Source organism: Musa acuminata, chromosome BXJ3-10, assembly GCF_036884655.1.
Source record: "Musa acuminata AAA Group cultivar baxijiao chromosome BXJ3-10, Cavendish_Baxijiao_AAA, whole genome shotgun sequence".
In the NCBI taxonomy this organism is placed as follows: domain Eukaryota; kingdom Viridiplantae; phylum Streptophyta; class Magnoliopsida; order Zingiberales; family Musaceae; genus Musa; species Musa acuminata.
The window spans coordinates 23,689,804-23,970,176 of NC_088358.1; the positions used below are offsets into that span (position 1 = coordinate 23,689,804).

The 280,373-nt window shown below is 39.7% G+C and overlaps 31 protein-coding genes and 1 long non-coding RNA gene across 60 annotated transcripts; 15 read left to right on the forward strand and 17 right to left on the reverse strand.

Moving 5' to 3' along the window:
* Positions 1–1,532: 1,532 nt before the first annotated feature.
* Positions 1,533–2,752, forward strand: LOC135650875 (NAC domain-containing protein 104-like). The gene is made up of 3 exons (XM_065170526.1): positions 1,533–1,889; positions 1,992–2,305; positions 2,402–2,752. The coding sequence occupies exons 1-3, from the start codon at positions 1,730–1,732 to the stop codon at positions 2,546–2,548; spliced, it is 621 nt and encodes a 206-aa protein (XP_065026598.1). The 5' UTR covers positions 1,533–1,729; the 3' UTR covers positions 2,549–2,752.
* A 2,214-nt stretch (positions 2,753–4,966) lies between these two features.
* LOC104000764 (transcription factor CSA) lies at positions 4,967–6,356 on the reverse strand. Its single transcript, XM_009422896.3, has 2 exons — positions 5,842–6,356; positions 4,967–5,710 (listed from the first exon to the last, which is right to left on the reverse strand). The coding sequence occupies exons 1-2, from the start codon at positions 5,999–6,001 to the stop codon at positions 5,088–5,090; spliced, it is 783 nt and encodes a 260-aa protein (XP_009421171.2). The 5' UTR covers positions 6,002–6,356; the 3' UTR covers positions 4,967–5,087.
* Positions 6,357–10,573: 4,217 nt separating this feature from the next.
* Positions 10,574–28,238, forward strand: LOC104000763 (phosphatidylserine decarboxylase proenzyme 2). Of its 2 annotated transcripts, XM_009422895.2 has the most exons (21): positions 10,578–10,846; positions 10,936–11,015; positions 13,039–13,063; positions 14,234–14,293; positions 14,701–14,769; positions 16,174–16,266; positions 16,376–16,426; positions 17,528–17,611; positions 17,710–17,801; positions 17,950–18,105; positions 18,236–18,320; positions 19,474–19,585; positions 21,300–21,400; positions 23,460–23,507; positions 25,001–25,147; positions 25,853–25,948; positions 26,039–26,113; positions 26,321–26,413; positions 27,109–27,195; positions 27,294–27,344; positions 27,917–28,238. In XM_009422895.2, exons 1-21 carry the CDS (start codon positions 10,649–10,651, stop codon positions 28,064–28,066), a joined length of 1,953 nt encoding a protein of 650 aa, XP_009421170.2. In that variant the 5' UTR covers positions 10,578–10,648; the 3' UTR covers positions 28,067–28,238. The 2 variants fall into 2 exon arrangements, with proteins under 2 accessions (XP_009421169.2, XP_009421170.2); XM_009422894.3 differs by having other exon boundaries at positions 10,574–10,846; positions 26,039–26,413.
* A 593-nt stretch (positions 28,239–28,831) lies between these two features.
* On the forward strand, positions 28,832–29,579 carry LOC104000793 (uncharacterized). Its single transcript, XM_009422922.3, has 3 exons — positions 28,832–28,997; positions 29,101–29,163; positions 29,262–29,579. Exons 1-3 carry the CDS (start codon positions 28,929–28,931, stop codon positions 29,397–29,399), a joined length of 270 nt encoding a protein of 89 aa, XP_009421197.2. The 5' UTR covers positions 28,832–28,928; the 3' UTR covers positions 29,400–29,579.
* A 930-nt stretch (positions 29,580–30,509) lies between these two features.
* On the reverse strand, positions 30,510–33,598 carry LOC135651551 (GDP-L-galactose phosphorylase 1-like). Its single transcript, XM_065171698.1, has 6 exons — positions 33,118–33,598; positions 32,908–33,020; positions 32,524–32,826; positions 32,228–32,413; positions 31,846–32,106; positions 30,510–31,082 (listed from the first exon to the last, which is right to left on the reverse strand). Exons 1-6 carry the CDS (start codon positions 33,221–33,223, stop codon positions 30,747–30,749), a joined length of 1,305 nt encoding a protein of 434 aa, XP_065027770.1. The 5' UTR covers positions 33,224–33,598; the 3' UTR covers positions 30,510–30,746.
* Positions 33,599–41,266: 7,668 nt separating this feature from the next.
* LOC135651407 (uncharacterized) lies at positions 41,267–41,953 on the forward strand. Its single transcript, XM_065171472.1, has 2 exons — positions 41,267–41,557; positions 41,807–41,953. The coding sequence occupies exons 1-2, from the start codon at positions 41,267–41,269 to the stop codon at positions 41,951–41,953; spliced, it is 438 nt and encodes a 145-aa protein (XP_065027544.1).
* Positions 41,954–42,610: 657 nt separating this feature from the next.
* Positions 42,611–46,886, reverse strand: LOC135585671 (phosphoribosylamine--glycine ligase-like). The gene is made up of 5 exons (XM_065170212.1): positions 46,661–46,886; positions 46,303–46,577; positions 44,528–44,901; positions 43,565–44,095; positions 42,611–43,193 (listed from the first exon to the last, which is right to left on the reverse strand). The coding sequence occupies exons 2-5, from the start codon at positions 46,568–46,570 to the stop codon at positions 42,777–42,779; spliced, it is 1,590 nt and encodes a 529-aa protein (XP_065026284.1). The 5' UTR covers positions 46,571–46,577; positions 46,661–46,886; the 3' UTR covers positions 42,611–42,776.
* A 635-nt stretch (positions 46,887–47,521) lies between these two features.
* LOC104000759 (regulator of nonsense transcripts UPF3) lies at positions 47,522–66,793 on the reverse strand. Of its 4 annotated transcripts, none has more exons than XM_018819697.2 (12): positions 66,379–66,791; positions 65,149–65,255; positions 62,886–62,981; positions 62,678–62,776; positions 62,468–62,547; positions 55,249–55,341; positions 52,076–52,226; positions 50,382–50,452; positions 49,595–50,291; positions 49,385–49,506; positions 49,251–49,305; positions 47,522–48,278 (listed from the first exon to the last, which is right to left on the reverse strand). In XM_018819697.2, the coding sequence occupies exons 1-11, from the start codon at positions 66,516–66,518 to the stop codon at positions 49,267–49,269; spliced, it is 1,695 nt and encodes a 564-aa protein (XP_018675242.2). In that variant the 5' UTR covers positions 66,519–66,791; the 3' UTR covers positions 47,522–48,278; positions 49,251–49,266. The 4 variants fall into 4 exon arrangements, 3 of the variants coding, with proteins under 3 accessions (XP_018675242.2, XP_009421163.2, XP_009421164.2); XM_009422888.3 differs by having other exon boundaries at positions 47,522–48,259; positions 66,379–66,790; XM_009422889.3 differs by lacking the exon at positions 62,678–62,776 and having other exon boundaries at positions 47,522–48,259; positions 66,379–66,790.
* A 7,550-nt stretch (positions 66,794–74,343) lies between these two features.
* LOC104000758 (cullin-associated NEDD8-dissociated protein 1) lies at positions 74,344–94,164 on the forward strand. Its single transcript, XM_009422887.3, has 29 exons — positions 74,344–74,708; positions 76,661–76,745; positions 76,839–77,008; positions 78,566–78,776; positions 79,935–80,103; positions 80,408–80,537; positions 82,563–82,677; positions 82,793–82,950; positions 83,037–83,160; positions 83,448–83,498; positions 83,587–83,669; positions 84,873–84,957; positions 85,035–85,136; positions 85,222–85,320; positions 86,196–86,306; positions 86,383–86,466; positions 86,543–86,683; positions 87,985–88,077; positions 88,163–88,284; positions 88,370–88,532; positions 88,620–88,859; positions 89,642–89,890; positions 89,980–90,165; positions 90,244–90,390; positions 90,484–90,600; positions 91,407–91,575; positions 91,991–92,068; positions 92,168–92,306; positions 93,518–94,164. Exons 2-29 carry the CDS (start codon positions 76,710–76,712, stop codon positions 93,612–93,614), a joined length of 3,669 nt encoding a protein of 1,222 aa, XP_009421162.2. The 5' UTR covers positions 74,344–74,708; positions 76,661–76,709; the 3' UTR covers positions 93,615–94,164.
* A 3,209-nt stretch (positions 94,165–97,373) lies between these two features.
* LOC135651669 (PHD finger protein At1g33420-like) lies at positions 97,374–101,875 on the reverse strand. 2 transcript variants are annotated; one of them, XM_065171963.1, is made up of 5 exons: positions 101,338–101,875; positions 100,916–101,045; positions 100,436–100,651; positions 98,390–98,995; positions 97,374–98,312 (listed from the first exon to the last, which is right to left on the reverse strand). In XM_065171963.1, exons 1-5 carry the CDS (start codon positions 101,645–101,647, stop codon positions 97,499–97,501), a joined length of 2,076 nt encoding a protein of 691 aa, XP_065028035.1. In that variant the 5' UTR covers positions 101,648–101,875; the 3' UTR covers positions 97,374–97,498. The 2 variants fall into 2 exon arrangements, with proteins under 2 accessions (XP_065028035.1, XP_065028034.1); XM_065171962.1 differs by having other exon boundaries at positions 100,436–100,663.
* LOC135651670 (uncharacterized) lies at positions 98,399–99,177 on the forward strand. Its single transcript, XR_010501898.1, has 2 exons — positions 98,399–98,539; positions 98,635–99,177. It is a non-coding gene; the product is annotated as an uncharacterized LOC135651670 (long non-coding RNA).
* Positions 101,876–102,528: 653 nt separating the features above from the next.
* On the reverse strand, positions 102,529–105,752 carry LOC104000756 (protein NRT1/ PTR FAMILY 4.3). The gene is made up of 5 exons (XM_009422883.3): positions 105,515–105,752; positions 105,220–105,437; positions 104,421–104,858; positions 103,631–103,773; positions 102,529–103,550 (listed from the first exon to the last, which is right to left on the reverse strand). The coding sequence occupies exons 1-5, from the start codon at positions 105,639–105,641 to the stop codon at positions 102,695–102,697; spliced, it is 1,782 nt and encodes a 593-aa protein (XP_009421158.2). The 5' UTR covers positions 105,642–105,752; the 3' UTR covers positions 102,529–102,694.
* A 4,919-nt stretch (positions 105,753–110,671) lies between these two features.
* Positions 110,672–114,927, reverse strand: LOC135651716 (uncharacterized). Of its 3 annotated transcripts, none has more exons than XM_065172084.1 (6): positions 114,486–114,927; positions 114,169–114,301; positions 113,407–113,545; positions 112,996–113,032; positions 112,326–112,611; positions 110,672–111,953 (listed from the first exon to the last, which is right to left on the reverse strand). In XM_065172084.1, the coding sequence occupies exons 1-6, from the start codon at positions 114,666–114,668 to the stop codon at positions 111,841–111,843; spliced, it is 891 nt and encodes a 296-aa protein (XP_065028156.1). In that variant the 5' UTR covers positions 114,669–114,927; the 3' UTR covers positions 110,672–111,840. The 3 variants fall into 3 exon arrangements, with proteins under 3 accessions (XP_065028156.1, XP_065028157.1, XP_065028155.1); XM_065172085.1 differs by having other exon boundaries at positions 110,672–111,973; positions 112,326–112,623; XM_065172083.1 differs by having other exon boundaries at positions 112,326–112,623; positions 114,486–114,926.
* A 3,236-nt stretch (positions 114,928–118,163) lies between these two features.
* LOC135650691 (protein BYPASS1-LIKE-like) lies at positions 118,164–121,305 on the forward strand. Of its 2 annotated transcripts, none has more exons than XM_065170224.1 (2): positions 118,164–119,248; positions 119,358–121,305. In XM_065170224.1, the coding sequence occupies exon 2, from the start codon at positions 120,215–120,217 to the stop codon at positions 121,214–121,216; it is 1,002 nt and encodes a 333-aa protein (XP_065026296.1). In that variant the 5' UTR covers positions 118,164–119,248; positions 119,358–120,214; the 3' UTR covers positions 121,217–121,305. The 2 variants fall into 2 exon arrangements, with proteins under 2 accessions (XP_065026296.1, XP_065026297.1); XM_065170225.1 differs by having other exon boundaries at positions 118,164–119,209.
* Positions 121,306–121,812: 507 nt separating this feature from the next.
* Positions 121,813–124,015, reverse strand: LOC135650972 (probable protein phosphatase 2C 74). The gene is made up of 5 exons (XM_065170715.1): positions 123,284–124,015; positions 122,897–123,070; positions 122,481–122,651; positions 122,206–122,385; positions 121,813–122,113 (listed from the first exon to the last, which is right to left on the reverse strand). Exons 1-5 carry the CDS (start codon positions 123,905–123,907, stop codon positions 121,958–121,960), a joined length of 1,305 nt encoding a protein of 434 aa, XP_065026787.1. The 5' UTR covers positions 123,908–124,015; the 3' UTR covers positions 121,813–121,957.
* Positions 124,016–125,150: 1,135 nt separating this feature from the next.
* Positions 125,151–128,051, forward strand: LOC104000754 (uncharacterized). 3 transcript variants are annotated; one of them, XR_672871.3, is made up of 6 exons: positions 125,151–125,572; positions 126,458–126,572; positions 126,654–126,735; positions 127,282–127,333; positions 127,510–127,639; positions 127,820–128,051. XR_672871.3 is itself a non-coding variant. In XM_009422878.3 (5 exons), the coding sequence occupies exons 1-5, from the start codon at positions 125,213–125,215 to the stop codon at positions 127,880–127,882; spliced, it is 672 nt and encodes a 223-aa protein (XP_009421153.2). In that variant the 5' UTR covers positions 125,152–125,212; the 3' UTR covers positions 127,883–128,051. The 3 variants fall into 3 exon arrangements, 1 of the variants encoding a protein (XP_009421153.2); XR_010501667.1 differs by lacking the exon at positions 127,510–127,639 and having other exon boundaries at positions 126,654–126,826; XM_009422878.3 differs by lacking the exon at positions 127,510–127,639 and having other exon boundaries at positions 125,152–125,572.
* A 2,446-nt stretch (positions 128,052–130,497) lies between these two features.
* On the forward strand, positions 130,498–138,154 carry LOC135650719 (GTP-binding protein YPTM1-like). Of its 5 annotated transcripts, none has more exons than XM_065170270.1 (7): positions 130,515–130,714; positions 130,829–130,901; positions 131,052–131,099; positions 136,314–136,385; positions 136,886–137,041; positions 137,464–137,567; positions 137,873–138,154. In XM_065170270.1, the coding sequence occupies exons 1-7, from the start codon at positions 130,701–130,703 to the stop codon at positions 137,967–137,969; spliced, it is 564 nt and encodes a 187-aa protein (XP_065026342.1). In that variant the 5' UTR covers positions 130,515–130,700; the 3' UTR covers positions 137,970–138,154. The 5 variants fall into 5 exon arrangements, with proteins under 5 accessions (XP_065026344.1, XP_065026342.1, XP_065026343.1 ...); XM_065170271.1 differs by having other exon boundaries at positions 130,521–130,714; positions 137,876–138,154; XM_065170272.1 differs by lacking the exon at positions 131,052–131,099 and having other exon boundaries at positions 130,498–130,714.
* Positions 138,155–138,235: 81 nt separating this feature from the next.
* Positions 138,236–139,831, reverse strand: LOC135650718 (ras-related protein RABA2a-like). The gene is made up of 2 exons (XM_065170269.1): positions 139,615–139,831; positions 138,236–138,916 (listed from the first exon to the last, which is right to left on the reverse strand). Exons 1-2 carry the CDS (start codon positions 139,777–139,779, stop codon positions 138,428–138,430), a joined length of 654 nt encoding a protein of 217 aa, XP_065026341.1. The 5' UTR covers positions 139,780–139,831; the 3' UTR covers positions 138,236–138,427.
* A 5,865-nt stretch (positions 139,832–145,696) lies between these two features.
* Positions 145,697–153,796, forward strand: MADS7 (agamous-like MADS-box protein AGL11). 3 transcript variants are annotated; one of them, XM_018818907.2, is made up of 8 exons: positions 145,697–145,884; positions 146,723–146,936; positions 151,396–151,492; positions 152,164–152,228; positions 152,358–152,457; positions 152,681–152,722; positions 152,824–152,865; positions 153,436–153,796. In XM_018818907.2, exons 2-8 carry the CDS (start codon positions 146,755–146,757, stop codon positions 153,625–153,627), a joined length of 720 nt encoding a protein of 239 aa, XP_018674452.2. In that variant the 5' UTR covers positions 145,697–145,884; positions 146,723–146,754; the 3' UTR covers positions 153,628–153,796. The 3 variants fall into 3 exon arrangements, with proteins under 3 accessions (XP_018674452.2, XP_065027304.1, XP_009421148.2); XM_065171232.1 differs by lacking the exon at positions 145,697–145,884 and having other exon boundaries at positions 145,912–146,936; XM_009422873.3 differs by lacking the exon at positions 145,697–145,884 and having other exon boundaries at positions 145,918–146,936; positions 151,411–151,492.
* A 696-nt stretch (positions 153,797–154,492) lies between these two features.
* LOC135650404 (uncharacterized) lies at positions 154,493–168,624 on the forward strand. Of its 3 annotated transcripts, none has more exons than XM_065169699.1 (18): positions 154,493–154,843; positions 154,968–155,070; positions 155,435–155,545; positions 157,605–157,786; positions 158,534–158,729; positions 159,713–159,967; positions 160,318–160,464; positions 161,484–161,562; positions 163,473–163,586; positions 163,669–163,838; positions 164,738–164,856; positions 165,825–165,945; positions 166,086–166,157; positions 166,607–166,733; positions 166,953–167,067; positions 167,141–167,331; positions 167,404–167,516; positions 167,989–168,624. In XM_065169699.1, the coding sequence occupies exons 1-18, from the start codon at positions 154,506–154,508 to the stop codon at positions 168,253–168,255; spliced, it is 2,820 nt and encodes a 939-aa protein (XP_065025771.1). In that variant the 5' UTR covers positions 154,493–154,505; the 3' UTR covers positions 168,256–168,624. The 3 variants fall into 3 exon arrangements, 2 of the variants coding, with proteins under 2 accessions (XP_065025771.1, XP_065025772.1); XM_065169700.1 differs by having other exon boundaries at positions 155,438–155,545; XR_010501520.1 differs by lacking the exon at positions 167,989–168,624 and having other exon boundaries at positions 167,146–167,331.
* A 12,656-nt stretch (positions 168,625–181,280) lies between these two features.
* Positions 181,281–192,654, reverse strand: LOC135651202 (CLP protease regulatory subunit CLPX1, mitochondrial-like). 3 transcript variants are annotated; one of them, XM_065171098.1, is made up of 14 exons: positions 191,730–192,654; positions 189,951–190,012; positions 189,693–189,790; positions 189,460–189,543; positions 189,238–189,284; positions 186,088–186,162; positions 185,928–186,005; positions 183,798–183,854; positions 182,771–182,841; positions 182,585–182,684; positions 182,309–182,476; positions 182,117–182,239; positions 181,708–181,988; positions 181,281–181,575 (listed from the first exon to the last, which is right to left on the reverse strand). In XM_065171098.1, exons 1-13 carry the CDS (start codon positions 192,537–192,539, stop codon positions 181,755–181,757), a joined length of 2,007 nt encoding a protein of 668 aa, XP_065027170.1. In that variant the 5' UTR covers positions 192,540–192,654; the 3' UTR covers positions 181,281–181,575; positions 181,708–181,754. The 3 variants fall into 3 exon arrangements, 2 of the variants coding, with proteins under 2 accessions (XP_065027170.1, XP_065027169.1); XM_065171097.1 differs by lacking the exon at positions 181,281–181,575 and having other exon boundaries at positions 181,658–181,988; positions 191,730–192,653; XR_010501804.1 differs by lacking the exon at positions 181,281–181,575 and having other exon boundaries at positions 181,849–181,988; positions 182,117–182,220.
* A 1,676-nt stretch (positions 192,655–194,330) lies between these two features.
* Positions 194,331–196,976, reverse strand: LOC135651203 (zinc-finger homeodomain protein 4-like). Of its 2 annotated transcripts, none has more exons than XM_065171100.1 (2): positions 195,736–196,976; positions 194,331–195,588 (listed from the first exon to the last, which is right to left on the reverse strand). In XM_065171100.1, exons 1-2 carry the CDS (start codon positions 195,938–195,940, stop codon positions 194,678–194,680), a joined length of 1,116 nt encoding a protein of 371 aa, XP_065027172.1. In that variant the 5' UTR covers positions 195,941–196,976; the 3' UTR covers positions 194,331–194,677. The 2 variants fall into 2 exon arrangements, with proteins under 2 accessions (XP_065027172.1, XP_065027173.1); XM_065171101.1 differs by having other exon boundaries at positions 196,312–196,948.
* A 4,960-nt stretch (positions 196,977–201,936) lies between these two features.
* LOC135650926 (22.0 kDa class IV heat shock protein-like) lies at positions 201,937–202,833 on the reverse strand. Its single transcript, XM_065170621.1, has 2 exons — positions 202,490–202,833; positions 201,937–202,397 (listed from the first exon to the last, which is right to left on the reverse strand). The coding sequence occupies exons 1-2, from the start codon at positions 202,740–202,742 to the stop codon at positions 202,075–202,077; spliced, it is 576 nt and encodes a 191-aa protein (XP_065026693.1). The 5' UTR covers positions 202,743–202,833; the 3' UTR covers positions 201,937–202,074.
* A 697-nt stretch (positions 202,834–203,530) lies between these two features.
* On the reverse strand, positions 203,531–206,534 carry LOC135582871 (uncharacterized). 4 transcript variants are annotated; one of them, XM_018818985.2, is made up of 4 exons: positions 206,421–206,489; positions 205,796–205,847; positions 205,091–205,669; positions 203,531–203,877 (listed from the first exon to the last, which is right to left on the reverse strand). In XM_018818985.2, exons 3-4 carry the CDS (start codon positions 205,626–205,628, stop codon positions 203,699–203,701), a joined length of 717 nt encoding a protein of 238 aa, XP_018674530.2. In that variant the 5' UTR covers positions 205,629–205,669; positions 205,796–205,847; positions 206,421–206,489; the 3' UTR covers positions 203,531–203,698. The 4 variants fall into 4 exon arrangements, with proteins under 4 accessions (XP_018674530.2, XP_009421140.2, XP_065026720.1 ...); XM_009422865.3 differs by lacking the exon at positions 205,796–205,847 and having other exon boundaries at positions 206,421–206,534; XM_065170648.1 differs by lacking the exon at positions 205,796–205,847 and having other exon boundaries at positions 206,350–206,504.
* Positions 206,535–212,120: 5,586 nt separating this feature from the next.
* On the forward strand, positions 212,121–221,341 carry LOC135650916 (CAAX prenyl protease 2-like). 5 transcript variants are annotated; one of them, XR_010501655.1, is made up of 9 exons: positions 212,121–212,504; positions 212,570–212,632; positions 212,698–212,898; positions 214,633–214,744; positions 215,291–215,362; positions 215,499–215,561; positions 216,023–216,103; positions 218,089–220,385; positions 220,505–221,335. XR_010501655.1 is itself a non-coding variant. In XM_065170602.1 (8 exons), exons 1-8 carry the CDS (start codon positions 212,211–212,213, stop codon positions 218,220–218,222), a joined length of 960 nt encoding a protein of 319 aa, XP_065026674.1. In that variant the 5' UTR covers positions 212,121–212,210; the 3' UTR covers positions 218,223–221,340. The 5 variants fall into 5 exon arrangements, 4 of the variants coding, with proteins under 4 accessions (XP_065026674.1, XP_065026673.1, XP_065026677.1 ...); XM_065170602.1 differs by having other exon boundaries at positions 218,149–221,340; XM_065170601.1 differs by having other exon boundaries at positions 218,089–221,336.
* Positions 221,342–224,702: 3,361 nt separating this feature from the next.
* On the reverse strand, positions 224,703–225,980 carry LOC135651900 (zinc finger A20 and AN1 domain-containing stress-associated protein 5-like). Its single transcript, XM_065172518.1, has 2 exons — positions 225,762–225,980; positions 224,703–225,483 (listed from the first exon to the last, which is right to left on the reverse strand). The coding sequence occupies exon 2, from the start codon at positions 225,434–225,436 to the stop codon at positions 224,942–224,944; it is 495 nt and encodes a 164-aa protein (XP_065028590.1). The 5' UTR covers positions 225,437–225,483; positions 225,762–225,980; the 3' UTR covers positions 224,703–224,941.
* A 9,410-nt stretch (positions 225,981–235,390) lies between these two features.
* LOC135651096 (cytochrome P450 94C1-like) lies at positions 235,391–237,086 on the forward strand. The gene has a single exon (XM_065170890.1). It carries the CDS (start codon positions 235,439–235,441, stop codon positions 236,915–236,917), a length of 1,479 nt encoding a protein of 492 aa, XP_065026962.1. The 5' UTR covers positions 235,391–235,438; the 3' UTR covers positions 236,918–237,086.
* A 4,545-nt stretch (positions 237,087–241,631) lies between these two features.
* LOC108951447 (copper transport protein ATX1-like) lies at positions 241,632–244,116 on the forward strand. The gene is made up of 3 exons (XM_065170468.1): positions 241,632–241,795; positions 243,399–243,474; positions 243,822–244,116. The coding sequence occupies exons 1-3, from the start codon at positions 241,787–241,789 to the stop codon at positions 243,971–243,973; spliced, it is 237 nt and encodes a 78-aa protein (XP_065026540.1). The 5' UTR covers positions 241,632–241,786; the 3' UTR covers positions 243,974–244,116.
* Positions 244,117–244,715: 599 nt separating this feature from the next.
* LOC104000738 (large ribosomal subunit protein P2A) lies at positions 244,716–247,496 on the forward strand. The gene is made up of 4 exons (XM_009422855.3): positions 244,716–244,832; positions 245,988–246,076; positions 246,477–246,709; positions 247,363–247,496. Exons 2-4 carry the CDS (start codon positions 245,989–245,991, stop codon positions 247,387–247,389), a joined length of 348 nt encoding a protein of 115 aa, XP_009421130.2. The 5' UTR covers positions 244,716–244,832; position 245,988; the 3' UTR covers positions 247,390–247,496.
* Positions 247,497–249,191: 1,695 nt separating this feature from the next.
* Positions 249,192–252,089, reverse strand: LOC135650771 (serine/threonine-protein kinase D6PKL2-like). Its single transcript, XM_065170347.1, has 2 exons — positions 251,480–252,089; positions 249,192–250,439 (listed from the first exon to the last, which is right to left on the reverse strand). The coding sequence occupies exons 1-2, from the start codon at positions 252,031–252,033 to the stop codon at positions 249,626–249,628; spliced, it is 1,368 nt and encodes a 455-aa protein (XP_065026419.1). The 5' UTR covers positions 252,034–252,089; the 3' UTR covers positions 249,192–249,625.
* Positions 252,090–260,486: 8,397 nt separating this feature from the next.
* LOC104000788 (uncharacterized) lies at positions 260,487–262,064 on the reverse strand. The gene has a single exon (XM_009422918.2). It carries the CDS (start codon positions 261,881–261,883, stop codon positions 260,858–260,860), a length of 1,026 nt encoding a protein of 341 aa, XP_009421193.2. The 5' UTR covers positions 261,884–262,064; the 3' UTR covers positions 260,487–260,857.
* Positions 262,065–273,166: 11,102 nt separating this feature from the next.
* Positions 273,167–274,934, reverse strand: LOC104000787 (arogenate dehydratase/prephenate dehydratase 6, chloroplastic-like). Its single transcript, XM_065171231.1, has one exon. It carries the CDS (start codon positions 274,810–274,812, stop codon positions 273,526–273,528), a length of 1,287 nt encoding a protein of 428 aa, XP_065027303.1. The 5' UTR covers positions 274,813–274,934; the 3' UTR covers positions 273,167–273,525.
* Between the last annotated feature and the right edge of the window lie 5,439 nt (positions 274,935–280,373).

A 280,373-nucleotide genomic window follows, 5' to 3' on the forward strand; every position in this document is an offset into this window, starting at 1 on the left:
GTAAATGAAGAAGCAGTAATGTTCTTTGTTTGTGCCTCGAATGATAAGGATGTGGAATACAGCTACTACCCGAGTGGAAGGCACACTTTCCTTCGATAACCATATGGTGAATTGGAGCTGCTGCAATCACAAGGAGCTCAACTAAGGTTCAGTTCCAGGAGTGCAGCCTGTGCCGAAGCCACCACCATCTGATCCTACTGGGAATGGCAGCTCCACCCAGTGCTTGACCGAACAAGGTGAAGGTACCCAGAAAAGCCTGAACGCAGAAAGTGGAACATCTCACAAACATGGATATTGCAAGCGGTGGCAGCTCCTCCCTCTTCTTCTCTCTGAGAACCCACAATGAAGCTAGCACACTAGGCCAAGACTCGGTGCCACCATTCCCACCACAGGTGCTCTGCGTGCAGGCGAGGTTGCATCACGTCTGCGTCACCGGAGAAAGGAGAGCTCTTATGTCTGGCTTGCCATCCACTAAAAGAGGTGGTGCTTTTTCCTCTCCATGAGGGCTTCGTTCCTTCTTGTCTAGTTTTAATGAAGCAGTATATCTCCCGGTGAAACCAGCAGCACGGGCGGTGGAGCACCGAGCTGCATCCTTCGGCAATCATTGCTGGGTTTAAGAGGCGAGGCACAAAGCAAGCGGGAGCGGGAGCCCGCAGCCATAGACGGGGGCACATAGTTTCTCTATAGGTGCATATTTTATCCATGGCTTCTTCTTCAAGTGATGTTCTCGTACTTTGCCACCATGTCATGGAGTTGGAGGCTATCATTCTGGTTACAGTGAAGAAGAGAAGTGCCGTGGTGGAGAGGGGTGACGTACAGAATTGGGTGGCATGACATGGGGCATATGTTCTCTCTTTAAGGACAAGTTGGCCAAAACTCACCATTAAGGTATCAGAAAATGTGTTAGGAACACGGTGGATGCATGTAACCCAAACCACAAAAGATTCCAGCACACATCCTTTTCCCAGGTGAGCTCATGTATGAAAGGAGCATACCAAGCTGGATTTCATTAATCTCAAGGAAGTGGAAGGTCTAGACAGACACTTATCAGAAGGTTCTTCGGAAAGGCCTCGGTGCATCCAGCAGTCATCTTCATTATAACCACATGGTCTGTGTCGAAGCACACACAAAAGACTGATGCTACGATGATCTCACTGTTAACACTACGAAACTTGGAAAGCGGCAAGTGGCATGATGGGGAGATGGATGGATCAGAAGGCCACCTTGAGGAGATGAATGGATCAGCAAGTTGGACACTGTCCTTTTCGTATTGCCTTCTACTCTCCGGTACGAATGTGACCGTCCCAACCATTGCCACTTCTCTGTACTGAGCCGTCCAAAGAACATGAGGAAAAAGAGATCCTTCAAAATAGGTTAAGAGAGCATTAGATTAGCCTTGTTTTGCTGTTTGTTTATATGAAACGACTTTACTGCAACCATTCATTGGATTTCTCGATTAAGCTTTGGCCTATACCCTTCCGTTCATAGGACAAGTCGTCTCGACAAGATGTTGCTATCACTCATCTCTGTGTCGTTGATAGAACACTGTATTGCTGTAGCTTTATAGTGACATAAAATCTATGTATAATAATAACTCTAATATTCCCATGTTGCTGCACTTCCGCACTGCGCTCGTGCCCTTCTTGACTTGCCTGCGTCACGGGCTATAAATGTGGACCTTTTACTGCTTATCTCCATTCTCTCTCTGGTGCTGTTGTCCTGCGAAAGCATGGGAGAAGGGAGCAACCTACCACCTGGTTTCCAGTTCTTCCCCTCCGACGAGGAGCTGGTCGTCCATTTCCTCCGTCCCAAGGCCGCGCACCTTCCTTGCTATCCCGACATCATCCCCACGATCGATCTCCACCACTGCGACCCGTGGGACCTCGATGGTCAGCAAACTCCCCTGCAAGTCTAGTAGTTTTCTTGTTGCTGCATGCAGTTAATATAAGACGCATCTCTCGCTCTTTCTCTCTTGTGGACTGTGCGTGAAGGTAAAGCTCTTCAAGGAGGAAACCGCCATTGGTACTTCTTCACCCGCAGAAGCCAGAACAGGGCAACAGCTAACGGATACTGGCATGCTGTCAGCACCGACGAGACCGTGACTAGCAATCACACGCCTGTTGGTATAAAGAAGACTCTCAGGTACTATCTTGGCGAAGCTCCTGAGGGCATCAAGACCAATTGGTTGATGCACGAGTACCATCTACCCGACGCTGGTCTTGGTAGTAGCAGCAGCAGCAATGGTGGCAGCACCAGCAGCAGCAACAGTAGCAGAAGGAAGAGAGCAGGTCAACCGACAAGAACAGTAAGTGCATGTTTCAGCTCAACCAACACAAGAAAACTCTCTAATCCCTTCGCTGAGCCCCACTGATTCCGATCCGGTGACACGATCACCACGCAGGAATCGAACAAATGGGTCGTTTGCCGAGTTCATGAGTCGGCCGGGGGTTCGCAGTCGAGCTTCCACGACGACGGGTCAGAGCTTTCCTGCCTGGATGAGGTGTTCTTGTCCTTGGATGATCTTGATGACATAAGCTTGCCAAACTGAGGCCTCATCTGCAGGTCCAGTCGAAGAGTAATTCTCTAACAGTGTAATTAAGATCCCTCGGTGCTCGTCTCATGTTCATCCTCAATAAGTAAACTAGGCTAAGTCAAGCGAGCTGTATGCTGTCCTTATTGCAATATACTTAGGTCCAAGTAGACTTTTGGTACATATATATATATATATATATATATATATATAGTGGCTGTGGAGCAGCCATGCATATTGATTTCTTTTTGCCCTGTGATGTCCTTTTTCTGTGTATTTAATGATCATAGTGGCTTTGTTCTGCCACAAAGCAAAGTACTTTTGCTTCTTTTTGCCATAAGAAGATGGGTGGAGCGTGGGGAAGAACACTTAACAGCAAAGAGAATCAATAATAAAATATATGCTTACAATAATAAATATAAAATTTACATGATTCAATATTCTTAAATTATTCACTATATGATAATAATAATAATAATAATAAATATCTCTCTTTCTTTAAATTAAACAAAGTCTAAGTTGACAACAACAAATGCGATTAAGTTGATGATAACAACAAAACGAGCAAATCAATTTGATCGGTTCCATGTCGAATTCCCTCTCTCCTTTAGCCCGATGTCACCACCCAACCCTAGCATAAGGTCACCTCAGCTATAGGTTGCCGAAAGCACCGAGCAGAGCTTCCATGAGCTCGAACCTCTCGAAAATGGGTGCTCGGACCCACCGAGCTCTTACAAGCCGGATGTCTTCATCGATGGGAGGGATATCGATGCAATCCTAACACCAACTTACGTGCCATCCAATAACTGCTGGCAAAGCGTATGCAATTCTTGGTGAAGTCTTATAATCCATCTGAATGATGGAGATGTGCGCCAAACCCCTCAGAGGTGGAGTTCCATCCACAACACCTCACATCATTCCCATGCACTGCCCATGCCATCTTTGCTTAATGATCCTGTGACAATTGAGCTCTACTCATCCCCACTTCACCAAACATTTGTTCTTATTTCATAGATAGCTCCTCCTCAACTTCCCTTCCAAACCCATCGAGTGGTGCTCCTTGATGCATGAGCTTACTCGAAAATACCCAAGCATGTGCTGTGTGGCGTGTTACGCAAAACCATGCACTTTTGCTCTCTTGTCGACGACGATCATGAGAGCCATTGGTTGACGATGAAGGAAGTGGGGCTTTATTTGGGTTGCATTGGAAATGCATCATCATCTACCTTTTCAGCTTGGCTAATGATGGTTATGATGTGGATTAAGTGAGGCATAAGAGTGATAATTAGCGGGCCATGCTCTTCCTTGGAGAGAATCTTATGGCCATGCTCATCATTAGATCGAATGTGCACATAAAAGAAGACAAGGGTTGGGAAGTTGACTCAACATTTGGATTTCGACCTAACTTACCCATAAAGTTGGAAACAATCCTTTTTTCCTTTGGTAATCCATTGTCGTAGAAAATAAGACTCGCATTTTCCTATTGTGGTTGTAGATTTTGTCCTACTTAAATGGGTTAAGGTAAACCTAACTCTAATATCCATTTTTTATAATCTATATTCATTTTGAAATATAATTAATAGTGATTTAAATAGATCATATATTTAAAAAAAAATCCAATGATTAATCGAAAGGTTTTGCATTAAATGTGGATATCTACTACTCAAAATCCTCTTTTTTTTATGGTGAGATTAATCTAAACTACTTAACTCAGCATGTGGCTCGCATGAAGAGATGCATGTTAGCTAATAAATCTCATCTATTTATCATCATCCAAGTAATTAAATGATACGTATGCCTCCCTCATCATCGGACTCCGTACGCTGAGTTCACTTGTAGCACGAATCACAGGGTGATGGGCGTTGTTTGATGCGGCTCCTGTGTCTGGGCCGAGCGATGCTTCACGCAAGAACTCGAGCCACCGAGACTCGCTTGTGGGGCCCTTTGACGCCCTTTGATCGTTAACCACTAGGAGGTGGTCTTCTCGACATCCGTCGCTCGTCCTTTCACACATCGATCCCCGTCTACTTCGATGACCAGCATCGAGGGGACGCTTTGGTATTTTCACGTCCCTAATAAGAGATTATTTGATCGATCGATCGATTATTGGTGTAGTCCATAGGCTTACGAGAAATTATCCGCTTTGAACAATTGACGTACCGATCCTCATCTATTTTGACGATCAACATCTCGAAAACTTTAGTATTTTCACTTCGGTAGAGGCATTTGTGAAAAATTATTAAAGTCGATTTAACCCTATTATTAATGTCTCATTATGCTCTCTCAAATTAAATCTGATAAGGGATTATTTGATCGATCGACCGCTTTAGGCTATGGATGTAACATGTGAACTAAAAAAAAAACCCTTTCAGGGTAAGAAAGACCAAACCATTTGGATGATCTCAAATTGCAAGCATTATAAATCGTCAGATATTAGCATTATGCACATGGAATAAAGATTTCTTGGAAATGTTGTGTGTTGTTTCTCCTAAAACTCAAAAGATGTCATTACAGCAAGCATTCGCCACAAACTTTCAAGAACAAAAGGTTCTTGGATTCAAGAAGTCATCCCAACGCCCAGAAAGTCTATGAAGGGAACGTTCTTGTTTCTATCAGTCTGCTCATTCATGGCTCTATGATCGATGGACATGTCAGAATCGTCCCCATGTCCGACCATTTCGCATGCGTTTACTGCATGACTTGCACAGCAATCACTCTCGGAGGAGCATTTACCGGAATCCAGAGGAGCTGCCTTCGTGTACTTGGCATCCTCCTCGCATGCCACGAGACTCCAGCGAGGTAGATGACGATAACGGCGAGGTGGCTGGTCATGGAGCTGTGAACTCCTCCTATAAACACTAGAACTACGTTTAGGATTAGGGTATGTTTGCGGCAACAAATGGATGCTTGAAAGCTCGACGTCGGATAGGATTTGGAACCGTTGCAGGGGTCTCTTCCTCACGAGCTTTGATCTTTCTCTGTGACGGCGAGCCACGATGACATGCCAATGGTTCTTCACCGCGTTGTCTGTCCTCCCGGGAAAGAGCCGTGCGATCAACGCCCACTGGTTTCCATGAACTTGTTGAGCCGCAACCAGCCTCTCTTCCTCTTGTTCTGTGAATGGCCTTTTGTTGATCCTCGGGTCAAGCTGGTTAAACCACCTCAATCTGCAGCTCTTACCTGCAGAAGATGAAAGCAACAGCATCCATTTCTTAGGAAGCAAGACAGGAGGAACAGACAAAGCATACATAGAGTGATCATTCGGTATGAACAGCAGTGCATCATGGAGACAGAATCACCGGAAACTGCACCTGATCTCCCCTTCAGCTTCTCAGCAATCGAGTTCCAGTTGCGAGGTCCAAACTCTTCCACGAGCTGCCGCAGCTTCTCGTCTTCACCAGGCCTCCAGTGCCCACGCCGGCACGCCTTTGTGCCACCGGATCCTGCTGACGCCGAAGATGTCGATTCCATAACTCCTATCCACACAAAAGTCCGACGAAGACAGGCGCTGGGAGATGAGAACAGGGAATGTAAAAGGGAGGAAGAGAGGATAAGCGAGTTGAGTTGGCTTAGGGTTCGGATGCCGAGTCCTTTTTGTTAGCTGCGCACGACAAGGAGAGGTAGTATTATATCACTGCAGCCATCACCCTTACAGTTGCGTGTTCATCACTTTCTTCCTCTAAACTTGCATCAAACCTATCATACACATCCTTTTCTGTAACTTCCTCGACAATACTCTTTCCCGCATCACGATTCATAGAACTTTACATGCTAAAGCACAATAATGAAATGATATCTCTTGTTGTTTGGTAGGAATAGGTGCCACCATATGGTAATAATCAAGTCCAAGCAACGACAAGATCGGATAGTAGACAATAATTTAAATGACTAGTTCGTTGGCAGATAATAATAGTCTCAAAGATGGCAAGCGGTCTCTTCATCAACTCACCAAGAACCCTAATCTGCTTCCGCCACGCACGCCAAAGCAGTCTTTCTCCGGAGGTCAAAAAAGCTTCATGATCTCACTTGGCAGAAACTAAGCCGATGTCGTTCCTCTCAGCATCAGTCAAATAGCAAACAGAATCCATCAAGTAATTCCAACTCCGACGTATCAATCGCGATTACTTGAAGCATGATAAGTAGCAACCGGGAAAAAATCAACCCTAAAAGTTAGCACAAGCCCAGAAAATTCATACCAGGTGGGAATTTATGATGGAATCTGACTGAAACAAACACGCATGCGCTTAGAAAAGTCTCAAAAAGGAACAGTTAGATTCTTCATGAAACTTTGTCGAGGAGTTCATTCCTGCCTTCTCGAAAGGACACTAGAAAATGATGCACGTGGCAAAAGTACGAGAAGCATATCGCAGATTCAACGTTATCCGTGGTCGACGAGATTAAAGTTAGGTTTGCATGGTCAACATGGCAACGCCATGGCCATACGTTTCTGGTGCTTCAATTCAATTTGCCAAAGTGGTTTAGTCCACGTCAATCATTTAAGCTCAGCATGCATTGTTTGACCAGCCACGCAATCCCTCGTTTAATCCATCAGGGTTTAAGTTCTTCTATGACAGCCATGACATAACGAAAGTTATCAAGGAGGTGCTTAGTCAAAGTAGATATATCCACCGATCATCACGTAGGAAGCGACGTGAGAAAAGCTAATATCGTCGGCAACAACAAGTCGCTTCCACATTGATGGCAACGACAAGGATTACTCAAATAAGATTGTGGTACCTAATCCCACTCATAGATGTTGTGATGCACCCATACCAAGAAAGAGTCTTCAACCTCGTTGACTGAGTATATCCCAAGCTTTTACTTGAGATCAACAATCTAAACATGCAGATTATATAAACCTGCTCTAAGAATCATCATTATCAAAGTCACAATCACACAAAAAGGGAAGAGTTATTAGAGTATAACAGATTCATGCTTCAGAAGAGTGCCTACACCTGTTTCATCCTGCATTTGGACATCTTTGTTGCATCTTTCCTTTCACCACATCAAAATGCATTACTTTACCCTCTCTCATTGAGTCATCAAGTAATAAAGTTTGAGAGTAGCTTTCGCTAAGCAGACGTGCAAGCTTGTGGTTCACTCCAACTTGAAGTTTAACATCTGGTGCAAAGGATGCAACTTCTTATCTGCTTTAAGCTCCATTATCTCAAGAGGGATGAACATAAGAAGAAATATTGTGTTGGGAGAGCCAATCAACATGAATCCAAGTTAAGGTATCAAGTGCATGAACAGATGCAGAGAATGGGTCCTTTAAGTGCCAACCTTTTTTTGTGCTCTGGCTATCATTTGTATTCTCTGAAATTGTTCCTCTCATTCAAAAAGTGTTTTTCACATTGATTGATCTTCCAATAAATGCTATCTGATGTGATCTAACTTTCTAGGGCCTATAGATAGTGGTTCCTTGCTCTGCTTTTCATCTTCATATCTGCTGCCACAAATATTAATACAAACATCATGATAGCGTTGGTCGAAAAATTGCATTTCCACGTCGTTTTGTGATCACAAGAAAAATAAGAGTTTAGGTCTACTCATGCAAAGGACATCATGCCAAACAAATACACTGGTGTTTCAAGTTCGACTCTGGTACTGATGAAGAAATGAAGAGCAATTGTAGGAATGACAATGAGATTTACTACTCTTGTGCTCTAGCTGATATATGTATACCTCTGACAAAGATTATATGCAGTGAGATCATTTCTTGCCTATGTTGCAGAACACGATCGATTGAAGTGCTTGAAAGTTCTTTGAGGGTCGACTCTGCTTTTGATTTGAGTCGTATATATATATATATATATATATATATATATATATGCTTGTTGTTGTGATGATAATGCAAGAAACAATGGCCATCTATGTCAGATATCAAATCATGTCATCCTTTCTCAGCAGTCAAAGAAGCACACCAGCTGCCCACGGCTTGATGAGCCTAACAGCCGACTGTAAATGATGGGACACATATTTAGCTTTTTGACCTCTTGAAGGAAAATACAAATGCTTCGAAAGCCTGATCTCTCGATCGAGATTTTTATCGATCATAGAAACCTTATATTACTGTGATAAAATGAACTGAATAAAAAATTAAATTAGTAATATAGATAAATCGTTATATATTGTAAATAAAAATCGATTAAGACTTTTTTTATGAGTGAAAGATGTTAACAAATAAATCTAAAATATTTGATTTCATAATCATTTTGATACCAACCATGAGTATAAAAATTATAATATAATAATTTATTATTTAAAAATATTAATATTAAATTTTAAAATCAAATAATTATTAATCTAAATTTATGATGCTTATCTTTTAATGCTGCTCGAAAAATATTTATCTGATCCGTAAACACATTGTTATTGGATCTGAAATATGTAGTGACACCGATATACAAGGATAATTAGACTTATCTTTTTTTTCTTCATATTTTCGATAGATTCAGGGACAAATGAAAGATGAAAGAAGATATGTAATGTCTCATTAGTTGGTTTACGAAACTAAGAAGATATGAGAGAAGATTTATAATCTCTTAATAATATCATGTATCCATATATTTGCATACCCACGTATCTCTGTATCCATTTATTCACTATTAGTTTCTAGAAGATCCTGTCAAGCAGGAGTCTGTCTTATCAATGTGATTTTCTAAGAAATTATATCAATAAATATTTTTTTATCGATCGATAACCGTAATTAGAATCTCCAGTAAAATTAAGAGTAACGAAACAACGTTATCATTCATTCACCGGATAGCATGTGTTTGCATTTACAGAGCTGCAGTCCAAACGACTCAACTTATTAGACTGTAACATTGTAGATTGATTTACTATCAGTAACCTAACAAAAGTATTTTACATAAATGATTCATCAAGTTAATGGATCAATGATCTAAGACTTGGGCTTGGTTATTCTGGGCTTAACTTGTTGGACAAAACAAGCATATTGCTATCGACTCGGGCTTCGGGCCGAAGCATAAACCAAGCTATCTATGTTACACGCACCATAAATGGAATTAATTTTAGTTCATGTTTGACTTTGACCACTCTTCGATCATCGTGTCATAGTCAACTTTTAGGAAGTGGGAGATAAAGTAAAAGGACCACTAAACGTGTGAGGAAACAGGTCACGACTTTAAGCAGATACCTGCAAACATGAGCCTTTCTGCACTTTAGCGTGACATGGATATGTTGTCTTACGAAAGTGGCACAACTTTTCTTTCATTCCCATCTCTAGTTGGGTTCTGCAAAAGCATGAGCACTTGGCATTTGTGTGAGGTACAGTTAGCCAAAAATTAGCTCTGATGGAAATCCAAGAAAGTTGAAATGGCTTTTTTAGTGCTTTGGTTCATAAAGTAAGCAATGGTTACATATGGCAGATAACTTTGTGGGTTGGGGCCCATCTAATCATGACGGCGGCTTAGTGCGCGTATTCCAATCAGATCACGCCATCCACATGCTATCGTTCCGCGTATTCCAATTACCCGACTTGATGATCCCGCGTTACGTTGCACAATTGTTGGAACAGGGGCCCAGCTCATTGGTCCTGGGACCCACCACAGTGAGAATGTGGGTCGACGATGAACCCCGCTGCATGTACCCCGCAAATTGCTGTGGGGCCCACCATGGTTAGGAGATGGGTCCGCCGTGGACCTGGACGCATATACCCTCCTCGATTCGATTGACCGGTGGTCGCGATGAGTTCAATAGCATTGGGGCCCGCTACGGTGGGAAGATGGGTCAGGTACGACCAGTGGTCACGATGAGCTCAATCGCGGGCCCCAGAACTCGGGGACCGTGGGATAACGCGACATGGGATCAGAAGTTTCTTCGGAAGGGAGAACTCGGAGACGCAATGCACGTACCGAGAACCCGACGATCCATTGATCGTTCCCCACGTCGGCCGCCTCTTTGACAGTCTCTATCCCTGTGGCTCGCGTAGCGGACGAACCCGTTGAGGGTGGCGCTATTGTTATTATCAACCAACAACAGGACTCTTTAACGAAGTCCTCCCACCCTTTCGAAGTCAAAATCTATTATTTGCAGCGCTCTTCCATCGCACCTGCTCCGCTCACTTGCCCGCCCGTTGATCGCCCGATCGCCAAAATGGGTCACGGAAGCTCGCGAGCCGACGCGTCCGACGACTCCTCCGGCGATGGCCACGCTCGCCACCATCACTCCCGCTTCTCCCGGTTCCGGCGGCGCTTCCGGACCAACCGACACGACCACGGCTCCGACCCCCCGCTCGTCAAGAACCTCGCCGCCGACGATTTCGCAGGGATCGCCCGCATCGAGATCATCAGCGTAAGCTAATCCTAGCCGTTTCCTTTGTGTGGTGATTGGGTTTGTTTCCAGGGACGACGATGATGCTAGTGGGCCCGTCGACTCCGCAGGCGGAGATGCAGTTCAAGGATCGGTGGTTCGCCTGCTTGTCGTTGGGAGAGCGTACGTACCGCACGGAGACCTCAGATCAGTTGAGTTTGATTATTAATTCGCTTTTCCTTCTTTGTATAGCAGATGTTCTTGATTTCCTGAATCAATTGGGTTTCAGAATTTACAAGTTTGCATTTGCATGCTTGATTATGTGCTGATCTTTGCAATCCAAAGTGTTATAGATTTCAAGTTCTTCATAGGTTAGATTGGAAACTAAACAGGGTTGTTTGTCTAATCGTGGCAAGTTTCTTACACACAGTATAAACGGTGGTTTTAACGGATCTGTGCCATTTTAAGTATCACAAATTTCATGTTCTTCATGTATTAGATTCAGCTTTAAACCGCGTTGTTTAGTGCCAAGTGTTTTGCAGAGAGCCTTAGATGATGGGTATCAGCTGATCTTTGCCATTTAAGTATCGTGGTTTCCATGTTCTTTATAGGTTAGTTTCATAATTAAACTGGGTTGTCTATGCCAAGATGTGCCAAGTTTCTAACTATAAGACTGAGAGATTGGCCAAAACTGGATCGGCCGTGTTTGATATCGACACGGATCATATCAGAATCTGATGAGACTGTGAACTATAGGCATAAACCTTGTGCATTAGGCCACTCTTCTTCTAAACTCAATTAATGCAAGAGCAAATATTCGATGACTTACCTCATTAATGATTTAGTTTTTGGAATCAATTAATATTTTAGTTTACCTACACTAATTAATAATAATAAAACTTTGGTAATATACCAAAGCTTAATACTTAATGCTTTCCCTAACTAATATTCTCAATTCACTTTTTATTATTCACAAATATGCTCACGATGAACAGTTGTCTGGTTTCCAACTTCATAAATAGAAACAAAACCAATTAGGTGAGAAAAAAAGACCTAAAAAGAAATGAGACAAATGAATCATTTAGGTTTGGTTTTTGTGGTTCATTTACACATTCTTACTGGTTTTAAGGCTAAATATGCTTTATAGGTTAGGATGCTGGGTAGCTAGGAAACAACATATAAAAATATTTAGTGTTAATACAATGATAATGTTAAGATGGATGTCGGGTTGTAACATAAAAGCTAGAACAAAGAAAAGAAAAAGGGATATTTCCAGTTTAAATTAATATGATGGAAAGTTGTTGATGGTCCTTTGGTCTTATGAACAAAAGAACTACTAGTGCATTTGTAAGGTGATTTTAGTTACTTTCGACTAATGGTGAAAGGTAGGAAGATAATAAGAAAAAAATAATGAAAACATTTGATGGACTTTGAGCTATTTACTATCTTTGCCCTTAAATGGAGGTCAATGGCAGGAGAAGATCCATTTAGCTTATGACAGGTAAGTGGGAATATTTGCTGCTAGTTATTTTTGCACAAATTTTTTATCTTCTTAGATTCATTGGTAATTAGCAAAACATAAAAATTTTCCAAGTTCTGTCTTGTAGGTCACAGAAGTTGACTCTTTCTTACCTTGGTTCCTAGAGGATCAAGACTAGGACAGTAGCCAGCCAATTGGATAATTGTCTAAACTTTGGCACATTATCTTGTTGATTTGAAGTGTGACCCTTAGATATTCATCTTTACGATAGAATGCTTAAACAATGACCATGATGACCTCATCATAATTCTCAATCTTTCTTCTTTGCATTCTGTAAAAGGATGAAATAACCTAATTCCACATCATTATTGCTTACAGTTTAAAAGAACTCAAATGATGGCAATGCCATTATTGACATAGCCAACAGTGATCATCTAAAAGAGATGCACTACTCTTTAGAGTCAAACTAGAGCCTATGCCCCATCCTTCTCATGAGTTGTGTATGTCCAGTATACATTAGTGTATTACACGATAATAACTCTGTAATTAGTGTCACTAGCTTTTCTGCTATTGGATTTCTCTTCTTTTCATGAGAGAGTCTGAATTTACCTCAACTGCATTCTTCTTCCATTTTCAGATTCTGTTTGTCTCTATTAAATGATTTTACCTTGCCCGTGTTATTGTATCTCTTAGAATCTTTCTATGGAAGTACTTATAATGGTTTCTTTTTCCGGCCGCATGCACAATGCTGCAGCACTGAGAAGCCCATCTGGAGATCAGTGAGTATTTGGCTCTCATCACCATTCCTACTGGGACTGTTCTTATGTATAACATAGTTTACGTTAGTAATACATCCATGTAATATGCAGAATTCCATTTTTCATCTTTGTTACTTTTATGGCTATGACTTGGATATGCTGTCTTTTGCAGTACTCTTTGAATAAATGACCACAATAAACCTTCTGATATGAACAAAAATTTTTGAATCCCGACACTGGGAATTCACTTATGATCATTTTCATCCACACCCCATAATACATGATCATGTTCCTTATTTGAATAACAATTTATTTTCATGCAAAAGTCTTGTGGCTTTGTCTAGAGCATAATAGGGCCTTTAGCAACTAGCAAGTGTTGCCAACTAGTCCTGAGATATCACATTTTTACCAATTGATTGTAGATGCATCATTCCTTTTAGTTGTCAATACTGTTAATTTTAAGATTTTAGACTAGAATGGATACATAACATAATTAACATTATGATACTAAGTTACTAACTCAAGTGTCATTACTTTTTGATTGTTATTATCAGTACTCACCTTAAACCAAGAGCACTATGAGGATGTTAATGTTTTTCTTGACATTCTCTGTCTCTGCAGCACTGCTGTCTGATAATCTTTAACCAAGCAGTAAGAAAATCTGTTCATTCTAATACCACCACATCTCGTTCATTTGCCTGTGTCCAGTTCCAGTGAACATATAAAAAGCTATAAATTGAATCTTATGAGATGAGGTCCCTGCCTTTTGTGCCCTTTGATCTACTTGTACCTGTTTCATACATTATCTAGCACCATACATTCTAATCCTACTTCTTGTTTGGTAATAGTTTATCCCTTAACAGATGAGGGAACAGTAAACCACTTTCAGAAACTTGGAACATACGATCTTTCTGTTTGGATCTTTGGATGATTTATTCGTCAACTCAGAGCCAAGGCAAATCATATTTGAATTTTGGCATTATAATAGACAATGATTTATTACTAGAATAGAGTTTGCATGTTTTTAATATAACAACATGTCATGATCAAGAAACTTCTCTTATTCCTATCATCTGAGAAAGTAATTTATTCCTTCTCCTCATTCTTTTTTTTTTTTAATGAAAGTGTAGGTCATGGAATAAACCAGTATTTGAATGTAATTCAGTCTCTTCTGTTCTTACTTCTTTGTAGGAAAAGAAACTTGTGTTGGAAAAAGATGGACCGACTATTGCTCGTATATCAGTAATTGAGGTATGTTGTTATATGGACTGTTAACAAAATTGCTTTTACATTTCTTCTCATTACTTGAGATCAGTTGGTTCAATGTTCTAAGAAGCATGATTACATTTTCTAACTAATCACTTTTTCACCTATGTTCAATTTTATCAAATAAGAGATTTTGAGCCTTGAGATCTTTGAACTTTTCAGTAGTCAGCTATACTGCTATCACCTTTAATCTTTCTGCATTTGAGCTCTTTACACCTTGCCCTCTGTGTTATGTTTGGTTATAGTATATGTCTTCATCACATGGTAATTTTGATGGGTTGAGTTTCTTTATCATTCATTTCTTATCTTTCCAAATACCTGATTTGGTTTCAATTGAATAGCTTATCTTACAATTACAGTAAGGCACTTATTGCATAATTACCCTTATGCAGACAAATAGGTTATCCAAGAATAATCTCGTTGGATACTGTGAAATCAATCTCTTGGAAGTGCTAAGTCAAGTAAGATTACTTTATCTTCTGTTTCTGCACTATTTAATGCTTCCCAACATATAGTACTTCTCTTTATGAAAGCTCTCCTACCTGTAGATCATTCTGGATCCTGTGGAAAGAGCAGTGTATTACTAATTCATATTATCTTATGAACTACTAATATGAAAACAAACAAGTTTATTACATATGTTGAGCTTACGTCTTCAGTTGTATGTACCTTGTAATCATATTCTGATCAAATGGCACTGAGACACCACTCCCACAGAGATTTTCCAACTCCTTTTATTTTGAACTTTGTCAATGTTATTATAGCCCCTAATTCTCTTGTCTGCTCTTACATACAAAGCGGATCAAACTTGTACACTTCAGTAGGATCTAAGTTTCAATAACACTAGAGCTGCTGGCTGGTCACTAGAATGGTGAATTGTATTCCACGCCTGCTGGAAGAAAAAGGCAAACCCGATTGTCTACCTGCCACTTCATGTCTGGTCAGATTTTTCCTTCTCTGATGAAAGCAAGTGGTGGTATGGTGTTGCAAACTCGTGAATGGGGGTTGAGAGGTCTGCTGTGTGGCTTCAAGACCAAAGAATCAAGGCATTTCAAAATTTTTTGGACCAAATCGATCCAGTCTGTTCCAAAATGGCCTGATTTAGCCCAATTATATGGTCTTGTTTACCTTGGGTCTCAGGAGTGGGCAGCTCAACTACACGGCTAAATGAAATGGCAGCGGAAAACTTGTTTTAATATGTTGTAAATTTCTTCAACAATATGTGCTTGGTAAGTGTATGCCATAAGTCTGTGCTATGGTGCAGAAGTTTGCAGGTCAGTTGGATCGGCTGTATTCCATCATTGGAAATAGGTCAGGATCATTAGAACTTGTTGAAAGTCTCCGTAATCAACCTAACCAGCAGTATCTAGCAATATTGCAAGGATCAGCTGAAGGACAAGTCTGTCCTGTCTCGTCAATTTCCAGCAAATCATGATGGTACTTCAGGCAAAAAAAGGATTTGGCCAAGTGAGCATCACTTGTCATTTTTGGTTATTCGAGAGCACACAAAAAGGGGGAGCCACAAAAGTTTGTAATCTCCTATGCATAAACCTTATAGCTCAATACTGAGAGTGAACCAATTGGTCTTTACTGGTCTGACCAAGGATTTATACCAAACCATATAGCTCAATACTGGTTCATACAAGTCAATGTACATTTAGTATTATTTTTCATTTATATCATATGGTATGGATCGATATATCGGTACTATACTATAGCAGTCTGACAAGATGTCAAAATTTTATTTTATACCATAATTCAGCTTCCAGAATCCGTACAACTAATTGGAGTTTAGTTTTTCCCTAATAGTCTCATTTACTATGTGATCTCATCATTTTACATAAGAGTCTCACTGATTCTTGCAGGAATCAGAGAACAACATTGAAGAACTTAGCCTCTTAGACCCATCTTCATCAAGTACAACAGTGGGTAGTATATCTATTTTGTGTTATGTTGAGGTATATACACAACTTATCATGTCTTTTCCTTCTCCTTTGTTTGGAACAAATAAAATGCTCATAGTTTAGCTTGAATTATCTAAAAGTAATATTTCTGGCTTTATGGCAGGATCCAATTGAAACAGAAAAATTCTTCGCACGTCGTATCTTATCTGTTGTGGTATGTCTTTCATCTTTCCATGTTTTAGGATATCTCTTCTTTTGCTTTGGTGGTTGTAAGAACAAACTATAACATAATATCCATATTTTGTATCATTCACTACATTCTGAATACCAATTTTCTGAATTAGGACACTGTCCTCTGATAGGTGGACCTTTTATACAACCATTAAGGTGGTTAATCATATAAGTTCTTGTCATCAACTTGGATTTATATCACATATGGTCTTTCAGTTGTGATGCTCACTTAGACATACACAAATGTCTCCCATTTAGCATTATTTTGTTCATTATTCCACATATTTCAAATTTCAAAAATAGCTTCTCTACCTTCACTCTAATATGCGAGTTAGATAGTGCCTGTAGAACTTACTAATGCCTTGCGGCTTCTTACATTCATAATATTATAGTTGTGATGTTCCAAATACTTGTAGCCTAGTTCCAACCAAACATCATCACTTTTAACATGGTACCTCGATAATTTTCAAATGGTTTGACTGCACTGGGAAAATTATCTAGAAAATGACTAGAATGCCTTTAAATATCCACTCACATTTCAATATATATGCATGTGTGTGTGTGTGTGTGTGTGTGTGTTACACTGAACATACATCCATAATAATTTGCATTAATGAAAAGAGGAAACTTGGCTGTTGATCAATGCATGATATTAGATCTGAGAGTGGGTGCTCGGTGTTTGCTATGTGTATGCAAATATGATTGTGTTTCTCAGTATCTATATTGTAACATAAACTTGAAGGAAATTGGCTAACTTGATCTGGTGCCATATGCACATAGTGCCGAGCTTCTATTTTTAAGGAGCTGAAAGTCCATTTATTGCTCGTTTAGTTGGTGTAAACAGATCTCCACAATTCAAGTGTTCCTAAAGGTTGTGCATGAGTAACTGCACAATTGTTTTCCAACTTAAGACACTACAGAGATTTCAGACAAACTATAAAAGAATTATTTAAAAATGGTATCTTTTGGCTCTACTAAGTTCTAGTTCTACTTCAATGATCTCGATTTGGATAAATTCACATCTTCTCTTTTTAATTTTTTTTTTAAATTTCAAATGACTGGAATTCTTGAAATTTGATATCAGGATTTGAACGGAGATGGCAAACTATCATATTCTGAATTTGCCGAATTGATCAATGCATTTGGCAATCAAGTGGCTGCTATCAAGGTCAAAACAATTTACAGTTTCTTTGTGTTCGGTTCTTGCTTGTCTCTTTGTTTACTTCTAAATAATTGGTACATGAAGAACATTTGTTTGCAAAACAGACGGAAGATCTTTTCAAGCAAGCAGACAAGAATGGTGATGGTGTAGTTGACTTGGATGAGTTAGCAACACTGATAGCTGTTCAACAAGAAAAGTATTAACCCTTTGTTGCTCTATATGCCATCTATTTTTAGCCATTGGTGGTTTCAAATTCAATTGTCAAAATTGCCAAAGTATGAATAAGTAGTACTATTTTTTTCTTGGTTTCAACATGACTTGACACTCTTTGTGTAGTACTGCAGTGAACCACTGATCAATAACTGCCCTGTATGTGGTGAGAGTCTTGGAAAGCTTGACAAGTTGAATGATATGATCCATATGACATTATGCTTTGATGAGGGAACTGGAAATCAGGTTATGACTGGTGGATTTCTAACAGATAAGGAAGCATCTTATGGGTGAGCTTGCTTATTTTTTCTAAAATAATAATTCATCCAAATGCAGTTCTTCCAAGTTCCATCCAACTAGAATGAAATATTTGAACTCTCTAATTGTGTAATTGAGATGATCTACCTCTTTATATTTCAGGTGGATATTCAAACTTAGTGAGTGGGCCCATGTTTCATCATATGACATTGGTCTGCGTTCTGGATCCAGTGCCTCACATATTTTGGTACAATTTGTTTTGTTTCTACACGCATCAGACTAAGTACAACAATCAACTTAGTAAAAAGATACTAAGATCTAAGGCTTATTATCTTCTTTATGACATCATTTGACAAGCTCCAGTGGTGGAATATCCTACAAGCTATGATAGTTTTGACTTTGAGATCGGTTTAGTGTTCCTTTGTGCCAATATATCATATATCAATATTCAACTGACATGGCCATCCACTACCGACTTCATTTTACTCTATACGGAGATGGTTCATCATTCTAACTTGTTAAAATCATAGTCAGCAACAATGAGGTTCTGTTACATCTGTGATCTTCAGTATTTAATATAAATTGGAATATGTTGTGAATTCATTTCCACGGTATTAAATTTTCTGCAGTCAAATGATAAGATATTCATCAGTAGTATATCACTTCATAATTCTTATTCGAGTCTAGCTGGATGCCTTTTGTTTGCTAAAAAGCTGCAGTTCTACCAGAAATTTCTTATTTCTTGGCTTGGTATAAGGAATGTCCAAAACATTTCTCCAATGTTCTTTTATCATCTCTAACATCGGTAACCCAAATCCAATTGACATAATAACCATATTCTGAACTCAAGAAAAAATGGGTATGACATAAATGCATGGAATAATTAGAAGAAACATTTGGGTAATAGAGGGATCTTAGACATGCATTAAATTTTTATTCCTGGTTTTCTTTATGATATGTGTCAACACTTTGTTGTGTTCCCCTTGTAACCAATTGTGTTTCTTTTTTGCAATTTATAAACTCTGTTTGACTCTGTCAAAAGGAAAAATGAAAAAAAGAAAATGATCATACTTATATGACATTGGTTTTTCTTTGCTCTTCAAGATATACCCCTACTCAAGTGATATGGTTATTATTTTCTATAATCAGTGAATTGTTTTTCAGTTATCTATAAAGTTTATCTTGTTGATTTTGTGAATCATTGGTGTTTAAATCTCATTATGTTCGTATTACCAAATACCAATTACTAGTTTTTCCCTCGGCTAAGTGGTTCTTGATTCTCAAGAACTGTGTTTCTATGATACTTGGAAAAAAAAAAGAAATGCATTCTATTTGCAGCACCTTTCTAGCATAATTGTAGTGAATAATAGGAAAATATCTAACATATAACTGGATGCTAGGTTGTTGATCGAAGAACAAAGGGATTGGTTGAAGAAATAATAGATGGAAAGATAGTTCTGTCCATGAGAGCAATATATCAATCAAAAGTAGGCTTGACACTTATAAATACAGGTATTCCGATCCAACACCATATGGAATTTTGGATCTCCATGTGCAAAATTTCCAGTTATTCTAGCATTCCACAGTGTTAGAGAATATGAAACCATTATTACCTTGTGAAGTCAAGGGCTTTTTATAATTGATATTATTATCCTGACTTTGCATCTTATAGGGTTATTATGACATTCCAGCATTCCATTTTGTCTTCGTTGACATACACTTTTGTTTTCATTACAATATCTGAATGCATGAATTCTGAGTTAAGTTTTTCATCATACAGAAAGCTAACAATTTGCATTTTGTGCAAGAACAGAGTACGTGCTTGAACTTCTTGTATGGTTGACTGTAATCTTTGTACTAAATTTTGCGAAAAAAGCCCACATTGTAACAAAGGCTTAAAAATAAGTTTTTGCTACCTAGCTCGACATTAGCTTAACTTCCACCGGCCCTGTTTTGACATGTGCTTGTATGATAAATGCATATCAACAAGAAATCATGATCCACATGTTATTACCAAGAAATCTCATGTTTCAGATTTAAACTCATCATCCAGTTTATACATCATTAAAAGTTCAACAATACAGCAACACAGTCATTATACAAAGTCATTTACTGAGCAAGGGTGAGTTATGAGTATGAATCTTGCATCAAGCTTTACAAGATCTGGATGGATTTTGTATAACTGGGATCTGACTGAATAGATTGGAGAACTCAAATGACATAGAATGATCAGGCCTTTTGAGATGGCCATACACCAATTAGGATCAGTTGCTGATTAGTTGAGATTAACTGATTCAGTTAAAAACTAGACAAAAATGACCAGGGTTTTTGGAATTAATGTGATGGGTAGATGGCAGGCATTTTGGGTTCAGCTAGAATTCAACTTGGATCAACATGTGATGTCGATTGATAATAAAATATAATCTACATTGATGCTCTGGTATCTTTTGTGTCCTAGTAGTAGTCTAAATTAAGAATGGAATTCCACATGAAGTTCCAGCACGTGATGATCAAAAGTTTAAAGTGTAAGAATCTGTAAGTAATCGATGCAACTAAAACAATGTAATAATCTAAGGTACATTAATGAAACATTCATAATGTTTAAGAAACTCTTCCAGTATGTTATGTCATTTTAACCAATAAATTTTAAGGTTTTTTTGCTCACATAGTGCAATAATATATGTAGTTAAATGATTAAATCCAAGGGTGGCAAAAGTACATAAGGCTCCTACCAGTGCATGGTCTAGGAAGGATCCATGTACATGACCTTATCATCACAAGAGTCAAGGTTGTCTTAGTGACTTAAATCCTTGCCACATATGTTGCAAAAAGTGTCTTCATGGTTTCTCTAGGTCAAGCATTAGTTAGTCAATCATAAATTTATTTTTTGTTCCAAGTTAATCAATCATAATTGATATATGTCAATAAACCTCATCAAATTCTGAAGGACAATAAGAATGAGTTGCAAATGAATTGATTGTATCAAGTCATATTCATGCTTTTCGTTGTGGGCTTTGTGCTTTCAAGTTTCAACAAACTTATTGTGACATTTTTCCTTTATTTCTTTTTCATAAGAAGAATTGATGTGCCTTTGAAGCTATTTTTTCCTTGGTGAACTTTTCTGTTGCTATATACCTCTGTCACGTACTCACATGTGATGTTTTCTATAGTAGTTCTGCATACTTTTGCTTACAAAATTTCTATTCAATATTTTCCTTATGTATAGGAGTTAAGGACCTCTTACAAAACATCTCAGAGAAGCAGGGGAAGCGGATGAATTCACATGAATCTGCCAAAGACATACCAAAGTTCATTGAATTCTTTAAAGTAAGGACCCTTTGTTTTTATTCTTTAGTTAGAATTCTAGTATTATACTCAATCACAAAATTAGGTGTAAATGAAGAAAAGAAAGCATGTGCACCTATATACACCATGCATACTAAGGGCTTAAATTTTGAAAATACTTGTGACTGTAATAATAATTAGTAACCTGCCATTTTGATGATTACAAATTTCCTTCAGATCTTTAATGAATTACTTCCAATTTCTCCATCTACTAGGAACCACATTATCTCCATGCTGAAGGTGTAGACCAAGAAAAATCACTCAAAGCTAATAAGCTTCTAGTAAGGAAATATACAAAGTACAAACAACCATTTCCTATGAATAAAGAGGCTTTTTGCCTCGTAGATATGTAGAATGAAGCCGAAGGATCCATGAATTTAATGTTTATTAAGGAATGCCTACAAGATGTTTGTCATCTTCTCTTGTTAGGGTTCAAATGACCTGATATAGGAGTCAAATTATAGATCATGATATTGTGACATTAGCCATGCTATAAAAAGAATATTATTTTTTACTGGTTAAAGGAATAATAGAATTGCTTCATTGTTATAGGTTACTGCTCATATACTTTTGGGGCATATACTTCATTGTTTTACTATTCATATTGTTATCGGAAATGCTCACTATGGTTAAGTATGATTTTGAATATATACTTTTGGAAAGTTAATAGGAATGAATCATCTATTTCTAAACATTGTTTATTTAAGGAAGATTTTTTTATAGCCTTTGGAACATGGAATGTTGTGTTTGATAATACCGCGTGCGTTAAAAATTTAAATCTTTTTAAATCCATACTTCCTAAAATAAGACTCTAGAGACATGTGATTTTCAAATGCAGATGTTCTTACTATGACTTGATATCAAGTTTTTGTTTTTCAGGTGCATACTCTGTTTAATAGGTGTATGAAAAAATGATTTCAGAAAAAAAAACCATGTATCAGGCGGTACGCCTTGAACTCGATAGTTGTTGAGCTCCTCTCACTTTTCTTCTTTTTCTTCTCTTGAGGTTTTGGAATTAATTAAAATGGGCTCATAACTATTCTGATGCTTATGATGAATGCCTCAGAGACATACACATATTATTTTGCTTTTCCTCCTTTACATCCTTCTCTTCACTTTCCCTTCCTATGGTGGCCATCCAGACAGATGTGGCCTCCTAATTGTTTTCTTTCTGAGTTAGTGAATTGGTTGGAATTGGCTGAAATGTGCCTACTTTGGGGTAGTACAATCAATTAAAACTGATCATGGCTAATTTCTGCTGGCTGAGAAATCAACTAAAATTGTGTCAGCCTTGGCCTACATCAATGAAAATGATATGATAATATATCAGAATCAGCTAATACTTCAAACTTGGATAACATAATATGTGTGTTCTAGGTGGATATTTAGTAAACCTAAAAGAATATAGTCTTGGCCAGATAATTGTGATTTGCAGAGCAGGAATCATTGTATTCTGCAAAATATGAAGATTCTGTGCTAAATGGATAACATAACAGAGCAAATAATCGAACATTAGTTGACTGTAGTAGAGCCAACAAGAATGTGCAGGGTTGCTATCTGTTCTTAGTGGTCTATCATCCGTTACTTTGTCAAAATTTCAGAATTCGTCAGGAAGGCAGTTTATTTTTATCTAAATTTAATACACAATTAGTAGGGGGCTCTTCTTACACTGTTTTCTTTCTAATTTGCTACCATTTCACATTATTATATGAAGGTAATTATAGTTTTATATGAACTTTTTATAGTTTGCTTTATGTACTGTTATTTGTCTAAGTTATTTGACTAAGATCCAGAGATGGTATTGTTACTCTAATTCCAGTTTTCTTAGTGTTGTGAAACTGAAGATGACGTCCAACAACAAGAATAAACAAAATTATCAAACACTGGGCTCTTTAGTTGGCATTCGGCAAGCCTGACATTTGCACTATGCCAATTCCTCTTTAAATTTTAGTTTTATTTATTCTGTATATACATCATGGTATTCTTGTTACAATTTTTGTTTAAGCCATTATTTTTTCAACGTCCAATTATGCTGGTGCAGGGTCAACTTAAAATGGATGAGGCCAAGTATCCAATTGAATATTTCAAGGTATTTTCCCAAATTTAGTTATCATCAACAATTTTCATGTTTTGCATCATATTTATTATGTCTTCTTTATAGTTTGCTAGGGTTTCAACTGAAAGAGAGTAGGAGGTAATATGAGTGTCTCGCGGCATGAATACTTGGTGAATGGTAAACTAAAGGCAGTACGACTCAAGTGATGTGATGGAAACAGTAGCTCGATCATAATGCTAGTTGAGGATTCAAATCTTGGTTTGGTACTGGTTTAGGTAACCGATTGAACTGATATAGTATTGGTATACCAGCTCATACCACCCAATATCAATAGATAATTCAATAGCAACCCGTAGCAACCTATGGGGTCCAGAACCCAGTCGTTCCTTGGACCATTAATGCAATGGGTAGTACTGATCCTCCCAGTATTTGATTCCTTGCTCCTTGTTATTGAAACCTTGCATGAAGCTTTTGTTTTTCTGATTTTCCCTCTTTACATTTCAACTTGTGACAGCTTTTGAAGAAGTTCCTTTATGCACACCGTTGGCAGCTTTAACCTTACGAAGGAATCTAAATTGCTTTAATTGTACTGCAATTGCCACCTGCAAAATGCACATTTGATGTACTCAAAATTCTTTATTAGTTGATTTGATCTTCTTTTGTTAACTCATGTTCTGTACTCAAGGAATAACTTGAACTAGTGTAAATGAAATATCTGATTTAATACATTATGATGTCATCACTCGTAATAAGACAAGCAGAATAAGTGAATGTTTGCAGTCTGTGTATCCAACACCTCCAAATAATAGTTTTCTAAATCTCAAACTGGCATTTGCCAACATTTTACTAGATCCTTATTGACAATCAGAGCTCTAAGACAATTCTTGTGAATTCCATATCATTTTTTAGTTGCCTTAGCAAAAAGCATGTGAACAAGGCAAAATAGAGTGGTGGAAGAATGTTACAAACGATATCTACAAATGTTGTTTGCTGGCTAATTGAGAGATAACTGTGAATTACGTCCTGTAAACATTGGAAAGACAAAAAAGAAAAGAAATTTTGTAGACCAGATTTTGGGGCTTGAACAAATGGTTGCTTCCATATATAAACATCGATGTTTTTCAAGTCAACCTTGATGTACTCTATCTCTAACTTGATTTGACCAATACTTTATAATCAGTAAAATAGGGCAGATATATCAATTGGAATCTATCACTGACAAATTACTTTCTCAAATTATATCTCTTATATGGTTTCAGTCATAAGAAAGGTTGTTTGAAATTGATGGAAGAGGCAGAAGATGTAAAAGCTTCTGTTGTGTAATGCTAAATTTTGGATAAAGTAGGATATGATGTTGCTTTTTTTATATCTTTGGTGGATTCAAAACACTTGTTGCTCAGTAATTTTACATAAACTGTATCAAAGAGGATATATATCCTGTAATCATCTTATTCTTAAGAGATATATTGCCCTCCTAATTTTAAATATATCTACTGCAGTCCTAATTTTAAATATATCTACTGCAGACCTTTAACGAGTTCTTTATACGAGAGTTGAAGCCTGGTGCAAGACCAATCGCTTACCCTGAACGTGATGACATTGCTATCTGTGCAGCTGATTGCCGCCTGATGGCTTTTAATTCTGCTAATGAGAGTTTAAGGTTTTGGATTAAGGTGAAATTTATTCTTCCAGGTGTTTTTTTCATATTATAATATAATTATATTTTTTTGACAATTTAATGAAAAACATTGTGGAACATTTATCATAAAGCTGTTGTCATTTGATATCTTATCAAAATCATTACATGATAGATTCATCTTTCTTTCTTGATGATCTTTAGTAACTTACTTTCACCATTTTCTAATATGCCATTTTGATATGACAAAATTTGTTTCAAGAAGATAGAAACTGGGAAAGAAAAGCATTTCTTTCTAACTATTCTATTCTTCCTGATTCAAGAAGAGTTCTCAACTTTGGCTTTTCTCCTAGGATTATCAAAAAATAAACAAAAGCTCTTAAACAGGTGGACAAGTAGTACTTTAGCTCCATATGCATTGTAACCTGAAATAAGGTGATCATTTGCTAAACTCCAATATCCATATTATCCAAAACGATATAGGTGATCTATGTCAGTGAAACTTAATGTATTGCCATCCATTATTTACAGTCATGTTTATGCAATATATTGTACAATTCACTTAGTGTGGCTCCTTATTTTACTGTTGGAACTTGGAAGTTGGAACTTCTTTTGAGTACAGAAATCAAGTAAAGAAATTGCATGTGTATTGAGGACATAGAAACAAAGATTTAGGTACTGGCAAGTGTTAATAACTTGAGAAAGTAATGGCCACCTAACATATATTTATTTAAGCTTGCAGGGCCGAAAGTTCTCTATTCAAGGCCTTCTAGGGAAGGATACATGCTCTAGTGCCTTTGTTGATGGATCTTTAGTGATTTTTCGACTGGCTCCACAGGTGTAGCTCTCACCATAACTGCTTGTAAAATGATTTTTGAATTTGTTATTATATGTTAAATGTTACCATTTAGTCATTTCGTGGTTGCAGGATTACCATCGTTTCCATGTTCCTGTCTCTGGTACAATTGAAAGTTTTGTTGATATTCCAGGATATTTATATACAGTATGTACATATGTTCATTTCTCAAGTCAAAATAACTTCCTCTTCTATTTTAGCTTTATCTCTTTTAAGGTTAGGCTTTTAATAAACAGTATATACATGTTTTCTTTTATCCTGTCAAAATATCTTCCTCTAATTTCTTTAGCTTTTGTCTCTTTTAACCTTATCATTAAGAACTGTTTGATCCTAATTTGTGATTTTCTGATGAAGGTGAACCCAATTGCTGTAAACAGTAAGTACTGTAATGTTTTCACCGAGAACAAACGAGTTGTATCTATCATCTCAACCTCAGAATTTGGGAAGGTTTGTACTTTCTATAATATAATGAACTTAAATCTTTCTATGTTAAGGGTTATCCATGTTCTGAAGTATTTTGCCTATATTTTCTTCTGAACAATGTGAATTAGCTCATAGTTCATACTTCATAGTATATCTTCAAGATGTCTATTGGTTTATAAGAGGCTGTTTTAGTCTGAATTTATTCTTGAAATCCCATGCATTACAATAAAGCAGACACTTTGATCATTCTTCTATGACAATGGACAAGTTATGACTATTTACCTGTATTGCCAGTTGTTTTTTTGTTCTATTATTGATATATCCAGTTTTTTCATTATTGTATGAGCAATGCTATACGTTTCCATGAATATAATTATTTCTGTATATATTTAGTCCAACCAATAGATATAAATACTTCCCCAGAAAACTAAAAGGAATTTCCTTCATAAGAAACTTCTGTTATTCGAGGAATTTCACTTTCCTATTTTGGAACAAATACAATCTCTTGAACTGTTGACTTTGTTGGAGTTAGAATTTTCCAGCAGTCATTATTTTCCTTTCAATTATCCTACAGCGCATCTGTCTAAATCTACTACCAAGTGGATATTTCTAGTTGAATAGAGCTGCAAATAACTAGGGCATTTGGGCTCTTCTGTAGAATAATTTTTTCGATATAATAAGCATACTAGCATTCCTATTTTCTTCACATTTATTTACAGGTGGCATTTGTTGCAATTGGAGCTACAATGGTAGGAAGCATTACCTTTACAAAGAATGAGGGTGACTATGTCCATAAAGGAGATGAGGTTCTTTCTTTTTATTTTGATTTATTACTTTGCTCTACCCTACGTGGAAAAAAGATATTCTATGCTCTAAACATAATATTTTTTTACTTATTTCTCAGTTTGGGTATTTTTCATTTGGTGGAAGCACTGTGATATGTGTCTTCGAAAAGGTTTGTCTTCTGATTCATGCCTCAGAAATCATCTTATTTCCTCCATTATTATACAAAATAACCTTTCTGCTGGAAATTATAGAACTCTTTTCATACCAATAGTAAGCTATGTTTCTATAGACTTTTGTGGTTTTTTAAGATAATTCATATAACAAGAAGTCAGAAGATCCTATGTACGTACGGTCGAATTCATGGATATTTTGTTTGTCATTAAGCTCTGTGGAGGCCAATATCACTATTCAAACTAAGATCCATTGCAACGTTTTTGTGTCTTGGTCTGAGACCGATACCAACCCCTGGTCTAGACTGGTATGGGTTCTCCATGTACGAGTGCACACACACTACCTCATCATGCCGGGAGAGAAAATGGGAGGAGGGGAGCAGAATAAAACAGATAAAGTATACACTTGCTGCACTGAACGCTTCTAGTTTGATTTCATTGCATTTCTCATTAGTTGTACGCATCTGATGGTAAAACACTTTCTTATTAGTGGTCATCAATTTTCTTAAATCAATAGCTCTCCTGATTCGTCGTTATCCATTATCATCCATCTATTGTTTGATTTCTGCAGGACGCCATTCAGATAGACGAGGACCTTCTTTCAAACAGTGAAAGATCACTCGAGACTCTAGTTTCTGTAGGTATGAGATTAGGCATCTCCAAAAGGTCCGGAAGAACAGATGAACCGCCAAATATGGAAACATGCAAGTTAGAAGCATGAAGGTGCGTACGCTGCGGAAGACTACAATGTTGTGTTTGACATCGCTTCTCTTTAACATAAGTGATTTTTAAAACAAGTGTATGAAAATAATTACATGTTTGTTAATATGTTTGGTTGCATAAAGCTGCATTAACTTCAAAAATATTGATTCTAAAAGTAATCTTTTCACGAATATCGATGGTAATACGATGGTATGTAATTTCGAATGGTACCGTTTGGTACGGATGGTAGGTATCGATCCGACGATATATCGATACGTGGATCGCTCGTTATCGGACGGATCGTGTTACAGTACTATAGTATTATATTATAGTAGTATTATAATACTACAGTAAGAAGAAATCAATCGGTATGTTCTGATGTATCGTTCGATACGTTGGTATCGTACCGTATCGAACCAACCTCGAGACATCGATACGGTACACCAACTAATTGTGTTGTAAGATCATGGTCCCGGTGATGGTGTGATACATAGTGCTGGTGCTAGGAAGCGCCCAACGGTGGCAATAGCAGGTGCGACGATGGTGACGATAGCGGTGATGAATGATATGATTGTGATGATATTAATGGTGATCTTATGATAGTTAAAAGTAATAAGGGTAACTGATAAATTCATTAATGGAGGAACTGTATGCAATTTTTCTGACAACGACATGGCGGCCGCCACAACCCGCTGCATGGTCGAAACGTGTCGACCACCGCCACCAGCGTGTCCACCTCTCGCCACGTGTGGCATTGGCCGCCCTCTCATGCAGCGTGGCCGCGTGTCCCGTGTTGCCGCCCTACTCTTCCTGTTGGAGTACACGGCTGTTCCCTTACGCCTATCGTGTTACACCCACCCAACCCAAGGAGGCAGAGTGAGATGGAGAGGACATCTTCCATCGAGTTAGAGCCTCGAACTCTCACGTACGCTGAGCTCCAGAATGCGAGGGTAACTTGCTCTTCTTTCTTCTTCAGAAGAGATCTGCGTGGTACATGTGATCCACTCGTGGGTTGCTGATGCATTTTTCTTCCATCGTTTCTTGATGTTTCAGGAGGCAGCAATGTTGATACTGAGCAGCAAGTCCTTAGAAGAAGCCATTAAGATCTTCACAGAGGTAAGAAGACCCGAAGTTTTGAGATCATCATGCTATAAGGGTCCAGTAGTTCAGGGTTCAGTTGTTAATTGGTGATTTGTTGACTGTTCTCTCAACAGGGTGTAAAACCAGTGCCGTGCATAAAAGACAAAACTTACATCAATCGCGTAGATAACGATGACGAGGAGGAAGAAGAGGACGACGACGAGATGATGGATTACCTTGGAATGGAGCAAACGTATCGGCCATCGTTTTAGCTGTTCGTCGCTTCTTTGTTGCCCGTATTGACGGCATGAGTTGCTAAAAGATTTTTGAGAGGAAGAGGGGGAAATGTTTGTGAGGGAGATCGAAGGACGTGATCCGAGTACTTGTCAGTTCGCTTGTACAGAAAAGATACAACTTATACAGCATATTTGATGTGCCATCGGCATTTGTTATATCGTGTGTAGGTTCTCTATATCCTCTATAACCTACGAAAGTTCCGACAAGGGGACAGATGTGTTCCGATGAAGTGGGCAAAGGATAACCTGTGAAGGCTATGACGAGGGGGCAGAGGTGTTGTGATGAAGTGACATGAATTGTGACGTCGAGAAGAGGGACGGAGGGAGAAAGGAGTGTGTGATAGAAAGAAAAAAAGAGAAAGATAGTGATGAATTATCTTCGTTGTTCATTATTCGTCGTTAGAGAAATCATTTTTTCTTGATAGAGTATGATGGAGAAATCATTTTTTCTTGGAGTGTGATGAAGGATTAACAAAGATGAAGTCAAACAATCGATATTGAGAGCCTACAATTAGGGATTAAGTATGCACGGGCTACGGGGAGGATTTATTATTGTAGTTTTATCTTATGTAATTTGAATTGATAATTTAATATATTTAATGTTTGAGCTAAACATTTTAATTCGTGTACGAGTACGGGTATGAGATGAGAAGTATTCTATTCGTCCTCATCTCGTATTTATATAGATAATATAAAGTATCTCTTGGATATATATATATATATATATATATATATATATATATATATATATATATATATATATATATATATATATATATATCCAAGCATGATCCAAGAATTCCTTCATCACCGGTACACGTAAGAAAAGGGGAGGGAATGGACAACCTTTGAAGTATCAATCAAGACTTCCAAATAAGCTCTCTGCTATCATCAGCCATTTTCCCTTCTTTCTTCGCATTACTAATCATTATTCCTCAATTCCATCAATCTGTGTGTTTCCTTGCTGAGATCCATCAGGCAGTATAGTAATATGATGATCGAAATGCACAGGCAAGCTACAAAGTCAAACAGCAAGAGAAACAGGGACAGAATCAATGTGCCATGGCTCTCCACACAAACAGAATCTGAAGTGAACAATGAGAATCTTCGACTATTAATAGGTCCAAATCCATACAATGAAATCTACAATCTGATTAATCCAAAAAGCAGTATATTTAAGCAAACTATAATGAAGGATAAACAAAAAAGGAGGAAATAGTTGAGACAGTGCTGATGTGAAAATAGAACATCTGCTCTTTATTCCCCTCAAACAACTAGGCATCAGCAAATAGCAGCAGTAGGCAATACAGGTGACCGTCTTTCTCACTGAAGGATCAGGCAACCTTCTGGGAAGTGATTGGCAGCGACCGCTGTAGTGGAGGACTGGTGTGGTGTTCCTTTATTCTCTTCAGGCTCAATCTTTTCCTCCTCAGACTCCAGACCAGTGGCCTCAAAGATGTAAGCTTTCACTTCTTCAAACCTAGCCTCAGAAAGGGAGACCTCAGCCAATAGCCTCCAAGCATATTCCTCTGATGCCTCTTCATAATCCTTCTTCCGCTTCAGCACCATGTGCCCACTAATCTCCCACACAGCAGGATTCACTTGAGTATCTAAGATCTCCTGGCTCACTTCACCCAGAGCCTGTTTCTCAGCATAGCACTGCAAAGTTTGGAAAGACAGAGAACTGATTAGCAAGGTTCTTTGTTATTATAAAGTAGATACTTGTTTAATGTTAGAGTGCTTATAAACTTCTTCAACTGAGAAAGGGCAGTAAAAGAAGAGTGCTGCTAGAAAAGTGCAAGCTCAATTGGGGAACTCCTATGTCAGTGTGAGTAGTAGTATCTAGTTCCTTGAAGCATCCATCTATTGATTAATTGTGAATTTGTTGATTGACAAAGGATTCTATCTCTCATGCTTTGCCACAGCAAATTCAACAACTTCTCTATTAATTGAGAGTCTCCAGAGGCATGAAGGCATTACACAATGTAATGAGAATCATGTTATAGAATAGTAACATGCCAATGAATTGTAGAAGTGAATAGAGGCAGTTAATCAAGTGAATCGTAAGTACTAATCACCCTCCGACACTGAGAAGTGAAATATAATGACTGAAATAGCGTAAATCTCCTAAAAGTTAAGCATCCAAAGCAAACAATTTTTATATACCACCCATATGGCACTATATTTAGATAAATTGATTTGAAAAAATCTCTACAGAAGCCTTGTATCTAATTTGTGCTGCTTCCTCACCCTGTCTGTCACATGATTTACCTGGATCAAACCTACTTCATAAATGAAAAGCATTTCTCTTGTTTGTTTGCCTAGGAAAAAACAAGAGAAGAATCCACAAAACTACCTACAAGATAAATCAACACTAGGATAAACAGAGGTGGGTAGGAATGACAACGGTAATTTAATTTACCTGGGGGAAGAGAAAAATCCTCCGGCCCGAGTCAGAGATAAGAACATTAAATGGGATATTGTTCTCTTGAAGACAGATGCAGGAGTTGGCAACAACATCAGATAAGTCTTTCAAAGTGTTTCCTCCTTCGTAAACAAGGCCCCTCACAGGATAATTGAGCAACTTTGAAACCTTAACGTTGCTCTGGTACAGACCTTTAACAACTGGAATCCTTTCTGTAGGAGCTTTCTCCACTGGGAAGGGCATGGTTAAGAAATAAGCCTGTCATGACAAGCAAAGCTTTTCGTCAATCTCTTCATTGAGGTGTCATTGTCTTGTGTCAATCTAAGAGTAGTTATAAGTGGAGAATAATTAGCAAGACTGAGCAAGGCTGGAGATTTACCTGGAAGTGAAGGTGATTAATGGTGGCAAAGGCACCCAAGCTATTGTACCCGAGCCTGAAGTACGGGCTTCCTGCTTCCGCAGCCATATGAAGGGCGAGCAGGAAACTATCAGGGTCAATTCTCTGGGGTAAGCAGTCTAGCACACGAGGAATCAGCAGAACATGACCATACTCGATGGGGCTCACCTGCAGAAGCAGCAAGTTCAGCAATATATTGCACGAAGAGAAAGGAAAGATGAAAGAGAAATAGCTACAACGAAGACCACATAACAAAAGCAGTATGGAATATCTCTCACGTTGATTGCAACAACACTGGGGGTGTTGGCTTCACCAACAGCAGCACTCTCTAAGAATCGAGCGTTGTCACCTTCCCCGGCCTCGAAGCGGAACAGGACCTCCTCCTGGCCGACCTTGGTGAAGTTGAACTTGGCAGGATCAAAGGGCTGGAGGACGCGATCAACACGGAACTCAGTGGGCCTCTTCTTGAGGTGGCGGCCCTCGTTCAGCTGCGCGACGAAGCCATACTCGCCAGGAATCACCTTGGTCTCACATGCTGTCACGTCGTACCGGAACAGTCCACGGCTCATCCGATCCTCCCACTGCAATATTGCCAAAACTTAATCAAGGAAAGGCACTAAAAGCAAAAAAGATCAAAACTTGATTGAGAAAAAGAGTAATACCCCTCCCAGCAGAAGGCTGTTGAGGAAAAAATCGGATGGTGGTTCATCCACCCCAGAGGAAGAAATTTCCGGTCTTGCATCGCTCTTGAAGGCATAAAGCGGAAGATTTGATACTGCAAATATAGATAGAAAATTCAATAGAATCAGATGGGGGAAAAGGCAAATCTTGAAGCAAAAAAGAACCAATCAAGACGGGATTTTGTGAGTTACCAGGCAAACAGCATTTGCCGAGGCAATTCCGGCCGCAGCCACGGGACTCGCCGGAATCCTCCTGGTAGTTGGAAAGCACGGTGGGAACCCTCTTGATGGTCAGCATCTTTCTGTCGTCGTACGTGAAAAAGGGGAAAGCAGGGAAAGGGGTTGGGGAGGCTAAACTAATCTAAGAGAGGAGAGACGACAGAGGAACGGCCGCCTCCGGCTAAGAAAAGAAGGTCAGAGGGGCTTCCGCCGGCGCTTGGGAGGGCACCGCGACCACCGTGGGGCGCGGGACTACGCGCCTTGTCCAAGACGAGGCCGGGGCGGCCCTTGAGGTTCTCCACTTGCGCGGGGTCGAGGAGGCGGTGGGTTCCCCACCGGCCGGCTCCAACGCTACACGCCGTGATTGCCCAACTCTCGCACGTCTTCTTCTTCTTCTCTTCCTCGCTGCCTCTCCCTCGATCGCTCTTGCGGCGCTTCCGGGGTTGGAATCGGCTCTGCCGCTCGCCCATCGGGGCGCTCTCTATTTATCGACAGGAAGGTGGGAAAGACTTGTGGTCCGTAAAGTAACCCGCGGTTGGAGCGGGAAACGCTATCCCCCCGTAGTGGGAAACGTCTCCTCTTGCATCCATCCTCATAATTTATTTTTATTTATTTTAATTATTGTTTGTATTATTATGACAACTATGCTGACGAACATCAATGGACCTAAATTCCAATTCGATCCAATATGAATGCTCGAATTATATCCGATTCGAATCATTAATGAATCAAATCTGAGGATACGCCACTGGATTTATAGCTCCCCAAATCTTGACCACTATCATTATTGTTATCATCATCATTATTAATAGTATTATTAATTTTTTATATATTTTAGTGGGTTTATAATTCAAGAGGTTAATTAACAACAATATATATATATATATATATATATATATATATATATATATATATATATATATGAGATTAGAACAGACTATAAGTCACATTTCTCAATCTAACAAAACCCAATAAGAATCTAATAGATACTTGCAAGAGATCTCCATATACCAAAGAATATAGTACATGAGAAAAGAGAATTTTTGTTGCCTGCAAAACATGTGGATTAAGCAAATAAATTTCAGAAGATCTCAAGCATGAACAGAAAAGCTCGGCAAACACCATATCGAATGTCCGACTCCAGATCATGCTCAAGTTACCGTCGATTACATGGATGCAAAGCAGAAACTGTGGCAAATCTCTGCCCTCATATAATGCCAAGAACAAAACATGTGGGCATGAGGGATCCGATAAGCCAATATGAAAGAACTTGAGAGGCGTGTGTGATTCTTCTCCACTCACATCGTTTTTTGATTTCTTATTCATTGGTTCTCTGGTGGTGGTGCAGACTTTTTTTCTTGGCTGTGGAGATCTCAAGTGGTCTGTTCTGTCCCTTTCTTTTGCCCATGAACTTGGAATCCTGCTTGCTCTTTGTTCAGAGAAAGCTTTCGGCTGCAATCATGATGATGGTTGTTCATCTCGGCTTTGCTCAATAAATAATTAGCTGACAGAGGAGTCAAATTTGATGGCTCATCAGATTTCTATCTTGCTGTAAGCGCTTACGTCCTAATTATTTGGTATCATCAGAATCATGTTATTTGCAAGATGAGATTTTGATGAGAGTCATCACATTTTTTAGAAGCCATTGACTGATAAGCTGGTAGTATATTATTCACCAGCAGAATATTCTGGGTTTCATTCATGACAGAGAAAAATGACATCTTTGTTGCTACTTGCCATTCTTCTCATCTGCCCTAAATGTTGTGTTGCTTATTCTTTTGTTTCTTTGGTGGACTAGCATGGATCACATGTCAGGCTGAACAAAGTCTGGAAAGGAGGGCGGTGAGGGGTCAAAATCTCATACGAAATAATCTTAATGCACACCTCTTTGTCTGCTTTCATTCAGAAACTTTGACTCAGATCTTACGGGCCACATTTAAAATATTCCAGAAATATTCTGGAATACAATTTAGAATAATTCCTGTAGAGATTTCTGAGCAGCTCGTGGCACAGCCACAGCCAATATCTTCCTGTGAGGTCCTGATCCTATGAACTGTCATGAAGATGATGTCCTTCTGCTTCAAGAGCATGCAACTCTCCATCAGAACAGCTGAGTGGTAATGTGTGACACCATCGAAATCAACCATGAATGCAGATGTGGAATTCGAATTGTCCTTCCTCACCATTCATCTGAGATGATGACACTTCTTCAGCTGCCACTAGTTCATATGAGTCTGGCCATTCATTCTCTACAAAGATTAAGTTTGAATTTCTCGCATTTGTTGACATTTTCAAGTGAGGATTATAATAAAGTTTCTGCTAATTATATTTTAAAGGCTTTTCGATGAAATAATTAGCATCGATGTCTACAATTTGGTGGCATCTACTATAACTGAAATTGAACTTGCAGCTCTGCAGATACATTCATAGTATATTGGATTTGCCAGAATTATGTACAATTCCAATGTGTCAATTGAACCATTCTAATGTGAAAGAGATTTAAATTATTTTTTTTGTAGGTTCTTTAAGGTTGCATAGGAGATGAAGTAAATGGATGGTTTAATCCTATAAAATAATAGCTCTCTGTCTGTGATCATTAGAGTTCAGATTTCACCTAAATATGGATAGATTCCTACTTCCATATGCCAGTATATATCTCAACAAAGAAATGGTAAGTATTTCTACTGCAGTCAAGCTTTAAACCTTGATTTCAAAGCATCATAAAAACTGGATGAGAGTTAACTCAGCTCTGGAATCATATTTTTTTGACATCTCTTATAAGAAAAATTGGAAATGTTGGTTAAGTTGAAGTGGCCTATAAACACGCTTAGTGGTTTAGCATACTGCAGAAAACATCAAAAAGGACCAATGAATTCAGATCTGAAATTTAAGGGCTTTCTTGGTAGGACATGGATTTGTCAACAGTAATGTTGACATTTATCTTATGTGGTGACTTTTTGGACTACAAATGTGGAATTAATGTCAGCAAATTGAGTTCTCTGAGTTTGACTTCAGATGCTCCAGCTGTATATGAACACTGGAGACTCAGTCACTGAATACAACCTAGCAGATTCAGATCAGGTTTGCTGTATTCTGCTGCATTAGCAGGGAGCACATCAAGGAGAGGTGGTGGAAGATGTGGGCAAGCATGCCTCATGGAGGAGGAGCAGCCGGTGGAGAGGTTGGCTTCCAACTCCCTTTGGCAACTACTGTTGAAGATCTTCTTCCTACACTAACATACAAGTAATCCAACATTAAAACCAAGTGACCATAAGCTCCACACACCAAGATCTCCTTCAGCTCATGGTTTTAGCAACCAAAGTTTTGCATTACTGTAGTCCTAATCCTAATATTCCTTGACAACAAACATGAGCAAATGGTGCTACATAAAGTTCTCAACCTAGAAAAGCAGATGGTTGCTGAAAGCAAAACACAAGATTAAATTATACATCTCTCTTTATTTTTTGAAACTTCTCATGTAATTCAGTGTGACACATTGAACATCAACATGACTCAAATGCTAAATGTTACTTGTAAAAGAATTATGCTGAAAAAACAGAGATTGCCTCAGTCTTCAAGTTGATATCTTTCAATTTGACAAGATCATCATTGAAGACAACTTGCATGGACAAATTCAAAAACCACTAGGTATAAACTTTTTAAGAATACAAAATTATATGTCATATTTCATCCGACTGTTTAAACTTCAATATGAAATGACAATTAAGATGGTACCAAAGCGGAAGCAACCACATTAGAAAGAAATTACATCATAATTATTTATATATATCTTTCTGATCAGATCAAGTTTCATGCCTTAGTAAGATGTTTAGAATATAAATCAAATCAGTTATCATTTTAGGTTGTAGAAAGGTAAAGGCCTTCATTTAAGAAAGTATGGATGATGTGGGAATGTGGCTATACTTGTGGTCCATGTACACTACTTGTTCATCATAGCTATTCTTGCTTTTGTTGTCCTTTGGATCCTTTGGCCTCAGCCTGCAGCCATTTCCCTCCATTTGTTTGAGATACCAGCAACAGTATATGTTGGAGTATTCATAATGAGTGTGGTAGTGTAACTATCACATTTTAGCTCACTGGGAAGAGAGGGAGACAACTATGCTTTCTAATTATAACCTTTTTCTTCTTTTGTTATGTTGATCAAATTTATAACTTCTGAGATTATGTCAAAGTTTAATCTAAAGCTCCTCTTATTGCTAAATTCTAGATGTGTAATGTAAAGAGCTTGAAAGACCAACGATGGCAAGATTGTCTTCCCATAAAGTAGGGCTGTGGATTTAGTCCCTCACAGGAGACATGTGGGAAGTCTTCATCCATGCTTGCATGAGCTATTCCAGAGATTTTACCCCATGCAGTCCAAGAAATGCCTCTTTCGAGTTAAGGTTTCATTACCACCATATAGTAATTTGGATTAGGCTTAGGCATGCATCAATCTTATTAAACAATATGCATCAATTCAATACATTATATCAGGTTTCATCCATACATGTCTCAGAACCTACTTGTGCTGACTGAAGTCCTAATCCTTCAGCTAAAGGTCTAACTTGGCCATGTAGATGATGCTGCCTCATAGCCTAATTGGAAATAAGTGCTGTAGAATCAAAGCAGAGATAGGTATCAAGTTTTGTATACTTTTTTAATATATATATATAATAACTTTTTCACACACAAAAAAAAAAGGTCAGACTTCAGTTTGACTGTGAATGAAAAGCAATAAAGTGAGACTTCCCTAAATATGAGACAAACCAAAAAGAACTTGGCATGAAAAGAGAAAAACAAAAGCAAGCTAAGAATTCTTTTCCTTTTTGTTTTGAGCAGATAAGTTAAGATCTCTTTGACAAGCAAATGCATTAGGTTAATATCTTTTCGGTTGTCGATTGTGTTTACGCATGGTAATTACATACATTATGGAGTTTTTTTCTGAGTTCTACTTAATAAGGGGAATTATGGAGTTGAGTTTTTGTGACATTAGTGAAAAAAACAGATTTGTTTTGGATTTATTGTACAATCATTTGGTCATGTGAGGATTTGAGAACCCTTTAAACACCATTAAGTTGTTTCATCATGCTTTTGGTCTGCCCCCCTAGTTGCAGCAGCAGCACTTAATTTAATTGCTATCTCTAGATTGTTTCCTATCCCTAGCTGGAAGTATCATTGACTACTTAGTAGATTGAGTGAGGTGTCCTAAATGTTGTATTATTGGTCAGGTCTCCATTGAGGAAACTCATAGCATAGTAAGTCTGCTTTGATATTATGTTGATTTCTACTACTACTACTTATCTGACTTCTCTCTATAGTAACTCGTTGCGCACTCGATATATTCTTATCTTGTCACCAACTCTACTAGTAATTTATTTATGAATCTAATATTGAAACTTCTTCTAATAGCTTAAACTTTTGGGAATAGTGGTAATCCATTAAAAAAAAAATCTCTCATGGTATTATAGCATATCGTCTGTCCGAAATATGTATCTACATATTTTTGTTTCATCTAATGTTTAATTAATATTTGTGTAATATTCTTCCATGTATAGTTGACTTGTATCATCATGTGCTTAAGTTTAATTTTAAATACAATCAAAATTTTTATCTACTTTTTTAATGCCTTGGAACTGTTTTTTTTTTTCTTCTTTTAATTCTTTTTCGAGTGCCTTGAGAGAAAATCAATGCTTGAATTGGGGCCTTGATTCATGCATGAAGTTATCCTTACCATTCCGGCTCCCACCTTGTTTCTCTGTATCCCAACCATGTGGGGGACCTTCTTTTGCATGGCCAGTCCTTTCATGATGACTGTCCTTTTTCATGATGACAAAGAAGAAAAAGTTTTTGATATATCTTCATGAAACAATGAAATTATAAATTGTTAAGTTACTATCAAGTGATTCAAGTCTTTGGTTTCAGCAGAACCAGGCATGATTCTGAGAGATGGTTGTGCACAGTTAGTGGCTTGATCTTTACAATCACCTCAGGATCATGAAACCAAAACCTTTCTTGGTCTTCAGACAAGCCTAAAACAGAATAATGATGATTTATTGAAATAAATGTCAATTAATGCATGAAACTTAGTACCATATTGAGGTTCACATACTGAATCAGCTGGTTATGTTTAGAACCAAGGTGTCATTATTTTGTCTCTCTGTTAATCCATATACAATTAAGAAAGATCATGCAATTATTTTGTCCCTCTTAATCCATCACTTTGTAGGTCTTTGTAGGCTTTGGTTTCTTCCAGGACATCTTCATTATCAAGTTGAAACACCTAAAAAGCCATGTTTCTTGTTTGCCGCCTTGTCAACTCTTCTTTTAATGAGTGCAGCTTCTGCATCATATTCTTTTTTCTTTGAAGCAAAGTGTGCACACCAATTGGTTAGAGTACTAATTGAATCTTTACAATCCTTTTGCCTTTCTTTGTCTCTGCATGTGCCGGATAAATCTGCTGCTGCTGCTGCCTTGTGTGTCACAGGCAAAAGCCTAGGGAGGATTAACATGTTATCTTCATCATCAAAGGTGAGGAATTCGATCATTTTCCTTGGATGCACCTGCTATGCTGAGACTCATTTCTCTCATTTTAGTTTCTTTCCTGAAACATTGTACTTCTGTCGAAGTATGTCTGTAAGATTTCCTGTCTTGGAATAATACTCTTCCTCTTATTCTCTCTGGTATCATCTCAGTTGCTTCTTTGTGGCATCTGATCATGTGTTTCCAGCATTCAAATGTGGTTTAGACATTGTCTTCCACCATTCTTGCAGCCTTTCATCTGTTAAAATAAAGATCACACCTTGGTCTGGCAGCTTTTCCTCTTTCACAAGTGGAGGGAAGATGCAGTAGAAGACCATCATCATATCTTTATTTATGTATTTATCCTTTTCAGACTGACAGCAATGCTCTTATGCTTGTGACAGTGACCAATCCAATCCTTTCTTTCTGGTGATTATTAGAACTCGGCAAACTTGAAACTGGGACGGAGCTATGCTTTCAGAAGAATCCTAGGGGTTGCCATTCTTTTGAGCCTTCAGTAATGCAGCTTGTGAGTTCATAGGCAGTGAGATCAAGCAGCCTGGGCACCGTCAACTATTCCTTCTTTGGTAGTTAAGCTACAACAAGGCAGAGACCACATTAGCACCAGATTACAGGACAAAAGTCTTCTCAGGAAGCTGCAGTTTAAGATCAGCTGTGATCTTAAGCTCAAGGTTGGCTATTTCTTCCATTTTCCCTCTTTTCTTTTCTATGCTATTGAAGCTGAGCCTGTTCTTCACCTCCCAAATCATATTGCTTTTCTGTCAACTTTCAAGGAATTGTTAGTTTTAGTATGAGACATTTGTGCTAAATGAACTCAATCATAGTGAGGAGAGAGTTTTCCTTTTATCATGGAGATCAACCTGCAATTTTTTTTGTTGATTTCCATGCTATTTTCTTGGGAGTATGGATCCAGATTAATATGTAGCTCTTGACATAGTTTTTGTGGATGTGTAGCAGAATACATGCTTAGCTTTTACAACTTAGTACTTGGGAAACATCACTCCAACTCTCCCTCAAGGAAACTTATATTTGCATGACTAATTAATGCTTATTTCTTGGGTCTGTTGTGCTGCTATGACATTTTGCTTAGCTTCCTTCAAAAGAAAAAAATATTTTATTTAGGTTGCTGATTGATTATCTTAATCTCTTCTTACCAGGAAAAGATTTTGGTTGGAAAGAAATTTGTTGCTAGTTAATTTGCTACACAGTTTATTACTACTGCTCTTGATTACTGTGTATAATAATAAGTTGAAAGCAAATCCAAATTGGATGTTAATTTGACAAAATGAATTGATGATCTCAGAACTTTTTTATTTACTGTGATGTTTCTGATGGTGTGGTAAGTTTTCTTCTGATCATCATTTTCTACATGTTCTTAGACTTGTGTTCTGCTTCATTCTGAAAGTGCTTGGACAAAGACAGCTGCTTGTGGTGGCAAAAGGATTCAAAGGTGGTGCCGAAGTTATGATGGCTATCATCTTAGTTTCCCCTGCCTTATTGAGCTAATCCTTCAACCAACCGGAGCACATCGAAAAGGAGAGCCTTACTGGTTGCAGAGTAGCAGCAGCAGCAGCTGATCACCATGAATGGCTTTGGAGATCGACCAAAGATGTGGAGTGACAACACAACTCCATCAGGAACAAATGACAAGGAGGCTGCTTTCAAGGACTTGAGCTCGTCCATGAATGCTCTCTCCTTTGGCTTCATTGCAACAGCAATCTTGGTATCCATGTTCCTCGTCATGGCGATCTTCGAGCATTTACTCAGATCAAGGGCCTCTCACCCACCATCTCAAACCAATGCTCATGGACACCTGGAGATGCGCCAAGAACAGGATCAGATGCCTCCAAAGATGATCAAGAACTGGCAAAATGTAAGTTTACAAGCATGTCAGTTTGAATCTCTTTAGAAATATCATCCTTCCCACTGCAATCGACCAAAAGGACATGAAAATTGAACTCCACATCCAGAAAAGATTCAGCTTTATGATGATTTCAGTAACACAGACTTCCTTGACATGGATGACTTCTCTTTTAGCTCTGTGTTATACATGAATTCCACAGTTTTTAGTTCTCTCTTTTATCACTTGTGCATAAAATTAATTCTGGTTCTCTTTCTGCAGGTGGCAACTTCAAGCACAGTTGACTTCTCAGTCTTGATGCCAGGGCAACTGTATCCAACATACCTTGCTCAACCGGCTCCTCTCCCATGCCCAAGAGAAGGGATCATTTGGCCTTCTCATGACCACCATGCCTTCGCTTCTCCCTAGCTTTCAATCCCTCCTTGATCCATTCAGATCTTGTACAAGCCCATATGCCCCTTGGTCACTTGTCAAAATGTACTTCTCCCCTATTGATTTATCAACAAAGTTCAGCTGTTCATTGGTGTGTGCCCTCTCAATTTCCCTGTTAACTGTGTTTTTCTTACTCATGTTCTGCATCTTCAATCTCCGACTCAGTATGCTCATCAAGGGCATCAACTACAACTGGGAGTTCACCAGATTTTATCATGCTTGTTTCATGCAGCATTCTCCTGCAGCTATTAAGTACTAAATCTTGCTATGTACTTTCAGTGTTTTGGAGGGAGACAACATATGCTGGACCAAAACAGGTTGCAGCATGTGGTCCTGTTGCAAAGAAATCTCATATTCATATGATGAAGCATTTCCAATGGCTACCAAAAGTGATTACATTTGCTTATTCTGAAGCAATTGTGCTTCTGCAAAGTTCTGACCATAAAATGACAGCATAGGGAACACAGGGGACTCAGGATGTGGAAACAATGAAAATTTGACTTCAATGATATGCTGCAACTTTGCTAGTAATCTGAAACTAAAATTGGGTTTTAGATGAAATATTGTGACCTTTATGATCACATATAACAGAGTCTCAGCAACCTTTTAGTTCCAGTTGACAATATTTCAATATACCCCAAATTTGTTCTCATTAAATTGCACCATAATTGCTTCAACATTCAGTTGAAGAGAGTACATCAATCAAATAGCACAATTAACTATTTAAGGTTTTTTTGCAAGATCTTTCATAAGATAACTAGATCAGGGATTAGGCAGCACGATATCTACAAAAGCCTACTCATGGGTTATTGGTTAACTGCCGGAGGTGAAGAGCTCTCCAGCCGATGTCATGGCGGCAGAATCCTTCGGGCCAGTCAATTGCTTGAACTGCATCATAAACCCTTTCTCTAGCTTCTTCAATGTCTTTTCCCTTTGCGGTAACTCCAAGCACTCGACCACCAGCAGCAATGAAATCACCATTAGAGTCGAAATCAGTGCTTGCATGAAAGATCTTAACCATAGGGGAAAGCAGCTCTGCTTCTTCTAGGTTTCTTATCATGGTCCCCCTCTTGTAGGGTCCAGGATAACCTTCACTGGCCATGACCACCACCATTGCTGATTCAGTTGACCAATTCAGTGATACACTGCCCAATTCTCCTCTGCAGGCTGCAAGCAAAACTTGTGCCAAATCAGACTCCAAACGCATCATCAGAACCTGTTTATGGTGGAACAAAACAGAAAAAATATGTTAGTTGACTGCTTGCTGAGAGACTAACTCATGGCTTGAAATGACCACACAAGGAACCGAATCTTATTACAAGCATGGAACGATGAACCTAGTAACAATATGCTAATGTGTCAGAATTTAAATGCTTCAGTCAGATAGTAGGTCTAGAGGTGCCGAACTGAATCATATAAGTTTGCAATGTTCTGCTATGAAAAATAGAGACCAATCAAAGCTCGTCAATGGCACAATGATTTCCTGTATAATTTGCTGCCACGAAGATAGTGGATACTAGAATGGAATTGTATCACATGATTTGCTTTGCTTTTTGTGTTGGAAAAATGAATTGGATAACTACTTACCTGGCATTCTGGATCTCCAAAGCGCACATTATACTCGATGAGCTTAGGCAATCCCGTTTTTCTCTCAATCATAAGACCAGCATAAAGCACACCAACAAATTTGCAGCCTTCAGCTGCCATTCCTTTCACAGTCGGAAGAATTATCGATTCCATGACAACAGACTGAAGCTCTTCTGTTAGTACCGGTGCAGGAGAGTATGCCCCCATTCCACCAGTATTTGGACCAGTATCACCATCACCAACTCTTTTATGATCCTGTGCAGATTCAAGAGGTAAGGCATTTTCACCATCTACCAGTGCGAAGAAAGAAGCTTCCTCCCCCTCAAGAAATTCTTCAATTATGACTTGTGAACCAGCAGAGCCAAAAGCACCATCAACCAGCATGGAGTCTATGGCTTCATATGCCTCCTCCAAAGTCATGGCTACAATGACTCCCTTCCCAGCAGCCAGTCCATCCGCCTTGACAACAATTGGTGCACCTTGCTCCTTTACATATTGTTTTGCAAGTGAATCATTTGTAAAAGTTCGATACTGCATGGATGAGCACCAATTTTAGAAACAAAAAATTAATATTAAAATATACCAAGATCAGAGATTAATTATCGAAGAAAGATGAGGGTTACTCATTTGACATTCTTTGGGAGGAAAGAGAATGACTTAAATATAAAAATGATAATCATAGGGTATAAATGGGTTCAACATTCACAGTATAATACCTTAACATAGAAAATTTTAATGTACAAGCGAGATCAAAAGTATCTATCAGTAGTGCTGGGTCCATGATTAACCTTGGTCATCAACTTCATTAGGTTAATGACTGAGGTTAATCATTTACGATACCTGGATAACTTATTCTGAAGCAACCTCCAAAACACAGTGGAATCAATAATGAAGTATTGCAAAATTAATGCGCCAGTATTAGGATATACTGATAAAACCTATCAGAACAGAAGCTTAACATACTTTTGCTGTAGGAATGCCATATTTGTCACACAACTTCTTCATAAAGTCCTTTGATCCCTCTAGTGCTGCAGCCTCAGCCGAGGGACCGAAGGTTGGAATCCCGGCCTCAACTAGATCATCTACGAGGCCAGCCACTAAAGGAGCTTCGGGGCCCACTACCACCAGTCCAACTCCCCATTTGCAGCAAAAAGCAATCACAGCTTTGCTATCAAAAATATTCAGGTCTGATATGCAGGTGGCACTTCCAGAATGAGAAATCCCAGCATTACCAGGGGCACAAAAGACTCCATCACAGGATGATGATCGCTGCAAGGCAAAGCAAAGTGCATGTTCCCTTCCACCACCGCCAATAACCAAGGCCACCACTCCCTCTCCTGACAGAAAACCTAAGCAAAGTCAGTTAAGAATCATGCTGGTAAACGAAATTTTAAGCTAAAGAAAAAAACTGATATTGAGATAAGAAAAATAAGAAACAACAAAAAACATATTGACCTTGAAAGTAAATTTGAAAAATTACCAGCAGCAAGTAAGAAAACAGCAACAACATTATGATACAAAAAAAGGACTTAAATTTATCTGGGCAAACAGAATCATATTGACTGTTAACTACTCAAAACTTGCATGAACACATAAGATCATATCTAACTACTCAAAGAAGTCAAAGCAACATATCAAAATTCAAACTTGCATAAACATGTAAGATCAGAACAAAGATCATGCAGAGAGTCAATATAAGCAACACACACAGCAATTTTGAATCCAGATGTTTATGAGTTAGGTTGCGTAAAGATGATGTAGGACTATTAATGTATAAGTAATACCTTACTATCACTCTTCAACTGCAGTTGACACATACAGAAAACTACACCATAATTCAGACAAATATTATTAGAAGAAAGTGCAAATTTTTTGTGAATGTGACCAATTAGAGATCTTCTAACGTTCTATTACAATATATATGCATACTTTTTGCACAGAGAGAATTCACATAGTAGGGCTATGTACTTATCTTGAGTAGCAAGATGCATAACAAGTGGCTTGTGCTATATCACATCCTGATGAATTGTAGATTATACATCAAGCTGAAAATCACGTGCTTTGATTTAAACTAGAAGGTTCCGTCACAAATGCTAAATGTAGATCTGTCTTTATAAGTTGAAGAACATTGTAATTCCTAATACCTTGGCACAACAGAGAAGGATACCTACAGCAATGTCCAAACTTATTGGTCCATATTTCTGACACCCCAATGGTCCCATATCAGGAAACAAGGAAAGGATAGACTTTCATCAACGTCTCGAGTGCCAATCACAATCACAGTTTGAAGCATTTCCGGCAACATAGAAACAACTCCACAAAGGTTATCAAGCAAGTAGGTTATTTAGGTCTTGGGAGTATGTCATCCTCGGTTACTACAGTACAGCAAACTTTTAGAATCTGGTAATAAGAAAAACATTTTTTTTCTTTTTTTCCAAAACAAAAAAAAGCTAGATTACTAAATCAAACGCATACAACCATCCCCTCTGCTATCAAAGGCAATCAAAACATTTTTCTTCCATTCCCTTTGAGAACAAATTGAAATCTAAACCAAATACAGCCGATGCAAACAAATCAACATCATCACACAGATTCCGTAATTTCAGAAAGCATCGATCAAACTAAAACAACCCGTTAAAACCATCAGCAAAATTATATGTCTATTCACTCAATCAAAGCCCCGAAGAACTATTAACTACATCGCACAACATTAAAGTTAAGGTTTCGGAATATCTCACCGGAATCCTTTGCGCTGCCATTGTCACTGCCGGAAAGGTCTGAGTCATCAGATTTCCCATTAACACCAATCGAAGCCCTCGTGACGAAGTTCCCCCGAGGGAACAACGTGAGAGATTCTGGAGCACCGGAGACCGACAAGGCACTCCAAGTCCGCCGCTGACCCAGGAAACAGACCTTATGACTCAAACCGGCGCAAAAACGATTCTTGGATAGTGTCATCGCCGGTAGCTTCCACGAGCTGCGGACGCTGTTCCCAACACAAGCCATCGATTCCCTGGCGTCAAGCACAACCAACAAATCAACAAAAGGAGGATCGGGAAACAGACCAAAGAAGTAGAGAAGAGAAAAAGATCTCACGTCCGGAGTTTCGGCGAAGGAAAGGGGAAAATCGAAGGCGTTCTGCTTTCGTGCTTTTGCTGTTTGCGTTGCCACTGACAACCGGAGAGCCTAAATACACCCACGAAGGCGGCGTCTGAGGGTCGATACCACCGCGCCCGCTGTATACTGCGTTGCGATGATCTCAACGATCAAAAAAGCGTACCTGATCTGACGGCGGAGATCGAGATTGGAAGCGCACAGCAAGTAATGAAACGAGGGGTGGGACCGCGGGATTGTTGCTTACGGTGGGTGGGCTCACAGTAGAAGGTGCTGCGTTTCCTTTTCTCCGTCGGGTACGGGTAGTGAGGAGAAGCACATTTCCTTCGTCGCTCCCAGATTTAGGGGGACCCAATGGATTTGATGATCTGGATACAGGTCCGAAACGACACCCTTGCACTATAAGCTAGGAATACGCAACATTGTTGTTTGCAGATTGATAGATGAAGGAAATGTTGATGAATGCTTTTGTTTAGTGAGATGGATGGATAATGATTAGTTCTATTGGCTGACGATTCTAGCAACATCAAGGCTCATCATCGCTCTAATCTTACAGGCAGAAGATTTACCTGATTATAGAAAATACCATATACATATGGCATTTAATTGTCTGGATATTTCTTTTCACAACATCCAATGAAAAAACAAAAAGAAACGTAATGAACAATTATCATCCTTTTGATTAAAAGAAAATAAAACATAACTGCTTCTCACGCATAACGAACCAATTTCTTGCAAAATCATTACTCTTTACGCCGGGAGATGTTTTCAAACTTAAAAATGCATTTTTATCATTTCCAGAGAGATGCAAATCATGACATACAAAATAAACGAGGTAAGCAATAAAGAAATACTTCAAAATTTGCCCCATACGAAGAACAGCACAAAGCATCACACACAATCTTAGTTTATAATATCAGTCAACACCAAATTTCATCCAGACCGACCTTCCCCAGAACCCACTCCAATGCTTCAGTCACTTACATCACTCTCTTCGCTCAATCCAACCACCACTCCACTCGTCAACCACTAATGACAAACATAGGGTGCCTAGAAAGTGATGTTTCCTACTAATACATTTACCAAAATCAGGTAGTTCACAAAAGGCTTTCCCAAAACAACAAAAACCAAGCATTCTTTACATGCTCAACTAAGAGAGGTTGCTGAAAAAAGCTCCCTTGTTCTTCTGCAAAGGTGCCTGAGAAAGAACTTCGTTTACGTCACCAAGCTGGTAATATTTGAACCAACCCACTGATGGATGGTCAAAGGGTAAAGACAGATCTTCCATTTCCACACCAAGTACAGCCACCATCCTTTAAAACTGTTAGCTAACAGAGGAACCCATTCTTGTATGCAACTTGCAGACCCATTAGCTTAATTATTTCACCTGCTAGCTGCTTTTTAGATCATGCTGCCCTTGACTAAGCTGGAGATGTAATTTCTTATGGGAACAATTTGATAAAAGGATAGTTGAACAAGCATTTACCCAAAGAGGCTTTTTACTCTGTGTGAAATTTAGATAATCAGAAACTGAGAACAGGCTGAGGTCCAAAACCAAAATGTTGCCGCAATTCAAAAAATCTGCAACAATACATGTATCCTGCAGTTAAAACATTAGCAAGCAGATAAAAGAAATAGGTGGATATAATATAATGCAAGGAGTCAAACATGAAGTGTTTGAAACAACAATGATATAGGAAAAACACTTGCAATTGTTATCCTTCCAGAGTACAGAAACATGATTTTCCTGAAGGGTTGAACTAGTTTCATGAAATTTGGTTTTATTAAATTGAACTACAAACTTAGTAATAGATACAAGATATTTGAACACCACAGTTGCATGAAGCTCCCACCAGTGTGGGTTATGAAGAGAGGGTTTCATTAGAAGTTTATGTAACATCTATTCCTTGCAAATAAAGTCAACCAAACAAAAGATACAAATAACTCATCACAAGATTCAACTTAAAGTTGCTAAAGAACAATAAATTGCTAGTAATCACAAGATGTGATAAACTACACGGATATTGTCGAAGAAAACTCTATATAACATATAGTTGTTACTTTAGGAGGAAGATTTTTCAAATTCATTGCCGAGCATATAGTAGTTAATTTTTAATAATTTGAAGCTCCCTAATGGTATTTACAAACTCGTACAAATCATAAATGCATCTTATCAAACATGGTCATCTTTTTTTTCAGCATTGATAGCAGATGACAAATGACCTGGCCATGAAAGAAGATATCAAAGGTAAAATGAACAGTAACAACAATTGCAATTTAATGAATTTAAAAAATGCCACAGTAACTGAAAAATAAGGGCTAAGGGGTCGTAAATGACCATGAACCTAAGGTAATAGTGAAGACTGATGAAAGACGATAAGAAAGAAAAGATGGTGGTTAACATTGCAGCCTATGAAATATGATGCAATACGTATGAAACATATAGCGAAAAATGCCTCAATGTTTCATACTGATGACATTTATTTTTTTCATTTCCCAATATATGACATGCAGATCAATCGTAGATAACTTTTAGTTAAATCTATTAGGAATTTTATAAAAAAAATCTTACTATTCAACTAGAATATTCACGAACTCGAGCCTGCCTTCTGAACCCATACTTGTCTCTGCACATTATATAGGAAAAATAAGTGCAATCTTGCGAAAGGGTAAGTGGTCTAAAAATACTATTTTATCATATTTCACCTCGTGGAAACTGTAACTGGTGGATCCTCTCTTGGAACTTTTTCCCTCTAATAAACTCAAAGAGTTATCCACTTCCTTTAAACCACGTGCTGATCCATGGCGGCCAACACGCCTATGGGAAACTAAAAAAGTTATCAAATGCTCATCAGTCATGTAGTAGTAAAAAAAGCACAAAGACATTGAATCAATTTGCAATTGACAGATTCTCACCATTCTTGACTGCAGAAAGACTTCTTCTTCCTCTATGAATCTTCATGTCTTCACTTCTACTTGTATAAGGCACATCAGCTTTTCTCTCTCCATGAACTAATGACAGCTCATAGGCAGCATGTGAATTACTGCCATTCTTAACACAAGCACTCGGAACAAACATATCCACCTCTTCAACTTTATCAGCTGCCTGTTGAGAAACGTAGATGCTTCCTAAAGAATCTGTCAACATCTGGGGGGCATCAGTGGATGGAGTTCTATCACTAGGTTGAGCTATGTCTGAGCGCCGAAGAGCCCAAATACCACGATCATGTCTATCTTTTTTTCGGGCCTGTTTTTCGTGCTTTACATTGATTGATAAAGAACCATGTGCATTGTTTATAGCAACAACCTTAGTGTCTATGTATCTTTTATCGTCACCATCAGAAACAGATGCAATTGACGAACTACATGATATATAGTCATTTTTTGAGCTTGCATTGGGAAGCAATGGTGAGTGCTTGTCCTTCTCCACATTTGCTGCCTGTATTTGCAGCTCAAGATGGGATGCAGCTACACATGACTGATTCAGATGCCCTTCCTTTGAGAGAATGCTTCTAATGATTATTCCACTTGCCCGGTTGTGTTTCGATGTTGAAGTTGGTGAGTTTCTCGCAGATGACATCACAACCTGCTGTTGCACCACACCTCTAAATGGCTGGCCCAGGATATTCAAAGAAGTTACCATGGTGATAAAGAATAAAAGACAAAGGAATCATAAAATTCACTAAAGAAATCAGTTGCTTACATCAGAACCTTCTTTCTCCTTCCCTTTCAAGAGAATGATTCTGCTCTTTCCGGATTCAACAATTACAGAAGCTACAGAAGTTCCATTAAATCCAGTTACTGACAGTTACAATTATTACTTTATGCAGTATCATAATGATATAGCATCAATTATCTCAGCTTAAAACCTTTAACCATAACGATATACATCAACCATTATCTCAAGTTTCAACTGCTGCTGCAACAGCATCTGGTCACAAATGGGCATATTCTTAGGCAGTTAGAAGTGAGTATGTTTTGTCTGTACGTAAGATTTGGAACTATTAGATGTTTTATTCAAAGGGTGGATGGATAGAGTCCATCACTTTGACTTCAACTAGTGAAACATGATTCTAATTGACTTTTCTTAAATCACTTATTCATCTAATTTTGGTTTACTACTACGGATTCAGAGTTTAAATGACAATTGCCAATATGCTAAATATATGGATTATTTAATTTTGTGATCACTGGGAAAAGTCATTTGTCACATTGCACCTATTATAATTAAATCTGATTTCATTTTAACTGCGCTGTCAAAGTTCTTTTGCTTATCACATAACTATTTATGATGCTTTTTGGCCATCAGCAGTATGTGTACACCCATATAAGCATCTAAACATAAGCAATGTAAATATGCTGAGTTTCTGATCTATCAGATACACAAAAGTCCTAAAGGAACTGTTTCTCATCTGGCCATTAAAAAAATTATGTGTGTACAATAATTTGCTTCAAATAATTTGAAACAATATAAAACAATTTCAGGATCAGATATGTAAACATAAGCAAGATTCTGGAGATACACATACATGAACCACATATAGGTTCAGATATGAGCTGTTCTGTTTATTCAGGTAACTGAATTTCACCTGTGCCAGAGTGCAAACCTGCATAACTCAAATTTTGTTCTACAATAGGATATTCAATGGTATATATCAGATTTTTAAGAGATTTAAGGACTCGTTAGAAACATGAACTTCACCTAAAGCACCTGACTAGCAACAAGGTTCAGGGAAGTTCATCGAGCCATTTTTACAAAACATTATCACACAAATGTTGGAAAATTGCCACAACTACAATCAAACAACTAAATCAATACACAGACAATATGAGACTAAGAGCAACAATGTGCATTCTCAACTTCTGGCCATGAAGCATCTAAATTTTGAAAATTTTAACAACTAGAATTTAATCTGTTCATGAAAAACTCCGATCAGAACATATAAAAAACAGAAAATCCTGGAATTCCTGATGATGCTCTTATATATGAAGTAAATTAGCAGGGGAAAACTATAAAAATTATAAGCTAGCATAAAAGAGTTAAAATTCTGTTTCCAAACTATCCATTATCCACATATCAATATCAGTCATAACGTCATATAAACACCACTAGCAACAGAAAGAAATCACAGCAATCTGAGGTTGCAGTAAAGGATCTTTTCACAAATTTTCCCGAAACTACCTCATAATATAGTGCCACAAATTTTTCCCGCAAAAGCAGCCCAGAACAGTGCAAACAAATCTTAACTGAAACGTCATCTTAAATGCAAACTAAATATTCAAGCACATCAGAATATCCACAAGAAAATAGAACAGGCAGCCCAAGTTCCTATTAGATGACATATGAATTGACAGAATGTTTATGTAGTGACAATTGAACACAACACGACAACATACCAAAATCATCTTTCAAAGCTTCTTTTCCCATTGCAGAAGCTACAGGAGCAGATTTATCTACAGATGGCCGCTGCTCTTCTCTCCTCGACATCAAAATGTAACATGATTTGTCTTTGGTTTTCCCCCTTTTCATAGTTTCCCTTGACACATACTGCAGAGAGTAAAAAACAAAATCATCATCCATCTTAGTATGTAGATAATATTCAAAAATGGGGTTTATAATGATGTCTCAAGATGCCTAATTAATATAATGATCCACATTCAGATGTTCCAATGCATGCATTTGATTACACTGCTAGGTGGTAGTAGCACATTTTAATATCAGCAATTACTGTTAGGGTCCTTTGGCTGATGAAATATAATGTTTTTAGGCAGTTACAGTGCCTAACAAACATATAAATTATACAAAATCATTCTTGTTTATTCTCGTAACAGACACTTCTACAGAGCTGCAGCAGGATTTTTCCCATGTCATTGTACACTAATGTGGGACAAAAATGTCATTAACTAGTTAAAACACTAGCCATCTCAGCACCTTGTAAATTTGCTAGTTGCATATGGGGGATACCCACCCGGATAGTACCTAGGAGGTGGAAATTGAGGGTTAAACCAACCACTTTGCTCTTGTGCAATGTTTACTAATAACAAATTCCCCTTTCCCTGCTTTTGGAACCATGTGCCATTGTGTCTTGTGGCATCGAGTTGCAAAGATCCATTTTTGTAGTAAAGTTCCACATTTCATTGTGTTTTGCATGTGTATGCCCTTTGTCCAAAAAGTTATGAGTGTGTGCGGGTGGCCAAGGCATTTTGACATCATTGTTCGATAAGGATGACTTTGTTTGTACCAGCATGCAATGAAGTACCACACAGATTAGCAAAAAGATGCTAACCCCACAATAGTATGGCATGGTATTATATAACACATGGTTGACTTTCAATCTACACAATCACACAGTAAGCAAAAATCCATATGAAACAAGATAATACACCTCCTCAAAAGCCAAATTATTATGTTCTTTATCATCCTCGAGTGGCTCAAGTTATACGTAATTTTACCAAAAATCGTAGATGGAATCATTACAAGCAAATTCATCGAATTGGTTCATAAATAACCTTCAAGTCAGAATTTGATCTTAATTAGGAGCTACTGGCTACACTATCATTATCGATCAATCTTTATTAGGAGCCACTGGTTCCACGATCACTGGGGGTGCTTGAAAGCATCATGAACAGACAAGAAAGCCAGATTTTTATTTCTCATACTATCATTTAAAAGACTATGCAAGCAGAGATACTTATAAACAAGATTCGTAATACCATACCGTACTGGTATTTCGATCTGGGCTCGGTACCGGTATGGTACGGTATATCGAGCGGTACACCTGGGTGTATCGAGTACTGTAGCATGCTACAGTGCTACAGTAGCTGCTACAGTACTCGAACCGGTAACAGTCGTCCACATACCGAAAATCTGTTGGACCGGTACATACCGCCCGTACCGGGCGGTATGGCTCGGTACGGCAAACCCTGCTTATAAAAACTTATGCAGGGAGAGGTGGTTAAGAAAGGAAGAAAAGTAGAAACTACACACAGAAACATGCATCGACACAGCAGGAGACAGTAACTGTAGACATATCTGATAAAATAGGATACACTACAACATACTTGTCTTGACAAAAGTTGAATCCAGTTCAACACATCTTATGTGTAACTTGCAATAGATTACGACCAATGATCAACCCACATGCATAAAAGTGATTATACACACATGGACAACTAGGTTATAGCATAAATATTTCAAATTTCAGAACCAAGAGATTGTTAATGAAGTTAAATTGGTCCTTGATGTAATCTGATCTGTTGGTTGTTTTGATGAATCCAGAAGAGCAATCAGTGCATGTCGAACACACTCAGGAAGGTCCTGTTATATAAAAGATTTCACATAAATACACCATAAGAAGTTTTAAAGAATGCTAATTTACATTGTTATCTATCTTCACTCATCAAATCACCTAACCTCCATGAGCTATAAAATTCTGCAAAACATTGACACAAACTTCCTGAGTTTATATATCAACACAATATTGAAGTTGCTGCATTAGCCAAAGCACATGGAATGCTTGCAGCACTAAAGCATACAATGTAAAGCGCCAAAATCAGAGAAGATAGCCATGATTATCCAGTGAGCAATAAAGAATGAATATCTGCATCAATGCGACAGTATTAGGTATGGTTGACCAATTGGCCTAAAGAGAAACTTGGAAAAAACATTACACGTACTCAACCATTTGGTGCAAGGAGAATATTGGAAATAACATTAAAATTCTCAACACTTTGGATTTTCATTGTAATTTGTGTGTATGGCAGGGGAAACAGCTTTTTACCATCATTTGGAGCACCAACTATGGATTAACAATTTAACATAGATTTCTTAAGCAGCCATTTTTCAAGCAAGAAATAGTGACAGCTAATATAGACTATCCCAATTCATCAGCACCATAGAGTTGCTTTCTATGTCCCACATATTAAGTTCCATTACAAGAAACCCAAGTAACTTGTCCAGAAACCTCACTAGATCTTAAAAGAAAACATCTTTCATGTATCAAAAATGGCAAAAACATATCAATAATTTAGTCAACAGCTTTTAACTACTGCTTATTCAGGTAAATAAATGTAAACAAAGAGGCTTCCTTTCGTAATAGTGGCTGAGTGGCTCCACATATTTCTAGAAAGCTATTCTAAACAAAAATGCTGATTTATGGTTGCTTAGAGAGATAAAATATCTAGATTGCTTAAACGATAAACAGGGGATGCAACAAATATTATGCTTATCATATTCATAATGAGAAGATTGACCGATAATATCAAGTTAGCTCAAACAAACAGAAGATTGGGAAAATAAAAAAGAAGTGGCATGCACTTCACAAACTGATATAGCAGGAGCAGAATGACTTTTGAATAGCAGTTTGTATTCATTGCCAATTTATATTTTTAAAAAATTGGCAAATACGAAAAGAAAAAAAAATCTCCAAATTGAACAAGAATGAAAATATACAAACATCTTCAGGAAAAAAAAGCTTCAGATTCATGTCCAAGATCTTGCATCATCTCAAAACCAATTCAAAGAAATAATAATGATACAGTAAGCAAATACATAAAACTGAAATCACAACCTTACACTTCTCAGATCCTCTTTTAGAAGGGCTCAAGCTGCCAGTGGAAACCACTAAAGTTCTTCTGCTAACTTTACCACCACTGCATGGTCCCTGCAGCAGAAGGATATCTTAGCTTACACCCAAATGGCATAGTAAAAAATTAAGCACTGCATCTAAAAGCCCAGAAAAGCAAAACAAGCATCAAATGTTGTTGACATCAAATCCAAAGATATCTATTATGGATCAGGCAACCTAAAAATCCACACAAGTTTAAGTTTGATATATAAACTATAAAGTAGCTCAAAAAATGTAACTTCATAAGCAGACATGGCCAATTTCATCAGTTGTTGAAAGCAATTAGAACTTGTAGCCTGTGAAACCTTTTCTTATAGCATAAAAAGAGTTTATAACTTCAACAAAAACACATACACATCACTTATTACTTAATATCCATTAAGAGTCACTACCAGCAAAAGCTTCTGCTATATATAGCATCCCTAAACGAAGTATCAAAATATCATACCACAACCAACTTCAAAAATCAACAGATATTATACTGTAAGGAAGGGTCAGAAACAACCTTTTAATTCAAACATAAACAATAGAGAATCATAGATCTTGTCACAACCAATGTCTAAAACCATGTGGCTTGTTTCCAAGAAAAAGTAAGTCATAAAATGCTAACTCTTTCTATAAATGGGCGATGACATCTATCAAATGTACCACCGTTTGAGAGTATCATAATCTCCTCCATCATTATCACTGATGTACTCAACTACACTTGTCAGGTTTCTAAGAATTGTTCCTAGTAGACAGCATGCAGGAAGTGATGACATAGTAGTGGTTTCACCTTGTGCATGCCCTTAAAACCATCTAAGGTGCAGCCCTTCCAAGCACAACTTTGAATATAAAGGTAAATCTTCTTAAATAATTACAAGACCAATCATGTCATAAGAATTAAACTATGTAACTAAAGTAAGGATTGGTTCACAATGAAGGATTATCTCTTGGATCAGTTTGGCTATGTAACTTCAATTTGTCTACAAACCACAGTATAAAGCAGAAAATTTACAGGTTAAATTTGATTTTTCCTCAACTTATAAAATCCAAACTCAAACCCCACTATCGGCATCTAGGTAAGTGTCAAGGGCAAAAGGTAACCAGTAACTAGTAACTAGTAAGCAATAACAACTGAAAAAAAAAAAAGTAAACATTTTAATATAACATAAACAGCTGCTATTAAATGATCAGGATCATGATTATCAAAATGGGATAGGTTATCAACCCATTCAAGTCTTGGATCAATAATCAGGTTATTGGTTGAACCAGTGGATCAACTAGTCAGACCACAAATTTAATATTTTTAATAATAAATATAATTATGCATTATGTTAGAAATATTATATACATAGATAATGTTATAAATTTAATATTTATAACAGAAATAAATAAGAGAACAACAGTGAAAGTGAATGGTATGAGTGACGATGATGACAAAAGAGTAGACATGTTAAGAGGACAAGAGAGTGATGAGTATCCATCATCCTTATAATTTAAAGATTTAGATATCCTTGAGGACATTTCAATCTCAAATAGTAGTTAGTGAACTGTACTGGTTGTTGATACTTGATAGCAAGGTATGCAATACCGTACCGTACCGGTGTTTCGAGGTTGGTTCGATATGGTACAGTACCGCCGTACCGAACTGTCACGACCTTAGCTGGTTTTGCCTAAGGCGTGTGGCACCCTCGCGCGTCCGTCCGCAAAGGTCAGCCTCCCCGAAGCCTCCCATTATCCCTTAGGACCAACAAAAGAGAGAACGGGTTAAAGAGAACGCCTCAATCGGGATCCACAAGCAAACATGTCCGAAAAACACTTCATAGACAATGCAAATTACAAACAGACTTTACAAGCTCTGAATAGTGGCACAACAAAGGGTAAAATGGTCCATTACAGACCGAAAAGCTCTCGAACGTGTCCACATGACACAACCTTTATTTACAAGCCTAAAGAGGCCACCAACCCAACTAAAATGGGACTATTAAGCCTTCGGCCGCCCCTCTACCTGCTGTACAAGGCATGAACATGCCAAAAGACAACGGACAGACATAAGCATTACATCCAACATCTTGTTTAGAAGTTTGTCCATTACATTCTCCCCCACTTATCCCTTCGACGTCCTCGTCGAAGCCTTTGTGAACACTGCAACCCTTCGCCTTTGCTGAGTCTTCAATCTTCTGCTCCAGCTGCAATGCGCCTCCTGGCTCCCAGCTGCTCTCCGCTGCTGTTTCTGAGTAGTCGAACCTTTGATCCGCCATGCTGCTTCAACTCGCCAATGACTCTGACTCTGGTGTGGGGTTGGCTAAGTTGTGTTGATCCTTGTCGATTCTTGCGGATCCACCAAATGAAGGAAAAGACCATCTTTTCTGCGCCAGTCTCTCAAAATTTCCACATGCTGCTTGAACTAGGTGGATGCTTGTTGGAGCTTTAACGAGCATCGCCTCGCAAACTTCTGAAGTTTTGGGTCCTTCCTCCACAAAATCTGCTCATTGACTCTTCTTTCACTTAGTTGTCACATCCAAGTAGGTTCGCATCACTTCCGCTTTCGATTGGCATTTCGTTGGGAAATGAGGCGGACAATCTACTCTCAGTAGCACTGATCACCGTTGGTGAGGATTTGACAACTATTGTCTTCCATTATCTTCGAAGGGTCTTTGAACTTGTGCAGCGCTCCTCTGCTGGATAGATAAGAGAATTGGGGTACTCGGTTTCGCCCATTCTCTTAAGAGTTGAGAAGGCAAAAGTTACTTGACTTCGCCCGCCTCCTCGAGGTTGTACTTCATGCATCGAGCTGGTTACTGGCCTTCGCCTGCTCTTTGCTCACACTTCTGAAGCACTTGAAGTGTTTGCACTCCTTGCGTTGAGTTAGTTACTGTGATTCACCTTCTCAATGCCATTGAACTTCTGGAATGCAGGAAGTTTTCACCCCAACTTGGAGTAATTCTCTGATAGATGAGGTCGCCTTTGGGATTGTACCGTCTTCTCCATCAACCCTGCCGCCTACTCCACTGAGTAGCAAAGGTACAACACCGCGTACTGCCTGCTTCGTTCCTTGGTCGTGCACTCTTGCATGACCCGAAGTCCTTCACTTACGGCTATCTTGATGAGAAACTTGTTGACACCGGTCTTACGAAGTTTCTTGGCCTCTGCCCTTCAGCCTTGTCTCGGTACTTGGAGATTGCCTCTGCATGCTCCACCTCCTCGGCCCCTTTCACGACCAAGCGCTCTCCCTCCGTGAGAGCAAGGGATCAATGACTTGCACGGAAGTCCCGCCTCTGCGGTACCATGGCGCTGCCATGCCCATGGCCCTACTATCCGTCGCCTCGCCTCTGTATCCCTTTCCTTCACAATCAGTAGAGATGTCTCCGTGGCACTCCTCTGAGTCCACCTCCATTCTAACTGATGCTTGATTTTGGGTAGCTAAGTCCCTCTGGACTCGTCGTCGCTTCCTCGCCCCTTTCGACCTCCTGCTTCAACACCTCTGTGTTCTCCAAGCAGTCTGTTTGGTCGATGGAAAGACAGACTGCAACTCCCATGCATGGCCTCTGCCATCACATTGTAGGGTTTGCACCGATTCTGTTCTCCTTAGCTTCCTTGGTAGCAACGTTCGCTTACTCGACCTTGTCCTCTGACTTGTCGGGCTCCCTTAAGCGAATATGAGCTCTGGAGCAGTCCAACTCTCCAGCTGCTTCGATCATACCTCTGCATGATCAAGTCCCTCTCATGGGACTCACTGGTACTTGCATTCGAACTTTTCCCTTGGTGGAACCCAGCCCCCATATGCTGATGACCAAGGTTTTCATCCGATGCAAAATTCGGTGCACGCCCGGAAGACCCGCCTCTGCGGTACCATGGCCTTCACTCCTTGAATCCATAGCCCTTCTTGCCGTCGTGTTGTTCACCAAAGCGGAGCTCCCAGTAGCTCCCGATCATACCTCCATATGATCTAGTCCCTCCCGGGACTATGTCGTGTGTGTCGCATTGCCACGAACTGTTCCACCACGATCCGCTGCACCATGTCGCCTCCTGGTGACATCTCCATTGCATTCTGATCCTTGTGGAATAAACTCGAATTGTGAACCCTCCATGTGTGGCCTCTGCCAATACATCGCAGGGTCTCCTCCACCTTCGATTTTGTTCGCTCCTTTGGCAATCGACCTTCATCCACCCACTCTTGGGTCACACCTAGATGAAGCACCGCTCTAGGACAGTCCGTCGCCTAGTAGCTCCCGAAGTCCACCGACTTCGCTGTAATTTGTGCACCATTGTCTGGATCCTGGGCCTCTGCCCCTACCAGCACAATCTCCGCTGCGCACTGCTTCCTTCATGGCAACTTGAATGGCAACACTGTGGCATATTCTTCAAGAGTACCCGCCTCTGCGTCCTCTTGCCCCGTGCTAAGGCCTTCTGAACTCAACTTCGCCTCCGCAAATTGAGTCGCCTTAGTTCCTCCATCAAATGCTCCTCCGAGATAAGGTGCATGTGCCCCGAAGCTCCCTTCGTCTTTGGCACCATGCAAGATGAGTCCGCTCTGTCAAAATGAAGGACCCATGGAACAGCATGATTCTACTCCTGCCTCTGTAAGAGTTCATGTCCTTGACCTCTGTCTAGGGAAAGCACTGTGCCTCTGCTCCATGTTCCAACTTCTATGCTGGCTCCCTTCATGCGGCTTGGGTACTTCGCCAAGTTATACCCAAGTTGCTCCGCTCCTCGTTTTTGCATTAAGTCGATGGTGGCCCTCGCGCCCACCATTCCACGGGTCAGCCCTCCCTTGAGTCCGATCTCCATATCGACTCCAAGTGTGCCTCCATTTGAGTTGCTTTTGGGTCGCTCCCCCACTTGATCTCGCAATGCATCCACCCATGCATTCTCTCGAGCGAGATCATGTGACAACTCCTCGCTGCTTGCTCGGTCCATTGAGCTTCGTGGAGTTATTGTTTGTGAGGTACTTCTCCTCAACATGTGAAGTCCGTCTCACATGATTCTCCCTCTGGAGAGCTGAGACTTATCCCTCCTGGATAACTGTCCCGTTGGAGCAACATCTCTCTTCGTTTCGGAGACCACCATCCCCTTGGACTATTCCGATCTGCTGAACAAACTGTGCATTGTTCTGCCTCTTGCAAACGCACTTGCTAGATTGCGCCTCCACGTCAATACAGCCACCGCTGCACCCCTCAAGGCCTAGCAACATGCTGAACTCGTTGCACACCTCAGCCTCTTCCGGACGTATCCTTCGCATGTCGAAGAGAAAGTTTCAAAGCTCCATGGCGCCGAGTCTCGACCGCCTTGGGATGGCCACGAACAATCCATCGTCCGCATACAAGCCCATGCATGAGTACCGAATTCTTCGAGTTAGCAATTCCCCTCACCTCTGTGAGCTTTGCACAACTCTTTCGATCGCTGAGCAACTCATTCCACTTTGCATGGTCTCGTCCTTTGCCAAGCGCCTCGCTTGCCTTGAGCACCATCAAGTAAAGTTGTCAACGTTGAGCCGTAGCTCAAACTCAGCCATCCCAACCTTTGTGCGCTCCAAATTCTTCCAAGCTTGCCTGTTCTCGTGGTGCCTCTTGCGCGAAGGGTTGGCCATTCCTCTGAATGCCAATCTCAGATGTCCGCTCCTCTGAGCGACTCTTTTCCCTACATCTCCATGCCCGTTTTCCCTCAAACGGTCGCGCGTGTGCTGACTGCCCTCAACGCAGCCCCGCTAGGTCCCCCACGTTTGCATGTCAAGTGTTTCTATGAGTGCTTGTCCCGCTCTGATACCATAATGTCACGACCTTAGCTGGTTTTGCCTAAGGCGTGTGGCACCCTCGCGCGTCCGTCCGCAAAGGTCAGCCTCCCCGAAGCCTCCCATTGTCCCTTAAGACCAACAAAAGAGAGAACGGGTTAAAGAGAACGCCTCAATCGGGATCCACAAGCAAACATGTCCGAAAAACACTTCATAGACAATGCAAATTACAAACAGACTTTACAAGCTCTGAATAGTGGCACAACAAAGGATAAAATGGTCCATTACAGACCGAAAAGCTCTCGAACGTGTCCACATGACACAACCTTTATTTACAAGCCTAAAGAGGCCACCAACCCAACTAAAATGGGACTATTAAGCCTTCGGCCGCCCCTCTACCTGCTGTACAAGGCATGAACATGCCAAAAGACAACGGACAGACATAAGCATTACATCCAACATCTTGTTTAGAAGTTTGTCCGTTACAGAACGGTACACCAGGGCGTACCGAGCGGGTTTATATATTTTCTTCTTTACTGTAGTACTGTAGCACTACTACAGTATAGCACTGTAGCATTGCTATAGTGTAATATTGTAGCACTGTAGCACGTTCCATCCGGTATCGGACGGTCCGCGTACCGGTATGTCGTCGGACCGGTACGTACCGCCCATACCGGGCGGTACCATTCGGTACTACATACCATGCTTGATAGTTCATTCCTAGTTTTCTTGGTTCGACCAGCCGATACCATCCTCTGAGTTTTACAGCTCTGCTTAGAACTTCTTTCAACACAAATAAATTTGTCAAAAATCTTCCTTAAGTAATTACAATAGGTTATTCATAAGTGCCAAATATGCGTAGCTATACACAGGAAGATTAACTCGTTAAATTTTACACATACAACAACATTAACTCCATTAAATTGTTTAAATCAAAATAGCGAATTGTAAGTTTGTAACTAGGGTAAATTCTATCAGCAGAAACATTACAGAAATCAGAAAACAGCAACACCTTGTTTGCTTAACAAAACAAATTCACTGACTCTAAAATGGTCATCAAGTTACTAATTAGAGATGGGAGCATCCAGGAATTATTGCCGTGAACAAGAAAAGGGCAAAAGCAACAATGCTGCAATTATATTCCATTAAGTGTAGGTATAGATGTATAAGAAAGAAAATAAGAATCAAGCAAGCACCCAACCAACAAGCAAGCCTTTGGCACCCTGATGATGCCCCCATCCCTTAGGTGGCCTTTGGCCTTAAAACCCTAAAATGTGCAGGTGGATACTGCACATAATGGCAGGACAGGCCAAGTGTCAAGATAGGCATCTGTTACAAAATACATATATCGATAGTTCCTTTATAAGGTTGGATATAGGCAAACACCCATGTTAGATGATGTAAAGTTACAAAAAGAGAAATTGTAAGTCCACACGATTCACATTATACCTGAACACCACCTTTAGCTGCTCTTTTTCGTCGAACAAAATCCATTAGGGGTGTCACTATGAGTGATTCTTTTGTACCACCTATGGAACAGGAAAATAAATTTGATAAGGCAAGAGATTATTTTCTCATTGAATGAGCTCATAATCTTACGAATTACTCTATTGAGCACCATCTAATATGACATTAGTGCATCCAAGTATTAAAACTGACCAGCTCTTTCAGCTTCTTTCCTCTCTAGCTGAATCTCAGCACTAGGAAGATGTTCCACAGGCTTCGACAAGAGCCCAAGAAAATCCATATATTCAGGATCTAATTATTCATCAGAGAACTACTAATTACTAAAATGGAATGCCATAAATACGAGCGTAATATACCAGGTCATAGCATATAAAAAACAAGTACATAGAGGAAGATGTACCCTTAGATAGAGTCCCTTCACAAACATCTTTCTTTGACCATGGCTTTGGAACTCGTTGGGAGGGTGCATACTCTATGACAGCTTTGAAATGAGCACCTGGCATGACATTTTTCAAAAAAACCCATCATTCAAAACCATGACATAGATAACATAGAAAAGGCGATCACAAGTATTAAACAATTAAATATAATATATCGGAATAGTAAATAGCTAGCTTAGTGCTCAAGTCTGAACTTTATTTGAAAAAATGTGCAACCATGCGCACACAATTCACCTACAAACACAAAAGTTCCATATGGGTAAGAAGTAAGTTTTGTGTATCAGCGAAACGATAAGCAAGAAGTCATGCACACACAAAGAAACACACATGCGTACATGCCTGGCCATGCCAAGGAAGGAGGTTGAACTCTTAAAGAAAACATGAAAATGGTTTTGATAAAAGAGATTATTTATTCTTATCTTTATAACTTCTAGTTTACAATATAATAATTATTCCAATACTGTGGCCAAGGTAGTAGGTACAAAAAACATAGAGAAGAAAACCCAAACTCAAAATATCAGTAAACAAGCAACTGCACTGTGCTAACATCCAGCGATGGAGAAGATTCTTAAAAAGGAATTTTGAGATGCACAAAACCAATAGAAGACCTTAAAAACCAGCATCATCAATAGATCACACAGAACCCAATAACCAACCTATCATAGAAGAACGCATTATCATGAATATGTTTTCAATCTATCCTCTATGATGCCTAGACATGGGCCTATTATTAACTAAAAATAGTTAATTAATGAATATATTGTGATCGACTATGTTGCTCTAACTCGGGTACAAAGTGTTGTTGAGAGATATGGATTGATGTGTCCAACAAATTTTAAATCTGATACAAGATACAAGGACATGGCTCAAAAGAATTCAAAATTAAAATTTGTGGGATGAGAGTAGGGAGACAAGTCTAAACTACAGTACATACTACTTATATCTACAACCTAAATAACTATATACAACTAAATGTTTTAATTTATATGCTAATTATGAAAAGATACTATAAATAAAACTTAACTATGTTTAAAATAAATCTTAACGATTTCGGTTGAGAAGCCCAACTGCTTCCTGCCCAAAACACGTGAAATAGAGATCTTTAGTTGTGTTCACGCCCGACACAAGAATGAAATCACCATTTTAGACGAAATCAGTGCATGCATGAAAGACCTTAACCATAGGCGAAAGCAGCTCTGCTTCTTCGAGGTTTCTTATCATGGTCCCCCTCCTGTGGCGTCCAAGATAACCTTCACTGGCCATGACCACCACCATGCTCTCCCGCCAAAGCAAAGTCTAGGGAACGTTAATATATCCAACCTTAGGTCTAATGAAAAACTCATTCTCAAGAAACATAAAAAATCCTTTCCCTACAAATAAAAATCAAATCCTTACAAGTTACAACACTACCCCATTTACCTACTTGGCAGGTTCGGAGGTAAGCCTTATGCTTTCTTCACATGTGAAGACCAAGCCAAATTATTACCCACAAAAGACTAGTGGTCAAAACTTCAGCTAGTTAACCTGCAGTGTTGTGGTCAACCACAAATAGGGATGATTCACTGTACCATAGAAATCAAGCAAAACTTTTACCAGTGTAGTCTTAAATTCTTCCTTTCGATCTTTGTATTCCTAATTTACCCATTTATTAAACCTTTTCTTCTTGCAATTTGGTTTTTCATTGCAAGACAGGGACCACCAATATACAGAAAACTGCTGCAGTGCTGATAAGATTCGCATTAATATGCTGCTATCATCATAAAGACTCACTCCAGTTGTGTCTTTTACATGCACTCGCAAGAATTAGTAGTAACATGAGCATCCATACCAGTTAAAACTAAAACCTTATAATCATTTCTTAAATACTACAGCTTTTACCCACAAAAAAAAAACATGATGAAAATCTAAAACCAATATAATAGATACCCCAATGAAAGATATATTAGCAGAATTGGCTATTATAAAAGAAATTAACCAGCCAATTGAACTTAATTAGTATTATGATTTATTATATCAAATCTCACTCAAGAATCTGCTACATTATGTCATGATTGAAATGAAAATCCTCAAACAACACAACTGAAATATAAAGAAAAATCAAGTTTATCATATAAACATACTTCCTCTTGCATTAAAATGTGACAACCTAGGATCTTCCGGGGATACTGAACAATAAAAACTCAATCTAAGTAAAAGTGATGAGAACAAAATAAAGATGAATACCCTTCTCGTTGACAAAAATGTGCCCATCAAAAAACTCAGCAAACTCAACCACATCTTCTGATCTCTCAAAGTTAAGGTATGCACGTGAATGTCTCTGGTTTTTTCGGCTGCCAGATTGAATGAATATAAGAGAAAGAAAAAAACCATAATAGACATGCTAAATATAAATTTTAAACGAGAGAAAAATGAACATACAAACCAATTACAGACAGCCTGTTAGCCTATAGATGCAAAGTACTAAGTATACTGAATATACAGCAGTTGTAGATAATAGAGGCAATGGTAACTGAACTAGTAAATTTTATTATATTCAGGGAACTAAAACAATGATGCTAACACAGAGAGCTCAAGACACCAATTTTACAAGCCAAAATGACATCTAGCAGAGTTTGGAAAGTTATCACTAGGGAATGTCTCCACAAAAATATAACATTTAAAGAAATAAACAAAGTGGCTGTCTCTTATGAGTTAACAAATCAAAAACATCTAACAAGCTATCTTTCCTATGAATTCATATTTCTTTCCTGTTGGGAAATGAAAGGAATATGTAAAAGAAGTCTTAAGTGCATATACATTTCACGGATAATTTGACTTGATAAATTATCCGATATGCATCATATGAATGAAATCAAAAGTTATAAAAACCTAAACAATTCTTCCAAAGCATATTTGCTTTGTCAAATCTCACCTGGCTTTTATGTAAACCACAAAAAATGTTTACTGACGATATAGGAACTCACAGATCAGCTAACTTTGAGAAACAAGCAACTGAATATATCACCGGAACAGAACCGAGTTCAACAGAGTAAACAAACTTTGTGTCATAAGTACTCAAAAGTCAAAACTACGTTTTAACAACTAAAAAGAATAACCTATGGGGAAAAAAAAAACCGAATTTAAAATATTAGACATTCTTAAGAATAATGTCCGCAGACACAAGAATTGAAACCCCATGTTTAGCCGGTTTCCAGCGACCTATATCTCGGAACAAAAATACTCAAAAAAGCCGAGAAAATTAGGGCCTCAAGGAAGTCCCTCCAAATGACAACAAAGCAAATCCCGTGCCCCGAGCATGCTGACCAAGATATCCACGTTTAGTTACATCGATCAACGACATCAACATCCTACCTAAAATCCAAACATCAAACTATCAAATTCCATAACGATTGTCGCCGCCGAACCAACAAAAGACGATAGGAGATGTGGAGACGGGTAATAAAGCCCCTTTACCTATTCTTTCCGGGACGAAAGAACACCCAATCGTATCGTCCAGCAAACCTGCCATCGATCTGCTCCATCAGTACCGACTGCGAGATCGACGGCGGCAAGCGCCGCACCACAACCTTCGTCCGATCGGAGGAATCCTTCATGTGCTCGACACTAGAAACCGCCACCCCCGACAATTCCACGAGAACAATATCCCCGCAAGCGCCGAAATCGCAGTCGGCACTACGAGAATCCTCCACGGACTCGCATCTCCAGCCTGGATGTCGCCGAGTCCTTGAATTATGACTAGGGCTTTTGCCCCCAAATTAGGGTTTCGATCTGAGAACCAGAGCGGAAGGGTCTCCAATCAGATGTGAAGAGGTCGCGAGTGAGAGAATATTTGCATGAATTGAAGCGGAAGGAAACAAAAAGCCAAATTTCAGCGGAAGGGTTTATGAGGGGCGACGTGGGTCACTTCAGTGGTTTGTTTGGAAAAATTATATTTCATAATTTTATGAAATATTTAATATTTATTTCATATATATAATAAATTTGTATAATTAAAAAATATATGGTTTAGATATATTATAAATATAACTATATAACTATATAATTAAATATAAAGTAATATCTATAATTAAATAAAATTTTAGACATAAATCAAGTTAGTCAAGAAAAATTCAATTGAAGGGAAGAGAAGATGGGATAGGATTTTTATTATACAGAAATAATCTTATGACCTTAGATAATATCATAGGATACTTTAAGAAATTTAATAATTTTTATTAGCAATACTACACTAGGCTAGCTTCAACATTCAAGCAAATATGATTTAAAAAATATATAAAATATCAATTCATATTTAAAATATGTATTGAGCTCATATATTTCAAATAATCATATTTACCTATTTATATTCTCCTTCATTTAAATAGTTCTTAATTATAGTTCTCACTTATACGAGCTTTTGCAATTAAAATGTTGAAAGATCACACAAATTTTTTTTACGAGAGGACACAAAGTATATAGGTATAATGGATATAATAATTTAATAAAATTTTATATATGTATACATAATATATGCGTATTATGATCAAGTTCAATTGTCACAAGTGGCTTCGGCTCGATCCAAATCGAGTCTTGGATCTTGATTTATTTGGCTTATTTATGAATCATGACAAAAATAATCAAACCTTCACGAATCTTAAAAGATATGTTAGAAATTATATAAAATAAGATTCTATTGGTGGCTATGTATTTTTCACAAGAAGAATATAATTTTAACATTTGTAATGATATAACATGAGAAGTTGTCGAAGTTTTACTATCAATTTGTGCTTGTTATATAAACTTTTTATCATCACCTTCATGATCAAATGTTGTCCTCGAACATAAATCATCATAGCTTAAAAGATTCTTGAAGGGCTTTTTTGAATTTACCAGTTTTGGTGAGGAAGGATGAAAGTTGTTTTGGAAAATCCTTGTTATTCCTAGTGTCATTGTGTTTGGTGGAAGCTCATTCCCTGCCTCTAAGAAGTTGACTAAGTATAATATATGTGTTACTCATTCTTGATATCTTTGTGATTTTGGGTGATTGAGAGAGGATGAAGATCTCACCAAATCCAATTTCTTACCTCTTAAGGTCTTGATAGTGTATTAGCTGTGGCTGATCTGGAATATCATAAACAAGACAGTCTTAAATGGAAAAAAAAATACTCACCTAATTTGGTCATTTGCAAGGCTATAGCAAACTTATCATGCTGTAAACTTTATACACAATCTGAAGGTGTTTGGGAAGAAGTCAAATCCTTATAACATGGTTCAAACCTAATAGAAGATGGTTTAAACTTTGATGCTAATGGATATTTTTTGGTTCATAGCAATTTGGTGGAGCTGAACTTACCATGAAGTTCCTCAATAAGGAGGAAACACCCTCGTAGAGCTGAGCTTGTTGAATCTTATCAGAATTATGTAAAGCTTAATTCAAATGTTTCAAGCTTATAAGTTATGTCATATTTATAGAGATAGAAAAATATTAGCGTTGATTGGTTAGTACATTTTTTGTCATTTCTTTAAAATCCTCTCATTTTTTAGGTCTTCTTAGCAAAAGTAGTTGGATAATTTTCTTGTGCTCCGATGAGCATGCTATTAGCTTGTATTAGATTTCTTTAGTAAAATAATTTTGATTTTTTGTTTAGAAAAAAAATTACCTTTACATGTTTTATCATGCTTATATACCTTTTTTTTTATAAGAAGACCTCGAACCAATATGTTGACTTCCCATTATTAATGATCTTGATAAGTTTCTTTTTATACAATCCCTTTTATCACCTATAGCTCGTCTATGTCGTTACCTCCTCTTCCTTCGACTCCTCCCTTCAAATACCCATCTAATATTTCTCCATTCTCTTTATTGATAATATTATCTTATTTCTTATTGTTAGAATTGATTTTAGGTTGTTTAAGTTGGAGGCCAACTCGAATCCTACCTAGTTCTTTCTTGATTCGGTCATAGTGAAATTGTTATATCCTTATAAAACTAATTTTGGGAGCAATCATGATAATACCCTTTTGATACTTAAGTCAGTGTTCAAGTTAGATAAGTTGAACTAGTCAGATTAATATGTAATATCCTTTATTCAGTTATTTATGACATTCATGATTTTATTTGATTATTTTAATAAGAATTTATTTAATTTATTAAAATATTTAAATAAAAATTATAGATACATAAATAATTCAAAAGTGAAGGATATTATAAAGTCAAACTAGTCACACTGATCGAATTTTATTTGTTATTTCGTATTATATATTGGGTATGTTTGCATTATAGTGGGTGCTTGAGAAGGGGCATTATATAGTTTATTTAGTGATAAGTGATTATAATAAATCGATAATCTCGAGTTGTTATATTTGTGTGTTACATTGGTTAAAATTACTATCGGTTGGAATTATCATTGGACAGTTCTATCTGTTTAGCTTGGCCTATGTCGACTAATAGTTTGAACATGTAATAAGGAGCCCTTGCTAGGCTGATAGCAGGAATGATGGCATGGAGCGTTGATGAATCAACTACATATGGTGTTGACAAGACAATTGTATCACTCTTGTTTTAACACATACCCTTCACTTCCCAAGAAACATCGTGGATAACTGGTCATGAAGTATAGTTTGGTTAGTATCTGTTATCTATATAAGTGACGATAAAATAGTTGATTCATGTCATTTTACTTAGTAAGTCCAAATCGGTTACCAACCTTGGTAAACCTAACTCATGTTGCCTAACTTGGTAAGCCCAACTCAAGTTCTTCGGTTAGGTAGTATTAATATAGCATGTCGATTAAGCATCAAAAATTCGATATGTTCTTGACTAGGTATGGTAGCGAAAAAATATGTTACAACCAGGCATAGTAGTGCACAAAGGGTTATAGGGCTACAAGTGGTGATGCTAGGGGCCAAAGAGACCAGACATAATGATACATAGAGGGTCAATAAGGCTGCATGTAGTGGCGCTATGGTTTAAAGAGGCCAAGCATAATGATGCCCCCCTAAACCCATCAACATGTAGAGTCTAGCACATAACATATATGAATATCCCTTCAGCAAGAGTCATTTTTGCTACAAAGTTGATGACGGCTTGCACTTTAATTGCTTGTCATATGTGTCCTACAAGCCAATCAAGTAAGTGATGATACGTATGACTTGACACGTAGTCTTTTTGCTTATTATTATCATTTGACATTTTATCACTTTATATTATATGTTGCTTGAATATATTGTGATGTCAATGGATCTATGTAATGGGAATCAAATCGTGATGAAATCACGATAATGAGACCGATTCGCTTTTAAATACATATCATAAATAATCCCGGTCATAGGTTACTCGAAAGCAACATCAAGATAAATGGATAGACTAGTATGCTGTATACACATCCATATGATGGATGTAGCTGGTCTCATATCTGCTCGTGCGAGGACACTATGGATATAGTACAGGTGCTCATTGGAGAATGAGTTCACTAATTGATCCGCTCACGGAATGCTGGATGGTTGATGATGCCTTATTATCAGACAATGATTCTATAGTCCTAGTGGTGTATCTAGTCCTTAGACTTGAGATACCAAGGATGTCCTGTATGAGTACTTCATTCTTTGATACCAGATTTATAGGTTTGGAGGTTCTAGATTTAGCACAGCCGGTCATCGGGAGTGATAGTTAAGGACTATTGAGTGTTGATAGAGGATCATTCACTTTCGATATTATGAAAGGAATATCCCATGTGTTCTTGCTCAGACAAATCCATGGTCAAGGTCATTCGGATTGAGAGAGAAAGAGTTCTATGAGATAATCCGATTAGAGCAAGACTTGAGTAGATACCGTATGAGTCTAACAGTACTATGCTCGGTATACGGTCTCTTGGATATTATATGGATGAGGAACTATAGGTACGTGGTAACTTAGGATAGATAAGTCCAAAGGATTGGATTTCCCTGTATTGTCCAAGGACTACGGCGTAGTGGCATAGTACGTCCGTAGTCGATGAGTCGAGTGAATTATTACGAAGACAATAATTCACTGAGCTAAAAGGAGTTTTGACATGTATGACTCATAGCTAGCTCGATATTGGGCCTATATGACATATATGGTAGGCGTTGCAATGAGTAGATGTTCAGATATGAGATATCCGTCGGAGCCCCTATCTTATTAGATATCCAATAAGCCCCTGAATTATTAGATCCTATGTATAAGATCTAATAAGAGCCAATAAGAGATTATTGAATAGAGATCCACTAATCTAAGAGAATTGTGTAGTTGAATGAAGATCCAATACCTAATAGGGTATGATCCATTAGGGTTAAGTTGACATGAGACCTCTATAAATAAGAGGGAACCAATGGTTCATAGGCTAAAGCTTTTTGGGCTACCTCTCTTATTCTCCTCCTCAAATAGCAGGTTTGAAGTTTTGAGGAGCATCGTCACAACCCTACTATATGAATCACCTCCTTCACCCTCTCCTAGAGATCTGTAGGAATTCAGGGATATACGATCTCCCTAAGTAATATAATATTTTATATACGTAGTTTTAAGTTCTACGGTTTTTGCACGTCAATCTTCACACGACGACGAATACATCTTTGAAAAATTAAGGATTTTATTTTTAATGCTCTTCTGCTGCCTTGTGATATCTCCCCTAGATTTTCTAAAATTAATAGCGGTTCAGCTTATAAGAAATATCAAATTTGCTAAGTCCAATCACCTATTTAAGAAGCCTTATCGTGATGTCTGGCTTATAGAGGATCTGATACATTCTATCAAAAAAATAATATGGTGAGCTTATAAGTAGAGGCAAAGCTTCCTTATTATCAAAATTTAACCGATAAGTTAGTTTTTCAAAATTAGGATCAAGGGTTTTTGCATCTTGAAGTACATGACTAATATAATATATAAGTCTTTGAATTCATTGCTTGTAATATATAAGTATATGACTAATATAATATATAAGTACATGACTAATATAATATATAAGTTTTTCAATACCGAGCTTATAGTCACTGGTTTTACATATAGGTATAGGTATAGATCTTCCTACGGCTGAGGGTTAGAAAGTTAGGGAGGAGTCACTGGATACTTTTTTTGCTCATCAAATGCTTCTTGACACTATTTCATCAATTGAAAATCATTTAGACATTTTAAGATTTTGAATAATGATAAACACCGATCACTTATTTAATATATAATTCAACTAAACAATGTGATTCAACCAGCTAGTTGTTGAACCTCTTTAAAAGAGCCTAGAGGTTTCATGTTAATAATGACGTGGATCTTCTCCAAGTTTGCATCCATCCCTCTTTAATATATCATAAAGTTCAGAAATTTTTTTAAGCTCGAACCAAAAGTACACTTGGTTGGATTCAATCGTATTCAAAATTTTTTGATGGTGGCAAATATTTCCCCAAGGTTAGCTAAGTGTGTGTCGATAGAGCGGCTCTTTACCAACATGTCATCTACGTAGACCTTTATGTTTCTGTCGACTTGGTACTAGAAAATTTTACTAATTTATTTAATATGTAGTTTCTATACTTTTAAAACAAATTAATTTAATTTGATGAATATTAACCTTTCTCAATGATGAATATTGTGTGTTCCTCATCCTCTTATGTCATTTTAATTTAATTATATCTTGAGAAAACATCTATGAAAGTAACCGGCTCATGTCTAGAGATAGAATCGATAAGCTAATTGATTTGGGGAAGGGAACTCTATCATACGAGCAAGCTTTATTAGGGTTGGTATAATGAATGCACATTCTTCATTTCATATTACACTTCCAAACAAAAAATATATTAACCAACCATTTTGGGTAGTGGACTTTGCGGTTGAAGCCGATCTATAAAAGTTTTTTGACCTCCTCCCTTATGGCATCTTGATGGTCATGAGCGAATCTTTTGAGGTTTTTGATAGACTGCTTTATGCTTCGAGTTTATATTGAGTCGATGTTGGGCCACACTAGGATCTATTTTAGATATATCACTACTTGACCATTCGAATATTGATGAATTCAATCGTAGGAAATTAATGAGCTCCTTCTTCCTTTCTTGAGTAAGGCTAACCCTACTTTAACTATATGATCTAACTATTTTGGGTTTAGAGGAATTTTTTCCAATGGTTCCCCTGCCATAGGGTGTAAAGCCAATGATTAAGGATCTCATCGATCCATTGCGTGAATGACGATGTTCCTTTCTTTAGAAGGGTGACTGATGTCATAGAACATCATCTGGATTCCTTAAGATCATTTTTTATTTCCCATGCTACTAAACAGGTTGAGAATTTAAGTATTATGTAATAAGTCAATACTACTCCTAGTATTCAGTTGAAAGTACGTCACCTAATGATAGCGTTATAAGCCAAGGGGATATCGATAATTAGAAACTTGATTTTTATTATCTTTGTATTATAACTAGTCCTCAACGTTATGTTAAGAATCATGATTCCTATTAGGGTGACTGACTCTTTTGTGAACCCAGTAAAAGTGAAGGAGATAGATTGAAAGTCTTTGGTTGATAAATCAATTTTCTAAAAGGCATCATAGTATAATATATTCGTAAAGCTTCCTGCATTAATCAAGATCTTTTTAAATAATGCATTAGTGATCATGAGGAAAACTACAATTTGTGATCATGATGCTTTGGGTATAGGTGATCAGTCACTTTTTGCCCGAACACAATGGACTGATCTCCATTAAGATTGAACCTTTTTAGTTATTAGTCTCTTGCATACATCTTTCGAACAAAGTAACTATTGTAACCCCAACCCTAGTTATGCCTTTGCTTGACCACTTGGCTTACCCGCTCACCAACCCTAGTAAGTGGCAAAGAGAGGGGAGGGGGGCAATTGCCATTGCTTATCGGCCCTCACTTGGAGGCGTATGTGACGAGAGAAGGGCAGGGTGGCGATCAGCATTCATAGGTTACATGCGAAAGCATAAGCGACCAATGGAGGGGGAGTAATCAACGTTACCTGTCAGTCTGTGCACAAGGCGTAGGTGGTCAAAGGAGAGGACGGGAGCGGTTGGTGAGGGATATAGTCAACCATGTGGGACGAGTGAGAGCTGATGTGCGGAACTACTAAGCGCATGACGATCACACATGGGGGTGGAGGGGGACAACCAATGGGATAGAGGCACTGCTAAACGTAAGTGGAGATATGACGAAAGACGATAACTGATAGACGTAAATTAATTATTATTTTTAAATATTATGTGAGAATTTTTTAAACTTGGAGCGGTCTCTAACAAAAATCCAGGATTTTTTTCTTTAAAAAATTCGCCCCTTCAAATTTGAATATAAATATTTTTATACTTATACCAAAATCAAGTTCCGACCTTGCTATTCTGGCATCCGATCCGTTTCCTCTTTCATCCGCTACCGTCCGTCGCTGCATCAACTCCATCGATATTAATCCAACGGTGGCCTGGAAGATCCCTAAACCTAGAACAACCAAGTTTTCCCCAACCCCTCACCTCAGTTCGTAGTTCACTTCGATCGCATCGATTCCTCTCGCTCCCATCTTCCTCCCTCCTCCCGTCGTCGACTGCTGGGAAATATCTCTTCCGCGGCACCGTCGCCGCCATCCACGCCTTTGAGTCTCCCGTTGAAGTTGGAAGCCCATCCTTCCTGGTGAAGTGGCACCACCAGCACCACCGCTGCCGATCATCTGCCAGAGGATGCGCGGATGATGACGAGTTCAAACTGCTCCTAGGGACGCTCTCTTCCTCTCACCATCGCTGGAGAGCGGCGAGCCATTAGGTTTTCGGACACAGTGGCAGCCTTTGGCTCGTGCGATCATCGAGGTTCTTCCTATCTTCTTGGGTTTTTCAGATTTGTATATAGGGGTTATTTAGTGTAGTATTTTGTTATAGAATAAAACGAATGCAATGCGTCTTTGCCCGACAAAGATTACAAAAAAGAGTAGGATTCGGGAATGAAATTTTAAGTGCAAACATCTATAAGAATGCACTACTGTATATTTCTAGAAGTTCAAGATCAGCTTATTATCCTCGACTTGTATGCTTCTGATACGATAATAAATTTCAGTTCAAAGTCCTAAGAACTCGGGTTGATATTATGTAGCTAGCCAACCAAGTTTGATATTAGAATCTATTATAGACTACAATCAGGAAACATCTAACTGATAACCGGATCAGGTTGAGTTTCATGATTAGATGCATGGATAAATATTAGGTTAGACACGGATCATATTTTAGCCGACTGGATGGGATAATTGTATGCCAACTTTTATGTCTATGCATCAAGATGTTAACAGAAAAAGAACGGGGTAATACTGAAAGTTCTTGAAAGCTCTACCAGGGCATATTGGTTATGATGGTTCCATCCTTTTCTTGTTTCTACTGAAGGTACTGTTTACGAGAGTGAAGCAGTTTGCTGATCTGTAGCAAATGCTTAGTTATGTTATAAATGAAAAGTTCTCAACCATGTCTTTCAGGTCTTGGGTTGGTGAAATTTGTTATATTTGCTGCCTTAGCTTATGGCTGCAAAATTGTGGTCTTTTCTTTTGATGTCTTCTTCTTTATTGTTAACTTTTGACTTCTGAAAAAAGATATGACTTTATCAGGATCCAGTACTGAATTCCTCAAGTTTTTCCCAGTTCAGAGGATCCTTTTACAAGTTTATGACACAATATTGTTATCATAATGAATCATCTACATCGTTATAAAAAATTTGAAACAAGAAGTAAACTATTTGTTGTCAATTGTTTGTTTTAAGTATATCACACAAGATATGCTGCTGAATTGGAAAAATGATGAATCACTTGTTTTTGCTGGTGTTATCTATACTAGTTAAATAATTTTCAGGATCAGGTCCTTTAGGACAATATTTGAAGTTTAATATTATTCTTAGTGTTAATTAGAAAAAAAAGGCTGCAATGTGCGAGTGTTAGGGTACCACATAGCAGAACGTGCAGTAAATAGACACATATGCATCTGCATATTAATATATCTTAAATAAAATTAAGTATAAATGAAGAAATATACAATGGTCTAAATTACTAAGGGAAGGGAACAAATTTTTATGCACCACTCAACATGTAACCTCTAGTCTTTTCAATGCCTGAATGGCATATCTTTCTAAATCTGATTCGATATCTATCAGGTGAAAAAATAGAAGCATGTACTTTTGTCCAAATTCCTTGATGATTTAATTTAAATGATCAAATCCAACGCAGGTTGTAGGTAGCATAGATAAGATTGCTATGATGGTTGATATAGAATTCACTGTTCCATTATTAGTTCCTAAATATATGCCAAGTCCAAATAACAATTCATAAGTTGACACAATATTAATGGCATTCATTAGCTGTTCTTAAGTAACAATTTATTAAAAAAAAGTTGAGAAGGTGCAAGGGATGTATATCATTTTATCATGGACCACACAATATTACCAAATTATTACTGGTAATTGGAATAATATTGGTAAGAATGAAATGTAAATCACATATGTGACCATGTTTTCATATCGCATGCAGCATGGACATGCTAAATTTTACATATACAATAATGTGACATGTTATGAATGCATCGCCTTATGCAAATATGTCTGCATATGCATATTCTGCATGACCCGTATACTAATTTAAATACTGCTCAGTATTATTTCTGTTGTTCTATAGTATATTAACACAATATGCTTTAGGTTTATAAAGAATCTAAGCATCCTTAATTTGAAACTTCGTGACCTTCATTTCTAATGCACATATAATAATTTTGCAAATTTATTTCTGCAGGCATAGTACAAACCTTGAGTTGCATCCAAGTCTGGTAAAAGCTTTCAATATGGCAAATATAAGTATAACAAATATTCTGGAGAAGGTATGCAACTGTTCAAAATTTTATTCTGGTGCTTCTGCTGGATATTCTATTTGTGGGCTCATTTTGATAGTGGCTTTGATGGTCCATTTCTAGATGACGGGTAAGGATAAAGATTATAGATATATGGCAACATCAGATTTACTTAATGAATTGAACAAGGAAGGTTTTAAATCTGATTCTGATTTGGAGATGAAGTTGACAAGTGCTGTCCTCCAACAACTAGAAGACGCAGCTGGAGATGTATCTGGTTTAGCTGTGAAATGGTTTGCTTTCTAAATGCTATTTGATGCATTTACTTGTGTCTGATTCCTTGGATTGCGATGCAGCTTATAAGTATTGCATAAACGTCTTGTCTATAGTCTTGTTTAACTGGTTATGATCATAATATTTGCTTGTTATATGGTCTTAGGAATTTATTTATTTTTTTAAATTAGACTATCATTATAGTATGCATTTGAAAGTTGAAATTTGTTGAATTTATGGTTAAATAATCTTTATGGTGATTCACCTCCTGGATACCTTACGAATAAAAACATTCTTTTAGGGTTGACGGAAATTCAGGAGTTCACTGCTACATAAAACATTGATGACAGTTACCGTTTTCAAGGTGGTTAATTAAGTCATTTTGCATGATTCTGCATAATTTAACACATCTGATTTTTATTAATTTTTAATAGGTAGCAAGTCCTAATAGGAAGTGGTGTGGTCTGATTTGTTCAATGATTAATACATGGTGAAGTTGAGTTGTTAATTTTGTGGACCAAAACTGAAGATGAATATGTCATCTTTTTATTATGCATATTGATATTCATAATGGAGTCTGGGAGCTGAATGTGCACCAGAGATTGGAGAAAGCATATCGTGGTTTGGAGTTGTTCTCGTGTTATTATGCTTATCATGAACTATCCGTTGAATATTCTTTTTTAGATCATATCTCATCTACGAAGAGTTTTTATTTTATGAAAGGTTTTTAAACATTTTTTGCATTAGTTCCTCCCATGTGAGATAGAGCCTTCACTTTTCTATTTGATTGGAGACCATTCTTGATTTGCTCAAGATGTCTCCTCAAGAGAGCTGCCTTACAATTTCAAGTGGTATCTGTATGTACTCCACCATATCTATTCTTTTCACTTTAAACATCACACTGTTATGTAATTGGTTTTTTCACAAATGAAGAGATCAGTTATCGCGTGCTGTACTCGATAAGCGATCAGAAATTCTTTGTCTTCAAACATATGTTTCTATTCTCCACATGTACTAGCTTAAAGATTCATGTTATATTGTTAAATTATATAACATGACTGGAAGACTGGAAGGGACAATATGGATTAGATGATTGACTTTTGGCAAAAAGTGAATTAAAATTATCTTAAAAATTACATAGAATATTTTAGAAATAAAAAGTGATGTTTAAAATTTTAAAAGGAACTGTAGCAACTAATTAAGATTTTTAGCTACAATTGATACTTTTGCTACTTCTTAGAAGTGTAAATATGTAGCTGTTCCATGATTATCTTTCTTTGGATGAATCGAGTAGTCTTTGTTTGATCTTGTCTAAATAGAAATATTTCTGACTGCAATAACCGAACAGTTGTTCTTCAGTTAGTTCTTGGTTGGACTTCGGTAATTTTTTCATGTGCCTGCAAGTCTGCAACCATCATGTACCCAAAAGCAATATGTAAATCCTGTTTATCCAGTTTATTTTGTTGTATGGTAATTTATACTTCTTGATCTTGATGTACAAATCATGTTTGGTTTAGGTGCACCTCATTAATTGAGCTTTCTTCCTTGCTGGTTTTTTTTTTTTTTTCTGTATATAGTCTGGCTCCTCTTGTCAAGAAGATCAGTGAGGACAGGATTCTGGAAATGGCCAACAAGCTCTGCGACAAATTGTTAAATGGGAAAGATCAACATCGTGATATTGCTAGTATAGCCTTGAAGACAATAGTCTCAGAAGTTAACACAACATCCCTTGCCCAACGTATTCTAGCTTCTCTTGGTCCTCAGTTGATAGAGGGCATAACTAATCCTGTGAGTTTCTTATAATTTCTTTCTGTTTAGCTATTGTCTGTGGACATCTTGTGGCACTTTATCTTGACCATATGAAATTTTTAGTTGAAGCTTTTTGTTTAATTTTTTAACGACTCTTATTTCAACATGCACCTTTTTTAGTTTTTGTTATCCTATTTAGCTGCATGTTATATTTTCTTTCCGTATAATTGGATACATGGAAAACATTGTAGTTCTACAAATGTTTCCTTAGGGATGCAGGAAAATGAACATTGTACTTTTTTGTATGAGTTGTTTTCCTATCCAACATATTTGTGAAGGGAAGATTGGATGCGCTGTGAATCTAGGTTTTGTAGATGTTTGTGTTGAGATTCTTAATCAGAAATCATAGAGAACATGTTGCTTTCCTTCTTCCATCCACTTCCTTGCGCTTTGGTATTATAGAGAGAATGTTGAGGCAGTGTACGTCTTTCTTTCTTCTTCTCATGTTTTTATGACCTTTTTGTGTTACATATGTTTTTGTTGCAAACTATGAAATATGTTATCTCAAATAATGTAACAACCTTTTTTGCTTGGACTACTCTTATCTACCAAATTCACAGATTTATGCGTTGGGAACTTTTTTTTATGTTTAGGTGTTGACGTGGTGCTGAATTTGTTTGATAAGTGAATAGAAGAAGAATAATTTATCGTGACTAGGATTCTTTCTGTAATTGCAATTCATATTCTGTACCTGATAATGTAATCTCATCATCTTGTTGTTACAATCAGTTAGTTCATTGTGTATTATGCACAGGCTCTACTCTTGCCTTTCCTGATTGGTTTCTGTCTTTAATTTTTTTTCTTAAGCGTCTTACGTCTAGAACTTACATCTGTTTGATGACTATCTACATTCCTTGTGTTCTTTGTTACTTTCATTGTACAGCTTGCACTTTTAGATGTTTTGCTCTTTTTGACACTTGGACTTCTTGAATGCAAGATCTAGACCTTTTATAGTTATAGAATTATTTATTTTGATTCAGTCTTTTGTTACTTGCGATGCATTATCCTGATTATTTCATTGATATGTCGAAGTACTAGATTTTGCAATCTTCTGTGCTGCCAAGAATTGTTGTTTGAGTTTAAAGAAAAAATTCTATGCATATTGATGATACAAAAATATTTTTTTATTTCTGCCAGGGGAAGAGCACTGAGATTAAGTGTGAATGTCTTGATATATTAGGCGACATGCTCCAGAGATTTGGAAACTTGATGACAAAAGATGCTCATGAGGAATTGCTGAGTGCACTTCTGTCCCAGTTGGGTTCTAATCAAGCCAGTGTTAGAAAGAAATCAATTCTTTGTATTGGTGAGAAACTAGTTATTTCCAAGGGGTTTTTGCCTATGTATTCTTTTGAAGCTCCAAATTTCTCTCTTTTCATATATTTGCACATGTACACTGTTGTATATATCTCTCTAGAAGGAACAATTTGTGTGTATATACATGTGTGTGTGTGTGTATACATGCCATGTGCATGTGTACCAGTGTTATGAAACTTCTTAGGCGTTTATCAATCCAAATAGCATATTATCCATTTCCATGTTATAATTTTGTAATGAAATAAATATTCTCTTGATTAAAATTATTTAATAAAGTATCTTCTTGCTTGTAGCTTCTCTTGCCTCAAGTTTGTCAGATGATCTCTTGGCTAAGGCGACATTTGAAGTTGTTCAGTTGTTGAAAAGTAAGAATATAAAACCTGAACTTACACGAACAAATATTCAGATGATTGGAGCTTTAAGGTAACTTCTACTTGAGATCTTATTCATTACTTCCTTATATTGTGTTCTCATGGTGTTGACATGCTTTACTTATTCTGTATCTATGTGATCACTATTTATTTTGCCTGCAAAATAGGCTGGTGTTCAAATTGAGTTTATGTACATTGCATTTTCATCAAATTGGATCACTTGTGTTATGTTGAATTCATCTGGTCATTTCTCTGAATTCGGAATGGACACAGAGATGTTTTGCCTATAAGATATGTGAATAAAAATATGACGGATCAATATTTTAATAGTCCTGCTTGTTTTTGGCATTTAATCCCATTTCACAAAATAAAGTGCAACTAGTGAAAATTGTATTCAAATTATTAAACCTGGACTTGTGCTGACCATCTGATGGCATGTATCATTGTTTTTTGAGTCAGATATTCTTCTGACTGTAAGCTTAGACAGCAATTCATGGCTGAGTCTCCAGCAGTTAATGTTGTATGCTTAAAGAAGAATATCACTGGTTGTTACCTTTGGACAGAGGAAGAAAAAGGCCTTCTAGTCCCCAGCTATTAGGAAGTTGGTTGCCCAATATCACTTGGAATCAAAGTGATGTAGATACTGAGTTGTAAGCAGGATCATTCAGTATTGTCCCATTGTTTCCTTGTGACAAACATCAGTTAGAATGTCTCAGCTTCTCCTATTTGCCATTCGAGTTTTGCATACATCCTTTCATGCCAAGAGTGGTTCTCACAACAATGAACTGGTGGGGTTTTCAGAAAATTTTTTTTTTCAGCTTGTCAATGCTCAAATTCATTTGCATAGTCCGTGATGTAAAACCTTTTTCCTTATGAGTTCAGCGTACACATAGTTCATCTTTAGTTGTAAATCTATTATTCAATGCAACCCCTGAACAGTCACTAACCTTGATCACCGGCTCTTTTGATATAGATTATAACTTCGATAAGAAAGCAGGAGGTGAGGGTCTCTGATAAGTGACAACTTAATTGTTATTTAATATTTCAATATTTTGGAAAGTAGTGTTTGAGTATAGGGATGAAATTTTGGGTTTGGAGGACATGCTATTGCTAACGCTAGTTTATTTCATCGTTAGAAATTGCTCTGCATATTAAAGCTTGAGGAGGGAAATATGCTTGAGAGAAATTAAGAGTCTAAAGCTGGTCTATGGGACACCAAAGGGTAGCTACATCACTCGCCCATTACATTGGCCTTAACCTGACGCCTCTCCTTTTACAGCTTTTGCACCTACATTAGCTTTTTCCCCGAAGGTATACGGCACTAGGCCCTGTTATAGTGGTATGTTAGTCATCAGTTTATCAATTGACAGTGACCAATACAAGTCAGGAAAATGACATAATAGTAAAAATTTTCTACGAACTTGTGATTTTTCTTCAAATCCAATAATCTGAGCCTTGTAATGGTCAGCTTCGAATGATTTTAGCCAGTGATCTGGTGTTGGAGAGGAGAATAGTTAGTAATCAATTTGAAATAGCAAGACATGGCTTCTGATATTTTCTCATTTTCCAACCATCTTTAGAATATGATTTAGTTTCAATCAGTTACCATTGGCTTCATCTGTTTTTCGACAAAAATTGGTTTTGATCAATCAGTATACTGGGTCTGGCTTACAAACCACCTGTATCCAGACAATCATCCTGGTCCCTGTTTCCTTCTGATGATACGTGCCACATGTAATGGCAGTATACTGTAAAAAGTTAATCCATTCTCATAGGTGTCTCTTTGAATGTGATTTTAAACCATCCTGTAGAAGTGGTGGAATAGTGTTTGAAGGCATGATGGAGGAGATTTACCAGTTCAAAGAGCATTAATAAAGCAACATTGTTCTCTGTATATATGTATTTCTGATATTCTGTTGAGCGATTTGTGTGCAGACTGCTATGTTGAGTTATACTTATATGGTTATACCAACTCTTATTATGTATATATTTACCAATATGAAACTTTAAGCAAATCATATATATGTCTGCTATCCAAAATATCTTATTTGAAGGATGTCTGTTGTTGTTCTTTTAGTCGCTCTGTTGGATATCGTTTTGGACCACACCTTGGTGATTCGGTGCCGTTGCTTATTAATTACTGCATGACCGCCTCGGAATCTGATGAAGAACTCCGTGAATACAGTTTGCAGGTACACTCAAGCAATGATCTTTTTTCACTGCATTGCAATTTCTATAGCTTACATATTTTTTGAAAATAAAGAAGTTTGAAACTTGCATCAATGTACTTTTTCCAACTTCTTGCAGGCATTGGAGAGTTTTCTACTTAGGTGTCCGAGGGACATATCTCCATACTGTGATGACATTCTAATTCTAACTATGGAATATTTAAGCTATGACCCCAACTTTACTGATAACATGGAGGAGGACACTGATGCTGAAGGGGATGATGAGGAGGAAGATGAGTATGTTGCTCAAACGTTTAAAATGTACTATTGAGCTTTATAAGTATTTTCTATTTCTAATATAGTCTTATTACAAATTCTGACAGTGAAAGTGCAAATGAGTACACCGACGATGAGGATGCCAGCTGGAAAGTTCGAAGAGCAGCTGCAAAGTGCTTACAGGCTATTATCATGTCACGACCGGAGATGCTTATAAAGTTGTATTATGAGGCATGTGAAGTACTATACTTATTTTTGCTTTATTTGCATGATGATGTGGTTGGTGCTATATCCTGATAATTGGCCATTTTCTTAACAAGATGGACTAAGTCCTCTATAGCTGCAATGTCGATATATGGCTGTTTGTTGTAGTTGATATCTAATTCTGTTTGACATACATGATCACCTTTATGAATCTTAAATTAGTTTGTTATACCAATTTCATACTGAGCATAAATTGTCCAGTTGTTCCTTATCTTTTTACTCATGGTCTATGTGTGGTCTGTTGCTGTTTGCAGGCATGTCCTAAGTTGATTGAAAGATTTAAAGAAAGAGAAGAGAATGTCAAGGTACTCATAGATCTATCAAAATATTAGTGTTGAACTAAGATATACTGACTTGTATATCTTAATTGTACAAAATGCCTTTTCTTTTCAGATGGATGTATTTAACACATTTATCGAGTTGTTACGGCAGACTGGTAATGTGACAAAGGGACAAGTTGACATTGACGAGTCAAGGCAAGTAGTTATTCCATTGTAATCTCAAGTTAAACTGTAAATGCATCTTTTGAGTGCTGTTTATGTATTTGAACCTTGTTATGGGCAAACAAAACCATGCAAACATCACATAAATAATGCAGAATTTTAGATATCCAAAAGAAATTAGGGTCAAACTGATATCATCTGTTACTTAATGGTTCTCATTTTTCTAAACTTAGATTCTGCAAATTGGGATGGTTCTCAGCCTTCGAGCTTCATGTAGCTTTTATGGAACTTAAGTTCTAGATCAAATGCCAATGTCAATTTGCCAAATTGCTCATATGTCTTCTGAGGGGATTTTGACATGCTGGTTTAGTCAATAAAGCATTAAAATCAAATCGGTGGGGTATATCAGATGCACCTTTCTGTTGAATAGTCTGTCAACACTCCCAACTTCTGAAGGGTTGTCATCCACTTACTAATTACCAATCATAGAACTATGATCATCATGGTTGTCCAATTTAATTTTCCAACATCCAGTTGCTGATTTCTTACTAGAACTGTGGTGAACTTTCATAAGTATAGTGGCATCCTCACATGTTCTGTGGACCTGATATCCATAATGAAATCTTGAATCAAGTCAGCCATGATTCACAGTTTCTGTTTGATGGCCACCATATCAGCTCCAGTGGTGCCAATTTCTGCTTGGTCAAATAAGTTTACTGTGAATCTTATTTAATTTAATAATACCGATTGCTTCATTAGACTGCTAGATGAAAATTGCCACTGCTCAATTTTTTGTGTTACATGAGTGCAATGGTGATTGTGTGGAGAAATCTGATATCAATTTTTTTGATAGATACTTCTCTTTATGTTCTTTCTTCTCTTGGTTTTGTAGCCTATACTTTTCTTAATATTTTTCATATTTTTTTCCTTCTTCCTCTCCTTGCTCTTTCATTTTTTAATCCAATCTCTTCTTCCTCTCTGCTGTGTGATGATCTCCAAGCATGTTGATATTATCTCGTCATCTTATTATCTTGCCATCTTCAAATATTGCTTTGACTGTATCTCGGGATGACAGTCATTGTTTCTGAAGCAAAAGACTATAACTTTTTTCCTTGGACAAACCTTTTACGACATCTTGGTATGATGCATTTTCTGCTGGTTTTTGATGTTCAATTCCTTAACTAAAGTTAATATGAATGACATTATCTTGCTTTATTTGATTCTGGTTAAATGCAGTCCACGATGGTTATTGAACCAAGAAGTGCCCAAAATCGTGAAATCAGTTAACAGACAACTCCGTGAAAAATCTGTCAAGACTAAGGTAGGATTTCTTCCGACATCTTTTCTTGGCTCAGTTATTTTCTGGTGTTTGTAAGTTCCTCCACTATATATGTTCAGGTTGGGGCATTCTCGGTATTAAAAGAACTTGTGGTTGTCTTACCTAATTGTCTTGCTGAGCACATTGGCTCACTTGTTTCTGGGATTGAAAAGGCATTGACTGTAAGTTATTTCTTGGTGTTATAGTACAACTCTGTCCTTTTCTAACAATCGTATATAGTGACTATATATTTGCTCCTCTTCCCAGGACAAATCTTCCACCTCGAATTTGAAGATCGAGGCCCTTGTTTTTACTAGATTGGTTATGGCTTCACATTCACCTTCTGTATTTCATCCATACATCAAGGTAAAATAAAATCCTTCTTCCTTCTTGTGGACCCACATATGATATTTAAATTTTAACATTGTAAGAGACTTCAATTGGACAAATTCTGTTTAGCTGTAGTATGAATAGTCATGTTTTATCACCAAATTTGTTGAGGGAGTGATCACCTTCAAGTTTTTGCTTTCTACATCTGATTTTTGTAGTTTTTTATGCATATAGATCATGAATCCTTCATGTCTAGGTTATGATAAACTCAATTTCTCATTTTGCACACTATTCCCTAACATTCCAAATTACATTGCACATTTGTTGTTGGTTTATCATGGCTTTGCTTTTTATCAATCCTAGTTTACTTTATTAATGTAACTCCTTTTTGGTTTTTGGCATCGTTTCGAGTTTCAAAGAGTTTTTTTTTTTTTTTTTTTCTGTTGTACTGTACCAATGTATCTACTTGGGGGTGAGCTGTGCTAATGTTGATTTCTAATGATGTTCTGACATTCCTGATGTTGATTTCTGCTGGCTGGCATGGAATGTGCTATAGACTTTTGACTTTCATATCATGTCAAGACATTACAAACATATGGTGTGCTGGCAGTGCTTCGGACACACACTTTGTCAACACCCAGACAATACTGATATTTTTAACAAGTAATTAGATGATAATGTCATAAATTTTAGTCTTAACTAATGTCATGCATCATAACTGAGCTCCATGCATTTTTTTAACTCTTCAGGGTGCAGGTAAATAATGTTTATTGGTATGGTTCTAGTTGCAAATCTTCACAGATAAATCAATATATCCATCATATCTGGCTAAAGCGGCCTTAGAATAATTTCTACCGTGCACACTAATTTGTTTTTTAATTTGGTCATTTTTTACTGCCAACATACTTCAGGCCCTCTCTAGTCCAGTTCTATCTGCTGTTGGTGAAAGATACTATAAAGTAACTGCTGAAGCATTACGTGTCTGTGGAGAGCTAGTCCGTGTTCTTCGTCCTAATTTTGAGGTAATTACATTTAAGCTATATTTTACTCTCTATCACTTGTATGATCAGCGGTAACTTGAGTTTCTTTGTGGTGTAGACATCCACTTTGGACTTCAAGCCATACATCAACCCTATTTATAATGCCATATTGGCACGTTTGGCAAATCAAGATCAAGATCAGGTTGGTTTGAAGTTTCTCTTTGGTTCTTCACTTTGAACATCTTGCTTCATATATCTAAATAATGGTTTCATCCCAGGAGGTTAAAGAATGTGCTATATCTTGCATGAGCCTTGTAATTTCAACTTTTGGTGATAATCTACAAAGAGATCTACCTGCGTGCCTTCCCATACTCGTTGATAGAATGGGAAATGAGATTACCCGACTCACAGCCGTGAAGGTTATCCTTTCAAGACTTTATATTAAGATGCAATTTGGTTTTGAATTTTTTACTTTTATGTGAATGCTAATTTATTCACCTTCTCTTTTTGAGTAAATATGTCAAAATTATAAATGAATTTAATTGCTGTAATACTCTGGATACTAGAGGAATAAATAGATCATGATAAAATGTGGGTGTCTTGCTTTCACATGCTATAATATCTTTCTATATATGTAGAACTTAATAGTGTTATAATGTTACTTCTTAAACAAAATTGTAATTCATTAAACAGTTTATTATGGTTTTTTTATCAATTAAATTTCAAATAGCAGTGTTTTATCAATTAAATTTCAAATACTACTAATACGTGGACATGATACTCTAGGACTGCCATATAAAGGGTCATACAACATATATATTTTAAATTTCTATTATTTTGGTTTTCTATTTAATTGCATGTTTTCATAAAATTGATGTAATAAAACTTTTACGGCTTGTTTTAACCTAGGGTCTAAAATTACAACTAAGCAATATAAAGGAGAATTGACAAATTTTTTATTTAAGAATGTTCATTTTTGAAAAACTATATATGCAAAATCATACTTGTGTCTATCTTTTTGAAAAATTTGAGAAAGTACATCTGGAGTACTATCATGTGGCTTCTGCAGTTTTCTGGTGGACGTGAATTCTGGTAAGATGCATTGCATGTATGCCTTGTCTCCAACAAGAACATCTATTCATGTGGCGATAGACACATCTGCTGATGTTTGCAATGGCATCCACATATGTACTTCTATAAACTCATGATTTATGTCCAAGCAGCATTTATTTACTTGGAAAAGAATTCCTAGAAATTTCATTTGGAAATTGAATAATTCTCTTCAACTTATATGTCTCAAGCTAACAACAAGCAACTCATACTGCAAGCTCTGCTGATTGTTAATATATCTTGTACAATGAGTAAAAAAATTGCTAGTCATATCATTGTAGACATTTGGTTTCTGTAACATGTAATAACATATGGTTAAATCCATTTCCAAAATGTCTAGACTTATCAACTTACAGGTCATAAAATTATTGTTCAATATCAGTTGAAACTTGAAACTTACTCCCTTGATTAATTGGATAAGTTATGTATTCTGCTCAAGGTTGGCGTGGCCTTTGCAAGTGATGAATATCAGTTTATTATTATTATTATTATTATTTTCCTTCTAGGTGTTGATATTACATGGCCCCCTTGTGATCCTGTCATGGTCAGCAGTGTTTGCTATTGCATTTTTTTTTTCTGCTATGCTACTAACAGTATCTCATGGATGCAGGCATTTGCTGTAATTGCTAACTCACCTCTTCGCATAGATTTGTCATGTGTCTTGGAACAAGTTGTTTCAGAATTAACAGCATTTTTGCGGAAGGTATAACATAAACAGTTCATGTCATTAAAAGATTGGTGAATTTGACATGATGATGTATCCTAAGATTGGTATGCTTATTTTACAGGCTAACAGAGCTTTGAGGCAGGCAACCTTAGGAACACTAAACTCCCTTGTTGTTGCTTATGGCGAGCAAATCACCTCATCAGCTTATGAAGTTATAATAGTTGAACTTTCAACCCTTATAAGGTTCTTTTGGTTATGCTATATTATCCTTGAGCTACTTCATTTTCTTCAATCCAGCTTCTGAGTTATGAATGTGTTGTTTTGTCAGTGAAGCAGACCTGCATATGACTGCTCTTGCTCTGGAACTTTGCTGCACAATGATGACTGACAGAATATCCAGCCAAAGTGTTGGTTTGACTGTTAGGCATAAAGTTCTTCCTCAAGCACTCATATTAATCAGGAGCTCTCTGTTGCAGGGTCAAGCTCTGCAAGTATCTCATCGAAACTTTGGTTGCTCAAATGTGGAAATTTCTAGTATTTTTTTTGTGTACTAAGATGGTGTTTTGGAAATGCTGCAGGCATTACAAAGATTCTTTGCATCATTGGTTCATTCGGCAAATACAAGCTTTGACGCACTATTGGATTCACTCCTTTCAAGTGCTAAGCCTTCACCACAGTCTGGGGGCCTCGCCAAACAAGCTCTTTATTCAATTGCACAGTGTGTTGCTGTACTTTGCCTAGCAGCAGGTGATCAGAAATGTGCATCCACTGTAGAAATGCTAAAAGGCATTCTGAAAGATGATAGCAGTATGAATTCTGTAAGTTCTTTGAGGGTATTTTTTCGTTCTTTATTGATTGTTTTTTGTAATTTTTGCATCGTTGAGTGATAAAATTTGGGCATGCAAAAAGAAATTTAGTTGCTGGTCTAGTTGATTCTTTCAAATTTTTTCTTATCTTCAACCTTCATTCTTAGCAAACCGGAACGCTCTGCTAGTTGATATTTACTGCAATGTTTCGGCAATTTTTGTTGCTTACCAAGCTATTAATTGATAAACGGCTGAAGTTAAATGATTTGTATATGCTTCTGCAAGGATTGCTGTTATGTGGCACAAGAACGATGCCTTTCTAGCATGATATGAATCTGTGGTCTGATTAGCATCCCCTTGTTTTAGTCAGCACAAGCAAGATTTGGTCTAGCTATATGTTGACACGTTCATTATGTGTTTGCACGACAGGCACAATAACTTTTTGGCATGGCATGTTTTAGTCCATACCTCCTTGTGCTAATTGATGGCATTCCTTGTGCTTTTGAAACATGACAATGAATGATATTCTTGATAATGATCTTATGTTTAATGCTTAATGATCTGGCTATATATATAATGTAAAACCTGGTTGCAGGAAGTTTAAACAATGGACATTTGATAGCCATTTGCAATGATATAGAAATTGCTAGCTATTTATATAAACTACTACACTATTATATTCAAAATTTTTAGCTCATTTGTCGCCGATGCCCTGCAGCCTTTAAGTTAGGGTCGAACAACAGCAGACTCAATTATCTTGTTGAAAAGATTCTAATATCTGTGCTGTTTAACAGGCTAAACAACACCTGGCTTTACTATGTCTTGGAGAAATTGGAAGAAGGAAAGATCTTAGCATGCACGTGCACATAGAGAATATCGTTATTGAGTCGTTCCAGTCTCCTTTTGAAGAGATAAAATCTGCAGCATCTTATGCTCTTGGAAACATAGCTGTGGGCAATCTATCTAAATATCTGCCATTCATCTTGGACCAAATTGACAATCAACAGAAAAAGCAATACCTTTTGCTTCATTCTTTAAAAGAGGTTTCTTTTTTGTTAAAATCATTAATTTCCTTAATTTACATGGTTGTGCTACATTGTGCACTCCATTAACTTCTTGACTTCCTATGTAGGTTATTGCAAGGCACTCTATTGATCAAACTGGCCAAAGTGAGTTTCAGGAATCTAATGTTGAGAAGATATTGAACTTACTGTTTAATCATTGTGAAAGTGATGAAGAAGGGGTTCGCAATGTAGTTGCTGAGTGTTTGGGCAAAATTGCACTTATTGAGCCTAAGAAGCTTGTGCCTGCACTGAAGGTATGTCTTATGACCTAATTTGGAGTAATGAAAATACTAATGTGATCTTGCAGAACAAATAATGTTGGCATTTTGTAGGAGCGCACGGCAAGTCCTACTGCATTTACAAGAGCAACAGTTGTTGTTGCTGTCAAGTACTCAATTGTTGAACGGCCTGAAAAGATAGATGAAATCCTGTACCCGGAGTTTTCTACATTCTTGATGCTAATTAAAGACAGTGACAGAGTAATTTAGTTTAATGGTTGTCAGTTATGTGAATGGACTTTCTAGTTATTTTGATTAATCATTGCTTGTTTTATTCTCCTTCATGTGCTACAGCATGTTCGACGTGCAGCTGTCCTGGCTCTAAGTACAGCTGCTCATAACAAGCCAAATTTGATTAAAGGACTTCTTCCTGAATTATTACCACTGCTCTATGACCAGACTGTTATCAAGGTACGCTAATTCTGCTGTGATTGATTATAGTGATGATTGGACCTGTGATTGCCGGATACACTATTGTCTGTATGAATGACTTGTATGCAGTAATATTCGCCAAATAATTACTACATGTTAAAATTGGTAAAACATGTATGGAATGATATTTTGTAAGATGACTTATTTTTTGTCCCAACTTTACTGCATGTTCAACAGGTTATTTGCGTAACACCAGCACTTCTGAAAGTTGTCTTAATGGGGGCAAAAATTGTACTCTTGATTAAGAAATCCGGTGACTACTAGGTGGATAGAAGCTTCATTTTATTGGTTGGGAATTAACCACTCTGGTGGAAAAACTGTGAAATTCCCCTCTGGTCCTAAATAGTCACAGAAGAATGTGAAGATCATCTGAAAGTCAATAAATTATCAAGCATATCCATATTCAAAGTTTTCTGAAATCACACTCAATTTACTCTTTAAATTGTTAGAAACATTTTCACTGTTTTGCTGTATGTTGTTCTGCTATTGTTTCTCCACCTTTACATGATTTATCTGTTGGCAACTTTCCCTACTCAGTTTTCTGAATGTTGTGGAATGATGTGCATTACTTGTAGCCAAATTTTTGTATAAACTTTGTCTACACTGGTTCTTTAACATCTTTGCTGAGCAAAATGTTTGTGTTAGGCCCATCTGAAATCATTTTGTTGTCAATGCTTTATTTATCACCTTACTAATGCATTTGTGTCTAATAAATGTGAAATAATTATTTTATAGTAGGAATATATTATTGGTTTCATTACTAATGGCATTTTTCTTAATTGCAGAAAGAATTGATAAGAACAGTTGATCTTGGTCCTTTCAAGCACGTCGTAGATGATGGTCTTGAACTTAGAAAAGCAGCTTTCGAGTGTGTGGACACATTGTTGGATGGTTGTCTGGATCAAATGAATCCGTCATCTTTTATAGTTCCTTACCTGATATCTGGTTTAGGTGGTGAGTATGGTTTGAAAATAATGCACAATAGATCATGCAAGACGTGATGAGACTGATGGTCATGGTCATAAGTAATTTCTTTCTTAACTAATATCGCTGTTGTATTTGTCTTGCTGCACATGAATCCATTTTGATAGGATGCTTTAAGGAGGATAGTGATGGTCATGGTGATAGTTCTCTTTTCTTGAGAGTCTGCCTATGACAATATTGCCAATAAATGCTGCATCATTTAAATTATACTAACTAATTAGTTATTGCTTATAATAAAATTTGGTGCCAACATTTCGTGAAAATTCTTCTATGTGATAATATCTTCCAACCATTGAACTTTGATTCTAACATCTTATGATGATCATCATGAAAGATTGCTTGTATGCTATTATTCTAATCATTTAACTCTTTACGGTCTTCCCAGATCACTATGATGTGAAGATGCCATGTCATCTTATCCTCTCAAAACTTGCAGACAAGTGCCCTTCTGCTGTCCTTGCAGGTCTTTGCCTTCTGAAGGAGTAATTTTATTATCATCGGGTGATTAAAATTGTAACTTGCAATTCTTTTCCCTTGTTCTCTTTTTATTAAATTCATGCAGTTCTGGACTCACTGGTTGATCCTCTTGAAAAAACCATCAATCACAAGCCGAAGGCTGATGCTGTGAAGCAAGAAGTAGACCGTAATGAAGATATGATCCGGAGTGCTCTTCGAGCCATTGCTTCCATAAGTCGCATAAGGTTATAACTTTCGATTAATTTTGAAGAAGTAACAAAATAAGTATGCTATTGAATTTATTAAACATATCACTGATTATTGCACAATTAGTGGGTGGGAGATGAAACTGTGCAACTACTCCTGCACAGCTGTTTTGCTAACACCAGACAAAGTCATTCATTGCAATGTGATAGAGCTCTGGACAGGATAAGCTATTTTTTATTATGGGTGGTGGTGTTACATTGGCCTTCCAATTTGATATGCTTCCACAGTTAGTAAATTATGAATATGCTTTTGCCTATGGATAGATATGTGCTCAAACCAAGTGATCTACATACCAATGGGACAGACAAATAAATAATCCATTATTCCAATTTAGATACGTACAGCTGAAAAGGAACATTGCCTTTGATGAATTACCCATAATTCTATACTTTTTGTCCTTGAGGGTTCTAAAAGAGAGGGAGCAGAGTTTTGTGCTTCCTGCTATTTTCTGTCTCCAAAATGATTGTTGTGTCAACTTTCCTCTCTATTGTGATGGTTATGGTACACTTCTCATGTTTCATAACCAGTTATCACTGGTTCATATTGTTCTTTCAGGTTTCTATAGTAGGTTCCATTTGGTATGATGTCTTATTTACCCCTTTTTTTTAGCACATCTCACCATTTTAATTGCACCATATGGTCCTGACAGCAAGACAATTGCTACATTCTTGTCATTGTTCAAGTTGCTGATGTATAATGGGGTGATTATATGATGCCGGAAAATCTAGTTCGCATTTTTTGGGACATTTCATCATGTTACTCAATATGGTTCCTATGCTCTATTGAATTTTTAATGCACCTTTGTGTTAGAAGGCTGTATATATATGTATGATGGCTAGTATCTGTTTTAAACACTGAATGTTTCATGAAAGGAGCCTGATTCCTCAGGACTTGTTTGTTTCTGTTTTTTATGTTCATATTCATTACACATTGCCTATTGCTGGTTGGTATTTCTGGTTGCACCTTTGTGATGGTTGTATCCACATGCTTCGATGATATGCATTTCAGGAGATTCAAAATGTTTTATTAATTGAGATCTGATATGATTTGAGGGAGGGTTATAAATCTTGAGATATGAAAAATGTTCTTGGTTGGTTAATCTGTCTTTGGTTCACTACTTGTAGTTAAGATGCTGCTTCTGATGTGTTTCTCTTTCTTTTCTTGTTTACATCTGTGATTTATTTTTCAGTGGAGGTGACTATAGCTTGAAGTTCAAGATGCTGATGAATAACATTATGAGCACCGCATCACTCACCGAGAAGTACCATTTTGTGCGCTCTGAGTGATGGGTTGGGGCTTTCAGCAAAATTCTTAAGCTGAGTAGTACCTTGAGCAAATAGCATATCTGAGGTTCAATTTGTCTGAACGTGAAGATTCAACTATATCACTGAATATGAAGTTTCTTTTTCCCCAAATGGAATCTGGCCTAAAGGGAAGAACAGATGATCACTGTGGTGTTGCCTCCTACCCAATTTTGTATATTGGTCTTGAACAGTATTTGTTGGTCTCGATTTATAAAACATTTGAGGAAAGAGTTGCTACTGTCCCGTTAGGTAGAAACTTGGTTTGTGCATATTGATTAAAGAAGCTGCTTCTGTCTTTAGTTGGAAACTAAGAGGGTCTTTCTCGACTGATACTTGTGGTGGATGATTCTTATGCTGTAGCTCAAGAGACATGGAGTTTACAGGGTTGGAGTATGCGTTTCATCCTCTATCCACTACATTGCCCCGTTGTATATTCTTGCAAGTTCGCATGCATGTGTCATGCATATGGTTGTGGATTTCCTTTCTTATGTTGTTGTTTAATCAATGGCTTTTTGTCTCTTGAAACTGATGAGATAGCCAGCCTCTTCGATCTTGGTTGCAATTTGTATGATATAGAATCGCACAGATGATTAGTTGGTGCCTGTTCTTTGACTTGAAAGTTTGTAATCAGGTACCAGCGCTACTTGTGCGACCGAATATTGTGTTGTTTCGGTCATCTTTTTTGGTTTTCTACAAGCCTTTATTGCCGTCATACGAACTGATTCACAATGTTAACGAGTTTTTCCTACAATTTATGACTTATTCTATGTCGATCAAATCGTGTTACTGGAATGGAAATTAGAAATGTTCGTGTTTACATTTGTATTCATTAAATAAAAAGATAAAACTGGCCGTAGCCACATGAGACAACCAAAACTAGATTGATTTTTGGCCTTTGCAAATGCAATCTAAGTTAGTGCCCACTAATATAGACTTTCGATTCCAAAAAATACATCATCCCATCTATTTACTTATGTGCCCCTCCATTCATGGATCTCACGTTTTGTTATTCAAATCCTAAAACCAGTGTGTAAGCCTTTGTAATTATTGTCCATCCCCATCTCACTGTTGGAATAGCGACTTTGAAACCTTAATTGGGATTAATATTCTTCAATGATTAAAATATATTTTTTAATATAAAACACAAAACAGTTATTCATTGTTATACTTAGTAGTGATTCATGTGAGTATTTATTTTTTTGGATATCAGTGGAGGGAATCGGACGCACGTCCCAAATGTTTGGTTCGCTAACCCTCGCGTTCGGACTTCTCTGTTCGCGGCCTCTATGTTTAGGGTTTCGAACTCGTTGGAGTTTTCTTTCGCCCTGTTCTTCCTGGAATTCTCCTGTCTATTCGCGCTCCGCATCCCTTCAAAGCCCTCCTCTGATCCAGCGACGGGAGGTTCCGGCGGAAATATTCAGGAGCCCTTGGGTTAGAGCTCGAATTCTTGAACTTTGTTCTCCTTCTCTTACAGTTTCGATGTGTTCTGTTAGTCTTTCCATTGCTGCTAAACTGATCGCGATTTGTTTGTTATTACGATGGTCCTTTGGTGGCGATCGTCGAGAATTTTGTGATGGTTATTGGTGCCGGTTAATGGGGATAGGGATCTAATCCAACATTTGGGGAACGCTCGGTTGTGGCGTGCAAATCAACTGAAAAAAATGATCCAACCGATACACCGGAGAAACATTTCCATAATCATACGAAGGAGTTGTGGATTCGGATCGGTCATGGGGTGGACCTAATTTTATGAGTCGAATCGAAAACACCACCATCGAAGTTCATAAATGGTGGATTTATCTTGATTAGTGTTCATATCTCATCTTGGATTATGGAATTTGAGGGTAGAGGTATAGGGCGGAGTTTAACCCAATTATCAAAGAAAAAAACAAAAGAATTATGTGTTCTTTGCCCTTCTCTTGAATCTGACATGATCTTGCTGTAGATACTTTTCTTGAAGACCTGGCATTTGGAAGCAGAGGTATCTTTCAAATTCGTTTGGTATTTGGGCACACATTTTCAATCATCAAATATATTTGTCTAAAATAATATCTTAGTTTTAAGTTGCATAATATCTTTTGTATTGGTTTTGATAAAAGTCTACAAATTACCACAGTGAAAAGTGAGAAACATCTGTTGGTTTATTGATTCTCAGTAAATACAAGTTTGCGTCAGATCCAGTATAGGTTAGTGTATATGAAGATTGTATCAGTGTTCTTTTGTTTAAGATATGTCAATTAACTCTGAGAACTAATTCTGCTTTTCCAAGTTGACTTTCAGTGCAAACAGAACACAATATCCTTTCCTTTTTGAATGGCAAATAGTTTAATGTTGATTCTTTTTTCAGATATTTGCTGACCTTCTTAATTGTAGATGCATTTTTTATGACTAAATACAGCTGTTTTCTCTACCTTAAGGAGGGATTTCTTTTTATTTCAACTTGCCTTGGAGAAACTGTTCTTTTTTTTTTTTGACAATTTTAATCTTATTTTGATTATTATTTGAAATATTTTCTGATGAGGGGCGAAGCAATGGCTGCTGACATTAGGTTTCACATAGTGCATTAAGTTTGTCTCAAATGTCTTAAAATATACACTGCCCTTTCTTTTTGTGGCTGGTGGTAATCAGAAGGAAAAATAAAAACAAAGAATAAAAGAGAAGAACCTACCAAAATGAATGGGGTTGATGGTCTGGTTCTATTGCTTTTATTGTTAAAACCTAGGTTGATGACCAAGTGGAGTTTCTTAATTGGTTGCAAGGGTGAAAGTCGTGCACGAAAACACTCGCTTCTTGTAGATGTTAGATTGCATATGTTGACTTTTCTTAACTTCTGTATTCGTAAAAGCATAGTGCTGTGACCCACTTTTGTCCCTCGAGGGTTAAGGGTTACATCTTTGTTCTTCATTGTGCAACAATGTTTTCTATTTTCTCTTCCCATCTAACAGGATAGATTGAAATAGAAAAAATATTTTCTTTCTTGTATGCATTAGCCATCGCATCCTAGTTGTTGAGTTTGCACTGATCTAGACCTGAATTTTATTTTGTTCCAAAGTATAAACATGTCTAGCTTGTCCCATGGTGCTGCTATCTGGAGCAAAATCTAGAATTGTTATGTGTCATAAAATCTTTAAAATGCCTTCATATTTGTGAAAATTAAGCACTGCATAGCAAAACTTGAATCAGAAAGTTTTGAAGTTTTTAATTGGACATAGTTTGAATTCCATAATTTGAGCTTGGTAAGGTTAATAATAGGACCGAGTTTAGTGCAACTCTAGCCAACCAAATACCAATAGTAACCAAGTCTGCTAAAGACATTATATACGTTATACATTGATTGTCCAGCTCAAACAAATCTGTCCATTATGTGTAACCAATAGTAACCAAGTCTGCTAAAGACATTATGTACGTTATTCATCGATTGTCCAGCTCAAACAAATCTGTCCATTATGTGTAACGTATTCAAGCATGTGCTATTGTTGAAATATTTTTTTTATTGAACATCACTCTGAAGAGACTGTTATGTTAAACTTAGATTTTAAGATTCTGTTCTGGACTAAGAAACACCATTAGAATCCTGTTTTTGCTGTTTTGATCTTATTCAACACTATTGTCTTCATAATTTAGTGCCACTAGGTTCTCAAATCCTGCCATGGAAGCTGGCTTCACCCTTGTACTAGGCAGATTTGTTGTTCAAGAATCAAATAATACTTGTGTTATTTTTAACAGCCATCAACCTTCTACTGTTAAACATCTAATTTTGCATTATTGAGGGTACTCAATGACATTAAAATGCTCATTAAGCATGAGTCTGTCCAAAATGCTATATACAAAATTTTTCTTCACATCAGTCAACTTTTTACTGCTAACTATCTGTCTCTTCCAGTGTTTGATGACGCATCATCATCCTGCCAGCTGCTTGAGGTGTCATATCTGTACATTCTTCTGCCTCTGCCACCGCGCTTGGACATGCTTAAACATGATCCACAGACGAACTTCGCCGGAACCTCATCAAGATCATCTATCCCCGAGCATCTTGTGTGCTTCCACACTCCACACCTGTCACATGCTAACATTCTCTCGCCATCATCATCTTTGGTTCCACAGGTGCAATCTACTGTCCAACTCTCTGTGCCCCTCTCCATCCGCAATTGCTCCAACTTGCACCCACCTCCCAAGCACCTTCCGCGAACTTGAACAGAATCATCTGGGCCTAGCAGGAAACTGATTTGGGTGGCATCATCAGCATCTTCACCATTTACTAAAACCTGCTCTGCCTGGAACGATTGCAAGATTAGGTATGTCTCCTGGAAAGCCTTTGTTGCTTCAGATTTGAGGTCTGCAACCGTGGCATGTAAAGGTAGTAGCAAGAGCTCTGGTGGGGGGGCTAAGTAGTTCTTTGGTTTGTCAGCTAACTCCATTCGACACCATACACGAAGTGTGAATGGATGTGGATCCACCATGTCTTTATTTTTATCATAGTGCTTGATAAATTGCTTGCAGTCGAGAATTTTTGCTGATGAACTCCGGGAGGCGTCCCACACTGACCGTGGCTCGTAAGGCTGCATGGTGGCAGGGTTGAGAAGGGCATCGTACAACACCCTGAGGTCATGAAGAAGACATTCTTTGGAAGGTCTGCATAAGCGTCGAGCAGATGATCGCTCGTCCGAAGCATGCTCAAGTCTGAAGAGGCAAGTAAAGACATCAGTTTGCAGGTTAGACCCATATATTCATCTCAAGTGAATAGGGAGGAGGCCAACCTGTACTCGACCGAGTTCGACTCAGCATTACATTTGACTGTGACAACCAAACCATCAGCCACCGCTCTACCAGCAAGTTTCCTGAGGCAATAGTCCAGCAGTTCTAACGAACCAATAGACGAAAAGGTTGCCCCTCGAAGAGCCCGCCAGGTAACCCACTTGGATTCCTTAACAGCTTGAAGAATCTTGATAATGGAATTCTCTGCTCGGTTAACGTCTTCCTGTCTCCATGTGCACATTGGCAGTGATTCAGGATCTTGTGGTTTTTCTGTTGCATCAGCTCCCGAATTCTTCTCATCATAGCAGTCCTTGATCTGCTGAGTTATGAAACAGAAGAGGTCTCTCAATGTCTTCAGTCTTCGAGGTGAAAGGAACACATAAAGGGCAATGGTCTTCTGCAGCTGGGTGCTAAGTGATCGGTCATCAAGTAGAGGAGTGCTGGAGAGACCATCCACTGCCTTACGGTAAGCCTCAGTGGTGTGACCAAAGCTGCCGGAACCAAACTGGTATCCCCAGCTTCCATACCATGGCTGGCCTGCGGTGACAGCTTGGAGGAGCCGGAACTCCATGCCGTGCTTCTTGGACACATCCATGACGGAGATTTTTCTGCTAGGGAAGAATCAATTTTGGGGTAGCAGCAGGGATGAAACTCTTGTTTCTACAATTCATGCGTGGAGGCAGTGCTTATAACTCTAATAAGCTATTAACTGATTATCCAGTAATCAGAATTTGTTCAGATTGTTATCCAAAGTATCGATCTCAAATTACATTTGAAACCTTTTTCATTAGTTCATACGCAGCACGCTTTTCGTTTGAAAAAAAAAAAGGCCATTCATATAACATATTGGAGTTATCGGTAGAATTATTTTCACAGTGGTTATTCCGATGTCAAATTCCATGTAGTTGCAAACTTTGTGTGGGTGACTGAGCGCACATGGTTGCAAACTTCCACAAGGAGTATTCCACCAAATAGTTGGCTAAGGGGGCACCTTTACCGATGAACGTTGTAAGGCATAAACAAATTAAATTTTATTATGCAACAGGCTACGTTTACCTTACAGTGAAATCTGATCAAATGTGTTTCATCGCATTCAATTTCATCACATTCAATTTCCTCTAACTACAATGTGTTTCAACTGGTTTATAGCCTGTCAAAAGATTACCCAAAGAACAATATGGCCACAAGGGAAAATTGTTACGAATATCTCGACTACCGAAGACAAAAAAAGGCCTCATATTGTAGCTAACAAATATCGACTTCATGGTGTACTGCAAATGTACAATTATATAACTTGTGTCGTGGATAATAATTGTTTCTTTCGGCGTCAAGAAGAACAGTAATTTGTTTGATTCCATAAAAAATTGCATCTCCGGATTCTAAAGCGAATTAGAGAACTGATTCTTATGAAGTAAGATTTCCGTCTAAATTTGATCCGGAGAAATAGTACAAAGGATACGACAGAAAAAAAAGAAACAATATAAAACCCTTTCTTATCTCCGATAAATTATTATATCATCATCTTATAGTCATCATGTCACTACATTCGTAACTTATCTCATGAATAATATAATCTTCCATCGGTAATCTCTTCGTCTTATTTGATAAAGAATCATCACAGAGTCATCATCGGCAAAACGATTCAAGTGCTACAAAATTTTACTTATATGATTTCTGAAATAAACAAAAAAGACTTCTTTTTTTTCTCAATTAGTGCTCGAATAAAAAAAAATCTCACGATCAACAAATAAAAATATATATTAAAAAAATAAGATTTAATGTGATTCGATAAATCCCTACATCATCTCTCTCCACCTATATCCATGAAAAAAATTAAATTCTTCTAAGAAAAACCAATCAAATTCTCACGTAAGCTTGAAAATTTCTTTTTTCAATCGAGCTAAGATTCAAAAATGTATTTACAGGAATAAATCTTAATTATCTAAGCACTATTTTCTTACTTAACATTATTTTCTTATAAACAAGGAAAAAGATGACTACAATTACCCTTTTTTTAAGGTGTGTAAATGCAAAGATGTTGGATATACCTGACATTGAGTAATTTACACAGTCGATCCCAATATTCCATCAAGTCGCAACCTATTAAATTTTTCGAGCCGCCTTCACGGCCATTAACCCTCAGGAGGTGGCCATATCCATTGGCATGCACCACACCATGCAACAAATGCGTAGGGTCCTCCAACTGCAGAGATGCCCAGTCCTCCAAATGAAGAGAGGTTGACTCATAATTGCAAGTACTGCACCTGCAGGTTAAGCTGATACTCAATGTTAGAATGTCTCCTCTTGCAAATAACCTCTAAATATCTAAAAACTTCTCTAATTACATTCGATCAATCTTAATTTTGATGTGTACTTTAGGATTAAAAGATCAAAAAACTGAATAAGAGAACACTGGCGTTGATTGATTACACGCTAAGCAATGGACATTCTATCCAACTCTCCTGTATTTTCTGTCAAAAGATTTTGAGAACTCGGAGATGGAGGACTAACTCTCAAGAATCTCATACCTGAGTTCTGAGAAGCGACGAGGCGCCCCACAATGTCTGCAAGGATGGTGCTCGTAAGACGAGGATGGGCTGCTCTCGTTCCGGATTATGAAGTGGTATCGCGTTGAACACACTGGATTCGTACTCCAACCTGTTGATCCAAGCACATGAATCACACATCAAGACGTACTCATGAAACTTAATATCGAAAGTGAAATTAAATAGACAATAGTTTCTCCTCTAATTTACTGGATTATAATATGATTCATCAATGTTTACTCAGGATAATTTTCCCCATCCTTGTACCCGCTCGCACGCCGATAATAACCAACAAAAAGACGGAATCGCGCGTTGATTAATTAGATCGTATTATATTAGACATCAGAGAAGGCATAACGAAGCCCGACAAGATCGGTGACGCATCGTCGAGGTGGAGGACTCACCGACGATCCTGCAATGGTCGCAGTAGATCCTCCTCGATCTCGCGACGTCCTCCTCCACCACGTCCAGATCGACGGCGGTGTCGCCCACCCGGGAGGCCATCCGCCACGTCCGCAGGCGCGGCAGCGCGGGCGGCGCGACTCGTGCTTGTCGGGCGATGAAGTACCTCACGCAGTGCCGGAACGGCCCGCAGGGAGCGATCTCGCCGGCGCTTATGCCGTCCGGGAGGCCCAGCATGCCGTCGGCCTCATCCCGGCGCCGCGCCCGCTTCAGCGGCCTGCCGTCGACGGCCACGGCATCCACTCGCACCATCGATCTCGGAGGCGGATCGCAGACTCGATTTCGATCTCGATCGCAGAGGTATAAGTAGATGCAAGGATTTGGTGGTGGGGGTTCGATTTGAATCGGATTTGGGGTCCGAAACCAGAGCGGGAGAGACGAGGGAGAGCAAATCGTCCCTTTCGGGATTCCGAAACCAAGGCGGTGACGATATCAACCGAGGCTTCTATAAAAAGGGTGTGCGAGGTCGGCTGCGTTGAGGGGTCTAATTATTACTACGTCGGTCGATGCGCTACCGGAGGATAAGTTTGAACACCAAAAGCGCCCGTTTTGAAACGTATGGCTACCTCTCGGCCACGTCTCTCGTGCCAACTGGCACGCTTTGACTGGCCGTTGATCACTCCACGGCTCGGTTCGGCCCGGCCTGGTCCATTTAATCTGGCCCACGATCTATTGGGCCCCGTTGACCAGAGACTAATCGACAGGGATAACAAAAGCATGGACAACATAATACACTTATTTTACTTTAATTTGGAGCTTTTTTCTTCTAATTTATCATATATAATTTTGATCTGCAGCTTTAACATAATTAACCTTAGAGCATTTATGTAATAAAATTAGGCATATGCAAGGCTTAAAAAGAAGGGGAGGCCAAAGCATTTCTTGGTATCTTTTCGAGCTAGCAGAGCATGCAGCTTTCAGGGAAGAGCTTACACCAAGCAAACATGGGTATCTTCTCCCACAAACACAAGAATGAGCATGAGTGTGGCAAGGATGGCGTCTTTTAACTTGGACATTATATCCCCCATACCAACATGTCCCCTTCCCACCTCCACACAGTGGCAATGACATGTGATGAGGACTATGGTGCCCATATAAGGAAGAAAGGGAGCGAAGAAGACAAGAATGAAGCATAGGCTGCAATGATGTGTCGTGACATTTCTTACTGTTAATGAAAGATGAAGATTACTAGCGCTGAGTTTGATATCAAACTTAGATTTAGAACTTTGTTAGTCTTAAGAGCGATAAGAAAGGTATCATGCATGGAGGTGGTGGTCTTCACAGTATATTCCGAGGAAATCAGCTGATGCTAAGGGAGGCTTCACCAGAGGGGCCATGGTTGGGTGCTTTAGTTGACAGAGACGGACTGGTAGAGTACCATCTGGCCCAGAAGAGGTAATTGACGAAGTTGAGGAGGCTGAGAGCCGCCAGGAGCCAGTAGAAGAGGTCCAGCCTGTCCTTGTTGAGGTCATTGTCACTCAGCCACCCACCACTCGACGAGCTTGATGTGATCTTATTCACCAGGGAGACGAGGAGGGAGCTCAGGAAGAACCCAAATGAGTAGGAGCAGTATGTCATGGCTGTCAGAAAGGACTGCATCCCCCCCGCCGACTGCTTGTAGAAGAACTCGATGAGCCCCACCGCCGTGAACATCTCAGACAGCCCGAAGACGAGGAACTGCGGCGCAATCCAGAAGATGGACAGATGCTTGTGTGGCCCGACAGCTTCCTCCCTTCTCTTCTTCTCGATCAAGGCGGCCGAAACCATCGAGAAGGTCACCGTGAAGAGGCCGACGCCGATGCGCTGCAGGGGGGTGATCCCAGACTCCTTTCCGGTGAACCTCCGGAGGAGAGGGACGAAGCCAGTTTCGTAGATGGGGACGAGAACGATGAGCATCATGTAAGGGATGGCTTGGAATGAAGCCGGAGGGATCGTGAAAGAGTTCCCCACTCGAGTGTCCATGGAGCTTCCTTGTTGGACCGAGAACGTTTGGAGCTGAGCAAGGATGGTGTTGAAGATGATGGTGCATGCAAAGATCGGTATTACCGAGAGGACCACTTTCACCTGCTCGACTTCCGTGGCAGTGCATAGCTTCCATGGGCTCTCTTTCAAGCTCGAGCCATCTTGAGCTTTGATGCAGGCTTTGTCCAAAAACCTTAATTACCAGGAGGAAAAATGTTGCTGGAGTTAATTGCACACTGTCCGAGCATACTTTTACGACCAAGAAATGCCAACCTGAACTTGTCGGTGTGCCTGAGGCTGTTGACACCAGGAGAAGGTTGATGATGATCACCAGCATGCTTTTGGCTTTGGTGCATCAACTCAGAATTAGTAGAGGGGCAAACTTGCTTTCTCTTGCTAATTGCTGCTACAAAGACCTGCAAGAATAACTTTTCTTGACAGCAAGAACATGCACAGTTCAAAGATCATTGAGGGAACAGTGATATGATCCATGCATGTAGGGCTGCAGTCAAATGCATGCTTTTGAAGGAGAATTAAGTATATTATATGCGACATGAATCCAGTGTATTCCTGTTCAGAAGTATATAGAATATCTACAATGATTAGACGAACATGAAAATGAAATACTCATGTCAGTACATCATTCGTGTTCCCAATTAGCTACATTTTTTTCCCTGCAAGACAAGCTATCAGTACAAGCAAACGAAGACTGCTATCATTTCAAGCATTAATTATGTGCCTTGTCCTTTCTGATACGGATAATAAAGTAGCAAAGGTAATAAAGTAAGAAATGCTACTTTTTTTCTGGAGCTATATCTAAACCTGAAGAACACAAACACAAATATTCTATCAGTTTCATACGTCAACAAGCAGCCCAGTTCTAGTTTGACCAAATGACACCAAACAATCTCTGTAGACTTGATAGAGAAGGATGGAAGTCCCCAAAGGACTTTCCATCACCATTCATTGCAACCTTATCCTTTGTCAGTAATTTCGACTATGATGAGCATTAAACAATCTCATGGATTTATCGAGTCAAAAGAGATGAAATCATGGATCTTACTCTTGCAATAGGGGTGAAGATGCTGCCCTGTGGAGGCTTGTTTCTATAGAAAACAACACCGGAAATTAAGCTGATGAGGCCCATCGCCATGGCGCCTGCGGACACGCCGAAGCCGACATCCATCCCGGAGCGCGTCTGCACCCAAACGAGAACAGTGAGGGCGATCAGCTCTCCCACGCAGAAGCTGAAGTAGGCTGCGTTGAAGTATGTGGAGAGCTTCTTCGGCTGCTTCGGATCGTCCCTTCCGAACTGGTCCGCGCCATGGGCTATCATGTTAGGCTTGAGGCAGCCACTCCCCAAGGCCACCAAGTAGAGAGCAAGGAAGAAGACGGCCGCCTTGAATCCTTTGGCCTCCACGCACTGCTCTCCCGTCATCATGTTGCATGGTGGTGGCCTCAGCTGTGGAAGGTGTGCTTGGACTGCCAGTAGTATGAAGCCCTAAATAACACCAAGACAGAAATAATGCAACTAAACCACATGCAGGTGTTTGCCTCGAGAAAAGAAATCACATGTAGGTAGTTGATGATGGGAGTATTCAGAGCTCCGGTCGTGTGGGTTTGCCACCGCCAAGTGGCTGAAATATTTGCAATTTAGATGGAAAAAGATGACTATTTTCTAGGCTATAAAAGATAAGGTTTAAGCAGTCACATTTCATCACCAAAAAGAATCCAAGTAGTCATATTTCATGACATTATCTTCTTTTTATTTTGTATCTTATGGATGGACAGAAAGAGAAGAACAGAAACATGGTGGTATCATCCCTTGAATGAGTTTGCAAGCAGTGGGAGATGGAACTTACCGAGAGCTCAACGAATCCAAATGTTAACATGGTCCAGAAGCTGCCCAGATAAGAATCTGAGAGAAATCCACCGAGCAGGGACAAGATGAAGATAGTCCCCACGAAGTTGGTCACTACGTTTGCCGACATCGACAGTGAGAAGTGCATCTCGTTGAAGACGTATGTGATGAGGTTGTTCCCAACAGCAGCGATCGCCATGATTTCACATGCTTGAATGCCTGGAGAAGAGAATAGATCAGTTCCAATATGCTAACACAGGAACACAGAGAGAGAGAGAGAGAGAGAGAGAGAGAACCTAATACGAAGACAGCAGCTCTCATGCCGCCATGTTTGTCGTGCTTGCAGGGCCTGCCCCTCCAATCAAGAGAAACTTCAGCAAGCATGGAGTCCCCTTTGAGGTCCTGTCTTGTCTCAATATCCATAGCCTCTTTCTACACACACAAAGAAACTCTCTGTCTCGGTATGAAGACAATCTCTTCGAATGCTCACAACCAAAGAAAAAGGCCCTCCGCCCGAGAGATTTTGGGTGAATTCAAGGCAGGCAGATGCAGCTATTTATAGTACAGAGAGAGAGAGAGAGAGAGAGAGAGTTGTGAACAGTGATTGGCTAGTGGGTTTCCATGCTGGCGTTGGACTGTCAGAGTTTGCTGTGCCTCTCACCGAGCAAAGTGGGGAAGAACAGCAAAAATATGGTCTCCCACATAGAAATCCTTGGGACTTGATTGCTTTCCTCCTCCTCTACTAATGCACAAATGATCTGATTTCCTTGCTAAACCTGAATCTTGAATCAAGAACAGGATTGTTAACCTAAAAATGGTGATGCAAGTGATTCTGGGAGGCAGAAAGTTCTTCTTCCCAACAAAAGCCTTTTCATGCAACAAATTACCTGCACAAGTACATGCACACAAAAACATACTATCTACCAGCAAACCAGATGTACATTATCCATGTTTGTTGCCAACCAATGTTCCTAAACACTAATACATTAGGAATCCAAAACCATCCAAAAACTTGGTTAATTGAAAAGAGAGTAGCAGGTGAAGGAACAACAGTCCATCTGACAATAAGAATATGTTATCCAAGAGTTGATGCTTGAAAGAAGGAATATGTGGGACATAGATCTATGCATGTCGAACCAACCTATTCCTATTTCTTAGTAGATTAAATTAAACTCACTTAGATGTTCTCCACATTTTTCAAAGTTTGTACTTATGATAAAAAAGTTAATCTAAGTAGCTGAACAAAATGATGGATAGCTTGTGAGTTTGGAGATTATGATATCTTAATGAAGCTCACATAAAAACAAGATGAATTACTTCTCATCTTCTCCTTTATCTTCCTGGTTGTCTTATCATCACTAGTTTTGGCTTTGGCAGTGCATGTGTATAAGTTGAACACCACATGCAGGTCAACACTGGTCACATGAATCCAGCAACCAATAGCAACTTTCTACCCACTTGAATGAAGTGGATATACTCACTGGGTGGATCACGGACTTGCATACGTTCCTGATTAATGTAGCAAGTTGCAGTATCTCATTGGAATGAACAGTTGACTTGTTTCCACTTTTCTTTTAATTTGGGTTAACCATATATCACATCTAGCTTGTTTTCTTGATGTCCATGTCCGTACAGTGAGGAGATGAGTTGAAAGAAAGATGTCTACTTTTCCTTAATATCAACAGCGAAATCTTGGAGTTTTAGTAATATTGAATACTGTTCTATCTTTTTTGGCTTGATGGATTTTATGTGTGTTGCTGTTCCCCATAAATGCTAGAGCAAGAAGTTGACTGGTTTTGTGGTCCTTGATAAGAACACAGGCACATGATAGTCAAATTCTGGGCAGTGTATTTTGGATAGGAATGTTATCAAGAGTCCTCCAAAATTGAATACAAATAAATACCATAAGATTAAATCATGAAAATAATTAAGACTAAAAAATATTTTATAACTTGTTTTTTTTAGGATTCCCTATATAAAATTTACATCATAAAATTAATGTCTTCAAAACAAATAGTCAACTATGGTATTTGATTTTGAAGGAATCCTTTGTGAAATTTAAAGGATTTTTTTAATATTAATATATTTCGACAAATGTCAAATAATTCGAATTAGGAGGTGTTTTTTTTTTCTGAACATAAAATACATATTTATACTCTTGAAAATGATATTTATCGTGTCCAAGTTGAGATGCTTTCTTCTGACTATTGATCTGCAACAGTCAACGAAAGAAATAGATGACTTAGAATCTGGATAATCTTGATTACTTGGAAGATGAGAAAGCATGAAAGCTAATGGTGGTGTGCTAACAACCATCACTACCGATGGACTTGCAAGTCAACTCCTGTGTTGAATTCCATGAGATATCATTTTAATTGGAGAGTTTTGAGGGGGCAGAATCATCCCCACCCACCTCTAAAAGCTACGCAGAGCAGCACATTGTGCTGTGCCGACCGACAACATCACCTTCCATTTGTGTTGCTCGCCATGAAAGGTCAGAGGCCAGTTGGATTGCTTGGTCTCTGAGCACCCCGAAAGTGCTGCATTGTGCCTTTTAGCAGTCTTGTTCCTGCTTCCTTTTCTTGAGGTCCAGAAATCTATGCCTCTGACCATGGCCTGTAATCCACCCCGTGGTTTTCTTCCACTGCAAACCAACGAGCGTCTTGCGATCATGGGATGCTGCAGCTGGAGTGAATCTTGACCTGAGGGGTTCCATTGGATACGGCGTTGCTATTGAGGTCAAAAGATGGGAAGATTTGGTGCGTGTGTTGGAATCTGGAGATCGAGGTTAGCTGTGCTGGCTAAACTTGTCGATTTCGGATGACTCACCACCCTCGGTTGGAGATCGTTTGTGCTCTTGCCGACGCTGTCATTTCTCCGAACAGGGGGTGTGCTTTTTCCATACTCATCTGGAAGAGCTCGGCACTTCAGACAAACGGCTGGGAATCCACACTGCTCGAGTATCCAAATCAACAATGATTCGTGGTCTGTATTCAACTCGTGAATTAACAATGATGTTGGTGGCTTCGGGAGACTTGATGCGTCCATGGTCCTACACACTATTCATCGCCACTGCTTTTTCCATCAACCTTTCTATGCAATGGGGTTGATCAGCCTCTGTTTGGGCCTCAGCAAGACAAACTCACAGCTTTCTTGCGACTGAGGTCTACTGAGCGGGAGCGACAACAGGATGACAAGTTTGACCACAAGAAACACCATGCGCTTACTTGTTGCAGTGGGTGTCTCCCTCTGACAAGTGCTTGTCACAAGAGGAACAACTTCTTCCTAAGGAGCCATTGATGGATCATAATAACTGGGTAGAGACAGTCTTTGTTGCATAAATGTAGGTATGGATTTTATCTCTTACTGTTCTGTTTTTACAAAATGTTATGCCACACAACAAAATCATCAAATGATACAAAGAGCAGAAGTTGATTACTGCAATATAAAACATTTTCTTTGGAAGATATTATATATCAGACTTTGCTCATAGCTATACACCAAGTAAAATATGGGAGTATTTCTTGACATCTGGTTTACCCTGCATATCACTGCATTTCTTTTGGATGACACCACCATCTTATTATGATTGGTCAAAGGACATATAGTATTCAACAAAAAGCATGTAATTGAATGTAGGCAGCAATATATGCTGCAGAGAGGAGCATGAACTGACTAGTCTCAATGAGTGTGTCATGGAACACCATATGAGCCTCAAACTATTTGGTTCTTCTCTGCAGAAGATGATGTCTATAATCTATCCTAAGCTTTCATCATCATCATCTCCTCATCCACTTGGAATGGCACACAGAAGGCCTTAATCACCACTGGATTATAAGGCAGCTTAGACAGATAGATGTTGGTGAGTTCAGAGGTCCACATTGGATTAAACTAGGTGCAATGATAGCTCCCAAATAGGCTTTGGGAAAAGATGAGCCATTTTAATCCTCAAGTATACAAAGGAAGCAATAAGATGCCAAGGGTCCTGGAGCTCAAACATGTCAGTGCTTCTCCATCTTGCTTCCTTTGACTAATATGTATGTGTAGTCCTACTTTTTATGCAGCAATAAGGAACCTATTACTTTTCACCAAAAAACCTTTAGAAATATGACATAAATCCAATTTGTTTCACTCAATTTAGCTCAAAATAGTGCAAAAATCTTTTCCAGATCTAGTTAAGAAAAGAAAGGAATCATCCTTAAATATAAAGTTCAATGGGTAGAAAGAAGAATAAACTTTACTTCAATGAACCATTGAACTTGGAGAAAAGTGTAAAAGAAGTTGGGGGCAAGCTTTTTTAAAGGCACAATGTTGGTTGATAAAGCACAAATAAGCCAAGGAGACAACTGAATCCAGTAAAGTTATTTCGTCTCATATCAGCTGAAGAACACAATGCTTGGTGGACTGTTCTGGCTTATGATTCTTTTCGCTATTGTGTTTTGAAGCTTAAATATCACATAGATCATGAAAAGAGTAGGAGATATGAACTAGCTGAAAATTACATGAATGAAGAATAACAAAGCATCATTTCTAACAATTATAGAATACAACTATAGATCTTGTTTCAGTGATATTAACCTATTTGGACCTCCCACCACAGCCAGTATAATATGAATGCAGGATCTAACATTAGCTTTGCAACTAATAAGTCACATACTTCCTCTGTTCTTGATCAATAAGCCACATTTTTCTGATGCAAATAGACTTGTCTTCACAAATAGCTCATATTTAAGTTAGGTCATACACATTTTTGAAGTCTTGCACTACTACATCATATATTTAAAATGTTTGAACATGTTATTCAAGTCATCATGGTGGTTTTTCATGATTTCCTCTATGATTCAGAGAAGTAAAATTCTTTTGTGGTTTGAGAGTCACATAGTCCTATATGATTCAGAGAATTAAAAGAAGAGTCAGGATAGAAGCATTAGGTAGAATTGAAGAGAATATTTACAGCCAAAAGGGTTCACTTAGGATGCTTGATGTTTCTTTCTCATAAGATATAGCATGCATTTAGATACTTTGAATCTGATAAATATATGAAATAACTGACATAATCCGTATCAAAACAAATGCAATAAGAATGCATGAATTGTCCTTTTAAAGCAACTGGATCAAATAGATAATGAAACATATGGAACTCTAGATGAGTGAGAATGTCAAAATGAACTTTAGAGAATAATCTCTTTAGTAAAACAGGGTGATCAATGAAGAAATAGCCACCAGTCATGAGTCATCAAATCCAAGCCAAACATAATTTATATCACAATGTAATCTCTTTAATCTCATCCCTTTTTTTTTTTCTTTTATGGACAGTAAAATTACATGTGCCCAATCAACAGCTTATGTGCCATCTTATATAAACTTAATTATGATCAATCACAAAACTTCTTGATGTATAAAAAACATAGCAACAATTTCATGGAGACCAATCATAATTGTAAAGCAGCTACTGAAAAGAAAATTAGAGAAGTGCATTGTCTGGTGATGCAAAATGTAGAAGGATATCAGATACTGCTAAAGTATGATGCCTAGCTAGTTATTACAAGATCCAGTTCTTAGTACATAGCATATAGAAATAGAAGTCTCTGGTCTCTCTGAACATAAACAGCATAAGCGAAATAGCAGCAATAATAACAGAAGTCTTTCCAAATTTAAACTGCATGAGAGAGAGAGAGAGAGAGGAGGCTCTTGGACCTAACCATGGTGGTGTTGAAGCTGCAGTGTCATGGAAGAGGAACCCATGAGACCAAAAATATATCTCCAGGGTGTCCATTGGGTGGTAAACACTAAACTTAAATTCCTATGGGTGGTCAGAACTCCATAACCATATATGGAGCTCATACTATTAGTTAGGGACAGGAGGCAGCAGAGCTAGATGCCAAAAACAAACACTAGCTCTCCTCTACACCTCCCTGGCTTGGGGCTAAAACTCCCCCTGGAGGCTAGCCACAAATGTACACACAAAGGCTACTCAACAGATAAAGAGGGGTTAGTGAAATCAGCTTGCCTTTCCCCAGGCAAGGTGAATGGTTGTGATTACACTGAATTCTTACATGATGTTTAACTGGTAAAGTTGACATTATAGGGTTGATCAGATTCTCTCAGTCTTCACAGACAGTCAAGGTCATGGAAGACTTGAATTAAGATAAGGATCAGGGCATGCCTTACCCTACTACTTGACCAAATGCACCTCTACAACAGAGTAAGAATGTTAATTAAGCCCAACTCAGGCTGACACGGAAAAAGAAAGACCAGATCATGAGTAGTAAGACTTAGCTTTGTGTTAGCTAAGAGCCCTCCGAAGGGCACTTAAGTTTGATGGATCGATGCGCCTGGCTCATGAGGAGCCAAATTAAACTTGGTACCGCCTTTCCTCGTATTTGAAGGCATCACCCTACCTGTGGGTGCATGCAGATGCTTTAAGCCCATCCCAGGGATAAAGCAGAAGGAACTGCACAGTTACCACGGCATCAGTTGATGGATTCGGAGTGCTCCTCCGATCCCGAGACTGACTCGGTCTACAAAAGACCTTGGGGTGTCAACTTAGGCTTATGTTAGAGCTGATGGACAAACTTACAGACACACAGTGAGAACAAGGATGAGTGAAGAAGAACCATGGTTAGGCCAAGGGTTGCTCCGGTGCGGAAGGTGCAGCAAAGTGAGCAGGAATGAGTCTGTAGGGATGGGCTGTTGGACTCGGCAGGCTTGGAGATGTCACAGCCATAGTCATGCCTGTTTTAGAGCAAAAGACACTGTTAAAGATATTAGTACCCCAAATTGCAGATACAATGGCCTCAACCAGCAGAAACATAATACAAGTGCATAAAGGAAAAAAGAAATCTTAGATCTAACACATTTTTAGTTAATGACAAAGAAGGATCATGTAATTAGGAACGCTATTAATTATCTTTAACAGGTTGCCCTTCCTGAGATGTAATCATATGGCACTTCCAATCTCTAAAGAACGCGTTCGATCTTAACCTATTACATATCTACAATCTTCTATAGCGAATGTATTGTTACTAAGTAGGTTTCCGCCATTATCAAACTTTATCTGATCTCAAGGAAAAGAAAAGATGGGAGAAATGGAAGATCTCAACGAACCTGCTTGTGCTGTGGGGGTCGGAGCCAGGGACATGGGTCCTCCGTAGAGTTGAGCTGCGAAGCCTGTCACCCCGGCCGTGGTGGTCACCGCAGAGTACTGGAGCATCGGAGGGTACTGCAGGCCATATCCTTGACCCTGAGCGTAAGCAGCCGCGCCGCCGCCGCCGCCGCCCTGGCCAAACTGGAAGTATGGGTAGTAGCCGGTGGTTCCGGCTACCACCCCGTTTGCTGCCCCTCCGTAGAGTGGATACTGAGAAGCTGCTCCACCGTACATGTTGTAGTAGCTCTGGTAATCAGACTAAAATGTAGTGAGGAGTCAGTAAGTGCATGCGCCAAATAATTTGCTTGGTGGTCATCGAAAAGCTATTCCATTGTAATGTCGATTCATGTTTCCCTCCAACTTGTTTATTGCGCCAAGGAAGGAATCCTATTTCTGTATTAAGCTCTGTGACTCGCTATTTAACTAGCAAAAGAAAAGCTTGAGGGGACAAAAAAACATGTTATTGCAGGTGAAGGTTCTGAGAAACCGGCATTGGCTAAATCCATGTCAGAAAAGAAACATGCATGCAACAGTACTAAAAGAGATGTGAGAACTTTATATCTCTCTCTCTCTCTCTCTCTATCTTTTGCGTCAAAACAATGCAGGTAGAAGAGAGCAAGCGGGACATACCGTAGCGTAGTTGTACTCTGCGGAATAGGGTGAGAACCTGAAATTGCAGGTGGAAAGCTACAAGTTAGAGAGATGTACATGGAAGTTATCTATGAAGAAAGAATCTTCATGCACGTCGACAACGTGACAACGATGACGACGAGAAGATGTGCGTATGTGTATGTTTGTGTGTGTGTGTGAGAGAGAGAGAGAGAGAGAGAGCGAGAGAGAGAGAGAGAGAGAGGAAGAGTGACACTGCTTTGATTTGAAGCACCCATCCATGTACACGGATCAAGGCAGTGTCGTGCGTGGTGAGAGAGCAGGCCACCATGATCGTCTGTGAGAGAGGGGGGGGATGCCTTTACGGGCAAGCGTACATGCACATGCTGGCATCTGACCCTCACAATGTGTGTCGCCTTCTTTACAGCTTACCCGTAGACATAATAAGGAAGCCCTTGTTGGATGGCATAATGAGGGAAGGTGGCAGCTGCAGGCGAAGGAAAAGCAGTTCCCACCCCACCTTGAAGGCCTGCCTGAAAAGATTTCATAACCCTAAAGTTCCTGCTCCCTCCTGTAAGATATAAAAGACAGTGTTATCATCCCCATCAACCTCAGTCAAACTACTGTAGCTGTCACCTCAGTGACTGTCTGCTCCACTGGGGGGAATCCAAGGTAGCAATGCCATGGAAACATGCCTGAGCACTTAAACCAGTTGAGAAAGACACACACACACACACTACAAGAAGTAATGACTTTGCCTTAATGAAATGAGCAGCATTGTTTCCTAGGATAACTGATATGATTGTCTCTTCAGCTTCTCGCATTACCCTTAATATCTTTAGATAACCTCACTGTTCTTTCTCCTTTTACCTTTTGTGATGCTACACCATAAGTTTAAGAATAATAACATAGGGTTCCATCTCATAATGCCAACATATTTAGTGGTAGAATGAATTAATTATGATCCGGAAAAAGAATATTTGACGTTATGCAATCCATTAAACAACAAGAATGTGTGAGAGAGGAGAGACAAGAAGCAAATTGAATATTAATAGGTGCAAAGCCTACTTTTTATCACCCATATCATGAGCTTTTGGCATCACAAAAAAACATGAAATGAAGCATAATTAAGAACCTTGGACAAGCAAATTAATTACAAGAAAGAAGCATAATTAATGATAAAGATTTGTTTACCATGAAGAAGAGTTGGAGGTTTAGATCTGTGAACCCCCAAGGAGGCGAGGTTGCAATTAGCCCTCCTTCCGTCGATCACCGGTGAGGGATCCACGCAAGCTCTCATCGCAGCTTCCGGCTCGCGAAATGTGACCTTGGATGAAAGATGAACGCAGTGAGGAATCTAATCAAGAGATCTAAGATCCTGATTCTTTGATAGGATTCCAATCTCTAGATTTTCCTTCTATCCATGTATGTAGTCGTGTTTGCAGTCACCGTTGTGTGTTCCCAACCAAGGAATCAATGGAGGAAAGGAAAAGTGAGGAAGAAAGACTTACAAATCCATAGCCTTTGGATCTTCCTGTGTTCTTATCGGTGATGACCACAGCTTCTAGGATCTCCCCAAACTGCTCAAAGTATTTCCTCATGGTGTCTCTCTGGGTCTCCCAAGCAAGCCCCCCAACAAAGACCTTGGTGTAAGTGGTGTCTCCAAATTGGCCTGCAACGTTAGCCGGAGTCATCTTCCTCCTCCTCAGATCCGTCGCTCCTCCTCCTCCTCCTCCTCCTCCTCCTCTCAGCCCCTCCTCCAGAGGAGGTCCTAGCCAGCAAGTGATCTAGATGTGACGAGTAAAACGATCAGCCCACCAAATTTAGAGGAGCTTGTCAAGGCGTTATATGAGTTTCGTTAGGGCTAGGGAATTGAGAAGGGGAGAGTTGAGAAGAGAGGAAAGAGAGAAAGGGAGGGAGGGAAGAAAAAGCTAAAGGGAGGAAAGGGAAAGACTACAAGCAGTAGGACCTATTGCATTATATACTCTCCTTAAAGCACTGCTGTTGCCGTTCATGATAGTCGTGTTATGGGCCTCACCTTCTTGATGAATAAAGATAACACTGCAAGGCACTGGTTGTGATTGAATTGACCAATCTACCTCCGATCCTTGAAGGGATTTACCATGTGGAAGGGAAGCACCAGACCTGGAAGGAGAGGCAAGAACGGAACGGGAGACATGCGGGAACAGTTGGTGATTGGTCCAAGCATACAGGAAGCAGAAGCCAAACTCATGATCTGGACGAACCTTATGTCTGTGCTTTTCCGCTGGTTCTCTACAAAAGATTAAAGAAACCTATGTTAAAGAGAGGCTCGGCTAGCAATCAATTTAGGTAGGTCGAATCATTTGCATGATTTCCACGTTACAGCATACTCATTCAAAGAGCTTTCTTTCTGTACCCAATTCCTCGGCTCATTTGGCATCGGATCGAACCCCTGTCTTCCCAATTAAAATCTCGACATAAAGTAAAGCCTCGATTAACTAACTCAATCCTATGCATTGATGCCTTCCTACTTAATTAGACGCATCAGAATCTCACATTCCATTGTTCTGTAGCCTTCCTGCATAAAGTAAGACAGCTTTATCGTGTCCTAAAGGGAAGAACGTTAGGTGCGGACGTTGATTGAGATTAGTTTTTGTCGGATAGCGGATTCGAACCGGGTCGAACCGGTAGGGATGTAACTGATGGACCGGCCTCGTTGTTCCGATTTGGAGACATCGTCCCTGTGGGCGGACGTGATTCTGGCACGTGGGTCCGCCGATCGAGACCGTGGAATCTGCACCACTGTACTCGTACCACTGTGTCAGATCGATTTTGACCTGGTTGACCACGATTCCTTGGGACGCTAATCGAGATGATTCAGCATCCACTCATGCAATTACATGCGCATTAATGCGTGATTACGGCTTGCTAATGACTTGAGTTATCCATTTCGCTCCAACCAATGCCGTCCGATATTAATTAACCCAATCATTAAATCGTTGTACCGAGCTTATTCTGGACACCATTGTTTTCGCAGCCATCATAAAACACATAAAATATTAATCGATTACTTTTAGTCCCATTATTGTGTAACATTATTATGATCACAATTGTAGTGAAATTATTGGTCTGTGTCTTTTTCTTTTTCTCTATAATTGACACGAGTTTACCTCGAGAATTAGATACACACAATTGTAGGAGACTTCTGGCAACTTTATACACTGCAAAACTCAATTGATGCAACAAATCAACAGTGTAAATTGAGTTTATATAACTTTGATATAGAGCTCGAAATCAATGCAATGATCTCTCTTCGATTTATATATGCGTATAGAAAAAGTTATTTTCTGCACATATATATCTCATTTTCTTAAAATTCGGAATCAATAAGATTATATTAAACCTATTTAAAGTCTAAAAAAGAATTAAAATGCTTGTGACGTGCATGTACTCAGTCTTCATGGGGTCTTTGTGCAGCGACATGACATTAATACCCTTCAAATGTATTTTTTAAGGGAGCCAAGATAACAATAATATTAAGGCTAATTTAGGTATTTTACATATGGATACGATCCCTATTTCCCACCTCTAATCACCACTGATGACTCCCAAGTTGGTACGCGTGCGTAATCATGAGGATCACCAACTATTAAGATTGGTTGCACGAATCTTGGTACTGACCATGGTGGTATATAGTACTTGATTATATCCTCAAGTGTTTTGAAGGTTAATCTTTTTTCCATTTAAAATGGCAAGAAAAATTGTTATTATTTTGCAATCGGTTTAATGATTTGCGTTAAAAAAAGGCTCCTTAGGCTGAAAATTAAAACATAATTAACAAAAAATCGTGGTAATAAATCGCCTGACAACACACAACCTATGCGGATTCTACTTCCCTTTTTCCTCGTCGCCACAGCTGTCTTCAGCTACGGCTTTGACCGAGAAAAGCTGACGACAAGAACTTGGGACGAGAGCAACATCAACGTGGCCTCCTGCAACCACAGTGGTTCCCCGCTTGAGCGTTCATGCTGCCGGCCATGCCTCTCTCTCTCATCAACGTGGCCTCCTCCAACCACAGTGGCTCCCCACTTGAGCTTCCATGCCGCCGGCCATGCCTCTCTCTCTCTCTCTACGTATATCATCAAATGGTGCAAGGCTTCGAGCTTGCGAACTCGAGACGCCAACTCAGATGACCTGGATTTCTCGTGCACTTGAATTTTATATTTGTCTATAATGAGAACCTCCCCAAAATATTTTCTGTTTTGTTGTCAACTCACATCCCATCTCTGGTGAAGTAAATGCATTGTTGATGAGCTATCGTTGTTCTTCGTCGACCATAACATCAACGATTAGTTTGATGGTGGTAAAAGATCCAACTTTCCTGTGTCTTAGAGATGCAAATCCTCATAGGCCTCCAGATCAAGGCTTATGAATACATTATGAAATCAAAGAGATTAATGAAACCAATATTTACATAGTATGAACTAGATAATTAAAGTAAAGAGGGACATTAGGAGGAGTTTTAGGTGATCATGAAGTATTAATTAGATTGTATAAAATATTTTATAAGATACTTACTAAATCAATGATCTTTAAACAGGTAGGAGAATCATCGAAGACTGTGGTACAAACACTGCGGATCACCATGCTTACGATCACAGCAACCAGAATAAAGATGGATACATCTGTTCGATTACATCATGTTTGTCATACCTGACTGCATGAAGCATCGCAATCTGGAATCGCAGAGAAGACAAAGCATGGTACAAGCGGTATGTCTCATTCCTTCCTGCCTTCTCCTGTGGTGGCAACTGGGAGAGCACAGAAAAGAACAAACATGATAGGAAACGAACAACTTGAGTTGTCTGCATATACTCTCACAAAGACAAATGGATACACGTCGAACGTGAAGAACAAAATAACTCAGTAACGACAGCTTAGCTACCCATCAAATCAACAATGTTGCTGACAAAAACAACTCAATACCATATCTGTGAGCGCATTTTTGTCTCATCAACTGGAAAAGAAACAAGTCTAGTCATGACGAACGGCGCAGAAGAAGCCTTACACCCCACCAAAATACCAGCAGATTGAATTTTCAGGGCGCGGACGCTTTATTACGGCCCAAGCAACCTACTTAATTACTTGAAGTTTATCAAACAGCAACCTCAAATTACTATTAGTTATGTGCCAATGATTGTTGTGTCCAGTGAGCTCTCGTTAGATGTTCAACATCTAACGAGAGCTCACTGGTGCAGTGAAAAAGGTGGGAGAAAAAAGCCTATATATACACATGCGAAGTGGCCAAGAGGGTAGGGTGTCTTCCAAGGTTAAGTTTCCAGTCACTTGTGTTCCAACGAAAAGGGTTGCTAACAGCACCTTCGTCGAAGCAAAGTGGTGGCCATGATGCTTCCTTGCTTTTGGGTTATGACCTTAGACTTCGGCCACTGGCTTGTGTGTGCAATCTGGGCCCTGATCAGTTTGACTCGCTCAGGCTTGCTTGTCCTGCAATGGTTCTCATGTGGTTGCATCTCTGATGCTTTGTGGTTATGGTAATCCTTTTCTCTTAGGCTAATCCTAAGCAGTGAAGACCACCGAACAAGTGGTGGCAAGAATCGGGCTTTTGTCAGTGATTGGTGAGAAAAATTGATGCACTAAATAGAAAGTGTTAGTCACTATTTTCCACATCAGTGTGTAGCACCACATTTATCTTACAGCATGTATATGCCACTGCCTTGTTTAATTAAGTCGCTTTAGTTGGGTGTCCATTGTGTTTTCTTTCTGTTTGTACTTCCCTCCTTATGTTCCCATGCCATTATTCTGTCACATTGGACCTGAATCAGGCCGGAGTGATTTGGATCACCGGCATCCCCACCCCCCCCCCCCCCCACAGATTCTGCTATTCCGTTTCTATGGATAGTCTCAAAGCAAACACCAGAGAACTACTGCACGTACATGATGGCTTTGGTCTCATTCATGCCTGTAGCCCATGTGGACGAGCGAGTACTACTAACACCCGTACATCACCCCTTGCACTCTATCTGCATGTGGGTGGCGTTCAAACCCTTGAAGAGGTCTGCAACGTAGATTCTCCTTCCCACCTCCTCTCGTACATGGTCGGGGGTATGAGTTGTATTGTTCGGCTAGCAGCAGCAAAGCCCTGCGCGTCAATAGGAGAGCCGCCTCCTTAATTGTCCTTCCCCTGTCAGGCGTCAGCAGACAACATGCCATCAGAAGAGCTGGGAAGGTGGTAGTAAGTCTTCCAGTTTGAGGAGATTAAAAGCTGCATTTGGTTAAGAGTCTAATCCTTTATTTCCTATTGATCACCTACCCGGCTTACGAATTGAATTGGACAGGCTTCTGTAACCTGGGTTGTTCATCAGGGACATTTTGTGGTGCAGATTTCTTCCAAGTTCAGGAAAGACTCTGCTGTGACCTCATGAATAGGTTCAAACAAGACCCTGTGTTCACCATTATACTTGCGTAGCAGCTGGAGCTCATGGCCTCTGTTTAGAGATGTCTTCCCACCATTCAGCATCATGCCAACACCATGAATTCCCATATGGAAGGCAACAGACAGAGGCCTAATGGTTAATTGCACGCAACGTGGAATAATTCTCCCCATTGCTCTCTGTCGGAAGGTCACTCCTCTGCTCTCCAATCCCAAGGCAAACCCATAATAGAATAAGATCATCGAGCAACGAGCAGAGTCTACGGGTGAGTCCTGTTTATGTTGAATGTCTTTAGAGTATCTTGAGGTTGGATGATTATTTCTCAGGTTGATGGGAAAATTAGAACTATCCACCAGTGTATCGTTCTTGATTACTTGTTCATGAATAGAGTATTTTGATCCAAACAAGCCTTGATGATATCTTAAATCATTTGAGCAAAAAGAGTAGATTGCAGATGGATTTTACTCACATTGATCTGCATGTGCTGCGTGAGACGTGGCCGCACTGCCTTTTGCTCCACCAATAAACAAGTCGCAAGATCGAACCTTTCATGGAGCCCTGCCGCCGAAACGTATTGCTTCCGATCTCTCCCGCATCCCTTCAGTTTGTGGCTTCCCTCCATTGGAACAGCAACGCAGGACAGCCTTGCTTCTCAGCTTACGTGGTCTTTAATCTATTGCAGACAGCATCCGACCCAATTATTGAGTCGACAACACCCTAACTCATCTCTTTGGCTGGTCTTTCCCTGTCCCAACATATATACCGCCGCTCCTGAGTCCTCCACTCTTCCGTAGAGTACATCAGCCATGAGGCCTTCTTCCCTTCTGCGCACCTTGTCACTTAAGCTGATCTCCTCCAAGCTCTCGCCCTCCCCTGTCGCTCCGTGGCCTCCCGTTCGCACCCCCTTCGACCGATGGATCGCGGCGGAGCTCGACGAGCTCCGATTCCCCGCCTTCAGCAGGAAGACGAGCGCTCAGTGGCTGTCCAAGGCCTTGGACCTTGCGGTCGCAGCGCTAGAAATGATGGCCAGGTCTGAAGCACTCGCCGGCCCTCGTCTGAGTGCGGCCAACCGGAAGCTGGTCGAGGACTATCTCGAAGACGTGATGGATTTGCTCGACGCGTGCAGCGGCCTACGAGACAGGATGGAGGACATCAAGGAGTACACCAATTTGATCTCCACAGCCACGCATTACCTAGAAGGAGAGCACGAGCGAGGCGAGGGCGTCATCCGGCGAGCGACGGCGGCGCTAGCTGCATGCGAGGCGATGGAGAAGCGGTGCGCGGAGCTAAAGAAATGCGGCTCCAGCTTGCGCAAGCTGGGCGAGAGGATCGCTGCGCACGGTGCGCCGTCATGTGACGAAACGAGCACAAGTGCCGCCGCCGACGAGCTCCACGAGGCACTCAGCGGTTCTCGGGCTGTGACGCTGCTGGTCGTCGCCGCCACCGGCATCGCCCTTTCCTTCAGGACCCGAAGAGGGCTGCCCGTGGTTCACTCGAGCAAGACCACGCCATGGGGAGCCAAGCTGCATGAGCTGCAGAAGGAAGTGAAGGAAGTGTTCGACGCGAGGAGAAGAGGTGGGCTTGTGGTGTTGGATGAGTTAGATGCTGCGGCTTCTTCTGCTCGGAGTTTGCGGGATGCCATCTCGCGACGAGATCGGAAGGAGCTAAGAGTCATTGTGGATTTGGCCAGGAGGAAATGTAGGGAGTCGGAAGAGAGGACGAGGCCCCTCGGAGAGAAGGTTGATGAGCTCTACAGGCAATTAATCAGCATCAGAGTGTCATTACTGGGGAAGCTCACAGAAACCTAATGAAAAGGAGGCTTTGAGATTCCAAGAACAGATGTAAATAATCACTGCGCAATTTTCACGTTCAATTTTGATACGAAGGATATTTTCTTGTTCGATTAAAAAAAGAAAAGAAAAAATAGTGCTATATATATCTATATATATCATAAGCGATTGTTACTCTGATATCTTATTTATCACGATCAAACTCCTGTTCTACGAAAAGAATTCTCAGAAATAATTCGTTGACAATAAGTAATAGTAACTCAAGAAGTAGTCAAAGTTGACTCAGGATAACTTTGGACGAGTCTAACGATGTCGACTTTGTTCTTCCATTAGCTTCGCCCGGCCTGGAACAGCCCCATATTACATTGCTCGCGGTAAGATTTATAGAATAAGAGATGAGTTATAATTCTTGGTTGTTCTTGAGGCAAATCCTACATAGCGCTTCATCGATCTGTTTGCTAGAGGAAGGACTTCACGGTCTAGAAAATATATGTAGACAAAATCTGAAGAACAACCCCTTAGAAGATGTATATCCACACAAGCACTGGCTTTCTCCATATCTTCTGCGTGTGTCTCCTAATTCTGCTCCTCAATATATGATCTTTTTTGCGTCTCAAGTCTGATCTTTCTTGATATCTCCGGTGAGCATAGCATCTGCAATGCGTTCCTTGGAGTGTCTCCAGATCATCTTCTCCATGTCATCTGTCGCCTTCAAGTTTAATCCATGAAAGAGTGATCCTCCACGTACAAAAGGTTTTACTAGCCACGTGAGTGCATAAATTTCTGGAGGTCGATCACCATGACTGTAATGTCATCCCTGTTGCCCTTATTGCTGGAGATTTCTATGAGCTCTTTGCAGGATTTCATGGAGGAACTGTGCTTAGAGACAACATCGACCGCCTCCTGGTTTGTAACCTAAGAAAATGAAAATGAGTTAGAGATGAACTGTTGAAGATTTGACTGCTAAGTACGAGACGCATTTGCAGCAAAGCAGTACTAAAGTATACTTTGTCCCACAACCCATCAGAGGCCAGTATTAGGGATTCACAATCCGTAGTGAGGTGGATTTTCCTGATCTCTGGCTCGGAAATTATCCATTCCTTCATGTTCATGTCGCCAATTGCTCTTGACACGGCTAGCGAGTCCTGCACTCTCCACATACCATTTCGGCATGTCACATAGCCCCCCTGTTAAGTGTAGAGTACTTACTGTAAGCTTCTAAGCTACAAGATCATGAGAGAGAGAGAGAGAGAGAGAGGAGGGAGGAAGAAGAAGAGCTTACAGAGTTTTCGATACGATTGCGCTCATCTTCTCTCCCGGCACGGTGGTCATCGGTGAGAGCATCTGCTACTCCCTTCCTGCTAATGACCACCCTGCAGTCGCCCACATTGGCCGCATGCAGCTCCCCATCTTTTAGCAACACAGTGACTGCACATGCTCCACTGCTCACACCCTACAAATGGAGGAAAACATACCGATCGTCAACACCATCAGCTAATTCGTCTGTGGATGTCATCTGAATAATGACACAAATCTCATAAGCAATTAGATCGAAGAGTTTGATATGATCTCTGGGTGTGCACGAAAGAATCGATGTCAAACAGATGGTCAAATACTTTCAAATCAAAAAGAGTTTGTCTGGTTAAGGGAGGGTTGAATGTCTCAAAGTGCTCTGCGCTTGCCAGTTGGGAGCCACACCTGACTTAGGAATTCTCTGTCCGTGGTCAAAAAGCCTTCTTTGATGGCCAGCTCCATTTGGTTCTCTTCCTTCTGTAGCTCTTCTAGAGCTGTTAAAATGTTCTTCCCGAGCTTCTCAGAGACGAAGTCCACAGCTGCACGTCCACCGTGTCCATCAAACACTCCGAAAAAGGCCTGGAGAAGAGTAAGACCAGCAGATTAATGCAAACATTATGGAAGGGAAGTCAATGAACAAATGATCAACACAGCATAAAGGAGCTTCATGAACGGAACATGATATGTTTTGTATCAACATAATGACAGAATTCATACTAATGAGATTCATGCCACTGCATTAAAATGCTCTTAAATGAACCAAGAAATGAGAAGCAACAAAATATGTAATACCTGCTTGTCGTCTCCATGGATGTTGGGTATGACCCCATACCCATCTTCCATCCTATGCCTCTGTCCTCTCCGACTGACCACGCAGTAAGCACTACCCTCGGCTTCCGATTCCGTTCGAACCCCATCCTGCTCCCCACCCACAACACTAAAAGCTGCATCAGCCGAAGGCTTCGGTATCACAATCCTCGCCGGTCTTCTTCTCGTCTTCGGTAGCGTACTCTCCACAACTCTCATCACCGGGGGATCGGACTTCTCCTCACGCTCTTTGTTCTCCTGCACCTTCTCTTCTTTCACGCCCACCTTGGAAAGAGACGAGGCGTGTTCGACTACGGAATCTGGTTGTTTGCATTCGCTCGAGATCAAAACGACACCACCGTCGGTGCCGGAAACCAACAGCCCGGTAATCTCATCCTCAACGGGGTGGACCTTACGGTCGGAGGACACGTTGGGCCTCTTGTTGGCCGCAACGGGCAGCTCGGCCACCCTTTTCCACGAGAAAGCTGGAGCCGGGAAGGTGCGGCGAGGAGAACTGGAGCACGGAACGATGGAGAAGTACTTCCTGAGCACCTGGAGCAGGCGCCCACGAGAACACAAGGAGTACCGGAACTTATCTGGATCAACCATTGCTTTGGGCCTCTCCTCCACCCTCTGCTCTCCCTCTCCCTCTCCCTCTCCCTCTCTCTATCTCTAGCTCGCGCTTCTCGTTATGGGATTTGATTGTGAAACGGGTTATAGTATCTATTCCATCCTGAGGTTCGAGGTCAAAGGTCTCCTATTCTTAAGGCTAATCGCCAGGTTTAGATGGACAAGGAGGTTGGGGAAACGAAGAGTCTTGTTGTTGTTGCTATGATTGGGTGGTGATGGTTGGAGAGGGGTGGAAAGCTTTATATGCAAAGGAATCGGTCGTACGCCGAAATTGACAGGATCAGCGATTCTTTAGGTATCCCGTTCAAACTAGTTCTAACCTAAACGAGTCAAATCAATCTGAATCATAGATCTATTTGATTAGGTTAATTAGTTTATAATTTTAAATAATATATATATATAATAAATTTTATTAATTTGGGTGATATAATAGTATTTATAAAATTAAACTCATATTATTTGTAAAATTAAATATTTGAACAAGCTTAATTAATCGGTAAGAACCAGTTTAGAGCTTAGGATAGTGAATTCAAATCAGTTCAGTTTGATTTGAAGACTCCAATTGGATTTGCTATTTTATACTAATAATAATAATAATAATAATAATAATTATTATTATTATTATTATTATTATTGTTGTTGTTGTTATTATTGATGCTGAAAAATTAGACCACTTTCATTTCCCACTGCTAACATGATCTACACGTAGAACAGCACAACGCCTCCACCGGCGTCGGCCACCGACTAACGTGGAAGCAGGTGCTACTGCGGAGGAGCGTTTCTACGGCTCGGCACGAAGAATCTGCTTCGGATCGGCGAGGACTTGGGTTTCCAGAAGACGAAATGTGCGGAGGAGAGTATGGCATGGCCATCGGAAGCTGCCTCATCGAGGCATGACGACATGGGAGGACCGTTGACCCCGGCCTCCCGCAGAGCCCATGTCGGAGACTCGGTCAACCCGTATGACGCGTTCTCTGCTGTTCTTGGCGGGAAGTCGTTTGAGAACGGTAGTAATCGAGCAGTCTAATTTTGCCTCACGGAATAAATCATGCGGGTTGGGCCACACGAACCGGTTGTGACGGACCGAGCCACACGGACTGAACCGGACGGAATCTTGAGGAAAAATCTATAAAAAAAAAAAGATTTCTTTTTTCGAAAAATCGTTCTTAATTTTATATATTATAATTTTAAATAATTAAAATAATTTAGGTGTGTAAGGCATCGCCGAGAAGAGGGCATGTGTTGTTCATCGGTGCATACCGGTGGGAAGTTTGTCGCTCGAAGATGGTCGCCACCGCGCTCCATTTCGGAGCCATTCCGACACTAATTCCCGTAAATAACCTAGCTAGGGTTTCCAAAGTGGGGCGAAGAGGACCCTCCACCACTCCTCCGTCTTCGGCCGGTCCCCTATTTCGATCGGGTTGGAGGATTTCGCGAGCCCCGGCGACGGCCCCAATCATACGGGCTGCTGCCGAGGTGCAGACCACCGAGGATGCTCTTGTGAAAGTCTCGACGGCGGCCGATGTGGTGAGGGAGTTCTACGACGGGATTAATCGCCGGGATCTTTCAGCCGTGGAGCCGCTGATCTCAGAGGATTGTGTCTACGAGGATCTGGTCTTTCCCCGACCTTTTGTTGGACGCAAGGTAAGGCGAGAATTGTTAGACATGGTGAAATTAACCTTCAATCTGTAGGCTTTTGCATGACATGGTGAAACACATCTTTAATTTACATGAGGGCATCTTTATTCCATGAGATATCATATGAAGGAATCTGATTCCTGTTTTTATCTAGCAACACTCTACATTTTCTTCTTTAGTTTTTTCCCCCTAGAAATATTTTATCTAATCCATCTCTTCTATTTTTCCTCTGTTTCATTCTTTGTTTTCTATTAGATGGCTAAGATGCCCTTTTTCATATTCTTGCAAAATCAAAAGGGCCGTGCTTTCTATTAGCCTCTCGGTACTCGTTTGTTTTAATTGACCACTTTATTGTAATGGGCCAAAGTTTTGTACTTATTAATGCCTTGATTTCCTGAGGAAGTTAACAAAAACCCTAGATAGTTAGGGGTGGAAGCTAATTTTTCTTTTGAGGTTGACTTTTGTTGTGATTGCATTCCTTGTGATATCTAATGCATTCTCTATGTTGTGGTAGCTGTTTCTCAACATTTTATGGACTATCTTACACAAGTTCCTCTTGCCTGCAGGGCTTCCTTAATTCTTTTTGAGCATGCTTACAACTCCTTGCTACTTTCTTCCCCACCTTTCTACAGTTTATTCAATTGTGGTGCAATGTCATATTAAAGCATGTTGCTTCGATGTTTGTACTTAATTTTTCATGTCTTTTAGAGTTTTGGTTAAATATTAAGCAATTAATTTAAAATTTTTAATGTCTGTTAGAAATATTGTGCTCATGTTGTGTTAAAAGGTTTACATTGCATATGCAGATTTAGATATGTGAACTCTAATTAGGTTGGATTATCGATACTTATTTATTGTAAATTTCTGATATATATCAGTATAATGATACAGGCTATTCTCGACTTCTTCAAAAAGTTCACAGAATCGGTCAGTGCTGACCTTCAGTTTGTTATCGATGACATATCTAACGAAGATTCATCGGCTGTTGGAGTTACATGGCACTTGGGTACGTCATAGTTAGCGTTTGTAACTGAAGAAGTTTGGGAAGCATCATATACTATGTTAAGTGAATTTGTCACACGTGCAGAATGGCGGGGCAGGCCTTTCCCATTTAGCAAAGGGTGCAGCTTCTACAGTTTGCAGTTTCGGGAGGGCAAGAGACAGATAGTGTACGTCCCTTTCTGTAAGAATCAGTTATGCTTGAAAGTAGGATATGAGAAGCTAGAAGTAAGCTTCAACAGGAAGGTGCACTCAAATTAGGTATCTTCATGGTTCATAACATCAATGTATGAGAAGCTAGAAGTAAGATATGATGCAAATTGAATATAACATACATATCCAAGGCAACAGCTATTGCTTAACAAATTGCCTTATGCATTCTTTTATAATGCTTCAGTCTCCTTTTTGAGATACACTATTACAAGTATTTTCTGTTTTTCCCCTTTGCTATCTGTCAGACTAATGCAGAGACAGATAGTGTACGTCCTTTTCAGTAAGACTGCATGGTCATAACTAAGAATTATGGACCGACTATTTTGTCCTTAATGGCTTGATCATAGTTTCTGACTACCTAATATTTGTAACATACACACTGTGGCAACTAATAAAAGTTGGATGATATGATATTTTCATGATATTGAATCATCACTCATGGATGTCTGCTTATAATTTGTCATGTTCTCTGACCAATTGCTTCTTTTTTATTCTAAATACAGCTATGGGAGAGATTGTGTGGAGCCTGCTGTCAAGCCTGGGGATTCAGCATTGGTATGGGCATATGCATCATACATTATGAATTTTTGCTTGAACTCTCTCAGTATTGCAGAGTATTAATTTATTTCATGCATTAGTTGAATTGCGCCAGAATGAACTGTTAGCTTTTATAACTAGAATATGATAGTTGCATCGTGTTAATCTGTCATCAGCCTCTCCCTTTTTTATAGGTTTTCATGGTCCAGATGAAACAAAAGAAAAGAGGTCTGTTGCCAGTTGTGCTGGCCAGCCACCAAAATATGTTCTAACACTTTACTCCATAGTAACACTACTATGGTGGAGCATGAGGCAGGGATAAAGGTGGATGGTGAACCTTTAGATTCTTGCCAGTGCTCCATTTTGCATATTGCCTGAAATTTAAGCTGTGGACTGAACCAGTTAATCCATGAATAAGTCAAGTGAAATCCTTGGATTTTCTATGACATGGTTCTTTTTTCATCATACCTTTAACAAATTCTCATTGTCTATATCATCATGCAGGTAATTATCCAGGGAGTATCATGGATACTTCAGCAATTTCCACAACTTGCTGATTGGCTCTGATAGAAGTCTCCTCTTTCACCCTGGATATGTAAAATACAAATGTATGTAGAATGTGTATCTGAATATAGTCCCTTGTGCTCCATGTATTTAAAACTCTTAGCATATGTTATGCACAGGCATGTTTCTTAGATTCACTTGATTATAACAAGGAAGTTTAATTGACTTTTTATCCGAGGAATCAATCACTACCTTTCAATGTTATGGACATCTGTTCAGCAATTGCATTCTCGTAATCTACCACAATATTGTTTTAGCAACACCGTCTCCAAAAAAATTGAAAGGCGTCAAATGATTTATACTGTATCAGCTGATCACCATAGTATGTGACACGGTCATCGTATAAATGAATGACTGAGCATCTCCACTACGCCGAGGCTCCGGCCGAAGCACCAACGGATGACGGTGTTTTACGGTGGTTCGGTGGGTACGGGCAACGAAACGGCGGCAGAGGTGGGAGGTGGGAGTGGCGGCATAGTCACACAGGCCGTACCGGCAACGGTGGCCAGGCTGGCACCGGTTGCCGCAGTGGGTTTGCCATGACGTCGATGCACAAGCCATTGCAGCACCATCGTCGGAACGGGCAGCGGATGCCGCAGAGACCGCAGTTGTTGACGTCGGCGCCGGTGTCGACGCACTAGTTCCTGCAGCAGATTCTTCAAATATTGAATGAATGGTTTTATTGAATAGTTGAAGACGCTTTGATACATTAACATGTTTCCTCACTTATTTAATCTTATCTTCTATCATGCTCCCGCAAGATGATGTTCCTAACAAGGATACCAATCGATGCAATTGCTGTTGCTGTGATGACACAGGTGTTTCGTTCATTCTCTTGGTAGAGGCAGGAAACTACCGCGGTGAGGAAGATGAGAATTGACCACGGAGCCTCTTAGGAATGCAACGACGTTGGTCGCTGGCCGAAGGGTGAAGCTTCACTTTTTTCAGCGACGGTCGTTGGTCGAAGGTAAGAGCAAAGCTTCGTTTTTCTCAACAACATTGGTCGTGGTTGTGATTACGATGGCTGCGACGGTAGAGAAGAAATCTACAGCAATGTTACAGTGATGCTACTACAGCAAAGGAGGAAACTACAACAGAGGAGGAAGCTGTAGCAGAAGAGGAAGGAAAATAACTACAACGAGGAAGAAATGTGGGGCAGTGCTGATGAGCGTAGCACTAGAGATGCCGTAGCGGAAGGGAACGGATGTTGGCGCAGAGTGGCAATGGAGAAGACAGTTACCGTTCGCCTAGGGGGAAAGATTTGTCACTCCAATGATAAATTGACAGCGAGAAGAGAACTTGCCTAGCTTCATTCAATATTTGTTCTTATCTTCTATTATTTCTATCAGCTCGAAAGGCCGCGGGCGCTCCAACATATCCATGGCTGGTACCAGCAGCCACGGAGAGCCGGTGGAGTTGGTTGCCTCCTCCACCTGAGCTGCCACTCCTTTGCCAAAGGCCATGAACAGTAGCAGCAGCAGCTTAAACCCCACAATAAGGTAGAGTTTGAAGCGCATTGCTTCAAGTTGATCCCTCGGTCTTTGACACGCACACTGTTCGCTGGGAAACCGAGGAGAGGCTGTGTGTGGGAGCGGGAAGTGCTTAAAGATGTGAACGGGACGTTCTCTTACCGTTCCATCGACAATATTGAAGGAGGGATCATGCATTCCTTGAATCTCCTGTTAGGCTACTCCAACAACCTAATTGCCCTTTTGACTCGGTGTCACAAAGATCAAGAGAACGCTAGAGCTGCTGCATGCATGAGTTCTTTTAATCCAAAAGCTATATATCCGGTGGAATAGTTTAACATGGTTCGATTTATTGGTAGCATAAAAATGACAAGGAGGTTAAGGTTTTTAGTTTCTATGATTTTGATTATAAACCTCTTAAATCTCTATGATTTATTGATATCTAAAATAACTTATATATTTAAAAAAAATATAATATATAAGTCTAAGTTAATATACGTTAGAGTTTGTTTACACAGTGTGTTAACTCATAATAAATCATTAATATAATGATACGTATAATTTAAGTTTAAAAAAAATTGATACCTCTATCAATAACGAAAAAAGATGTCATCATGGATGCGATCATCAGCAATAGCACCAAAACGCTATTGCCTAACCAAGCATCGGAAGCTCCTAAACTCGTCGTCAATGTGAGAAATGTTATATACGTATGATGCGCTACTAGATAGCAACAGCTCGGTGCTACTACTATTAGTTGCTTCTACAATGACATTTTCTCGATAGAAGTCTTTATTTTTTTTAACTTAAATTACGAATCAACATATCATAAAAACAGACTTTAATGTTTATTAACTCGAAAAATTTATATAATATATTTTAAAAATATAAAAATATTTTAGATATAAGTAAATCAAAAAAATTAAAAAAAATTATGTTCAAAATTATAAGAATTAAAATGGACTTACCCAACGATTACGAGAACCCGAAGAACACAATGTCAACTAGAACTTTTGACTTTAGTCAACCGTTGACAAACTTTCGTCAGTAAATTCTGGCACGTCAGTGTCGATTTGCATTCTTTTTTTGCCTTCTCTCCGTAAAAGCTCGGTGTTACACCCAGCAAGAGGAAGCTGGTCAACGTGGGACGCAACCAAAAGAGCAGATGTACGATTCCGGTGGGCCAAAAGCAAGTAGGAAGACGCGTTCGAAGGATAAAGTCAAGACCCTTTTGATCGGCTTCTCTGCTACCGGTTCCTTTCCCCCCTCCTTCCTACTCCATCGCTTCGGAACTCTACTCATCCGTCGATCGCGGGAGAAGAAGTGCTGGTTCCTATCTGGAATCCGGCGGTATGAGTAATGAATAGTAAGATCTCCATCCATCTATCTCTTGGTCGTCCATTGTTCTCCTCCGTCGATTCTATTGTTTTTTGTTTTTCTTGGATTTCCTGATGGATCGTTGCCATCTGCTTCGCCGTAGTGATTACCTCTTCAAGCTTCTCTTGATCGGAGACTCCTCCGTCGGGAAGTCCTGCCTCCTCCTCAGATTCGCGGTGAGTTTAGCCTGGATGTTTCCTTATCATTCTAAATCCAGGGTTTGTTGGTCTCTTTTTATGCTAAAAAAATGTGGCCTTTCGTTTACTAGCTTGCTGTGCGTATATGTTTCTATCGATGCTGATGGTCTTTGGGTTTTTTCTTCTCAGGATGATTCGTACGTTGATAGCTACATCAGCACCATTGGTGTTGATTTCGTAAGTGTCTTGTGTATCTTCCGGGGAACTTGCATCAAAATCTGTATTTTTCCATAATGTAATCGATTCCGTGCTCTTTTGTTCAATCATCTTGTCGCAGAAAATTGTTAGAGCTAGCCCCAGGAAATTTACGAAAGGATAATTTTGACAACACAACAAAGACAATAAAGCGGAAAGAATAAAGCGACAAGAACAAACAAAACACCAGAACACCAGATATACGTGGTTCGATCAAATGACTTTGACCTACATCCACGGAAGAAAGAGGAGCAAATTACTATTATAAAAGAGGGACACTTACAAATGCCTTAGGAAATGTTCCTAGGCCATAAAACACCTTCAGCTTCCTAAACAAGAAGACTTCAAACCATAAGCAGGTTTTCTTATGATACCTGCTGTACTTCTTGTGGTGTCTGTGGTACTTCTCGTGGTGTGTCTAACATCAAAGCTCAGGCCCTTATTTATAGTTCCAAGACGAGACAACAAGTCTGATTTTCCCGATGTGGGACTATGAGACTTGCCAAACTAACAAATCTCCACCTTGGCATGTCCCAACAAAACTTGCTCCACCTTCTTCACAAAAGCCCCAACGGGCAATCACCAACAATGAACACCAACCAAGTCCAAGCACTGCTTGAACTTGTAAACCGGAAGAGGCTTCGTAAACATATCAGCTGGATTGTCCTTCGTATGAATTTTCTGAACAAGGACTTTTCCTTCAGCAATGATATCCCGAATAAAATGAAACTTCACATCGATGTGTTTTGTCCTCTCATGATACATCTGGTCTTTAGTCAAATGAATAGCACTTTGACTATCACAGTAAATTGTAATAACACTTTGATGCAGACATAATTCGCTGAACAATCCTCTTAACCATAAAACTTCTTTGATCGCCTCTGTCACTGCCATATATTCTGCCTCTGTAGTAGATAAAGCTACGACAGATTGTAAGGAAGCTTTCCAATTAACTGCACAACCGCCAACGCAAAATACATAGCCTGTCAAAGATCTTCGTTTATCAAGATCCGCAGCATAATCAGAGTCGACGAAACCAACCAAAGTGTCACGATTTTTTCCAAACTCCAAACAAGCATCTGAAGTCCCTTGCAAGTATCTGAGAATCCACTTCACAGCCTGCCAATGTGTTTTACCCGGGCGAGACATATATCTACTAACCACACTGACTGCTTGTGAAATATCTGGACGAGTACAAACCATTGCATACATAATACTGCCGATGGCACTAGAATATGGAACTTTCACCATATATTCTTCCTCTTCAACTGACTGTGGTGACTGAGCAGCAGATAGCCGAAAATGGCTAGCAAGAGGAGTACTAACTGGCTTAGCATTTTTCATGCCAAACCTCTCCAAGATTTTCTTGAGGTAATTTTTCTGAGTCAGAAATAATTTTCCAACTCCTCGATCTCTTTTGATCTCCATGCCAAGAATTTTTTTAGCTGCTCCCAAATCTTTCATTTCAAATTCACTACTCAGTTGTATTTTCAAAATGTGAATTTCTGACAAATTCTTAGCTGCAATAAGCATGTCATCAACATAAAGCAACAAATACACAAAAGAGCCATCAGTTAACTTCCGGAAGTAAACACAACTATCATACATGCTCCTCGTGTAACCATGACCCAACATAAAAGAATCAAACCTCTTATACCACTGTCTTGGAGACTGCTTCAATCCATACAAAGATTTCTTTAACAAGCAAACATGGTCTTCCTTACCATCAACTTCAAATCCATGAGGTTGCTCCATATAAATTTGTTCTTCAAGTTCACCATGTAAGAAAGCTGTCTTGACATCAAGTTGCTCCAATTCCAAATCATACATGGCAACTAAAGCAAGCAAAACACGAATAGAGCTATGTTTAACAACAGGTGAAAATACGTCATTAAAATCAACACCATGTACCTGACTATAGCCCTTTGCAACCAACCGTGCTTTGTACCTTGCATCTTCAACCCCTAGAATACCTTCCTTCCTTTTGAAGACCCATTTGCATCCAACAATTTTCTTACCAGAAGGCGGCTTCACAAGATCCCAAGTTCTATTCCGATGGAGAGACTCAATTTCTTCATTCATCGCAATCAACCACTTAGCGGAATTATCACAAGAAACTGCATCTGAGTAGGAAGTAGGCTCATCAACTTCACTTGTCTCTTCTGCAACAGACAAAGCATATGCAACCAAATTTGCATATCTTTGTGGTGGTCGAATATCTCTTATATGACGCATATGCCATAATTTGGTGATGTCAGAATCAGACAATGATGATGACGAAACTGCAACTGAACCTGTGACAGTAGTTCCCTGCAGAATATACAAGCTACCAGACCTACAAGCTTTCATAACAATAAGAGCACTTCTAGAAACTTTCATAACTCCACCTTCAGCTGTGTATTTACACCCAAGGGCCTCTAGGGTGCCTAAAGAGATGAGATTCTTTTTCAAATCAGGAACATGTCTAACATTAGTGAGCGTCCTCACAATACCATCATGCATTTTAATTCGGATTGTTCCTCTACCAACAACATCACATGCGGCATTATTGCCCATCAAAACAATTCCACCATTACAAGATTCATATGTGAAAAACAAATCCCTATTGGGACACATGTGATAAGAACAACCTGAATCTAAAATCCATTCATTTTTAGACTTTGTCCTGTCATCAGTAGCAAAGAAAATATTTCCAAAATTCTCATCAGATGCTACACTAGCTTCAGCGGATTCAATAGTTTTCTCAACAAATTTTTCCTTTTGCTTTAATTTATTTTTCAATTTAAAGCAATCAGATTTAATGTGCCCCATTTTATGACAATATCTGCATTCCAAATTTCTATGTCTGGATTTAGATCTAGATTTAGATCTACTACTGTCAAATTCTCTTTTATCCATTTTATCCCTGACAACCAGACCCTCAGCCTGATTTCTTCTACTTTCCCCAGTGATATCTCTGTCTATTTGCTCCTTAGATTTTAGTGCAGATTTAATTTCCTGATACGAAACTGTTTCTTTTCCATAAATCAAAGTATCACGGAAATGCTTAAAAGATTGGGGAAGAGAACACAAGAGCAACAAAGCCTTATCCTCATCATCAATTTTTGCATCTATATTCTCCAAATCCATAACCAAAGAATCAAACTTATCAAGATGCGAGAGTATAGATGTACCTTCAACCATCCGAAGCATATACAGACTCTGCTTCAAGTAGAGACGATTCTCCACTGTCCTCTTCATGTACAAGGCTTTAAGTTTGTCCCACATGCTCTTAGCCATAGTCTCCATAGCTACCTCCCGTAAAACCTCGTCAGAGAGATTTAGAATGATACTGGATCGGGCCTTCTTATCCATACCCGCAAGATCTTCCTTTGACGTACCATCTGGAATGTTCTCAGCACCCTGAAGTGCCAAATCAACTCCGTCTTGAACCAGAATGGCCTCCATCTTGAGTTGCCACATGCCGAAGTTGACATTTCTGTCGAATTTCTCGACAACGATCTTTGATATTGTCATTGTTGCCAAAAGATCCCAGAACCAGGCTCTGATACCAGTTTGTTAGAGCTAGCCCCAGGAAATTTACCAAAGGATAATTTTGACAACACAACAAAGACAATAAAGCGGAAAGAATAAAGCGACAAGAACAAACAAAACACCAGAACACCAGATATACGTGGTTCGATCAAATGACTTTGACCTACATCCACGGAAGAAAGAGGAGCAAATTACTATTATAAAAGAGGGACACTTACAAATGCCTTAGGAAATGTTCCTAGGCCATAAAACACCTTCAGCTTCCTAAACAAGAAGACTTCAAACCATAAGCAGGTTTTCTTATGATGCCTGCTGTACTTCTTGTGGTGTCTGTGGTACTTCTCGTGGTGTGTCTAACATCAAAGCTCAGGCCCTTATTTATAGTTCCAAGACGAGACAACAAGTCTGATTTTCCCGATGTGGGACTATGGGACTTGCCAAACTAACAAAAATTCGTACGGCGGAGCTGGATGGAAAAACAGTCAAGCTGCAAATTGTGAGTCTTATCGAAATCATTTAATAAAATTTCATTTTTTTTCGATCGGAGAAGTTAGATCATTTTTCGCTTGAATTCGCCTGTTTGGTAATGATAGTGTGTGATCTTAAGATGTTGGAGGACTTGGAGACATGGTTTTTTGGATACTTTAATGCATCTTATATTTGGATATAACTGATAGATTAGGTGGGTAATTGCAGTCTGAAAGCCACTGATTTGTCGGGCTGTGATTGTAGTGCAATTGCATTATACTATATATCCATTTCTTGCATTGTTATACTTGGTGGCAGATATAAGCAACCTATGAGCACCGTATGATTTACTTTACCCTGTTATGCACACAGACTCCGTTTGGCGAGTTTTGTCTTCCAATTTAATGAGAGGGCTGATTTAATTTGTGGTTCTTATTACAGAAAATGTATACACTCTAGTGAGACATTGCAGTTGTGTTTATTATTCATCACAACAACTATGAGTTCTAGTAGACATTGGAGAAGCCAAAATCTAATGCAGGTAGCTCAAGTATCATGGATTTTCAACTATAACTTGACCTACCTGCAGTTATTTTCTCTCTCAAATTGGCCTCCGCCGTTATGAATATAAAAAATGTTGATGAATATCGTTACCATTAAAAATACGAATGGGTTAAAGAGGTAACTGAAAATAAAGATTTCTTTATCAGCTTAGAACCTCAGAAGTGAAGTGTAATCTCTGAGCACATGAATTACTAATAATGCTTCTTATGTTTTCACCTAGTGCAGAAATTGCATTTGTTACATGTGATGATTTAATATATATGGTCAAGGTGGGCCTTGAAGCAAAATTTAAAAGGAAGACTTTAAATCATGTATTTTAATGGCTTTGACTTTAGTTTATGCTGAACTGTGATCACTCTCTAATTTTTTTTTGAAAACGAAAATTTTATTAAAAATCACCCAGGATCAGAGATATCTGAAAGTAAAGCTATCTCCTCTGATGGAGGAGGAACAAGAGATCTTGCAGCATTGGCAAGATTATGAGCAGAAGTATTTTGTGAACGGTCGATATGAGCCCATCCTTGATCATTCTCTAATTTAGAATCACTTGAAGCAATAGAAGAAATCATATGCCCACTTGCATCGGAATCTAGAATGCTCAATTAAGGCAATAATCATGTTTGCTTGTAGTGGGACACAGCAGGACAGGAGCGGTTCAGGACCATAACAAGCAGTTACTATCGTGGAGCGCATGGCATCATTGTAAGAGTTTTTTCCCCTAAGTAGTTACTTTTCTGGTTAAGTTGTAGTAGCCATGTCTTTATCCTTGTTTGTGTTTGCTTCAGATACTTAAATGACTACTTATAATCAGATTCTTCTTACTAACTCAATTTCCTTCACATGTTTTTCTTCTTGTCATAGAGAACCTAGCCATGGAATCAAGTATTAAGCCACCGTTAGGCAGTTTTAGTTTAGAATTGCAAAGAACACACACATAACATGTGGAAAGTTCATTGCTTGTTTCCTTTTGCTGCCAATATAGGGCACTATGATACTTGCTTCTGCTAGGGATGGTTTAATAAGATACCTGAATTATCTGTCAGGCTTTGAAATCTCTCAAACTTGAAAACGCATAGGAAGTGGCTATTGGTACTTCGAATTTCTTGGGTTAATCTAAAGAAGATTTTATTTCTTCACTTAATCTTTAAAATGCATTGGGGATAATGGTTTACTTACATCTGATGTCTTAAGGCTTCCTCCAGATTGTTTATGACATTACAGAGATGGAAAGTTTCGACAATATCAGGCAGTGGCTAAGTGAGATTGACAGATATGCTAACGATAGTGTGTGCAAGCTTCTTGTTGGAAACAAATGTGATTTAGTTGAGAACAGAGTTGTGGAAATGGAGAAGGCAAAGGTAATGATATCTACTATTTTTAACAAATAAGTGTTCTACTTCTGAATTTGGTCTATCATACTGTTGCAGTGCCTAAAAGTTAAAAACCAAAACCAGAAAATGACAATCATTTCTAGTATATTTACAGAGGATACAAAGAAAATGCGACTTTATAAGCAAGTATTAATGAAATTGGAATTTTGTATGTGTAGTTCAGCTGAGATCCATTATTCCATATATGTACCGGAGTAGCGGAGTTTCTACTTCGGTTTTATTTCTCTTCTTCAAACATTCTGATGGTGACCTATGGGTTAAAGAACTTTAAATCATTATTGTTAAGACAGCATTGATTTATAAACATAAGGGGCAGCAAAAATTGATCGATGACATGGCCAACAAGTTTGAACCCTGGATGCCTTATTTGAATACATGATGTAATGCAGGCATTTGCAGATTCACTTTGTATTCCTTTTATTGAGACAAGTGCAAAGGATTCAATCAATGTGGAGAAGGCTTTCTTAACCATGTGTGCTGAAATAAAGAAAAGGTTAAAACTACTGACTCATCTTTATTAACTGCTGCAGTCCTTTCCACATCTTCTGGTTGGCTTGTTTGTCTTATCACAATTTTGGAGCTAATAATTCGAGCTTTTCTAATTCTTGTACATATAAATGACACCATGAAGTGTCATGTTCTTGGAGAAATTCATGGAAGTATTTACTCTTATGCCATATAGTATATCAAACATTTACTCTTATACCATGTCATCATCTGTTTCTTAATTCATACAATTCTCAAATAGTAGTCTATTTAGTCCATAGTAGCTAACATTTATATCTGTTACTCCTATAGCAGAATGGGAAACCAACACAGTGCACAGAGAGCACCATCTACCACTGTCCAGATGAAAGGCCAACCTATTCAGCAGAAGAGCAGCTGTTGCAGTTAATCCTGTTATACCTGTGCATCTTGTTTGGAAGAAATGTGACATCAGTTTGGACAATCAAGCAACTAAATAAGCATACATCAATATTAAATGTTGGAAGATCCTAAATGACTTGTGTTCTGTCTACAAAATATATGACCTCACATCTTTCTTAGCCTGTGATCTATTTATTACACAGATTGCCAGAACCTTACTTACCTACTGTTTATATTTTGATAATCCATGCCTCCATCACAAGGATCACACTGCAGATTCTATCAAAGCATTCATAGGCACACATTTAAACCTTTTATGATTGCTGTTATGATGGAAAACCAAGCAATTCCATCCATGTAGTAACAAAGAGACTGAAAGCAAATATATTGAGCATCAACAACAAGAAGGAAATCACTCTAGCAAGCAGCTAACTGGATTTACATCAAGCAAAAGCAGACTGTAGAAACTCCGAGCGCATAATACCACTACGTTGAGCAACATTGCCTGCTTGTGCTGGAGTCTGATGCTGCGATCGTGATGGCCTTGCCTTCTCTCATACCCCCTGCGGGTCCTTGCGCAGGCGCCTCGGAAGAGATGTTCTTCTTGCTGATGACTCGATATATCTCAGCAAGGATAACTCGGAAGGCCTTCTCCACGTTTGTAGCCTCCAAGGCAGATGTCTCAAGAAACGAAAGCCCCTCTCTCTCAGCGAAGCTCTGGGCCTCCTCCGAGTCCACCGCTCGAAGGTGCTCGAGGTCGGTCTTGTTGCCAATAAGCATAACCACGATGTTGGAGTCAGCATGGTCACGAAGCTCCCTGAGCCACCGGCTTGCGTTCTCAAAAGTCGTCGGCTTGGTCACATCGAACACTAGGATTGCTCCGAGAGCTCCCCGGTAGTAGGCGCTAGTTATTGCTCGGTATCGCTCTTGGCCTGCTGTGTCCCAAATCTGTGCTTTTATTATTCGGCCTTCTACCTAGAAAAGGAAGAGCACGAAGAGAAAAGGATTCCATATGAATGAGAACAGAGAAAAAAAGGGAGAGATTATTGGCATCTAAGATGCATACTGATCCTTTGCCTGTGACAGACATTCATACTCTTCATCGTGCACTCGTTGGAGTAAGAATTCAGAAGAATTTATATAGAGACACATGGATTCTTTGTGCTTGCAAAAATCTTAGAAGAAAACAAGTAGAAATCTCGCATTGAAATCACCAGTAGATGCCCAACCAAATCACGCCATAGATGATACAACATTCGAGGGAAAATACGTGAGAGCTTAGCGGATGAACTTCAAATTCCCAATCCATGTTCCACACCGCCCAAGGAACAACGACGATCGACAACATCGAGTGAAACGGTTGAATTAGAAAGTATCTGCAACACCCGAAGAAGAGCAAACAGTTGCAGTTTTCGTGATCAAATAAGATCGTACATCTGAAACAAATGAAACGTGAAGAAACATATCAAGCCACACAAAATCTAATTTTAAGCTGCCTCTTTTTCTTTAAATCGAGGGACCTCGTCGAGGAAATCACAGGAGAGTTCATCAAGGCAAAAGAAGTTCCAGCGAAAATATGACGCAAACAAATCTCTGATCGAGGAAACAGGAAAAGAGTAAACCCAGTCGAGGTGTAAAGGACGACAGAGGAGGAGATCCCGTTGACGACTGACTTGGAGAGTACGGGTGGCGAATTCGACGCCGAGGGTGGATTTGGTCTCGAGGCAGAACTCGTTGCGAGTGAAGCGGGACAGGATGTTCGACTTCCCCACCCCAGAATCCCCGATCAACACCACCTTGAACAGGTAATCGTACTCCTCCTCCGCCCTCCTCGCCATCGATCGTCTCCCTCGTAGTGGAACTCTCGTTGACACACAGGAATGTCATCGACGAACAATAATCCTCTCCTTCCCAAAATACCCCCTGTAAGGTTTTACTAGCGGTTCACCGCGTACGGAATTCGGACCGGGCCAATTTAGCGCAGATTCCGGTCCGGTTCATTTTTTGTCTTTTTTGAAATCAAAGCAAACAAAAATGCGATAAAATATTTTTGTATTTGTATTTACAATCAATATTAATACGGTGTTGGGAAGATAATTCGATCACATCAAAGGTGTTGAACATTTGATCGGATTATAAATATCTGATAAAAAATATATTACAAAACAATTTCCAATATGAATTAATTTTGAATATTATTTGAATTTGCAAGGAATTTAACTTCGAAAAACTTTAATTTCCATGCACTAAAAATGATATCCAATTTAATTTTGAGGGTTGCAGTAATTTTTTAGTTTAATAAAGGGAAAAGCTTGTGCAAGTTTCATGGTGGCTCTTTGATTTGTATTCCCTTGCGGAAGGATGTTGTGGTTACTGTGTAGAAATCTAAAGAACAGTTCATATGTGCTGGCGTTTTGATTTGCTTGGAAGGAAGCTCTTCCTATTTCACTTGGGACCGCAACATTATCTGCTGCAATGTAATGGTCGCAGAGCTTTTAGAATTGAGCTAAGAACAGCCTCTGGGTTTATACGATCAAAAAGCTAGTTTTTGCAGCCAAGTTTTTGCGAGAGAAAACGAAGATGACACTGAGCTTTTCTATTCTGAAAATTTTGAGTTCAAGCAGTATGTAATCATACTGCTTCAGAAATTTTGATGATATCTGCAAAGCTAAGCTTTGACTGTTTCCTTTGGAAAACTACAAAGATGAAGTTTAGAATCCTAATCCTAAAGGTTTAAGATTGTTCACTAACTTCAATTTCTCAATTCACCATTGATGATGCACGGAAGTAATGCAAGTGCTGTAGTCTATGGATGTCTCAACAATGGAGGTATAGGAGACACCACTAACTCAGGCCTTCTCAACCATTTCTGAAAGGAAGATGCTACTAGCATCCAATGCTCCCACTGATAATTGCACTGTTGACACAGAAGTAATTATCATCACATAGGTGTGTGATGTGACACTGGCGGGTTCTCAGAACTGATAGTTAATGTGTTCTATACAGTGAATAATTTCTGAGCACTTGTACATGTAAATGTGATTCTTAGGTACAGATCTTTCTGTGGTGTAAATTCTAAGTTCTCATACCAGTATTCTCCAGCTGCTGAATATCCTGAATTGGTTTGGTAAAGAGAGCAAATATAAGCTGATCCTACTTGTCTGTATTATAATTGATAATTATGATCTTGTGCCTAATCAAAGATCTGGGATAGCTGGTTTGGCTTGAGTTTACTCTTACTTGGTATGTGATAATAACATAAAGACTGTTGGATTCAGTCTAATTAATCTATGGTTGATTGGCATCCACTTTTATGTTCCTTGGCAATGCTTGTAAGGGATGTGGTAGTGGTGGTGGTGGTGGTTTGGGCAAAGGAGTTCAAGTAAACCTGGGGCTTGAGGATTCCATATTGAACTGTTGGCATCCGCTGCGCACTGATCTCTTCAGCCGCAGAGAACATAGAACAAAGAGTCCATCAATCAGTCATATCCCATCAGTTCTGTGTATTTCCTTTGGACCATAACTTGTATCTCAGTGCTTCTTTCAGGTCTGCTCCCCATGACCTTGTCTAGGTGCAGAGGCTGCTTACCTCAAATTGGAATGCAAGTGACTCTCTCTCTCTCTCTATCTATCTATTAGCATGTGAATACTTTCAGTGGATGAAGTGATGGGTTAAGATTCCTTGGAACCACACTTTAAATACAATATTCAATTGCCTCTCATGATGATGGATTGGAATGTCTGAGTTGTGCTTCATCAGAGGAGTTTTAAGTGTCAGCTTCTTGAACTCAAACACAACTGTAAGAACCAGATGAGCATTAGTATGCTATGGAGAAGATGTTCTTGATTCAAGTTGCATTTTATTTGAGCAGTTAAGCATTGGCTTCCTGAGCTCAGACATGACCACCTAAGTGAAAGAACAACCGCAAGACCAACATGTCTCCATGTGGAGCTCTCTTTTAGATACATCAAACACTGTCGTTTTGTTCTCTGAACTCTTCAGCTGGTTAGAATTCTTTTAGCAAACCTGCCATTGATGCTCATGCATGAACAATAGATAGTTCACAGGCATCCCTATCCGAAATGCCCCAATGTTAAGGGTGACTACTACCAACTTGTAGCAGTATTTTGGTTTAGTTCACTGTCAGGACTAACTTGCTTTAATTGTCTATGTACCTCAAATTTCTTCAACTTCAATCATGAAAGAAGGTAGTGGAAGCAAAAGTAAAAATCTATCAACCTTTAACCACTGACATTTCAGAGGCCTCTATGAGTTGGATAGATTTTTAGCATAACACTACACCAGAAGTTTCATAAGGAGAGAATGTTCTTCCTCTCTTTTAAATGCTGTAGAACAACCAAGAAAGGTCACTGGAAATCAAATGATATGGTGCCCACTAAAGACTTGAAGCTTGTCAACTTGCATGAAGGAAGATATTCTTCTTCACATGGCCAATTTACAAGGCCAACTACCCCACAGTAATGGGAGTAATCTGCAGTAAAGTGAGCAAAAGCAGCATTGTACAATACTTGGAGATGGTGAAAGAAAGGGAAGAAGGAAGCAAAAAGGAAGTGGTCCTTCTCAGGAAGGGTAATAAAGGAATGTAGCAGGCAAGTTTACATCGTAGTAATGGTGAAAAGTAGATTGTCCAACAACAAAAGTCCATACTCTCTTTCCCATGCACAACAAGGTGGAGAAGATATGTGTGCAGACAAACACTGATGGGGTACGCATGTCAAAATGAAGGCCTCAAGAAATAATCCATTCTTTTAGTAAGCCTTGATATTGTAATGGAATAAATATAAAGCTAAAATGGGCTCTACTTTTAAAGAAAATTATTAGTATAGGTGATGTTATATTTTTTTTTTCCTCTTGTATCTTCAGAAGTAGATCTATATTATCTCATTTTGAGGTTTTTTGGGCACTCCACTGATCTTTCATGTTCTTCACCTTTCTTTAGGCATTCTTTTTGTCACTCCTTTTCATTGATAAGCCATTTAAAGTGGCATAGATCTTGAACTTGTTAGATCCACATATAACATATAACTACGTATACAAGTTAGGTTAAGAAGCTCATCCAATGAACTCTTGGGAGACCACAAAGATCTATATTTACACGATCTCTAAGAGAGGAAATCAAACAGATATAACAAGTTTGTCTTAGCTAGAAATTTGGAAATAGAAATTGACCTCCCACCTACAAGATAGATATTTTCCAAACTTGAGGATTGATGGGACATCTATGAATTTTATACTATCTTCAAGCAATTTTAGTAGCCATTCATTATCATACATGAGGAAGAACAACAATGATTTGCAGTATCACTATTTATCATATATGTATAACCTACATTCATGCATCTAAAGATTCAATCATAGTCTACTTAAGTGTGTGTATATATATACATCTCTTTCTCTAGCCCTCTCTTTCAAGTGATAGGTTCTCACTTATTTCAAGGATATATATATTTATAATCTTTTGAGCCAATTGCTTCGTTGATTCACAACCATGTTGATGATATACAAGCAAACTTTTGCTACTTTCTTCCCTGTGAAAGCTTTAAGTTGTTAACCTTTTCTGAGAACTCTGTGCAGAAGTCATGAGCTTACCATGGGTTGCAGTATTGTTGTTCTTCCTTGATTAGGTTTCTAACTCTGTACATGTTGTATCATATATGCTCTCAGTTATCATTATCTCCTGACGATTACTATCACAAGCATATTCTGAACGCAACATTCTAAACGAATGGTCCTTAGCAGAAGTGTCCATGCTTCTTCTATTCCATGAAATTATTTGATTTGATGTCTCCAACAGATCGAGAATCTCCATTAGCATAATCCTTAGATATTCATTTGTTCTCATAAATATATTTTACTTACTATAGAACACTTTCAAGTCCTAGTAATAGAAGAAGACAAGTGTCTGCAACCATGTACACATCTACCGTGCGTGATATATGTATGCCATTGTCATTCTTCCACATGAACTCCAGGAAAGGAAAATGAAAAGAATGAAGCATAAGCCAATCGAAAACCCTAAAAGATATTCTTCTCCGAGTCCCTTGTTGTTTTGATTCCCCCACAGAAGAACAATATCTTCTTTTTTCTTCATGGCTTTGTTCTGTGGATGAAATGGGCACAGTGAGCTTGAAGCTGAATCCGAAAAACTGAGGACAAAAGCTTCACAAACATTAAAGTAGATTCGTAAATCCGAAAGCAATATATGCTGGATTCTCATCCAATGAATCAACTGTCAGTCATGCATTAAATCACATGTCCGACGATGAAAAGGCTCGACAACGCAGCCAAGCAGGATGCGCATATGTTCCGAACAGCGTTAATATTCGTATCACATGGTAGTCCACACCCTGCGCCAAGCACTGGTCTTCTCAATATATTGACCTCATACTTACAAGATTCTTCTCCCGGATATTAGAGCTGCACTGCTTGGATCGCCACCACCGATTCATACCTCTCTCTACAGATCTCTCTACAATCTCAGGCAAGTGAAATCCATCAAGGATGTCACTGTGATCTCTGACAGGACGTGCTCAATCCTGGGCCATCCAATCACTAGTTCGCTGCCATTTCCCAGTGCTCTCTCTCTCTCTCTCTCTCTCTCTCTTATATCAGAAAATTTACATATCTTTTCTTCTAAAGTTCGAAAATAGCATATTTGTCCCTTTAAATTTTAATATAACATATATCACTTTGATATTACGTTTATCCCTTTAAATATATGAATAATGCACATATAACTTTTGTTAGCATTCATCTAAAACCCTCAGAATAATCTCAATTAATTGTAGTAATCAATTAGTTTAAAAATATTAAGATATCTCTTACACTTTCACCAACTATTTGGCTTCTCGTTTTCCACACTTAGAAGGACAATTATGAAAATTACTTAGCTTAACCTAAAATTGGAGGAGATAATATACAATTCATAAACTTTAGAGGAATGTATATATATATATATATATATATATATATATGGGCCATGGCATATATTATCTATGTTTTGGGCTAGTAATGTGATAACTTCATACAACTTGATTTATTATCAGTAAGCCTTGTCTTATCTTTAGATTATTTTTTATTTATGATATCATTAAAATATTATATTATTTATATTACAAATAAAAAATTATTTATGTAATAGTTTGACTTAGTTTTACATTGATAGTAGATAAAAGTACAATGGCTATATTACCCCCAAGTCAAGCTTAAATATTTTAGCTAAGTGGTTTAAATATATTAAGTCAATGATTAAAGTCATAATAAACATCACAATAATACCTCATAACACGAAGCCTAGCCTAGCCATATATTACTTTTATTTAGTTCCACATCACAAGTAGCAAGAACTTGAATTCGAGTAACTCAAGTGAATCATTATTGTATTGTGCCTAAGTATTTTAAATTAATGATTTAAAAATTTAATGAGTTGTGCTTAAAAAAGATAATTTATAATTAAATTATATATAATCATGTGTTTCTTGAAACTAACACTGTTAGGCCCGACCCACCAATCATGCGGCTTGTAGTGGTCCACGTCTCTTGATCTGTCGGTTCAGGTTCAGCTAAACTCACCCTCGGTGGGGAGCACCCGGACCGGACCGCCGCACGTGCAAAAGGCTTGCCGAGTCTTTTCGTCCCTGTCCCAACCTGCGTCAAGTGTTCCTCAGGAACACCGCACATGAAGGCCAAAAGAGACAAAAAGAAACGAGGTGCTGAGTGAGCTCGCTCTCCATCTTCGGAGGGGAGGGACAAGATACAATGACAGCTCTCGTTAAAAGGAGGCCGCTGCGGCGTCCATGCAGTCTGGCTTCCCCTCTCTTCTTCTCCTCAGTCCTCTGGTGGATCCCGAGGACCCCGGCGAGGCAAAGCCTAGGCTCCGATACTGAAGGAGATTAGGGCTGGGCTTCTAATTAGGAAGAAGGTCATGATTACTTGGAGAAGATCTAGTGTTTTCCGCTTCTTTTGTCCTGAAGATTTCATTTTTAGTTTAGGGAGTGGGTGTTCTGATGGTTTTTTTGTGCTTTCTCACGTCATCATGGATGGTTTGCTTGAAGATAATTTGTGGTGGTAACTCTGATGCTCGAGTAACCTTGATTTCTTGTCAAGCTCGAATTATGTAGGAAGTAGAGATCGATTTGTTGTTGTTTCGTTCTTTTGTTTTTGGGAGTGGCATCATGAAAGTTCTTGGAGGGAGTTTGTATTGACAGCTTCGGTTCTTGAGTAACCATGATTTCTTGTTTTCTTGGCATTTGCTTGGTGTGTTCTTAGCTTCTGCGAGATATCACACTTCAAAACGAATCTTTACTGATAATCTCTGGTAAGATTCACTACTTTTATCTATTGCTTAAGATGCTTAGGGATTTCGCTTGGGCATGGTAAAACAAATGAATCTGTCTCTCAGATGAGAATCATGGCCATCTCTCGACCTCATATTTTCGGTACAATTCAGAATAGCTTCCTTCGAAACAATTTTAGGGATTTTTTTTTAACTTCAATTTGTATTGTTCTACTTAATTTTACAGCTCAAACCTCTTTATGTTGTTTTCTAGCTCAATTTTGGCCCTTAACTTAGTAGAATTAATCCATCAGTTTCGTAAAAGTTAATTCAGCTAAATTCAACTTGGTCTTCTTGTAAGATATGAGCAGGTCAGATTACGGAGTATACCATTACAGACGACAAAAGAACTCCTTACTCTTGATTTGATTCAAAATTATGTTTCTTTTATTGTCATTAAGACCGGAAATCTTCTTTTTTCCAGCTCAACCTCGGTTCACCAAAGAGATCAAAGAGATGGGAAGGGGTAAGATTGAGATCAAGAGGATCGAGAACACCACCAATCGCCAAGTCACATTCTGCAAGCGGAGGAACGGGTTGCTGAAGAAAGCTTATGAATTGTCTGTGCTTTGTGATGCCGAGATCGCCCTGATCGTGTTCTCCAGCCGCGGCAGACTTTACGAGTACTCCAACAACAAGTATGTCGGTTTGCTGAATTCTACATTTCATGCTATGATCTTTTTTCCTCTCCAATGAGTACGTATTGTCTTCATCATTAAAAACATAACAATCGGAGGAGATTTATGAGGATTCATGTTTATGAGGAGATAGAATTTCATGAGCTTTTACTTGATAATCGAGTAAGAAAGAGGTGGTCGTTTTTCAAGAATTTACTGGTAAGAGGAATCCGAACTGGACACATATAGATTTATGAGGATTCATGTTTATGAGGAGATAAGATTGATCTAAATTCACATTAACTTCTGATGAGGTTTTAATTATGTTTTCCATGAATTAATATGTGTTCTTAGGAGTTAGAAAAAAAGAAGGCAGGTAGATATCGGTTGTTGTTTCTTCTGGAATCATTTGATATGCATACATACACAGCAAAAAAATTCTAGATGCATCGAGAAGTCAATCCATATCTCTACAGATGAATGTTCAGCTAGGGTTCAAATCTGAAGCATCATGATAAGGCTGTCAGCTTTAAACAGTTGCTGAGAATGTTCCCCATCTGTATTGCTAGTTTTTCGCCATTTGCAATATCTAGAACTCCTTGTTATCACATGCCATATGCATCTGCCTCACATATCTCAGGATATTGTAGGGCCTTGTACAACCTAGAAACTATTTCTGGTGACAGAAATCTTGGGCTTCTTTCTTCTTCTTCTTCCTCTTTGCTCTTTCCTTCCTCGTGTTTGGCTTTGCCTTGTCAAATCTCTATTCCTGTGTGTGGAGTGGGTTCAAATATGTAGCATATGATGTTTTTTGTTGGTCCCTTGTGATTTCTCCACGGCAGAAATCCATAGGCTGCCATTTCCAGAAAGAGGCCTCCTTTAAATGGATTGCACTCTACATTGGTGACCCCTCCTAAGGTGGATCGTTGATCATACCTTCAAGATCAAGCCATCATTCTAGCTCCCCACACAAATATAGCTCAGACACTGTACTCTTTCCATCTACATTGGCCCGTGCACTTGTTTCCCATCTCTCCTCCAATATTTTATTTCTTAGAACTTCCAAAGCTTACCCAGAATACACTGAACAGAAGTCCTACACATTTTTCTCTCCTTTTCTTAACCTCTCTCAAAGTTTTGATCTTTCTTAGGGTTCGGACTTCTCCTAACACCACCAGGGAAACTGTGGATACTCTAAACTCGGTTTCCCTTCTGGTGCTATGTCCTCTCTTTTTCATCTCCCTGTGGGGATCACTGCCACTGGGACATCTGTACTACGTGATGATGATTACTTTGAACGTGGAAGCGTTCTATTTCTCGGGCGCTGCGTCCTTCACGTCATTTCCACACCTGTGGGGGGTGGTGTGTCATGCGTACATTTGTATTCTCCCAAGGGCTTACCTTTATGTATCTTGTCTTGCTTTTTTGACGAAACCTTAACCTCATTGCCAGCTCAACGGGATGATAACAAAAGGTTAGGAGGGCAAAGATCTGAAGCTACTTTATGAAGATCGAACCCAGCAGTTCTCTGCTTGACAAGCTAAACAGTGAAGCTTATTTGGTGTGATGGAGGTGGTGATATTTTCCTGCCAACTTCACCTGCTCTTTTCTTCTTATCCTCGATCTTATCTTTGCTAAAATATAAACAGTAGAAAAGAAAGAATGTTGCTATTACAATTACTTATATTTGGGTGATTCGACATGATATGTAGATAGATAGACACCATTTGAGGTGGTATTCCTTGGAGTTTAATAGAAATATTTGATGTTAGTGGATTAGTGTGCAAGCATAATGGCCTTGCAGTCATCTTGTGGATCAAATAGACTACAAAAATATTGGCTTCTATGGAGCAGTTATGTAGATGCATATAGAGATTAGTATCTTTATCCTGACATAGTTAATAACACAAATAGTTAGTTAGTGTTTGGCATCATGATATGCAATACCGAATGGTACCGTTCCGTATGGGCAGTACGTACCAGTTCGACGGTATATCGATACGCGGATCGTTCGGTACCAGACGGAACGTGTTACAGTAGTACAATATTACACTGTAGTAGTGCTTGTACGAGATTCCATACATTGCTTGGCATAACATCAAACAATTTTCATTGTTACATTTGAAAATTGGTAAGAATTATGGAGAAGGAATATATATGATGTTAACTTGATTCTATTGTCCACAATCCTTTTCTCTTTTTCTCTCCTCCTTCCATTCTATTACCTTTCATTTTCTTTTCATCCTTTATCTAATTCATTCAGAAGTACTTCCATCCTCTTCTCTTCATCTACATATTCATTCATTTCACTACCTGTTGGGCTTTTTACTCCAATTTCCCTTGAAAAAAGGTAATTATATAAACACAACTCAAAATTTGCTCACACTATGAACATGTGAAACTTCTTATACTTATCATTCTTGGCACCATAGTTGATACCAAATTCTTGTAATAAGAAAAAAGAAAATCATACAGAAAATAACAGGACATGTTGATCTTGTACCTGATTTACTTGGAATCCTTTCAGTGTTATTACACTGATCATTGTTGAAACTGAGTCATCTAACTAAGTTCATCATGCAGGAAGTAATGAGTAATTTTTGGGCAGTTTAATTCTTTGAATTAGCCATTACATTGATATGATGGCTTTCTGGAAATGATACTGATATCCAAAGTAGTAGTTGGCTATAGACTAATCAGAAGTAATCAATCACCATATTTCAGGGAAATTTCCTTAAATACCAAAATATTATTGATGTCAATCCTGCTAGACCACCTGCTTCATTCATAGGAACACAACTCAAAGTGCAAAATGAAAAGTTATGATCCAATGTCTGCCTGTAGCGTCCAGCTTCAATGTTCAAGCCACTGAGCAAAGTCTCTTATGATAGATACTACCTTCACCCCTAATATCTATATATTTACTCAATATATTTTCATTTGTTGGGAAAAAGATGTCTTATCTACTACTGTTTTGAGGCTCAACAATTATTCACTTATCTTTGGTCAAATCCGGAGTTTTTGAGTCTCTGATCCCCATAGGTTTCCAAATACATAGCTTCTCTCAGTTGGCTACGTATAGGTCTTTTTGTGGGGTAGTAGCAAAAGCAGATAGTTCATCTTCTTTCTCGACAACATCTTGGATTTGTCAGCTAAGTTCTATTCCACATCAACTATGTTCAGCTTTTATCCTCTTCTCAGGGAACTCAAATCCTAGAGCATGTAGGTAAGTAGCTACAGGAATAAAGATATTCGAGGAAGATACACTTGAACCCTAGAATAGCTGTACCATTAAAGATCAAACTGGAAGAGACCCATCCATAGTGTGTCGCACAGATCAAGCTACGAGTGGAGGAGAACATTGCCGTCATTTTCTTGAGGATTGTGTCAGTACTAGACCTCCTTCACCTTGCCTTCTGTAGCAGAACGAACCCTAGTGTATTCTCCACTAACTGCAGCTTTTGTCTTGCATGGAAAGAATTCCTGGCCGTCACTGTCCTTTCTGCGTGAAAATGACAAAGGGGCTCTCTCTGGTCTCAATTCAAGGATTCTATGCATGTACAAGAAGATGCACCATGTGAGAAATGTTCCATGTGTTGATAAGACCTTGAGAAGATATGATAGGGAATATTTCTCCGGTTGCTTCATAACTCGACAAATATTGTGTGAATCAAAGGAATGTGTATCCTTCACCAGCCGGAGACAAAGTCGACTTTGTTTAGTATTTAATAGAGGATTTGATCACCTACTTTCTGTATCTCAGGAGGCATGCTGTCTTATATCTCTTATGATCTTAAAGCTTCCACCTTACTCAGACAAAGATCTCTATAGCTTCTACTTGAAATCTCTCTTTGGGATCTTCATGAAAATATACCTTGTCATATGTTATTGTTCATCACTTCATTGGCATCCCTGATACAAGTGGATCAGTATTTTTGGCAGTCATACAGTAGAATTCCCCAGTCTCCTGGAAAAACACAGGTACTTCTGGAAATCATACCCTAGACTCTGCAGCTACAAATATACATTCTACATTTTGCATTAGGGATCTATGATATCTGACAATAGTGTTATTGGTATTATGATTAGTTCTCTCTTACATATTAGCAATTACTTGAAACTTTGATATATAAATTGAAGCCAACTTTTATCACTACTAATAGAATATTTAAAGTTGCTCAATTATTTCAGTTATAAAGCAATCACAATAAGAAAAGAGGTTATGTGCTATGTTTATATAAATCTCATCAGTCTAAATATCTGTCTTTGGCATGCAAAAGCAAGAGGAATGATTCATTGTTTTCTCTTTCTAAATGGATATATATATATGACAACAAAATTCATGAAGAAATCTTTATTTAGTTCCCTGAGAAGTAAAAGAATGGAATATTAATGTAAATCAAGTGAAATTGTTGTTTCTTAAGTTAACTCTTATATGGCTGTTTTCTGTGTAAAATCTCATAGTTATTTACATTATAAGATATTGGTCTTCCAGCATAAAATCAACAATTGAGAGGTACAAGAAGGCATGTGCTGATAGTTCAAATTCAGGTGCCATTGTAGATGTCAATTCCCAAGTAAGACTTTGTGGCCTTCTCTCTTCTTTTAGAATTATCATAAATTTGTTATGCTTAAAAGCCTTAACTTGTCTTGCCTCATGGTTTTCGACATCGGAGAATTATGATTATTTTTTCAACCTTCCCGGTTTTTCGAGTCTAGACCTTTGTACTTAATAAGAAACATATCCATCATAAGATATTTATGGTTGTAAATTATATATGCATATAGAACCCATAAGGGAAACCTAATCCTATGAGTACATGAAGAATCTAATGTCCTCTAACAAGCCACAATCTAATGTACCAAATTGTTTTATGATTCTTTGAAAGAAAGATAAATCATAAAGATTATGTTGGTGCCATGAAGTCTAACCCCAAAAATTCCATCTCAAAAAGTTATTTATCCTTTAGATACTTGTGCTACATATGTTCCACTTTTAAGCCAAGAGGACTGTACTACTGCTTGACAATTGTGGATAATGCTTTTTAAAGATGCAACAAAGTAGCACATCATTAATTGTGCCAATCACATAAGCAACGGTAGTTCCAAGAACATGATTCCACAGATGCTGGTGAATGCCAGATTCTAAGAGATTGAAGATTACAGATATAAGTTCCTAGTCATCTCATCCTTTTATTTCCTTAAGGCTATTGTTTGACCTATTTGGAGGTTTGTATTGCCAATGCAGCACTATTATCAGCAAGAATCTGCAAAACTGCGCCACCAGATCCAAATATTACAAAATGGAAACCGGTATGGTACCATCTTATCTCATGACATAAAGTGAAACTTAGGTTAGACAAGCTCGCTTGACAAGTAGATTCTCTCTTGCAAAATGATGTTGGATCTATCTAGTTCCAATTTGATTATTTCTTTTTCCAGGAACTTAATGGGTGACTCTCTAAGTTCTCTAAGTGTCAAGGAGCTTAAGCAACTAGAAAACCGACTCGAAAGAAGCATCACAAGGATCAGATCAAAAAAGGTAATTTGGCTATTATTGAAAAGGAAGTTGATGTGCCATTCTTAGCTTCTAATTTCTGCATCCTGTTGTCTTGGATCACTGAGCAAATCTGACACAACTTCTACTCTACATGATCAACTATAAGTAAATAACCCAAGAAACTATTATGAGGTGTTGAGTGGGTTAGTCGAAGTATGTATATATTCAAACTGGTCCCTGACTTAAACTGTTTCCTATCATGAAGCATGAGTTGCTGTTTGCAGAAATTGAGTATATGCAGAAAAGGGTAAGCATCAATTATCACTTCTTAACCCCCCCCATTGTGGCCTTGCATCTGTTTCTTGCAGATCTTTGATTCAGTAGATTAATTCTCTTTTGTAATTGCAGGAATCGGAGCTACAAAGTGACAATTCCTACCTGAGAGCCAAGGTAATATTCACAAACTAAAGCACAACCTTCCTTCTAGGGTAATTTGGATAGGTAGTGTTAGGAAGTTCAGGAACTTCCTATGGCATCAGTATAAACAGCAGCTACAATGGAGTATAAATATCATACAGGTTAGTTTAGTGCACTACTTATCAACCCCCCAAAATGCTGCAAAATCTTATTGTTACCAACTCTATTAAGAACATTTTGTCATGTAACATCTTTTATATCTCAGTTTCTCAAAACAATTAGTTCTAACTTAAATCTCCTTCCAGAAGCATGATTTATCACAAGCTTGACCAGCACTTTGAGCTAAGCACCTGTTCATGTTATTATCTGCCTTCAAGCAAGTATCTGTAACTTCATGATCGAAACCGAAACCGGTTATTCTGCTTTGCGAGTACTAGTAGTTTTCTCTATCTGACATCAGACATCTACCAACTGATGTTCTCCAATGTTGTATCTATCATCTTCTATTGCTGATCATCCATCTGAATGATCTACAAATATGAATATGAGGATGAAGTGGTTCTTGCTCTTTCAAAGCTGACCTGATTCTTGAACTTAATTCAGATAGCAGAGAATGAACGAGCGCAGCAGCTAAGCATTATGCAAGCAGGGACCGAGTATTATACTCTTCCAACGTTTGATCCCAGGAACTACTACCACACAAATATGTTGGAGGCAGCAGCCGATTACTCGCATCACCAAGACCAAACAACTCTCCATCTTGGCTATGACACTAAAACTGATTCTGCTGCATGAAGTTAATTCTTATGGAATAGCTTCCTTGTTGTTATGAGGTGTTCATGGAGATATATCAGAAGTCAGAATTATCTTTGACAAACTGTCTTTCTTGAGATCCTGTTGCTTACTACTACTACTACATGTCTTGACATAAATCATATCAACTGTATTAGATGGCAGTTGCAGATGACTTTGGAAAGCTTTTCCATCTTTCATTCTCTCTCTCTCTCTCTCTCTCTCTCTCTCATATATATATATATATAGGAAGCAAAAGTTATAGTACATTTGCATGCATCAATAATGTGGGAAAAAAATTATAGTACATAGAGCAAGCTGACAAGCATGTGTAACCCGCTAATTATTTTTAGGAATTATCGACCTGTATTAATTACTACAACTGCGATGCACGTCCATCATGCATCAATCACCATTCATTTCATCCTCGTGCGTTATGGAGTTCCAATAGATCTTCAGTATGCATCAACTGGAAACCCATCAATGAGTATATCATATGGTGAGTGAAACTCAAAATAAATACAAATACTGTAAAATAAAAAAATAATTAATTTATGAATCAATAGCTAAAACTTATAAACAGGTCATTGGTTGGGTCACTTGATCATATGGGCTGATCAAATCAAAGCCCTTATAGAGTACTTGGATCGGACTTGTGGGCTGGGTCTCATGGGCTACTCTTACGCTGGTCTTATTGATCCGTTTTAGAACACTGCTGGATTTGCCTTTTGTGTCCCATGTACCGGTCCGATTTGGGCTGACGCCCGAATTGAGCCCGGTCTGCTCTAGTCCACTGGCCTATCTGGTCTGTGGTGGGTTATAAACCCGCCTCGACAAACCGCCTGGCGGAAACCCAAGCTGCGCCGAAGGCTCCCTCCCGTATGGAGGACGACGAGACCGCGGTGAAGGTCTCAGAAGTTGTCGCGGCGGCGAACGAAGAAGCAACGGAGATGGAGGAGAGAGTCGGAGGCGGCGGCGGGGGGCGAGGAGAGGAGGAGGAGGCGGAGGATGATGTGGAAGGCGAGGAGGAGGAGGAGGAGGACGAGGACGAGGAGGAGGACGACGAGGGTTACATGTTGCGTTTTGATGGCGACACGGATCCCTTGGGCTTGGTCCAAGAGGACAACCACGGCGTCGATCTCTACCAGCAGTTCGAGCGGCTCGAGTACGAAGCCCTCGCCGAGAGAAAGCGCAAGGCCGTCAGCCAAAAAGAACCACCGTAAAGGCCAATCTTTTTTTTTTTTCCTTTTTTTTAATTCCTTGTGCTTCCGAGGAAGGAGCAAGTTTTCTTTTTATGAAAGGTATTGTTCACTTTTTTCTTATTGATTAATTAATTTTGGTAGTGGCGAGTCTGCGAAGAAACCCAGGCGGGAGGATGTTTTAGGCGTCACCATGGAGGAGATCAATGAGCTAATGAATTTTGGTCGCCGGAGAAGATCAAGAGCCGTACGCTTTCTTTCTTGATCTTATCTAGAATTTTTGTTCCTTTGCTCGTTCACCCTCATGGTCAACTGAGGCCGTGAACTAATTGCTGTGACATGGATTTTGTTGGAGAAGATACGCATGTCATACTTGTTTTTCAGTTCTTGGATGATTTATGCTGCATGTTTTTAACTTTTTGCTCGCTGAAACTTGTCTATATGTCATAATTAATGCTTAAGACACACATTGTAATGATTATTTAAGTAGACCTTAATTTAACACTATGGGATTCCTAAGTTTACAAGTAGTAGAATCTGCATAACATTCTTACTTTCTCATGTGCACTTTTTGTGATATTGCTTGTTGAGACATTTGATTTGGTTATTAGCAGTCAAAGAAAAGGGGAAGAAAAAGGGGATCAAAGAAAAAACTTAGCCCTGAGGTTTCTAGAAGAATTGGGGATGCTACTCTCTATTACACATCTGGGGATTATGATGAGGTGAGTTTTTAAGACAATTTTGTCAACCAAATATCTTTTGGTTAATCTTGTGATCACAAAAAATAACATTACATTTTCCATTGTTTGAATTTCTGCTGGTGACATACTTATATAACTGCTAATATGTATTCATGTGCATTATGTACATATACCTTATACACAGTGTGCCTTCATGTGTGTGTATTGCTGGTTTTCTGCTGGTTAGATGTCACTCCTTCCTTTGTTTAGGGTCATATAGTTTCTCTTCTTGATTTGAACAGCGCTGGAAAGAATGTCCAAATATGAGACAATTAAGATCCATATATTTGTGGCAGCATAACTTCATTGTTGTTGAGAGACAAACCAGACTATATATTAGTCATCTTATGCTGATTTGACAATGGTCTATTTGTAAGTAACTAAGTTTAGCATCTGAGTTCTCAACATCAAGATGCTTTATGAACTATTCTTTGCTGAGTTAGGTTGGTTTGTTTTATGTCTTGATTGAAACCATGCTGTGATTTTGTTGTTTTTGTTGTATTGAAACCAGTGATTTTGTCAATCATTTGGTCTTAGAACATCTCTTCTTGCTTACTACAGGACATATTTAGCCAACACCTATCCGTATGCCCTTTGCAGTGTCATGAGTTTGGATCACTTGCCTTATTCATTAGGCCCTAACCAACTAGAACCTTGTGTAGATTGACCTGGACTAACCTTTCTGCATGGTATTGAGGATCAGTCTTCACTGTGAGCTAGTTGCATCATGCTGGTTTAGCATGCACCATAATTTTCAGTCCTATTGCAATTAAACTGCTCTTGTTGAGTTTGTCATTAATTTTTGTATAGTGGAGCAATCCTTTTCTTATTAGGATCAGTAACTCCAATCAGCTCGTGGAGTTTCATGGTGTTATATATGTAATGTTAAAATAAAACCATGAAGACCATTTGGACTTCTCAAATATTCACTTTTTTTTCGCCTACAGAGGATGTATCTCTATGCCTGTGTTCAGGTGATAGGAAGGAATTGTTGACTGGCATATCTCACTGCACTAGTCCTTTAGTCCTTTCCATCTTGCTCTAAAGTGTACAAAATCAGTATATGATTATCTGCAGTAACAAGTAGATTGACTTAAAAAAAAATTGGCAATAATGTAATTATAATAAATTTTGCCAAAAATTTTGGCGTATATCTTTTTACTTATCATGAATCTTCAAGGTGCTGCATGGTCCTAGGGTCCAATGGGAAATAGGGCTCAGAGAACATGAAGTTGCTGAAAATAACAGGCATCTTACATCAACCCTGTAAGATTTTAGCCAATAGTTTTTGTTCTATTCTTAAGCTTGCACAATATGTTTCAATTTATTTTCTAAAAAGAAAACCATACCATTAACCGGTCATCTGAATGTTACTTACATAGCCATGTCGCAAAAACTGTTGAATTCAACTTCCCAGATCTGGGAAGCAAGGTTCGCAATATTGTACCATACTGGTATTTCGACCTGGGCTCGGTACCGGTATGGTACGGTATACCGAGCGGTACATCCGGGTGTACTGAATGGTACACTCAGGTGTGACGAGTACTGTAGCACTGCTACAGTGCTACAGTGCACTCGGACCGGTAACAGATGGTCCGCGTACTGGCAACCTGTCGGACCGGTACGTACCGCCCGTATCGGGCGGTACAGTTCGGTACTACAGACCCTGCTGGGTTGAATTTTGAACACACCCAAAATTAGCTAACAGAGGTTCCAGCCTATTTGTCTTCCCTCATATAATTGATCATTAAAACACCTACATCTTATGAAGCAATTGAATATCAGCAACAACATCTCTAGGGTAACAGGAGGTATTGTAATGTTCATGTATTTCTTGTTAATGCATGACTGATTGGTTCAATTCATTGAAGCCACTTATTTGGAAACTGTGGTATGCTGACCAGGTTTTATGGCATTGGGCACTTGTACTATGGCATTTCTTTTAATTACTTTTTGAATTTCTAGTATCCATCAAGTGACTTGTTTTTCCACACTATGGACTATGGATTTCAATTTGATATTGATGTTATTCTCATAACAGGCAATTCCTTTGTTGCAAGAAGTTGTGCGGCTTGCACCCAATCTTTCTGATGCATATTATATACTTGGTCTAATATATGATGCCAAAGGTGACAGGGGGAAAGCTCTAAACTTTCACATGATAGCTGCACATTTATCACCCAAGGATCCATCTTTATGGAAAAAGCTTGTTGCATGGTCAATGTGAGCTCTCTTAGATCTCGGATTCTTGCAGTTATTGGTTCTTTTTTTTTTAATGTTTCTACCGGTAGTTCTTTTGATCTACAAAATGCTGACTATCAGTATCTAGATTGTTTATATTGGAAAGCAGCAACTGATTTCTACTGCTTCTTTAAAGCCATCATATTTTGTTGTTTGCACTTTGCACATCTTTTAAGCGAAACACTTCTTGCAGTGTTACTTTCTGGGTGAGGAAAATCCACCTAATGTAGCAATTTCGCGTATCCTAAATCTAAGACTTTGAGATCTACAGAACTTTGTCATCGTAAGGTCCATTTACTTCTATTTCCACCTTCAGGCTTGTCTCTGTAAGACATGTGATATCACAAGGATGTGCAAAACCATGGCTTGAAGATGGAATAATCTAATATGTACCTAGTTTGATACCTAAAGATTGGTGTCTTGTATAGGCTATGCCCCATGGCTTAATAAGATTTCAAGTCCACTGTTCTTTATGAAAATGTCCCGAGGACTGGTATGTGCAAAACCATCATGCACTGGCATGGACCAACACAGAAAGGCATGACTTGTTTCATGAACTACATTGGCAGCTCGTGTAAAATTCTCTGCGTCATGGTATCCTGCCAGGATAAGTGCCAATTGCCAACAGGCACACTATCATGGCTATCCTAGCTCGTACTTGTAATCTATTTGATGCTGAATAACTTTGTGACCTGCTCTCCACATACTTACATTGTTTTGCCAATGCAGTGAACAGACAAATACTGGTCAGATTAAGTATTGTCTTAAAAAGGCAATAACTGCAGATCCAAAAGATGTGGGTCTCAGGTTCGACCTTGCTTTGTTGTACTGTGAACTTGGCGAGTACCAAAAAGCTGCAGAATCATATGATCAGATCATTGGGATATATCCTGCTAACATTCAAGCACTCAAAATGGCTGCAAAGGTTTCACTTTTTTGCTTTCATTTCTTCTTATATAGCTTTCCAAATTCTAGATGAGTTTCTCTTTTTTTGCATCATAGAAACTCTCAAGTAGTCATATTGATATGTTAAAAAAAATATGCATGGTTAGCACTTGGTGCTTCCTCTGGCATCTCATACTGGAATCTTATGACTGTACTTTGCCCGATCAGAAATATGGGCATGGAATGCAACACTGAACCATGCATAGTTCTTGTGCTCTCCTGGCATGATACTGCATGCCTGAACATCCCGGTATGACTGTGCATGGACAAACCATGGGAATACCTTTGTCATAATTTGTTTCCTTACATACTGTATGCATTTGCTTTAGAAACAGTTGCTGCCAGTCCTACAAATTTCAGGCTAGTAATCTTTTTATTTACGTTGACAAAAGTTGCTTGACATGTCAGAAGAAAAATATTGATTTTAAAACATAACCAGGAAAGATTTCCAGGCCTATGTTAGGTTTTCTGGTGTACTTTTCTCTCATTTAGATCCTGAGGGGCTTGGATCTGGCTAAGTGGTTACAAGTTGGATTCTGGTGCATTGACTTTTACTTTCATTTGTCACCATTCTGATTTGGTTTAAGGACCGGTGTTTTCCTGTAGATCATATTTCTATATACCAAGTGCATATCAACCTATCTTTCCAATAGTAGAGCATAATTATCTTGTCCTTTGGTCAAAGTTCATTTTATTGCTTTAGAAGAAAAATAACTCATTCTTTTACCTACATCTCCTGATAATGATAGTTGAGAATCGAGACTTCAGTAATGGAAGTGCTTCGAGCTGATGCTTTAGAGTGCAGTTTCAATTGTTTTGGCTAGTTTCTCTTAAAATTTTTAGCTTAAAAATGTGTTACTGTCTTGATTCGTTATGGATAGATACTGTAATTGTCACTTATATCTTGATGTTTATGTAATCTTTACTTCTGAGTTTGCTCCTATTTTGCTTCTTTTATTTCAGATGTACCAGAAGTGTGGTCTAGTTGAGCGGGCTATTAAGATTTTGGAGGATCATGTTAACAGTCATGTTGAATGTGATAATAGTGTTATTAATCTGCTAATTGCATTGTACATAGAAAATGGCTCACATATGGAAGCACTTAAGCTTATTGAACGTGCATGCTCAATCTGTGGCCTGGGAAAGAAAAATCTGTTATATCTGAAAGTGAAAGAGGCAGTCTGTCATGCTCAACTTGGAAATATGCAACATGCTGAGGTTTGTAGTTAGCCACCTTACACCAGACTTATAATTTTAAATGTATTTATATGCTGCAGATTAATTCTTTCCCTGGTTCAGATTATCTGTCTTCATGCTTCAAACATGACACCATGTTATGTTTCATTTTATTATGGTTAGTAGTTGCTACTTATAGCTTGTCTTTGCAAATTTGATATAATCAATTACAGTTATGGTTCCCTGTACTCATAGGACAAGATGTATATATATATATATATATATCCCCTTACACAGCTCATGGTGGGAAATGATCCACATAGCCTTACCCAAATAGTTGGTACGTTATGGCTTTTGCCTCCATGACCCTAAAATCAATGTTTCTTTTACAGGTTCTGCTTAAGGACATGCCAATGGATCGTTGTGCAGATAATGGAGATTTGATTATTGAAGCTGCAGACTCATTTTTTAGTCTCGGGCAATATCAGTTTGCAGTTGAATTTTACTCCGTGCTGGAAGATGTTCCTAATCATGACAATGTAAGGTATTCTATGCCATATTCGTTCCTCCAATTTTTGTTTTATAACTATGATGATAGTGACTTCATTTTTGGCCAGTCTCTAATCCAAACAAAAGAGCAGTGCCTTTGTGGCATGGGCTCCCTTCAGAGCCTTTCTTAGTATAGCATTAGTGTTTATGCATTGTTATTGGCCACTTCTGTTATCATGTGTGCAAAGATTTGTTAATTCTTAAAATGTTTACCACTTCATGCTCTATCTAGTTTCTCTAATTATCACTGCACAACCAAAGAAGATCATGATACTCCACAGTGTGTTCCAGTTAAATGACCATTTATTCCCAAACAAACAGGCTCAAAGCCACCAATTCATGTTGGATCATGCTACCTTCTTGTTGAGCCGTGCTAGTTAAGTAAAAATGGAGAAACAATATTTCCTGATACTCCATTTGACCTTGGTTCATTTTACTTTATTTCTTTTTCAAATAATTTGTTCTAATTTCTTTCTGCCTTGACATGTACGTTGCCCCTAGTAATGAAAGCATTATTGTTCCCTCTTATCCTGTTCGTTCTCAGGAAGAATTTTGGAGTTGTGCTCATGCTGAATGAACTAAAACTGTAACTATTGAATTTGGCTTTTTCAACTGTTAACTTGCTTATTAGTTTTTTTCTGTTAAATGACAAATCATTTATTGTCTAAATTTTTACCTTGGCTAGGAACCAGCTCTATCATTGGAGGATTGATGAAAGGTTTGATAATTGTATGAATTAGCACAACATTTTTTAAAAAGTCCATTCTTCATATGTTAGAAGATAACAATGAAAAATCTACACGATTAGGAATTTAGGAATAATCCATATCAGTTAATTAGTGTAAATTACATGTTCTTTTGTTCACTATTAGCCATTCATGGTCTCAGTTTTAATTTTTATAAGGCAAGGTGTTGTTTTTTTTTTTTTTTCGCCAAAAGAGTGCTAATAATTTTTTTCTGCTCCAAACATGATCTTTGGTAATATTTTCTTGTATTTTGAGTTTTGCAGGGGAACTTACACCTAAAAATTGCTCAATGTTTCTTATCCATGGAGCAACAAGGAAAAGCTATAGCATTCTACTATAAAGGTTACATTTAGCCCATGTAATATCTATAAAATGGTTGTTCTAATTGTTATAAGTAACCATCTAATCTGCTGTAAATAACTTATTTGGTTTGTCTAGAAGTGTTTATTACTGCCTTGAGTCAAATATTTCTTTTTAGAAGATTGTGCCGTTGCATACTTCATTTTTTTTATACATGAAGAAAACAAAGATTAAAATCTCGATCGGTCCGACACGATTCAGTTGGTATTTACTCGTCCGACCACCAACCGGTTCGCAGACTGAGAGGTTTGGTCCGATCAATGTATATATTATACTTAGGGTAACATGATGCAAATTCCTTATGCATGCGATGATTTTGCATGGCAACCGCTCTCACTCGCTGCATGAGGAGGTATTTCCTCATGCAAATTCCTGATTCCTTCTCCCTCTTCTTCTCTTTACTACTTGCCCCTCTCCTTCCCTATTGTTGTCTCCTCCCTCCTCCTCACTGTCACTTCCCTCCTCTTCCTTCTTCTCCTTTGTGACAACTCTCCTCCCAACCGATAGCCGCCAAGCCTCCTCAGACCTTGACAATCTCCTGCCCAATTCCTCCTCCCTCTTCTCATTAATTATGTTTAAATTTTAATATTTGTGAGCACCTTGCATCGCTAGAGTGAGTGCCTAGCGCTTTTCAAAACACTGGTCATAGGATTAACTGTCTTGCTAATTTGTGTGGCCTTCTCTATTGCACGCTTACAAATTTTGGTTGTTCAAATTCACATACTACTTGTTGGATAAATTAAAGGCACGGGATTTTCAATAGAAGGGAAACTTCATTGCAACCAACAAGAATTTACAACTCGATGTTGTGACACAAGTCCCAAGAGTAGGGAAAGAGGAAACCATCATTGAAAAACTTTGCATGGAAGTGAAGTGGCTGGTTTAATTTAATGCCCATTTCCTAGGTACTCTCTAGGAGGAACATCCTCTATGTACCAATCACTCGAGGGTTAGTAAGTGCTAAGATGGCTGACGTTTTAATTTAATGGCATTCATGTCTTACATCAGTTTTCAGCCCATAACAAGACAAATCTTGCTGTTGCTCAGCATAATGCATTGCAACATAGTGCAACTGAGATTGTACAAGATTGTTTTGTGCATATTTTACATGTTTGTTAAAGACCATTTCTACTAAACACTATGACATTTGTGCAGTTCAATTAGGAAAAAGAACTGGCAGCAGAATATCTCTAGCTAGATTTCTTGTGGGATACATGAACTAGCACTTGTGTAACTTATGTTTGTAAATGTTGGTATACATATATGTTTCTTGTTCATTTTATTTATATTTTCAACTGAAAAAGGCAGTTACCATTTACTTTCTTATCATAATCTCAGTGTTTCTTCTCTAGTCATGTAGTCTTGGCGAAGTGATGTTTTTGTACTTTAATACACTTTAACATGCTAAACCTCCTTTCGATGGAAATATTCCAAATGGTTTATTGATATGGTTACTTATTTTGAAGACATCTGCAGTCAGATATTCGAACTGGAAATTTCCAATTCATATGTCTAAACGTTGCATCTTTGTTTGAAATGAAAAATTATGGAGAAGGCTATACTCGTGAATATCAGTATTCATGCTTTGAATATGATTGAAACCTTCTTTCATTTTTAATCAACACGTTTCATCTAATCATTTATCCATGTTTCTTTTTGGTTGGTCTTTACTTGTTTCTATAGCAGCTATGTTGCAGTAATTTTTAACCCTCCTTTTTTTTCTGCTGGTGTGAACTATTAATCATGATTTTCTTTATCACAGAGTTCATACTTTCTCCTTGAAAAGAGCTGTCATTTATGCCTGTTAGTTTTAATTTTTTTTCTTTCTAGTGTGTGCTCAAGGTTTTCAAAGTATTCTTTTCTCAGCAATTTGTTTCTATGGCTTGTTTCAGCTTTATCTAAAATTGAGAATGATGTTGATGCCCGTATCATCCTATCTTCTCTTCTCCTTGAAGAAGGAAAAGATCAGGAAACGATTAATCTGCTTTCCCCTCCAAAGGTTTCAGGTAAGTGCATGATTATCCTTTCATAAGGTTGTACAGATTGGCAGCTTCTTTAATTGTTTCTATATTTTGTATTACTCTTCAGCACAATTGCCCAATTTAAATTCTGCACAAACCAATCCTTGGTGGGAAAATGGGAAGATAAAAATGCAGCTTGCTAAAATCTATCATGCAAAAGGGAAGCTTGAGGATTTTGTTGACACAATCTATTCATATGTTCGCGAAACACTTGTCATAGAGATCATGAATCGAAAGGTATTGTTCTAGGTTATTCAACTAGAAACAGGAAGCTTCTGTTCTTTTCATGATTGGCTAGTAGTAAGTCAAGCCCTGCAATCTGAATTTTTTTTTTCTGGGTTAAATCTTCAAGCCTTTTGCCTGTTTTTATTGTATATTGGAGTTTGCTCAATGTATTAAATCCTTTTTAAATTGCATTTTTTTTAAGTGGCTCTCAAGTTTGTTTGTGTTAGTTGTAATTAGTTGTCTAAGTAATTGGCCTGCAGATGATAGAAACTTTCTGAAGAATTTCCAACAGATGGTGCACAAATCTAACCATTATGAGTGAAACTTTAGAGCACAATCTATACTGCTAAACCAATCATTGCACTTAGATTTTTCTCTATATCATAGGAAATTTATCCATCTATCAAAATAATTAGACAGTCACTAATTCTCCACTTCATAAGTTTGTTTCGAAGCCCTAAAATCTAGATGGACGTTCTCTCAGGTAACCTGTAGTGTAAGTTGAAAATATTCTCCAGGTTTTTCTTGGTGTTGAGTAAATAAACCAAAACTTTTGGTAGTCTTGCTTTTCTCAATAAGTACTGCAGCTTTATTTTGTCCTTGACAAGATATTCTGTTCAATATAGTATTCCTAAAAAATCCCAATATAGGATTGGTAAATCGACTGCAAACCAACTTCTATCTTGTTTTATGTTGCCCCTAGACATGTTGTTTCGGTAAATGTATGGGTACATATGAATATTCATTTCATTTATGTGCACTATGTATTTATTGGTCTTGTTTAAGATTATTTACATATTTGTATAATTATATCATTAAATTTTAGCAATCTCATGCTCTACTATGTGAGTATTCATTCATAATCATATGACTTGATGTTTCTAATTCACAGTATTGTTACTTCCAAGTAGGTGCGTCCAGCAAAAAAAATCGCAAAAAGTGTATTATTTGAAAGAGTCAAGTTGTTAGATGATCAACAGGCAGATAACCTATTCCGTGGCTTCAAGCCAGTTGCAAGAATGTCAGAGTTGTAAGTTTCTTTTTCTTCTTTTTAGTTATTATTATTTTCATGTGTATTGCTTGTAGATATTTACATTACATAATATTTGTACACAAAATATCAATGGCATGAGGGCATTTGCTATTACAAAATCAAAATAGAAGTTGCCAGTCTGAACTCATCTCTTCATGCCAAATAGTACAGGCCATACACCATCGAGGATTGATACGTGAAACTAGAAATATTTGTCTTGAAAAGGAGATTTGTAATAGAGATCATATGTTGGTAAAATCCATGATTTCACAAATAGTAACTCGTCGACTAAAGAAAAATAATGTGCTTTATCTGAAAAAATCAGGAAGAAAATTTAAAAATATCCTTTGCCTTACACCTAATACAATTTTCTTCTGTCATCTTGTGAAGAAAGATTAAGAGAAGATAGAGATAATATAGAAAATAATATGACATAACATAAAGAATCATGTAAGTGTTTCATGATTAAAATAGGAAAGAGAATTCCTTCAATTCCAATCACTACAGAAAAGCTTCAATCTCACCTTACCAGATAGAAGACTCTTATTTTATTCTGTTTTGGCTGCCAGCCGTGCATGCACATACACACCTCCTTTCTCCTAGCACTTTCCACACCATCTGCCATCTAGCCCTAACTTTCCTCTCTTTGGTCATCTTTCTTCCTCTCTCCTTTGCAAGGTACTATAATGACTAACCCAGCAACTGTCAACTCATGTTATTGTCATGATTAGTGACCGGCACTGAAGTGGATCAGTGTTTCCAAGAGGTTCACACATGCAAGATACTGGATCAAATATGTGCATTGCTTTTGAATATTTTTGGTGCTTTTTGTTTGCTTTTCTTCTCACGAGCAGATTACCTGTTCTGGTTTTCTTTTACTGCTACATCTTTAATAATTTCAGTTGCTTTTTCTTCTTTTATACAGAAAAGTAATTTCTGTAGATCTTTTATTGTCTTCTGTTAAGGGTCAAAGCAGTTAGAGCAAAGAAGTCCCTTCAAAAACTAGCAGCTCTAAAGGAAGAAAAGAAAGCAGCAGCATTGGGTGCTGGGTTAGATTGGCAAAGTGATTCAGATGATGAGATTCCGGTATATAATATATATATATATATATATATATATATATATATATATATATGTATATTGCTCTATTTTATTCACTTGATCTTGTTTCTTCCATGTGATGAGCTTGATAACTTGTCTTAATGATCTAATGCTATTTTCTATAGCGGAAGGCAAAACAAGAACCTCCTCTGCCTGATCTCCTAAAGGATGTGGAGCATCATCAGTTCATTTTAGATGTTGGTACCTTTGTCACCACTTTTTCTTTGTTCTAATTGCTTGACTTTTCTTCTCATGTATGCATCTAGCAAGAAACATGAAGGGATAGTATTCTAGAACTTAGGAACCTTTAATTTCCTTGTTCTCCTCACTAGTAATGATTTCTTAGTACACATTCAGTGGTGACATATCAAAAATTTCATTGTGGCACAGCTGTTAAGGTCGATTTGATTTGTCATCAAAGCACCAAGCATATCAAAAATTCATTTAAAAGAAGCTTGTTAATGTTTTATTGCAGACAAATAGAAACCTATTTTTTGTTGATTAAAAATTTAACGGTCAATTTTTGTAGCCTTATCTGACATGGATCATGTTTTGCATTTGTTTTATGAAAATTGTAATGACTTTCCTAATGATTATTAAGCATTATTATGTCATGAATTTATTTATATATTGAAAACATTTGTAGCTCTGCAAAGCCTTGGTGTCTGTGCAACGATATTGGGAAGCATTAGAGATTATCAATCACACTCTGAGATTAGAGTACAACACGATTTCTACTGAGAAAAAAGAGGAGTTTCGATCACTGGGTGCACGTAAGAAATTGTTATTTCATCTCTATATCTGTTTAAACAGTCTATTGGATACAGCATTTAGTGTTGTGACAAATTGTTATGTCTTGGTTAAAGAAATTATGTTAAAGAAATTGTTATGCATTTAGCATACATGTTATGTGAATGGAAAGAGTAATTTCAAAAAAACAGTTACTAATTTTTAAAAAAATTATGTATATTGACATTTTTACTCATATGCAGATATTGCATACAGCACTAGAGATCCAAAACATGGTTACAATTATGTAAGATATATAGTTCAACAACATCCGCACAGCATAGCTGCCTGGAATTGCTATTATAAGGTTGTTTCAAGGTAATTATATGTTTTTACACTGGGCTTATATGCTGTTATTACAAGGTTTGCTGAATTTTTCCCCTCTTTCTAGGTTAGAATATCGTTTTTCAAGGCATTTGAAGTTTCTCCACCATATGCGAGTGGAGCTAAAAGATTGTGTAATGCCAATGATAATTTATGGCCATCAATTTACTATGATTAGCCAGCACCAGTCAGCTGCTCGGGAGTATTTGGAAGCTTACAAAGTTCAGCCAAAAAATCCGCTGATCAATTTATGTGTTGGTATGATTTGTGTTGATTGACTTTTCCATCTGGGCAATTTATTGGCACAGCTTATTGTTTATTTTCCTGCAGGCACAGCCTTGATTAATTTAGCGCTGGGGTTTAGGCTTCAGAAAAAGCACTACTGTGTAGCTCAAGGTTTTGCATTTCTTTACAAATATCTGCGCAACTGCAATAACAGTCAGGTTATTGTTCGATAATTCTCCAAATGATTTTTCATATCATACATGCATTATCATCGTGAATTGTTCAGCAATGTTTCGTCATTTTTTTTATTGACAACTCATCATCTTCTTGAAATTTTATTTGATATTCATATTTCCTTGCATCAGAAGAGGAATATTTTTTGTGATAGTTATAATCTACTCCGATTAGGAAATGTTTTGTTCGATGTGCATGCATGCTATGTCATGTTTAGCAACTATCTAGTCAGTATGAATGCCACTTGTAGCTGCTTGTGGCAGTTGTACTGAAACAGGCGAATATGGAGCGTTTTAACTCTCATCTGAATTTTAAATTAAAGGAAACATTATTTTCCTATCAGAAAATCATTTAATTGCCACATACATCTAGATCACTTCATCTTACCCAACCATAGCATAACTTCATCTTCTTACCCAATAGAACATTGACATGATACTTTGGGCTACATTTCAGGAAGCCTTGTACAACATTGCGCGGGCGTATCAGCATGTCGGCCTTGTTACCCTGGCGGCTATTTATTATGAAAAGGTGCTTGCAATGCAAGAGAATGATTACCCCATCCCCAAACTTCCATATGAAGATTCAAGTGTTCCAGTAACTATGAAGCCAGGCTATTGTAATCTTCACAGAGAGGCTGCCTATAATTTGCACTTGATTTACAAGAAGAGTGGGGCTACAGATCTTGCCAGACAGCTCTTAAAAAATTATTGTTCTATTTGACTGTATATTGATGCACGACATGATAAAAGTTCCAGAAGATATGCTTGTTGCATCAAAGCCTAGCGTGCCAAGACTTGATGAAGTTCCGCTTCTGGGAGGTTACAAAAGGTTAAAGCTGGAATCGACTGCCACAGTGATGAATATATCCTCTTCACAAAGTTTTGGTTTGGAATCCATTCCAGTAACATGGAATTGATGTATATTGGTTAATTTCTTTGATACTTGTATTGTTGCTTCAAACCCTTCTTTACAAATCATAGCAAGGCCTCATGTCTCCCACCCACAATATGTACCAACATATTCATAGTTTTATCCAAACCCTATATGCATAACTAAAGTAAGTTATTATATTTTTATTACTTCTATCGATATGAATGTAGTGAGAAATGTATAATTTTAAAATTAAAATATATTAATTATTAAATAAAATGATACAATTTCTCTTGTATATAATATTTTTAAGACTTGTACATGGTTTATAATATCCAATAAAAAAATTTAAATATAAAATGTTTAAAATTTATACTCATATACATAAAGTGTACTTTTTTTTTATCCAATTACTTAGGTAAGGTATTAGTTTATAGTGAGTTATAATTTAGTAAGTATAAGTCTTTATATATATATATATATATTAAAATAATTAACATAAGACATTTAACTCTATACAGAACATCTGTAAAATAAGAGCACAAAATTTTATGTCGAAATAATTGAAATTATTTATATACGTGTACTCCTACATTGTATGTCATAATATATATGTGTTTTCACATCGTATGTCATAATATATACATTTACTCTCATAAAATATACGTGCACTTCACATCGTATGTCATAATGCATATATGCACTCTTATACTACACATCATAGCATATATATACATTATATGTTGTAACATATTCATGTACTTTCACATCGCACGTGATCATATATGCATGTATACAAGATATTTTTATCATAATTCATATATTTTTATGCTTATAAAATACATACATTCACATTTAGTGCATGACAATCATATCATCTACATGTCTTTATATATGCATGCATTCATAATATTTTTATCATAATTCATATGTTTTTATATTTACAAAATAATTCACATTTAACTCATAACGATCATATCATTCAGAATATGTTTTACAAAATATATTATGCATATGATGATCTATACAACTATTATTTTACAGTGAATTAAACTTATACTTACTAGTTGAACTTAAAAATGAAGATGTCAATGAGTATGCTAGGGAGCAATACACCAATCAAATTGAGAGCATAGGGTCATGAGATACATTAATTAAGAACCCTATTTTTTGAATCGACGATTTATAATAATTCATAGCATCAATCCATAAAAAAAGTTTGATAAAATCTCTCAAAATAAATTATATTTAACCTAAACATTTATTTAGATTTCACTATCAAATTTTTTAACAATTCACTCAATAATCAAATGAACTAGCCAACATCAATCAAACCATCAAGCAATTTTACTTCACTATTATTATTGAATCTCGGATTTTGATGATGAAGTCAATTGTCATTTGTTGTCTAATCTATGTGTTGAGATAAGTGTGCAGGATTAACTACGATGAAAGATAGACAAGCAGCAGGAGTTGCGCCGGAGTCAAGTTCATGATCACGTTGGGAGTTCGAGAGTTCGACGGAAGTACGGACGGTCGTCGGAGGTTCTGCGGGAACAGATCCGAGAAGTCCAGAAGCTTGCCAAGCGAAGCTCGTCGGAACTCGCCAAGTGGATCGTCGCAAAGTCCAGGAGTTTGCCGGAAGTCCGCAGAAGCATCACCGAGGGTTCATCGGATGATCGACGGAAGTTCGCCGGAAACTCGCCGGAAAAAGCAATTGACGTACCGAAGCAAAGCTGCAGAAATTGTCTTAGATTTAATCGTAGTTAGCACGGTGATTAAGTTAGAAATGGGAGGTGATCCCATTAGCTTAATCCTGGGGCAATTGGGCCCCTGAAGAACTCAAGTTGGGTCGAATGGTTCAACCCATTCGAACCCAAGAAGCTGTGGGAGGTGCAACCGCCCAGGCAGGGAGGTGCCACCGCCCAGGCTAAGTCTCCCAGCGAGACTGGGAGGTGCAACCGCCCAGGGCTCAGTCTCCAAGCGAGACTGGGCGGTGCAACCTCCTCTGTCAAGCGGTAGCACCGCCTGAGCTCAAGTTTCGAGCTCTGCCTGGTGATGCAATCACCGAGCTCAGTCTTCGAGCTCTGGAAGAGAAGTACGACCTCTCTGGCCAGGAGATGCACAGCCTAAGCTCAGTCTTCGAGCTCTGGCAGAGAGGTGCAACCACCTCTGGCAGAAAGGGGCGATCACCTCTGGCAGAGAAGAGAAACTTCTCTGGTCAGGAGATGCACCGCCTGAGCTCGGTCTTCGAGCTCTGGCAGGAAGGTGCAACCACCCCTGACAGAGAAGGTGCAACCGTCTGAGCTCAGTCTTCGAGCTCTGCCAGGCGGTGCCACCTCTCCAGTCGAGAGGTGCAACCGCCTAAGCTCAGACTTCGAGCTCTGCCAGGCGGTGCCACCTCTCCAGTCAAGAGGTGCAACCGCCTGATCCCGGAATTTTGGGATTTGATCGTTTTGAGCTCGAAATTTGAATTGGGTTGGGGCCTATAAATACCCCACCCATTCAGCACTGAAAAGAGACAGACCCACACCGAAATCTTGATCTTTTCTGTGATTCTAAGAGCTCAAAAGTGTTGTAAAGCCTTTAAGTCTCCTCCTTCTGTTCTTCAAGTTTTCAGTTGTAAAGTGAGGAGAGAAAGGTCTGTAAAGGTTGTCTCCTGAGCCTGTTAAAAGGAGAGAAACTGTAAAAGGGCAGTTTGGCCTTCGCCCATTGAAGGAAGGCCCCTAGTTGACGTCGGCAACCTCGTCGGTGGAGGAAGCCAAAAGTGGAGTAGGTCAAGGCTGACCGAACCACTCTAAATCTCTGGTTTGCGTTTATTTTTGAGCACTTTATCATTACTGCAAACCTCCTCCATTACTACTGCTCTCTGCGCTTTCACGAACAAGTTCTAAGTGCTGTTCTTCCGAATCTGCATTCAGACGTAAATTCGTATTTTCGTACATTACAGTTTACGTTTACGTTTGATTCTGCAGAACTGTCTTCGGTGCTTTTACGAAAGAGTTTCTTTGCAGTTTACACTTACATTTTGATCCTATTGATAACTGCAAACTGTCCTCTACAATTTTACGAACGAGTTTCAACATTTAGACGTAAAACTGCATTTAGACGTAAATCGGCTTTCCTCTCACAATCATCAGTTCTCAGTTCACGTTTACGTCTTGATTTCAACTGCATACTGCTTTCTGCGAGTATACAAACGAGTTTCAAAGTTTAGACGTAAATCTGCGTCTAGACGTAAAACAGCGTTTAGACGTAAATCTGAGTTTAGACGTAAAACTGCGTTTAGACGTAAATCTGAGTTTAGACGTAAACTGCGCTTAGACGTAAAACTGCGCTTAGACGCAAATTGTGTTTAGACGCAAACTGCGCTTAGACGCAAACTGCGCTTAGACGCAATCTGCGCTTAGACGCAAACTGCACTTAGATACAAACTGAGAATTAGCTTTTGCATCATAATAGTTTTCTTTTTTTTATTGAACGAACGCAGCTTTTGGTTTTTAATCGCTGTAAGATTTCCGCTGCACTAATTCACCCCCCCCCCTCTTAGTGCTCTCGATCTTAACAATTGGTATCAGAGCCCGGTTAACTCTCAAAAGGATTAAAACCCAAGAGAGATGGCTTACGCCGGAAACCAAGAGGGCCATTCTATTACACGTCCACCCATGTTTAATGGGACGGACTACACCTACTGGAAAACCCGAATGAGGATCTTTCTTATTTCTATGGATTTTGAATTATGGAATCTTGTCGAGAATGGTTTTTCAAAGTCTTCTCTTCCAATGATCGATTGGAATGATTTGGAGAAGAAGGCTTTCGCTCTAAATGCAAAGGCTATGAATGCCTTATTTTGTGCACTCGATAAAAACGAGTTTAACCGTGTTTCAACTTGTGAAACTGCATTTGATATTTGGCACACACTCGAAGTGACCCATGAGGGCACAAGTAGAGTAAAAGAGTCAAAAATCAATTTGCTGTTACACTCTTTCGAACTCTTTCGGATGAAACCGAGTGAAACCATTGGCGACATGTTTACCCGTTTCACGGATGTCGTCAACGGTCTAAAAGGACTCGGAAAGAGCTTTTCGGATTTTGAGCTTGTTAATAAGATACTAAGATCCCTTCCTAAGAGTTGGGATCCTAAAGTCACCGCTATTCAAGAGGCAAAAGATCTGCGAAATTTCCCTCTTGAAGAACTAATCGGGTCACTAATGACCTATGAAATGACTTGTAAAGCTCATAAAGAGCAAGAAGACATCCTTCCAAAGAACAGGAAGGATATGGCACTCAAAACGTCAGAATGCCACTTGAGAGAAAACTCAAGTGATGAGGACTGTGATGATGACTTGGCACTTCTAACAAGAAAGTTTAAAAAGTTCTTTAAAAGAAACAAGTTTAAGAATGATGCAAAAAATAAACTTGAACCCAAAAAGGACCAAGTGATCTGCTATGAATGCAAAAAGCCGGGACACTACAAAAGTGATTGTCCCCAAGTCAAGAAAAGAACAACAAAGAAGAAGGCGCTCCAAGCAACATGGGATGATTCGAGCGCATCTGAGGAAGAGGAGTCCAACACCGAGCAAGTTGCTCATTATGCCTTAATGGCCATCGAAGACGAGGTAACAAATTCAATAGATGCTGATTTATCTTTCGATGAATTATTAAATGCTTTCAATGACTTATTTGACGAATGCAAGAGTATAAGTAGAAAATATAAATTGCTGAAAAAGATGCATGATAGTCTTACTTGTGAGTTTGATAAGTTAAAAGTCGAACATCATGATAGTTTAAATTCATGTATCAAATGTCATGATTTAGAAACTATACAAAAAGAAAACCTGCTACTCAAGGACACCTTGAAGAAATTCGAGGTTGGTAGCAAGTCATTAAACATGATCCTTGCAAACAAGGGTCACATTCCAAAAAGGAGCGGGATTGGATTTGTGAGAAATCCTCACCAAAATCCAACCACCTTCATAAAAGGCTCCATCTTACATGTTCAACACCAAACCAAGTGCAACTTTTGTTGCAAATCTGGACACAAGACACATTGTTGTCCATTCAAGAAAATAAGTCCAAACAAATTAATTTGGGTTCCTAAAGGAACCATGATAAACTCTATGCAACATGATAGAAAATGTAAATCTATTTATGAGGCACCCAAAAGCAAATGGGTACCTAAACATCATCCTTTCTTGTAGAAAACTAAACAATCGCAAGCTAGGAGCAAGAAATGGTACCTTGATAGTGGATGCTCAAGGCATATGACCGGAGATCCATCTCAATTCTCTAAGCTCACTAGCATAGACGAAGGATATGTCACCTTCGGAGACAACAACAAGGGTAAAATCATTGGCAAAGGAACCATAGGTAACAAATCCAACCTCTCTATTGAAGATGTTTTACTAGTTGATGGTTTAAAACATAACCTCTTGAGCATTAGTCAATTATGTGATAAAGGATATATTATAAGATTTGAATCTAATGCTTGCATCATTAAAAAACCACACAAAAATATATCTATGATTGCATTAAAACAAAACAACGTATACACTATTGACATCAATGACTTATGTGATGAAATGTGCCTTGCCGTTATGAATGAGGATGCTTGGCTATGGCATAGAAGATTAGGTCATGCTAGCATGAAACTAATCACTCAAGTATCATCTAGAGAACTTGTAAGAGGAATTCCTCATATCAAGTTCATCAAAGATAATGTATGTGATGCTTGCCAATTAGGTAAGCAAATTAAGGGTAGCTTCAAAGCTAAGAATCAAATAAGCACCTCTAGGCCCTTACAATTGATCCATATGGACTTGTTCGGACCAATCTCTACATCGAGTCTAGGAGGTAGCAAATACGCCTTTGTCATTATTGATGACTATAGCAGATATACATGGACCTACTTCTTAAAACAGAAAAATGAATGCTTTAGATATTTTACCAAGTTTTGTAAACTTGTTCAAAATGAAAAGGGATCTATGATTTCGTCAATTAGAAGTGATCATGGTGGAGAATTTCAAAACCATGACTTCCAAGAATTCTGTGAACTCAACGGATATAACCATAATTTCTCTACTCCAAGAAATCCTCAACAAAATGGGGTAGTAGAAAGAAAAAATCGAAATTTACAAGAAATGGCAAGAACAATGTTGAATGAACATAGCCTACCCAAATATTTTTGGGCCGAAGCTGTAAACACTGCATGCTATATTTTAAATAGAGTCCTAGTAAGACCCTTACTCACCAAAACTCCTTATGAGTTATGGAATAACAAAAAACCCAATGTCTCATATTTCAAAGTCTTTGGGTGTAAGTGTTTTATCTTGAATGAAAAGGATAACTTAGGAAAATTCGATGCTAAATCTGATGAAGGAATCTTTCTTGGTTATTCTTCGGTTTCTAAAGCTTTTCGCATCTTCAATAAAAGAACCTTAATTATTGAAGAATCCATCCATGTTGTTTTCAATGAGATTTCAGAAATTAAGAAAAATGATCTTGATGATGATTTTGATTCCTTGAATTTAAACGAAACCCCGTCTCCAACTAGCAACTTGGATGCATCCACTTCCGAAACATCCTTACCCAAGGATTGGAAGTATATAGATGCTCATCCTAAGGAGCTAATCCTAGGAGACACATTAAAGGGGGTTCAAACACGATCTTCTTTTAAAAACTTTTGTGCCAACGCCGCCTTTCTCTCCCAAATTGAACCCAAATGTGTTGATGAAGCCATGAAAGATGATTCATGGATTATCGCAATGCAAGATGAATTAAATCAATTTGAGAGAAATGAGGTGTGGACGCTTGTTCCTAGGCCAAATGACCATTTAGTTATTGGTACTAAATGGGTCTTTAGAAACAAGCAAGATGAAAATGGTATCGTGGTTAGAAACAAGGCTAGATTAGTGGCCAAAGGTTTCAACCAAGAAGAAGGTATCGATTACGAAGAAACCTTCGCACCTGTGGCTCGATTGGAAGCCATAAGGATGCTCCTTGCCTACGCCAGTTGCAATAATTTTAAGTTATTTCAAATGGATGTTAAAAGCGCTTTTCTAAATGGTTTCATTTCCGAAGAAGTTTATGTTGAACAACCCCCTGGATTTGAAAATAATGGCTACCCTAATCATGTGTTTAGACTAACTAAAGCTCTCTATGGTTTAAAACAAGCCCCAAGGGCTTGGTATGAGAGACTTAGTTCTTTTCTCATTGAAAATAATTTCATAAAAGGCAAGGTTGATACTACATTGTTTATCAAGAATTTTGAAAATAATTTTCTCATTGTTCAGATTTATGTTGATGATATCATCTTTGGCTCTACAAATGAATCTCTTTGTGAATCGTTTGGTAAAACTATGAGTCTTGAATTCGAAATGAGCTTAATGGGAGAATTAACATTCTTCTTAGGTTTACAAATCAAACAACTAAGCAATGGCATCTTTATTAGTCAAACTAAATATGCCATGAATTTATTAAAAAGGTTTAACATGAACAACTCAAAGGCCAGTAACACTCCTATGAGCACCTCCACTAAATTAGAAATTGATGAAAGTGGAGAAAGCTTTGATCAAAAAACTTATAGGGGTATGATAGGAAGTTTACTTTACCTCACTGCAACCAGACCAGACATCATGTTCAGTGTAGGACTTTGTGCTAGATTTCAATCAAACCCTAAGATGTCTCATCTCAAAGCAGTTAAAAGAATATTTAGATATCTTAATGGTACCACAAATCTAGGATTATGGTACCCAAAATCAAAAAATTTTGAGTTAATTGCTTATGCTGATGCTGACTTTGCTGGGTGTAGATTAGATAGAAAAAGCACATCAGGATCATGTCAATTTTTAGGACATGCCCTTGTTTCCTGGTCATCAAAGAAACAAAACTCAGTTGCACTATCAACAACCGAAGCTGAATATATTGCAGCAAGTGCATGCTGTGCACAAGTTGTATGGATGAAAAATACCTTAGAAGATTATAAAGTTCATCTCAAAAATATTCCAATTAAATGTGATAACACAAGTGCAATATGCTTAACGAAAAATCCTATACAACACTCAAGAACAAAACATATTGATATTAGACATCACTTTATACGAGATCATGTCACCAATCATGACGTAACCATAGAATTCATTGATACTAAACATCAACTAGCTGACATTTTTACAAAACCTCTAAGTAAAGAACAATTTGATTTCATTAGAAGAGAGTTAGGAATGCTCATGTGTCCGAATAAATAAACTTGTTAGAATTATTTTTCGGACTATATTGAATGATCAGATCACATGAATGTCATTTTCTATGATTATATCTGTAACAAAATCTTGTCCAAATGCATCTTAGTTGTTCGAATGCTATAAAACAGATTTATTCGTACACTTTCATGAAAAATGAGTTTTTTGAAATAAATCTGATAAAGTGATTCCTGAATATGTATGTCATTCTGTAATATCTTTACGGGTAAAATGAATTATAACAAAAGGGGGAAGAAGTTTTCAAAGCAATCTATGTAAAATCCCTCTATAAGCTTTCGTCTAAATTGGTCTTCCTTGTATAACAATGCTTTTTGTTGATGACAAAGGGGGAGAAATATATGAATTGATAAACACTGTGATTAGAAATACCTTGAGTGATGCTATAAATAATGTTTGCACAATGCCATCCTTGCATCACCAAGAGATATATGAAACATGTGCTATAGTTTGCATTATGTCTTGAGTTGATATCCTATTTTGTGAAGTAAATGCAAACTTGCTAGAATGATAATATGTGTGCATCATGTAATAGTCCTTCGAGCTTTAAATGATAATGTTCAATTACATGATGAATAGTCACAAACACTATCATACAAACTTGATGATGAATGTCAAGCTTTGACATCATCCTTGAAGAGATACATCATGATAGGTATCATGATGGGAGTATTGATAAGTTTAACTGATCTAACTTATCAATACGTCACTTGAATTCTTAGGTCTTGAATTCAAGGTTGACTTATCTCAACTATGGCATATAGACAGGGGGAGTTAAGGATAACTCCATTATCAATTGATTGTCATCATCAAAAAGGGGGAGATTGTTGAATCTCGGATTTTGATGATGAAATCAATTGTCATTTGTTGTCTAATCTATGTGTTGAGATAAGTGTGCAGGATTAACTACGATGAAAGATAGACAAGCAGCAGGAGTTGCGCCGGAGTCAAGTTCATGATCACGTTGGGAGTTCGAGAGTTCGACGGAAGTACGGACGGTCGTCGGAGGTTCTGCGGGAACAGATCCGAGAAGTCCAGAAGCTTGCCAAGCGAAGCTCGTCGGAACTCGCCAAGTGGATCGTCGCAAAGTCCAGGAGTTTGCCGGAAGTCCGCAGAAGCATCACCGAGGGTTCATCGGATGATCGACGGAAGTTCGCCGGAAACTCGCCGGAAAAAGCAATTGACGTACCGAAGCAAAGCTGCAGAAATTGTCTTAGATTTAATCGTAGTTAGCACGGTGATTAAGTTAGAAATGGGAGGTGATCCCATTAGCTTAATCCTGGGGCAATTGGGCCCCTGAAGAACTCAAGTTGGGTCGAATGGTTCAACCCATTCGAACCCAAGAAGCTGTGGGAGGTGCAACCGCCCAGGCAGGGAGGTGCCACCGCCCAGGCTAAGTCTCCCAGCGAGACTGGGAGGTGCAACCGCTCCAGCCAGGCGGTGCAACCGCCCAGGGCTCAGTCTCCAAGCGAGACTGGGCGGTGCAACCTCCTCTGTCAAGCGGTAGCACCGCCTGAGCTCAAGTTTCGAGCTCTGCCTGGTGATGCAATCACCGAGCTCAGTCTTCGAGCTCTGGAAGAGAAGTACGACCTCTCTGGCCAGGAGATGCACAGCCTAAGCTCAGTCTTCGAGCTCTGGCAGAGAGGTGCAACCACCTCTGGCAGAAAGGGGCGATCACCTCTGGCAGAGAAGAGAAACTTCTCTGGTCAGGAGATGCACCGCCTGAGCTCGGTCTTCGAGCTCTGGCAGGAAGGTGCAACCACCCCTGACAGAGAAGGTGCAACCGTCTGAGCTCAGTCTTCGAGCTCTGCCAGGCGGTGCCACCTCTCCAGTCGAGAGGTGCAACCGCCTGAGCTCAGACTTCGAGCTCTGCCAGGCGGTGCCACCTCTCCAGTCAAGAGGTGCAACCGCCTGATCCCGGAATTTCGGGATTTGATCGTTTTGAGCTCGAAATTTGAATTGGGTTGGGGCCTATAAATACCCCACCCATTCAGCACTGAAAAGAGACAGACCCACACCGAAATCTTGATCTTTTCTGTGATTCTAAGAGCTCAAAAGTGTTGTAAAGCCTTTAAGTCTCCTCCTTCTGTTCTTCAAGTTTTCAGTTGTAAAGTGAGGAGAGAAAGGTCTGTAAAGGTTGTCTCCTGAGCCTGTTAAAAGGAGAGAAACTGTAAAAGGGCAGTTTGGCCTTCGCCCATTGAAGGAAGGCCCCTAGTTGACGTCGGCAACCTCGTCGGTGGAGGAAGCCAAAAGTGGAGTAGGTCAAGGCTGACCGAACCACTCTAAATCTCTGGTTTGCGTTTATTTTTGAGCACTTTATCATTACTGCAAACCTCCTCCATTACTACTGCTCTCTGCGCTTTCACGAACAAGTTCTAAGTGCTGTTCTTCCGAATCTGCATTCAGACGTAAATTCGTATTTTCGTACATTACAGTTTACGTTTACGTTTGATTCTGCAGAACTGTCTTCGGTGCTTTTACGAAAGAGTTTCTTTGCAGTTTACACTTACATTTTGATCCTATTGATAACTGCAAACTGTCCTCTACAATTTTACGAACGAGTTTCAACATTTAGACGTAAAACTGCATTTAGACGTAAATCGGCTTTCCTCTCACAATCATCAGTTCTCAGTTCACGTTTACGTCTTGATTTCAACTGCATACTGCTTTCTGCGAGTATACAAACGAGTTTCAAAGTTTAGACATAAATCTACGTCTAGACGTAAAACAGCGTTTAGACGTAAATCTGAGTTTAGACGTAAAATTGCGTTTAGACGTAAATCTGAGTTTAGACGTAAACTGCGCTTAGACGTAAAACTGCGCTTAGACGCAAACTGTGTTTAGACGCAAACTGCGCTTAGACGCAAACTATGTTTAGACGTAAACTGCGCTTAGACGCAATCTGCGCTTAGACGCAAACTGCACTTAGATACAAACTGAGAATTAGCTTTTGCATCATAATAGTTTTCTTTTTTTTATTGAACGAACGCAGCTTTTGGTTTTTAATCGCTGTAAGATTTCCGCTGCACTAATTCACCCCCCCCTCTTAGTGCTCTCGATCCTAACAATTATAACTGATCGAATGATCTTGAATTATCATAAAATTTTGTATAAAACTAGAAGATATATAGAAGATATATAAAACTAAGTACACACCAAAATTAAGCTTAAAACAGAATCATTTGGAGGCTAAACTTATCCTCCTAATTCAATTACTAACACCTATTCCGTTCTACCGAAACCTCATATGTTGGTGCATAGAGGTGATATTTACTCAATTCTAAATCTTACATAACTCTAATGAAACTTTTTAAAACATATCAAAAGGTCATAGTCTAATTATATTCCTAAGGGGATTAATTCAGCTTGAACAATCCCTTCCCAAAAAATAAAAAATTCTAAGTACCTCATATTGAAACAATAATAACTCTACCAATCTCAAATTAACGTCATACTAAAGGCGTTAGAACATAGAAGAATCATTTAAAACATATCCAAAAATCAAAGATAAATTTGAAATCTAGATTACTCAAAACTAGCTAAAATTATTAACCTAGAATTTATAAAATCGAAACCCTATGTATAGGAAGGGAGGAGTTGAGTTTTTCTTATCTATTTAGGACTAGGGTTTCATTGTTTCCATAAGAGAAGCCAAGAGAATGGCATAAAGAAGAAAATAAAAATATGGGTTATCTACCGGATAAAGAGGATTATGTCAAAATTAAGAAAAATGTCCTTAAGAGGTAGGCTTGAGGTGTTGGGTTCAATCCCATTATGCCTTTTTAAATTTTTTTTTCTTCTTTTACTAATATAATTTTAATATTGTAATAATCTTAATTGAGTTTAATTTAGTTTGACAAAAATGATTTTTTTTATCTAAATTTATTTTTCAATCTTACTTATGTACCTCAACATTTAATATAACACTCTTTTTTTATTTACATCTTCATTTAATTTTTTATTACTCTATTCATGCCGCTTATTATCCTCCATATACATTATATTTAAAACTTAAATTTTTTTATTTTAATCATGTTCAAACTCATTCAGATTTACTTAAGGTCAATTAATCATGTTCAAATTATATGCATGCTTATTGTCATAACTTAACCTCATATTCAACTCTGCTAGCACATTTTGATTTATTGTACTATACAACATAAATATTAATGTTTATACATGCTCAATCAATATTACGTAGAATAATGAGAATGATATTTTTGGAAAGTATATACCTTCAATCTTAAAAGTCAAAAACATGAATATTTTATTTATCATATTTATAAAATATAGACATCACAAATAAATGAGAATAACATATATATTATTTGTATTTCTGTTGATATGTTAATTATAATTTAATATGTATAATAAATTATTTATATTTTATTAATATATTAATTATATTTATATTTTGTATTGATATATTAATTATAATTACTCGAGTGTTACCGTTACATAATCATAATGTCATGATGCTTCTCTTGAGCTTCCTCCATCTGTACGACATCTTCTGTATATTTAATGCTCTCTCTCTCTCTCTCTCTCTCTCTCTCTCTCTCTCCTATGTAGTCAGGTACCAATTGCACAGGGCAAAACTCAAAAGTAAAATCAAGATGCCACAAATCTCAGAATTACTTGGGTTTGTTTCATCTGTTGATGCGGCGATGGAGATGCGGAGTGGCTTTACATTTGCTGTTCCGGGTAAAAGAACCCGAAATATAAAGCAGATGGAGTCAAAAGTATACACTAACCTTTCTGTCCGTAACTCGATGCCACCGCACCGCGTACCAGATAGCTTGGCGGTATTATCAGGCAGCTAGATTGTCAGATGCATTATCGGACAACGTCCAATGGTCGACGACAAAGCATCGCAAGCTGCTCAATCCAACCGAGACCACCCATGCGAAGCCTGTGAAGGGAGGTCGAGGCATCATTCTGCAGCAGTTAACTAGCGACGAACAAAAGATGATGCAGCGGCAGCATAACAGGCCTCGACAAACCCACGGACGATACTTTGACATTAGGAAGAATAGCGTCGTACCATGCTGCTGGTTACATTGTACAAAGCTCAGGTAGGTTAGGGGTAATTCACAAGCCCAAGGCCCTGGACGCGTCCTCCGACTCCCCTTCGGATTCAACCTCCACACCCTCTAAAACAGGACGATCCTTAATCTTGCTGTCGGTGATGTAGCGTTCCAATGCACCGTCTCCGCGCAGAATTTTAGCTCCAGAGCCGGGTCTGTCTACAGAGCCAACCGCATCCTCATCTACAACAACTGCATCTATTGGCTCATCTTCGTCTTTGGTTTTTACATCTGGAATCTGAAAGCAAATTGCATTTTGACGAATTAATCACATAAGCAAATCTGAAGCGGCATTCCATGTAAGGATATGGTGTGGTGCAGGTCAATCTCTTAAGGTAAAAGATCGCCAAGAATTAGTCAGAGTACCTCATACATGGCCTCAAGAAGAACAGTTTCCAAAATAGCTCTTAGACCTCGTGCACCAGTGTTCTTTGCCATTGATTTCTTTGCAATCAAACAAAGTGCGGCGTCTGTGAAATGCAGCTTAACCTGGAAGCATAAGTTAAGAAGAACAGCTTTTCCAAAACCAAAATCATCTACATGTGCGCATATACTTACATTGTTCATGCTAAATAATTTCTTATACTGTCGACCAAGAGCATTCTTTGGCTCCATCAAAACCTGAACAAGTTGGTTCTCGCTTAGAGCTGACAAACTAACCAGTACTGGGAAGCGTCCTACAAATTCTGGTACGAGCCCGTAAGCTATAAGATCGCCACTTTCAACCTAAAATAATGACAATCATCTTAGTGAGATCACAATGTTCTGCGGCAAAGAATTACTGAAATCACAATGCTGTAATAAAACAAATTGTTTGGAATTGTTGATGCTTACTGATTCCAACAAAGATGATGTCACAACATCATTTGTTAACCAACTGGTTCTCATATTTGCACGAACTGATGCTCCAAAACCTATAGAAGAATCCTGTCGTCTGTTTAAACAATTAAAATTATAGTACGAGAATTGCATGTGTAAGCATCATTAAAAAAGATTTGCAAATGTCTATCTTCATGATACCTTTCTGAAATTGTCTTTTCCAGATTAACAAAAGCACCACCACATATAAAGAGGATATCTTTGGTATCTATCTGTGAAACAAAAGAAAGAATCAATTAGAAAATGAGATTACCAAGATAATGAATCTCCATTCCAATAGATAAATGAAGTTCAAAAGACAAATGAAATACCGAATAACTTTTAGATTATAGAAGGATTCAAAAGCAAAAGAGAGTCAGATTGCAGACTCCTATCAATTATTTATTTCCATCTGTCACTGCTATAGTAACCTTTCTTGCCTATTCAGTAGCAAGGTGACTTTTTCAATTTTGCTCTACAAATAGATCTAAAAAATTAAGTCTTACAGGTTCCATGTAGTCCAAGCAACATAAAAAGGAACACAAATACCACACCTAAAAGCAAGGATACAACTCATTGTTCATATTTAAACACTCAAATTCAAGAAATGCCTACTACCAATAACTCAGTGTTCATATTTCAACGAAGTTGAAAATGTTACTTGGTACCAATAAAGTTGATATGGTTAAGATTTCATGAGATCCTGAAAACTTTGAACATGTGAAGTGAGAAAATATTCCACAATGGTTCCTTTGACAAAAGGACAGCAGAAAGTGAAAGACTATAACTTGGTTTCCCAAGACCTCCAAGCTGCAGGTTTCCTGGTTTCTCCAATATACAGATTTTGTAACTTATATTAGTAAAACTTGTCTACATCCAATGAAGTTCAAAGGACACCTTGTGGTACATTAATGGTAATACCAGGCACTGTACCAATCTATACCTTCCGGTACTGGCCAAGGCAGTATTTGAGATCTTGTGCAATGGCTCTCTGAGACTCCATCAATTGGATTTAGTGACAATACTTAATTGAGTTTAGGATGACATACCACATCATTAGCACCTCAATATGAAATAAGCAATAGCATGACTTCAACAATAAACAATAATGAAGAATTTTATAATCAACAAGATTTTTACAACACAATCACAAGCACTTCAAATTTTACAATATGTCACATCTGTGTACCTGTATATTGTCACCACGAGGGTGCTTTCGAGCCCCATTCTCAGGCACATTGACTATCTGCACAAACAAATATGAAACACTGACCCTTGTAAGAAACCAAAAGGAAGTTCCACATGGTTCCAATACAGAAAGTCAAGGTTGCATGTGCAATAAGACTACCAAATTATCAATGCCTCAGAGCAATTATCTCGTTCATTATCGATGACACATGCATGACATATACCATGATAAGAACAAATTGTCATACAAAAAACGGACACTAAGTAATTTTTTACAACACTAATGAGTTTCAGGACCTCAAGATTTATAACTTTCAGATAATTCTTATGAAAGATAAATCACCATTTGCAATTTAAACTATCAGTTGTTGAGCCCATAACCATCAGTTCAGACATCACGTGTTTTAAATTGTTACCAGACTAGGTTTAAAACTATATATCATATTTGGTTAAAAAAATTCCAAAAATTACAATGATGAGCTCTGAGTTCGTCTTTCCTTTGGCTATCATATATACACATACATGACCACAAATATCTGAAGATGGTCCTGAATGTATAGAAAACTTCACTGATAGTGTCCTCTATTAATACCAAGAATTGGTGACTAAAAAAAGAAAATCAAGTTTTAGCAAGAATAAAACAAGCTAGTACCACAGATCAACCAAAATGGAACATACTTGAAATACTAACAGAAGCACATACTTCACGCAAGTCATGGAAAATAAAGCTAAGTAGGCATCAAATTTCGGCAGGATTATGTACAACTAGTGGTGTAAAGACCAATAGTAATTGCCAAGTTTTTTAAATTGGGATGAGATAGGTATTAGATGCCCAGAAAGGTTGGAAAAGATATTGACAAGAAGATCAGACAAACAAGTATGTACTGCAACATTGCATAAACTAAGAAAAAAATCATAAGTTAAAAAAAATGAAAAAACAAGATGTTTAATAATAACATTGAATAATAAATATTTAATAAGTATATAGATCACTTGACCAAAAAAAATTAGAAATTGAAAACATTATTATCTTTTTGCCATGGTTTGTCTTACCTATCAGTACCGGTGTACCGACCGGCATTGACACAATACATATCGAACCGCCGTACCTACATATCAGTACACAGTACAGTGGGGCATACCAACAAACTGATATATACCACCCACACCAATCCCTTGTCGAACCGGTATCTACCACCTGTATCGGGCGGTACGCTGAGGTACGGCGAATCTTGTTTTTTGCAAATATAGGTGCCCTGATATTTTATTTAATATCCATGCATATTTCATGTTAAAAGCCAATTACAAAATATATATCTTCTTCTCCCGCAGACATGGTATGAAAATCGCAGGGATCATGACTATCAGATTTTCAAAACCCTGGATATTGCAACCACACGCTATTCAAAGTGTTTGATTGATATCTTTTCTGCTTCTTGTTTCCATGTTTAACCAATCTGAACATATTTTGTCCTTGTGTTTCAATTTTTCTTATATGATCTCATTTCTGTTCTTGCCGAAACTACAGCAGATTTTTCTTGACTCGATGACTCAGAAAATAAAATTAATGTATCATTATTCATTGGATTCTGAGGTCCAATCCATGAAAAGTCCTTTTTATTTCTCAATTGCTTCTTAAATTTCTCATTCCAGTTTCAAAGGAGTCAGAGATAATACAAAAACTGAAAATTATATTTCCCTTAGAAACAAGGAAGACATGGCTAAAGTAATTGTTATTCACGAAAAAACGAATTTCCAAATTTGACAGGCGAAATATAACTATATAAGTAAACCCACTGGTGCCAATTTATATCACATCATCCACAAAGGTCGTCAACACAATCTATTTTGAGCAGTTGGTGAAGAACAAAACCTGAAGTTTTGCATATTATGAGGCCCTTGTTTCTTGAAAAACTCCTTTTTCAGTTAAGTCCAAAAAATCCAGTAGAAAAGGATGCACCGCAAATGAAAGTGTAAGAATATTCCAACTAAAAATTTCTGGAACAAATGAAAGCATGTGAAAAGGAGGTAACAAGTATTTTATGTCATAAATTTAGATGAGATCATAATAGCAAACGTGGTATGTGAACTAGTAGGTATGCACATGTAAACAGCATTATGTATGACTTACAGTTCCTTCTAGCATTTTCAGCAATGCCTGCTGAACACCTTCACCAGATACATCCCTACTAATATTTAGGCTCTCAGACTGCATATTGAACGTTTAACAAAATCACTATTAAGTTCTAAACAAACCTAGAGTTAGAAAAATCAGCCATTTAGCCATTAACCTTCTTAGTGATTTTGTCAACTTCATCAATGTAAACAATTCCCTGTTGAGCTGCCTGTACGTTAAAATCAGCAACCTAACCAATAAAAAGTACAAGCATGAAGAAAATTCACTTAACAAACTGTAAAGATGAGAATTAGAATCGTAACAACTAACAAAGTTATTTAGCTATTAAAATTGAGATCAATAAAAGGGGCTAAAAGATCATTAATGCATCAAGTATCATAAAATCAAAAGAAAGGAAAATGAGGAAATTTTATGGACAACAAAAGTCCATCATAATCATGGTTGATGAATGATTCACGAATCACGCTTCTCTCAAAAGCTTCTTAAAGCATATTGATCATCTTGACAAAAAACAAGAAAGTGAGATTTGTTTTTCTGGTTTGGATTATATATATATATATATATATATATATATATATATATATATATATATAGGATTTTTAAACCCTTTCCTCCCCCTCTTTCATCCCCTTTCATTATCTCAAACTCTTAGAGTCTCTCAATCTCTTTCTCATCCACTTATTTCTCTTTTTTTCATATTTACACTCTCTTAAAACTTTACAAAGCTACAATTTGTGGATTGGATCAAGCTTAGAAGGTTAATTAGTAAGAATTAACACCTAAGTTAGAGGAAGAACTTTCTAATTAAAGGTATATAGACTTCTTTTCAACCGCATTCAACAGCCCACTCGGTTTGGAGACATGGAAGCGACGTGGACAATAGTGCCTCAACTGACAACGCTAGGGAGTCAATGATCCCATCTACATAGTTTGGGAGTGGTGTATGGATCGAGGAGCAATATTTTATGCATGTTACTCAAGATCCATATCATGAAGCTCGACATGATAGTTGGTCATTCTTCTCCAAACAATAATACAGTGATAGTTGATTATTTTTCTCCGAGCAACAATACAATGATCAATCTTATGATACAAAACAGCAGATCCGTGACAAAAATAGAAGTTCTAACATTCTATGCTCCACACTAATATATGTCACATTGTACTTGCCTTAGGAGCCACCACGAACACGTGTGGTTCACGATAATCAAACTACGACCATAATCACATTGATGCATCAATGACATATGTTGTATCAATATACTATGTCGTGGGATCAATTTCAAAATTGAACCCGACAAACATATCAAATTGATATACAGATACATAAGATCAAGGACCCTAATCCACTGCCTGTGGAATCCCATCGTTCTTTTTGGTGATAGAACCAAGTATATCAATCGATCGATTATTTGATTCATTTGAATCTTAAAGTTTAAGTTGTTTAACAAATAATCTAACAATTCAAATCATTTCTTTGTAGATAATTCAATATCAACGAAAGGACGATCCGGAACATACCATAAAACTACTCCTCAAAGCTCAAAAAGGATCTGTGCCACTATTCTTTCTTAATTTAGATTATTTTTGCTAAAATTGTTCTAAATTTATATTTATTTCCAACTTCAAAATCTTAATCTAACTTTTCTATTAAAAAAAAAATTGGTGCTATTTTCGACCATTTTTCCGTATCATCGGTACGTCCCACCATATCGACACACGATACATCAATACTGAATGATACATACCATACTATCGTCTGATCAATACACCAGTTCAAATCGGTAAGGCGAACCTTGACTGTAGCACCACAGCTCATCCTCATTATTTTAAGTAAACCAAATTCAAATATGTAGCACTGGTTTTGATAGATTTTGCATGTCTAATTACTAATAGCCACTCTAGACTCTAGTTTCAGCTGCAAGAGAGCTTCAAAGAAAGGTAAAACAGCATTAACCTATTACACAAATAGAACTTTGTGCAAATAAGGCTTTCACAGAACTTACATCACAAGAAATATGAAGAAATTTGTTGATATTTAATTTTCTCATTTATTCAGACAGGAGAAAAGGTTCGGAGGAGTGGGGTTAGGATTAGTGAAGTTGGACTAACAGGCCAGGATTGGCTAAATATAGGGTAAAGAGAACACAGAGGGAAAGATCGAAGGAGAAAAAGGGCAAAGGGAAAGGAGGATGGCATCTTGACCATCTCCCTTCTCTTTGCCATTGTATTTTATTAGGTTTGACTGGTCAGGTTGACCTGCATCGAAATCTACCAAGCGTAACTCCTTGACCTGTTTAAAAGTTGACTAAAATCCAGCAACCATGCCCATCCAAATTGGAACCTAACAATTCCGAATGAAACTAAGATTCAATATGGTCCTTCCCAATCCAGAATGGTGTTGACTGATTCTAAGAACCATAATGATAATTTTGCAGTCTCTCATACAATTTCCTTTTGTGCTATGATAGTTTAAAAACAAATCATCATTCATGAGAAACCTATAGTCGCAGATGACTTAATGACCACTCCAAAAGCCAATAACTGGGGATATGAATCACAGCTGAAGGTCTACCTGCCTCTCACCTTATTTGTCACTCCAGAGGAAAGAATGTTATTTGCAAAGTTAGATTGTCTAATTGCTTTGAGTTCATTTCTTCCTTTTATGATGTGTGATCAATCATCATTCTTATATTAATGTAGATGGTCCATTTTTCTTAACACAGTCTCTGCCAACTTATAAAGTTACTAGACATTGCAATGTTACTCCCATCCAAAACTTTACCATCCTGGTCCATGAATAGAAAATATAATCAGTACAGCAAAGAGTTTTTACATTTTAAAGTTGCATTTGCATGTAACAGCATTGAATTGTAGGAATTGTCGTATAGAGACGCCCAAGTTGAGGCAAGAGGAAGATGGCACAGCTATGATTGAGGTAACCCACATGCTGGACAAAAGGATGAAGCCTCATTAAGAAGGTTAACAAGCCATGTTCAGACATATGGCATCTCTAAGTCTCCTGTTATTAGCACACAGGTTTAGCATGCCCCAGAAGTAAATTTCTCAGGTATATGGACACTGGAATTGGAATATAACCGTGTTAGACAATATCAACTAGGCATGCAACTGCATTAGACATTATTCATTACAAACTCACTAAACATCAAACAAACTAAAAGGGTTAAGCAATGAAAAATATATTACTCCACGAGTTTAAAAATTATATGTTGAAGAATGAAAGATAATAATTTTCAATTAGTTTAATCATTATAGCTATGTACCAACTAGCACAAGAAAATACCGTAAGCAGCTTGTACAATATGGATTCAACGTCCTCCCCAACGTAGCCTGCCTGCAAAGGTAAAGTAAAAACAACAAAATCATGATAGCTGCCAAACACTAAGCCTCAACTGAAAAACAATAAAATCATAGATTGAAGAAAACTTAAAAAAACAATCTCACGAGAGTGCTCTGCTTCTGTTTATAGAGACAGTAGGTGAAAAAATGGATTCAATAAAAAGACCTGCCTGTGTCAGTGTTGTTGCATCCGCAATAATGAAGGGCACATTCACAAAGCGAGCTAATGTTTTAGCAAGTAAAGTCTTCCCTGTCTTATAGAAAGCATGACTGAATAGGTCAGCTCACCAACCAATCAACTTAAGGGTAATATTCTGTAAGTTGATGATAGGTAGGACCTACCAAAAGCTCTCATGTGAACCATCCAATTAAACTTGAATAAAAAGTTAGATCATGTACCCGATCCAGTAGGTCCCATCAAGAGTATATTGCTTTTTTCCAGCTCCACATTATCATCATCATCACCTTCTGCATGGTTCTCCGAATCAACTCCAGCACTGGGCATTTGGAATATTCAATTCATTATGAGCCATCATGATGATAAGCAAGTTCTTACGACCTAGCAATAGAACTTAACTGTCTATGTGTTTAAAGTTAAAGAGACAGCATTAACAAGTTAATAAAACCAGAGATACAATAACTGAAAGCATCACTAACCTTTTCTGTAAGGAAGCATGATATATTCTTTTGTAGTGGTTGTAAACAGCCACAGAAAGCACCTGCAGTCGTTCTTTATGTTAAGAAATTACACTAGGCAAATAAAACCCAGACACCATGCAGCTCAAGCATCGAATCGCAAGATAGGCATTTCTTGTTGTTTAACTATCCAGGTAAATTATTTGATATAATCAACAAAGATGTTAATCACAAAAAAATCAATGTTTTGGTAAGAAATGTGGCATGAAATACAATATGAACTTTACTTGGCTCATGAAATACCATGACAGAACATCTCTTTTGCAAGATTTAACTATTGATCTGATATGAAGCTCATCACCGTGAATGTATTTGCAGTCATAGAAGAATTAAATTACTGAAGAACATCTTGAGGGTGTTCCAACATTTATGTAGATCCTAAATTTTCTTTTCTTCTATCTAAGCAGAATTTCTGACAAAATTCAATGAAATGTCAGAGGAAAGATTTAACCAATTCAATGCCTGCTAAAACTTTAAAATAATGATGGTCTAAGGCGAGAGCCTGCATAACCAATATGGAAGACAACTACATAAGTCAAACTCATTATTGAACTGTTGAAGGTAGCCCCATAAAGTTTGGAATAGGATGCTTTTTGGAGAATACATGGAGATCAATTGCAGCTTCACAAAAAAAGTTTGGGATAGCATTAAGCAAAGAAACAAAGGTAAGGAACTTCTCGACAGATGTAATGGAGCTGTGGGGTGACTGGGTTGAGATGACTCTGAAGACTGAGATTCAGAGCACTTTCTTCATCCTGATTATAGCTATCTGGAGGCACGTCAGAAAGACAGAAACAGAAGAATGTTTGAATCTACAATCCAAATGGGGCAAAATTTCTTAAAGAGTATCAGATTGATCAAACTCAAAGAGTAACCAAATGTGGGCAAAAAGAACAATCTCCTAAAATGCGATGGGGTTAAATGTTATTGGCATGGTTTTAAATAAGGGTCCAACTATCGACTTCAACAACCTATTGGACTAGCACTGTATTTGATACATAGACTTGTACCGCCCAGCATTGCTGAATTAAATAATAAAAATATTAAAACTTACCGGTATACAAATTGGTGCCTGGCTGTGAGATCCACAACCACTAGTTGGTTAGACAACTAAATACAGACAAACATATACCAGTCTGACTGTTATTTTAAACCATGGTTATTAAAACACTTCAGAAGTCTTAGCTATTTTGGCTTAAGCATTTTGAAGTTAATATGAATTGAGATAGTAGAAGATCATGTGTCCTGATAAGCTTATCTGCAATTCTACTTGCAATTCACTTTATCTTTTACATTATAGAACATGCATAGCTTATTAGTAGATGCTGGCTAATCAACCCATCCTTTCATCAAACAAAAAGAAGAAGAAAGAAAATACACTGGTCTTTATATAGTATAAGGTGAAAGAGAAAAAACTGAAATTAGACAGAAGTAATTTTGTTATACTGAAATTTAAAAACATGAGCAGTAATCGGAAGTTCTGCAGAAAATTATCTGTCAGTTTACTAAGAACACAGGCTGGTTAAAACCATATCCATCTATAAACCAAATTATAACTAGTTATCGCAATATCTGCATGATTCAAAATCATGTTGCGCCAATAGGTAAAACTTGTTTGAGAATCACCAAAAAGCAAGATGAAAGAAACATAAAGCAAATCTATTTTACAGACCTGAAATCTATTCTACAGGCCCTAAAGATCCAGAGATCGTATGTCAATAAAACCGATAGAAATAATACCTTCTTTGCGTGCTCCTGCCCAATCACATACTTATCGAGCCCCTCATAGATCTCCTTGGGCGTCGGCATATCTTTCCCCATATTTGACCCTCCCCACCCCTCCAAACCACCAAAGCCTCCCCCGCCGCCGGACTCATCTGTTCCCCTTTCCCCGCCAGGCCCAGCCACCCTCACCACGTTCGAATTCATAGGGAACGCCGAGCAGGGCGGTGGCTGCACCGCCGACCCGTGCACCTCCGGAGGGCCCGGTACGGCCGGCCAATTTTCCGGCGAATCTCCGCCGTAAAATGATCTAAGTGCCTTCCAAAACCGGTTCTTAGCCCGAATCCCGTTCTCCTCGCTTTCGCATCTATACTTCTCCGGATTGGGGCCTCGGACGCGGCCGATCTCCACAAAAGTGCCCTGGAGGGGAACGAGCTCATGGGGGCTAAAGGAGTAGGCGGTCTTGCATCTAGGGCATAAGTTTACGGCATGGCGCTCTGCGCCGTAGTCGCCACTTCCGTCGCCAGTGACAGTTGGCGAGAAACGGTTGGGGAAGAGGACCCTCATGTGCTTGGAGCAGCGAGGACAGTGAGCCTCGGCGCGGATGCGGCGTGTGTGGAACTCGTCGGCGCCACCGCCATCCCACTTGTGGCGATCGTGACGGAGGAGTCCGGGGCGGCGCGGGGCAGAGGAGGAGGCGTGAACGAGTCGGCGGCGGAGGGTGGAGATCGCGGAGCACTGGTGGAGGCGGTAGCGGGTTTCGGCGGCGTTCCTGGCAGCGCGCGTCGCGGCGTCGCGAAGCTTCTTGCAGCGGAGGATTCCAGACATCGAAAAAAAGTGAGAATGAAAAAAAAAAAGAAAAAATGAAAAAGAGGGAAAGGAAATTAATTCAGACAGCGGAGGGGATCGAATTGATGTGGTCGAATTTGGGCGTGCGTGAAATGGTGCGCGCTTTTGTTCTGGATAGCAGCCACCCGAAAGTCTCACCTCTTCTTAACTCGCTGAATCACCGCCATAAGAAGGGGGCCCACGGATGATATATCAGAGAACCAACGGTGGGGAACGCATTATTAGTGTGGAACACCAAGGTTAATAATGGGGAGATTAGCTCAGTAAACGTTTAAGCCTCTTACCTTTGTTTGGACTGAGCCAGGTGAACCGCAACCGAGGAGAAGGATCCTTGGGAACTACCACTACTGCCAAATGGGACCGAGTCACCCTGAAGAACATCAGGTTTTACGTGGCATAATATCCAGCAAATTGTGATATGCCATGTCACCCCTGAAACTTTTCTTCCAATTCCGTTTGAGGTGCCTATTTGAAACTAGTATGTGTTCATCGATTTCTAATGAAGGATTAGACTCCGTTCCGGATGTAATCCGAGCTTTGTCATGTACAATGGATGACATTCGAGGTTGTCAAAAGTTCGATCTTAGCAAACCGGCGAATTCGGGATGTGATCATGTAAAAAAAATTATGTATGACTGAAATCGATAAAATATTCTTCAAATGGCAAACTATAGATTATAACACACAATATAGTTTCGTTTTTCTTATTGTAAGTTAGAGTAACATCAATCGTGAGTTAACATGATTTAGTTAAAAGACACGAGATTATTCGAGGAACTCTATAGTTATCCTGCAAGGCGATTGATGGGGCATCGAGGTATTGAGATAACTTTGTTATAATCTTGAGTGGTTTTTGAGTGTTCGAGATAATCTTATCGTTGGACTAAAATAAAATCCAACTCTTAAATATGTTCCTATATAAATGTCATTAGCGGAGGGAGTTCCTCAATCCGACCCTTTAGACACTCAAGCCGATACGAGGTTTGTAATATAAAAATATAATTTTAAAATAAGGATTTGACTCCTAAATCGATTTGGGAATTGACTTTTATATATAACCAATTGAGGGAATCTTTTATAATAACCTTAACTTCTTCTATTTGGTATTTTATCAAGGGGATAACAGATTGGCTAACCTCGAATAACCTTCCGTGGACTGCAATCCACGAGAGTGGACGAGGTCGATCTATACGACCTCTCATTAATTATATTCCATGGGAGCCGATCGATTATTATCTTCCCGATATTATTGCTCAATAAGGGTGATTACTGAACAAAGATTGATTGTCAAATTATTTACTATCAACTTCCCTCTTGAAACATAATATAGTTCCACTTTCCTAAAATATATGATTTGAGCTACAAAGTGGCTACCTGACGAAAGGTTGGTTGTCTTGCCAGCCCAGTTCATGCCTTGGGCAAACCAAGCCGTGGAGCCCTTTCAACTGTGAAAGAAAATAAAGTGGTTTGAGGAACAAAGAAGATGTCATGATCGCAGCAAAAAGGCATGGCTAATGGTGACTTTATCACCAGTAATCATGCTTTCAGTTCTCAAGGAACCTGCTTTATACCTGTGTCTCCATCTACTTTGATTTGGATATACCTGCAGATTCTCTTGATATCATCCCTATGCTTTTTCGTGGAATACAGGAGAAACGAAGTGGAGTTCATGTGTGTTTCTCCCCCTAGTTCATTTTCTACAGCTTTATTTGCATTTTGCTTTGGAAACATGGAAAGGGAGAGAAAAAAATGAAGAGTAAATTCCAGAGATGCATAAGATCTGTAAACTCAGGTTTCTTGGAAAAAGGAAGAGGAGAAAGAAACAAAGACACATGACTCTGTCTGCCAAACTAATCAACTTACACCACCTTGTCAATTTAGATGTCAAGAGGAAATCCCAGGACAGCAGCTTATGGAAGGGTTGATGGTTATGTCATGCTACCACCTACCTCAAGACTCTGTCAAAGAGAAGATCTCCAGAGTGACATGTACGAGGGACCATGGCAGTGGCATGCTACCACCCAATTAGAACTCTAACATCCACATTCCAAGTGTGAGACATGAACCAAATAGAGAAGAACAGTTTGGCTTGGTGAGAGGGGAGCCAGCTGCAGCAGTCATTCGAGCTGGAGAGGGGTCTTCTTGGCCAAGTTGTGCTTGTTGTTGTGCATCCACACCTTGAGGACTCTCCTCTTCACCCCGATCTCCTGGCAGAACTGCTGCACCGCGCTCTCTTCCTGCTTCTGAAGCCGCCAGCCCGCCTTCTCTGCGAAGTGAAGCATCTTCTCCTTCTGCTCTGCAGTGAACTTGGTCCTGAACCTCTTCTTCACCAAGGGTGGCCTCGCCATCATCCCACCACCCGCCCCCTCCATCTCATCGGACTCAGATGTCTGCATGGCACCCAGGGGCATGATCATGTGAGGTGGTGGCCTCGGAATGAGGCTGTTGCTGCCGGGGTTGTAGCCAAATGGATCTGCCCCTGAGATCAGGAGGCCTCTCTGGCCTATTGCTTTCCGTCCCTTGAAGGGGTGGTAGCAGTCGTAAGAGGACTCCCCTTCTACTTCTTTCCGGTGGAAGTTCCTGTGGCAGTTGCAGGCGGAGCACTTCAAGGCTTCCAGAGTCCCCTCCTCGCCGCTGGGCATGAACTCACCGCAACCATCATTGGCATTCCCACCAATGGCGGCTGCATGGTTCTTGAGGCACTCCCTGTACTTCACCACCAGCCCTTTCTTGGTGCTGTACGGATTGGTGCTGTGGTGGTGGTCCTCGGTGGTGGCTGCGGAGAGGGAGGGAGGAGGAGGAGCAGCAGCAGCGGCAGCGGGAGGAGGGGAAGAGCCACTGGAGCGGTGGTGGAGGGGAGAGGTGTCATGGGTCATGCCGTGGCCATGGGGTGGACCATGGCCAACAACATAAGTGCTTGTTATTGGGATTGGGATATCCCCGTCATGACCAGAAAGATCCATCCTCTCTCTCTCTCTCTCAATCTCCGCGCTCTCTCTTCCTCTTCCTTTCACTGTTCTTTTTTGGCCTGCACACCAAAAGCAAAAGGTCAAGGACAAGAAGGAATTAGAAGCAGACCACCCCAAGCCCCAAGCGATCAAATGCATGAGCTAAGGTTTTTAAGGCTGAGATCCTTGGGACTCTAAATGAAACAATAATGAACCAACTTGACCACCTTCTGAAGTCTCTCGGTAGAAAGGAACAGGAAAATTAGCTCTGAGACCACTATACAACCTTATACTGGTACTTGCTCCTGTACCTCTTTCCCCACATTGAAGGCCCAAGAGTGGTGGAAGACAGTAAAAAGAAAACATAGTCTGAACACAGAGTAAATTCCACATTTTTGGGGCTTTCTTTCCGCAAACACTGGGAAAATACATCAAAGCATCACAGGAACTTGAAACGAGCAGTTTGACTTGGTAAGAAATTTCATCTCTAGCACACAAGAATTAGTGGTAGATCTGTTCCAAAGAAGGACAGTGGTCAATGAGAGCAAGGAGTCTTTGTTAGCTAGAGAACATAAATCATGAATTTTGGTTTTCAAGAAGGTAAATTTGTGGACTTTAGATTCAAGAACTATTGATCTCATTGTTGTGTGTGTGGAAACTAGAACTTCATCCTGGGTTTCAAAAGCCTATTTCATTGCCTCAGAGGGACAGCATAAGAGATGAACAAAATATAGCAAATCTATGTGAGATTATCGGAGAGATGTAACCAAAATGGTGGGCAAGCCAAGACTACAAAAACCCACCTTTCTCTCCTGTGAACTGAGAGAGGAACAGGCTGCAGGGTGGTGGAGAATAGTCGCAAAGCTAAACCAGAAGTAAGCTCTTCTTGGCAACGTTCATGGCTCATAGGAAGAAATGGAATTATCCAAAGAACTCCCTGTTGGTATTATCCATGAGAAGTTTCACAGGAAGAGCTTAGAGAGGAGGGGAGTAAACAAAGAAGAGCATCAGGAAGAAACAAAATGAGAGGTTTGGTAGAAGGGCTGCGGTTGTGTGAGACTAAACAAGAGGTTTATAGCAGTAGTGAGGGAGCATAAAGGTTGGGAAAAGATGAAGAGAGAGAGAGAGAGAGAGAGAGAGAGGAGAGGATGAAGAAGAAGAAATTTTACAGGACAAAGAGGGAAAAACACAGAATTTTAGAAGCTTATGACCAAACAAAAGTAAAGCGTGGGATGTTTGCTTTGCTTGCACTATCAGGAATCAAGCTTACGCCATAGAAGATAGATGGAGAGAGAAAGAGAGAGAGAGAGAGAGGGGACTGCAGTGTCAGAGAAGGAGAGGCACAGAAAGAGGGAGAAGCAGAACCAGTCCCCACATATGAATTTGAAAAAGAAAAAGAAAAGCAAACATACTTAGCTTCTAAAAATCCAAAACACCCCCATGCCAAATTAAAATGACAAGACTTTGGTTGCATCCAAGTCCTGCATCTCAAAAAAAAAAAAAAAAGGAAGAGAGAAAAAAAGAAAGAAGACAGAACCTTGTCTCAGATTCAGTGGACCAAAATGCTCAGGCTAGTTTATCTTCTCACATCTGATAGATCCAATTCCATTCAATTTAATTTCAGTAGGTTGCATCAGTAACTTTCCTAGTTGATCTCCAGAGGAGATAATCTAGATCTCCAAGGGTGTAATGATTGGTTTTCTAGGCTTTTCTTCCATGGATTAATTACATGATTCATGTGTGATGGGACTTTGAGTCAATTCAGCCCATGTTTATGATTAGCAGCATCATTTTGTTGGGTAATTGCCTGTCATGCATCAGATTAGAATGCCTAGTAATTGGATTCTGTGTCCTAGTACTTAATTCTCATCACTTACTGGACTCCATGCACAAAAAGCTCTCACTAGCTGCTTCCTAATGAACAAAGGGTAGAACAAACCTAAAGGCTAATAATGACTGCAAGATGCATCATCTTTAGAGCTTTCCATGTCCAAACATCTTCTGGAGCTTAAGGAATGTTCTCAATCATAAGATGCTTTTTCTATTTTTCTTTTGTGTAGGATGAGATCCTGGAACATTTATCATGAGAAAGAAGACATGAAAACTTTTAAATGGAATTTCTTCACAAAGGACTGTTGGATCATCAATCACTACTTACAACTTAGATTCAAATCACTTTATTCTTGCCTCTCCCTCACTTTATTCCATCTAGCCTCATCCAAAGTTCCTTTTCCACCAGTGTTTTTCCCTCCCCCCCTTCCCTTTTGTTTCATCTCCTCTTAGGTTTCAGTTTCTAGTTGTGGCATTAACATTAAATACATCTCAATAACTCTTTTACTCGTTCATGCAGCAGAGTAAGAAAGGCAAACTGGATGTGAGCAGTACATGGTAAAAAAACTGTGACAATACTTTGGAAGCCTTGTGTGGTTACGTGTGGTAGTGACTTTTCTGTACTGTGAACCTTCTTCCCCTGCCTCCCCAATCTTTTCTCTCTCCTTTCCTCATCTCTCTCTCTCTCTTTCTTCTTTGGCCTTTCCTTTTTTTCCTGTTTTACTTGTGATAACAATACATTCATTAAAAAATGTACTCCATTAATATATACATACATCAGCTTCAAACAGCAGGCTACAGGGTCAAGCAGAGTGATCCAGACAATTCAATGAATCACAAGCTTTTGTGATTGCCATTAATAAGGATGCGTTATTCTCTCCGCGTGAGAGAGAGAGAGAGAGAGAGTGGGATTAGGATGGGAGAGCATGTGGTGGGGAATTAATACCGAAGAGGGACAGTTGTGCCAGCAAATTAAATGGGATCTGACGACACACTGATCAAGAAGCAAAGCCAAAGCCTCCCCAATCCAACCTTGTGATCTATCAGCCAAACACATCCTATCCAATTCCAGGTTAGTGAGGCAGTGTTCAAAGCAGTAGTATCCTTCCTTCCTTTATCCTTGTGTATGCAGTAGGATTACGTACCTTATCCTCCAAGTCCCCTGTACACATTCCTAGAGCCAAATACTTTCCATCATGGCTTTGTCAAACACTCAATCAAATGCATAGTATGAATTTTAACTGTGTGTTTAACAACATATCCTGCTTTGATTATGCAGGCAATCCAACTTATTGGTCCTCCTGCTCAAAGCATTTTAGCAGAACATTTCAGATAAGATTGGAACACTTGTTAGATGATAAGATCTCATTGATACAGGTCCAGTTCCAGTGTTTCCATGCTAATCATGTGCATAGAGCAATCAACTCCTCAGGTGTTCCACCTGCTGATGGACCACACTCGTATATTTCGAAATAGTGGACCACAATCATTTTAATGGACTGGAATAGAGGAAGATTATCCTGAATTATCTATCCATTTCAGGCTTCTTCCCCAAATTTATTTTTCCTTTTCTTGTTTTTCTCTTTGATTTGATTATGTCGTCTTCTTCGAAATGGGGGTTGGGCATTGGATGCTGGAGGGCTGTGCCTCTTTCTCCCTGTTTCTCCTTTGCTGATAGAATTTTCTCTTTTCCCTTTGAGTAAAGCAAATGTGAATCCGCATTCCTTTTGTTTGATTAGCGGAACCTTCTCTTTTTTTTTGTTGCATGAACCAGACAATGGAGAAAGAAGTAAAGCAATTCCAAGTCCAGTGACAACTGTGGTGCAATTCCATTGATGTGCCAAGTGACAACACCATGAGTAGAACAGAGTTCTGCTGATGCTTGCTGAAATGAAGCTGATTAGTGTGGTTTTGTCGATCCACCTGCATCAAAGAACTCTGCGGAAGTGCAGTGTGACCATGAATTCCAGCTTGAAGGAGGAGTTATGATTTCGAGTTAGAACTTTCACTTCTTCTTCTTCTTCTTCTTCTTGGAGCTGAGAGCCCTTTAACCAGGGACGGCGGTGTCCATTGCAGAGGAAGCTCACTAAGCAAACCACAACCTGTAACACAACTAATACAATGAAAAGGTCTGCTCGCAAGTGCACCGAGGAGCTGCAGAGGTTGCTTGGAAGGGAGGAAATAGACGCACACCGAGCTTTCGGAAAGCTTTTCCTTATCTTGAAGAGAAACTAAGGCACTTAGAATTGTGATTTGAAGGTGCTTTGAGGCTTAATGGATGTGCGCAGGTGCCATTAAACAAGCATTACTCCTGCCACTGGAATTGCTTTGGCATGCGTCTTAGGATAGCTGTTATCATAAGCCCATTTAACAATCCCCGTTCCGTTTGGTGGAACTCTACATGTCGTCCACTGACTCATCTAAGCGTCTCCTAAAAGCTTCAGCCACAAGTCATTTGCAGGAAGACAAAGCTGCAAGGAAGCAACCTAATGTTCTTTATGGATCCATGTAAAACCAAGAAAATCCATCATGGTAAAAATCTTGGTTTCAGTAGGTTCCACTTCTCAACACAAATATCATGCTGCATGTTAAAGAAATGAATCAAAAGCGACCACCAGGCACACAGAATTTCCAATCTCTGACATGAGCAACAGAAGCTTGCAATCATACTCATCAAGAAAGCTTCATGTTCTCTTCCACATTTGCTCATCCCAAACATGAAGGCCGCTGCCAGGAGTCATGATTCTAGCCCACACTAACTCGAGCACTCTCCCATTCCCCTCCCTCTCATCCAGTGTAATGAGTCAAAGAGTACTACTACTACTGGGTTTCCTTGGATTGTAATCTTCCCACCACTTCCTGGTTCACTACTTCACTGGCAAATGGTCTTCATGAACTTGGCTTCTTTTGCTCTCGCATGAACTATTCTGCCAATGTCATGAGCTGCTGTGAAATCATTCGAACCCAACTCTACACTGCAAAAAACACATGCAAATGGGGTTTGAGTGTTCTTTGAAGGTTTCCGGGAATGGCAATGCAATGAGTGTCGGCTCCAAAAGTCTTGGCCACAATTATAATTCACCTTCCTACAGGCAAAAGAAAAAGTATTCTTCGTCTCGGTAAAGATCATCCAACGTTATATAGCACCAAAGACCTTAGACGATAAGATTAAGAAGCGGGAGTGTCTGCAACTTTTGCAACAGATCACTATTCACAGAAATTGGAGATGTTTGCATTATGTCCATCATAATGCCGAGACACTTTTACAGTGCCACGTCTCGTCCAAAGTACAAAAAGCAGTGGAAGCGTGTTGGTGAAACACACGGATCGTGGCGGTAGCTGCGAGAGCAACCGGAGTGATGGTATGGGACAGGGGAGCAAAGGAGAGCGATGGAGTGGTGTACTTCGTTGCAGTGGGTGAGAGCAGAGGGGAAGGGGATTAGGGGAAAGCAAAGGGAGGAGGATGATGACGAGGAGGAGGCAGGGGCGGGTCACTTGCTTCCGCAAGAATCTTCATCAGAGACCGCACCACCGACACTGCCCCGTGATTTCGTCTCAGTCCTCTGTGTCAGAGCTCCGTGGGTCGCATGAGCAGTCAAGTTCCCCCCTGTTCTCTCTCGCAGAACGCAATTGCAGGAGCAAAACGATTCTCTCTCTCTCTCTCTCTCTCTAAAAGACCACCATTTCAGGACGCAAAGGATAACACGATGATCGATTCTGCTGCTTTGAGATGTGTTCAAAACAAAATAAAATCTAAAATGCCCAACTCAAAACTTTAATTTTCTTGGTGTCATATTTAAAGTCTTGGATGGCTTCTTTTGCATCATTAAACATCAAAACAAGCAAATAAAATATTAATCTATCATTCTCGATCATATTATATATCCATGTCTTTGGTTTGTCAAGATTTTTATTTGGATGATAAAAGGGTACATAAAATTTCGATAATGTGTATTTGAAATCCTGGCTGACCGGAGGAATTCGAGGACTTCGACTAACATATGAGTGTTTCCTTTGTGGAGTTTAAGATCTTTGGATTTGGATTGTAAGATTTCTCGAGGAAATGTGTTTTTTAGGAAATGATAAAAAAGCGAAGGCAAATCAAGTAGCCAAATCGATCTCCAATTTGTTTGATTTAGACTTATAAATCATTCATCAACAATTTGTTCTTCAGGAACAAGCTTGAGGAATGGCAAGAAGATTTCTCACTGTGCCTTGGCCATTAATTGCGAGTGCTTCATGATTCGAAGTGAAAGCTTGCACATCATTATCAAGTGGATCACCAAATCCTAAGCTCTCTCGATCAACCAGCTTCCATACCCTACATCTTAGTTGGCGACGTTGACTTCGCTCGGGTGCAGTTATGTTGTCTTCTCCGACTACTTTTTGCTAGCTTCGAAGCGGAAAAAGAGAAGAAGCATGGAGACTTTTGCCGTGTGGAGATTCCCACCACCTATGGTTCTGTCTTCGATCGGTAAAGCAGCTATGTTGTGTCATGGTGATAAGATCGAAGGAAGCATGATTCCATCTCCCTTATCTCTGGACTTGACGAAAGACAGGAAAAGGAATGAATTCTTATTCTCAAAGCACTACAAAAGTTCCCAATATATCTTATTATTATTACAGCTTTTTGTGATAGCATTTCTTGAACTCATGAAAGATTTATTTGCATACATAAAAGTAATGTGACGCATCACACCATCGACATCAAATAGGTAGGTAGATATGTAAGATGATCACACAACAGCCTTGGAGGCCTTGATGTCCTCGCCACCCTTGTCGGCCTCCTGCGCGATGTTGATCAGCCTCGGCTGCCTCCTTGTCCCCTCGACGAGCTTCGGCACCGTCACCCGTAGCACGCCGTCCTCCAGGTGGGCCTTAACGGCGTCCAGGTCGGCGCTAGCCGGCAGCCGGAACTGCCGCCAGAACTTGCCGGCCATCCGCTCGGCCCGGTGCCACTTCTCGCCCTCCACCTCCTCCTCCTCGCCCTTCCTCTCGCCCGTTATCCTCAGCACCCGATTCTCCTCCACCTCTACCTTGATGTCTTCCCTCCTCACCCCTGCGCGAAGAGCTCGGCCATGTCAGGGACCGGCATGCAAAGACGACGACGAGTGATGGAGCGGATGGAGCGCGAGGATTAAAGCAACGAACCTGGGACGTCGAGGGAGATGACGTGCGCGTGGGGGGTCTCCTTCCAGTCAGCGCGTGCGAGCGCGAGCGCGTCCACGGCCTTGGGGACGGTGAAGGGTGTCTGCTCCAGGATGCGGAAGGGATCGTCGTAGGCGGCGGGCATCATCATGTCCCACAGCCTCCCGGAATACGGCATCAGCCCGTTAGCTGCCGGCGCAGCACACGAGGCCAAGAAAAGGACAACGAACAGTACAAGGAACGGCGAGCGCCTCATTGTGAGCCGGTGATCAGATGGTTTCTTTCAGATGATGCGTAGAAGAAGAAGAAGAAGTGAACACTGCGTAGCTTCAAGGAACTCCAGAGAACGCACTTGATCTGGATCTTGGAATAGGATGGAGCTTCCATTTATAGTGGAGGAGGCGTTTCCAGAGTCATCCTTTCCCGGTTCTGGCAGCTTCTGGTGGTCTCAGGAAGAAGATGGGGTCGGTGAGCGTTGGTCTGGAATGCTCTCTCGCGCGTGGAAAGCGGATGCACGGCGTGGCTTGAAACGGGTTTTCTCATGTACACACGTATACCCGATCCATTTGACTAAATCGGATTCGGATCACATATGTATTCCTAGACTTATCTTTGCCCACTTTCTTATGAGAATATTAACCCAGCATTATTTTGTTCAGCTTGTGAACACCATAGTCAACGATCTGCAACCAATAACCAGTTTGCTACTTCAGCCAGGATCAACATGGAGAATCAGCTCTAAAACATAAGATCTATGGCTTTTAATCTCTGGTGTCCTCTGGGTGAGGATCGCAAAGCCTTTCAATCTAGTAGCACCACTTCGAATATTAATGGATTTTTAATCTTGAAGCATATTTCTTGATTTCATGGGCAAATTGCATCACAATTCCAAGTAGTTTCGCCATCATAGTAACAAATAACAAGATCTTGCAAAGAAAGATGCGTAAGGGATCTTGCGAAGTAGTGACAGGGAACCCGAAACCTGTCACTACTCATATCACAATCGTAGTACTTTTGACCACAAATTTCTCATGAATGGTAGTCTAGAATTAACAGGAGAGATTTATTACAGTATCAGAGTCAACCAATAAATTATTGTTGAAAAGAAAGATGAGCAAAAGACTTCATGACCTGCATTGCAAATGATGTATAAGTTGCCGTAGATGGCAGGGCTTCTTTTACTTTAACAATAATGATTATACTAACAACCAATTATCCTTTCTTTGATGTAACCCTCTGCTTCGTCCATTCTTCCATGTTTTTTCGATGATGAGAATTCATTCTAATGAAAGGACGCTTCTCGCGGATCATCTTCTCAGCATCTTTCCAGCTTTCAGCCACTCCTAATTCAACTAGGAGTGCACACATTACACAGACACTTCTGCCATGGCCTGTTGCATTGAAGGATCATCAGCAGAAAGAACAGATAAAAGGAGAAACGTAAACACCTTCCAAACAAACAAATAGGCAATAATGAAGAAAAACTTTTAGTGTATAATGCTGTGCATACTGCATAGTATATAGAAATGTTGAGCATGAAAAAAATAGCACATATTCATAAAACTAATGGTATTCTAGGCTTTGCAAAGGATAGAAAGCTTGTAATATGTTCAATACTCTAGATCAGTTACAAACTCCTTTCAATCGACATCGCAACATCTGGGACAGATAGTAAAGAAGATGGAGCATATACAAGAAGTGTCGCTTTGTGGCACATACTAGCAATAACCAAAAAATTTGCATAGGCAGATGTCATGGCCAGCAGAACACCATGATGCACAATGCAAACAATTTTCTTATATGGTTACACACCTACTTGTGCTGACTACCACAGTGATTTTTAAGCATGAAGATAGTTCTACTTTGTACTTTTAGAATAAATCTTTCTTGACTGAAATGACATCAGTAAATTTTGGGAAATACTCTACTGGCATTGCTACTGCAATTATAGAAATAATTTGGCATATTTCAAGCACACACTGAAAGATAAATGCAGCAAAATAATCCTAAATGGAACAAATGATAGTTCTTGATCTACATTTGAGACAACCTTTTGTTGCTTCCAAGTAACATGCCACTTATATATACTGCAATATCTACATAATGGAAAGTGATAATCAATGACCTACATGAAAGATACTTATGAAATGTCAAATTATTAAAAGATCCTTAAAAAGCCACTTTGAAAAATGACATTCTTCAACATGTTTCATGGACTAGAATATAGAAATGCTTACACAAAATTTTGCTCAGGCTGTAACTAGTTTAAACGCTCCTCGAGCAGAAAATTAAGGCTACCATTTATATTGGGTTTCTGAGATATCTTATTTATATATAACATATTCACTTCAGAATGTAAGCTGCTGTTTTCATCCTTTCCCCAAACTGCAAATTGAAATAACAATGTTCACCTGGTGAGCTGGCAATGCAAGTTTGATGCATGCAGCTGAATTCTATCATTTCTTTTATGGTACAAAGTTGAATAGTACAATTGGGCTCAAACTACATTAACTTAAGAAAAGGAAATAAAAGAGAATCCAAAGAAAACCATTAATAAATTAGTATCGCCTAAAGTAACCAACTGGAAGTAGAGAGGATTCTTACCATTTGCACAATGAATGTAAATTGGCTTCTTTTCAGCTCTCTTTTGGCATGCCCAACGAACCGCAGATTCAATCTGTGCTGGACTTGGGGACCTTGAATCCCATAGAGGTATGCAAAAATATGCATCCTTGTTAATAAAAGAGCCCTTCGGTAATTCACATGTGCAATCGATTACTACAGGATCACCAGGAGGCATCTGACTTGGGGAAGTAGGCCAACCCCCAACATACAGATTTTCAGAAACTTCATTGTACAATGACTCCCTCCTCTTCAACCTTTTGAGCACAGCATATAACCTAACAGACACTAGATATGGGCCGAAAATAAACTTTGCCCAGAGAGGGAAACTTCCATCAGATCTCTTTCCCAAGAGCGATGGCAAATTTATGGATGGATGAGATGCAATGGAGACCGAATACCCAACCAAAGCACCAACTAAGAGAGGTATTGGCATGTAAGTAAATCCAGATTTCTTGAGGTAGATAGCTGCTGAGAAGAGAACTGTTGCCGCACATCCGACAACCTTTGATATCCCCATTATTTCTTTTCTTTAAGGAAAAATTGTTTCTAACTTTTTACCTGAGCCAAAAGTGGATGTAAATTTGAATGAAAATTACATGATGCTATTTTTCTCAAAAAGAAGAAAAATAACATATATACTATTGAAAAACACAGATCGAAGGAATCAGCAAATGAATTTTATACCTGACTAACTAGGTTTACGAGATGAATTACTGTAAATGTAAGGCTTTCTTGCCTAAAAATAGCAAGATTGCAGCAATTAGAGATAACCAACACGAACAAGATCTCCACAATCAAAAGCCTTCATTGTTAAGATACATTATATGACATCTTCACACGTTCTATTAGAAGATCTTGTAAATGACTATTGTAGAAAAATTGGGACTTCGAAAATAGAAATCTGTTTTAATGTACGAAACCCACTGAAGCATAAGAAAGATACCCAGTCCTACAGCTCAGGTTAAAGCAGCACTCAGTGGTTTCTTACAAACATCCAAACTCAAAAGTCCAATCCAAAAATCATCCTGATCGTACTACAATCATTCTCATTTCAAGCAGTCAACTTTGTAATCGAATCTACTCAATCAGATCAAGCTACTTGCTTATTACCAAAAAAAGTAACTATTTTTCTTTTGGAAAAACCTAAAACAAGTTCAAATCCGAAAAGGGAGGTAATCAACAAAGAAGTGAAAGAGGATCCCGATTACTTTCAAAAGCAATTGAGGCCGAGGCCCGACCTTTGACGACAGCGCGAGAGCAGGCGATTGAAAGGCCGACGAGAGATACGGACAGGAAAGAAGCAACAAACCTACAAGCCGAGGAGGGGGCGGAGCAGGAGGAGAAGGGGAGCCCCTCACCCCATATTTGAGCGCCGAGGGGAGTGGATCGCCATTAGAAAGGAAGTCCACAAGCCCGCTTTGCATCTTTTCATTTGCCCAGCGACCAAGGGATCCAACTGATTAACGTGCAGAACCACGTCCTAAGAGACAACTTAGATTAGCGGCGGTCTTATGACACGTGCCCGAGCAGTTTGCTGATGGTTTACGTGTCGAAACAGGCTTCAGTTAGGATGTTGTGTATGGTTTCATCGTTTGCATACGATCCTCCCGGTTCAACTCTAGGCCGGGAGCAGTTCTTTTCTGTTTGGACCGGACCGATTGTGCTGAATGTATAATAAATAAATAAATTTATAAAATGATAATAGTTTCAATACATGAACAAAATACAAATTTATACGAGAATAATAATTCTGATATAATGTTGCGTACATGTTATTGGAGTGCATGTGGTGTCCGGTCAGCTTTTAACAAAACTAATTACATATTATTTATATAAATAATTATTTTTAACATCATAATCCTTATATTTTTAAAAATTATATTAAGATTTTTATATTTACGAATATAAAATATTTAATTTTATTTCTCCGTACTGTCACGACCTTAGCTGGTTTTGCCTAAGGCGTGCGGCACCCTCGCGCGTCCGTCCGCAAAGGTCAACCTCCCCGAAGCCTCCCATTGTCCCTTAGGACCAACAAAAGAGAGAACGGGTTAAAGAGAACGCCTCAATCGGGATCCACAAGCAAACATGTCCGAAAAACACTTCATAGACAATGCAAATTACAAACAGACTTTACAAGCTCTGAACAGTGGCACAACAAAGGGTAAAATGGTCCATTACAGAGCGAAAAGCTCTTGCACGTGTCCACATGACACAACCTTTATTTACAAGCCTAAAGAGGCCACCAACCCAACTAAAATGGGACTTATAAGCCTTCGGCTGCCCCTCTACACGCTGTACAAGGCATGAACATGCCAACAGACACGGACAGATATAAGCATTACATCCAACATCCTGTTTTAAAGTTTGTCCGTGACATTCTCCCCCACTTATCCCTTCGACGTCCTCGTCGAAGCCTTTGTGAACACTGCAACTCTTCGCCATTGCTGAGTCTTCAATCTTCTGCTCCAGCTACAATGCGCCTCCTGGCTCCCAGCTGCTCTCCGCTGCTGTTTCTGAGTAGTCGAACCTTTGATCCGCCATGCTGCTTCAACTCGCCAATGACTCTGACTCTGGTGTGGGGTTGGCTGAGTTGTATTGATCCTCGTTGATTCCTGCGGATCCACCAAATGAAGGAAAAGACCATCCTTATTGCGCCAGTCTCTCAAAATTTCCACATGCTGCTTGAACTGGGTGGATGCTTGTTTGAGCTTTAACGAGCATCGCCTCGCAAACTTCTGAAGTTTTGGGTCCTTCCTCCACAAAATCTGCTCATTGACTCTTCTTTCAGTTAGTTGTCACATCCAAGTAGGTTCGCATCACTTCCGCTTTTGATTGGCATTTCGTTGGGAAATGAGGCGGACAATCTACTCTCAGTAGCATTGATCACCGTTGGTGAGGATTTGACAACTATTGTCTTCCATTATCTTCGAAGGGTCTTTGAACTTGTGCAGCGCTCCTCTGCTGGATAGATAAGAGAATTGGGGTACTCGGTTTCGCCCATTCTCTTAAGAGTTGAGAAGGCAAAAGTTACTTGACTTCGCCCGCCTCCTCGAGGTTGTACTTCATGCATCGAGCTGGTTACTGGTCTTCGCCTGCTCTTTGCTCACACTTCTGAAGCACTTGAAGTGTTTGCACTCCTTGCGTTGAGTTAGCTACTGTGATTCACCTTCTCAATGCCATTGAACTTCTGGAATGCAGGAAGTTTTCACCCCAACTTGGAGTAATTCTCTGATAGATGAGGTCGCCTCTGGGATTGTACCGTCTTCTCCATCAACCCTGCCGCCTACTTCACTAAGTAGCAAAGGTACAGCACTGCGTACTGCCTGCTTCGTTCCTTAGTCGTGCACTCTTGAATGACCCGAAGTCCTTCACTTACGGCTATCTTGATGAGAAACTTGTTGACACCGGTCTTACGAAGTTTCTTGGCCTCTGCCCTTCAGCCTTGTCTCAGTACTTGGAGATTGCCTCTGCATGCTCCACCTCCTCGGCCCCTTTCACGACCCAGTGCTCTCCCTCCGTGAGAGCAAGGGATCAATGACTTGCACGGAAGTCCCGCCTCTGCGGTACCATGGCGCTGCCATGCCCATGGCCCTACTATCCGTCGCCTCGCCTCTGTATCCCTTTTCTTCACAATCAGTAGAGATGTCTCCATGGCACTCCTCTGAGTCCACCTCTATTCTAACTGATGCTTGATTTTGGGTAGCTAAGTCCCTCTGGACTCGTCGTCGCTTTCTTACCCCTTTCGACCCCCTGCTTCAACACCTCTGTGTTCTCCAAGCAGTCCGTTTGGTCGATGGAAAGACAGACTGCAACTCCCATGCATGACCTCTGCCATCACGTTGTAGAGTTTGCACCGATTCTGTTCTCCTTAGCTTCCTTGGTAGCAACGTTCGCTTACTCGATCTTGTCCTCTGACTTGTCGGGCTCCCTTAAGCGAATATAAGTTCTGGAGAAGTCCAACTCTCCAACTGCTTCGATCATACCTCTGCATGATCAAGTCCCTCCTATGGAACTCACTGGTACTTGCATTCAAACTTTTCCCTTGGTGGAACCCAGCCCCCATATGCTGATGACCAAGGTTTTCATCCGATGCAAAATTCGGTGCACGCCCGGAAGACCCGCCTCTGCGGTACCATGGCCTTCACTCCTTGAATCCATAGCCCTTCTTGCCGTCGTGTTGTTCACCAAAGCGGAGCTCCCAGTAGCTCCCGATCATACCTCCATATGATCTCATCCCTTACGGGACAGATTGTGTGTATTGCATTGCCACGAACTGTTCCACCACGATCCGCTGCACCATGTCGCCTCCTGGTGACATCTCTAGTGCATTCTGATCCTTGTGGAATAAACTCGAATTGTGAACCCTCCATGTGTGGCCTCTGCCAATACATCGCAGGGTCCCTTCCACCTTCGATTTTGTTCGCTCCTCTGGCAATCGACCTTCATCCACCCACTCTTGGGTCACACCTAGATGAAGCACCGCTCTAGGACAGTCCGTCGCCTAGTAGCTCTCGAAGTCCACCGACTTCACTGTAATCTGTGCACCATTGTCTGGATCCTGGGCCTCTGCCCCTACCAGCACAATCTCCGCTGCGCACTGCTTCCTTCATAGCAACTCAAATGGCAACACTGTGGCATATTCTTCAAGAGTACCCACCTCTGCGTCCTCTTGCCCCGTGCTAAGGCCCTTCTGAACCCAACTTCGCCTCCGCAAATTGAGTCGCCTTAGTTCCACCATCAAATGCTTCTCCGAGTTAAGGTGCATGTGCCGCGAAGCTCCCTTCGTCTTTGGCACTATGCAAGATGAGTCCGCTCCGTCAGAAAGAAGGACCCATGGAACAACATGATCCTACTCTTGCCTCTGCAAGAGTTCATGTCCTTGACCTCTGTCTAAGGAAAGCACTGTGCCTCTGCTCCATGTTCCAACTTCTATGCTGGCTCCCTTCATGCGGCTTGGGTACTTCGCCAAGTTACACCCAAGTTGCTCCGCTCCTCGTTTTTGCATTGAGTCAATGGTGGCCCTCGCGCCCACCATTCCACGGGTCAACCCTCCCTTGAGTTCGATCTCCACATCGACTCCAAGTGTGCCTTCATTTAAGTTGTTTTAGGTCGCTCCCTCACTTGATCTCGCAATGCATCCACCAATGCATTCTCTCGACGAGATCATGCGACAACTCCTCGCCGCTTGCTCAGTCCACCGAGCTTCGTGGAGTTGTTGTTTGTTGAGGTACTCCTCCTCAACATGTGAGGTCCGTCTCACATGATTCTCCCTCTGGAGAGCCGGGACTTATCCCTCCTAGATAACTACCCCGTTGGAGCAACATCTCTCTTCGTTTCGGAGACCACCATCCCCTTGGACTACTCCGATCTGCTGAACAAACTGTGCACTGTTCTGCCTCCTGCAAATGCACTTGCTAGATTGCGACTTCATGTCAATACAGCCCCCGTTGCACCCCTCAAGGCCTAGCAACATGCTGAACTCGTTGCACACTTCAGCCTCTGACAGACGTATCCTTCACATGCCGAAGAGAAAGTTTCAATTCTTCATGGCACCGAGTTTCGATCGCCTTGGGATGGCCACGAACATTCCATCGTCCGCATACAAGCCCATGCATGAGTACCAAATTCTTCGAGTTAGCAATTCCCCTCACCTCTGTGAGCTTTGCATAACTCTTTTGGTCGTTGAGCAACTCATTCCACCTTGCATGGTCTCATTCTTGCCAAGCGCCTCGCTTGCCTAGAGCACCATTAAGTATAGTTGTCAACGTTGAGCCGTAGCTCAAACTCAGCCATCCCAACCTTTGTGCGCTCCAAATTCTTCCAAGCTTGCCTGTTCTTGTGGTGCCTCTTGCGCGAAGGGTTGGCCATTCCTCTGAATGCCAATCTCAGATGCCCGCTCCTCTGAGCGACTCTTTTCCCGACATCTCCATGCCCGCTTTCCCTCAAACGGTCGCGCGTGTGCTGACTGCCCTCAACGCAGCCCTGCTAGGTCCCCCACGTTTGCATGTCAAGTGTTTCTATGAGTGCTTGTCCCGCTCTGATACCATAATGTCACGACCTTAGCTGGTTTTGCCTAAGGCGTGCGGCACCCTCGCGCGTCCGTCCGCAAAGGTCAGCCTCCCCGAAGCCTCCCATTGTCCCTTAGGACCAACAAAAGAGAGAACGAGTTAAAGAGAACGCCTCAATCGGGATCCACAAGCAAACATGTCCGAAAAACACTTCATAGACAATGCAAATTACAAACAGACTTTACAAGCTCTGAACAGTGGCATGACAAAGGGTAAAATGGTCCATTACAGACCAAAAAGCCCTCGCACGTGTCCACATGACACAACCTTTATTTACAAGCCTAAAGAGACCACCAACCCAACTAAAATGGGACTTATAAGCCTTCGGCTGCCCCTCTACACGCTGTACAAGGCATGAACATGCCAACAGACACGGACAGATATAAGCATTACATCCAACATCCTGTTTCAAAGTTTGTCCGTGACAGTACGTCATCAATTCTATTGAAGAAAAATATCACACGTATTTAATGATAAACCAAATGATACGTAAACTCTATAATATTTTAGTCAATAAGTCAAGAACTAAATATTTTATTTTTATAAATATAAAGATCTTAATATAATTTTTAAAAATATAAAAATATAAAGATCGAGATATTAAATATAACTAATTATGAGGGACAATATGTAATTAATTTGTTTTAAATAATGAATGATCAAAAGCATTGTACATAAATAGTTATTTATGAAGATTATTACAATTGTATTAGTTTCTCATTAAGCATAATATTTAGCTACTTTGTAGATGACGCTAGTTAGATCCATTAATTAATGTAATTTTCAAGATGAAATTTACCTGTTCCTGACGCATTAAATTATTTTTAATACCAACAAATGAACTATAAGTATATATATCAATATTAATATCGACCCTCGCTCTTTTTAAGTGGATGTTAATGTCTCACCAAAACGAAAATTCGAAATCATTTGGAGGGATGAAATGAAATGAAAAGAAAAGAAGCAAACGAGGGCGGAGGCGGCTTTTCTGCCTCCATGTGGGTTCGTGGGGCTTCCTCCCGAAGCAGATGTTGTCCTTGTTCCCATCGATCGCCATGGTTTCCTCCTACTCCTCATCGACGTTGGAAGAGCCCCGGATCTGCGATCCCTCGGCGATGGAGGCGGCGGCCCGGGTTTCGGGGACGGTGGCGGTGGCCGCATGTGCGGCCATGGCGTTCTTCTACGTCGCGATCCTCTACTCCCCGACCCTGATCCTTCGCCTCCCTCCACCGGCATCGCTCGATAGCTTCATGATCCGGCGGTTCGCCTGCGCGGCTGTCTCCTCCGCCGCCTCTGTGCTTGCCTGCGGCCTCCTCCTCGGAGTAAGCCGCTTGTCGCTTCATCTCCTCCTCGAATCCCAGGGACTCAAATATGGCTTTTTTATCAGCTCGGGAAACTCGACGATTTGCCATCTATCCTCGGTGTTCTAGGTATCAGGAGAGATCACTTGGTAAGTTATCGAGTTTTTTTTTGAGATTTTCTAACCTTGCAAGCTTAATGGTGGGGATTGTGCAGTGGCAAGCTGTGGCCTTTCCTCTGCTACTGACATCCTTCCTGTATGCCGGGTCATTCGTGTCGAGGTCATGGAAGCTGATTAGTGCATCAATAGAAAGGAGCGAAAATTCTTACGGGGAAGATGGAATCTGTGGACAAGGGTGTACAGATTGGGTGTGTGCATATGCCCGGGATGTGATGGCTTGGCGTAATTATGTGGTGGTAAGCGCACTTCTTTCCCTGGATATATATGCTTCGTAACATGTATCCATTTTTTTTACTAGATTCTAATCGACTGAATTATGTAAATTATAGGTTTCTATAAATGTAAGATACATGTGCAACCCAGGGTCACGTTTGATATTCTTGACATCCAATTTTAGTTTAACCAGGTAGAGTCTTATTTTAATGTATCTCTTTTCAGACTCTTTAATCACTAAGTGAAAGAGTTCCAGAAGGATTAGGAGTTTATTCAAAGGATAAGTTGAAAGAAATAAGAATCCAACTGACACCTAGTTAGAGTAGGAATAGTGGTTGGCTATAACTACGTATGACATAGGGTGCTGGTCAACAGATTATATGCAAATGACGTTTGGTGCAGAATTAATTTGCTTGATGGCAGCAAGCATTAATTTTTTTTCTTTTTGATGCTACAGATTGTTGGGAGAGCAAACAAGCAGCCTCCAATTATCTCTCCTTTATCATCTCCCCTATTTTTCCTTATCATCTGAAATTAATTTACACTAAACAATGTCATAACTAGATTCTTCAGTTCACAAACAAACTAATCTTTCCACTCTTTTGCCACATTGATCAAGAGACTTGGTGCAACCAAAATAGATAGAAAATTCGGATTGTTCAAACTTCAAACCGTATATGTTTTGACCCACTTGCCAATGTGACAATTCTTCCTCCATGATTTACAATTTTCAGTAGTGTTGCTAAGGTATCCTTTTTTACTGATTGTTTTTTTTTTTGTTTATTTTGCTGAGATATATCTTTTTTGTTTGATGGTACCGTTCATGAGAATTTAACATGACATAAATGTCATGAACTAGGGAGAATGGGATGATGAATTGGTTTGAAATTTGAAGCCTATGAATAATAGGCCAATAACCTTAAATTGTTTTCATACTTTATTTTATTTATTGTCTATGTTTTTTTTAATTGGAGCTCACGTATGCACACATTTTCCATATCCATTATACAGTACCCAATCGCCTGCATTCTACTTCAACTTTTAAAAAAAAATTCTTAATATTATGCTAATTAGACAAGTTTACAAAAAACACTCTTACAAGTTATTAAAGTCTTAATACTTTCCATTTATCTTGGAGGTGCATTTCTTTTTTCCAAGTTCTTATACAATGAAAGATAAAGCATCACTAGGAGATATTAAAGGTAATTACTTTAAATCAGAATGTGATATGCCTATTGCTTTGGTTTGATATTTTTGGTGATTGACTTATTGGATGACTTGACATAATTGTTTGGGACATTATCTTAGATAATTTTTCAGTTATTAATTGCTTCTTGTGACTGATAAAGGGTGGTTCTTTCTTAGCTTCACAAATATTGATTTATTCCCTCGTGTATGCAATAATTGAGGTTCGAGCCTTTTGTTGGGATCTATACATTTAGGTAGTTTGAAATAGAATACCTAATGTTAAGAGAATGGAAGTTTGATATGCTAGAAGCTGAATCTGTAGGCAGTCCCTGTTTTTAACCAATGGTAATTTTCTCATCACACCATAGTAAGTGGTTTGTATTCTTTGAGGCAACGTGATAATTCAGCTGGGTTTAGAAATAAATCATCCAAGTCTATCTGAAACTTTTGATTAATAGTTTATTATTGTCTTGTGTACAAGATTTTTTTTCTTTTCCTCTTTGCCTTTGTTTAGAAGTGTAGCAATTTTTTCTTTGTGAGATAAACTGACAAGTAATTTCTATGGACAGGCACCATTTACTGAAGAGCTTGTTTTCAGGGCCTGTATGATACCACTGCTCCTTTGTGGAGGATTTGGAACTAGCAGTATCATATTTTTCAGTCCGGTTTTCTTCAGTTTAGGTAAGTAGATGCTGATCTCTCTAGTTTCTCAACTTTGTATTGCTTTTGAGTTTTACTATGGGTTTGTAAATTTATTCTCAATTCATACATGAAGCAAACTAATCTTTGGATGTATTAATTATAAATGTAAGATGTTTTTGCAAAAAAAAAATTCTGTCTCCACCCATAACTTTAGATTGCATTTACCAATTTCTATGCATGTTTATATTGTAAGTTCAATGTATCCTTACCATTCTTCTTTCTTCAAATTTGTTGGATATGATAATAGCAAGTGGCTGTATCAGAAACTCTTTGAGTGATCTTGATAAACGCAACATTTCTTATTTCTTTGGCAGTAGACTTGTAATATTTCATTGGCAGTAGTTCCATCAATCATGCAACATAACATTTCTTATTTATGATCTTGATAAACAAACCCACTTCAAGTTCTAGACTTTTAGTATTTTTGCGACAGTAGTTCCATCATTCATGCAATATAGCATTTCTTCTTTGAGTGATCTTGGAATTTTATTATCCATCTTTTTCCCATCTCTTCTTTTGTTTCAGCACACTTAAATCATTTTTTGGAGCTCTACTACCAGCAAAGATACAGATTTATGAAGGCTTTCCTGATTGTAGGTACTTCTTTTATCCTAATGCTGATATGTCTTCCACTTGTTCTTTTAAGTCATGAAAAAAAATAACTGTTAACATTTTTCTACTCCAAGACTTTTTATGCAATTGCAATCTTAAATTGCTGTTTCATTCTTGCTAGGCTTCCAGCTTGGTTATACTGTGATATTTGGGTGGTATGCGTCTTTTCTCTTCATTCAAACAGGTTTGTGCACGTTGAATATGTTATTACATCAAATATGATGCCTTCTCTTTAGTACTCTACTCTTTAGAAAATTATTTGGATGTAGAAACTTCTTTTGTGTGGGCTTTTGTTGTTTTTTGTTATAATTATATCTGAAACAATGTTTGTAGCCACTGTAAGACTGGTGACAGTGTGGTTGCTCCTTGATGGATGTTTATTATAGATGAAAGTTTTCTGTAGTCCAATAACATTGGCATAAATAAATGCAGGACCTGACAATTAAAAAAAAAAAACTTCACTAGAAGTGACAGCTTATAATCTTATTGGAAATCAAGTTTCTAGTAATTGGAAAAACGATCAAATATGAACACCCATAGTATGTAATTTTTTTGTAGTTGGTCCATGCTCTGGTAGATATGAATCTATATGGATATTATTGGATACTTTTGCTGACATGAATTAATCTGTTTGGTCATATACAGGGAACTTAATATCTCCTATTGTGGCCCATGTTTTTTGTAATGTGATGGGTCTGCCATTGTTGTCATCTCCAAGGACAAAAGGTTTGTCCACTCAGTTAAAATGATTTCACAGTCAAATTTATTGCTTCTAGTTCAACAAAATTTGACCTTGCAATTACTAGCTTTGTAATTCCTCAGGAGTATAATAGCACTTATCTAAGTATCCTTATTTCAGTTGGATTTTTCTATTGTGGTGGTGTATCTTTCCACTTTAACACCCCAATTTAGTCTCACATTGGATGTAGACTAATATTAAATTGACTTACAAGAGGCTGATGGGTGTTCTATTGTTGCTTTCGTCTTAAATATTTTGGGTTAGTGGTTCAGACTCAATGAAGTTGATGGATCAGTATCCGATCTTGTATTGGGGAATGGTGAGAGATTCAAGCAGGAAAGGTCTATCCGTAGATGACACTAGAGGGCTGGGGAGAATGAAATGCCCTAACTTAGTGACACGTCGAATATGAGCTAATATTTGGATTTACCTACATGAGGCTAACGGATGTAATTTATCATTTTTTTCCTTTTGAGAGCAAGTTGAATATGATTATATCCTCTAATATCTAGATAATATACCTATTTTTTCAAATATGAATACATCCTCCAATATCTCTTAGTAATATATCTCATTTTGATCATATCTCCAATTAGATATAACAATCCCTATAAAAAAATTATGCTTCTGATGCACTACACTAGTTTTATTCATCTAAATTCTCAAAAGTAGGGCCACTTAATAAACTAATCCTGTGGGCTCCAATTCCAACAGGTTCCTAAATCCATTGCACCGGATAAGAGAAGTTCATTGTAACGACCAAGAATTTTCTGCTCCTGCTCAGATTAAAAATTACCATAATTAGAGTTTTATTTTATTTGAATTGATTTGTTTCCTTGTTTGTGTTATATAATAAATGAAAGTTAATAAAGATTTGAAATTTTCTTCTGTAATTGTGTGGTCTAGCTAGAAAACTAATTAATTAATTAATCCAAAAATAAAATATTTTGTGTATCTTGAGGGGAATGCCCCTTCCTCTCTTATTCATCAATGAGTCAAGAGAAGCCTAACAGCAGGAGGGGTTAGAGGGAGGAGAGGGACCTCAATCCTGAAGGAACGTAGGTCCTCTACTTTTTTTAGTTTAAAGTTTTTATTTATATTTGAGTTGCTAGCATTTCTGAAAAAATAAGATCTTAAAGTATTATATTTTTAGAGACTATGATACATGAGAATCTCATTCATATTAGTTTGATTTTGATTCATTATCAATCAATTATAGTTCATGTTCCTTATATTTTAGTGGATTTAATTATATTACAATATATTAATTATTAAGTTTAGCATGTTGATTTAAGTAATATTTTTTATGGAAATTATGCCATTAATATTTATGTGGATTTAATCATTTTGCAACATCTTAATTATTTAATTTAGCATGTTTACTTAATGAATTTGCTTATTGTCCATTTCATTAGAATTTCATGTTGTATTGAATTAGATCATATCATTACATTTATCGATTTCATGTTGTATTAAAAGGGGAAAAATTAAAATTGAATATAGAGGTTTGACTTGAGTTCAACCCGAACTAGACTGACCAGTCGAACTGGATCGACGTAGCCCGAGTCGAGCTCAGGCTCAGCCTATGGCATGCACCTGAGCATTGAGCCCACTAGCCCGCATAGATGTGCTGCAACACCTAGCAGGCTGGCTCAATAGACTTGCGCAAGACCTGGCTTGGGATCGACTCAGCCCGAGGTTGGCGTGGCTTGGATCTCAACCTGTGGCTCGGCTTGGTGTAGGCAACCCATAAAGGCTTGATACAACCCATGATCAGCTCATCGCAACCCAGCGCCTGAGGCCCTCACACTGGCTGACATTGAAGCCAAGCCTGCTGCCCTCCTCAACCGTGTGGGCATGTACAACCATGTGTTTGCAGTGTTAATTCGTCTGGATTTTCATGCTTGCTTGTTAGATTAAGATACATTGTGTTTGTTAAATTAAGGTAGATAGCCTATATTTGAACTTACAGGGACAACAACTGTAGCTGCTGCAGCTGGTGTGGTCAGTTTCTTATATCTTCTATTTCCAGCCACACGACCAGGACTGTACAATGATATGAGAGAAGGCTGTAGCTGTTGGCACCGATATTGTAGTTGGAGTTGATACTGAAGTTGGATGGTAGCAACAGAAGAAAGTCACAACACGATAGAGAAGCTCAAAAGCCCTCATCGACTTGAATCAGACAACAGGAAAGTTGTTTCCTTTTGGTTTTTACTTCTGTTAATGAAAATTTAGTGTTTTTTAGGTATGCTTGTTTTACATGTATTCTACATTGTTTTTCCTGATATTGATTCCTGTCCAATTCCTATGCTACATGGTATGACTGGGTTAATAATGATCTTCATTCAAAAAAGCATCTTAGGTTAAATCCCCTTTCTTTAAGTACTTCCCCTGAATGAATCGTTGTTTGAACAATCATGTTAGTGGTAGTTAATGGGAATAACTGTAAGCAAGATAAAGCAGTAAATAATTCAACTAAAATTTTAAATTGAACAACCATCCTTTTGTTGCTATGTCACTTCTATTAATGTCGAGTATGCTCATTTTTTGAATTGTTTTTGTACAATATGTTATTGTTACTTTGCAGATTATGCTATTGTCTTAATCTAGATTGCTATCATATGGTAACTACTACCTGAAGACATAGACAATCTAACATTGCTCAATAGAAAGTAGGAGACCAGGAAAAAAAAATGGTATTGTTAAATAAGTTGATTTTTCCTACAAAAGTGATAGCCTTTTTTGGGTTGTGGGTCTTCGATAAAACAAGATAAGAAGAGGAAGAGAAGAAGAAGAAGAAGAAGAAGAAGAAGAAGAAGAAGCTGCTTGGTGGCCTTCTGGTGGTGGGGCGTGGGGTTTATATGGGATGCAAGATGGGCATTGGTGGAACGTTCTTCTCTCTCTCTCTGGCGGAGAGGAGATTGAGCATGGGTCACGGTATGGTGGGGGTGGCTCTCCGAAACGAAACGGCTATGAGCGGGGTAACCTACCTTCCTTCAGGATGGAGGTCCCTCTCCTGCTGTTAGGCTTCTTCTCTTGACTCATTGATGAATAAAAGAGAAGGGTCGAGCAGCATTATATAAGAGAGGAAGGGGCATTCCCCTCAAGCTACGAAAAATATTTTAATTTTGGATTAATTAATTATTTAGTTTTCTAGCTAACCCACACAATTAAGGAAGCAATTTTCAATTCTTTACTAACTTTCGTTTATTATATAACACAGACAAGGAAACAAATCAATTCAAATAAAACAGAACTCTAATTATGGTAATTTTTAATCTGAGAAGGAGTAGAAAATTCTTGATCCTTACAATGAGCTTGTCTTATCCAGTGCAATGGATTTAGGAACCTGTTGGAATATGAACCCACAGGATTAGTTTCTTAAGTGATCCTACTTTTGAGAATTTAGATAAGTAAAATTAGTGTAGTGCATCAGAAGCATAATTTTTTTATAGGGATTTGTTATATCTAATTAGAGATATATTACTAGGAGATATTGGAGGATGTATTCATATTTTAAAAAATAAAGTATATTATCTAGATATCGGAGGATATAATCATAAATATTGACTGATTATGTTTGAGTATTTTATTCTTTTATAAGAAATCTAAATATAAAAAATCCTCTTTGGTTATCAAATAATTCTGATGATGTTAGCAGGAAGGATGTTATGCTCTAAAATTCTGATTCCCATACAGAACTTGCAAAACATTTTATCTCGATCTTTGCCTCTAAACAGAACTTGGAATTACAAAGCTTAAGCTTAAGGTATTTCTGAATGACACCAATTAACTTGATTGTTCGTATAGCCTTTGAGGTGACGTCTCAATCGTTAGCATATTATATATGCAGTTAATATTTAGAGGGTTGGAGCCTTTGACTCTTAGAGGCTTCTTTGTTTTGACGTGATGATTACACGGAGGCGTGGGACGTCTGATGGGACTTTTGGACTGAGAGCTTGGTGGGTATTTGGTCAACCTTTTTGTTGTTTTCTTCTTCCTTTGTCATTTTCATTGGACCTCACATCGAATCTACGTCACATATATCATCACTCTTTGACCCATCACCCTCTCCTCTGCATTTTGGATCTACATAGCTGAATCCCTGTTATTTCACATGTTGGATTGCAATGCTGTGTTCTTGGAGTTACAAGTATCCTTGCTTGGCTTGTACATCCTTGGTCCCACACGATTCATATGCAGCTTCTTTGCAGGCCATTTCAAATGCAGCTGAGTTCTTGTTCGACTGGGGATGACTTTGTTCAGGTACGATGGTAACTCTGGACATCCTGAGTGCATCATTTTTAACGAGGGAAATATTTCTTGTTCGGACAAAGTTTTAGAAACAATCACATACATGACTGCTTCATTTCCTGCCGATCTAGCTACATATGTAGGATGCACACAATCTATCACCACGCCAAAACATCCAAAAAAGATTAAAAGTCCTGTAGAAGAGATGTTTCTACTAAGTTGAGTGCTTGCTGGAGGTCATGGTGGATGATGGGGGAGTAGCGTTGAGGTCTGGGATTTTGGGACTGGGATTGGAGGTGGCACTGGTGCTGGCCAGCGTCTGCTTCTGCTTCCGCTTCAGCTCAGACAGGAGAGCCTGGTTCTCCTGGTTGAGAAGCTGTGCTTTCTTCCTCAGCCTCTCGTTCTCCTTCATGATGTAGCAGTTCTGCAAGTACAGTTGGGTGTTGAGCCTCTCCATGACTTGCCTGCATAGAGTATGTATGTTAGTTTATAGAACTCTGTCTAGGACAGTGCTCAATTGAAAGTGAAAGAAGCAGCAAAGCAGATCTATATTTGCAATTGACCTGTTGCTTTTCCCGAAAAGAAGAAGCAAAGGTCGAGGTACTGCAACAGAAAAATCTACAAGGAACAAAAGCCACACCAGAAATCCAACTGCCAACAAATCAAAACATGCATATCTAAAGCAAAAGTTGATCTCAACAGGTTAGAGCCATGTCTGTGTGTGTGATGGAGAGACTAACATGAAGTCGTACAATTAGACACGAAAAGAAGGGAAGGACAACATCGGGTTAATTGTGGAAGAAAATGGTTGAAAGAGGTAATCCCCATCAGGAGGAGAGAAACTGGAGAAGGCAGAGTCAAAGCCAACATACACTTCTATCAGAAGACTCGACTCTTCGAAGATTCTATCCCAACAGAAGAAGAGCTGTAAAACAAGGAATTGCATGAGTTCCTACAAAAGTGATCACCTTTTGGGTTGTGGGTCTTCGATAACACTAGATAAGAAGATGAAGAGAAGAAGAGGAAGAAGAAGAAGAAGTTGCTTGGTGACCTTTTGGTGGTGGGGCGTGGGGTTTATATGGGATGCAAGATGGGCATTGGTGGGACGTCTCTCTCTCTCTCTCTCTCTCTCTCTCTCTCTGTGGCTGGCTGACAGACACACTCATGGTGGCAGGCACAGGAATCATGCATGTGGGAATGTAAGCAAGCGAGCAAAGAGAGGGAGGGAGGCGGGCGGGCGGCCGGGAAGAGATTTGAGAATGGGTCACGTGATGGTGGGGGTGGCTCTCTGAAAGGGGCATTAGTGGGAATATACGCGAGGTGACCACAACATGAGAAACGGCTCTGAGCGATTTCGCTGGAAACGCCCAAATCCGTTTCTCATGGTGTGGTCACCGCTTACAATCCTCCTAATATTAATATCCCACTCGAAGGGGCCACCCAGGAAGAGGAAGGGGATGTCGAAAGACTGCAGCAGCTGTTGGTGAAAGATATGTCTTGCAATTTTCGAACGTATTATTATTATTATTATTATTATTATTATTATTATTATTATTATTATTATTATTATTATTATTATTATTATTATTATTATTATTATTATTATTATTATTATTATTATTATTATTATTATTATTATTATTATTATTATTATTATTATTATTATTATTATTATTATTATTATTATTATTATTATTATTATTTCTTTATTTCTTCTTTTAATGCAGCATAAAAAGAAGAACAAATAGGTGGAGGCTTCAATTACTGCGGGGTGAGTAGGAGAGAAATGAGGCAGGTTTTGAGATGGCAGCACCATGATCATGTTGGCTTACTCTGGAACAACATGATGGCGAAGACTAGGAGGTAAATGCATGGCGGCAACACTCGAGGTGATCTGTAGCCCCTCTTTCCACACAACTATCGAGGATTGAAACCAAGGCAGTGTTTGCATGTGGGTGGATGGGCGAGCTGATGGCCCATTGCTGCGGCAAACACAGTGTAGGGTTTCGATCAGTTTTTGCATGGCTCCAGGAACAGAGATGATTGAGTTCGGCACTCGAGTGCTGCACTCGATAACTAGTCAAAAAGCACAGACTGTATCATTCCATGGCAGCTTCCGGCAGGAGGATTGTGGTACTTTTCGCCATCATTTGCGCCTCCTGCGCAGGCGAAGAAGATCTGGCAAAGCAATGAGGATGAGTGGGTCATACTGGGATGGACATAAAGGCCGGCCGAAGAGCTTTCTCTGGATTTGCCAGCACAGCTTGGAGGGGAAAGGGCAGAGAGTTCAGATTCCACTGTCTTGATCTTTCGAGCAGGAAACAAGGATTTGATCTTCCATTGCAAAAGAGCGAGCTCTGCAGGTGCCATTGAACACATAGCCCACTCATCATAAGCAACGTGTCACATTAGGAATTAAAATTTGAAAATTAGTATTAAATAAACTAAATACAAAGTTAGTATTAAAAAATATGAAAATATATAATCGCCATCCTAAACATATTTCTTCAATCTCATAATATAATAACGATATCAGTTAGCTTGGTTGATAAATATATTGACGATTTAACCCGAAGATCTTAAACTCGAATTTCATCTTTATCGTTTATCTTTTGTAAAAAAAATTATAATATAATTAAATGATTGATTATGCTATGCCTGAACCAAAGAAATCGAAGGTGAAATTTGAATAAAATAAAGGGAATAATGTAAAATGAATTGTTCAAAAAAGTTGAGAAAAGACGGGTATAAATAGTTTCTCAAACCAATCATGAGTTGCCATGTGGCATTATGTCTTGCAAGCGTGATATTAACATAAGGAAGAGAAATAGTAATATTAACAATGAGGATGTCGAGTAAGAAAAATATTGGCGAAAGGTTGGCATGATTCTCTAAGTTGGAATGGTGAAGAAGAAATACGGGTAAAACTATAATTTGTGATTTTTTTTGCATGAAATGGTTTGATAATTTTTTATGATTTTAATATTTTTCTCCTTAATAAAACATATTGCTAAAGATTATGTTAATCTATGAAAAAAAGATCAACAAAACGTGAAAGATATTTTAATACAAATTAGAATTTTTTTTAATTTTTTAAGAATAGAAATAAATCATAAATAATTATACTGAGATTGGGGTGGTTTTGCAAGTCGTTTAAGCTTGGTTATAATGGGACATGCTTTTCTAGATGTTTCAAATAGCTTATAACCCACCCCAAACTCAATGTAGTTAGTTTATATTTCAACATTTTTATAAAATGATTTGGATTAAAAATATTTCTTATTTTGCTGATTTTTCTCACGAATTAATTTATATATTCATTTAAAAAGTTTAAATAATATTTTTTTATTTCTTTATGAAAAAATATAAAACGATCAAAAATATTAAAGCATTTAAATCACAAATCATGGTTTTACCATGCTTCTTTATCGTTTCACCTCACGAGTCATAACTTTTATCATCATATTGATCGCTTATATCGCAAAATGTGCAATACTACCCATGTATCATGCGTCCATCGCTCATAACGAGTGTTACTATTCCTTTTTCCTTCGTGGTTATCATATGACTTGCTCGCATATTACCATGTGGCAACCCCATGATTGGTCTCAAAAACAATTTATACTTCATTTTGTCCAAAGTTTCACCTTTTGTTTAGATGATTTTTTAAATGTTTTTCCAGATGCAATTTTTTCTCTTTTTTTTGCATCCATGAAAATTTTCTAATACCAACCAAAGTACACACGTAGACTAAGCGAATTACTGCGATTGTGCTGTCAATTGTGTACTCTATATGCCTAATAGTGTTTTCATTGAGAGCATCTTACGCACACGAAGTTTAATGGTTGGAGACTTTGCCCCATGATGACCATCAATCAACGCGAATGCGAATGCCACCTTTGTTTAAGGCTTCCCCGTGCACACGATACCAACCCTTGGCTTCTTTTACCGCGCAACATTGTGAGCACCATAATGTAATCTATGCAATTATATCGTGCCATCAATGAAGGCCATAAATTTGCCGGCCAATGCACAGTACAGGAGATCTACGACGGCGGCCAACCGTCCGCCACAAATAGCCTTCCCCTGAGCCGGTCATGACCGATTCGATTGCACACCGCCGTCTCGCGTCGGCAGCTAGTCCCCACGGACTCGCTGACGCCGTCGTCTCGCGTCGGCGGGGAGTCCCCACGGACTCGTTGACGCCGCCTGGTCAACACGAGACCGAGTCGTCATCCGTGACCAACCTGACCGCACACGGAAACGACGAGGTATCCCTCACGACGCTATTATTTAGGATTTAGAGAGAAAAATAAATAAACGAAAATATTAAAAGAGAAATAAGTGGGAACTACTAATTAATAATAGTTTACATTTTCCAGGCTTTTTTTTAACCACCACCAGCACCTAAAAAGAAAAAAGAAAAAAAGAAAAAAAGAAATGGAGAAAGCAATCCACCAGAAAGCCGTCAATCATCATCATATCACAAGGGAGTGGGGTCTCCACCGGGACGAGATCGGGGCCGTCCATCGAGCCGGGGGAAGGGGGAGACGGAGGGTGGAGATTCTTCAGATCTTGTGGAGCTTGTCGGCCTTCACGACGGGGTTGGCGCGGGCGATGGCCGCGCGGCCGGCCGCCTTGAAGTCGAACGTGCAGTCGTGTTGCTCGGCGTACCGGTGGACGCCGCAGTAGGTGGCCCCGCACCGGCACTGGAACCCCGTCAGCCCCACCCTCTTGCGGCACCTCGCGCACCGGCTCGGCCCCTCCGCCGCGCTCTTCTTCTTCTCCGTCTCCTCCGGCGGGGCGGCCGGGACGGAGGCGCCGCTCACCTCCTCGTCAACCACGACGACGGCCGGGGAAGAGGCAGGGAAGGATTTCGCGACGGTGAGCATCGCAGAGGCGGCGGCAGAAGAGGCCGGCTGCTGCTGTCGCTCCTGCTCCTCCTTGAGGCGGTGATCGCGGTAGCATTTAGAGCAGAGGTTGAGCGTCGCGGGACTCCCGAAGAAGCCACAGTTGTTCGCGCAGAGGCGGTGGCCCTCCTGGCATCGCTGCTCTTCCGCCATTCTCCTCCCTCCCCTTTCTTTCCAGATCAATCGCTCGGCCGGTCAATCTGCACGCGACCAATAGCAAGCACACATCAAATATTATAGATCGACCACCAAATCCGCCCCTTTTCTCCCTCTGACAATAATATAAAAAACAAATCTTTGGCGTTACGGATCCACAAAATCCATTGCTTCCGGTTCAAGAAAAAGGCAACACCACAACCCAAAAGCTCAAACAACCTCTACAGCAAGGAATCCCATCAGAAACATGCGCATGGCATACCGTCTCAACGATCTCCACAACCACAAAAAGAGAAAGAGAGAGAGATTGAGAAAACGGCACCTTGTTATGTGAGAACAAGGCGAACACCAAATCGGTGCCTTGAACCGCGTGGCCGATTCCAAAGGGAGGAGGGGAGGAGAAGAATAGGATTTCGCGGAGGATTAAAAGGGTCCGGGAGTGGGAGGAGGCAGCAGCCTGGCTATGGGAGGAAGAGGGTCTCCGGGCTGGGGTTGTAATATAGGGAAAGAGGTGGTCAGAGATGGAGATAGAGAGAGAATTAGGGATTCTATATGATAAAAAAGAATAACAAAATGGAAGCGAAAAAGAAAGAGGGGGAGATAAAGCCGGACGCGAGGTGGGCGCGCAGCACCGGAGATTTTTTTGGGTATCGAGGAAAAAGAGAGTACGTGGCGTCGTCTCTCAGAAACCAGGGGGTGGGTTTTGGTGGGGCCGGAGATGATTCCACCTCCCCCTGATCTGCCTTCCCCGCCTCCCTTCGTGGGTAAAAATTGGGGGCGGGACGGGCACGGCGAAGGACGCGGATCGCCTGTCCGAACCCGAGCAGCGTCGACGGTGAGTCCCTTGTGACGGCTTCTGATCGGTAGTTATCTGTGGGCGCCACGTTTCGACCCAAACTTCGAGGTGAGGGAGAGAGGTGTCTGATGGGCTAACCCAACCACCACTAATCTAGAAGTCGGGTTGATCTCAAACCAGATGCAGCTCAAAAGGACGCTCGAAGTCACGCGCAGCTTCTTCGGTGTCCAATAATAGAGTCACATCAAAGATCTCAGGAAATGTTTAATTTGGACAGTGCAAGTGACGGATTTAATTGGCAGGTTGAATTTAGGTGAAAAATTATAATTGTCATTTAGCGTTATTGGTTTGTTCAAAATACTTATTATATTAAACAATTTGTGTGACATGGTATTATTATTATCGAGCAAAGGCGAAGATAAATTTTTTTTATTTTATTTATAATTTCTAAATTGGTTAGACAAACTGATCGTTAAGGTGAGTTCGATCGAAACTTTGTTCAAAGAGAATGCTTGATTAAAACAAATAAGAAATTAGTAGATTTCGATTATTTGACTCGTTAAGGTTAAAGATAATTATAAGCTTTTATTGTCTTAAATTTTTTAAAAAATTAAATCGAGATAAGCTTGATATTTTTTTTTTATGTAGTACATGGACTTGATAGTTCAAAAAATTTAGAAAATTATTAGTTTAAAAAAATAAGAGAACAGATGAAAAAATAAGTGAGCGTATGAGATCTTTTTATAATGGATTGAAACTCCTTTTATTTTTTAGCATATAAGAATAATTAGATACAACGAAAAAAAACTTAGTTAATGCAAATTAAAGCCAAGAACTAGAACATCCTTTCATAAATAATATTGCTCTTAACTTATTAGATCTATTAGAGAAAATATTTTAGAAGCAATATTTTTCTTCATATTCCAACAATAAAAATAACATGCACCTAAATAGAAACTAAATCCCCACTTGCAACTCATGTAACTTTTTCTTTATAAAGTAAATCTCTGTATAACGATCATCATCAGATTATAAGTTAGAAGATCAATTTCCCTCTTTGTATTTATTCCGAGAAGAGAAAATTAAATATCTTCTCGTTCTCTTTTCGATAGAAGCAAAACAAAAAAAAAATCTTTTTCTTTTTTATACTTAAGATTTATAATTCTTATTGAGATATTCGAATTGGAATATCATTTGATATGCTTTAAGATTTCAAAAAGAGATTTATAATCAAATAAAAGCCCACCACTGCCTTCTCTATGTACGCGCTTAATTGATCAGTAACCAAATCCATTTCTCTCTCGTCGCTCATTCTTTTCTCTCCACCGTCCAAAGTATAAGGCGGAAAAGTAATATGGCTTTTATGTCCATGTTGGTGGTTCTTATCCGGATGGACCGGCCGACCATGAAAGAAAAAAGAATCAATCATTGTTGACCTCATTCTCTCGTATGAACTGCACTCAACTTTAATGTGGTATGCAGATTAGGCTGTTGAATTATGCATCAACTTTCGCCTTTTTATTACACATCATTATTTATGTTCATATATATATATATATATATAATATCATTATTGTTCCAGGTGAGGTGGATAATGTTCTTCCAACCACTCTTATAAGTGGCGACGCTGCGACCTTTGTGATTACGTTGGGCGGTGGTGCCAATAGTGGGTACACCGCGCCGACTCATACATTCCTGTTTCCGCGCTAAACGACCATGGCATGCGGCGCGGGTGGACGACGACGGATTCAAACACTTCTCTCAGATGTACCCACTAGGCTACCTGGATGTTCATTGGGAAACTATAATCGGTCCCGAAGGTCGAAACGTCAGGTATGGGGTAGGGTAGGTAAAGCAGGGGCAGAAAAGGTTCGAGCTAATTCTTGGGGCCCACGCGATGGAGTACTAGTTGGCTTGGGTAAGTGGTACGCCCGTTAGCGCGAGTGCGTCTTCGAAGTGGATCCGAAACGAGTACAGCGACAATGCAGCTTACGTCGTATCCCGGCAAATGGGGCCCACTTGAAATTTCATTCTTATCCATCCACTTCGCGGGGCCCGCCGGGAGTTGTGAGGCTGTGCGGCTGTCAGAAGTGACGCGATCCTCGTCGAAGGGAATCTATCGCTGCCTTTTGGTTGCCTCGTCACCCGAGGTGGGTACGGGTTCCTTTCTCCTCGGTATTTTGGCAACTTCCTTCTCAAAAATAAAATATCTAGTAATCACCTTTTTCTCATAAAATATTTTATTTTTATTTTATTCTCATCTTTGTATTCTAAAAAATAAAATTATTCTTGATTTTCATCTTATCGATCATCGTCTTTATCTTATCACGACTATCTCTATCTCTCATCATCGCTTCTGTTTCATTATAAGATCTTGTTGTCTCGATCATCTCAATCTCATTGTGCTCACACCTCTCCATCTCATCCTCGACTCTATCTTAACGTGACCCTCTACGTTTTTACCATCCAACTTGACTCCCTTTCTCACCCTCACCTTTGCTCTCCACCAGTCAATTCAATACTTTCCCCTTCATGACCCTCATTCATCTTCGTTGCCAATGACACTCTGGAAAAAAGATTTTGAATCTCCAAATAAAGAGAAGGTACCAACAGAGAAGCTCTTTAAAAAAATATAAAATTTTTTTCTTTTGAGAAAGGATTGAACTAAACGGTAAAAATATGAAGGATAACATGAAGGTAAAGAGAGTCGAGAGCGAGCGAGAAAAAAAGAGTGAGATAAAGACAATATAAAGATCATGAATAATCTTAATTTTTATTTTATAAAAATTTTTAATTTACCCTCACATCTTTCTTCCCAACACATTATTCAGACTACAAACCAAAAGGCATAGGAAACAAAATTGATCCACACTAAAAAAAGAAAAAGCTAAGTCCGCACCATCGATCATCGTCGTGGGAAGTTCACATATAAAGTCATCCAAAATTGGGGAATTCACGTGTGACATTGCGTTTTAATTATATCATTTTTAAACACATGCTATCATACTTTTGATTTCAAATTAGAGCAGGAGTGAACGGGGGGAAGCCCACAAGCACTCTACCAATTACTTTGGCAGTGGATTGGAGTTTGCCGAGAACGAATTTGGTGCGAAGTGATGTATCGGCAAAAAAAGCTTTGGATTTTATATATCTCTACCAAAAAGATGGCTTTAGCTTTTCTAACGAAGACACTATAATTGAAGGGTTGGGTTGCACGAAGACATGATAACTTTTATATGGGCTTCGTCACATATCTTAAGCTATACTACAAAGAAGAATGATTCATCTTCGAATGCACTAATGGTTCATGTGGTATCCATACGATCGCCATATCAAAATGAGGTTTAGGTGGCTCGTCAACATCATGAGAGGAACGGTGACAACTACAAAAGTTACCTTGTAATCTATTAAAAGGCGCTACGACGTAGTTATTTTAGTTCCTAGCGTTTCTTTTTCTTGCCTGAAACACTAAAAATTATTAGTGTGGTAGTAGATTTTAATCGTATTTGTTTTAGAGAACGGGGTATAAATTATCAATGGTGATATGAGTACTTCCAATTCCTATAATAGAAAAAGAATTTAGTATTAAGAAAAAGGTTTGAATAGTGTTACGGTAAGTAACTTTTTTAGTCGTGACTTTGGAGTTGACGCGGCTGGTTCAGGGCTCCAAATGGTTAGGGATCAGACGCGGCTCCCCTTGGGATCTTGTGGTGGCTGATGCAGGGGATCTGGCTGGGAAGTTCCGCGGCACCGAGCAGGTTCTGCTTCGGTCGAGTACCTGCACACAGATCGGGTCGGTGGTTCGGCCCGACCCCTCTGACGATCAAGTCAGTGATGCGGAGTGGAGTTTTGAGTGAGATCATATCCCCCCTTGCCCGTTGGGAGCCAGGAGGTATTTATAAGCGGGTTTGATGTTACCTGATGTGTCATCCTGCTGGAGTAGGGCCGTACCTCTGAGGGCGTCTGCAGTCGTCGTGGGCGTTGCGTGGAAGGCCGAGCTGCTGCAGGGTATGGGGAGTGTTAGTCGATGCCCCCCTACCTCGGTCGGTCATGAGGGATCAGCCGAGGAGGTCGTTTGGGTACGGTGGGCATGGGTGTATGTCGCGTCGGTGTTAATGCTCGCTCCCTGGGGCAGTGTGCCGCACAGGGGTGACTGACGTGGGGGTGTATTACGTCAAATCTCGGGGTGTTATGTCAAATCAGTTTTTACCCCTATCAAATAGCATAGTCCATCATTCAAGAGAAAAGATACTTCAATATCTAGTTCTACTCCATAAAGTACGATTCTCCATTGAGATTATGATTATTTAGGTTGATAGCTAGCATGCCCCGATGATCAATGGACATAGATGAATTCTTTTAGGGAAGATATTTGTTTATGTATGCATTTAGTGTACAATTATTTTGTAACGAGTAGTTTTGTCGAAACTTCAAATGTTATTCAAACGTTAAACGTCTATCTCATGCGCTAACTATATAACACATTGATCAATTAGTTGACATCTTTATGTAGGGTCAATTAGTTGTCTACGTACTATTTTTCTTATATTACTAAATAAGTTTGTAATTAGAATGCATTGAATTATATGATTTATATTATATTATATTTTTTTTAAAAATTCACTCTTGAGATTTGAATGTGAGATGCCTTAAGATTTAATCATAAAAAAAAGGGATTATATAATTTTTTTTCCCTCTACCGTATATGAAAAATAAACTACAACTTTGCATTTATAAGGCGATATTGAATCATCTCGATATATTGTTAATTTATTATTGCATAAGTAATAGGTCTCGAGTTTGGAGTTCATATATAAGTGTCATGTACTCGGGCCAATGGAATATGAACCACTAGTTTTCTATTTAATCAAAATTAATTATTTCATATATAAACATAAATGAAAAGTTATATATATTTAGTTAGGAGTTTTTCCTCATCTAATCGTTGAAGGTCATGACCAATCAAAAAATATAGCTTAGGAGGCAAATTAAAAAGATGGTCAGTCTTTTTCTAGAATACTCAAAGCATGACTTAAGAGATTAGAAGGATTTTGAATGAGGTATATTGCTGGTGCGAGATGCGTCCAAGTTCGAAGTTTTGGAGCCCATGAAAGCAGTCAACCCACCTAAATACGAATCAGTCCACATAAAAGTATTCATCAAAATGTTTCCCAAATTTGATCAATCGATAAGTTACAAATAAGATCTACCTATGAATATGCAGCAATATATACAACTAGGAAAGGTAGTAAATGAATATTAAACTTGTAATACAAGTCTTTGATCAACTAACAATATGTTAAAATTTAAAATATATCTTTTAAATAAGTTAATTAGATACAATTATAGAGATAAGGGTTTTAAAATTGATGACAAATCAAAGTGTCTTAAAATTAACTTTAAATCTAATTTATCATGCAAAAACCAAATATATTGAAATTGCATATTATTTTATTTGAAAAATGATGATTCCAATAGTCATTAAGGTCATGGAGATCAAAAGCAAAGATAATATCATAAATATCATTATTAAATCTCTTTCTAAATGATCATTTGAAGATATTCGATGTAAGCTGAAACTTAGCTCTAAGAGTATATTTCAAGAAGAGTATTAATATTTAAAGTATATCTATCTTTAAAAAAATAGATTATTATTTTTTTATCTTTTAAATAAATTGATTAGATAGAATATACAGAGAGGGATCTCTTGGTTTAAGAGTAGCTTAAGATCTTATAAGTTTTTTTTATTATTTATATTTCCTAATATATACATACATATTTATTTGTCTTAGGGCAATTATATTGAGGCTTGCTAGTTAGCATAAGTAAATAAATAATTAGATCAGTAATCGTATATATGTTTGTTGAATTAAACAAATTAGTTATAAGAATTCTAGCAAAAAGTGATATGATAAGTGTTAAATTTGATGGAATATATATATATATATATATATATATATATATATATATATATATATATATATATATATATATATATATATATATATATATCTATATCTATATCTATATCTATATTAATATGCACTAAAAAAAATCAGGAGATTCAACAATAATTTGGTTTGTCTATGAGTTCCCATGTTTTTGTAATAGATTAACTTAATAATCAATATAAGAAATATAATCATGTTGTATGTTAATTACTGATGTTTGTAATTTGGTTGACAAGAGTGTAAACGAAATTTATTTTAAACTTAATATATAAAAAACGAAAGTTGTAATAATTCCATAACCAAATAAAATGAATAAAACTATAAAAAATTATAATATGTTGAATCTATCATTCAAACAAGACGAAGATATTAATAAATATTTTATACATAAAATAATGGTTAGATAATTAAAGCGGAGAGAACTATAAGAGGTTCTACATAATTATTAGTTGCCCATTAAATTAATGTATAAAAATTAGTATGTAAAGGAGTTTATATGGTTGAATTCCATTAGATATAGATCATCTCTCCATGCGGCAACCATTAGAATCAACATATCTCATTTTAATGTTGCACGGTTCCATGAATCCAATCACAACACTTTCAATATGCTGGAGACTTTCTATAAGGAGTATAAGATAGGTGTTGATAGGAGAGTTTGAAGTATAGCATGAGCTTGAAATAAAAGCAAGCGAGAGAGATTGATAATAGAATTTAATCTCTCACATGAAAGATAGCCACTTAATCAAACGAGGGGCTCACCTTGAGAGAAGGAATGTTGGGAAAAATATGACAAAGAAGAGGATAAAAATATTATGGAAACAAATAACAAACACAAGATCAAAAATACTTTAGGAAAGATATTTAGGCTTGAAATGTGTATAAATATTTTTCTAAAAATGATATTTACATCATCTTCTCAATTAGATTGCTATGAGTTTGATGCAAATAGTTTTAGTGGATATGACAAGTCTTTAGAAGATCTGTATTGAACAAACAATAAAGAATCTTCAAGGAGGAATTAGAAAATATCTAATTCAATCACTTGGAGAGTAAAGAAGAAAAGCATGAATGAGAAATATTAATAATTTATCCTCAAATATCTATTTATAGATATTTTCTCAAAAGATAGAAAAATAAATATCAAAATAATTATAAAAAAATATCTTTTCAAATAAATCTTTTGAAAATTTTTTTCTTTTTAATTTAAATAATTTATAACAAGGAATACGAGAGGGAGGTTTGTAGGTCTTGTTCGTGCTTTCCTCTCTTTTGAACTCCCTCATTGTTTTTATGGAGGTGAGGTGATCATGATCGATCGTACCAGAGGAATCATGACACATCATTAAGAAAGATTCCAAAAATTCATGCATCTTAAGGAACATCTCCTTAACCAAAAAGTTAAACCATATTTATAATATATCTAATTTTGACATTGTGTGCTGTGATCGATTAAAAATCCAATAGTAGTTGAAGCATTAACGTACCTCCCATGACGTGTGCGTATATTATTCTAAGCAATATGTTTACAGCTTGGAAGTAGAATAGGACGGCGTACTGGCAGTGGGCGGCGTTCGGGCCATCACGTCGACGTGACAACCACATCCGAGTAAATGTCGACCGAAAGGCAATGGCCGACGGCGTGTGCCGAATTGCCGTCACGGCGCCACCACCCGCCACTCGTGCCTGCGGCCGCTGCTCGTGTCGGTCGACGCCTAATCGGAACGCCCACCCTTCGCCCACTTGATTCGAAAGCGCTTTGGAGGGTCGGCCAAACCCCGCACCATCATCCCGCGCATGTCGTACGTGCCGAGGTGGATGGCAACGTCAAGTTCGGCTGGTATCTACCGCGTGCTGCAATTGTGTCTCCCCACGCCTTCGCTGTGGCCACCTTTCGGAGGCTCGACAATCCTCCCCACGCCTTCGAGTCTTCCGCCATCAGTGTCATCCAATCGTGGTCCATTTGCTATTCTTTTAATAGGAATCATTGCTGTGCCTATCATTGTTCTTATCTCACGAACTGTCTTGCACTAATTGAATTCTATTACTTTAGTTTCACATCACCTAATCAGAGTATAATATATAATAATTGAACGTAGTTTTTAAAAGCTGTGGTCCGACATATATATATATTTGATTCTTTTAGATATCTCAACCACGTGCGAGAAATTACAGTGTCCATCCTTTAATTTATCGTTTGCATGACTTTAATCCAACAAGGACAGACGAGCGATGACAGAAGGACTGTCCGATCACCCTTTTCCGTGGCATTTAACCCCGTTTCGTATCGTTACCGATAAAGCCGACCCACAAGCGACACGTGCGTACACATGTATATGCCTGTAGGAGCACAACCACACGGTGTACGGTCGACATCCAGGGACCCACCGGTGACGAGAAGCGGATTCGGATCTGGTTAGGTTAGCCCGTCTCCCGTTTGACGGTGCACAGGAACCACGCCCGATATACGGTGGCCGATTTGATGTCAGCACGGGAACTCGACACGTCGTCATCGGAAGAAACCTTCAAGTTTTTGGGTATCAAAAACCATCTTTAATGTGGTTGTCACTTCGACCTGTTGCAGCTCTTTGTTGATATGACGAGACAGATGAAGCAGTACCCTTCACACACGTCACTGTTGGAAGAGCTAGATGTGTACTTGTGTGGTTGGCGAATAGCCCACCTTATCCTGATGGAGATGTATGTGTCAAGCGATACGAAGAAGAAAACACAAATAAAAAACCTTAAGCAATGTATCACGTAGGTGCTTACGTTTATATGTGTCACTGTAGATGTGCGCGAACAATAAGAATTTAATGCTAATATACGTGACGCTCGAGTACAGCAAAGTCCTGCCGTATGCACATTAATGGACGGATGCGATCCAACTATCATCCGTTTAATACCATTCCTTACTTGCCGTATGCGATTTGAGGGAAGGTATACGCATTTATGTGATACAGGAAGTGGTCAGATGGCTGTCTATCCGCAAACATGCAATCGCTGTGGAGAAGCCACGACGCTCGACAGCAGGACAAAGAAAAGGGATAGAGCACGTGATGGAAGGCGACGACGGCAAAGGTCCATCTCCCAACCAATGGTCTATTAGGGCACGCGGTGCTCGTGCACTAATGTTCGACCACAGAGCAGATATCGCCGATATAAAGTGTTACCCTTGCCTCCACTTGCTGCGTCATCCTTCCTCCTATCTAACCTTCCGTCATTACCGGCTGAAGAAGGGAGGCAGCAGCGATGGTGACGGCGGACCACCTCGCTCTCGTCTTCTTCTCCTTTGCCGTGGGCTTCGCGCTGTTCTCGATGCTGTTGCTGTTGCTGCGGAAGCGGCGGTGGTGCACCTGCCATGTGTGCAGGGCCTACCTGAGCTCGTCGTGGGCCGCCGAGTTCGACAACCTCTGCGACTGGCACGCGCACCTCCTCCGGGAGTCACCCACCGGCACCATCCACGTTCACGTCCTGGGGAGCACCATCACCGCCAATCCGACCAACGTCGAGTACATGCTCAAGACCCGGTTCGACAACTTTCCCAAGGGAAAGGGTTTCTCGGCCCTCCTCGGCGACCTCCTCGGCGATGGCATCTTCAACGTCGATGGCGACTCGTGGCGGTTCCAGCGCAAGATGGCGAGCCTTGCGCTCGGCAGCATCTCCGTGCGTTCGTACGCGCTGGGGATTGTTTCCAGCGAGATCAGCCGAAAACTTCTTCCGCTGCTGTCGTCGGTGGCCGACAAACGAGACGGCGTCGTGGACCTCCAAGATGTGTTCCGCAGATTCGCATTCGACACCATATGCAAGATCTCCTTTGGGCTGGACAGGAGCTGTCTCGAGCGGTCGATGCCCATGTCGGAGTTTGCGGCCGCCTTCGACGCCGCTTCAAAGCTGTTGGCGCGGCGGGGGATGGCGACGGCGTCGATGCTTTGGAAGCTGAAGCGGTTGTTCAACGTCGGATCCGAGAGGAAGCTGAGACGGGCGATCCGGAAGATCAACATGCTGGCAGAGGATATCATACGGCAACGACGGAGGCTGGGTTTCACATCCGGCCACGACCTCCTCTCTCGTTTCATGTGCTTGGTGGACGACGACGACAAGTTCCTCCGCGATATAGTCATCAGCTTCCTCTTGGCCGGCCGAGACGCAGTCGCCTCCGGCCTCACCAGCTTCTTCCTGCTCCTGTCGCAGAATCCAAACACCGCGGCGGCGATGCGCGACGAGATAGCCGGCGTGATAAAGGACGGCAACGAGGACACGGTGAACTACGAGCAGCTGAAGGAGATGCACTACGTGCATGCGGTGCTCTACGAGAGCCTGCGCCTCTTCCCGCCGGTACAGTTCGACTCAAAGTTCTGCCTCGAGGACGACGTGCTCCCGGACGGCACCTTCGTGAGCAAGAACACGAGGGTGACGTACCACCCGTACGCCATGGGGCGGATGGAGAGCATATGGGGGCCCGACTGCAGGGAGTTCAAGCCGGAGCGGTGGCTCCGCGGCGGGGTGTTTACGCCGGCGAACCTATTCAACTACCCGGTGTTCCAGGCCGGGCAGAGGGTGTGCCTCGGCAAGGAGCTGGCGCTGGAGGAGATGAAGGCTGTGGTCGTCTCCGTCGTCAGCAAGTTCGACGTCGAGGTGCTTCAGGGTGCCCAGCCGCTGAAGTTCGACGTCGGGCTCACGGCTACCATCAACGGAGGCGTGTCCGCTCGGGTGAGCCGGCGATCGTAGATCCCATAATGTCATGGTCAATATGGTTCCCTGTTTTTTTGGCACCTGAGAAGGTGCTTAGTTTCTTCCTCCATCGTTCTGATCTGTTGCAATGATATGTACAGATTAAGACAAAATATATCATACTACTACTATTTGAACAATAATATCTAACTATTAAAACTGCAAAGCAGTATCCTTTTTGTTATCAAATTAATCATAATATTCAAAAATAATTATAATATAACTATACAAAGTCACATGAGATATCTCATCAATCCTCCAAAGGCTACAGTCTAGCTAAGCACAACAATTGGTACTGATGCTACAGATGAGAAGGAATAAGGATCTGGTCCACTTTTCTCTTTCATGTGCATGATAATTTCATGTCCAAATGTATTGGCACATGTTGTTGACCTAATGCAAAGTTTTTTCTTCAAAGATACAATTATATATATACATATAATTATTCATAAAATTGACCAGTTGAGAGGACTATTCTCTTATTAAAAATATTTTTTTATTAATAAATATTCAAAACCCTAAGGACATGTCATATATGAGAGAGTAAGAATGTCTTGGATAGGATCTACATCAGTATCTCTTAGTTTGACTCAACGTAAAGTATTTTAACCCTATTCTAATCAATGATTCGTAAATTATCCTTATTAGTAACCACCTCACAAGAAAAGATTCACCGAGAAAGATTAGTAGTATCCCCGAAATGAAGAATACTAATGCAAAGTTTAGTCAGACCTCCTCTCTCGTTTACGGTAGGTGACGTAATTGGTAGGAATGTCTCCATTTCTTTAAGCTAATTGCCTCAAAAGAAAAGGAATCGGCACATGTCGGATAAGAAGTGATCACAGTTCCAACTGCACCTAATGCTTGATTTCCGACCCCTTAATAAACAAATAATACAATATGCCATTGATAACGTATGTCCAGTTGCTCATTCAACGTAGCAGCTACGTGTCTGCCTCATAAAGTAAAGAAGAACTGAAGAAGTCAATTATACCCTTTGACTTTTGTTTCCACGTGGTTGTGTTGGGGAGAGAATATGCACTATATAATTCACTTCATGAATCGTGCTGCAGTGTTTTTGAAGATTTCGTGTTACATTTCTTTAACTAAGAATTCCAAAATAAAATAATATTCATGAAAATTAACAGCTTAGTGAGTTCGAAGAACAACTTAACCTGTGTATGACACATGTCAAGACAATTATCGTAGCTTATCTGAATATAAAATAGTGTGGCCGTCATGACTGGTGTTAAAGCACACATTAATCGTGATGGTGGTCGTCTTGTCTTTTGTGAAATTGGAACAAGAAGACAACCACAACGGGTCCGAGTCAAAGTTTCTTCGAAACGAAAAGCCTTTTGCATTTGGAATCATTGATCTCTCACGGTACATAATAGTCAACCATGTTGAAAACTGATGTTTGAGTACCAAAGCTGCTTTGAATCACTAAAACAAAGCTCATGTTCTAAACGAGAGTTAAAGGGAGAGATTGGATGACCTTATGGGACTCGAAGTCTGTTCGGGTGGCCAATCCTATGAATCGTACTAAAAGCTTTTGCCTTTAACGCACTAAATTACGCTGTCATTGGGTCTGTAGCTTCCCTATTAATAATTCGGCTCGTCGGGAAGGCACAGCAAAATGCAACATCATTCTCTAAAAAAGAATTGCTTCATAGACTAATTACATATGTACTTTATCATCTTAATAGTATTATATTTTTTTATATTTTATATTAGAATCTTTATAATTATGAAATGAAATAATTATCTTTATTTTTCTAATATCGTCATCTGACATAACACGTGACATCATCTTACACGTTGAACTTACGTTAAATTGATGAACAACATTATCATTTCACTAATTCATTCAACCAAAGAAACGGGCCGCATCAACCTTCGACACGAGTGGTGTGCATGTTACCTTCCTCTCCATCATCACTAACGTCCCATGGATCGATTCCCTTCGCCTTGCCTCCATGTTCATCTATATTGTCCCACTCGAATTGTCGATCATGCTCGACCTCCCATTTGGCATTGAGAGTATGATCGACCTTCCGTTGGTGTCACTGGTGACTAAGCTTCTCAACTTCGTTGTGGATCGAACTAGGCTTTAGGTGGAGTCCCTCCTCTATGAACTCCACCCACACGTAGTCGTCTTCAGTGACTTGACTCTATGACGCTCTTCTTCTTCGTTTTCACAGTGATCTCCACTACTACGCTCATTATCCCGACACAGCTCATCCATAGCCTTGCTCTGCCTCTCGGCAATATCATGTCACCCCCTTTGGGCTTCCCACTCCGACTCTATAGTAATGGAGGATGACAATAGCGTGCATCGTTGTGAGAACTAGTGATGACACCTCCTTGCCTAGATCACCTTGATGAAGGTAGTGAAGCCAATAGCAATGCTGTTGATGATGGTGGACACACAGGAGGTAAGGATCTATTTGGTTCATGCACTAATGACATGTGTAGATGCCACCCTAAGCTCTTCGTCCTTTGTACCATTAAATTAATAGTTCAAATGATCATTTTACTATTTATGGAATTGATAATTCAGTATATGATATCATGTGTTATATATTTCGTGAGTGTAGCTCACGACATTAGAAAAAATAAGATCAATTATTTTACTTTCATAACTATAAGAATTTTAATATAAATTTCAAGTAAATAGTGAGAGTGAGGTCACATAAAAAAAATCATTATTTGATCTTATGGTCAATTTATGAAACGTCTGATATAAGGATGATGAAAATGTTGGATTTGTCGGATAGAGGAGGCAACTCTTGAGACGTAAATATCTCGCTTTGGGTTGAAGGTTGAACTTATTCTTTCTCATCGTTTGGTGTTTCGTGTAGGGTTTCGCGCACCTTTCTTGGAGATCGTTGCGACAGTGGCAACTGTATCCACGGAAACCAAGATGGCATTATCACAAACAGCATGTGAGCTATGGTTAGAATGCGCTATCGCTGTATCGATGGCCAATTCGCCGAACATGTGAAGCACGAGAACGGAGAAACTGACATGGCGGCATCACGAGGACCAACCGATGGACAGTGAGATCTCATTTAGAACATTGTTTGATTCCACGAGAAGAAGAAAAGAAGAAGAAGAGATCATGTCAAGAACACGTCGAAGAAGCTACAGAAAAGTGAGATGGCATTGTCACAAACACATGATGAGCAATTTAGGCATGAAAGATATCTGTAGCTTCTACATGTACTATCTTTGACCTCCTTGTCTTCCACTAGGACACCTTTCGGAGCAACGCCTCGCTCACATATTGTCCGACTTTAGCTGCTATATTTGCTAACCAAAAAGCATAGACAAAAGAAAATGTAATTCCGACAACTATTCTGAACTGTACATTCGATTCCTTAGTTAGCATGGTTGCATTGGTTATCCTTCCTTTTGTTAGCATATTCTTGTCGTACAACCACAAGAATCATTCATAGAATGGTAATTTCCTTGGATTGGAAAGGGAAAAGTCTGCATGAACCAGCCAATGGCACAGTCAGCAGTTGTTTCTTTTCCAAGTCCATGTGGTCATCAAATCCGACAAAGAGGCCGCAATCTAGAAAACTATTCGAGTCCACTTTGGAGCATTAAACACGTGCTTTTAGTGGTCAAGGCCGGAAAATAATGCCACTAAAGTAGAGAGACTTGGCTGTGTCAAGGAAACTCGAAGCACATGAAGCGTTTCTTCTGCCGACAGTGACGCTCGTTGCAGCAGAATAGACTAGTAAAGAACATGCATTTGGACTGGTTCCTAAGCTCTGATCACTTATTTGTGAGGATAGAACTACTCCGACATAATAAATGTTGGGTCCAATTCCCAGAAAATATGTTATTAGTGAACCTTTATAATGTGGCTGAGGTGTCAGCAAAGATCGGTTCTGTCTCGGATGTGCAAGATTGCATGCGTGGATACTCGAACAGCGAAAATCGTCATCTGATTGGGTCAAGCTCGAACCTCGCTTCCAGAAGCAAGGGTTTCCCTTTGATTAGTGCCTCCTTCCCTATCACTTGGCTCCTGTACACAGGTTGGGATCGAAAGAAATTTTTCGACTCGACCCCTCCGAATATTTAATTAGAGCTGAGTGAAAACGAGGGAAAATCTCCTTTATCGTTAGCCCGACGATGGGTTTTTATACCCTACGCATGGGGACCAATCGTACCTTATACATTTATGGTCGTCAACCCTTTAAGCGGCGAACTCATTTCTCATGTAAACATCGGGCGTCCTTTGTGTCTCAGCGTCGAACAGTGATGTCACACTCGATTAGTGGCATTCTAATCCGATGGGGCAGCGCTGTACTCGGTCAACGTTGTCCCAATCTTTGCGGGGCAACGTCGTACTTGATCGGCACTATTCGAGCTTTGCGAGGCGGCATCGTACTCGATCGGTACCGTCCTGACCTTTGCGAGGTAGTGTCGTACTGGAGGGGCGTGGTGCCAACGTGGTTTGTCATGTTGACTTTGATGCTCATGGTTAACACTGATGTGGTTGTTACCGGTTGTTAGAGGGTATGTTCCCAAATTGTGCTCTATCATATGTGCATCAGAATAATCTAATTGTCCATTGTTTCCTGAGCCATTGCGTTTGCCACTGATGGATTAGCTCGCCCATCTTTTGGATTGGCCTTCGATGGGCCTATAGGAAATGGAACAAAGCCCAAGGCACAGCCATGGTTAGGACTACAGCGAGCCTTTACGGAAACGCCATGTAAGTTTCGATATTTCTTTACCGCCCACCCCGTTCTCCCCCGCGCCTCCGATTGCTGTTCCTCTTTTCCTCCACCGGCCACGGTCGTCGACTTCCTGCGTCGCCTCTGCAATCTTCCCCCGACTTCTGCGCCCATGACTGAGGTATTTGGTGTCTAATTTTAGAATAAGCGAAGCTTTCAGATTATTGATTTCTTCCTCCTCTACTTGGGTTCGGGATCGCCCTTGATCATTGATTTCTTGTATTTTCTTCAACCATTCTGATTTCGGAGAACTTTATGGGTTTTCCATGGGCGATTCTTTTTAGACATGGACTAATTCATACGCTTGATAGTCATATATTTTGTTCGACAATAAGGTTGATCATTGCGATTCTTTTAGGTTATGTTCTTTACCCCGCTTCCAATTTATCCAATTTCATGGATGATGCTATTACCATCATTCTTGCCCTTTGATTAATTATCTTACTATTTCTTGTCTAAAACATGAAGATTCCATTTAGTATTGTAATATAATAGAAATTGATTATTAGTACCACGTTATTTAGTCCTCAATATGATCTAAGAAGACTTCTGGCAAAATGTAACATTAAGAAAAAGGGGGAAGTGGGACATTGAACTGTATACAAGTCAAATATATCATGGCAAACCGGTGAACCTTGGGACAACAATTAGCCTCTTCCTTCCATATGTCTGTCCTTTCCTTTTTCCGTTACTATATAATGTAGTTGAGGTGCAATGGATGATGATTGTGTCACGACGTGGATCTGATGGAATGACTAAACCATCAGCTTGTTCAGTCCAAACAACTGACCAAAAATGTGTAAGTCTACGCTGATGCCATTTCAAGTATTCGAATGTGGAATTAAATTTGGATGTGTTATAATCGATAATTAATATATGATTATAGAAGACGCCATTTGGTAAGTTATGATAGATGCAAAAATCCAAAAACAACATAAACTAGTGGAATGGCCTCGCATTATAATGGAATAGAGTTGGTGAAAAGATTAGAAAAAGGAAATTGATCCCGCATGGTTGGTCGTCTCTAGCCGATGTGTTTTGGCCAACCTTGGGTGAAGAAGGCTGCGAAGAAAAGAGATATCACAGAAGCACCCCACTTCACTACAGCGCTCGATCTTAATAGGTGCAGAATAAGAGAAGAGGGTGATTGGTAGAGGAAAATTATAAAAAGAGGATGAAAAGAAAAGGAAGAGAAACAAAAGAATAAGAAAAAAAACTGAAACAAGGAGAAAAAGAAAAAAAGTAGAGGAGGAAAATAAGAAAGTTAATTTCTTGTTTGTTTTGTATCTGATATTATTCTTAAAACCTATGGTATGGTTGATCAGCCTGCTGATCCGATCAGTGACCTAGTGATCAGAAGCTTGGTCATGCTGATCGCTAGTTCAATTCTCATAACTATGTTTAAATGTTGTTCTTTGGGTTTGGTAAAATTCATGTGCTGTAAATTTATAATTGAATCCGTCAATGCAGGACCTAAATCTCTGTGACTTTTAAGCTTGCACTTTGTTATGTGTAGTGTTTGAATTCTATCCTATATCTATCAGAACCCACTTCTTATGAAATTATCATGGCAAGGTTCAAATTTTATGTAAAACTTGGCCATACTTTTTCTTGATTTCTTCTTAGGCACATGCCTCGTATTATTTTTATTCAGAGTGGTTCTTGTAGTTGGCATCTATGATCTCTAAAATTAAAAATTTGTTGTTGATTTTTTCTTTTCACAGACTGTTGTCCTCAAGGTTGGTATGTCATGTGAAGGATGCGTTGGAGCTGTTAAAAGGGTTCTAACCAAAATGGAAGGTCACTTAATGCTTTCTTTTATTTTTTTTTCGGATGCTATTTCTTGATCTTTGACTTTCTTGGAGCTCATGTTTTTTGTTTAAAGTACAAAAACATGAAGTCTCTGATTATGGTGCGTGATGTCCAACACCATCATACCAAAGCTTAGTAGCCTAGTTCTGCCATGTTTTAGATTGTTGTGTTTTGGAAAAGTAATTTCCTGTTGGCAAGATCTTCATTTGGTTTTAACAAAATATTTGTACATATTTATGTCTCAAATCCATTTATGACGAGCAATTTCAACAGTACTTTGACTAGCTCAATGGTATACATGTGCATCTTCATCATGTTGTTTGCTTCTTTTTCAGGCGTCGAGTCCTTCGACGTTGATCTGAAAGAGCAAAAAGTGACTGTGAAAGGCAATGTGAAACCTGAAGTTGTTCTTCAAACTGTCTCAAAAACAGGCAAAAAGACTTCCTTTTGGGATGCCGAACCTGAAACCAAGGAGGCTATTGCATGATTATGATATCCTACTTACATGCAACATTTTACCAAATAAATTGGACTCTGTATGTCCTATGATCTGTTGGTATGTTATGTTGCAGAGCTTGGTTCTTGATACATGTTGAGTACATACTGATTATTATCTCATCAACTGTGACATATCCCTTCCGGTATGCTTGTGCCAACCGTCAAGTTAACTTATCAAGGCTGATCTATGAAAAATATCCATTGCTAGTTTGATTAGACCCATATCTCACTCTACTTACGGATTAATGGTTATCTTGATGTGCTCAATTTCAATGGAATTTGGTTCGCTCAAGCGCTCGATTAGTAGAACCTGTGAATGGTTAATACCACCTTTGCATCATGTTCTGTCTCTGTTATGTGTCCTTGCGTTCTGCTTGTTATGCTCTGTTCTTTATTTTATTTTTAAGGTGGATCTGTTTCTTGGTTTTGAATTGATTAAAAAAAAAAAAATCAATCGACAAGTGTTCATATGCTCAAAGGAAACCACATTCTTCCTGTAGAAGTGCAGTGTAAAAAGACCTAATCGGTCGATATTAGAGGAGTCATATTTTTGACCCATTTGGGCTCAAATGTTCTGTTCCAGAGACGGCCACGATCTCGTCCGGGCATCCACAGAGGGCTTTGCGATCGGGTAATACATTTGATCGGGTCCTGATCAGACCGTGTATCCACACACAAATCAAACACTTGATCGGCAACTGACGGTCACGATGACATCTCGATCAACCTTGGCGACTCCGTGTCTTCTATATAAAATCCGGTTGCCTCTGTCTCCAAGATCCTCGCGAAGTAAAACCCTAGCCCGAGTACCGTTCCTCGTCTTTGCGGCGGATCTCGCAGCCCTCCGAGTAATGACTCCCCCTATCTCATGATATCTCCATCTACCGCTCTATGCCCTTTGTTTGTTGTTTGCTCCGTGGTTTATTGATCGTGCGCTCCCTCACATTCGCTTTTCGATGTCGGCCTATTTTGACACTCATTTGTTATGTTATTATTGTTGCTGCTGTTGTGATTTTTTTGTGATGCAATCTGTAGAAACGTTTAGTCGAAAGTTATGCTTATTACGATTGGGAAGATTGCTTGTAGGCGATATATACATTTCCGTGGGAAGTGAATTGTTATATCCTGTGCTAAAACGTGCTACCGTGGAAACACTCTGACTATAACAGCAGTTCTGCTTAGAGTCATTAGTATTGCCTTCTATTAATAACCAGGCTTAAATTTCCAGCGCATTTAGCTTTGCATGTTGAATAGTCGTACATATAAACAATGTTGTAGAATCTGCTCAGAAGAAATGTGAGTGTTCGGGAGGATCTTTTGGAAAAGCAGCAGCTTTTATGGTCTTCAATAATCATTCCTTCAATGATTATTTATCAAGAAATTTTGTTATAATTTTGGAAGGAACATGTTTTCATATTTTCGAAGATCGGAAAAAGAAACCTCACGTCTTCTCAAACAACTCCAGGACGTGAAGGCATGATCCTGATTCCAGGAATGGAATGGAAAGGAAATTCCCTTTTGATCAGCATAATAGAAACACTAGAATTTTATTTCTTGAATGGTGAGAGAATATCCTCCAAAAACTCTTGCAGTCGTGCTGTGACAAATTTATCTCCTTTGTGACATATTTGCAATTCGACAGCTGAACCTGTGCTACTGGTCGGTTCAATAACTCTTCTGAGTCTGTAGTTGAATAGTTGTTTGTTCGAATGAAACTTAATAATGGCAGCATGAAACGATTTGAATATTCTTTAATTTTGGAACATTTTCTGGATTTTTGTGTTGAGTGTTTCGGTACTCTCTAGGTAAGGTTCTTATATTTTGTTAATTGTCTTTTTCTTACATATCGACACATACCCTTGTTATGCTTTGTATATTGTTGGTTTTATAATGTTTGTTATTAAGGAGAAAAATATTGGATGAACCTTGTTCCTTGATATGATATAATGAGTTAAATGGATTTTGGAGCGCTTCTTATGGCAAGAATCTGTTATTTTGCTCAGGATGAAGGTCATCGCTGCCTATTTACTTGCAGTTCTTGGTGGAAACATTAGTCCGACAACTGGTGATGTAAAGGGTATTCTAGAATCAGGTTTAGCTTACTTCTCCTTTTGAGGCATTTTATTGTTATACAGTAACGGTTGGGTTGCATATTATTTTCTGTGGCCAGGTCTTAGATCTACTAATTTTGTAGCTTTAGCTTTGTAATGCAAAATTTCACCATGATTTTGCCAGATAGTAATATTAGGTACTTTTCATGTTAATCATTCTGTTCAGTATATTAATAAGCCCATCAAGACAGTCATTTTTCAAATTGATGGTGTGTGCTACCTACAGTTTTCTTTCTTTCTTATTGGATTCCTGGAAATCTTTCTTTTTGTTAGGCTCACTTTTTGAGCCTGAGTTGTGAACTTAATGATAAGAGTTGTGGATTGAAACTATTGGTATCTTAAATTTGCGGTCTTGTAAATAAATCTGTTCTTTGATTTTAGTTGGTGCTGATGTTGTTGATGAAAAGATTGAGCTACTCTTGTCTCAAGTCGGGGGTAAAGACTTGACTGAACTTATTGCTACTGGGAGAGAGAAGTTTGCCTCGGTGCCTTGCGGTGGTGGTATTGCTGTTGCAGTTGCTGCTCCTGCTGGAGGTAGTGGTGGTGGTGCTGCAGCCTCTGCAGCTGCTGAGCCAAAGGAGGAAAAAGCAGAAGAGAAGGAAGAATCAGATGAGGTAATGTTTGTCATGATATCATTGGGCAGTTCTTTTGATTGAGGATTTACAAATGACTATTTTAGTTGTCAGAGATTTTTAATGCATTTTACCATAAGTAGTCATTGTTGTCTACATGTGTTGACATGCCGGTTACTAAATGGTAGATGAAGACTACATTCACTAGGTCATCAGGGACCATGTGCCTGTATAGTGTCACCTCTTTGCTTTAATTATAGAGTTCTGGAAAAACAAATTAGCCAAGTTACTGTATAGTTGTTGGTCCACTTAAAGATGAAATTGGCAGCTTTGCAGCTATTTATCTGACTTACTCTTCAACAATCAGTTGTATGGTTAGAGCATTGCTTCAAGAGTTGCCAAAATCCAGAATCATATCCACTCTTCCAATTGGTAGTTCCTTTGTACTCTATAGTGAACTCGTGAAACCTTTATTATTTGTCTATGTTTTGTTATTTAGCAACTTCTTAGTGTCTTCTCTGCTTAAAGTGTCGTAATTTCATCACACGGCAACTATATGCTGACATAAATGCTGTGCAGTAAACCCACTACAGCAGTCTGAGTCTTACTTTAGTTAATGCCAGCTTCTTTTCATTTCTGACACCTTTGGCAAATCATAATATGCTTATTCTGATCATATTGTTTATGTTATGCAGGACATGGGCTTCAGTTTGTTCGACTAATTCTGACCCACTGTTTCTCATTATGAAGTAGTCTGTCAATTTGGTGATCCTTTTTGTTTTATGCAAAGTTGACGAACCTAATAGGAATTTGACTCAAATTTATAGTATCTACATGTTCTTTAAAATCTCGTTCATTCTGCTATCAAGGTAATCAATGATGAGGTACATCAACTTCCGGTTATGCTACCAGAACTATGTTGATTGCTCCCTAGTCTTCGTTTCCGGGAGACTATCATGTTACGTTGCAATCCTACCGCTTTATGCCATTCTATTAAGACCACCATACTAAGTTTATATTTTCTGTTCGAGGTAGTCCCTACAGGTTGGGTTGAATTGGAATCAAATCAACAAAAAAATTAGAATCAAATCGGAATCAGGTTATAGTGATCTGATTTTGGATTTTGGAATCAGAATTGATGATTATCAATGGAATTATTTATTTTCGTTTAGTTTCGAATAAAAAAAAAAACACAAATGAGTTTCATGATATAGTAATTAGCATTTCAAGTTTGAGATCTAATAATCTGAGTTAATTTTTGTAACCATCGAATCAGAATCGGAATTGATAGTTTTGGAATGAAAACCTAAATCGATTTATTTCTGGTTTTGGATTAGGGAGAACTTGCAATAGAAACTGATCGACGTGTAGCTCCATATGGAGGAGACATATCGGGTTTCATCGAGCACCCGCAGTGACATGATGTTTGAAAGATAATACGAGCATCTCATAATTCCTTTTGTTTTCTTTCTTCAAGTTTTCTTGCTTCTCGACAAGAGGGACGCAGCATCTAATTATTAGAACGACTGCACAATCGATGAAGTAAAAGTTTCTTGTGGCAGGAGTCCATGAACTCCCATGTGTTGCGGTCACGAGCAGAGCGGGATGGGTGCCGTGGCATGCAGGTCAACTCACACAGAGGTACAAGCTTTCTTCACCTGCATGCACAGTAGGATGACGCCTGATACAGTTCCATTACCACTGTGCCCGGAGACATCGTGGCCGTGCTCAGTAGACTGCGGCAAGCCCACCGGGGTTTCATGCTGCTGTCTGCTGTTGCCTCTCAAAGTTGGGTCTCCTCGAGCAGATCCTAATGAATACCAAAGTTAGGTCTTGCGAAGCATCTCCATGTCCCTCCAGCCGACACAATTATTGTTGCCGACCGTGTCGTCAGCATCGGTATCCGTCAACACAAACAGGACCGGAGCTCGTCTTTACTCCTCCCATCTCCCTACCCTGCCACCTGATATGGCGATCGAGAACCCTCGGCGACCTTCTTCTGCTTCCAAGCGATACGGTGTGAGGGGAAGCCGGTGGCGAGTTGTCCGGTTGGTGCGAGGACATTCGTATCCGATAAGTGCAGATTTAAGAGCTTTTAGTTCCTTCGGCCCCGCGAGTTGGCTGATGACAAAAATAATTCTCTCGTCTGATAATTATATTGGTTTGGACTTCGTTGCGGCAATAACACTAAGAATTATGTCAAATGCGTTAACATGATAATTATCATAAATGCTCCTTATCTACGACGACACTGTAGTTGAAAAGATGTCTCGTTGACTCATAATATTTGTTGCAGCGATAAATGGGGAGACGACGAAAGCACAAATTCCGGAAATGACCGACCATTTGTTTATTTCCATCAATACACAAAATTAGGAAATTCCTGTAAAATAAATGGACGAATGAATCAGACTTTGATGTCTATGGATGCAAGCAATAGTCATCGTCATTAGCGGCTACTCCACGCAGAGCAAACATGATGATCACCCAAGTTAGTGCAATTGGTAAACGAAGAAGCGCCACATGTCATATTATTGCACTCTCCTCGATAATTTAAATCCAATTAAATAGGGAGATCCAATCCATAAATCCATGTAGTGTACGTTCTTAAAACAAGAGAGAGAGAGAGAGAGAGAGAGAGAGAGAGAGAGAGAGAGAGACTTAATTGACATAAAAGTATATGGAGAGAGTCAGCTTAAAGGGAGGATCAACCAAACCACGTCCCTCGACCTTTCCCCCGAGACGATGCGCAAGGCGGTCACGTCGCGGTCACCACTCGCCACCCAAGAAGCAAACAAAATCCTTCCACCGCTCTAACGCGTTCCCGAGAACTGACACGCGTCGGTGACCCCCCCAGCGTTGGCTCTGACTGCTTATACTATGCGGCACGCACGTGACCCGCGCTGGCCGACCTCTGACACTGCGCGCTGCGTTGACCGCAAACACTTCGAATGGGTTTTAGTAGTACTCCACCGGCGTGCCCGGACAGCTGTCGTCGGAAGCGTCCCGGTTGAGGCCGCTGACGCTGAATGGTGGCGGCACGTAGGGTGGCGGCGCGCAGCGTAGAAGCGCCCAGTTTACCCCGTTGAAGAAAGAGTGGCGCTTGATGGCTGCCGCGCCCATGGTGGATCCCAGCCGCCGCTCCGGGTCCTTCACCAGCAGCCCTGCGATGAGATTCCTCGCCGACGCTGATACCGCCGGGTCCTTGGGAAACTCGAGCGCCCGAGCCACGATGTTGGCCAGCGTCAGCTCGTTGTCGGGGCCCTTGAACGGCGTCGCGCCGTAGAGGAGCTCGAAGACGAAGACGCCGAGGGTCCACCAGTCCACCGCACTGCCGTGTCCCTCCCCCGAGACGATCTCCGGTGCGAGGTACTCGTGCGTGCCCACGAAGGACATGGACCGGAGGTCCACGGGCTCGGCCACGAACTCGAGGCACGGCCCCCGTCGCCCGGGCTTCTTCTTGCGCCTGCGCCGAGACGGGTGGAAGCAGGAGACCGCAGGGACGATGCAGCTCGGGAGGATGCAGGCGGCGGCAGAGAACTCGCCGGCGACAGCGGCAGAAGACTGGGGCGGGAGAGGGAGCGGGTTCTGGTCGGAGACGATCTGCGCGGCGGTGCGGCTGGCGGAGTCGCACTTGAGGGAGAGGTCGAAGTCGGTGAGCATGATGTGGCCATCGGCGCGCACGAGGACGTTCTCGGGCTTGAGGTCCCTGTAGATGATGCCCATCATGTGGACGTACTCCAGCGCCACCACCACCTCCGACGCGTAGAACCTGCAAAGCCGACGCAACAACATTATTCTACCCATCCTAATGCCACAAAAACAAAAGGTACACCGATCACCACTACCATTTCTTTATTACATTGCTGGCCATAATCATGCATCGAAGTCAATTAAAACGGAGAAAACGACTGCTACATGCAACTACCGCTTGCTGCATAAAATACAAGACTGTTGCTTTCTTCACGATGGATTCCACGTGAAGGTGTTTTCCATTACACGACGTCATTTACTCCACCACCAGCCCAGGCGACGGAAGTATTACTCTCCCCACCTTAGAACATGTGCATGTGCAGGCCGAGTTCTACGGTTTAAGGTGGTGGTGCAGCGCGTGATAAAAGAAGGATGGAGACGACAATAGAAGGATGGAATGGCAACACGGTCGATCGTACACTGCGGCAGGAGGCTATGTCGGCGAAGCTGATGGAAGCGGGGGTGTCAACGGCTGGTCGTGCCCACAGACAGCGTCACCATCGACGGCTACAGTGTCGGAATGGCGTAGCATTCTCGCACAATGAAGAAGAGGAAAAAGGCGTGGTTGGGATGGGGTGATGATACTTAGTGCCAAAGCGGACGATGTTACAGGATGCTGCTAAGTGGGAATGAATAATGGTGGAGCCACGTAATAATTTCCTGTTTACATCTTTCCTTAATCTACGCTTTTGATTTCCTCGAGAAAGCTTAAAATCCCGAATCCCCGGGTTGAAGGGTCCCTTATCCCCATTCATCCTACACTCGCTCTTTTTCCTCAAAAAGCTAAATCTCGAATCCCAGCGATGAATAGCTGCGGATCCCAAGATAAAATTGAATGGAATCAAAAGACAAATCAACTAACTTAATAGTTAATTGTTAGTGGTATTAATAATAATTTATATTAGAATAAGAAAGCCTTGCATCACTTTCAACGCCTTGATTGCTTTCTTATGTTGTTTAGATTAAGATTAGAGAGAGAGAGAGAGGTTGATTGAATCCTGGAAAGGGTGGTGGGGGGGTGTTGTTGGGCTGCTGCTAATGTGCGAGTGCGATCATTACCTGACGGCGGCCTCGTCGAAGCGCTTGAAGGGCTGGCGCTGGCGGAGGACGTGGAGGTCGCCGCCGGGGCAGAACTCGGTGAGGAGGCAGGACCAGCGGTCGCTGTCGGCGCAGGCGTAGAGGCGAGGGAGGAAAGGGTGGTCGACGGCCTCCAGGATCTCCCGCTCCGTCCGGGCCCGGCCCTCCTTGCTCCGGCCCTCCAGCTCCTTCTTGTCCATCACCTTGGCCGCCAGCAGTAGCCCCTCCGACCCCGCGGACTTGAGCTCCGCCAGGTACACGCTCCCGATGTCCCCGCTGCCCAGCCGCTTCACGAACCGGAGATCGGACATCGACAGGACGCTGCCCCCGCCGACGGGAGGAGCCGACGAGGACTTCACCCGGTGGGTCGCGTCGAGGACGGGGTCGCCGGTGGGGCGGGGCTTGGGGATGGCGCCGGACAGGGAGGAGGAGGAGGAGGAGAGGGAGCCGGAGAGGGTGGACAGGGCGGAGGAGCCGGAGCGGTCCGACGAGCCGAAGCTCATGCTCTGGAGGTCGTCCGCCAGATCGTCCGGCATGGTAGTCACGCAAGGAGGAGAAGAGGAAGGTGTTCGGGAAAATGGCGACGGGAAGCAATGGGGAGACGGAAGACTAAAAAGGGCGAAATGACGGGTTTTTGTAATCGAAGATAATTGGGCTTCACAGGTTTCATTGGGCCGCATAATGGGCCTTATGGGAACCCTCATTTAAGTTCCTTTAAATTTATATATACATAATCAATAAAAAATAAAGATTTGTACAAACTAAATGATTTAAATCATGCATCGACATGAACCGAATATGATGTTCGATTATTCGATTTTTTTGATCCATAATTATATTCAATTCAAGATTAAACAAAGAGTAGAGACTCTTACCGTCGTCGAAAACATCTCGATCATCCACTAATGCGAGGCATACCTATCCGCCCGTGTGGGGTCCATCGAGTGGTGGCAGGTCCTGCGGTGTGCACAGAGAAGCAAAGATGTGGATGGGAGATAAGCCTATCTAATTGGAGACACTTTAGCCATGTCGAGGACACTTCCATAGCTGAGCAAAATGAGTCGACGGAGGACATTTTATGAAGCCCGTGTGGCGCGCATGAGAACATCCAATCGATATCCCGCTTGGTGGTGGCATTAAACTTAGTCGATGTCTGCTATTCGACGTCCGGTGGACGCCGCATCAGCCGAAACATTGATGGATGGACCATTCTACAATGTGTACAGCCGAAGAACAGGGAAGCAGGAGGAGATACACTCGAGCTGGTGGTCGCCCTGATGGCAGTCAAGATGAAGCAAGGCATCGTATTGTCATGGATTTATGTACCTTCTCCTTCTTTTTATCATATAAAACAAAGTTATAGCAGCACTAGCAGCAGCAGCAGCAGCAGCAGCAGGAGGAGGAGGTAATAATGGTTTTGATGGATTCATTAGAGTGGATAGTGGAAATGGAGGTACATGTTTAGCAATATAATGTTATTGCGGGTGCAACAAGAGGCTAAAAGGTAGCATGAGAGGCGTTTGGTGTGCAGACTTAGTTCATATATTCTTTTGCGCTTCTGCTTTAGAGTTTTCCTCTTGTCTCCTTCCACTCTCGAATGAGGACCCATGCATGATGGTAACTACTACCAGCTAAGCTCGGTAAACTGGAAGAATGATGTTTTCATTTTTACTATCTTAGAAGCAAAATATTGAACGTTCTCTGTTACACCTTCTTCTCACTGTAAGTGAAAAGAAAGTGCAAACAGCTTTCTCAATGTATATTCACTGTAAATTAACATAAAGGTCCAAGAATTGGTTTGAGATTGTTGTAACCAAGAATTTGGGACTTTTCTTCCTCAAAAATAAAAAGAAAAAAAAAAAGAAAAAGGAAAAAGAGAGCTGTGGGACATAACTCCTCCACTCACTGAGCTTTGCCGATTTGAAAGGTGAGATGTTCGAAAGCAGGATGTGAGGTTTATATTTCATCGAGGATTCGAATTAATTTCTCCTGGATAGGCTCAAAGATCTTTCCTTGAAGCTCCGAGTTGATGACTCAAATCAACTTTCGAGAAACCATCTGTCGTTGGTGGCATAATTCGCATCAATTATACGACGAACTGTGTGTTTGGAAGAATGTGGCACTCGTGAAGCCGTGCATGAGAAGTGGTCAGTCATCTTCATTCTTACTGTGAGCTGTTTCAAATGATCTCGATGTCTTTGCGTTAGGGTTCTTTCCCATCTTAATATAAGAGACAGCAGAAAGTTGTTGTGTCTACTGTCGTCGTTGGTGCTGCATCAAGAAAGAACGAAAACAGTGTATGGGTGACTAACTTCTGTTGCATCGGAGAAATGGATGTCCTCCGACGTGCACAACACTGTGTTCGATTGATAAGTACACCTTCAACTCAGCATCAAGCTGGATGACACGACAACACATGCCTATCTTAGAGCTTGCAAGAGGACCCGCAAAAGTGAAGCTTATCCTTCACAGCATGCAATCTTTTTCTGCTTTTCCTGTTTGGAAGGGTTCGATGGTTTAATTCGGTGATTTGACTGCTCCTCTGTTATCCATGACGAGTGTGGATTCAAAAAAAGAGACAAAGACAAGAAAAAAAAGAAGGGGAATGGATCTTTATCGTATATGTCTCGAGTTGACGCTGTTAAAATGCTCGATTGGAGCCCTCTCTCGGTACAGCAAGTCTCTATCAGCATCAGTGTCATATCAAATGGTATATGGCAACTTTGTGCCTCGATTAGTGTTACAGCAGCAATGTTCTTATGCTGTGTCTATTACTCGGAGAAAACAGATCCATCCTGAGCATGTTCAATTAAGCTTGAGCTCACTAATCCATGGAGTGGGTGGGTGGTGCCCTTTATCTGACGAGGCCCGACGCCATTAACTTAGTCCTATGGACTCCCTGCTAATTTATGGCAACACACGTTGCCTCGTTGCGGCCATTTATTCTTCTCCAACGTGCTACACTACGTAATGCGAGTTTTGGTCACAAGCCTACGCAAAGTGGACGCGACAGCGGTCCGCCCACCACATTGTGGGATGCCGGCAGTGTAAAGCTGGTTTATGGGAAGTAGAGAGATTAGACGGTAACTAAAACCACGTACGCCGACGTTTGCGACTGCAACAGCACAAAAAGAGTGGTTTCCCTCCCTCGTAAGAGTCAATTGTCTTCACGAAATGTAGAGGAAGGCCGTCAAAACCGAGGTAAGATTTCTAACACGTGTAGGGCAAATGTGAAACTTAGATACAGATTACGACACCGGTAATGTCGATATCCAACGTAGCAGTTCAACAGATTTAGATTCATTAGAAGCACTGATACAGCAGCACTTGACTACAGTACAGAGAGAGAGAGAGAGAGAGAGAGAGACAGGCAGGCAGACCCATTGCCATTACCTCCATTAAATAGGGAACAACGACTCTCTAAGGCTATTAATACAAGAACATCACATATTGTGGATACAAGAATCGAAAAGAAAACGGAGAAAAGTGACGTGATTACTCGAACCATTGGGTCGTTAATCTTTACTCTCTAGCACGAGTTTCGGCGTTGGCGAGGCTCCGGCAACCTTAAGGGGTGGACGGCAGTACTCTGTCACGGCCGCGGCGCCCGACCGTTGCGCTTGAGGGCGGGCGGCTTCCCCCACGGATCGAGAACGGAGTCGCGGTACCTCAACGGCAGCGCCTGGCTCCTTCCCCGCTTCGACCGCACGATCGGGGCCGTCTCCTCCTCGTAGAGATCGAGCGGGATCCACCACTCCTCTGCATCTCTCCGCTTCTTCGCCCCGGCGCCGCCAGCTGGCCGCCTCGTCCTGCTAGGCGGCGAGTGCGATGCCTCCGCCGTCGACGCCGTCACTGCCGCAGGTTGGACCTTCTCTGCCCCTGGCATGCCATCCTCAAAGGCGTCGCCGGACACCTGCCTGACTGCCTCTAGTAGCAAGTCCAAGCAACCATCGCTGCCGCGCCCTCTTCCTCTGCTGCTGGTGCTGCTGGTAGTGGTGACGGTGGTCGTCGTAACCGTGGTGGTCCCCGCTTCCGCTCCTTCCGTTCCCTTCGTTCCTTCTTGTTCTGCGAAGACCTCCGCCTTGGCGTCGCCTTCTGCAATCTCCTCATGGCTCTCTCCGCCATGCTCCCCTTCCGGATCGCATTCGCCCTCCGAGCTCTTTGCTACAGTCAAAGCATCACCGCCGCAGGCGACGGACACCGCTGGCGACAACGAGTGCTGAGACTCTGCAGCCGCCGGGACAGTTTCGGAGGTCTTCCCTGCGGTGTGCACGTCGCCGCCGGACTCCACCGGCCAAGAAGTATCCACAACGACGCCGTCGGCCGGGGGGCCATCTCCCGCGGCCGACCCTCCTCCGATCTCGTGCGGAGGGCCCAGCCTGAGCCTCAAATCGACGCCGAAGCCCGAATCTTCCTCAGGCGTCTTCCTCCCACCCGCCGCCTCAGGATCGCCATCGCCGTGGTGGGCGGCTTCGGGCTCAGGATGGGGAGGAGGGGAAACGGAGATGATGGCTATGATCTTGGCCAAGCCGACTTGGGCTTTGGAGGCGCCGAAGCGAGACAAAGCGGCGGCGTGGAGTCGCCCGTACGCTCGGCCGTTGACAGGAAGCGACGGAGCCATCAACGAAAGTCGAAGCTTCTCTACATCTCGACCTCTGCCTCCACTTCGCTCCACCTTGTCCTCCTCGAAATCATTACGAAGAAAAATAGGCAATTATAACATTCATAATTATAATAAAGAATAAGGAAAAAAAGGGTGGAAAGGGAACCAAACACGGAAGAGAGATGAGAAGCAACCGACGGAGATGCGACACAGCCAAAACTTACGCACGAGCGAGCAGCAGCGAATACTTTGGTTATTATTTTGGGGTATGGAACAGTCGAAAAGGGAATAATACTGCATATTAATGTTCTCTTTATGCCTAAATGTTGTTTTCCTGAACAAAACACTTCACCCTTTCGAAAGATGGGATAATTCCTAATCGGTTTGTCGCAGAAACATTGTTAATAAGTCAGTGATACCTCATGACGACGACGATCCCAATAAATATTGCGTTGTTGGTGACACTGGTGAGGTATCGTCGTCGAGTTCTCATTCCTATGACCATATGGAGAACTCCATTATCAGCCATCGTCATATATTATAATATTCCACCATGTATCATTTTCTTTTAACACAAACCTTTCATTGAAATCAAGAGGATGGGATGAGCTGCAGGTCTCATCCACCGTAAGAAAAAGCAGGTTTGTGAGTTTTGCATGAGTGCGAAATATGAGAAGACTGGATCTTGCTCATCAGGATGTAGATGTCAGGAATAATGGCTCAAAGGTACAATGGGGCAGAAGAAGACTACAAGCCTTTGATATGGTTGACAAGCGAAAGGGAGTCGATACGTATCAGGAGGTTTCTTCCTTGCATGGAATCAGCTTGCTTGAGTCTCTCAAAGACGGCCAATCCTTCCGTCACAGCAGGATTGTGAGCCAAGCAAGTGTAGAAGGTAAGTCAGGAGCGGAAAACGAGCCATTCCAGTATAAAATGAGATCAAAATTGTCCATCGCTGACTAAGTTTTGGTAGGAATTAAATCTTTAGGGCCTTCAGACATTGGGGTATCTATCTATATATGCTTCGTTATGTAGCGCTGAAGCCTTGGAAATTAGGGAAGAGTAAGAGATAAGCCTATAGATCCATCTTTCATACAACCCAAGTGTCCAAAAAACTTAGAAGTGCACACTAGATTTAGCTTGGAGAAGAGACCACGAGAATAGAGCCAATAGGCACTCAAAGAGAAGTGTCTCGAAGAGTCCCAAAAAAGATGATAGACATATCAACAATCAACTTGGTTATACAATATATGTACAAAGAAGACAGAGGTAGAAAGATATTCCAGTAAAATTTTCACAAAAAGAGTTCAATTTTAGGTGCATAAGAAGTTGTCATATCGTATTCCAATCCCGTTAGACCTTTTCTCTAGTACCATAATTGATCAAGTGCATTCGAGAGACAAAAAAAGAGAAAGAATTCCAAAAAATATTTTGGGCTACTGCTTCGATATAGAATAAAATATATTATAATCGAATAAGAGATTAGTGAGAATAATATTTACGATAGAATTAAAGAAGAACAACTTGCCGATTTGAGAGAAGGACTTAATATCAACCTTCAATTTGAACAAAGTCTTATCCACTAAAATACTTTGATAATGACCGACAAAAGATTTCGGGTTAGAAAGGCAAGAAGATGTTTTATGATGACAAATGACACTCTTTTTCGATTTTGTGGACTTATATTAGTTTCACTTAATCTGAAACTTAGGTGAAGGACGACGGAAGACTTGTATGTTATTGTGATGTGAGACTTGATAGCTCTTCCTTGGGGAAAAAAGATCATCTTGCTTTCTGTCATGCAGTTGGATGGAAGCAAAGGGATGACACTACAAAAAAGAAAATCGAGAGAAAAGGACAGCTGAATTCATTTTGCTAGTAGCAACAACAAGATTGCAACGAGAGCGGAGAGAAGAAAGGGATTCGGCCTGCGGTTGCCGTGCTGCCATGGGCTGTGGAATGAGACGGCTGCGGGTCGTGGGCTTACCGTTTGTTGCTACTGCTGCTTCGGCACCTGACGGTCACATTCGTTGTGCTTGCGGTAGCAGCAGCGGCAGTCATTCTTTCCTCTTAGTACTACTACTACATGGCTCGGGCAGGCAGGAAGGTTTCGAGGACAGCGAATTGATGGGTAAAGAGTATGGAAGATCATGTTGGACGAGTCGATGACGGATCTCCTCTTCTTTGGTGTCGCTGAATGCTAATTGTCATGCGAAAGACTTCGTCCAAGGATATGCAAACCATCTTCCCTATGGATCTCCTCCGTCGAACTCCGGTAAGGGAGTACACAAGTAGGAAGAGATGAGGTAAAGATAGAAATGGATGAAATGGGAATAGAGCAGCTGATAACGCGCCTCTCCTCGTCCTCTTGGGCGATTCCCTTTCTCGTTCCTCAGTACTTCGTTGAACCCTCACACTAAGGTTCCACGCATCTTATACGGATGAAGTTGAGGCAACTTGCTGGCGAAGCATTTGTTTGGTATTGATAAGAAGCCGGGGAAGAATGTCGCCCGTGTTTCACGTCTAACATTAGCGTTCTACAGCTTTTGCAAGCATCATCGTTGGCACGACGTCGACTCATCGGCAAAAACAACAGTCAAAGTGATCTTGTTGGATTGTCTCTGCAATTTTGAGCCCACGTTGGATCTTGACCTTTTTCCGCTTCACATTTAATGTACTTGAACAAAAGATAGTTTCTTTCTAATTCTAACTTGTTTCTACGTGATCAAAATGTTTATGCTGTAGTTGATAATAATACAACTCATCAGACTCTTATAAGTCAATCTTAATTTTATTCATTTTCGATGTGAGACTAATCAGGATGTTACATATATACTTCAACGATTCTCTAAATTTTCTGGGTTGTTCATTATGTGCATTAGCTTGTCAAAGTTTTCTAGTTCATGTTGAGTTAATGCATATTGCATCTGGAATCCACTTGGCATTCGGAACTTAGGTAAACAACTTTTGACTTCTTGCAGGCACAACATTTTTATAGTGCTCAGATTCTTTCAGCAGATGTTCTTTAACTTTGTGAATCTTTTTATATAGCTGAATTGCTGGTACAACACACTAGCTTTGACATACGGTAAAGCGCCTCGTTCTGTGATGCCAAAATTTAATGGGTTCTCATCGCCTTTTGCGAAATTATTACTTTGTTAGCTTTATAGAAGCCGTGACTGACCAACAAATTGCATGATAAGGTTCGAAATCAAGATCAAATCACACTGTCCCTGTAATTTGGATTGATGATTGACCTCTGTACTGACAGAGAGTTGAAATCTCCTGCATAAGAAAGAAAAGTCTCCACATGTCCTTACGTGCATCTCTTAAAATAGATGCAGAGGCTTGTTTGGAAAGATCAAAATATTGGTCTTCCTACTGTCTGGAGCTTCTCGATCTTGACGCGTTGGTCGAAGTATAGTTCGAATCGAGTGATTCTTTGATGTCTGAATACTCCTTGGGCAATGCTTCGGTTAGAAAGATGATAGGGCAGGACGCATGCAGACCCCACAAACACTAAGCTCGTGCCTGATATGATATGGCCAATTTCTTGTTTGAATGAGTTTGCAGGTCGAACCAGCATTTCCTCACAGCCTGTATGTACTTGTCAGACGGCATATGGGACGCCCTCAGTCACGAGACGAGACGAAAGCCCAGCTTCACTCTGAGGCATCATTTCCTGGAGAACAACGCAAGTTCAAGAAGAAGCAAGAGACTGTGTCAGAGCATCTTGCACATCGCTTTATTGACGAGCGATGGGGATAGCGCTTATCTTTTGAAGCGGTCTTTTCGTGGTTGCGGAAGGTCGACGTCAATCTGAGCTACATGGGTTACAGATCCACGTTACGTGCTTGTCGCCAAAAGCCGCACCTAACTGGGTTTTGCTTGCCTCTCCCTTTCGACACGCTGAGCGGGCACCGCTACTACGTGTGGCCTATATAAACACGAGCGTCCGAAAGCTTGCGCGGAGAGAAAGGATGTATTTGTTATTAATGGATGAACAGTAGAGCGAACAAACGCCAAACGGACGAGGCGATGCCACCCACCAACCACTGGATCGACTCGCACACTCATGTAGATGAAACAGTAAGGAACTCTGATCGCTCGTATGAGCTCACAGCAATTTGATTCGCCAAGGTGTAAAGCGGAGACAGGAGTCACCTGCCATGAGCGAAACCTTTGTCGCAAGCGGCGATGTCGAGCTCGTGGTCGTAGGAAGCGTAGCAGTCAGTGTCCGAGAGGCTCGACCTGCAGGTACGCCCACGTCCTTGCGTGCGGCCGCACAGAAAGCGGGTTCCCTTCCCTTTGCTCTCCTCGTAAAAGTCAATGAGCGAGAAAGGTCGTCAAAAAAGGCAGTAGGCACGGCTCTTACACACATGCTGCTGTAGTCACTGCGTTACTCCCCACAAATATATATATCATTTGAATTGATTACACGTTACAGCAACAACGGGACTAGATAATAATGTCTGTGGCCAACACAAAGATCAGTGGTTCTGCTTCCGATTAACGTGAACAAAGGTTTGAAGCAGCAACAGCAGCAGCAGCAGCTCATGACTCCATTGGCGAGCTACTGTTTGCCTTTCTCCGGTATTAAATACCAAACGAGTCTACTGACCGATACCAAACTATCGTTATTACGTAAGAGAAGAGAGGAAAAGGGAGACCAAAGACCCGATAACATCTGCAACGGGATCGTCGTTAACCTCCCACGCTCGCATGAGTCCGTCAGTGTTGGTGACGCTCCGGTAAGCTCACCGGGTGGCGGCCGGTGCCCTTTCGTGACCGCGACGCCCGGTGGAGTTGCGGGAGAGCGCGGGCGGCTTCCTCCACGGGTCGAGGATCGAGTCGCGGTACCTCGACGGCAGCGCCTGGCTCCTCCCCCGCTTCGACCGCACGATCGGGGCTGTCTCTTCCTCGTAGAGATCCAGCGGTATCCACCACTCGTCCGTCTCCCTCCGCTTCTTCCCCCCGCCGTCGCCGACCGCGGACCTCTTCGCCGTCATCTCGGACGGCGCGGGCGCCTCCTCCGAGGCCGCGGTAGCCTCGACCTTCTCTGCTTCCGGCCCGTCGTCGTCGAAGAGGCCGCCCGAGACCTGCCGGACGGCCTCCAGGAGCAAGTCCAAGCAACCGTCGCTTCTGCGGCCTCTGCTGCTGCTGCTGCTGGTGGCGACAGCGGTGGTGGTAGTGGTCCCCGCTTCCGCTCCGCCGCTTCCGTCCGTTTCCTTTTGTTCTGCAGAAGCCTTTTCCTCGGCGTCGTCTTCTGCGGCCTCGTTGCGGCTCTCTCCTCCGTTCTCCTCTTGGGGATCGCATTCGCCCTCCGAGCTCTTCTCAGAAGCCAAAGCGTCGCCGCCGCCAGCGACGGACACCGCGGGCGACAACGAGCGCTCGGCCGCCGCTCCCGACACTCCTACGGGGGCCACCTCCTCCACGGCCCGCACGTTGCGGCAGGGCTCCGCCGACGCGGGGGCGTCCACGACGCCACTCTGCTCCGTGGGGCCATCTCCCTCGGCCGATCCTCCTCTAATCTCCGTCGCCAGGCCCAACCTGAGCTTCAGATCGACGCCGAAACCAAGCTGCCCCGCGGGCGTCGTCGTCCGACCCGCCGCCTCGGGATCGCCGCCATGGCGGAGGGCGTCTGCCTCGGGAAGGCGAGGAGGAACGGTGGAGATGATGGCTATGATCTTGGCCAAGGCAGCTTGTGCTTTCGACGCGCCGACGGGAGGCAAAGCGGCGGGGAGGGGGTGGGCTGGGCGGTTGACAGGTGACGACGAAGCCATCAAGAAAACTAGAAGCTTCCGCTTCCGCTTCTGCGCATCTCGATCTCCTCCTCTTCCTGCCTTCTCCGCCTCCTCCTCCTCCTCGAAATCTCGACCGCAGCAGCGCTCTCTTTAGGAAAATAATACTAATTTAACCCGAATTATACCGAAAGAAATATAACACTAATAATAAGAAGGATGAATACAGGAAAAAGAAAAAGGAAACCAAACAAAGAAGAGAGAGAGAGAGAGAGAGAGAGAGAGGGAGTCGAGGAGCAGACGACTGACGAAGATGCGACAGCGATAGGGGAGTAGTACTTACTACTTACTCCGTCATAATTACTTGGGTGGGAGGTTATTCTCTTTCGTTATTGGGTATCGATTATTTTCTTAACAAATAAATAAATAAATAAATAAAAGGAAATAAAAGATCTCGTCACTTTCTCGTCTACTCACTCATCGCCGGATGAAACGTGTTCGCCATTCTGGGTAGGACCCACTGGACTCACGCCACGTGTCGAAAGCAGAACGCCAACGGATCGGACTCGGAGACTGTCGACCCGATTCACTATTTCCCTGAAGACTTGAGCTCAGAAACAACGTAATTATCCGACAGCACTCCTTCACCGACGATAAATATCATATTAAGCAGCTCTCCGAGGATATGCGGAAATAAAATTCGTCGAGAATATAAATAAATCCATCCCACGACTACCCAAATTGGCTTAACAGTTGAAGCTCTTGTCGGATGCGTAGATCCCATCCCTGTCGACCCGTTTATTTGGACTCTGACCGATCCTCGATCAATCAACGAAAAACACGTCGTCTCATATCGCATCACGTCGATCCATATGAACCGAGACGACTAATCTAACGATCATTTTAGCTTCGTATTTGCGCAAAGATAAAGATAATGAAGCGGCGGCAGCATCTTTTATTGGGCTTCGAGACCATGTTTTCTGGGGCCTTTCGAGTGGCCTACTCATGAAGACTTTGATTTGCTCCCAGTAGTTGATCATAAGCGAGGACAAAGAAGACGAAATCGGTTGTAAGGTTGTAAATAAAGGCGGCATCAGCAACTTTTGGAGCCATGGGAAGCAAAAGATGATGTGCCTCCGCAACAATCCAAGCTCGTGAGGAGCGAGCTGGTCCTACCGCTACTATCTTCCGTATGGTATGGTAGAAGAACTATTTTGTCGTATGCATTTCATGGAGTTGAGACAAATGCATCGGAGATGGTACAATCAAATGTCGATGCATCGGAGACCATTTACATTGGACGATGCCCAAATCTTGCGTCATTACTGATACCTTCGTCGTCTGTCCGAGCATGGTTGAATGGATGTGGAAGGACAACACATACCTGATCGATCATCGGAAGCCTCTCGGATCGACGCCAGGAGAGAAGACCTATTCCTGTCCGATGGGAAGATGGTAACTTTTATTTCTTAACTGCAAATAGAATCCTCGGTGGTACACGAAAGGTTGCAGCAATTGAACAGGCATCGATCGTGCATGACAAATAGTAGGGCACAGATTCGTTGAAATCTAGTTTTCACGAAGCCCACGAGGATGGTGGCCGACGACAGCTTTAACGTGTTCCTTCGCCTTATTCGAAGACTATGACATTGTCTGACGCGGGAATGTAATGGGGGACCCGCCCATTCTTCTTTACTGCCAATTTCGGGGCTCCGCTTCCGACACCTGATGAAGACATGGAATCGAGTGGCTTCAAATGGTTCTACTTGGTCGATTCATGTGTTACAATGGATAATCATCTTTATTATCGTTGATTAGGCATTAAGCTCCATGGGGTGACATATTATCGAGTCGCTTACATGACACGTTTCTTTAATATTATTTTATCACGATATAATCTAATCGGTCTCAAACTCACTATAATACTCTAAACTTTCCAAATCCTAAATAGACTATCTTCCAAACGACTAGCTTACGTATCATAGGAGCTTTTGTCGAGCACACACCCAATGTAGCTTCTACATATTTCTTCCCCAAACCCAATCAGCTCTTCCCTAACACCAAGCTTGTGAGAGGTTGGTAAGAACAATGGTTCACTCTGGATTCTTAACAATTAATGATGGTGCATGTATCAATTCTTTTACGAACATGAAATTAATTTAGCTTCCTTCGAAAATTGATGGCCGCTATTTACTTCTCTCCTGACCTTGATTCCGCCGCAGCTTCATGTGCCGCTTCCTTCTGCGTGGCGAGGACGGCGACGAGCACCCCCTTGCCGCTAGAGGTGCTTTAGGCCGGCCCCCACCCATCTCGTGGGCCCCTTTCTGACCCGGCACCTCAACCACAATAACTTCTCTCCAGCTTCGTCCCCTTGATGGTGGAAGAACACATATCGGATCAGCAAGTAAAGCATGATCACTCGATTATTTTCTCTTCAGTTGCGGAATGTCAAGAACCCGATTTCTGCTATATCATCCAGCCTGCTCCAAAGTAAAATTGGGCTGCCACATTTTATTTAGGGTCGGATTAGGCTGTGTGGATTGATCCAAATTAATATGGACTGGGTTTTTAACGTAACGAAATCATCTCCCTTTGGTAATACGTTTCTGTTCATAGAACTGAATGTGGCATTCATCGATCGGAATTTATCAGTCAGTTCCGTGGATATAATGCTTTGTTCACTTGCCTTTATTCAATGTCAATATTCATTATGATGTTAGTGAGTGTCGTCTCTCTCTGACAGTGGTGTTAATCCTTCGTAAAACCTGTACCGAGAGCACGTCATAAATATGGGTAGAGACAGATAGCTTGTTCTTATTTTAATGGAAATTACTTTTTCTTGTTTTGCTCGTGGTGGTTGGCCTGTCCTTCTCTTGCCGGACTTCACGCTGGTTAGGAATTCAGCACTGGTTTTCGGAGGGTTGACATCGGGTAGGTCGAACGTTTGTCTTCAAACCACCCGAGTCTCCCCCATTTACTTTCTTCGTATTGTGTTCTGCTCTACGGTCCTTCCAGTATTGATGAGAAACTGGTGGTGGCTTTTATGCCAGAACCGAAGGCCATAATTACCTCCAGGAATTTCCTTTTCCTTCTTTTTCCCTTCTCCTTGTGATGGAGTTAATCGACGACTACGTGACGCTGTACTAAGCTCGTATCAATCTCGTGTCTCATGGCTGGCACACAGCACATGATGATCGTTTGTTTGACATCAAGAATCTGAAGAGCCCTTGAGAGGACTTTGAGCTCATTGGGACCATGATGAGATGCCTGGTTACAGCTGTAGTAGAGGTGCGACCCATCACCGGTGCTATCATTATTCCCATGTTAGGTTTTGCTTTCTCTGCTTGCCAGTGATGATGATCCGAATACATTTCTGGTTCAGGAGAAGAGGAGACCTGAGGCAGGCCTTCCCACAACCTTTACTGCATGTAAGTGGCCCAAACGTGGTTAGCTTGGGGAGCAGAGGAGCATCATGACCTGCCATATTATCCTTTACTGGTCGTGCTCCCTCTAAAAGAAGAACCTGTAAAGTGTTCTTTAGAGTTGGATACTAATTTCTCGAGCTATCTAAAGCCGTAGACGACAATCCGTGTGAGATTACTTTTAGGGCATCACAATCTCCTTCAATCAAATTCCTGAAGGTTTTTTGTAGATCTACACGCATCACGTATCTCTCAACTCATCGACACTATCATATCAGTGATGACCCAAGTCTGAAGCAAAGCCTAAACAAAAGGTAGTATGTGTTTTGGGGTGGCAGTCAAATGGAACCCTGTAAGTTATCAGAGCCTGCAACAGGTTGATTCACCCAAGCTCCTTTGCCAAGATCGCCGTGTAGATCTTCCACTCACAATGATGGTGGACCTCACCACCCACCCTCGATCGAGATTGGTGAGCCTCACCCGTGATCGGTGGGTCTAGTATCGATGCACGATTCCGACGCAGACGGTGAAGCTTTGTCAGGCAAAGGGACAACTGGAGAGGTTCGACGTCCTGTTCCTCGTCTTTTACCTGCCCTACTACGAACTGGGCGACTTCCCTACGACACTCCCACTGCCACTTCTAGCTGCACTGCACCACCTTTGACGAAAGATAATGGAGCATCCACTTTTCCCATGAAAAGTTGCGGCCCACTTCTGTGTTGAGAAGCGGGAAAGCCAAAAGAGCTGCTGCAGGATCTCGGCTCTCTTATGCCTCGCTGACGGTGAAGCAAACTTAGGACTTGTTAATGGCGTATGGATCTCAGGCAGATGCCAGCACTGTACGATATGTAGTTTCTCAACCATATTCCATGCTTCAGCTGAAGCTACGAGAGGTTGCTACTCCTTTGAATCAAAGGTGGGGCCCCAAGATTATCTCTTCAAATTCCCACCTGTGATTCACTATCTACGCGAGTTGCCCACTTCTTTTACGATAAGATTCTGACACAAGTTTTCTTGGTGTTCTCTTACGTGGTATCCATCAAAAGCCACTTCTTTTACGATAAAGATTCCTATGAAACAGATTACGTATGTAGGATTGTCACTCATACATGTCATAATTAATCTTAAATTCATATATCTGCATGCGTTTGACTGTGTATGCTTGTGTATTAAGATCTCAAAATTTTGGCACACAGGAAACTGAATCAGGGAAGGAAAACGAAACACGGAAAGCATATGACATTATATGCCACTATTTATATTTATATATTAAAATGGTGTTAGCTCAGGTCATGCCGTCACAGACATTACATGGCAACAGATCCATACAAAACATCTTTCTATAACACTAAATGCCACCTGATGCTTCTATCATTCCCCCTCGGGTATATATGACTCGTTAGGTGAGAGATGGGATCTCAAGAACCCTAGATACCTTAAGCAACTTTTCTGAGAGCCCATCACACGCATCCTTGCTTTGCTTCTTTCTTGCTTTCCTTTTCTACGGCTTAGTGTGGTGTTGCGTGTAAATATAGTCCAAATGGGCCTCAGTCATCTCTCTCCTCTTTAGGCATTCTTCGTTTCCGTGCTGACACTCTTCCGTTCCCATGAGCTGTACAAGAGAAGAGGATGAATAAAACTAAAAGATGAAAACCCTATCAGATTAGCGTGCTTCTAGATGACAACAAAGCCAAGGAAAACAAAAACTGCACTAACATTCCAAGCATCCTCTTCCTCCGGTCCTTCTGCATGCTCCAATCCTTGAAGCCCGTTCAGCTTCACAAGTTCTGTTCGCCAGAGCAAGAGAGAACGTGAGAACCCAAAGGAAAAGAACAAATTAAGAGAGCTTCATCAGTTGTGATCACAGGTGGGTGGTGAGCAGGCTTTTTAACCTTGTCTTGGTGGCCGCAGGAAACGAGAAGCAACAGTTGCCGTTGGGGTGGAGAGGATGATGACAAGGAGAAGGAAGACAAGGGGAGATTGAGAGCTGCGCCTCATTGTTCCTGGCTCCTCGCAACCAATGCTACAACACGAGGTAGAGAAATAGATGGGAGAGATGGGGCATGGAGGGGTGTATATATAAATGCTCGAGCACCGGATGATGTCGGATGAACGTGACCTCCGAAGGATGACAGCTTTGTGGGGCCACTCGCCACTAAATCTCTGACTGCTGCGGAACAGTGGCAGCTTCCCAGTTGTATCACACTGTTGAACGAACACATGACGCTTAATTTGAATCTTATAAAGAATTAGGCGGAATAATAATTCACAATTCAAAATAACATGTAATTAGTTTGTAACGTTTCTGTTTGTTGAATATATTATACTTCGGCCAATTTTCATCCAAACGAAGACTTCAATACCAACAATTAAGTAGAGTTCTTTTTACTTAAAAAAAGGTTTCTCTTTGATTTGGCTTAAAAAAAATTTCTTTCGGGATTTTCTCATAAGGTGCGCTTAATTTTTATTTTTATTTATTTGTTGTCTTATATTTATTGTAATACTCATAATATCTCTCACGGTCATTCATTGTGAGATTCTGCTACCGCTTATTAATATACTGTTGTATATCTCAATGGATCACCGTGAATTCTTCCTCTTCTTCCCTTTCTCTTCTCTGTTGTATCTCTCAAGGGGTCACTATGAGTTCTTCCTCCTCTTCTCTTTCTCTTCTCCGTTACTGCTATAACTTTTTAGAGCCTTATTTTTTATGACATCTTCCTTCTCTATCTTAGCAAAGCTATCGACACAAGAGTCATAGATGTTGATGACTTCTTGTCACCCTTCGTCTTCAAGTTAAGGCAACTTCATCGATGAAAGCTAACGAGGACGACAACTATGAGATGAGGGTGCTTGTGGTCGCGTAAAAGTGATAGGGCTTTGTGGTGAGACAGAGATGACGAAGGTGATAGGTAATGATGGGAAAGTAGTCAATGTCGAAATGAAGACTTCACAAGGGTAGGGTTGGGGCCGTGCATAGAGAGGCATTGTAGTGGGACAAAGGTAGTCACACGAAGACGATGACAACTAATGACAACAAGAAATATTGTAAATATCATAGAAAATATTAGACACCCGATGCACCTTTCAAAAAATTAAAAATAGAATTTTTTTCAAAAAAATCATCCAAATGATGAAGAAGCGATCATTTTGTCGACACCTATTCAGAGGAAGTTATTTCTCAACATTATTACTCTTTTTTTAAAGCTTAGAGTTATTAGTATCACTCATACTCCTAAGTTTAGTGATTTTGTTAATCATTGGCAAATCTTGATCGATCACAATGATTTTTTATTTTATATTAAGATAATGATATAGTATTTTTTAATATATTAAGATATCAAATTTTAATCATTGCCCAATCCATTTTCATGTTTTTTATCTTTAAATCAATATAGTCTTTTTAAAATATATATATTATTTTTAGACTCTTATTTGTTACTGATTTACATGAAAATAATAGATGAATGATAACATTGATATTGATTCTGATGACCAATGTTTAAGACAAAGATATACATCCATAAAGATAAGCTCGTCCACTAAATTTATTCTCCTCGGTCTCCGGTGTTTGCCATTCTCATGGCGTAAGAACAAACATTAAACATATCAAAGGATAAGTCTGGGCTTGTGATAGAGAATTTATCTATAGTTGACATGTGATTGTCATGCATAACCCATGTATCCTCCATCAATCTTATGTTCATAAAGAATTATAATAAAGAAACATAAATTTATTTCTCTTGTTTTATGATAAGAGGGATAATCTTAAGTTTTATTCTTTTATAAAAATATATCCTAAATAGGGAGAAAAGGATAACTCATTAAGGAGAACTAATTAAACTCATATTTGAAGATGTTATATTGTTAACTTGAGTATGAGAGAAATCGAATCGAAAAACTTTTTCAGCCATCGTCATGTGGTGCCTTATGGTGCCTTTAAACTTAGACACCCCAAAGCCACTTTAGGATCACTTTATATCCATATATGTCTGTATCACATCGAATTGATAAGAGGTCAATAATTTTTTTTTAGTTTTCTAATCCTTTTTATTACGGCTTAAATAGATATTTGCTAATGGACGTCAACAACAAGAAGTCAAACTGTCGGACTGCGATGTCGGCTGGTTGTTCTGTCAGCTTCATGTTGTCGCACGTTTGAGCACAGCGAACAAACGCCAAATACTGACAAAAATCCTTAATACCATGACTTTGTTTCTCTCAAGGTCGAGACGGCAATTGAAGTTTATCTTATTGTAAATGTACACGGTAGCATTTGATCCATCCATAGGAGAATGAGTTCCACTAGACACTGTGCAAGGCCTTATTCTTCGACACCTAAATTCTTCACTGTGCAAGGTCAACCGGAACACATGTCACTCGATTCGTGGAATTCAGTCGGTATTCATTGGACATGTCACTGTGAAAAGATGAAAATTATGTTAGATCTATGGTATCGGTGGAGCATTTAAAGTATGTATTATTTCATTACTCGAGCGGCTATAAAAATAATGTTACAAGACAATCTTCTTTTTTTATTATTTAAAATTTATTATACTAATTTTTTAAAATGAATGAATATATATCGGAAGAGTTTTACCAAATAGACTATTGGCATAATCTATGGTTGAGATATGAATTCATTTTGTCTTTAAATAGAACTAAGATAATACTAGCATTTTTCGCTTGACGATCATCTTTTGGGAACAATAGATAATACTCATTATATTTTTAGTAATTGAAGGGTTATAAATAGTGAAATTATATCTTATTATATTTTTGTAGGGGATTGCCAATAGAAAAAGAAAAAACCCATAACAAGCTTCGTCTTTTATTGCAATGCACCAATCTTTTCGCATACCAGCCGTCCCATTCTACATGCTATCTACTAATATTCCTGCCAAGTTCCCATCTTTTGTGGTTTGCCGAACTAAGATATGGGTGCACATCAACAAGAGGAACCAATTCTTAATGCATGGAAAGTACCAAAGTAAAGAGGATGAGATAGATTCTCTGCACATCATCAAGGAAAAATTCTCGTCTGACTACAATAATAACTATCCTATGGTGATGCTCGAAAGCTTCCGTTGACGGAATCAAATCATCCAGATGATGCGCGGTATGGCTGAAATGCTTTCTTTATCTCTCAGCTTTGAGAACGACGTGTTCATTATCCTCGTTCTTGTAGCAATGTTGTTGCAGTCTGATGCCATCTCGATGATGAAGTGGAGAATCCCAAGATTTAGATACACACGCATGTGTTGGGAGGAGGAAATCCTTATCTTCTTTTTAGTGCTGCTTGCAGTTGAGTACAACTCACTGAGAACGTGAATGGTCGTCAACATGGTTGCGGACGTGACTCCATTTTCGCGTTCATGTCGGCCTCCCATCATCACTTTTAGTCTTACTCATTGTAGTCAAACAACTTTACATCATTTATTCTTTCGGTAATATAATCGATCTTCACGTAAGGCAAATCAGCACGGCGTGGCGTGATAAGCGATTGCGTGTGCTATATATATATTTATTGCCTCGAAGGATAAGATAAGGATGGAGGATGACCTAAGAAACTGGGACCTGCACCGTGGTGTTGGACACTGAGAAATGAGATGCATGCATCATGACAAACAGTAGTGCTCGGGTGATGTGATGATGCTATCAGGAACTGATGCGATGGCGAACGTCCCAAAAGGAAACAAGAAAAGCAAAGAGAGAAAAGAAGAGTTTAGCTTTTCTCAGGCAAAGTTTTTCACGTCAACCACGATCATCGACCTTTATTGGAGGAGATTGAGATCGAGAGAAAAAGATGGTCACGGTGGAGTTTTCTCTCTCTCTCTCTGTCTGTCTCTCCTCCCTGTTATGATCCACCGTCTAATCCCTCCTTCCCAATATATGTTTATGCTGCTCACCTCTCTCGCCTCGACAACGATCGTGACAAGAAAATAAAGGATGATACGATGACAACCATGATTGATGATTGAAGACAAAAACATGAGTACAAGGGTTATTTTTTAAAATAAATATTATGTAGAAATTATAAAAAAAAACTTTATGTGAAAATGAAAAGGAATAATTTTGTTTTTTATTTATTAAAAAACTCTTAATTTTGGGCCTTGACATGCGTGCATCCCTCACTGACGTCGATCGGGTACGTACTACTGAGATCTGACTTCTCAAAGCATGCAGTAGCATCTCCTGGCACAACACACAGGCACGGTCTCTGTCTCTCTCTTTTGCTTCCCGACGTGCTCAAGTTGTCGAGAGCCTGCCCACCAATGCAGCCCAGCATGAGCAATTAACTCGATCCAAACTCAGGGCTCGCTCGATGTACAACGAGCACGCCTGATCACATTTAGAGCACAGCTTCCGTGGCCCAAACTCACACGCGTGGTTATGAACCCATCATCCATGGATCCAACTAAATCGCAGAGTGATTGAGGCTCGTGCTCATTCATTCCCAATCCTCCAACGATGATTGACCAATTATTCTTTCATTCATCAGAGTTGTTCTCCGTTCATACTCTTCACAACCTTCCACTATTTACTGCCTTTTACACACCCCAAAATTTTATTTTCTGTTCCTACTCTTCAACCTCGGATCTTCAGAAAATCTAATTTTAATTACCTGTCATTTCAAAAACAAATGAAACGTGAAAACTGAGACACCGTTCTAGCAAAGTTCTTACAGCTTTCGTGGACGTATACACTACGTCTTCACAAGTATTTCATCATCAATCCAATTTATGAGACTTTGAAGAATCTTAGTGTTGTTACCATTTATGCTACTGATCGGGGTGGGGGTCAGCATGGCTTGGTTTGGTTCGATTCTTGTTATCGTTTATGTTGTTGATCGGGGAGAGGGTCGTTTATGCAATTGATCGGAGAGGGGGGTCAACATGACTTGGTTTGGTCCTAAAAACTTGAGCTCATCTAAGGAGCTCACGGGGTGGGTCACATGAGGAGATCGGGACAGGAAGCAGGTCTAGTTAGCATGATCCTGAAGCATTGTTTATCCGTTAGAAGTGGGTTTCGGAGCCGTTTTGAAGTGCCCTTAAGCCTCGCCGAGGTCATTGTACAAGCGGTTAGTGTCAAGATAATATTCTCCACCTCGACTCCTCTGATGATTAAGTTAGTTGAGAAGTGAGAAATAATTTAGCCGCCCCCATTTAATTGTTGTGGCTTATGGTGCCTCTTACGTTATCTCAGAGTTCATTGATGTCGACAATTCACAGGTGCACAGAAATCTATCACAAACAATAATGACCCACTGTGTCAAGCATCCGAAAGAAAGAAAAATTGAATCACGTCTACTGAAATTAATGCATTCTGCTACAGGCCTTCGTGTTGTTGACATGACCCAAGAAAGAGAAAAAGAGGAGATGAGCCTACAACGGTCTCATGCGACAGAGATCAAATTGGGCCGACGAATCATACTCCTGCCCGATGACCGTAGGGTGCATACTATTATTATTTTTTTAACCATGTCATTACTTAGGTGATAGTTTGAGATCGGATGAAGTTACTTAGGTGGTAGTTTGAGATTGGATGAATTGGCAGTGAGATGCTAGCGTTGTTACTTTACTTTCCCTATCACTTAGGAAGATCTCACATTTCCCGTGTCTAATTTCTACTTGTGTTTCACGCTGGCGTTGAAATATTTTTCTGCATTTCCAAAAGTTGTCTCCCTAAAGAAGGGCTCTCGTAAACACTTTTGACTATGGCGGCCATCGATTTGCTCAGCATTTGGTTTAGGTGTTGTGATAGAGACATCACATACGGACAAGTATTTGAGACGAGAAATAAGCATTCATATAATGTGAAACAATCTATCATCTCCCATGCATTTCTTGGAAGTAAAATTCCAAAGGAGACAATTCAAGTGAATCAAAATTGAAAATGAACGAGACAAAAATCAAAATATTGTTTATCTAATCATTGTGTCGAACACTTGTTAAACAATTTAAGTGTCGAACAGATGTACACAACAACATCCAAGGCAAATAATCAAAACGAATATTTGTATTATCTTTGGTGCACCGTGTGTTACTGCCGTTCCGACAGGGATATCCCGATCCCACCAACCTCAGGTGTTGGATCAGTCGACTCAAGGACGACAAGCTGATATGATGAACGGTGATGGCCGGAAGGTCCATCGATTGGTCAAATCTTATTTCAGTTTAGCAGCCGGAGTTCTTTGAGAAGAAGAAGAAGAAGAAGAAGAAGAAGAAGAGGAGTTGGATGAGGAGGTGATGCTCCAGGGTATCATGTGCGTGTCATGTCCATGGGGTAGCTGCCGAGGACGCGGAGGAAGGAACTGAACTCCTTTACTTCGGCGAGGGCGTTCTGCGCCCGCGGCTCCGCAAGGGACGCCTGGAAGTCCACGTAGAAGACATACTCGAAGTGCTTGGCCGTGCCTGCGACGCCGCCGCCGCCGCTGCCGTTGCCGGCCTCGTCTTCCATCCGGATGGGGCGCTGCCGGTGCGGCCGGCTCTCGATCTTGGTCAGGCCGATGTCGCGGATGGCGAACGCCAATAGCACCTTGGAGAGCACGGACGTGCCCTCCCGATGGCGGGCCACAAACACGATGCTCGTCTTGAACGGCCGGTCCGCCCGGGGCACGACGGGCTCCCGCGCCAGCATCACGAACCGCGTCATGTTTCCTTGGTCGTCCTGGATCCCGTCCGCCAGCACCTCCAGCCCGTAAAGCTCGGCCGCCCGCGCCGACGCAATGGCTGCCGTGTCCTGCAGCCCGTTCGCCACCACGTACTCGGCGGCCCCGGCCGTGTCGTCGAAGGCATCGCGTGCTACGTTGAGGCCCAACGCCGTCAAGGTGTGCTCGCACTCGGAGAGGGCCTGTGGGTGGCTCATGACCCGGGTCAGCTCCTCCTTGCGGACGCCCGGGAGTGCCAGGAGGCAGAGATGGACGGGGAGCTGGACCTCGCCGACGATGTGAACGCGGTGGCGAAGGAGAAGGTCGTAGTTCCGATGGATGCTGCCGCCCAGGGAGTTCTCCACAGGGAGGACGGCCCGATCGGCGACCCAGAATTCGACGGCCTGGAAGGCCACCTCGAACTGGTCGCAGGGGATGGCCTCGCAGCTGGGGTAGGCCTTGGCGGCGGCCGCCTCGCTGTAGGCCCCGGGGACGCCCTGGTACGCCACCCGGAGCTGGAACCCGTGTTTCGGGGCCGGGGACAGGTCGGCAATAGTGAGCGGCTGCGGGAGCTGGACGGGCACAAAGTCGAGGCCGGCGGCGGCGGCAGAGTAGGAGTCGTGGTCGTTCACGACGGGGCCCAGGTGGTGGCCTGCATCGCCGTCAGCATCGTGGTGCTGTGGCGGCTGCTGGGAGACGGTGGCGGCCTTGCTCGAAAGGATGGCGCAGGCGCTCTGCCAGTCGGCACGGTTGGACCCGACGGCCCCGTGGAATAAAGGGGAGGCCTCCGGCCAGTAGACGCACCGTCTGATGGGGCTCCAGCGTGTCTGTTTGGCGCTGGGGACAGTCAGAGGTATCGACTTATGGCCCGTGGTGGCAGTAGCCAGGACAGCCGCCATGGAATCTGTTGCTTACTTGCTCAGTTAACAGAGAGGTTTTGCAGCGGCAGACGAGGAGACAGAAGCCCCTCTTATACAGGAGCCGAGGGAGAAGGAGATTCTAGAAAGGGAAAAGGCTGAAGGGACGTTTGGTGGGAAGCTCTTGTGGTCAAACCTTGACTCCCACAACTGCGAAATACACGATTCCTCCTCATATCGCAACCCCTCGCGACCCTTCTCGAATCCTTCCCTCTTCGGTGTAAATTACAAGTGCAACTTCTCCTCACCCCACCCACCGAAATCAAAATTGTTGGTTGCTTCATCTTTACGCGGTTATTTACGAACCTTTGAAGCCATGCTGTCAAAGTGAGGTCAGTTAGAATGCTGCTCTTTAGCTGACTTGAAAAGGTCTATTTTTATTGCTAATGACTTGAGAAGCTGCACTCAAATGGATCATAAATGGGTTACCGCTTTCTAGTCGGACTGATTCATTTCCTCGTATTGTTGTCTCTCTTTCCTAATAGCTCACGAGGCATGCCACCACACACCGACCATTCGCACGTACATGTTCCCACGTGAAAGTAAAATTAGATATACTGGTATTGTTGGCAACCCAATTGGCAGACAGGGAGGAGGGCACACGTGTGTGTACATGTTGGACTCTCACCGCATCAAAAGATCGAGTGTCATCACAGTCAGCAATGAGGCATCTGATTCCTTGGCGCACGCGTGTGGGTGTGTGTGCCTGCCTCATCACACTCCACAATGAGGCATCTGATTCGCTGGTATGTGTTTTTTCCTTCGTTGCCACCATCTCATAAACTTCAGGTGAAGACTCCTGTACTGCTCTGCCATTAATAATAAGACACAGACATTCCATCAGACTACTGGTGCCACCTTGGTTCGTACTAGGATTACAGGACCTATCAGTATTCAATTTAAACCAATTTGTACCAGCTTTGATCCGCCTGATTTGAGAATCCAAGTCACTACTCTAAGAATCCAAGTCGGAGCTGAAATGAGAATCCAAGTCCCTACTCTACCTTGGGATGATCTAGCGGCCGATGCTCTGACTCAACCCGACATTGACTCTCTCACCTAAAAAATCCACGTCGGTGATCTTGTGTTCTCGGGATCAAATCGAGTCGTGCTAACTCCTCGATCACGACGTGAAGTTAGCACAATAATAATCTATTAGCGATAATAGATCTAATGATCATATGATTTATATAATCCATTTACATGATTTATTACATGTAAATGGAGTTCTAAGATTAAGAGAATTGCCTTAGTTGTCTAATAATGTAAACCTTGAGTTTATCATTTGCTTTCTTGTAGAGATATACATAATAATAGTACATAAAAGCAGTGGCAATTACCCATGCAGAGATATGTTCCAAGGAGATTTCAAATGACCTTAGACTTGGGAACTGGAACCATATTAGAATGTTCTCAATGCCTGCATAAGCAAGAAACTTCACAGTGGTACAGAAACAAAATCAGCTCAAATAACAAGTAGTCAAAAGACAGAAAGAAATCAACTTTTCTTGCATTAAGAATTAAGGCCGCGTTAGACTGGTCATCATACAAGGAAGAATGAAGGACTTGACTTCCTAGCAACAACGAAGATAGGTTGAGCTATCAGCCTGAGGAAAGGCAGAATGAGTCTTCATTGGGAAGATGTGATGATGATACAAGCTGTTGCATCGAAGAGGGTTTTCCCTTGACCAAGGCCTCTTTATGCAAGATTGCATTTTCCAGCGAGTGAGACACCCAGAAACAAGCAACAAGAGAAGACTAGTCCAGCAAGAAGAACAGCTAACAATAACTAATTAGAATGGATCCATCATCAGACCAGAAATTTCTGCATCTGTAGCACCACACTAACAGCAGGAGCAGCTACCGGCCAGTTGGAGAAGCCGGCACTGAAATGTAACATGATAATTTATCAACCTCATTCATGCTCGAAAACGAGCAATTCTTCTGAAAATGCCTAAGAAGATGGAGATAACTGGTGGACAAGGTGTTATTTTGGCATCCGTCCCATCCAGAACACTGCATAAGAAAAGAGAGATTCTAGATATGTACCGATTGCATCTTCATCCACCATCTATTTGATTGATAAAAGGCACTGCACAATGCTGATCATACAACAATTTCTCAGCCAAGACAACAATGGTTAATTATTTCAGCAAAGGATGGTAAATTACTTGTTGCAAAGTTGGAAGTCACAGACAAGCAAAAGAAGGTGTCGAAAACCAGCAATGCAGAATCAAGTGCATGTAGTATCGATTCAGCAAAAATGTCTTTTTTACTTGTGTTACCTGTAAATTCATATTGCCTGTGGCAGTTCCGACGCAAAAAAGATGCTTAAAATCCGATTATGGTGAACATCAATCTTCAGAAAAAAAATATTAGTGAGTAGACTCGAGGAGAATGCATAGAATCGATTCGCTGTATCCATCGATTCCTTATTTTTTGTATGGACCATTCATAGCACCATGGATCTCCATCTTCTTTGTTTTTGTCAACGATAAATAAAGGAAGCGTCTCAGTACAGATTAGAGAGACCCCTTCTTGTGATGTTCAGCAGTCATCTTGTTTAGGCCATCTGCCGATTGGTTAACTAAATTAAGCACAAATCGGACCAAAGATTTTGACAAATCTGAGCCCGATCTCATATGGATGGATTTGTTTAACAAGTGCAAATAACAAAGAAATCTATAAAATAGAAAAAATACGAGAGAAGAGAATCATACTGTAAGTAAAAGTTGGAGCAGCGAGGACAAAGTTGTTTGCTCTTTTGTGAGACTGACTTCGCTCCAGAGAGAAGGAGCCTGCAGGTTTTCTTTTTCTTCTCATCTTTTGCACCCACGAGCGAATCTACTGCGATAACAAGAAAAGTCCCACATTCACGCCAGTTCTGTTCTTTTATGACTAATTTTTTGAAACAATGGAGAGAAAGTAATACGAAACCAGCACGAGAACTCTCCGAGATTCATTACATGCTCACTAATTTGAGTTTTGGTACTAATAATGATAATAAGTTTAATCGTGTCAGAGTTGATACTCAAGGTCAGCCTAATCGTTAACACGAGCATGTAATTAAACATAGGCAACCAACATATGAAGATTAGTTAGCCGATGAAAAAGGAATAATGGACTATCATAAAACTAACTAAAGAAGAGGTATAGGTATAGCTCAACCTCGACACTTCAACCAATGTGATACTATCCGTCCACAACAACCAACAATATACGATGATAACTTGGAAGATGACAGTAAAATATATGAAAGGCATCAAGCACCACCAAGATGAAATAGACTATTGGAGGATTACCGTCTCAAAGTAGATCTCCCCAGTTTTAATGGCTACCTTAGCATTGAAGCTTTTCTTGACTAGAGTTATGAAGTAGAGAACTTCTTCGAGGTGATAGATATTCCTGATCAGAAACAAGTCAAGCTTATTGTATACAAGTTTAGAATAACAGAAGTAGACAATTAAAGATATCAATATAAATATGGTGAAAGATGAAGCAACTTCTCAAAGGAAGATTCCAACCCCAAACTATGAACAACTGTTATTCTAATAATACTAAGGCACTCGATTTGTTACCAAGTATACTAATGAATTCTTATGTATTTTAGCCATATATAACTTATCAAAGTCAGAAGACTAACAGATAGCAAGGTACATTAATGGACTGAAATTTATAATTAAAGATAGAATGTCTTTAACTTTGATATTAATAATAGATAAAGCTAGTAATATGTTATTAAAGGCTGAATGTTATTGACTCAAACTTTAATTACTATTTGGCAATTCTCTACCCTGACAACATGACCTATTATTAACAAAGAAAAATAAGCTATAACTAAGTCAATATAATTTGAAAATCAAAGCACAAATATCGGAGGAGCAATAAGATAAGATAAGCTAAGTATAGCTTGACTACTATAAACAATTTATATGCTTGACCCTAGGTTAGAAAGTGTTTCAAACGTAGGGAGTCTTGTCATAGTTCCAACGAGTATTGTGCTTGTAAAACTGTCAACCCTGCATTTATAAAAATGATTTTGAAAAAAAAGGAGATGTCCGATACGATTAATGATACTGACAATGCTGAAATAGTAGAGGAAGAAGGGGAATACGTCGCATGCATTGTAAAAAGATTATTACTCATCCCAAGGCAAGAAGATCCATCTCAGCTCAAGAAATTCTCACTCTTAATACATCATTAATAACAAAATATATGTATTGATTATAGACAATAAAAGCTGTGACAACATAATATCCAAATAACTAGTGAGATACTTCAAATTATAGACAAAAGCTTATTTAATACCATACAACCTAGGGTGGATTAAAAAAGACTCAACTGTCACTATAATTGAGATATATAAAAGTTTTTCTCTTAATTGGGAAAAGCTGAGGAAGTTATATACGAGATAGTTAACTTAGAAGAAATATGTCTATGTATTTTGGTGGAACGAGAAAAAGATTATCATTTTACCGACTAATAAAAATAGATAAATCTAATATTTCTAAAGTGGAGGGGAAGTTTTTCTAATCCATTTTCAACTCTATATAAGAATTCATTACTAGTTATAAAGAAATAAGAGTTTGCTCTAGTGGAGGGACAAGAGTCACCCTTGAAAAGATACCGGATAGACTTATGAGAGATATTTAGCATCAAATTAATTTGGCTCCAGGAGCAAGTCAACCAAATTTATGTCACTATGAACTCAAAGAGAATAAAATGTTGAGAGAGAAAGTATTCAAGTAAAAAAAAAGAGATTATGATGTACTTGCAAAAAGAGATATATCTCATGAGTACTTATAATAAATTGAAACCTAAGAAGTATGGTTCCTATAAGGTCTTTAAAACATTAATAACAATGCTTATATGATTAATTTACTAGATGATTAGGTGATCACAATGATCTCCAATATTTCTAAATGAGAATCTATTATATATAGACATATACTCTAGAGAGCGAGTTTTTTATTAAATAGAGAGGACTAAGAATAAGCCAAAAATAAATTATTTTTAAAAAGCAAGTTATCCACTTATCACTTTTATTTATTTAACAATATTAATTTTTATATTTTATATTTTTTTCAATAGTCCCACATTGCTAGTTAACTAATTTTAAAGGTCTAAAACTAGTATAAATAAATACCTCCTCTAAGCCTATAAAAACATCAAAAAAATAATATTTTTAGATATTGTAAAGGTTTTCTTCATATTTGATTTTTCGTCCTTTTTGTTAAATCATTTTACTATAATTCTTTCTAATAGTAATTTTTTATTTTGTTTTTGTTCTACATGCTTAGGGTCTTGTCATGGCTGGTTTCGTTCCACAGGGCGAAAACCCCTCCTCATTTCTATTGTTTCCTTATCGAAGGAACATGTGTTCGATCGGAACTCCACCTGACTCACCAGCATGTCAAGGTGTATTGATGAGTCGGCTTCTAAGAGTTAGATCATGGTTGAGCCAAAATTTTGTGCCAAAAGAGAATCAGATGATATTAGATTGAACTCGGATCCAAATTTAAAGGGATAGATGGCTAAAGAAC

Coding starts and splice junctions, on each gene's coding strand:
- LOC135650875 (XM_065170526.1), top strand. CDS start 1,730: ATGGGAGAAGGGAGCAACCTACCACCTGGTTTCCAGTTCTTCCCCTCC. Junction 1,890..1,991: donor CGACCCGTGGGACCTCGATG/GTCAGCAAACTC, acceptor CTGTGCGTGAAG/GTAAAGCTCTTCAAGGAGGA. Junction 2,306..2,401: donor CAGGTCAACCGACAAGAACA/GTAAGTGCATGT, acceptor ATCACCACGCAG/GAATCGAACAAATGGGTCGT.
- LOC104000764 (XM_009422896.3), bottom strand. CDS start 6,001: ATGGAATCGACATCTTCGGCGTCAGCAGGATCCGGTGGCACAAAGGCG. Junction 5,711..5,841: donor GAAGCTGAAGGGGAGATCAG/GTGCAGTTTCCG, acceptor CATCTTCTGCAG/GTAAGAGCTGCAGATTGAGG.
- LOC104000763 (XM_009422894.3), top strand. CDS start 10,649: ATGGGTCACGGAAGCTCGCGAGCCGACGCGTCCGACGACTCCTCCGGC. Junction 10,847..10,935: donor CCCGCATCGAGATCATCAGC/GTAAGCTAATCC, acceptor TCGACTCCGCAG/GCGGAGATGCAGTTCAAGGA. Junction 16,267..16,375: donor CTATTTTGTGTTATGTTGAG/GTATATACACAA, acceptor GCTTTATGGCAG/GATCCAATTGAAACAGAAAA.
- LOC104000793 (XM_009422922.3), top strand. CDS start 28,929: ATGGAGAGGACATCTTCCATCGAGTTAGAGCCTCGAACTCTCACGTAC. Junction 28,998..29,100: donor CTGAGCTCCAGAATGCGAGG/GTAACTTGCTCT, acceptor TTGATGTTTCAG/GAGGCAGCAATGTTGATACT. Junction 29,164..29,261: donor CCATTAAGATCTTCACAGAG/GTAAGAAGACCC, acceptor TTCTCTCAACAG/GGTGTAAAACCAGTGCCGTG.
- LOC135651551 (XM_065171698.1), bottom strand. CDS start 33,223: ATGCTGACCATCAAGAGGGTTCCCACCGTGCTTTCCAACTACCAGGAG. Junction 33,021..33,117: donor CGGCAAATGCTGTTTGCCTG/GTAACTCACAAA, acceptor CTATATTTGCAG/TATCAAATCTTCCGCTTTAT. Junction 32,827..32,907: donor ACAGCCTTCTGCTGGGAGGG/GTATTACTCTTT, acceptor GCAATATTGCAG/TGGGAGGATCGGATGAGCCG.
- LOC135651407 (XM_065171472.1), top strand. CDS start 41,267: ATGAATGGCTTTGGAGATCGACCAAAGATGTGGAGTGACAACACAACT. Junction 41,558..41,806: donor TGATCAAGAACTGGCAAAAT/GTAAGTTTACAA, acceptor CTCTTTCTGCAG/GTGGCAACTTCAAGCACAGT.
- LOC135585671 (XM_065170212.1), bottom strand. CDS start 46,570: ATGGCTTGTGTTGGGAACAGCGTCCGCAGCTCGTGGAAGCTACCGGCG. Junction 44,096..44,527: donor ATGGCATTCCTACAGCAAAA/GTATGTTAAGCT, acceptor TCATCCATGCAG/TATCGAACTTTTACAAATGA. Junction 43,194..43,564: donor TTGGAGATCCAGAATGCCAG/GTAAGTAGTTAT, acceptor CACCATAAACAG/GTTCTGATGATGCGTTTGGA.
- LOC104000759 (XM_018819697.2), bottom strand. CDS start 66,518: ATGAAGGATTCCTCCGATCGGACGAAGGTTGTGGTGCGGCGCTTGCCG. Junction 62,777..62,885: donor TGAAGGGACTCTATCTAAGG/GTACATCTTCCT, acceptor ATGAATAATTAG/ATCCTGAATATATGGATTTT. Junction 62,548..62,677: donor GAAAGAAGCTGAAAGAGCTG/GTCAGTTTTAAT, acceptor CCTGTTCCATAG/GTGGTACAAAAGAATCACTC.
- LOC104000758 (XM_009422887.3), top strand. CDS start 76,710: ATGGCAAATATAAGTATAACAAATATTCTGGAGAAG. Junction 85,137..85,221: donor GGATTGAAAAGGCATTGACT/GTAAGTTATTTC, acceptor TCCTCTTCCCAG/GACAAATCTTCCACCTCGAA. Junction 88,285..88,369: donor GAACTTTCAACCCTTATAAG/GTTCTTTTGGTT, acceptor TTGTTTTGTCAG/TGAAGCAGACCTGCATATGA.
- LOC135651669 (XM_065171962.1), bottom strand. CDS start 101,647: ATGGTGCGAGTGGATGCCGTGGCCGTCGACGGCAGGCCGCTGAAGCGG. Junction 101,046..101,337: donor CGACCATTGCAGGATCGTCG/GTGAGTCCTCCA, acceptor TTGGATCAACAG/GTTGGAGTACGAATCCAGTG. Junction 100,664..100,915: donor CGTCGCTTCTCAGAACTCAG/GTATGAGATTCT, acceptor ATTGAGTATCAG/CTTAACCTGCAGGTGCAGTA.
- LOC104000756 (XM_009422883.3), bottom strand. CDS start 105,641: ATGGATATTGAGACAAGACAGGACCTCAAAGGGGACTCCATGCTTGCT. Junction 105,438..105,514: donor AGCTGCTGTCTTCGTATTAG/GTTCTCTCTCTC, acceptor TCTCTTCTCCAG/GCATTCAAGCATGTGAAATC. Junction 104,859..105,219: donor TTGGATTCGTTGAGCTCTCG/GTAAGTTCCATC, acceptor GGTGTTATTTAG/GGCTTCATACTACTGGCAGT.
- LOC135651716 (XM_065172083.1), bottom strand. CDS start 114,668: ATGACTCCGGCTAACGTTGCAGGCCAATTTGGAGACACCACTTACACC. Junction 113,033..113,406: donor CTTCCTTATTATGTCTACGG/GTAAGCTGTAAA, acceptor CTGCAATTTCAG/GTTCTCACCCTATTCCGCAG. Junction 112,624..112,995: donor CAGAGTACAACTACGCTACG/GTATGTCCCGCT, acceptor ACTACATTTTAG/TCTGATTACCAGAGCTACTA.
- LOC135650691 (XM_065170224.1), top strand. CDS start 120,215: ATGAGGCCTTCTTCCCTTCTGCGCACCTTGTCACTTAAGCTGATCTCC.
- LOC135650972 (XM_065170715.1), bottom strand. CDS start 123,907: ATGGTTGATCCAGATAAGTTCCGGTACTCCTTGTGTTCTCGTGGGCGC. Junction 123,071..123,283: donor TCCATGGAGACGACAAGCAG/GTATTACATATT, acceptor ACTCTTCTCCAG/GCCTTTTTCGGAGTGTTTGA. Junction 122,652..122,896: donor ACAGAGAATTCCTAAGTCAG/GTGTGGCTCCCA, acceptor CTCCATTTGTAG/GGTGTGAGCAGTGGAGCATG.
- LOC104000754 (XM_009422878.3), top strand. CDS start 125,213: ATGGTCGCCACCGCGCTCCATTTCGGAGCCATTCCGACACTAATTCCC. Junction 125,573..126,457: donor GACCTTTTGTTGGACGCAAG/GTAAGGCGAGAA, acceptor ATAATGATACAG/GCTATTCTCGACTTCTTCAA. Junction 127,334..127,819: donor AGCCTGGGGATTCAGCATTG/GTATGGGCATAT, acceptor ATCATCATGCAG/GTAATTATCCAGGGAGTATC.
- LOC135650719 (XM_065170270.1), top strand. Junction 136,386..136,885: donor GTGGAGCGCATGGCATCATT/GTAAGAGTTTTT, acceptor GGCTTCCTCCAG/ATTGTTTATGACATTACAGA. Junction 137,568..137,872: donor TGTGCTGAAATAAAGAAAAG/GTTAAAACTACT, acceptor TTACTCCTATAG/CAGAATGGGAAACCAACACA.
- LOC135650718 (XM_065170269.1), bottom strand. CDS start 139,779: ATGGCGAGGAGGGCGGAGGAGGAGTACGATTACCTGTTCAAGGTGGTG. Junction 138,917..139,614: donor TCGCCACCCGTACTCTCCAA/GTCAGTCGTCAA, acceptor TTCCTTTTCTAG/GTAGAAGGCCGAATAATAAA.
- MADS7 (XM_065171232.1), top strand. CDS start 146,677: ATGTTTCTTTTATTGTCATTAAGACCGGAAATCTTCTTTTTTCCAGCT. Junction 152,723..152,823: donor TTGAGTATATGCAGAAAAGG/GTAAGCATCAAT, acceptor TTGTAATTGCAG/GAATCGGAGCTACAAAGTGA. Junction 152,866..153,435: donor ATTCCTACCTGAGAGCCAAG/GTAATATTCACA, acceptor AACTTAATTCAG/ATAGCAGAGAATGAACGAGC.
- LOC135650404 (XM_065169699.1), top strand. CDS start 154,506: ATGGAGGACGACGAGACCGCGGTGAAGGTCTCAGAAGTTGTCGCGGCG. Junction 157,787..158,533: donor AAGCTTGTTGCATGGTCAAT/GTGAGCTCTCTT, acceptor TTGCCAATGCAG/TGAACAGACAAATACTGGTC. Junction 163,587..163,668: donor TTCCCCTCCAAAGGTTTCAG/GTAAGTGCATGA, acceptor ATTACTCTTCAG/CACAATTGCCCAATTTAAAT.
- LOC135651202 (XM_065171098.1), bottom strand. CDS start 192,539: ATGTCTGGAATCCTCCGCTGCAAGAAGCTTCGCGACGCCGCGACGCGC. Junction 186,006..186,087: donor TTGACAAAATCACTAAGAAG/GTTAATGGCTAA, acceptor TTCAATATGCAG/TCTGAGAGCCTAAATATTAG. Junction 183,855..185,927: donor TGAAAATGCTAGAAGGAACT/GTAAGTCATACA, acceptor TTGTTTGTGCAG/ATAGTCAATGTGCCTGAGAA.
- LOC135651203 (XM_065171100.1), bottom strand. CDS start 195,940: ATGTATTTTCCCAGTGTTTGCGGAAAGAAAGCCCCAAAAATGTGGAAT. Junction 195,589..195,735: donor CTACCGAGAGACTTCAGAAG/GTGGTCAAGTTG, acceptor TTTGGTGTGCAG/GCCAAAAAAGAACAGTGAAA.
- LOC135650926 (XM_065170621.1), bottom strand. CDS start 202,742: ATGAGGCGCTCGCCGTTCCTTGTACTGTTCGTTGTCCTTTTCTTGGCC. Junction 202,398..202,489: donor CATCTCCCTCGACGTCCCAG/GTTCGTTGCTTT, acceptor CTCTTCGCGCAG/GGGTGAGGAGGGAAGACATC.
- LOC135582871 (XM_009422865.3), bottom strand. CDS start 205,628: ATGGGGATATCAAAGGTTGTCGGATGTGCGGCAACAGTTCTCTTCTCA. Junction 203,878..205,090: donor TTACATTCATTGTGCAAATG/GTAAGAATCCTC, acceptor TCAATGCAACAG/GCCATGGCAGAAGTGTCTGT.
- LOC135650916 (XM_065170601.1), top strand. CDS start 212,211: ATGTTGTCCTTGTTCCCATCGATCGCCATGGTTTCCTCCTACTCCTCA. Junction 212,633..212,697: donor GTATCAGGAGAGATCACTTG/GTAAGTTATCGA, acceptor GGGATTGTGCAG/TGGCAAGCTGTGGCCTTTCC. Junction 214,745..215,290: donor TCCGGTTTTCTTCAGTTTAG/GTAAGTAGATGC, acceptor CTTTTGTTTCAG/CACACTTAAATCATTTTTTG.
- LOC135651900 (XM_065172518.1), bottom strand. CDS start 225,436: ATGGCGGAAGAGCAGCGATGCCAGGAGGGCCACCGCCTCTGCGCGAAC.
- LOC135651096 (XM_065170890.1), top strand. CDS start 235,439: ATGGTGACGGCGGACCACCTCGCTCTCGTCTTCTTCTCCTTTGCCGTG.
- LOC108951447 (XM_065170468.1), top strand. Junction 243,475..243,821: donor GGTTCTAACCAAAATGGAAG/GTCACTTAATGC, acceptor CTTCTTTTTCAG/GCGTCGAGTCCTTCGACGTT.
- LOC104000738 (XM_009422855.3), top strand. CDS start 245,989: ATGAAGGTCATCGCTGCCTATTTACTTGCAGTTCTTGGTGGAAACATT. Junction 246,077..246,476: donor AAAGGGTATTCTAGAATCAG/GTTTAGCTTACT, acceptor CTTTGATTTTAG/TTGGTGCTGATGTTGTTGAT. Junction 246,710..247,362: donor AGAAGGAAGAATCAGATGAG/GTAATGTTTGTC, acceptor TATGTTATGCAG/GACATGGGCTTCAGTTTGTT.
- LOC135650771 (XM_065170347.1), bottom strand. CDS start 252,033: ATGCCGGACGATCTGGCGGACGACCTCCAGAGCATGAGCTTCGGCTCG. Junction 250,440..251,479: donor TTCGACGAGGCCGCCGTCAG/GTAATGATCGCA, acceptor TCGGCTTTGCAG/GTTCTACGCGTCGGAGGTGG.
- LOC104000788 (XM_009422918.2), bottom strand. CDS start 261,883: ATGGCTTCGTCGTCACCTGTCAACCGCCCAGCCCACCCCCTCCCCGCC.
- LOC104000787 (XM_065171231.1), bottom strand. CDS start 274,812: ATGGCGGCTGTCCTGGCTACTGCCACCACGGGCCATAAGTCGATACCT.